The 258,871-nt window shown below is 44.4% G+C and overlaps 1 protein-coding gene across 1 annotated transcript; it reads right to left on the bottom strand.

Annotated features, from left to right (window-relative positions):
• Nucleotides 1-31,130: 31,130 nt before the first annotated feature.
• TSPOAP1 (TSPO associated protein 1) lies at nt 31,131-227,391 on the bottom strand. Its single transcript, XM_044285794.1, is given in 37 exon segments — nt 31,131-32,214; nt 33,531-33,585; nt 33,895-34,008; nt 44,135-44,206; nt 46,877-46,980; nt 53,393-53,431; nt 70,721-70,889; nt 71,027-71,220; nt 71,316-71,424; nt 74,648-75,688; nt 76,460-76,642; nt 77,536-77,802; nt 78,412-78,975; nt 86,808-86,959; nt 88,427-89,230; nt 89,935-90,044; nt 90,136-90,245; nt 90,426-90,640; nt 93,619-93,705; nt 95,327-95,522; nt 96,342-96,362; nt 97,237-97,287; nt 105,348-105,452; nt 107,615-107,737; nt 107,815-107,904; nt 127,400-127,483; nt 143,056-143,295; nt 147,997-148,173; nt 148,298-148,426; nt 159,262-159,333; nt 165,127-165,215; nt 168,925-169,663; nt 169,722-171,300; nt 172,016-172,148; nt 213,589-213,829; nt 222,352-223,560; nt 227,340-227,391. Coding segments are annotated over 35 exon segments (9,573 nt in total). The 5' UTR covers nt 223,498-223,560; nt 227,340-227,391; the 3' UTR covers nt 31,131-32,214; nt 33,531-33,561.
• Nucleotides 227,392-258,871: the final 31,480 nt, after the last annotated feature.

Genomic DNA, 258,871 nt, shown 5'->3' with positions numbered 1-258,871 from the left:
AATTGGTGTTCGCTGTGCTGGAGTAGGGATGCGCCTAATTCATTAAGAGGCAGATGGTCACACAAATCAGAGGATAAGTCATCAGTTACAAAGAGTCAGATAACCCTTTTAAGACCAGCGATTTTCATTTTTTTCATTTTCATTTTTTACTCCCAGTCTTCCCAAAGTCATAAATTTTTTATGTTCCATTCACATGGCCATATAAGGCCCCTTTCACACGGGCGTTGCAGGGAAAATGTGTGGGTGCGTTGCGGAAACAGCCGCGATTTTTCCGCGCGAGTGCAAAACATTGTAATGCGTTTGCACTCGCGTGAGAAAAATTGTGCGTGTTTGGTACCCAGGATCGATGTTCTGTAGATTGTATTATTTTCCCTTATAACATGGTTATAAGGGAAAATAATAGCATTCTGAATACAGAATGCATAGTATAATAGTGCTGGAAGGGTTTAAAAAAATAATAAAAAAATGTTTAACTCACCTTAGTCCACTTAGTCCAGGCATCTCCTTCTGTCTTGATCTTAGCTTTTTGTAGCAACAAGGACCTTTGGTGACGTTCACCATGGTCACCATGGTAAAAGATCATGTGATGGATCATGTGATGACCGGAGTGACATCATCACAGGTCCTGTTCATGTAATTAATGCTCACCCCAGGTCCTGTTCAGCAAAGGAGACAGAAGGAGATGCCGGGCTACGCGAACAAGTGGACTAAGGTGAGTTAAATAATTTATTTTATTTTTGTTAACCCCTCCAGCGCTATTTTACTATGCATTCTGTATTCAGAATGCTATTATTTTCCCTTATAACCATGTTATAAGGGAAAATAATAATGATCGGGTCTCCATCCCGATCGTCTCCTAGCAACCGTGCGTGAAAATCGCACCACATCCGCACTTGCTTGCGGATGCTTGCGATTTTCACGCAACCCTATTCACTTCTATGGGGCCTGCGTTGCGTGGATTATCGCACCGCAACGCACAAAGAGGAGCATGCTGCTATTTTCACGCAACGCATAAGTGATGTGTGAAAATCACCGCTCATGTGAACAGCCCCATAGAAATGAATGGGTCGGTATTTAGTGCGGGTGCAATGCGTTCAACTCACGCATCGCATCCGCGCGGAATACTCGCCTGTGTGAAAGGGGCCTAAGGGTTTGTTTTTTTGCGGGACAAGTTGTACACGGTTGCATACCATGTAGTGGGAAGCAGGATTTTTTTTAAAATGGAGTAGAATTATAAAAATAAAAAAAAAACATTATTCCAACACAGTTTTACGGTTTTTTTTCAGTGTTTCCTATACGGTAAAACTGACCTGTTATTTCCATTCTCCGGGTCAGTATGATTACGATACCACATATGTGTAGTTTTCCTTGCGTTTTAATACTGAAAAAAAATAAAAACTTTGGAAAAAGCAATTTTTTTTCTTTGTATCGACATATTCTGACTCCCATAGCTTTTTTTTATTTTTATGTGCATGGAGCTGTGTGGGGGCAAATTTTTTGCACGGCATCTTGTATTCAGAATGCTATTATTTTCTCCTTATAACCATGTTATAAGGAAAAATAATACAGTAAATTGACTTTAATGCATCTGCACATTCTTGCGATTTTCACGCATTCCCATTCATTTCTATGGGGCCTGCGTTGTGTGAAAAATGCAGAATATAGAACCTGCTGCGATTTACACGCAACGCACAAGTGATGCGTGAAAATCAACGCTCATCTGAACAGCCCCATTGAAGTGAATGGGTCCGGATTCAGTGCGGGTGCAATGCGTTCCCCTCGAGAGGTAAACGGGCTACACATGTGTTCACCAGTACTGAGTACAAAAGGCAGGCACACTGATGAGTGAGGAAATTCAAACCACAGGGGATTCTATGACAACAGAGTAATAAGTATATGGAGATTTGACCTTAAATGGGCATTGTTTCATGGAATTTAACCCCTTTGTTGCTGGAACAGTTTTCACAGGAATTATAAAATTATCCCCATGCTCAGGCTCGGACTGGCACACAGGAGAACAGATGAATCCCCCAGTGGGCCTCTGAGAAAGGTGGGCCCTTAGCCCCCAAACCCTGCATAAGGTGCACATGGCACAGACTGACTGCACTTCATGCAGACAGGCAACATACAGAATCTTAACTAGCTTAATAGTCGCATAAAAACAGCGTAGATTATTTAACAAACTACCCAGTTCATTATTATAGACACCCTGGGTGACTGAGGGGACTTATAGGTAACAGTAGACAGGATCCCCTTTCCCTGAAAGAACCCCCATAATAATCAATCGTCTTGTGGCCTATTTCTGCTGCTGTCACTGTGTGAGCAGATAATATTTGCTTGTAGCTTTACAGTGGGCCCCCAGAATATATTATTTTACTGGTGGCCCTAATCACCCCAGTCTGACACTGCCCATGCCCATATATTTCCTAGAAGTAGACACCTGGCACAATGTGAAAATGCCACCCAGCTAAAAATGTGACCCAAGCTGAGCCTGAGACACACAACTTGTAAGAACTTGTTTAGAGATATCTGATGGCAGCACTTGTCTCAGTCTGTGGATAATGCCTAGGTGCTGAGTTATGATTCAGGTCCTTACTGTCAAGGGACCCGCTAATATGCCTTCACTATCTGATTGGTGGGGATTCAACTGCTTGTACCCCCGCCAATGTTCTACAGTAGTGTCTGTGCTAGAACTTCACAGCTTTGTCCACGATGGACAGACCTGTGTCATTTCAGTGCTGACGCTACTGCAGAACAGATAAACAGTGGGGGCACTGTCGGACTGGGGTACCTAGGGCCCACCAGTAAAATTTATTTTGGGGGCCACCATAAGATACATTTAAATATAATAAATAATCTAACAAGTTTTGTATATTGAACATCGGCTGACTGAGGTCCTGTACATTGAATCTAGGTATGTAGTGCAGTAAATCTACTGTGTTATGTGCCACTTGTGCAGGGGGTGGGAGACTAGGGACCCACCTTGCTCAGGGGCCCACCGGGGGATTGCCCTGTACCCCTGTGGGCCAGTCCCAGCCTGAGCCTGGGTGCAGGGTGTCGGATTCCCACCATCATTGAAGAGGATGGAAACTGAGCTCTGGTAATGCAGCATGGCCACTACGCTTTGAATGGAGCTGTGCTTCCTGTTCCATTCAAAGTGTGAGTTTCAGCACCAGAGGATGTAGGGAACAGCGGATCAGTGGGGGTGCAGGGTGTTGGAATCTCACTGATCAGATATTAATGACCTATTCTGAGGGTTCGGTTCACTGTGACAGTGCTGGCTGTGTAGGCTGGCTGCATGCCCTCTCACGTACTGGCGGCAGGCTGACACCTGTGTATGCTGGTTGCTTGGGGCTATGTGCTGGCTGGGGTGTGTGAACTGTGGCCTGTGTTTGTGACTTCTATGTCTGCATCTGTGGTTCCGGTCACCGATGCCGTGCAGGCTGGCTGCGGCCTTGTGTGTGAACTGTGGCTGTATCATTTGTTCTATGGTTCTGGTTATCCTGGTTCTGATGGGGTTAACATTCCCTGTTCTGTTCCTGGGTGTGGCTTATCAGGTGCCCTTTAGGCAGCTATATCTATACCTTGTTTGTGGTGTCGCCTGGTAATGCATTGTTGTTGCTTTGTCTGTTCTTTTGTACCTGTCCTGTGATGATGTTGGTGTTGTTATCCTTGTCTGATCTTCTGTACCTGTTCTGTGCCTTGATCTACTCTGTCCATGTTTAGGCTAGCAGTGCTCTAACTGCATCTGATAGCCTGGCAGTGATAAACTGCTTTCGATCCTGCCTATTCCATGTCTAGCCTGGCAGTGCCTACTGCTTCTGATCTAGTCTGTTCCTTTTCTGTCCTGCAGTGCCTTACTGCTTCTGTTCCTGTGCTTGTCCTGCCTTCATGAGAGGGCTCCTGGGTTTCCCAGAGGGAGGATCTCTAGTCTAAGTGTAGCTCTGCCTGAGACCGCCATGCTTTCATTCCGCTTAGGGTCCAGGCACCTGCTTCTGTGCTGGTTCCCGTTTGTCTTGTTGTCTGATCCATGTCCTGAGTTTGTTTGGGTTCCAGTTGTGTTGTCTGTTTCCGCTGGTGGTTTCACCAGCGTAGTTCTCTGCAGGTAGGGGCCAAGTGTAACGGGACCTTCCTGGAGGTGCGACCAGTGAGCCCTCAGCCCAGTTGATCCCCAACACCAGGGGCTCTGTGAAGAACGTGGCTCACTGACTCTCCGCCCTCTGGGTTTTGCCTCTGCTCTGCCGATGCACTCGGTTCTTTGGTAGTGCTACCACTATTGCCTAACCGGCATGTCTCTACTGTCATGTTCATTTATTAGATTGTAATAAATTACTCTATTGGTCCCTGGTTTGTTTCTGCCTGTGTCCTGTTTGCAAGACGTCCCGGAGGTCTGCCTTTGGGCCTCTGGTACGTGACAGAAATAAACATACTCACCTGCTCCCTGATCCTCTGCTCCAGCTCCCTGCAATCTCCTGGTGCCCTCCTAGTGGGATAGGGTCAAGTGCGACACTGCAGCCAGAGGATGTAGGGAACAGCGGATCAGTGGGGGTGCAGGGTGTTGGAATCTCGCTGATCAGATATTAATGACCTATTCTGAGGGTTCGGTTCACTGTGACAGTGCTGGCTGTGTAGGCTGGCTGCATGCCCTCTCACGTACTGGCGGCAGGCTGACACCTGTGTATGCTGGTTGCTTGGGGCTATGTGCTGGCTGGGGTGTGTGAACTGTGGCCTGTGTTTGTGACTTCTATGTCTGCATCTGTGGTTCCGGTCACCGATGCCGTGCAGGCTGGCTGCGGCCTTGTGTGTGAACTGTGGCTGTATCATTTGTTCTATGGTTCTGGTTATCCTGGTTCTGATGGGGTTAACATTCCCTGTTCTGTTCCTGGGTGTGGCTTATCAGGTGCCCTTTAGGCAGCTATATCTATACCTTGTTTGTGGTGTCGCCTGGTAATGCATTGTTGTTGCTTTGTCTGTTCTTTTGTACCTGTCCTGTGATGATGTTGGTGTTGTTATCCTTGTCTGATCTTCTGTACCTGTTCTGTGCCTTGATCTACTCTGTCCATATTTAGGCTAGCAGTGCTCTAACTGCATCTGATAGCCTGGCAGTGATAAACTGCTTTCGATCCTGCCTATTCCATGTCTAGCCTGGCAGTGCCTACTGCTTCTGATCTAGTCTGTTCCTTTTCTGTCCTGCAGTGCCTTACTGCTTCTGTTCCTGTGCTTGTCCTGCCTTCATGAGAGGGCTCCTGGGTTTCCCAGAGGGAGGATCTCTAGTCTAAGTGTAGCTCTGCCTGAGACCGCCATGCTTTCATTCCGCTTAGGGTCCAGGCACCTGCTTCTGTGCTGGTTCCCGTTTGTCTTGTTGTCTGATCCATGTCCTGAGTTTGTTTGGGTTCCAGTTGTGTTGTCTGTTTCCGCTGGTGGTTTCACCAGCGTAGTTCTCTGCAGGTAGGGGCCAAGTGTAACGGGACCTTCCTGGAGGTGCGACCAGTGAGCCCTCAGCCCAGTTGATCCCCAACACCAGGGGCTCTGTGAAGAACGTGGCTCACTGACTCTCCGCCCTCTGGGTTTTGCCTCTGCTCTGCCGATGCACTCGGTTCTTTGGTAGTGCTACCACTATTGCCTAACCGGCATGTCTCTACTGTCATGTTCATTTATTAGATTGTAATAAATTACTCTATTGGTCCCTGGTTTGTTTCTGCCTGTGTCCTGTTTGCAAGATGTCCCGGAGGTCTGCCTTTGGGCCTCTGGTACGTGACAGAAATAAACATACTCACCTGCTCCCTGATCCTCTGCTCCAGCTCCCTGCAATCTCCTGGTGCCCTCCTAGTGGGATAGGGTCAAGTGCGACACTGCAGCCAATGGCACTGGCCAATCCGCAAGTGGCACGTCACTGATGGATCACATACCACTTGGAAACACCTGTGATGCCAGTTATCTGGAAGTTTACAGGACACTGACTAGAATACCACAGAACAGAGCCAGGGACCCAGGGAGTGGGAATGGCATGGAGAAGATGACTATGTTTTTTCTTTTCAACAGGTACCACTGACTGGGCTTCATTTTTTGCTGGAAAATGCCTTTAAGGACATTTTACACAGTACAAACATTTAGTCCTCATCATCAGCCCATGTAAAATATCATAATACTTCTAACATCCAGATCTTCTCATTTTGTCAGGATGACACTAGTGAGCTCATCTCTGCTAGGTACTCATGTGTCTCTGCTCAAAAATAACTGTTTTGAAGACCTTGCATTATCCTGAAGTAAAAAAATCTACAGTATTTACCTGTTATTGTATTGCTGCCTAGCACTGTCTCCAGTGATAATATTTGTTACCAAACATCTAGACTGTAGAATAGAGGAACTGGCATGATAAGGGTTGACCAATTCCAAAGCAGTTCCTAAAACTAGATATTCTTATCTCTTTTTAAAGAAGCAGTGTAGTAAAAAGGAAATAAATAAAAAAAAAACTCAAGTTAATATGTAATACACCCAAAATGGTTGTGTAAGTTTGAGAGATGTTGTTACAGTTGAACAAATTTTGCATAACATTTTACATACCCACCCCTTTAGATTTTATTTTATGACTTTCATGTTACAATAATGGTGAAGGCAGTCAGATTATTTTTCGGAGACCCTTAGTGCTCCTCAAATACCTTTGCTAGGTTAAGTTTGTCCCTTATTTACAAAGACATCGGTTTTATAAAACCTGAAGATATTTTTCAATAAAAGAGAACAAGAGAAAAACTAACTTACAGTGACAAATATAGTCAGCAGTGACTAGCAGAAGATATCACCAGTTCATCATCAATACTGAAGTACTGATATGATATTATAGACCTAGAGTTGTCATTAGAAAAATCTGATTACTAACATACAGACATGTGTTGAACTGAGGCATTTAGGGTCCACCAGAATAACTTATTTTAGGGGCCCGCCTTCCATCTGTACAATAACTGCTTGCTCAGTACTAGTTTTGAAATGTCATTAAAATAACTTGAGCGGTTCTTTATGCACCTGTAGAGCCGCATGCCTTCTACATTGCTCAGATATTTACAAACCGGATTCCCAAAAAGTTGGGACACTAAACAAATTGTGAATAAAAACTGAATGCAATGATGTGGAGATGGCAAATGTCAATATTTTATTTGTAATAGAACGTAGATGACAGATCAAACGTTCAATCCGAGTAAATGTATCATTTTAAAGGAAAAATACGTTGATTCAAATTTTCACAGTGTCAACAAATCCCCAAAAAGTTGGGACAAGTAGCAATAAGAGGCTGGAAAAAGTAAATTTGAGCATAATGAAGAGCTGGAAGACCAATTAACACTAATTAGGTCAATTGGCAACATGATTGGGTATAAAAAGAGCTTCTCAGAGTGGCAGTGTCTCAGAAGCCAAGATGGGTAGAGGATCACCAATTCCCACAATGTTGCGCAGAAAGATAGTGGAGCAATATCAGAAAGGTGTTACCCAGCGAAAAATTGCAAAGACTTTGCATCTATCATCATCAACTGTGCATAAAATCATCCGAAGATTCAGAGAATCTGGAACAATCTCTGTGCGTAAGGGTCAAGGCCGTAAAACCATACTGGATGCCCGTGATCTCCGGGCCCTTAAACGACACTGCACCACAAACAGGAATGCTACTGTAAAGGAAATCACAGAATGGGCTCAGGAATACTTCCAGAAACCATTGTCAGTGAACACAATCCGCCATTGCCAGCTGAAACTCTACAGTGCAAAAAAGAAGCCATTTCTAAGCAAGATCCACAAGCTCAGGCGTTTTCACTGGGCCAGGGATCATTTTAAATGGAGTGTGGCAAAATGGAAGACTGTTCTGTGGTCAGACGAGTCATGATTCGAAGTTCTTTTTGGAAATCTGGGAAGCCATGTCATCCGGACCAAAGAGGACAAGGACAACCCAAGTTGTTATCAATGCTCAGTTCTGAAGCCTGCATCTCTGATGGTATGGGGTTGCATGAGTGCGTGTGGCATGGGCAGCTTGCATGTCTGGAAAGGCACCATCAATGCAGAAAAATATATTCAGGTTCTAGAACAACATATGCTCCCATCCAGACGTCATCTCTTTCAGGGAAGACCCTTTTTTCAACAAGATAATGCCAGACCACATTCTGCATCAATCACAACATCATGGCTGCGTAGGAGAAGGATCCGGGTACTGAAATGGCCAGTCTGCAGTCCAAATCTTTCACCTATAGAGAACATTTGGCGCATCATAAAGAGGAAGGTGCAACAGAGAAGGCCCAAGATGATTGATTGAACAGTTAGAGGCCTGTATTAGACAAGAATGGGAGAGCATTCCTATTTCTAAACTTGAGAAACTGGTCTCCTCAGTCCCCAGATGTCTGTTGAGTGTTGTAAGAAGAAGGGGAGATGCCACACAGTGGTGAAAATGGCCTTATACCAACTTTTTGGGGATTTGTTGACACCATGAAATTCTGATTCAACATATTTTTCCATTAAAATGGTACATTTTCTTAGTTTTAACTTTTGTTCCGTGATTTATGTTCTATTCTGAATAAAATATTAGAAGTTGGCACCTCCACATCATTGCATTCAGTTTTTATTCACGATTTGTATAGTGTCCCAACTTTTTTGGAATCCGGTTTGTATGATCAAATAAAGATTTTATTCAAATGAACAAAAAAAAGGAGCAGTCATCAGTTTTACAAAAATTTGCAAAGTGTAGATTGAAGATAAGAACCTACTAAAGGTTACTTCACATGGCTCGATGGAGCAGACGATTGTCGAAGGAAGTGCTCCTCTCCGACAACCGCTTGCTCGACCTCTGTATTTGCATGCAGCGATGTCCTCCACAGTATCGGGAGAGGTGATCACTAATGCCATCGCTTGTCCCAAGATTCATTGTTTGTGGGCAGCTGAGGCTGTTTAGATGGCACAATCTGCTGCTGGCAAACAATGATTTAGGTGTCCGCACCAACAATCCCATTACCCAATGAACGAACATTTTGCTACATCTTTACACCGGCAGATTATCGCTAATGTACAAACACTAGTTTGCAATAATCTGCCCGAACTTTGGAAGTGTAAAGGAGCCTTTACACACTATGGGGCAAATGTATTAATGTCCACTTAGACCATGTCATAAAATAAACCAGAATTTAGCAGATTTCTGGTGAATAATGTCACATCAAGTTTTAGATCTAAAAACCAATTCATTGCATCTAGCTTGCCTGTTTGGGCTTTTTTTCCCCTACAAATGGGCATGGCTTGGTATAAAAAAAAGCCATATCTTAGGATGGAACATGTCGTAAACCGGAACCAAAATTATGGCGCAAAGTAAGTCAACCAACGGTTTGTGTAAAGTTAGACAAAAGTGTCTGCACAACAGATATCATTAGTGTTGAGCAAGCATGCTCGGCTGAACACCTGTTCGGCTCGAGCATTGCTATCCTTGGCACATGGCGATACTCGGCCAAGTCTCTTCTCCGCACGCTTTGCGGCTGCTAAGCAGCCAATAAACATGCAGGTAAGTACTGCCATCACTATAATGCCAGTAGCCAAGTTGGCTACTGGCATTACAGTGATTGGCTGGCCGGAACGCGTCATCGGGTGCTATATAGCACCAGATGACGTGCGTTCCGCTCATTGTGAGTCAGGGAGAGCTGCGCTTAGGAAGAGACAGATAGTGTAGGGAGTGTGAATGCAATATATTCAATAGAAAAAACGTTTCAAAGACCCAAAAGTCCTTTTAAGGACTATTGTGTGTGGTGGCAGGCTGGCAGCAATAAAATTTAGCCAGCAAATTTTTTCTCCGATACTTTACAATACTTTTTCAATAGACGGTGTCTGCAGTGACTTCTGACATCTGTGCTGCAATACCTTCTGTGTGTCAGGGATATTGGGAAAAATATTACTGACAACAAATATATATATATACACTGCGTGCAGAATTATTAGGCAAATGAGTATTTTGACCACATCATCCTCTTTATGCATGTTGTCTTACTCCAAGCTGTATAGGCTCGAAAGCCTACTACCAATTAAGCATATTAGGTGATGTGCATCTCTGTAATGAGAAGGGGTGTGGTCTAATGACATCAACACCCTATATCAGGTGTGCATAATTATTAGGCAACTTCCTTTCCTTTGGCAAAATGGGTCAAAAGAAGGACTTGACAGGCTCAGAAAATTTAAAAATAGTGAGATATCTTGCAGAGGGATGCAGCACTCTTAAAATTGCAAAGCTTCTGAAGCGTGATTATCGAACAATCAAGCGTTTCATTCAAAATAGTCAACAGGGTCGCAAGAAGCGTGTGGAAAAACCAAGGCGCAAAATAACTGCCCATGAACTGAGAAAAGTCAAGCGTGCAGCTGCCAAGATGCCACTTGCCACCAGTTTGGCCATATTTCAGAGCTGCAACATCACTGGAGTGCCCAAAAGCACAAGGTGTGCAATACTCAGAGACATGGCCAAGGTAAGAAAGGCTGAAAGACGACCACCACTGAACAAGACACACAAGCTGAAACGTCAAGACTGGGCCAAGAAATATCTCAAGACTGATTTTTTTAAGGTTTTATGGACTGATGAAATGAGAGTGAGTCTTGATGGGCCAGGTGGCTGGATTGGTAAAGGGCAGAGAGCTCCAGTCCGACTCAGACGCCAGCAAGGTGGAGGTGGAGTACTGGTTTGGGCTGGTATTATCAAAGATGAGCTTGTGGGGCCTTTTCGGGTTGAGGATGGAGTCAAGCTCAACTCCCAGTCCTACTGCCAGTTTCTGGAAGACACCTTCTTCAAGCAGTGGTACAGGAAGAAGTCTGCATCCTTCAAGAAAAACATGATTTTCATGCAGGACAATGCTCCATCACACGCGTCCAAGTACTCCACAGCGTGGCTGGCAAGAAAGGGTATAAAAGAAAAAAATCTAATGACATGGCCTCCTTGTTCACCTGATCTGAACCCCATTGAGAACCTGTGGTCCATCATCAAATGTGAGATTTACAAGGAGGGAAAACAGTACACCTCTCTGAACAGTGTCTGGGAGGCTGTGGTTGCTGCTGCATGCAATGTTGATGGTGAACAGATCAAAACACTGACAGAATCCATGGATGGCAGGCTTTTGAGTGTCCTTGCAAAGAAAGGTGGCTATATTGGTCACTGATTTGTTTTTGTTTTGTTTTTGAATGTCAGAAATGTATATTTGTGAATGTTGAGATGTTATATTGGTTTCACTGGTAAAAATAAATAATTGAAATGGGTATATATTTGTTTTTTGTTAAGTTGCCTAATAATTATGCACAGTAATAGTCACCTGCACACACAGATATCCCCCTAAAATAGCTAAAACTAAAAACAAACTAAAAACTACTTCCAAAAATATTCAGCTTTGATATTAATGAGTTTTTTGGGTTCATTGAGAACATGGTTGTTGTTCAATAATAAAATTAATCCTCAAAAATACAACTTGCCTAATAATTCTGCACTCCCTGTATTATTTTCCATAATTTATTCACACTTTGCCTATAAACAGTGTCTGCAGTGAATTGTCACATATGCTCTGCAATAGCGTGTGTCAGGGCCAGATATTGGGAAAAATATTAGCGAAAACAATTATATTTTTTCCATAATTTATCCACACTTTGCCTCTAAACGGTGTCTGCAGTGAATTGTCACATCTGCACTGCAATAGTGTGTGACAGGGTCAGATATTGGGAAAAATATTAGCGAAAACAATTATATTTTTTCTATAATTTATCCACACTTTGCCTATAAACGGTGTCTGCAGTGAATTGTCACATCTGCGCTGCAATAGCGTGTGTCAGGGCCAGATATTGGGAAAAATATTACTGACAATAATTATATTTTTTCCATAATTTATCCACACTTTGCCTATAAACAGTGTCTGAAGTGAATTGTCACATCTGCGCTGCAATAGCGTGTGTCAGGGCCAGATATTGGGAAAAATATTAGCGAAAATAATTATATTTTTTCCATAATTTATCCACACTTTGCCTATAAACGGTGTTTGCAGTGAATTGTCACATCTACATTGCAATAGCGTGTGACAGGGCCAGATATTGGGAAAAATATTACTGACAACAATTATATTTTTTCTATAATTTATCCACACTTTGCCTATAAACGGTGTCTGCAGCCAATTGTCACATCTGCACTGCAATAGCGTGAGTGTGTGTCAGGGCCAGATATTGGTAAAAAATATTAGCGAAAACAATTATATTTTTTCCATTATTTATCCACACTTTGCCTATAAACGGTTCCTTATAACATATAACATTTAATATGAAGAAGGCGAGCATTAAGGGAGAGGGAAGTGGCCGTGATGCTGATGGTGCACGCAGAGGCTGTGGCCCTGGGCCCGGTGAAACTGTGTCTGCTGCCAGAGGACAAGAAAAACAATCATCCAAGATACTTAGCTTCATGTCCCAGTTTGCAGGGCGGTGCAGGACACCACTCTTGAAGTCAGCCCAGTGCAAGCAGGTGGTCGGTTGGATTGCAGCAGATAGTGCTTCCAGTCGGTTAAGCACCACCCTGTCTTCCACCAAGTCCAGTCTTAGTAGCCAGGAGTCTGGTCTACACAGTCCTTACCCTGATCCTCTTTTCTCCCAACATTTACAGTCTGGCCAAACAAGTGATCCCACACTCGGATATTCCGAGGACCTCTTTGCATCACCATGAATTGAATTGGCCCTCTCGCCAAGCACGCTTGAAGAGGGACCTGAGATGTTGTGCTCCGGTTCCCAACCTCTTGAGCATCCAGATTCACAAGAACATGACACTGTGGAACGGCAATTAGTGTTTAATGAGGTGGATGATGATGAGACACAGTTGCCAATAACTCAACCGCAATAACTGTCTCAAGAGGTTGAGGAAGAGGGTGACACACAGTTGTCAATCACTGAGTGTGACGGAATGAACCATCACTGGGGCTGCTGGAGAAGGGCTAGCCTCCTTCCTACAGACTATGGACCCAGAACTATGGAGACCCCCTCAGACCTTTTGGGGTTACAAGGAACTATGAACCCTAATTTATGTGTGGAATTTATATGCCACATATTTCCTATTGCCCATTAAAAAGGCATGGTGTGGATTCAGCAACACAAAAAGGGTTAACTCTGCACTTAGACTCCCACTGATTGTGTTAGTGATGGGATTAAGATAGCTGACTATAAGAGCAGCCGACTCCTAGATGAGTAGATCCCCCTATGATACACTCAGGAGATAATCCCATCACATGTGTCTCCTCTCTCCCTATTCATTCATTAGGGAGGGGGTGAAGATGTCTGTTTGCATGTTGTTCATGGTTGATTGCGTTATGTTGTTAGACTTCTTGAACTGTATATATACTGAGTTAATCTTCAATAAAGAGAGTTCCTGTTTTACCCTTCATCACGTTGAGGCACTGGGGATTGCTATACACTGAAGATTTGCTATACTCCCCTGGCTATAGTTACTAGCTCTTGTAAGAGCTGTTCCTGTTCCTGGTTCCTGTGGTGGTTACGGTGTTGAGTGGAGTGCTTGGAGTCCTCGGGAAGCACTAAGAGCATCCATCAACGGAGATACCCGGTCGGGGTGCCAGGAGATCCATTACACTGAGGTTGTGGTTAGGTCAACAAATCAGGAGGATGATCAAAGTGAGAAAGTGCAAGAGGTGCTGGACGACTAGGTCACTGACCCAACCTAGGAAGGTGGCAACAAGCCGAGTGAGGAGAGAGGGGGAGGGATCTGCAACACTGCAACAGGCTGGAAGAGGCAGTGGGGTGGCAAAAGTTAGAAGGTGGGCACCACCAAACAGGCCTGCCACTGTTCCACGGAGCACCCCCTTGCGTAAATCTCCCTTGCCAAGGGGTAGGTGTTCGGCAGTATGGTGCTTTTTTGAGGAAAGTGCAGCCGACAAAAGAATAGTAGTTTGCATCCTGTGCCACACCAAAATGACCCGGGGCGTGAACACTAGGAACCTCACCACCACCAGCATGATCCGCCACATGTCATCAAAGCACCCTAATTGGTGGGCCGAACGCCTGGGTCCACAATCTGTGTCTGCGGGTCACATCACTGCCCCCTCTTCCCCTGTGTTACATGCTGGCCAATCCCCTGTCCAAGACGCAGGCCCGGATGCCTCCCGTCCTGCACCTGGACCTTTGCATGCACAATCAGCGACCACATCCACTTCCATGTCCCAATGCAGCCTCCAAATGTCATTACCCCAGGCATTTGAACGCAAGCACAAATACCCAGCCACCCACCCACAGGCCATAACACTAAATGCACAGCTTTCCAAATTACTAGCCCTGGAAATGTTGCCATTTAGGCTTGCGGACACTGAGGCCTTCCGCAGCCTGATGTCGGTGGCCATCCCTTGTTATGCAGTCACCAGCCACCACTATTTTTCAAGGTGTGCCATGCCAGCCTTACACCAACATGTGTCCCTAAACATCACACATGCCCTGACCAATGCAGTTACTGGGAAGGTCCACTTAATCACGGACACATGGACAAGTGTTTTCGGCCAGGGACACTACATTTCGCTGAAGGCACACTGGGTGAATGCTGTGGAGGCCGGGAGTGACTCGTACCCTGGGAAGACACAGGTGCTACCGACGCCAAGGATTGCGGGCCCCAATTCCATCAGGGTTTCCACCACCAGCTACGTTAGTGGCTCCAACCCCCACTTCTCCTCCTCTGCCACTTCCACCTCCGAAGTATCCATGTGCAGCTCCAATCAGTCATCAGTCGGTAGCTGGAAGCAGTGTAGCACAGCAGTGGGGAAGCAGCAACAGGCCGTGCTGAAACTGATCTGCCTAGGTGACAAACAGCACACGGCTGCAGAGCTGTGGCAGGAGATAAGAGACCAGACTGAGCTGTGACTCTCGCCACTCAACCTAAAACCAGGCATGGTTGTGTCTGCTAATGGCCGTAACTTGGTAGCGGCTTTGGAGCTGGGCAACCTTAGACGCGTCCCATGCCCTGCCCACATATTCAACCTTGTGGTTCAGCACTTTCTAAAAATAAACCCCAATTTGCCTGAGCTACTGGTGAGGGAGGGGGACGCGTGTTTGCACATTTCCACAAGTTACCGACAACTTCAGTCAGTCTGTCTACGCTGCAGCAGCGCTTGAAATTACCAGCTCACCGGCTGTTGTGCGACGTGAACACACGCTGGTTCCACATGTTGGCCAGGCTTTGTGAGCAGCAGAGGGCAGTTGTGGAATACCAGCTGCAACATGGTCGTCGCCTTTCCAGTCAGCTTCCGCTATTCACAAGCGAGGAGTAGGCATGGATGTCTGACCACTGTGAGGTTATAGGCAACTTTGAGGAATCAACACAGATGGTGAGCGGCGATAACGCTTCTGTGTCTTCTCAAACGCTCACTGCTCACAATTAAGGACGATGCTATCCATGTGGAAGAGGTGGAAATGGGGGAAGACATTACACAGGTTCATGATAGCCAGACCATCCTCACTTCATCTTCTCACCGCAAATTGAAGGCTGAAGAGGAGGAGGAGCAGGAGAATGTTGCCTTAGCTACAGAGGGTAGTACCCATGGAAATGTAATTCCATCTGTTCTGCGTGGGTGGGCAGAAGAGGAGGTAGATGATGAGGAGATTGGGAGTGATCCTCCTGATGACGACAGCGAAGTCTCGCCTGTTGGTGCTATGGCACACATGGCTGACTTTATTTTAGGATGCCTTTCCAGCCACCCGCGCATTATGCATATTTTAAACAACATGGATTACTGGTTGTTCACCCTTCTCGACCCCCGCTACAAAGAGAACTTCTCATCTCTTATTCCTCTGGTGGAGAGGACGAGCAAAATAGTGCAATACCAGAGGATCCTTGTTGGAAAATTGCTCCAAAATTTTCCATCTGACAACGCTGGCGGCAGAGTCCGTACTTCCTTGGCCAACCGAGGAGGGGAGACAAGGGGAACACACAGCAGTTCCAACAGAGGCAGGGCAACACTCTACAAAGACTGGGACAGTTTCATGACACCCCGCCAGCACCCTCACCCTGATGTGCGGCCTACTGCCACAAGAAGAGAAACATTTTGGAAGATGGTGAAGGAGTACATAGCAGACCATCCTCAATGATCCCTCAGTGCCTTACAACTACTGGGTGTCCAAGCTGGACAAGTGGCACAAACTTGCGCTCTATGCCAGCATTTGTCTGAGCGTGTATTTAGTGCAGCTGGTGGCATTATAACAGATATGTGTATCCGCCTGTCAACTGAAAATGCTGAACAAGGCCTGCATTGACCATGACTTCTCGATTCGACCAGAGGAATGCTGATGAACATAAAGGCACTTTACATGTGTTGTTTTTAATGTAGTTAATAGACTGTATTCCCATACACCCCTTCCACGACAAACAAGGGTATATGGTTGAATCTTCCTTTTCTCATCCTCCTCCTTCTCTTCCGTCATATCAACATGCATTGCTTATTCTTCACATATGATGCCCTCGCATAGATGTCCTTTGAATAGAATTTTTTAGGGGGTCTGCTCACCAGCATGCCCTCACATATAATTTTTTAGAGGGTCCGCTCACCAGCAGGCCCTCACGTATAATTTTTTACAGGGTCCGCTCACAAGCACATATTATTTTTTTAGAGGGTCCGCTCACCAGCAGGCCCTCACATATCATTTTTTTAGATCAGTGGTTCTCAACCTTAATAAAGCCGTGACCCCTTAATACAGTTCCTCATGTTGTGGTGACCCCCAACCATTACATTTTGTTCCTTGCTACGTCATAAATAATTTTGCTACTGTTATGAATTGTAATGTAAATATCTGATATGCAGGATGTATGCCAGTCTATTACAAGGTGTTAGGTAGTTCTGTAATTGGCGCTGTGTTGTGGGTGATCTGTGGAGGGCGCTATGTTGTGGGTGATCTGTGGAGGGCGCTGTGTTGTGGGGGATCTGTGGAGGACGCTGTTATATGGGGGATCTGTGGAGGACGCTGTTATGGGGGATCCGTGGAGGACACTGTTATGGGGGATCTGTGGAGGACGCTGTTATGGGGGATCTGTGGAGGACGCTGTTATGGGGGATCTGTGGAGGACGCTGTTATGGGGGATCTGTGGAGGACGCTGTTATGGGGGATCTGTGGAGGACACTTATGGGGGACCTGTGGATGGCACTGTTATGGGGTGGATCTGTGGAGTATGCTGTTATAGGGGATGTGTGCTATGACACATAGGGCCATGAGGGGGGCCAGCATAAGACATATAGCATCTTATGCTGGTTCCCCTCATGGCCCTATGTGTCCCCTCATGTGTCCTAAACTGCGCACATATCTGTCTTTGCGTGTAAAGTATGTTACTCCGGTGTGAAACAATCTCTCTCCTATTTGTAGCGTTATACTACCCTACCTCGTGAGATTTCCCTACCTCCTGACTTCCTGTCGCACTGCTAATGACTTGAGGAGGCGTTCCTGAGTTTTGATGATCTGCGCATGCGCAAACCGTCAGTTTATGGAAAATCTCAGCGGAGTTCAGCTTTAAACCGGGACACTGCGCATGCGCAGGAGAGAGCGCGGCTAACTCCGGCCGGCGCATGCGCAGTGTTCCGGTGTAAAGCTGAACTCCGCTGAGATTTTCCATAAACTGTCGGTTTGCGCATGCGCAGATCGTCAAAACTTAGGAACGCCTCCTCACGTTATTAGCAGTGCAACGGGAAGTCAGGAGGTAGGGAAATCTCACGAAGTAGGGTAATGTAACGCTACAATCGTGCAGCCCTAATAGGAAGCCTCAGGCGACCCCCCGGAAAGGGCCGATCGACCCCCAGGTTGAGAACCGTTGTTTTAGAGGGTCCGCTCACCAGCAGACCCTCACATCAAATTTTTTACAGGGTCCGCTCACCAGCACATATCATTTTTTACAGGGTCCGCTCATCAGCAGGCCCTCAAATCAAATTTTTTACAGGGTCCCCTCACCAGCAGGCCCTTACATATTTTTTACAGGGTCTGCTCACCTTCAGGCCTGCAACTTAAATCTTTTATTTTTTTTAAAGGCTTTATTTTTCCATTTTCACAGAAAAGTAAACCCCCTCAACACAATGTAACCTCAAACATCACATTCAATTGACAGGCAAAATTATAGGATTACATATAGATGATGCATCTTCATGTATAAAGGACGTTAACACAATTCACATCCATCATAAAACAGAGTTGTTGTCATAGAGCAGAGTTATTTAATTAGAACCTGTCCCCATTCAAACACACATTCATAACGGCAGTGAGCTAGACCTCTCTTAACTCCTCCAGCCCAATTACACTGTAACAGAGTTTGCACTCAACCAAATATCCCAGATCTTCTCAAATTTTTCCGGTACACCCCTAGCCTCATAAGTTAGCTTATATACTGAAAGCGTAGCGTTAATAAGCTGAATCCAATGAGACAGTGTTGGTTTTTTAGGGGGCTTCCAATTCAGCAGAATTGACTTCCTCGCATAAAACATTAGTAACCTATAAAGGATTTTAGCATGCTTAGATGGAACAATATCGTTGACAAGACCCAACAGGCTAACCTCAGGTGCCACAACTGCTGGGAGCCCCAGACGAGCATTAATATACCCATGCACCTCCACCCAGAATTCAGCAATGACAGGGCACTCCCGTACCATGTGCAAAAAAGTTCCCTTGTCATTATTACATCTTGTACATATATCTGAAGTAAGTTTATGCATGCGTACCAATCTCACTGGGGTATAGTAGACTCTGTGTAAACATTTAGTCTGAATCAGCTGATCCCGTGCACAAATCACCGTTCCCTTCCAGGAGGCTGACAGCTCTTTCTCATGATAATCTTCCAATGCAGGAATATCAGCCTTCCACTTAAGAAAAGCCCTTGCCATCAGTGGGGGTCAGGAGGATAGAAGGAAACCGTAGAAAGATGACACCATTTTGGTATGGACTGCCCGTCTGGCAATTTTCTCTACTGCACTGTATTCTAGCCTCAAAGGACCTGACCCAAACTGGAATTCGCAAGCATGTCTCAGTTGAAAAAATCTAAAGAGAGACGCTTGTGTTAAGTTGTATTCCGCCTGTAGGGCTGAGAACGTTTTAACCCCCCCCCCCCCTCAAAGACCTGAGTGAGATACTTAATGCCTCTTCGCGGCCAGAACTCAAAGTCAGGCAGAGAATTTAGTTCCGCCAGTTTGGAATTACCCCACAAAGGGATCACTGGGGATAATATATTGCTTTCCCCTCCATCCTCCTTCACCACCACAAAGGCATTCCATGCATTGATCACCCCCGCCATTAGTGTAGTGAGATGCTTCACCGGGTATTTCCCTGCTCTATACACTGAGTTTGTCATAGCCTCATAAGAGCCCATGAGGGCCGCCTCCAATACCACCGCCGGGTTATAAGGGTCTGCCTTAATCCACCAGGCCGCATAGCTTAGTTGTGTCGCTACGTAATATAAATACATATCCGGAGGTGCCAGGCCCCCTCTCTCATTAGTAGCTTTCAAAGTATCCCTAGCTATGCGGGGAATGGACTTATGCCATAAAAAGGGCGTTAGTAAGCGATCTAGGGTTTGAAAATTAGATTTCAGCATAGTCAAGGGGGCCGCCCTATATATGTATAGTAACTTAGGAAGAAGGCTGATTTTAAATATATTGATGCGTCCTATGAGAGATAGCGGTAATGCCTCCCAAGCTTTCAGTTTTTGCGAGATGTATTTAACTACCGGATCTATATTCAGAGCAACAAATTTAGTGACATCTTTATGTATAACTATCCCCAGGTATGTGAAGTTATGCACCACCTGAAGTGATGACCTGGATAAAACGCTCTGAGGGGGAAACTCATCAACTAAATATAGTACCAACTCAAATCTTTTACGGGGTCAGTTCATCTGCAGGCCCAAACCTAAAATCTTTTACAGAGTCAGCTCACCCCGAGGACTGCAACTCAAATCTTTTACTGGGGTCAGCTCACCTGCAGGCCCGTAAATCAAATCTTTTACAGGGTCAACTCACCTGCAGGCCTGCAACTCAATGTAAATGAGGCCCTCCTTTATATGATAAACAGGTTGTATCGGAGTGCCTCTTCCTTGTAATTTTTGGCAGCACTTGCACTTCATATATAAGTAAATATACAGGAAAGAATGTTTTCAATTTTTCCTATAAAATCGATTCTTTTTACTTTGGTTTTGTGCATAAAACCTTAATTAGATTGTGGGCCTAGGGGGGCGGAGCCTGACCTCGCTTCATGGCGGTTGCTTCTGAATAGAGCTCCCGTCACCAAGCTCTCCATAAGCCTGTCTATAGCACGTTTTGCCTAACATGGTGAAGATCCAACCTAAGGATTTTGCGGAGAAGATGTCCAGCGTGAGTAAAGTCGCCAAGCAGGACAAATCTATGGAGAAATACCTGAGCAAACCGAGACTTCGCTCAGACACCGTGCAGCCCAAGATGGCGCAGGCGGGCGCGAAGCGGAGAGACGGTGGGGCCGGTGGCCTGTTTGATAGCTCGGACGCAGATGAGGATTATATCTCGCCCTCTTCAGGAGCAGTGGCCGATCCTCCGCTGACTGCTGCTTATCTGGACTTAGCCTTGAGCAAGGCATTAGCCCCGTTAGCTGAAGACCTCTCCCTCATTAAAGCTGACATCCGCCATATTGGGGACAGGGTTGAAACCCTGGAGCAGCAGAGCGAGGACCAGCAAGTTCTTAACACTGCGGTCAGACAATCATTATCATTATGTCAAACGGCTCTTAATGACTCTATTGCGATGATAGAAGATCAAGAAAATAGGAGCCGGAGAAAGAACTTACGGATAAGAGGCTTTCTGGAAGCATCCGATAAGGAAAATCTGTTCAGCATTATGAGGGAACTATTCTCCTTCTTGGTAGGCGCTGACCGGGCCACATCCATAACGGTGGAACGTGTGCATCGCTCCCTCCGACCCAAGCCCCTACCCTCGGAGAACCCGAGGGATATCATTTGTGGGCTGCTCAGCTTTAGGGACACGGAGGCTTTGCTGAAGAAAGCGCGAGACCTTCCTGATGTTTTTATAGGCAGCACAGAAGTCCAAGTGTTTCAGGATATCTCGCCCACCACGCTGCAGAAGAGAAGGGTGCTGAAACCCCTAACAGTGGCATTGAGGGAAGCTGGGATCAACTACCGCTGGTTATTCCCTTTCGGGCTCCTGGTCTCTGCTAGGAACAAGAGATTCACCATACGCACCCCGAGCGATCTGGAGCAGATTTGGGAACCCTTAGGGATCGTCCCGATTAAACTTCCGTCATGGCTTCCTGTATCCATACTACCCGAATCACCTGCTGTCAAGGTTCCATCTGGCTGGTCCACCGTCAGGAGACCAAAGATCCATAAGCAGCAACGATCTCTTCAGCCTGACTCTAACGGCTGAAAGGGACTTGGAACCGTCCTTCGGATACCTTCCCACCAGTTCCAGAAGTTCCTGTGGACTTCTTTATCTCGCCTGGTTAGACTCACCTTCCTTTGCGTTTATGTTTTGACCACTATTGGCCTCGGTGACTCTTCCTGCTTTGTGGGTCTCTTCTTATATGGAGGTATTTGTCATCGTGCCTCCCTGCAGCAACTGGCTGTGTGGCTATAATCTTGACCCGCAATGTTAGCATTCAAGTTAGATATGCCTGTATTTCGCAGTATTACCCATGGAGTTATTTGGCCATTACTGTTCTTTATTTGGTTGATCTGTGCTAATACCTTTGATGTTTCTATATGCGCCATAGAGGCGAACTCTCCTTAAGCCTTGTGTGGAGAGTTTGGGCGGATCAGGCTTCATTGTACCTCTATACTGAATTTCTGCCCCTGCTCCTATTCCATTGGAGCCATGTATTCATACTATTTGTTCATTTTATTGTTCTTTATGTTCATCATTATGTTGTCACAAGTCTGGATCACTTTTGGGGTGAGTGGGTGGCTGTTAAGCGGTCTTCCTCCTGATCGATTGTTATGGCCCCATTGTGCTTAACTATAACCTCCCTGAATGTAAAGGGTTGTAATCATCCTGTTAAAAGGAGCCGTATTATGCAGTTGCTCAGGAGGGAGTCAGCGGACATCCTGCTATTGCAGGAGACCCACTTTAAGAAAGGGCGCATCCCTAACATGAATAAGTCAGGTTATTCCACATGGCATCACGCCTGTTTTGATAAAGCTTCCAGAGGGGTCAGTATAGGCATACACAAAAACCTTCCATTTGTGATGACCTCCATATTATTGGATCCCGAAGGGAGGTATATCCTTCTGAGAGGTAGGCTGGGCTCAAAAGAGATTACGGTTTGCAATCTTTACGCACCTAACTCGGGCACGGCTAGGTGGTTGTGTAAAATGCTCACCACTATCTCACAGTTTACTTCCGGCCTTTTACTAATAGGAGGGGACTTCAACCTCACCTTGAACCCTGCACTCGACTCCTCGACGGGTAGATCAGTGGTTCCAGCCTCACTACTGAGGAAGTTGAACAAGCAATTGCTTGATATGGGCGTATGTGATGTGTGGAGGTCCTCACATGGTGACACTAAAAATTACACTTTTTATTCTGTCCCACATAAGTCCGATCATAGATTGGACTATATTTTTATTCCTGATAGGTCGCTTATTAATGTTCGTAGGTCTGACATACTGGGGATTACGGTCTCTGACCACGCTCCTGTAGTGTGTGAGGTTACCCTTCCGGATTTGGAGGGGTTTGAATGGACTTGGCGGATGAATCCCACTATTTTGGAGACTGCCACGCAGTTTACAACCTTAAACGACAAATTGTCTGACTATTTTAGGTTTAATGATACCCCCGAGGTCTCTCCCACTTCGGTATGGGAGGCTCATAAGTCAGTCATTAGGGGGGAAATGATTTCTCTTAGCTCACATTTTAAAAAGAAGAGGCAGGAGCAGGTCACCTCACTGCTTGCCAAAATAGCGGAATTAGAAGCCACTCACAAAAAGACATTGACCCCTGATACTCTTAATACCTTGTCTGCTTTGAGAAATGAACTACAATCAGTCCTGAACATTAAGGCTGCTCAAGCTTACCTGAGACTTAGGCACAGACAATACGCCCACGGCGACAAAGGCAATAAACTCATGTCTATCCTAGTGAAAAAACAGATTCAACGCTCCTATATTTGTCAAATGGTTGATGGGGACGGCAATAAGCATACCACCTCCTCAGACATAGCGGGAATCTTTGCCAGATTCTACCATTCTCTTTATAACATTAGGTCAGAGGAACTGGGGGTTGAGTCTGCCCATAGATCCCAAAAAATTAAAACCTTTCTAGACGCCTTCGAGCTACCAATTATCCCTGAAGAAGCCAGATCCTCTCTTGTGGCTCCTGTCACTCTGGAGGAGGTGAGCAAAATACTATCCTCTGTTCCCAAGGGCAAAAGCCCAGGCCCTAATGGGTTGCCTATTAATTATTACAAGAAATTTTTTCCCACCATTGGTCCCTATCTAGTTAAGCACTTTAACTCTTTGCTCTCTGGAGCTTTACCAGCTAAACAAAACTTGGAAGCTTTTATAGTGGTCATACCGAAGCCTGATAAGAACCCTGAGTCCCCTGCAAGCTATAGACCAATTTCCCTGCTGAATGCAGATTTGAAGCTATGGGCAAAGTTATTGGCTCACAGAGTGGCTCCGCTACTGCCTGGATTGGTGTCTCCTGAGCAGACAGGCTTTGTGGGGGGTAGAGAGTGCAGAGACAGTACATTTAGAGTCCTACAGGCCATTGATTATGCTAGGAAGCACGGGTCCCCTCTTGCTTTGCTCAGTACGGATGCTGAGAAAGCATTTGACAGAGTGGATTGGGGCTTTATGCAAGCTACCCTTGCAAGGTTTGGCTTTCCCCAGATCTTCATTTCTGCCGTGCTCTCTCTGTACTCCTCCCCCCATGCCAGAGTACGTGTCAACGGGATACTTTCCCCCTCATTCCCAATAACAAATGGGACGCGGCAAGGCTGCCCGCTATCCCCCTCCCTTTTCATCCTATGTCTGGAGACACTGATCCAGGCAATACGTCAGGAGGAGGCAGTTGAGGGGCTGCGGGTAGGCCAGGTGACACATAAAGTGGCAGCATTTGCGGACGACATGCTCCTCCTGTTGTCCAAGCCTGCGGCAGCTTTCCCTGCGTTACTTAATTTACTGGAGACTTATGGGGCCATATCCAATTTTAAAATAAATCTTGCCAAATGTAACGCTCTCTCCATTAATCTCCCTCACAAAACTGTCTCAAACCTAGCCGCTAATTTCCCCTTCGTGTGGGCTCCCTTACATATTAATTATTTGGGGATTAAGATCTCCTCTAAGCCTTCGCTGCTATGTGACCTTAATTATAATCCGATACTGATAGAGGTTAAAAAACAATTGGATGACCTGCGTATCCCATTCATGTCCTGGTTAGGAAGGGTACACATGATAAAGACCTATGTGCTTCCTAAAATTCTCTATACTATACAGACACTCCCGGTTTATGTCCCCGAACATTTTTTCTCATCTCTGCGTAAAATTCTTTCCACCTTCGTCTGGAAGCAAACTAAACCTCGTTTAGCGCATGATACGTTGATACGCCAGAAACATAAAGGTGGAATAGGATTGCCAGACTTTAGATATTATTATTTATCCTCCTTTCTTCGGTTACATTCAGAAATATTAAATCCTAATAATCACAAGTTAGGCTGTCAAATTGCGAGACTAGTCCTTACTGCTTCGGAAATTGCTAGGCTTTGGAAGGTCAAGAAGGCTACTAGTTCACCCACACTACGACACCGCTGGGTCCTGGCTAATTCCTCACACTTCTACCAAGGTGTCTTATCAGCATGGCAGAAGATGTCACTTCTTTTAGGTCTCCAGACTCGCCCTTCGCCCTACATGCCGATTAAACTTCTCCCATATTTCCTGCTTAACGGATACTCTGACACATTCGGCATGTGGTCAAGGATGGAGAATCACACTGTTGGGGATGTACTGACTAACAACTGTGTACCATGTGAAAAAGATCTCCTGGAGTCTCTCAGGTTGGTTGGTTGGTCCACACTACACTATACGCCCACTTCAGCTTTTTCTGTAGGCAATTTCTGAGCATGACCCACGCAGCATATATCCCCTCCTGGTATGATGTGCTTCTGACAGCAAAAGTGCCATTGAAGAAAGTTCTTTCACTAATATATAACAAAGCTCTGGAGGCCAGCTCCGAATTCACCCCCTCGTTTATCACTCAATGGGAAAAAGATTTGGGCGATCCTCTTGAAGATGAGGACAGAGGGGTCATTCTTAGCCATTCCCATGGCTTCTCTAGGAGCGTCCGCTTCCAAGAGAACTCTTATAAACTTGTAGCCCACTGGTATCGTACTCCTGCTATTTTGCATAAAATGGACCCCACATATTCCCCATATTGCTGCAGATGCAGTGGGGATCTAGGTACGGCTTACCACTTGTGGTGGACATGCCCGGAGATTGCAGCGTTTTGGGAAATAGTGTTGAAGGACATCCAGGATGTTTGCTCCATAGGTACTCCTTTAACTCCCAGGATTGTACTACTGAATCTGCCAACTAAAGACTACCCTCTTTCCAAAATTTCATTAGTCTCTCACCTAATAGCCGCAGCCAAGATCCTTGTTCCACGACATTGGCTATCGACGGTCCCTCCGTCTAGAGGGGAGTGGATAGATGAAGTAAGAGAGGTATGTAGATTTGAATAGTTAACCAGTTGGGAAACCTTTACCCACGATAAATACCTTAAAATATGGGCTCCTTGGTTTGACTGGTGTAGCTCCAGTGGGTGAGATAACTTGCTTGATATCCCTCCACGCATGGTAAAGCCCTCTCCGATTGCCACGACCCCCAGACCAGCTCCATTTATTTAGCTCCTTAACATAATAATCTCATTTTATGGTAACCCAACTGCATGTTTTAGGGAACTCGCTCATCTGCATCCAACTCGCCAAACCAGTTGCAGCGATTCTGTCTTGCCCTTCATATGTGTTCCACGACTTGTACCTAGTTTACTGTTTATTTTTACTTTATTGGTTTATGTTTAAATGGTGCGCTTATAGCCTGCACGATGGAATCAGGCTTTTGTCAAACAGGGATGTAATTCTGCTTATAAGATCTTCTATTACTGTGCTGTGTATGTACAATCTGAATGCATACCCTGTACTTCTGCTATGCATCAATAAACAAAGATTTGAAAGAAAGAAAGATTGTGGGCCTAGTGATCACTTTAAGGCCTTTTAAGCAGCATCAGCAGCACCATAGTGATAAAAATGAGTGGCAAGGTGACATGGTATGGAGATGGCAGCATGAGGAGGCCACATAGTGGCACAATAATTGAGTCTGAATAAAAGACTAAGGCCACAGATTGCTTAGAAAGATGCAGATGAAAGAATCTGTGGAGCTGTATCACGGTCACCTGCAGATTAATGCAGACCAGGGGCGTAGCTATAGGGGAAGCAGGGGAAGATGCAGCTTTGGGGCCCATCCAGGAGGAGGAGAGACTAAAGGATTTGGTCAGGGCCCTCTCAACAGTATTCCACAATGAAATTATATACAGTGACAGCATAGACAGTGTATAAAACGGATGGAACAGCTGCCCTGGTCTGAGAGAGCGATCTTTACTAGCCACAGGAATGGGGGCGGCATGAAAGGAAGGGGGTCGATAAAAAATTACTGGGGGATGGAGCCCCATTCAAAAATTTGCTGTGGGGCCCCAAGTCATTTCTAGCTACGCCACTAATACAGTTGGGTTTATCGATTCCAAAACCTTAATTAAATTGTGGGCCTGGTGATTACTTTAAGGCCTTTTAAAGGGGTTGTCCGAGCTTAGAGCTGAACCCGGACATACCCTTATTTTCACCCAGGCAGCCCCCGAGGCTAGCATCAGAGCATCTCATGCTCCGATGCAATCCCTTGCCCTGCGCTAAATCGCGCAGGGCAAGGTCTCTTTTGTATTCAATAACACACTGCTGGGCGGAAACTTCCCCTGGCAGTGTGTTCGGTGACGTCACCGGCTCTGATGGGTGGGCTTTAGCTCTGCCCAAGCCGTTTTGCTGGCTAGGGCAGCGGTAAATCCCGCCCATCAGTGCCGGTGATGTCACCGGGCTTCCTGCCAGCCCCATGGAGAGCCCGGTACGTCCCTGGATCTCTGAAAAATGCCTTTGCCCTGCGCGATTTAGCGCAGGGCAAAGGAGAGCATCAGAGCATGAACTGCTCCGATGCTCATGTCAGGGGGGCTGCCGGGGTGAAAATAGTGGGATGTCCGGGTTCAGCTCTGAACCAAGACAACCCCTTTAAGCAGCATCAGCATGGTGATAAAAATGAGTGGCAAGGTGACATGGTGTGGAGATGGCAGCATGAGGAGGCCACATAGTGGCACAATGACTGAGTCTGGATAAAAGACTAAGGCCACAGATTGTTGAGAAATATGGAGATGGAAAGAATCTGTGGAGCTGTATCACGGTCACCTATAGATTAATGCAGTCATCAAAATCAAGTTAGGTTTGTCGGTCCCACCTCAGCTCACCAGCAGGCCCGCACCTAAAATCTTTTACAGGGTCAGCTCACCTGCAGGCCCGCAACTCATGCTGCCTTGCTTTGAAGTAGTAGCCGTTTATCAGGCGCCCTCTCCGAAATCGAAAAAAATTAGTCCCCGTTACTGGTGGTCACCATGTTAGGCGCATAAAAGAACATCGAAAGTTGATAGGGAAGATATCCAAATGGATTGTGGACGTGACTGGGACGTGCGCTCAGGCAGAATTATCTAGAGTCAACAAAGCGGCAGCAGTTCCTCTCCTGTATAACGTTTCCTCATTAGTGTTGAGGGAGCATGCTCGGTCGAATACCTGTTCGGCTCGAGCATCGCTATGCTCGGCACACTAAAATACTGCAGCGACATTCCCTGTAATTTTTTTTTTACTCATTCCAATAACAGGGCATCTTAAGAGTCCTGTATTGTTATTTATAGTCACAACACCCTACAATAGTGAGGGGACACGACCACCGGCTCCCTACACTAGACACTGAGGGAGTCAGGGTCACCTGGGATCCAGCAAACAGAAAATCACAAATAAATGTATAGCACTTAACTTGTAGCAGGCTGGAAGATAGGATCAGCATGCACACACACTCCAGGAAGTTGTATAAGCCGCACACTAATGCATTATGGGGAGGAATTTAAAAGGATGCAATCAGTCCAACTACATGACAGCTGAGAGAGGCTAACGAGATTAGGAACTGAAATTCAAAACAAAGAAAACTCAAGGAGGAGGTTCTGAAAGGCTTCTGTCAGAGCTTCTCAGCTGTATGGTTGTGACAGTATGATGCCCTCCTTTATGTGTATGGGAGTGCCTCTTCCTTTGGCAGCACTTGCACTTTATATACAAGTAAATATTCAGAAAATAATGTTTTCTATCAATTTTTTCTCTAAAAATAGATTTTTTTCCCCCTTGGTCTTGTGCATATTATTGTCATTATGTAAAATCGGCGTACTATTCGGACAACATAGTTCCCAGCGGCAACACGCGAGTCCAAGATGCATCCATACATCCTCCACATGCTGTTACAGAACCATTTCGGTGTTACCAACAATTTCTGCCATTTTCCTATGAATCAGGCACCCTCCCCTCTTCAGTGCAGGGGGTACCTGGTTTAATGCTTGGGTTCTCCCATTTAATTCCATTATACCTGGGTGCTCGGTCGAGCACCCGAGCATCCCGATGTGTTCGGCCTGAGCACTACGGTGCTCAATCAACACTAGTTATCATATTACTGGAGACACTGTGATAAAGTTGGTGCATCTTTAGACTTCGGTCTACATTTTAAACAGGATTAATACATTTTTCAAAGCTGTGATAAAGGAGAACTGGCTTAGTTGCCCATAGCAGCCAATCATAGACTTTACAATTTTAAGAGCTCCTATAGAAAATGAAAGGTGGAATCTGATTAGTTGCTATAGGTACTAAGCCAGTTCTACTTTGTACCAGTTTTAATAAATCTCCCTCATAGTTTGTTGTAGGACCAAAAGGGATCCAAGGCTTGAACTTAGTCTTGGGGATGATTTGATTCCAAGATACTATCTGCACTGACCAGGGGTCAGTACAGAGATCTCTCCCATCATCTATTTATCCCCAGGACTATGACTCTGATGAGGGGACATCCTCTGCGTCTGCAGGAAAGAAGGTTTGTTAACAAACATAGATGATTCTTTTTACAGTATGAGCAGTGAGATTATGGAACTCTCTGCCTGAGGAGATGGTGATGGTGAGTTGACTAAAAAAAGAGTTCAAAAAGGGGCCTGGATGTATTTCTGGAGTGTAATATTACAGGTATCCATCAAGAAAATTCCCTGTAGGGCCTATGGCAGGTCCGCCCCTGAAAGGGACAATAATATGTATGGTATGTATTATATAATGAATAACTAACTGCACAATTAGAAGGTGCGGATCTGATTAAGATCTATCAAGGCCGGCCTGTGCCCTTAGTTTCCAGGATGAAGCAGCTGTACTTCTGCGTGCAAGAAGTGCCACTGACACATCCAGTGCGCTGACATCAGTCATTTGACACAGGACATGTTCACATGACCAGGAAGGACGGACTATTTAAACAGGCGACCTGCTGGCCACAGGTTGCCTGCGAGTGGTGTCTTCTTGGATTCATCACTAGCATTTTCTCCTCTTATCCTGATTTTCGGACCCTGCTTGGACCTTGACCTTTGATTCTTGGCTGGCGATTTGGCAGTTCTCCTGGTTCTGGCTTGGTATTGCTTATGATTTGCTCTTCTGGTTTTGACCCTTTCACACAAGCGAGTTTTCAACCTATCAGTTCCTCGTTGCGTGAAAAACGCAACGTTCTATATTCAGCATTATTCACGCAGCCCTGGCCCCATAGAAGTGAATGAGGCTTTAGTGAAAAACGCATTGCATCCGGAAGCAAGTGCAGATACAATGTGTTTTTCACTAATGGTTGCTAGGAGATGTATGCAAACCTTCAGTTTTTTATCACGCGCGTGAAAAACACATCAAAACGCATTGTACCTGCGTGGAAAAAACGGAACAATTGAACGCAATCACAGAAAAAAACTGACTGAACTTGCAGTATGAGATTTCCCTGAACGCATCCGGCCCTAATCTGTCACGCTCGTGTGAAAGAGGCCTTACTGGTTCTGATATGTTTTTTTATTGGTCTCTCTTGGTTTGACCCAACTAGCTGGTTCCACTGTGGCTGTTGATCTGTCACTAGGTTCTTTCTTCCTTATAGGCCCCACACTTATCTAAGAAGGGACTGTCGATCAGTTGTAGGCTGCTGCCTAGGGTAGATTGTGCAAGGTTATAGGTTCACTGCTCCCTACCGTGACAGTCACAGAAGGGAAAATGTTCATAACTACTTAATAACTGATCGCATGACCAAAGGGGCGTCACAGACAATGGGACACTTTATTGTACATGTAATGAAATTTCTCTGTCAGTTGACCTACATTTATTTCAGTTGTCATAAAGCACATACACCTTGCTGAAATGTCTATATGTCTTCATATCTTCTATATGACATTGCCCAAAAAGGCACTCCCTTTAAGGGAACATTGTCACCATGAAAATGCAGTGTAATCTACCAGCAGCATGGTATAAAGCAGGAGGAACCAAGCAGAATGATATATAGTTTTGTTGGATTCAGTATAACTTGTATTTTATTGATGTAGATTCCTTCTTATTTTGGGCTCTGAAGTGAGGCAGACCTAACCGTCATTGACATCTTACTCTGTATGAACAGTCATAGAGGGAAGCCTGTCAATCACTGATAGGACCACCTCCTTGACTTCAAAGCCCAGAAGCAGGAATTTGAATGCTATATACTGTATATAAACAAGTTATACTGAATCTTTTCCCATAAAACTATATATCAATCTTCTCAGCTCCTCCTGCTCTATAACATGCTGCCTGCAGCTCAGACACCATCTTCAATGTGACAGGTTCCCTTTAAATATGTGTTTGAATATAAGGAAACCATTATGAATAATAGAAGAGACTGGCATAGTGAAAATAAACTTTATTATATTAAAATGTATTTGCGTTTGTAAACAATGAACTCGTAGCAACACCGATCGAGGGGTGTCAAGTAAAGTCTCAGAACAATTCATGGGAGTTATTATCCCAAACATTTAAACAATTTTACTTCTTTTCTGCTTCAAACATGCAAAATAAATAACTTTAACACAGAAAGCATCAAAATGCTGGTCACGAGTACACCAAGATGGCTCCGATAACAGGAGAGGAGCATAACGACAAGATGGAATAAGATGCTCTCCGAGTGGCTATGTATACAAACTTCTGCCTTCAAACCAACACCGTCATTCTCTGCTCAGAGCAGATAGGATTTTTTTTGTAAACAAGTTAAAAAAACAAACAAAAAATATATATTAAAATAAGGCAAAGGAACATTCTGTTTCCAACATGCACACAACATAACATAACATAAGCTATTTTCCTTGAAAATGGATAAGCGCTATCAAGTCTCTCTGAGGTCTCTAGTTTGGCGTTTGTTCTTTCCTGTATGGGGATGAGCAGTTATAGCAGAAATAATACTTTCTGCACAAATTTTCCAAGACGTAGCATAAAAGTTAAGGAGAAAACGCAGTGCAAACATTCCTTGCTGTCCTAAGACATGGTCGCTTATCAAGTGCACAAGTGATGAGCCCAGGGAACCAGTTACGTATGGTACATAGCACAGGAAAGCTTGCAAAATCCAGGCTTTTGGTTCCCCTTTGTAGTTCTTAGTGTTATCAGTAACAGTCTGTTTCCTGTTCTTACAATGAATTTAGACACTATCCATGTACATTCATAGTGATCTCTTGCTGTCACAGACACCAAGAAACTTCTCACAAGCAGTTTAACGATAAATACTATTTACGAGTGGCAATGCTGACCAATACCAGACAGGGCCAGCAGATGGGACACTGACCGATAAAAGCATCCACATCATGAAGTAGTATTATTGCTGTATGACAGCTTGGACAGACCAGGCCAAATTTACAAGTTCTTTCCAGAAGACCCCAGCTTTTTAAACAATTTTCTCCCTTTTGAGAAGAAGCTTTTTTTTTTCTTAGTGGAGGCGATCCCTTGATGCAAATCTACTTGTTCTGAATTCTCCTTGAGTTCGACTGGTTGCTCATGGAGTTCGTTGGGAATTAAGCTTGGCTGGTCAATGGCCGAATTAAGACTAAACTACAAAAAAATAAAAAATAAAAAGCAAAAACATAATTAATATATAGAAAATTGTGCAGAGGTAGTAAATAACCAATGCGGTTACTACATGTATCTACAGAAAGTTACTTGAGCTAGCTTCATACTAGCGCTAAAATGATCCTGCAGGATATTCTAGCAGAGGAACAGCTTGCCGAGTTCATTGCATCTGGTATTGCCGAAAGGGGCCGGAGCACCACCAGTCCCTGTTAACTATAATGGGACCCGGCGGGGATCAGGCCCGTTTCTGAGTGGCGAGATTCGGCCGGACCACTGCAAGCTGATTTTTTGTCCAGCTAAATCGCAGGCACTGATGCCGGAAACAGGCCTGATCTCTGCTGGGTACCATTATAATCAATGGTCTCTGGCAGGGAAAGGCAGTATCTGGCTATGCCAAATACTATGAACTCCAGCAGGATGTCTACCTTTATCATTTCAGCGCTGGTGTGAAACTTACCTTATGCATACTTTTATTGAATGCACTAGTTCTAGGTTAAATTAATTACTGAAAATAATAGAATAGACTGGAAACTATTTTTTGTTGCTTTTCTAAAATAAATGTATAGAAAAAAAAAATTATATATATATAAGACTTGCCAACTTGAATTAGTTTGAATTTTCTTCTATACATGACACAAGGCAAAACACAAAAAAAATACAAGGTCACACAGGGACCATTCTTCTATCAGTTAGAAATGGGGAAAAAACTTTTTTTTACTCTACCATTTAGTAGGCCATTACTGGGGGTTGTCTCACAATGGACATGTTTGTGGATAGGTTCTAAATGTCTGATTGCTGGGGCCCCACAATCACTAAAACAGGTCCTGAGTCACCTGTTCCTCCTACACAATCACAGTGAGAAGTCTGAATGAAGCAGTGGTCGAGTATCTGTGGTGCTGTTCCATAAGAAGTCTATGGGACTGACAAACAGCAGAGTACAACCCATGGCCGTTTCCAACAACCCCATAGACTATGATGATCATCCCATTCCACCTCATCACTGCGGTTGTGCAGTGAGGAGGCATAGGGGGTTTTGGAACCCTACTCTAGCTTTCTGTGCGAGTCCCAGCAGAGGGGCCCCAGTGATCGCACATTTAAAACCCATCCTTGTGGACAGATGATTAATGTCCATTGTGGGACAACCCATTTAAGTACATTTTTTGAAAGCACTGTGTTACAGTAGTCATTTGGACACTTACAGGAAAACATAGGTGTGACTACGTTATCTACAGAAGAGATGGGAAAGGAGTGCATAATAGGTTTACTCTACTGGTGCTGGGAAAGGCGTTCTCACTTACATGTGTGTCTGTCCCTTTCTGTCTAAATCTATCACTTGGTTCTTCTTCTCAACCTCTGTTGATCCCAAGAATGACATATACAGGCACAGACAAAAAGATAACATCAATTATACTGAAAGCAGCACCATTACACCAAAGGACAAATGCTGCAGACTTGTGCTTAAAATACCATCATCATAACTAATAGTTTATAAAATAGGTAACTTCTACTATTAACAGAAAGGTACACTGTGACTACTTCACATCTCCAAGCTGTCCACTTCTTGGCCGACCAGTATTTTGCTGCATCACATAATCTATCTGATACAAACTGCATTAATCAGAAATAAGTTATTCAGACAGTTACACCTGACAAAATTCTCACCTCTTTTTCACCTTTTTTATGGACTATTCCTGGACATTTTGATTCGGGAGCCTGAGTCGGTGAGACTTCCAAGTAATTGGATGGTACAAATCCCCTTTTACCATTTAATTCCCCCTGTTCAGTATAAATGGAGAAGTAACAATTATTAACATTCACGTAAGATTCTCCAAAACTAATGCTCTGAATCATGTTCAGCGGCTGAAAAAGGCATGCTGACTTTTTTTTGAAGGCCACATGGCTGACCAGTAGTGTGTATGTGTTCTTAACCTTAAGGGCCAGGTCCAATTTAGTTATTTTTACTACTTACATTTCAATAGTCATAGCTTTTTAATCTCCCGTTCATACAGCCATACGAGCTCGTATTTCTGCGGGATTTTTTATTTATATATATTTTTTTGGATGGCACAATTTGATGTACCATGTCTTGTATTAGAAAATCAGGGAAAAGTTCTGTGTGTATTAAAAAACAAACAAAAAACCCCCACCTCCAACAAGGTTTTTAAGGGTTTTGATATTACGGCTTTCACTGTGCGATAAAAATGACATGACGTCCTTATTCTGCGGGTCAATACGATTACAGCAATGCTAAGTTTATACAGGTTTTATTTTGTTTTAGTACTTAAAAAAAAAAAAAATGCCTTTTTGATCACTTTAGATTAAATTTTTTTTTAGAGGGACAAGGTGAACAAAAAAATGGCTTTTATTTTTTCGCCATTACACTGCACAGAAAAAATATTTAAATATTTTAATAGTTCAGGCAATTTCAGACTTTGCAATACCCATTTTTATTTTATTTTTTTATCATAAATCACATTTAGCCCCTTAGAGGGCTGGAACCTGCAATCTTCCGATCACTTGTTCTCTAGACAATAATGGAAAACTATTATGGTCAATGGCAGTGGTTAACAACCTTCAGCATTCTAGCTGCTGTGAAACTACAACTTCCAGCATGCACACTTGCTCAGCATTTTTGGGGAAATGATGCATTCTGGGAAATGAAGTTTCAGAACAGTTAGTGTGCGGAAGGTCGTTGCTCTCTGGTCTTTAGAGTTCTGACACTCTGCCTGTTGAGCCATGCCTCATGCATGATTTAACAGGCAGGTAGCCATGACAGCCCTGAGAACCTTCAGCAAGCCCCAGACTGTCATGGTAACCGACCAGAGCCCCGCAATTTCACTGTGATGGCTCAAATTGCAAGGGAGTCCCTTCCTCTGCATAACCCCACAAATGTTGCAATACCTATTGACAGTGTGATTTGAGGGGTTAAATGACCAGGTTCAGCGCCATCACGATCTTTGTCTTTGCGGTCGGGTGCTCAGAGCAGTAGCCTGCTCCATGCATTTACTCAGCCACAATGACATACAGGTATGGTCATTGTGGCTGAAGGGGTTAAGCGGTAGTGGGGAGTAAGCTGCACAGCTCTCAGGACAACTCACACACATTACATGGTCGTTCGGTCTGGAATATGCCATGTTTATTGCTGCCGAGAACAGCACATAAAAGGCAGAGAGTCGCTGTTATTATACCATTGGAGCGGATATCCAATGGTTTAATATGCTTAACTCTTGCTTATGAGCATTGGTTCCTACCTCCAGCCTGGCTTTGCAGTCCCAAAATGGGTATGAGGCTACAAGGTTTGCACACCTGGATTTGGAGATTTTCTGTCATTCTTCTCTGCAGATCCTCTCAAGCTCCGTCAGGTTGCATGGGGACCATTGAATGACTGCTAGTTTCAGGTATCTTCAGAGATGCTTAGTTGGGTTCAAGTCAGGGCTCTGGCTGGGCCACTCAAGGACATTCACAGAGTTGTCTTTAAGCCATTCTTGTGTTGTCTTAGATGTTTAGGGTAATTGCCTTGTTGAAAGGTGAACCTTGGACCCAGTCTGAGATACAGAGCACTGTGGATCAGGTTTTCATTAATAATATATCTGTACTTTGCTCCATTCCGCTTTTCCTCAATTCGGACAATTCTCCCAGTCTAAACTAATGAAAAACACCCCCAACAGCATGATGCTGCTAATATCATGCTTCACTGTAGGGATGGAATTGGCCAGGTGATGAGCAGTGCCTGGTTTGCTTCAGACATAACATTTAGAAATGAGGCCACAAAGGTCAATCTTTGTTTCATCAGACCAGAGAATCTTGTTCCTTACAGTCAGAGTCCTTTAAGAGCTTTTTGCAAACTCCAGTGTCTTTTACTGAGGAGAGGCTTCTTTCTGGCCAATCTGACAAAGCTCAGTTTGGTGGAGTCCTGCAGTGATAGTTGATCTTCTGGAAGTTGATCTTCTGCAGAATCTTTTGAGCTCAGCCAAAGTAACCAATGGGTTCTTGGTCACCTCTCTGACCAAGGCCATTCTCCCCAATAACTTAGTTTGGTGGGGTGGTCAATTATAGGAAGAGTCCTGGTTGTTCCAAATGTCTTCCATTTAAGATGATAGAGATTACTGTGCTTTTGGGAACTTTCCGTGCAGCAGAACTGTTTTTGTACCCTACTCCAGATCTGTGCTCTACAGGCAGTACTTTCCTCCTCATGGCTTGGTTTTTGCTCTGATCTGCATTGTCACCTGTGAGACCTTATACAGATAGAGGGATGTCTTTCCAAATCATGTCCAATCAAGTAAATTAACCACAAATGGACAATCAAGGTGTAGAAACATCTTAAAGATGATCAAGAGATATGGGAGGTCCCCAAAACAAAATTTGGAGTGTCAAATTAAAGGGTGTGAATACTTATGTCTATGAAAAATGTAAAAAGATTTCAATTACTTACCGGTAATTGGCTTTTCCTCTAGCCCCCACAGCGGCACGACAGGAGGATACCACGCCTCCCCAGGGACAGGAAACAACGTGGAGATCTTTAAATACTCCCCTCCCCTTACCTGCTCCAGTAAATAACCGAGAAACTCTGGAATGGATGCAACAAAATTAATCTTTATGTGTTATTGAAATTAGACAAGGATACTCTCCAAGAAAAAACCCAAAAACTTTTTTCCTCTTTTTTTTTTCAAATAAAAGTTAGAATAATTACTGGGAGGGAAATTCCCCGTGCCGCTGTGGGGGCTAGAGGAAAAACCAATTATCGGTATGTAATTGAAATCTTTCCAAACGCCCCCCCCCAGTGGCACGACAGGAGGAATAACAGAGGAATCCCATATCAGGGGGGGACAAACGCAGATAATACTCTGCGAGCAAATGATAACTCCCTGTTCTTCAACAAGTCTAACTGACAATGTCAAAAGAAAGTAGAAGGTGACGACCAGGTGGCTGCCTGGCAAATTTGTTCTAACGGAACCTCCGCTGATTCAGCCCAAGAGGCTGCTACAGATCGGGTTGAATGGGCCTTCAAGCCCGCCGGAGGAGGAACTTCCCTTAAGTCATAACAAGTCAAGATTGCTGATCTGATCCATCGACTAACAGATGTTTTGATTGCTGCGTTTCCCTTATTTGGACCTGAAAATTGAATAAACAGTCTGTCCGTTTTCCTGAGATCTTCCGTAGACTTTAGGTAGGCAAGTACTGCTGCTCTTATATCCAGGTTATGGAACCGTCTTTGCTCCTGACTGCCTGATGGGGATCCAAAGGAAGGGAGGGACACCTCCTGTAGACAGTGGAAGTTAGAAACCACCTTAGGCAAAAAAGAGGGAGAATGTCTCAGTACTATCCCACCATCCTTGATGGACAGGTACGGGGGCCTGCATGAGAAGGCCTGGATTTTCCCCACCCTCCTAGCCGTGGTGATAGCTACTAAGAAAACTGTTTTAAAAGTAAGTATTTTTAGAGATATTTCAGATAAGGGTTCAAAAGGACTGCCTGATAAGGCAGCCAAGACTAAATTCAAGTCCCAAGGGGGGACAGTGGACCTCACTATTGGTTGTTTTCTCTGAGTTCCTCTCACAAATCTCTTAACAAGGTCTACCTCTGCTAATTTTATATCAAGTAAGGCACTCAAAGCTGATCTGTGGACCTTTATAGTGCTGACCCTTAGCCCCTTCTGTAGACCTGACTGGAGGAACTCTAGGACCTTAGTGATTACAAGGGGACCTCTGGTATCACCCCCTGTAAATTTTCTGAAAGACTGCCAGATTCTGTCATAAATCTTAGATGTCACTTTCTTGCGACTATAAAGAATTGTGGAAATTACCGCGTCCGAGAGGCGCTTTCCTTTTAATATCTCCCGCTCAGTCTCCATGCTGCTAACTGAAGTTGTATTGTCCTGGGATGCCATACTGGGCCTTGATGAAGGAGATCCGGGATGTTTGGTAGTAGCCACACGTCTCCTGCTGACATCTTCACTAGGAGAGGGAACCACAATCTCTTGGGCCAGTAAGGTGCAATCAGGATCAGCCTGTGGTTCTCCTGTAGTACCTTTTGCAGCACTTTGGGGATTAATGCAAAGGGAGGGAAGGCATACAAGTTTACTTTTGGCCACGGGTGGGAGAGAGAGTCCACTACGAGTGGGTGATCTGTATAAGCTAGAGAGCCGAACTTCTCTATTTGTCTGTTTTGACGCATGGCGAACAGATCTATTTCTGGAAGGAACCATCTTTGCGCTATCTGATAGAATATTCTTGGGTTTAAGGACCATTCCCCTTCCTTTAAGACATCTCTGCTGAGAAAATCCGCGACTGTGTTGTCTTCTCCCCTTATGTGAACTGCCCCGATATTGACAGTATGCTCCTTTCTGCCCACTGGAAAATTTCTCTTGTGACCCTCGCTAAGGATGGGCTTCTTGTGCCTCCCTGCCTGTTTAGATAGGCCACAGCTGTAGTGTTGTCTGAGAGTATTCTCACTTCTTTCCCACAGATTTCTGAATGAAGGGCCTTCAAGGCTTCCCAAACTGCACTTAACTCCTTCAGGTTGTAAGAGGCTAGGTTTAGATGTCCTTGCCAGCCACCCTGTACTACGGACCTGTCTGTAAAGGCTCCCCAGCCGTTCTTGCTGGCATCTGTGGTAATAGTGACTACATTTGTTTGTTGCCACAGGACGCCTGCGTTTAGATTCTGGCTGATCAACCACCAATTTAAGGAATCTCTTACATATTGAGGGACTTTTACCCTCAGCTCTAGTGAAGCTATGCTCTTGTTCCACTTTCTGAGCATGAAAGACTGAAGGGTTCGTGAGTGAGCCTGAGCCCACTTTACTGCTGGGATAGTTGAGGACATCAGACCCAAGACCTTCAGTATTGACCTGATTGTCACTCTTGATTTGCTGCGGAATAGAGTAAATTCCTGCTTGATAGTCAGAATTTTCTCCTGTGGGAGGAAGGTCCTCCTGAGACCCGAGTCCAGCAGCATTCCTAAAAAGATCTTTCTTTTTTTGGGCCGGAGGTCTGACTTTTCTATATTTATTAGCCACCCCAGATTTGTTAGGCTTTGCTTCACTAATTCTATTTGTTCTAATAGAAGACTCTCTGATGCTGCAGCTATTAGGAAGTCGTCTAAGTAAGCACCACTAATATGCCTTTTAGATGAAGGTCTGCTATCACCTCTGCCATCACTTTGGAGAAGACTCTTGGCGCTGACGCAATGCCGAAAAGAAGGGACTTGGAATTGATAATGGTGTACCACCGAATTTTGTTGTACTGCAAACCTGAGGAATTTCTGATGTTCTCTGCAGATTGGAATATGGTAGTACGCGTCGGTGAGGTCTAGGGTTGCCATAAAGATGTTTTTTTGTAATAGACTTATAGTGGATTTTATGCTCTCCATCTTGAATCGTTTGTAAAGTAGATGTCGGTTCAGTCCTTTTAAGTTTATAATGGCTCTGTATGAGCCGTTTGGTTTTTTGACTAGAAATATAGGAGAATAATAACCTGTTCCCTGTTCCGCTGGGGGAACTGACACTATAGCTTCCTTTTGTAAAAGGATCTTTATCTGATCTAGAATTAATGCTTGAACTGGATAGTTTTTTTTGGTGATGTGGAACACCTCCTGGGGAAGAGAGGAAAATTCCAACTTTAGGCCTGATGAGACTACATCCAACACCCAAGGGGAGTTGGAAATATTCTCCCAGGCTGGGAGGAAGTATTTTAGCCTTCCTCCTACCCTGCATCTGGCGTCATTGTTTTGATGACTTTTGGGAGGAGTCTGAGGGGTTGAATAAAAAACCTCGACCAGGACCTAAGCCACACCGCCCTTCTGGTGTAGTCTGAGAGGGCCGCTGATCTGGCTGCTAGTTTTAGAGAGTCGAGCGAAGCGTCGGCCAAAAATTTTGCCGCCTGTTTAAGAACTGGCAGAGATGCTAAAATATCCTCTCTAGGGGTTCCTGTTACTAGGTGTTCCTCTAGTTGGTTTAACCAGATAGACATGGACCTGGCTGTATAGGTTGAGGCTACGCTAGGTCTAAGGATGGACATGGAAGCCTCCCATGACTTTTTTAGTAGGGCCTCGCTTCTCTTATCCATCGGGTCCTTTAGGAGACCCAAATCCTCAAATGGTAAAACCGATTTTTTTTTTTGCTATGGGGGCATCCACTCTAGGACATTTGTCCCAAAATGGACGCATCTTCCTCTGAAAAGGGATATTTTCTTTTTAGGACCCTAGACAGGCCAAACTGGATGGACAAATGTCTTTTTTCGGCCTTATGTACTAGGTTACTATGTTAGATACGCTCTGTCTCTTTTCCAGATCGGTTCATTCCTTATTAATAATTTTATAATATTAGAGTGGAGGGGAAACACCCTCTTCCTCTTTTCTCCTAAGCCCTTAAACATTAAATCCTGTATAGTTTTGGATTGTTTAGACTCCTCTAAGTTTAGGGTTGCTCTAATGGTCTTCAATAATGCTTCGGTGTCCTCTATGGAACAGAGAGGCTTCCCGGATTAGTCTTCAGAGGAAAGAGGCTCAGACTCCGAGGGGAGCTCCCCTTCATCAAAATCCTCTTCCTGATATTCTGACTCTAAAGTAGCAGACATCTCGGTCATGGAAGTAGAAGGCTTCTGGGACGTGGCAGCTAGTCTTTGATCCACAGCGCTGCTTACTTCCTCTTTAATAAGATTTCTAATATTGTCCAATAAGGAGGGGGACTCTTCCGAGACAATTTTTTCCAAACATTTTGAACAAAGGGGTTTCTTATAACCTGACAGTAAGGCTTTTTTTACAAATGGAACATTTTTTGACTCGCTGAGATTCTGTGGACTTCTGAGCTTCCCTGACCTATAGATATAAGTCAGAAAACTTGTTTAAATAAAAGGGGGCTGTCTAGTCTGTTAAAAAAAAAAGGGAGAGGTACAGTCCCTTATCCAGTGTAAAAAAGGTAAGAATTTTAACCCCTCAGTGATGACAGGCTACCATAGGCATTTTTCATTTCCTCCCAGAGGAGGGTAGCTTACCGGGCTGCCGGTCTTGGATGGATCCGATTGGTCTGCGCATTGCGTCCTCTCCTGATGCCGACATGTTGCAGGCTGAATCTCAGGACTCTGCCGATTCCCGCCGCTTTTTTTAAATTCCTAGCGGAAATGTAGTTTCTTTTCAGCGCCTGTGAGCCTGCGTTCACGTGACATGCGATCCCGCGCCTTCCTCTCGCGATACTGCCTCCACCGAAGGACTTGTGCCTGGGAGACAGGGAGAACCGCACCGCAGTCCCGCGATCCTGCTCCCCCTATTCGACCTGCCGGCGATCTTTCTGAAAGGGATAGAACGAACTCCCACCAGTGAACTCCACATTAGCTCCCATTTTCTCATTATGGGGTATTGAGAGCAGAATGATAGGGCAAACTTGATTTTTTTTGCACAAGGCCATAATATAACAAAATATGAAAAAAGTGATATAGTCTGAAGACTTTCCAAATGCATTGTACATGTTTGCAGACTGGTAATGTAAATAAGTGTTTTCATTCATTGAAAGTAAACAGAAACACATAGGGGGAGATTCATCACAACTGGTGTAAAGGACAACTGCCTTAGTTTCCCATAGCAAGCAATCCGATTCCACCTTTCATTTTCCAAAGAACTCTGAAAAATGAAAGATAGAATCTCATTGGTTTCTAGGGGCAACTAAGCCAGTTCTCCTTTACATCAGTTTTGATAAATCTCCCCCAAAGTGTATTAGAAAGTTGTAGAACTTTTCATTTATATGACTATTAAAATTTATTTACATAAAACTAGAAAACCTCCTAAATGGCATCTGCCCTTCTAAATTAAAGGTTCCCTATACACATTAGATGAAAGATGGACGAACCTGACGATTTCAGCGGGTCCAGCTCACCATCAAATTCATATCGAAGTTTTCTGACTCTCCCATAGTGGCAAATGTAAGGGTATAGAAGGATCAGGTATGAGATGCTGCTCTCACAGGACATAAGCTGCCATCACAGGTGTCTGGCAGTGGCCTAATCCCTTCTCCCAATTGGAAACACTCACCTGTGCATGTGTATGATTTGGGAAGGGGGAGTGGATGGAGGAAAAGCTGTCTGTTGGTTAAGCTTTCTTCCAACAGATATTTAAATAAATGATCACCTTTAGGGATGAGCGAATTTCCTATTTTGAAATTCGTTTTTGCTAAGTTTTGTGGTATTTACTGAATTGCGTTGTGGATTCCGTTACCACGGACCATAACTCAATTCTACGACGGAATGCCTTTCGAGGCATTCTGTCATAATAGAAGTCTATGGCCTGCATAACGGATCCGTCCGGTTTATGTTATGCAGGAGAGAACTCCAGCATATTGGAAAAGGGACGGATCAGTTATGCAGCACATAGACTTCTGTTATGGGGAATAGGAATATCCACGGCACTCCAATTTGAGTAGATGCAATTATTTTTAATAATCAAGTAGGTTCACATCACTTAGTTTTCCATACAATATTGTTTTACATCCAGGAATAGAACAAACATATTAGCCACATTGTTTCCCGGACATTTCGGTCTATCATTAGACCTTTTTTAACGGGGTCTGTAATTAACATATTGCATTTTTAGGTATAAACTGGTATACAACATAGGAAATAGTATTCTTCTCTCACGAGCACCTGGACTACAATAAAGGAGTGCAGATCACATACTTCTACAAATCATAGACTTCTATTATGACGGAGTGCATAAAGGAATGCCTCTAAAGGTATTCTGTTATACATTTAGTCATGGAACTGCGTTATGTTCAATCGATAATGCAATTCAGTAAATACCACAACATGAACCCACACACAAACTTCAAAATATGAAATTCGCTCATCGCTAATCACCTTAACCAGTTGCAGACCACCCATGGACTATATACTGTACATTCTTTGTAAGGACTTTCCCGAGGCTGAGATTGGGCAGCTGCAGGAGTGGGGAGCGGTCATGCCAGTGACAGCTGGGCTCGGCACGGAGAAGGTATAGATGTTTTTTCACCCTCACTTTCTATAACGGTCAAGTATATATACGAGCAGTGTTTTTTTTTAATATTGATTTTGCAGTTAGTGTTTAGAGAGCGCTGTTCCTGTGTAAAGGGGCCTTTTGTTCTTTAATGGGGTTGTCTCACTTCAACAAATAGTATTTCTCATGTACAGAAAGTTAATGCAAGGTAATTACTAATATATTGTGATTGTCCATATTGCTTCCTTTGCTGGCTAAATAAATTTTTTCCATCATAATATAAACTACTCGTTTCCATGGTTATGACCACATTGCGATCCAGCAGTGGTGGTCGTGCTTGCACACTATAGGAAAAAGCTCCGTCCTCACTGGTGGCTGGTAGGGACGATCGAATCGATTTTGGATGAAACATCCAAGGTCGATTCGCATAATACTTCGTTCGAATACTGTATGGAGCAAGCGCTCCATACAGTATTAGAATGTATAGGTTCCGATGAGCCGAAGTTATTACTTTGCGAAGTCTATTCGCTCATCCCTAGTGGCTGGGACTGCGGGAGTGTGCATAGTCCAGCACTTTTTTCTATAGTGTGAAAGCACGACCACTGCTGCTGGATTGCAGGGTGGTCGTAATCATGGGAACAAGCAGTTTATAATATGATTGAAAAATGAACCCAGCCAGCAAAGGAGGCAATATGGACAATCACAATACAATTAATAATTACCTTGTATTAACTTTCGCTACATTATAAATGCCATTTTCCAAGGTGAGACAACCCCTTTAAGTATAAGTATCTCTTTTCTGTTACAATCATCTAAACATACATGTCGTCTGTGTGTTTTTTTAGGTTCTAAAATGATGCTTACAACACACATTTTAGCAACACAAATTACAACAGACACTTTCCAAGTGTTGTATAAGTTGTAATATAGAGAATATAGCTCACATAATAAAATCCATCTTCATCCATTGGTCCATATACTGTGATGACATCTCCCGCAATAAAGCTTAGCTCTGCCTGATAGAAAGTGAAACATAAGAAAACATGAAACTATTCATACAATTTTCTAGATTTTATATTTCAAAAGTATCTGATCCACATATGGAATAAACCACTGTGAATCTCTAGGCCTAATGTAGTACTTTTCCACAACAAATTGAAATAGCCTTTCAACATTAACCACTTTCAGACCATCTACCCCCCTTAACCTCCCCTTCGGAACAAGCCTGATTTTGCTAATTTGTGTCACTTTATGTGGAAATAACCTTGGAATGCTTTTACTTATCCAAGCTTGTTTTCTCGTGACACATTGTACTTCATGTTAGTGGCAAATTTGAGCCAATATATTTAACCTTTATTTATTTAAACAATCCCAAATTCATGAAAAATATTTAAAAAATAGCAATAAATTTATTTTTAATTTCTCAACTTTTTAAGACAGATAGTGACACAAAATAGTTAGTCATTAACATTCCCCACATGTCTACTTATTGTCGGGATAATTCTGTAAATGTCATATTCAATTTTTTAGGACGTTAGAAGGCTTAGAAGTTTATAAACAATTTGTCAATTTAAAAATAAATAAATTCTGAAACAGACAGTTTTAGGGGTTATCCTTTAATTAATATTGATACCCTTTCCTCTTTATAGGTAATCAATATCAGATTGGCGAGGGGCCGACACCTGGGTCCCCCCAGGTCAACTGTTAGAAGGGGCCAGGCACTCTGTAAGCACCATGGCCTGTTCCCAGGCCATGTGGCAACACCATATATATTGGTCAAATGGCCTAGTTGCAGTTCCTTGAATGGGGCAGAGCTGCAATACCAAGCATGGCTGCTATTTGATGTATGGCGCTTACTTGGTAAGTGCCCAGGAGGCTGCCACAGCTTCTAAAAACAGCTGATTAGTGGGGTGCTGGGATTCAGACCTCTGACAATGCGATAACTGATTACCTATCTTCTGGATAGGTTATCAATATTATTTCCCAGATAACCCCTTTAAGAACGAATTCAGTTCTGAAGTTACTTTGAGGAGCTTATATAATAGAAACCACCCATAAATGACTATTTTAGAAACTATACCCTCAAATTATTCAAAGCTGATTTTAAAAACTTTGTTAACCATTTAGGAATTAAAGCCAAGTTTTGTTTGTGCAGAGTTTCCATTTTAATCCCTTTTTCCTGTAACAGAGCAAGGGTTAACAAAATAAACCCTAATATTAATTACCCTAAACCTGCAGTTTACAGAAACACCCCATATGTGGTTGTAAACTGATGTATAGGCATATGGCAGGGCTCAAAAGGGAAGAGTACCATATGGTTTTTGGAGGGCAGATTTTGGTAAAATGGTTTCCAGGTGTCATGCTGTATTTGAAGAGACCCAGAGATACCCCTCAAGTAAAAAAAAACAAAAAAAAAACAACTTTGTAAAATACAACCCTCAAAGAATTCATCGAGGGGCATAGTGAGTGCTTTGACCCCACCAGCCTTTCATAGAATAAAAAAAAAAAAACTTGGCTGTGAAAACGAAAAATAACTTTTCACAAGGGGTAACAGGAGAAAATGCACCCCACATTTGTTACCCATCCCCCCCCCCCCCTGAATCTGGCAACACTCCATGTGTGCTTGTAAACTGCTGTTTGAAAACACAGCAGGGCTCAGAAGGGAAGGAGCGGCTTCTCCATTTTCTAAAATGGAATTTTGCAGAAATGGTTTTTAAGAGCTTTTAAGAGCTGTGCGAGAGCTCTTTTTGCAGGACAAGCTATGGTTTTAATTTCGCTTTTTCATCGCTTTTCATAAAAAAAAAATTGTGATGTGGCCAAAAATTGCAATTCTAGTTCTAGGAGTGGGTTTTTTTTTGGGGGGGGGGGGGGATTTATACAATTATTAAGATAACAATGTATATTGTTTTTTTTTTTCATATTTTAGTATTTTCACATTATGAAATCACTTTTTATTAACTTTGTATTACCACATACTAACATCCATAACATTTTTATTTTTCTGCCAATGTAGGTGAAGAAAAACTGAAGGATAACAATCTACATCTCGTAGCAACCAATCAGTGAAAAATGCATTGCATCTGGATGTACCGTATTCTGTTTTTCACACAAGCCCCATTCACTTCTATGGAGCCAGAGCTGCGTGAAAAACACACATTATAGATCATGCTGCAATTTTTCCTGAACACAAAATGATGCGTGAAAAACTGGAAGAAAATTAGTCCTTAAGGGTGATCTAGTGCCTTTGCTATACAAAATCAGATTCTGCCATTCCACAAGATAAATGTCTAATTTGGCCAAATATTGTCCATAAAGCTCTGTTAAGCAGAGTATCTTTCACTTGAGAACTTTTACAGTATATGTGTTAAACATTATTCTTCAGCCCTCATTATCTAAGTTTTCTCTTTTGAACCTTCCTTATCAGTTTCATTTAACCTGGCTACAGATGATCTTTAACAGTTCTAACTTTGATGTTCATTATTATATTTTGATTCAAACCTCCCTATTTACCTCACAAATGCCCATTTCTGGAGCCACAGTATGTGAGCAGGTGTCCCATTGCCATATCCCATGCAGACATGTTGGCACATCATTGTACTATCCGTATGCAGGCATCGATGTGCAGGCACAGAATGTAACCCTAGGTGATCTGCTTGATTAATTGCACCACCACAAACACAACGTACCTCAACATCAAGGTTGGGAGAACTTTCTTTTGGATTATAATCAAATATAGCCACCATTGATATGGAGTTGCTTAGATCCGATCTACTGGTCTTTAGCCGTATCCCTAATAGTAACAGACAAATTCATCAATTAATATTTGGCAAAGAAAAAAAAAAAAAAAAAAAGAGAAAAAATAACACACCCAAAATATGTATATTGCAAATGATTCATTTAGGAACCTAATTTCACCTGCACTAAATGTTCTTAGATTATGTAAATGTAATGCAAAGGTGCACGATTTATTGGTTTCTGTGCTCCCTGGTCCCTAGTATTTCTGCACACAAAGTTACAATACATCCCTCATTGGATAAAGTAATCGGTCCTTATACAGAATACTATAGCAGCATGTAGAATTCTTCAGAGGATGTCTATCCTATAGGGTCTTGAAGCCCCTCCCATTGCAGGATCATCTAGAATTCACACAGGAACGCACTAATACATTGTGTGGGGTATCGCTATGGTTAAACACCTCCTACACGATTCCGAGCCGAGGTGGCTTTCTAGAAAAGCCTTGATCGCTAAATATTCTTTAAAGGGGTTACCCAATACTATAGAAATGTCCCCCATATGCCGGGCCCTCATAGTAAATATACTTACCCTGCTCCGCTCCTGGTCCACGCAACGTGGCTGCTGCTACTCCCCGTGCGTGGATAAAAAAATATCTGGTGTCAGGGGCGAGCAGCCAATGGCAGGAGGTGACGGGGACGAGCCTCCCTAGCGTTACCCTGCTGTCTTTATGTCAGGTGTACAAGAGGTGGACAGGGAGTTGTTTCTGAATACTTTGGATAAAATATTGGAACTGGGATTTTGTTAATATAATTAGAAAATCAATAAACTTTTAAAAAAAAAAAAGCATGATTTATTGCAGAACACCTTACATTTACTCAGAAATTGTTTCGTTTAGCACAACCATGGTCAAAGTCTCTGTTGCAACCTGCTGATGACAATCTAAGCTCCGCGGCCACTTCTGTCTGAGAATATCCTGCTTGAAGCCTTGCAATAGTGAGGTACTGTTGACCAATTGTTAGGTGTTGTCATGGTCTCATATCAAACTGTGAACACCATGATGAGGAGGACTGTTTAAATACCAATTCTAATTAAACCAGGACATTTATTGGGCAATTATGGATGAAACACCTATTGTGAATTTTGCCGTTAAGCTCCTTGTTACAGAACTTGCTGTTGTGCAAAAAGTACTAAAACATTGAACAGTTGGACATGTGCATTAAAAAGTTTAGAGAAGGTCACATTAAGTTAATCTGTAAAGGTTAGAGTGCATTTTAGGTTCATTCTGAAATTTCACCCACAAGCCAAATATCCCTAATTTTTTGTGAGTATTGTAGAATAAGGTTAAGAGATTAGGTGATAAATGAGCAATCTTAGCAAAAGATAGTAGGAGTAAAGGTCCCTTTACACAGGACAATATTACAGCAGATAGATGGGCAGGAAGCGTTCAGTAGCGGAGGAGACTGCTGCATTTACATCCACCGATCTCCTCCAGAGTGTGGGGAGGGGCGATCACTAATGGCATCACTCTTCCCCATACTGACTTGTTGTTTGCCGGCAGGAGATAGTGTTTACACAGCGCGATCTGCTGCCGGTAAACTATCATCTTTGTGTGCGCACAATGAACGCTCGATAGCGATATCTGTACAATTCTCAGTCTGTGTAAAGGGCCCTTAACCACTTCAAGCCCCGCTAGCTGAAACCCCCTTAATGACCAGAGCACTTTTTTACACTTCTGCACTACACTACTTTCACCGTTTATTGCTCGGTCATGCAACTTACCACCCAAATGAATTTTACCTCCTTTTCTTCTCACTAATAGAGCTTTCATTTGGTGGTATTTCATTGCTGCTTGACATTTTTAATTTTTTTGTTATTAATCGAAATTTAAGGTGTTTTTTTTTGCAAAAAAATGACATTTTTCACTTTCAGCTGTAAAATTTTGCAAAAAAAAGCGACATCCATATATAAATTTTTCGCTAAATTTATTGTTCTACAGGTCTTTGATAAAAAAAAAAAATGTTTGGGCAAAAAAAACAAAAAAAAGGTTTGGGTAAAAGTTATAGCGTTTACAAACAATGGTACAAAAATGTGAATTTCCGCTTTTTGAAGCAGCTCTGACTTTCTGAGCACCTGTCATGTTTCCTGAGGTTCTACAATGCCCAAACAGTACAAACACCCCACAAATGACCCCATTTCGGAAAGTAGACACCCTAAGGTATTCGCTGATGGGCATAGTGAGTTCATAGAACTTTTTATTTTTTGTCACAAGTTAGCGGAAAATGCTTTTTTTTTTTTTTTCTTACAAAGTCTCATATTCCACTAACTTGCGACAAAAAAATAAAAGTTCTAGGAACTCGCCATGCCCCTCATGGAATACCTTGGGGTGTCTTCTTTCCAAAATGGAGTCACTTGTGGCGTAGTTATACTGCCCTGGCAATTTAGGGGCCCATATGTGTGAGAAGTACTTTGCACTCAAAATGTGTAAAAAATGACCGGCGAAATCCGAAAGGTGCACTTTAGAATATGTGCCCCTTTGCCCACCTAGGCTGCAATAAAGTGTCACACATCTGGTATCGCCGTACTCAGGAGAAGTTGGGGAATGTGTTTTGGGGTGTCATTTTACATATACCCATGCTGGGTGAGAGAAATATCTTGGCAAAAGACAACTTTTCCAATTTTTTTATACAAAGTTGGCATTTGACCAAGATATTTCTCTCACCCAGCATGGGTATATGTAAAATGACACCCCAAAACACATTCCCCAACTTCTCCTGAGTACGGCGATACCAGATGTGTCACACTTTTTGCAGCCAAGGTGGGCAAAGGGGCACATATTCCAAAGTGCACCTTTCAGATTTCGCAGGCCATTTTTTACACATTTTGATTGCAAAGTACTGCTCACACATTTGGGCCCCTACATTGCCAGGGCAGTATAACTATGCCGCAACTGACCCCATTTTGGAAAGAAGACACCCCAAGGTATTCCGTGAGGGGCATGGCGAGTTCCTAGAATTTTTATTTTTTTGGCACAAGTTAGCGGAAATAGATTTTTTTTTTGTATTTTCTCACAAAGTCTCCCTTTCCGCTAACTTGGGACAAAAATTTCAATCTTTCATGGACTCAATATGCCCCTCACGGAATACCTTGGGGTGTCTTCTTTCCGAAATGGGGTCACATGTGGGGTATTTATACTGCCCTGGCATTTTAGGGGCCCTAAAGCGTGAGAAGAAGTCTGGAATATAAAGGTCTAAAAAATTTTACGCATTTGGATTCCGTGAGGGGTATGGTGAGTTCATGCGAGATTTTATTTTTTGAAACAAGTTAGTGGAATATGAGACTTTGTAAGAAAAACCAAAATCAAAAACAAACAAAAAATTTCCGCTAAGGCTACTTTCACACTAGCGTTCGTCGGTCCGCTCGTGAGCTCCGTTTGAAGGGGCTCACGTGCGGACCCGAACGCAGCCGTCCAGCCCTGATGCAGTCTGAATGGAGCGGATCCGCTCAGACTGCATCAGTCTGGCGGCGTTCAGCCTCCGCTCCGCTCGGACAGGCGGACAGCTGAACGCTGCTTGCAGCGTTCGGGTGTCCGCCTGGCCGTGCGGAGGCGTGCGGATCCATCCAGACTTACAATGTAAGTCAATGGGGACGGATCCGTTTGAAGATGCCACAATATGGCTCAATCTTCAGGCGGATCCGTCCCCCATTGACTTTACATTGAAAGTCTGGACGGATGCGTACGAGGCTATTTTCACACTTAGCTGTTATATGCTAAAAATAATGCAGACGGATCCGTTCTGAACGGAGCCTCCGTCTGCATTATTATGATCGGATCCGTTCAGAACGGATCCGATTGAACGCTAGTGTGAAAGTAGCCTAACTTGTGCCCCAAAAAATGTCTGAATGGAGCCTTACAGGGGGTGATCAATGACAGAGGGGTGATCACCCATATAGACTCCCTGATCACCTCCGTCATTGATCACCCCCCTGTAAGGCTCCATTCAGACGTCCGTATGATTTTTTTACGGATCCACGGATACATGGATCGGATCCGCAAAACACATGCGGACGTCTGAATGGAGCCTTACGGGGGGGTGATCAATGACAGAGGGGTGATCACCCATATAGACTCCCTGATCACCCCCCTGTAAGACTCCATTCAGACGTCCGTATGATTTTTTACGGATCCACGGATACATGGATCGGATCCGCAAAACACATGCGGACGTCTGAATGGAGCTTTACAGGGGGGTGATCAATGACAGGGGGGTGATCAGGGAGTCTATATGGGTGATCACCCCCCTGTCATTGATCACCCCCCTGTAAGGCTCCATTCAGAGGTCCGCATGTGTTTTGCGGATCCGATCCATGTATCAGTGGATCCGTAAAAATCATACGGACGTCTGAATGGAGCCTTACAGGGGGGGTGATCAATGACGGAGGTGATCAGGGAGTCTATATGGGTGATCACCCCCCTGTCATTGATCACCCCCCTGTAAGGCTCCATTCAGAGGTCCGCATGTGTTTTGCGGATCCGATCCATGTATCAGTGGATCCGTAAAAATCATACGGACGTTTGAATGGAGCCTGACAGGGGGGTGATCAATGACAGGGAAGTGATCAGGAAGACTATATGCGTGATCACCCCCTTGTCATTGATCACCCCCCTGTAAGGCTCCATTCAGACGTCCGTATGCGTTTTGCGGATCCGATCCATGTATCCGTGGATCCGTAAAAATCATACGGACCTCTGAATGGAGCCTTACAGGGGGGTGATCAATGACAGGGGGGTGATCAATGACAGGGGGGTGATTAGGGAGTCTATATGGGGTGATCAGTGGTTCATAAAGGGTTAATAAGTGACAGGGGGGGGGGGTGTAGTGTGGTGTAGTGTGGTGTGGTGTGGTGTTTGGTGCTACTTTACACAGCTACCTGTGTCCTCTGGTGGTCGATCCTAACCAAAGGGACCACCAGAGGACCAGGTAGCAGGTATATTAGACACTTATCAAAAAAGCGTCTAATATACCTGTTAGGGGTTAAAAAAATCACATCTCCAGCCTGCCAGCGAACGATCGCCGCTGGCAGGCTGGAGATCCACTCGCTTACCTTCCGTTCCTGTGTGTGCGCGTTCACAGGAAATCTCGCGTCTCGCGAGATGACGCGTATATGCGTGACTGTGCGCAGCGCTGCCACCTCCGGACCGCACATCTGCGTTAGGCGGTCTGGAGGTGGTAAAAGGGGTTGTCTAACTTCAGCAAATAGCACTTATTATGTAAAGAAAGTTAACACAAGTCACTTACTAATGTATTGTGATTGTGCATATTGCTTCCTTTGCTGGCTGGATCCATGGAAAAGATCAGTGTATAATGTGATGGGAAAATGAATCTAGCCAGCAAAGGAAGCAATATGGATTGCAGCTCCCTGTCATAAAGGTTGGGTGCCAGCTATGTGATTCTCCAGCCACCACCCGTCTCCTGTATTAATGGTTTAGTTATCTTCACTGTGCCCCCCGCCGCGTAATAAAAACCATTGGTGGTGCAGTGCGCCCCCCAGTATTAAATTAGTGGTAGTGGCCACAGTGTCCCCTCTCCCCCTCTTCATTGGTGGTGCAGTGGCAGTTCTGATCGGAGCCCCAGCAGTGTAATCCTGGGGCTCCAATCTGTTACCATGGCAGCCAGGACGCTACTGAAGCCCTAAATATGGAGATTGATCCAGATCCCGCGCGGCGTGCAAACAAGCGAGTGCTGACCAGCTACTTCCGCTACTGAAGCCCTGGCTGCCATGGTAAGCTCCTTGCTGCTGTGTGCACAAAGCACAGGGCAGCAGGGAGAGTGTAAGATTTCACCCTAATAGAGCTCTATTAGGGAGATCAGGACAAGGGATCAAAACATCCCAGGTTCTAGCCCCTAAGGGGGGAAATAGTTAAAAAAAAAATATATAAAAAAAGTAAAAATAAATAAAATATTAAGCATAAATTACCCCCTTTCCCAATTTTACATATAAAATATAGAAACAATAAATAAACATAATCGCCATGTCCGAAAAGTGCAAACTATTAAAATTAATATATATATATATATATATATATATATATATATATATATATATATATCTATCTATCTATCTATCTCTCTCTCTATCTTATCTGCAGGATTCGCCATTTTTTAGTTACCCTTTTCCCCTAAAAAATAGAATAGGACTGTTCGATTATGGGCCAAACGCTCCATAAAATGCGGAATGCACGCTGCTTTTTTGGTGTTTTATTTCTTTTGTGTGGTATCAAAATCGAATAAAAAGTTTTGGTATTGTGACAACCCTACTTCTAACTAGTCATTATGATGATGATGCTATAGGTTCTATGGCCACGTGGCACTCAGCCACAAGGTGGCTGCATCCCAGCCACAGCACAGCCGCTTTGTATGGGTGCACTATAAAGCTTCTAGGTATTTTATAGTTTGACTGCTATTTACCTGCAGCATTATTCTCTTCCGGAGCAGAGGAACGTTGCACTGAGAAAATAAAAGAGAAAAAAAAGGCAGTGAACTTATTGTTAGGTGAAATATGATGAATAAAAGAGAAAGTGTCGCTATATCAGGTCTTCTTGAATTTAGAGCATGCTCTAGTATTCTGTAGTAGAGCTATGTGGGATATATCCACTTATCATGAACAGGTTCTCTGTCACAAATAGCCATTCCATTACATCTGATGCTTACTATTAAGTTCATTTATACAGCTATATATTTTTTGGGTCTATTAGTTTCTGTAAAAGAAAAAAAAGGCTAGGTGCCTGAGCTCTAAAGCAAGAATCATATTTCTGTTAGCTAACGTGCTGTTAAAGATGCCCACACATATTAGATGGGCATAGAGAGTAGAACCGCTGACCACCTAATATACACTCACCTAAAGAATTATTAGGAACACCATACTAATAAGGTGTTGGACCCCCTTTTGCCTTCAGAACTGCCTTAATTCTACGTGGCATTGATTCAACAAGGTGCTGATAGCATTCTTTAGAAATGTTGGCCCATATTGATAGGATAGCATCTTGCAGTTGATGGAGATTTGAGGGATGCACATCCAGGGCACGAAGCTCCCGTTCCACCACATCCCAAAGATGCTCTATTGGGTTGAGATCCGGTGACTGTGGGGCCATTTTAGTACAGTGAACTCATTGTCATGTTCAAGAAACCAATTTGAAATGATTCGAGCTTTGTGACATGGTGCATTATCCTGCTGGAAGTAGCCATCAGAGGATGGGTACATGGTGGTCATGAAGGGATGGACATGGTCAGAAACAATGCTCAGGTAGCCCGTGGCATTTAAACGATGGCCAATTGGCACTAAGGGGCCTAAAGTGTGCCCAGAAAACATCCCCCACACCATTACACCACCACCACCAGCCTGCACAGTGGTAACAAGGCATGATGGATACATGTTCTCATTCTGTTTACGCCAAATTCGGACTCTACCATTTGAATGTCTCAACAGAAATCGAGACTCCTCAGACCAGGCAACATTTTTCCAGTCTTCAACAGTCCAATTTTGGTGAGCTTGTGCAAATTGTAGCCTCTTTTTCCTATTTTGTAGTGGAGATGAGTGGTACCCGGTGGGGTCTTCTGCTGTTGTAGCCCACCTTTCTTTCCCATTCTGACATTCAGTTTGGAGTTCAGGAGATTGTCTTGACCAGTACCACAACCCTACATGCATTGAAGCAACTGCCATGTGATTGGTTGACTAGATAATCGCATCAATGAGAAATAGAACAGGTGTTCCTAATAATTCTTTAGGTGAGTGTATATGGGTGTATCCCACTCTCCCTGGATGGCCGAATTTGGGGAAAAGAAGGGTAAGACATGTTGGATTTGAATATGTCACATCCATCTGTACTCAAGGTAGATAAGCTGGCATCAGAGGTGCCTGCCAGCGACTTATCCCCCGCTCAGAACACATGCATGCTTAGCTAAGCAGCTATTTAAGGTAAATGGCCACCTAGATATAACCCAAAACCAATGGGGTCATTTATCAAACTGGTGTAAAGTAGAACTGGCTTAGTTGCCCATAGCAACTAGTCAGATTCCACCTTTCATTTTTGACCGTTCCTTTGGGAGATTAAAGGTGGAATCTGATTGGTTGCTATGGGCAACTAATCCAGTTCTACTTTACAGCGGTTTGATAAATGACCCCACAAGTCTCCACAAAGTTTTATTTTGTCAGACACATACTCTGCAAAAATCAGCTCCACAATTATTCTGCTCCATAGCCAAGAAGTGGAGACTGCGCATCACTAGAGGCAAGACTGAACATGCACAGCACAAGGAAGCACAGACCTTTTTTGGAGCGCCGGGGTTTTGGAGGAGGAGTAGCGAAACGGCTTGAAGGAGCTAGAGGAAGAGGAGGAGGAGGGGGAGGAGAAGGAGGAGGAACAGAGAAAGCTCCGATTTCTTTAAGACAAAAAAAAAAGAAGCAGCACAAACAGAAGCAGTAGAGAGTAAGCAGAAATCCTCCAGAAAAAGCAGCATACAGGCAGCAAACAAGCACAGCTTAGAAAGCACTTGGCAATAAAAATGTCACAACAGAATTAAACATACATTTTATTGTTTTAATAATAAGTTTTTACCTTCCTGACCAGGCCTAAACCTGACATGGGTGACTTTAAATCAGATCATTTTTATTGGTATTTATATTTTTAAAAAAAACACACACACACTTTCCAATAAAGGTACATTAGTAAGATTACAACACTTAAACATCATGCTTATACACCATACACAGTTGATATAATGTTGACCTTAGACTTAAATTCCTCCACTGTCGAGGGAGCTGTCTGGATCCAGTGCAAAGCTATCAGTTTCCTGGCTACATATAGCCACCCACCTATGGCCACCTGGGCCATTGTCCCAACGTCTGTCACATAGCCCAAAATGCACACCTTGGGATCTCGAAGGATCTGAATTGAGAAGGCTTTCTGTATTATATACAATGTCTCCCTCCAGAATGAGTCCAGCACCGTACAGCACCATAGCATAAGCAGTAAGTCTGTGGGTTCCACCAGACATCTAGGACATTTTGCATCATGTCTAAGAACTATCCAGATTAAGAATACAGGAGTTTTGTACACTCTATGAACATTAAACCCTACTACTCCTGCAAAATATCTCCCAGGTCCTGTTCCCATTTGCTAGTGAGACTCCAGAAACTTATTCAGCAGCATTTGATATACCATAGAGATCATTCCCCTTCTCTCTTCCCCAGAGACTATTAAATGCAAAGTATTGTACGCATATCTTATTTGCAAATATTGATAGAAACTTTGGAGAGGAATATGATAGGTCTCTTGAAAGCTAGTAAAGGATCACAAAAATCCTGTATCAAGAAGATGTCCTATCCTTGTCACTCCCCCTTTCCTTCTAGTCCCTAAACCCAGTCAGAGAGACAAACTCCGTTATAGAGGGGTTAGTCCATATTGCAGCATACTACGTAATCCCTGTGACATCTTTCAATAGTTTGACATTCTTCCAAACCAAATGCATCATCCGCAGTAAGGGATCCCCAGTACCATCCCCAACCCATCCACCTCCAGAATTGTCACTAGATCCTGACTGCTCTTATGATATCTAAGCACCTGACTAGTCATATCATTAATCTCCAGATCTACCATCCCTTAACATGTTGACTCTGAGCCTCCAGGTAATACAATCAGAGATTGGGTAGCGCAAGTCCTCCAGCTTTATTCTAGGCTGTCCTTTACGGCTCATCAAGTCCCAGAACATTCAGTTGATTTTGTGAAACCTGTCCTAGGGCAACCAGACCGCGGCGTTATGGAGAATATATAGAAGCTGGGGCATCATTACCATCTTAAGAAGGTTCGGTCTACCCACTACAGATAGAAACAGTTTGCACCAAGCCTTGACATTAGTGCGAAACCTGGCCAGCAACTGATTAAGATTCAAGTCTTTTAAGTCTGAAAACCTAGGCAATATATTAATTCCCAGGTTTTTAAAACTTTCTACACAGTGATATTTTTGTCCAGTATAACATGCTATTTAGGGTGGCCATCCATAAGCATCAAAGTGGATTTGTGCCAATTAAGTCAGCCCATAAACTTGTTAACACTTTAGGTGTTCTACCGGAATTAAAGCAAAATGGAGCTGAAATTTAAAAATGTACATTTTTTCAGATTTTCCATTTTAATCAATTTTTCCACAGCAAGGGTTAACAGCAAAGCATACCTCAATATTTACTACCCTGATTCTGCAGTTTACAAAAATACCCCATATGTGGTCATATACTGCTGTATGCATATAAAGCAGGGCTCAGAAGGGAAGAAGTGCCATATGGTTGTTGGAGGGCAGATTCTGCTGGAATGGTTTTTGGGCACTATGTCACATCTTATCACAGAAGTGCAGATAAAACATCTCAAAATAGATACTACTCACTACATGTAGAGTTGCTAAAAATAATAATAACACATTTCTAATGATAAAGACTAGTTAAGAATGAAGAAACACCCTTGACAGGCAACTTTTTCTGATACTCCTCAAATAATGGTGTGCTTGTCACCCACAATAGTAAGTGTGTTGGACCAAGCTCCAGAGAGAAGATTAAAATAGAAGAATCGGCTAAATATAGGATATTGTTAAAGGGGTTACCCAAAACTATAAACTGGCCCCCATATGCCGGGCCCCTCACAGGGAATATACTTAAAGGGGTTGTCCAGGTTCAGAGCTGAACCCGGACATACCCTTCTTTTCATCCAGGCAGCCCCCAGATGTTGGAATCAGAGTATCTCATGCTCCGATGCGCTTTGAATTGGGATGCAGGATTGGGCCTTGATACAATAGATCCTCCCAGGAAGGTAGAATCCATGGGGGGGCTATCGCTAGGTCTAGGAGGAAGGAGTACCAAGCTCCTATGTTCTCCTTCCCCTTTATGTAGACTGCCGACAGGGATAGAGGTTTCTGTTCTGCTAGCTTAAAAATCTGGTGACAGAGTATTGCCAGAGAAGGTACCCTTGTTCCACCTTGATGGTTGATGTATGCAACTGTTGTCAAGTTGTCAGAGTATAGAATTATCTTCTTGTGGGATACGTCCGGAACTATCGCTTTTAACGCCATCTCTACTGCCTTTAGTTCTTTTAAGTTTGAGGTGGCTTTCCTGGTATTCAAATCCCACCTCCCTTGCCAACCTTTGTTCTCCAAGTGAGCCCCCCATCCCCATGGGCTGGCATCCGTCATTATTATCGGATGCTGAAAAGACCAGGGTACCCCTGCTGAAAGATTCTCTGCCACTGTCCACCAAAGAAGAGACATTCTTGCTTCCGCGGATAAATGGAAGGACCGGTCTAAAGACTGATTGCAGCCGTCCCATTGGTGCAGGATGCATGACTGTAGCTTCCTTGTATGGGCCTGTGCATATAGGACCGCCGGAATTGTTGCTGTCAGGTGGCCCAGTACTGCCATTGCCCTTCTGAACCAGCAGAGGTAGGACCTGAAAAGATCCCAAACATGCTCCCTGATGGAGATTATCTTGGTGGACGGGAGGAAGGTTTTCTCTACTCGGGAGTCTAATAGGATGCCTAAAAAAAACACAAGTCTGAGATGGTGACAGGCTTATCCTTAGGTTTTGGGTCTTGGGGCTTAAAAAGGAAACCGCCTGACTTTTTAGGAAATTTATCCTTTTCCCTTCTATCATACTGTCTACCCCTTTGTTTTTTGTTCTGGTATCTACGAAAAAAGGGGGGACGCTGGGGAACCGGAAAGCCCTTTTTTTAAATCGGAGGCTTTTTCAAGTATGTCGACAAGGGACGACCCAAAAAGCCTGTCACCCTCACAGGGGATGGAGTACAATCTAGCCTATGAGCCCTGATCCGCTTTCCAGGATTTCAGCCAGATAGCTCTCCTAGCCGCATTGGACATGGCGGATGATCTGGCTGAAAACCTAATCATTTCCGTGGAGGCATCTGCTAAAAAGTCGGCAGCCTTAAAAAGGGTAGGAAGGGAGGCCAAAACTTCTTCTCTTGGCTTTTTCTCACTGAGACGCTGTTCTAACTGTTCCAGCCAGATATGTAGTGATCTAGAAACCCATGATGCCGCAACAGCAGGTCTCAAGCAGGTAGAGGACGATTCCCACGCCTTCTTTAAATAAAAATCCGCTTTCTTGTCAAGAGGGTCAGACAGGCTACCCAAGTCATCAAACGGTAGAGCAGACTTCTTGGCGATCTTTGCAACCGGAGCGTCTACCGTAGGGGCCTTGTCCCAACTAGCTGCTACTTTCTCGTCAAAGGGATACTTCCTTTTAACTGAGTTTGCGATAAAAAACTTCCTATCAGGATTTTTCCATTCCTTCTTAATTAACATTCTTGTGAATGGTGAAAACACTCTGCTTCCTGGGGCCTAACCCCTGAAAAGCTATATCTGCTGTAGACTTAGCCTGTTTCACATCTTCTAGTTGCATGGTTGCTCTGACAGCTTTAAGAAGGTTTTGGGTGTCCTCAGGCGAAAAATAGGAACCCCCCGCTTCCTCTTCCGCTGACGATGTAGCATCGTTAGAGAGTAACTGGCCTGCTTCTCTTTCCTCCACGTCTGAGTGGTCCATATCCGAATCCCTAACGTCCAGGGACTTTTCCGGAGACCTAGGGCGGCTTTTACTTAAAGATTTTAAAGAGGCCTTGACCTCAGATCTTATTAGGGACCTCATATTTTTGGAGAGGCTTTGGGATTCCTCCGCCACCAACTTATCAATACACGGGGTGCATAACTGTTTAGAATAGGAGGATGCCAGGGCGACTTTACATCCCGCACACTCCTTATGTTTCGTTTTCGAAGTCTATTTTTGGGGGGTCTTTGCCACCTAAACAAACCAAGCAAACAACACCCCATTAATAAAGAAAAAGATCCATCTCACCACTGATCTTTGTCCCCACTCCTCAAGACTGGTACCGGACTAGCGGGCCTTGAGGGTTCCAGGGGTTCGGCGCGTCCATCTACCGGCTCCGACATTTTGCAGGAGAATGAACCACTTCAGCACAACACTGTGTGCTACATCAGCTGGCTGGATTCCCCCCACCACCACATTTATATTTTAAAAGACGCGCCTAGGCCACTCCGGCGCTGCTTCCTACTTCTGGGTCCAAGCCCCGGCCCCCCTGCGTCGGAGGCGCGCGCATGTGCAGACGCCCCCAGGAAGCCGGGCAACTTAGATGCCGAAGCAAGAGGGAAGCCGCCTGAACACGGCCATAGCGGCTCCCTCAGAGCAGCGCCGGAATGCGGGGGAGAAAACAGACTGGAGGTAGCAGCCTCGGAGAGCCTTCAACCACCTGGGGGAGGCCACCTACCGGATTAGAACCTGGGCTTCCCCCTAGCTGCCGGTGAGAACCATCTTAAGAGCTTCCCAGGGACTTCCTATCCGGAGGACAGGAAACCTGAACTTGTGCTAGGTGGGGGTGTGAACCTTTTATCTTCTCAGGTTTCCTGTCCCGGATGGGAGGTCCCTGGTCGCATGGGGTGCTGTCATGGGTGAGGGGAAAAGGAGAGCATGAACTGCTCCGATGCTCCTGTCAGGGGGGCTGCCGGGGTGAAAATGGAGGGATGTCCGGGTTCAGCTCTGAACCTGGACAACCCCTTTAACCCGCTCCCTGCCCCGCTCCTGGTCCCCGCACCGCCGCTGCTGCTTCACCTGCAATGCTAGGAAGGCTCGTCCCTGTCCCTTCCTGCCATTGGCTGCTCCCCCCCCCCCCCAACACCAGATGCTTCCATTTTTGCACGGGGAGAAGAGGCAGGGACCAGGAGCGACACAGGGAGCGGGGAGCCAGGTAAGTATAATCCCTGTGAGGGGCCTGGCCCTATGGGGGAGCAGTTTATAGTATTGGATAACCCCTAGTAATGTGCATGCCCAAAAATATAGGATATTGTTAAGAGCTAGTAGAGAATGCGCATGCCTCATATACTGGGCTTTGGAAGCAGTGGCAAAAAGGAGGCTGATGTGTGCGTCCTACCTTTCTGCTCACTACTTACTCTAAGAGACCTGATGCAATCACCAAAAACAGTCTACCATTGTAGACCTATCCTATATGCCAGATAATGCATATTAATAATGCACAATGCAGCTAGCTGCTACTAATTATATACACTCAACGGGTTTCAACAAACATTGCATCATCAGGAGCGTCTAGGAAGTAGTGGTACTGAGATATACACGTGGAGTGGCGCATTTTTATTATATATTATATCAGGGTGCATAGATTTTTCAGTCTCAGCCATAGTCAAAAATACGCACGCACTTCCAGAAGGTAAAGGAACAGAGTGTTAATAAGGAGGCGGAGTCAGTATCAGCCACCTGTTTATTAACGAACAGTCGGTAAGTACAGAGGAGGCAGTACTTAATATGTTTAAGTTGTAGGCGGAGATTAGATGGAATAGTTGTCGGCTGCTTGATTGTCTGGCCAACAGCTAACTAAGAAGATGTAAGGCCATCTTACATGGGTATTCTCATCTTAAACTTTTAGGGCATATCCACAATTGCTTTACTGTTTTTGGAACTCCCATAGATGTGAATGGAAAGAGATGTACATATATTGGCTTTCACAGTGACTATGGCACCAAGCAGGACAGGGTGTGTGTGTGTGTGTGGGGGGGGGGGGGGGGGGGGGGGGTCAGAGGACCCCTGTTTTGGAGACAGGGGCGCAGCCCAGAGGAAGGAAGTTGCATCTATCAGACATTTATGGCATATCCTGTGGTATTTCAGTTTTTATTTTTAACATATTCATTTACAGTATATCATAGGAAATCATACCATTTTCTAATTGACATGTACTTAAAATTCTGCCTACATACTTTTCTTATATCAGGCAGTTGACCCCTATAAGCAGTAGAATGTTGTAGAGGGAAGTGCCAGGTAGGCAGGCATGCATGCATATCTATATCTCTCTCTCTCTCTCTCAAAAAAATAAAAATAAAAATAAAAATAAAATAATATATATATATATATATATATATATATATATATATATATATATATATATATATATATATACACACACACACACACACACACACACACACACACACACACACACACACACAGGTATATGCAGAGGGAAGTGTATTAAATATTCCCTATCAACTCTTATACAGGCCCACGTTTAGCCTGTAGGCCATGGCTTGCATTGTTAGGTTTAGAACAGCTGTTACAAGGCCAGCAGCCATGTTGGGGGTAATTGATTTAAGGCTGCATAGAGAGTCTGCCTAGTACCTGGGAAACAGCCAAACTGCTTCCCTGCAGGTAGTTAGCACAGAGATGCTAACAAGGATGGGCCCGTTTGCATGTCACCTCTACATTCATCAGCCCTTTTACCCCTGCCACAGCCCCAGTATTCCTGCTGCTGAACCCCTGTAGCCCCAGCCTTAACCACTGCATAACCATTACCCCGACACTGCATTGCCCTGATCACCCCCTTAAGTCACTAACCCTTCCTGTATTCAGTGCCATATTGTATTTAACCCTTTATACCCTGTAGGGACAGCGTGTAGATAGGTTGGGTTGGGTGCTGTTATTTACGTGTGTGTATGCAAGTGTGCTATTTAGGTAGATTTGGGGAGGAATTGTGTAAGATATTGTATTTTGTAGTGTTGTTGATATATATGTTACTGTGTGCGACTATAAGTATATAGGTTTATATGTCCATTGATATAAATATGTATACTTATAGCAATAATTTTAGACATAGACTGTAGACGTGTAATTGTTTTAATAAATTCCTTTTATTATTCAAGCCGTGATAGTAGTAATATGGCGCATGCAGTTCAGGGAATTAGGTAATGCAACAGAGTTATTTAGTATTTATAGTATAAATAGGCAGAGTCATCAATAGACTACTCGCCTATTTATAATTATTAATGATTGATATTAACACAAAATATGAATTAATATTTCCTTTAACAAACGTATTTATTTAGATCATAGGAAATCATACAATTTTCTAATTGACATGTACTTAAAATTCTGCCTACATACTTTTCTTATATCAGGCAGTTGACCCCTATAAACAGTAGAATGGTATAGCCCATGTATGTGTAATGGCCTAACTGAAACATGGCATCATTCATGTGACACTCTTCTCATCATATAATCCCTGAGGTTCAGTAACATTGATACATGACATACATGTTCTGATTCAGCACTCAGAAATGTGTATATGTGTACATAAACATGTATATAAATGTAAATGTACAGTACAGACCAAAAGTTTGGACACACCTCATTCAAAGAGTTTTCTTTATTTTCATGACTATGAAAATTGTAGATTCACACTGAAGGCATCAAAACTATGAATTAACACATGTGGAATTATATAAATAACAGAAAAGTGTGAAACAACTGAAAATATGTCATATTCTAGGTTCTTCAAAGTAGCCACCTTTTGCTTTGATTACCGCTTTGCATTCTCTTGATGAGATTCAAGAGGTAGTCACCTGAAATGGTCTTCCAACAGTCTTGAAGGAGTTCCCAGAGATGCTTAGCACTTGTTGGCCCTTTTGCCTTCGCTCTGCGGTCCAGCTCACCCCAAACCATCTCGATTGGGTTCAGGTCCGGTGACTGTGAAGGCCAGGTCATCTGGCGCAGCACCCCATCACTCTCCTTCATGGTCAAATAGCCCTTACACAGCCTGGAGGTGTGTTTGGGGTCATTGTCCTGTTGAAAAATAAATGATGGTCCAACTAAACGCAAACCGGATGGAATAGCATGCTGCTGCAAGATGCTGTGGTAGCCATGCTGGTTTGGTATGCCTTCAATTTTGAATAAATCCCCAACAGTGTCACCAGCAAAGCACCCCCACACCATCACACCTCCTCCTCCATGCTTTACGGTGGGAACCAGGCATGTAGAGTCCATCCGTTCACCTTTTCTGCGTCGCACAAAGACACGGTGGTTGGAACCAAAGATCTCAAATTTGGACTCATCAGACCAAAGCACAGATTTCCACTGGTCTAATGTCCATTCCTTGTGTTTTTTTTTAGCCCAAACAAGTCTCTTCTGCTTGTTGCCTGTCCTTAGCAGTGGTTTCCTAGCAGATATTCTGTTGACCTGGTCTCTAATCTGAGCTGCTGTTAACCTGCGATTTCTGAGGCTGGTGATGAACTTATCCTCCGCAGCAGTGGTGACTCTTGGTCTTCCTTTCCTGGGGCGGTCCGCATGTGAGCCAGTTTCTTTGTAGCGCTTGATGGTTTTTGTGACTGCACTTGGGGACACTTTCAAAGTTTTCCCAATTTTTCGGACCGACTGACCTTCATTTCTTAAAGTAATGATGGCCACTCGTTTTTCTTTACTTAGCTGCTTTTTTCTTGCCATAATACAAATTCTAACAGTCTATTCAGTAGGACTATCAGCTGTGTATCCACATGACTTCTCCACAACCCAACTGATGGTCCCAACCCCATTTATAAGGCAAGAAATCCCACTTATTAAACCTGACAGGGCACACCTGTCAAGTGAAAACCATTTCAGGTGACTACCTCTTGAAGCTCATCAAGAGAATGCCAAGAGTGTGCAAAGCAGTAATCAAAGCAAAAGGTGGCTACTTTGAAGAACCTAGAATATGACATATTTTCCGTTGTTTCACACTTTTTGTTATGTATATAATTCCACATGTGAATTCATAGTTTTGATGCCTTCAGTGTGAATCTACAATTTTCATAGTCCTGAAAATAAAGAAAACTCTTTGAATGAGAAGGTGTGTCCAAAACTTTTGGTCTGTACTGTATATAAATTATACCGACTACAATCCGTAAGCCTTTTTTTTTTATTGTCGTAGGAAAAAATATTTGAAGGACTCTCAAGGGACTATATACAGGAGTATGTGACTAAATAATATCATAGTTTACCAAGGACAGAAGTTGTCAGACTATCCTGATTTTTTTTATGAGGAGCTGAGTAGACGTTTGCAGAGGGGTGGCTGTGGATTTAATGTTCTTTGATTTTGCAAAGGCATTTGATACTGTTTGATACGGTTAATGGGTAAAATAAGGTCAATAGGCTTAGAAAGTACAAATATAGGGGGTCATTTGCTATCAGATATATGCCAGTTTTCAGTCGTATATCTGTTGCAGATTGTGGAGCAAAGGCAATCAGCGACTCTTCCCTGCTCACGCCAGGTCTAAATAAAGGGGCCTTGCATGGGTGGGGAAAGGCCAGTAGGCCCGTTTCATCTATCATTTCGTATAAAGTGGATAAATGTAAAGTTAAATGTAAAGTTATGCATCTGGGTAGTAATAATCTACGTGCATCATATGTCCTAGGGTAACACTGGGAGAGTAATTTGAAAGAAGAATTTGGGTGCCCTTGTAGATCATAGATTAAATTATAGAATGCAACATCAATCAGCTGCTTCTAAGGCTAGCAGGATATTGTCATGTATTAAACGAGGCATGGATGTAATATTACCACTTTACAAACCTTAGGTGCCTCCTCATCTGGAATATGCAGTTCAGTTCTGGGCACCAGTCCATAGATAGGATGCTCTGGAGCTGGAAATAGTACAGAGGAGAGCGACTAAACTGATAAGGGGCAGGGAGGGTCGTAGTTAATAGGAATGTTAAAATAATTAAATTTATTTAGTCTTGAGAAGAGACGTCTAAGGGGAGACATAATTAACTTATACAAATATATAAATGGGCTGTACAAAAAGTATGGTGAAAAGTTGTTTCTTGTAAAATCACCTCCATCTGGAGAAGAAAAGTTAATTTTCCAGAGACATCAAGTTTTCATTACTGTGAGAACTGTGAATCTGTGGAAAAGTCTACCTCAGGACGTGGTCACAACAGGCAGTCTTAAAAAGGGCTTGGATGAATTCTTAAAATTAGATAACATTAATGCTTATGAAAATGTGTAGGGGGTCTAACTCATAGCTACCTGTCTGTAGGTGATGATGTAAAATGGCCTTGGCTGCCTGTTTCTAGGTGATGTTGTCATATCGTTAGTAAAAGTTTAGTGTTAAAAACAAACACAAACACGGATCTGTTTCTACACAGACACTGAGACATAATGTGATGCTGCAGGTAGTAGTAGTGTATATACTGTACATGTTTTGCTCCCCAGCACACTACTATTCATCTGTTAGATACCTGGGCAATTAACTGAAAGCCGGGTCACATTACGGCTCACATAACGGATGCCATGTTTAGTCCTATCCAGCTTTCTCAAGTATGCCATTTACAGGACTACAATGGGCCTTACCATTTCTTTTTCTTCAGGGAAAGACTACTGTATGGATATAATAAAGGTCTGCAAGCAAAATTTTTATGTATATTAGAAAATTGTTCAACATCCTTTTCTCTATATAAATACATGTAATAAGGAAAGAAAAAAAAAAAAAAGCTTAGCAGCAAGATGTTATAGTTATGCATTCACAATGCTGTATAGATTTTTTTTTTGTAAATGGTCACTTTTAAGGGGATCTCTTTCATTTCCACTGAAGGGAAATGTATTACATAAAAGTATTATGACATATGTTTGGTAGGGCAATTTACTACTAATGTGTATTCGTCCTTACTTGTTCTGAAACAATCTCTTTGCCGAAAACTCTGCAAACTCAATTTATAAGATCTAGCCTGTTGTTAGCAACAAGCATTAGGTCATTCATTTACTGACCAAATCTGACAGCATATCTGATAAGGACTCAAATAATTTTGACTGGGTTACCAGTGGACATGGAGGTAATGTAGGACGCACATTTAGCAGGTTCAAACCAGTACGGCCAGCAAAAGAAATTAGGCTGGGTTCACACCTGAGCGTTTTACAGCGCGTTCCTACGCGCTGTAAAACGCTCAACAAGGAGAAACCAATGATTCCCTATGGGAATGGTTCACACTTGGGCGTTTTACAGCGCGTACGATCGCGCTGTAAAACGCCCGACGCTCCAAAAAGTACATGAGCGACTTTTGGGGCGTTTGTGGCCATAGGACACTGTAGTGAATCACACAAACGCGCGTCAAACGCGCGTTTACTATTACAAAAACGCGCATAAAAATGCGCGTCAAAAACGCGCGTAAAACGCGCGTTTGCGCAACGCTCAAGTGTGAACCCAGCCTTAGTGATAGAGTGACCACAAATGAGGAGTGATCAAGAATTTCAGGGAGGAAATTCTTTGTTAGTCAAATGTAACCACATTTTCTAAAGTATACCACAGTACTATGTAACAATGTTTTAAAATACTTTTCTTCCTTTTTTGTTACAATTTCCTCAATTCTATATGTTTTACTGCAGAATTATATATCAGCCAAAAATGTTCGGCTACATAGCATGTCAATTGTGCACACCAAAAACATCATCTTCCGTGGCAGTAAGAGACATTTACATTACATTAAAGGCTACGAACACCTTTTTTTATGAACGTGACAACACTGGCCTAGAAAGAGGCCGCAGCACTAACAGCAGCGCCAAGGCCTCTTCAAACCACTGATTGGCGGGGTGCTGGAGTCATGGCCAACTGATTAGATACTGAGGATATACTGAGCCTATCCTGAGGATAGAACAGCAATAGACCCAGAAAGAACAGTAATTATCCTGAAGTTTTGGACCATTAAATATGTTCTCTCTATAAGGGCTCAGGCACATGAATGTGTGCCGACCGTTCGTGCACTGGGGACCTGCAATTTGCGCCCACGGGCACCATCCGCGCAGTTGCCGCAGATGGATCCAGACACATTTAACATGAATGGGTCTGTGATCTGTCTGCACTGCTAAAAAATATAACATGTTCTATTTTTTTGCGGTGCAGTGGCACGGAGAGAAACCCCATGGAAGCACATAAGAGAATGGGTTTGCATTTGTGATACGGCGTGCACACGGCCGGAGCCTGTATATTGCAGACCCGCTGTTTGCCCTAAATGGAAGAGACCTGTAGAAATGTTCTGTAAACAGGTAAGTGAGCCAGTGTGTTGTGTTAGTTTCTGAAGGATTATGAAGAATTGCATGATGTAAATGCACAGCATGTCAATTGTGCACACCAAAAAAAACATCATCTGTGGCAGTAAGAGATATTTACATTACATTAAAGGCTATGGACACCATTGGGGCTTTTTTTTTATTATTGCATTTTCTTATTTTGGGCTACAACAGTTTTTGTTGTACAGCCCTTACTTTCAGTGTATCTGCAGACTATTGCTTTCTCCTTTACAGTGATTCCGTCAGTGAGTTGCTCTGACGGCTAGATGTGTAGCCTGATTTCTGAACTTCTGGCATTTCATAAACACTCATTTAGAGGGTTATTCCGAGTCTTCTATATTGATGACCTATCCTCAGGATAGGTCTTTAATATGTGATCGGTGAGGGCCCGACAACCAGCTATTTGAAGAGGCCATGCCACTCCCGTGAGCGCTGCTGGTCTCCTTGTAGTATACCAAGCAGATCACCGCCTATTGTACAGATGCTGTGCTTGATACTGTAGATCAGGCCCATTCAGCTGAACAGGATGAACTTCAACTAAACCATGTGATCAATGAATGTGACACTCACTGGCCTAGGAAGAGGCCGCAGAACTTACAGGAGCACCGTGGCCTCTTCAAACAGCTGATTGGCGTGGTGCCGGAGTCATGGCCAAATGATTAGATACTGACGACCTATCCTGGGGGATAGAACATCAATAGACCCCCCCAAAAAACTTAAAGCCATATTCTTATCAGTTTGATAAAGAGTTTAGCTACATGAAGTGTTCATCAGCTCCCAGGTGTTCAAACAGCTACATATGGAGCTGTCAGAGCAGCTCCATGGCAGTCTAAAACAAGAAGGAAATAGCTTGCAGATGCACTGAAATTAAAGAGGACCTTTCATCGGTCCAAATATTGTGAACTAAGTATCATGACATATACAGCGGCTCCCAGGGATCTCACTGCACTTACTATTATCCCTGGGCGCTGCTCCGTTCTCCCGTTATGTCCTCCGGTATGTTCGGGGACTTGGTTATAGTAGGCGGAGACTTAGGGGACTTGGTTATAGAAGGAGGAGACTGCCCTTGTTCTGCTGGGCATCTCCTTCTCCTAGGCTGTAGCGCTGGCCAATCGCAGCGCAGAGCTCACAGCCTGGGAGTTTTTTCCTCCCAGGCTGTGAGCTCTGCGATGGGATTGGCCAGCGCTACAGCCTAGGAGGAGGAGATGCCCAGCAGAACAAGGGCAGACTCCTCCTACTATAACCAAGTCCCCGAACATACCGGAGGATATAACGGGAGAACGGAGCGGCGCCCAGGGATAATAGTAAGTGCAGTGAGATCCCTGGGCGCCGCTGTATATGTCATGATACTTAGTTCACAATGTTTGGACCGATGAAAGGTCCTCTTTAAGGCTGTAGGACAAAAGCTATTGAAAACTGAAAACAGTGTAGTGAATAACTTAATACAGTATAAATATTAAGATGTATCATCCTGGAAATGAGCATGCAAGTACAGATTTCACTGTGATGTGATGTGATGAAAATGTATGCTTTTCCGCAATAGATATGGCGCGCTGTCGCCGCTGTGAATCTGAAAATCTGCTGCTCAAAACAGCGAGTCTTTTAAAACAGAATGTACTGTATTTTTTGCTTTATAAGACGCACTTGATGATAAGATGCACCCCAGGTTTTAGAGCAGGAAAATAAAAAAAAAATATTTTTCATTAGACCTCAGATCAGACCTCAATATCAGATCCTCAGATCAGACCCCCCGTATCAGAGCCTCACATCAGACTCCCATATAAGGACCTCACATCAGACCCTCATATCAGATCCTCACACCATACCCCATATCAGATCAGACCTCCAGATCAGATCCCCATATCAGACCTCCATTTCAGACACCCGTATCAGACCCCCCTCTCAGGACGCCCCCATCAGACTATGCCAGACTCCTGTATTAGACCTTAAAATAAATACATTCACCTACCTCTCCTGCTCAGCCTCTACTCTCCAGGTACGGCGGTCTCCCCTGCATTCTTCACTGCCTGATCTTCTCTGGGCCTGCGCTGCACTGTCACCTGACTGAGTGCAGCATTAGGTCATAGTGCTCACGCTAAGTCCTGATGCTGTACGCAGTCAGAAAAGTGCAGCTCGGCCCCACGAAGGAACACCAGGGAGGGTGAGCTCTGGCAGCACTCGCAGTGCTTCACTCCCAGCTCCCCACACCTACTGCATACTAGTGAGCACTTCCATAATAGAATCGCTCACTAGTATTCGCTTTATAAGATGCACTGACATTTTTCCCAAGTTTGGGGGGAAAAAGTGCAGAAATTTAAGCAAAAATGTTTTTTTTTTAAAATTGTGACAAACCTGCAGCAGAATCCGCATGCATGTGGATCTGATGCAGATTTTCTGCAGATTTCAACAAATGCATTACAAAGGTTGAAATATACAATGAAGAGTCATAACAATTGACATAAATTGACATGCTGCAGATTTAAAAACTGCACCTCAGCTCTATTTCCACATGTATTTTGTTTTACTTCAGTGTGTGGTAAAAATTTGGTAAAAACTTTGCTGCTACCATAAAACAATAAATAAATTAAAAGTATGGAAACTCTGCTGTGTGTCCATGCCTTATGACCATACCACTACAGTCAGATAGAGAAATATAGTGGGGATGGTAGATTTCAGCAGTGGCAATTAAAAGCAACTTATAACTACGCCAAAAAACCTTCAAATATTTCCCTCTTTTATGTCATAACTAAACAGGCATGGTAACGGGATTGATGAATGAAATTACACTATGCATTATGGACAAATTGCTTAATATGGTTTCTGTTTGGCAGACATAAGAGCTCAACGAGAGCACTTACCCAAGTCACTTAGTAGAGAAGTTGGTGTTAGGTGACCCCGTCTCAAAAGCTGCATTCTGACTTCTTCACTCTCGATACGTAATTCAGAGACCATGTTGCAAGGGATGTACCCAGTTCTTTCTGCACATTTGCCATGGTAAAAGCCATCAGCATCTTTATCGCCAAACACCTGAAAAAATATATTTTTTTTTATATAACGGAGGCAGGGTTTATTTATATAGGTTTGCAGGGATGTCATGTTCTGCTCCTAACATGAGTCTGGGAGACTGTAAAATGTATGCTTGATGAAATTAAAATGTTACATACCTGTAAAATCTGTCCCTCTTTAAAGGGAAGTTCTTCCATATATGCCTCTGGATTAGGTGACATCGTCTCTGGATCGTAATCAAAAAGGGCTACAAAAAGCCTAACAGAATTTGCTTCCTGTTCTTTTGAGGGGCAAAGTTTATCTTCTAATAGTCTTTCTTGACAACACTCTGGCTGTGTGGAATGTGCAGCATCTGAAAGAGGGAAATAATCATTGATAACCCCCCAAAATAACCCCACAATACCAATAATTACTACAGTTTATAAAGAAGAACATTGAAAAATGTACCCGACTCAGAGTCTGAAGTCAGACGACTTGTGCCCGTCTTCCTGTCTGATGTTAGGTATCCAGTAGGACTGAGCTGTGAGCAGATCTTTGGATCTTCAGTTAAATCCTCCTATAGACAAAGCAACAGTATAAATAATTAACAAATCATATCAAGGCCAAGCTGCGACGAGGCTGCACGCACGACCAGAATGCTTCAAGGAACTGGGATCGCATACAATACTCCTCTCTATAATTTACATCGATCTTGGATTATTACTGTATGAAATATATGCATTAGATCATAATGTGTTCTCGAAAGAACACAAACTGAATGCAAATTATTAATTTGTTTTGTCTTGCTTTTATCCATATAAACATAGATATAGTAAAATATAGATGGCAATTGGGATCTTAACAGCATCTATCTGTAACCAGTAGAGGGAGACTGCACAGTGTTCTCACAGGTTTAACTTACTACACCGAGATCAAACAATTCACAGAGAATCCTCAGACCCCTCCTGCCCAATTGCAATGAACACAAGTTATATTTACAGGGGGTACTAAAGCAATGTACTGCACGTTTCATACTGGCAATTCTGTGGATTAATGTACTTAATGAGGTTGTCCTACGAAAAATATTGTGTACAGCTAAGGGTCTATTCACACGTCCGTAAATATTTTGCGGATCCACAGATCCGCAAAACACGGACACCGGCAATGTGCATTCAGCATTTTGCGGACCGCACATCGCCGGCACTATAATAGAAAATGCCTAATCTTGTCCACAATTATGGACAAGAATAGGACATGTTCTATTTTTTGGGGGGGAACGGAATTGCGGACCTGAAAGTGCGGGTCCGCGATTCCGGATCCGGGCAGCACATAGTGCGGCCCCATAGAAATGAATGGGTCCGCAATTCCGTTCTGCAAAATGCGGAACAGAATTGCGGACATGTGAATGGAGCCAGCATCAAGGATATATTTTTAGATTTTTTATATTTGCATTTAAAAAAGCCTTTATCCTGAAACGCAATGATGGCCTCCCGGCCCCTTCGCCATCGTGCCACATCTACTTTTTTAGACCTGGCGTGAGCGGGGAAGAGTCACAGATTGCGGTGCAAATAACTTTTGCGCCACAATCTGCACCAGAAATATGCCTAATAAAAGGCGTATTTGTCGATAGTAAAAGACCTCCTATATCGCTTCATCTGTGTGACACTGGTGCATTCACTGACTATTGTCTACTTCAGGTTCTTTGCACCGTTGTCTATGTACAATGTATGGGCACCTCTGTTTTTTTGCGATTGCTTTGTTCTGTTGAATTTCTGCCTAAACTTATAAATATAATTTATTAAAACCTATTGTGAATGTGAATAAATTAGTGTTTCTAATATACTTTATTAATTTTTTTACTTTTCCTAGAGAAATAGGTTGCTTAAGTTCAGGTGTCTATTGCGCTTTAGAATCCGTACTCTTGTACACTGCTGTTTATGGGAGTATGGATTCCACTGGTGCAGGATATTAGCAAAGCATAGCAGGAACAAGTGCAGGCAGGAGCTCACATAGCACATTGCTTCTTCTGCCTGTGCCCACTGTGCTAAAGCCTGACATGGCACATCTATGCGAGGCTTTAGCAGCGCTGTGCTCCTGCCTGAATAGTGCGGCCTCACTGAGTCAGTGCATTTATACACAGCTGTGTACGAGAGTACAGATTCTAAAGCGCAATAGGCACCTGAACTTCAGCAACCTATTTCCCAAGGAAAAGTAAAAAAAAAAAAAAAGTAAGCATATTAGAAAAATGTATTTAATCACATTTACTATATGATGTAATAAATTTTATTTATAAGTTTATGTACACTTTAGGTGCAAAAAAAGAAAAAAATATATTAGTACAGCGCCATCTGCTGTTTCTATTGAACAGCCGTTTTGTGTACACCTATGGAAGGGCCAGTTCACACAGAGTTTTTCGGTGCTAATGTTGGCGCATTTCCAACTCAAAATCAGCTCCAAAAAACACCTGGAAAACGCCTCCAATTAATTTCAATGGGAAGCCACATTTGCTTTTTTTTCCCCGCGTGGAAAAAACAAGCGTGTCCTATTTTGGGGTGGAATACTCACTGAATTTCCCAATTAAATTAATGGGAACAGTAAAAAAAAAAAAAAAAATGCATGAAAAATGTGCAGATTCTGCACTGAATTTTGTAGGCGGATTTTCTAAATCCATTGTGTGAACATACCCTAAAAGTTCTAGGGTGAACACACATGCTTAATCTTGTTTCTGTCTCTGCTCTTTCGAGTATGTGAAGGGATCCTTGGCGAAGTAAGCCATGCATCTGAACTGCTTATCAAGGAGATAATGAGCAAGTGCAATTACAGTAACTCTGTCTCACTCTCTTATCACTTGCTCATTATCTCCTCTGACATGCAGAAAAGACGCTGCAGCTTCAGAAGAAACCTGATCACCCCTCCCAGAAATCCCTACACATTTCCGAAGGAGCAGAGAGGGAAGCAGGACTGAGCATGTTTGTCCCCCTTGGCTCACTTACTGAGGTGGACACAGAAAGACAATTAAAAACAGCAGGGGGCTGCATTTTGATGGAAATGACAATGTACTTGAAGAAAATGCTTAATATTTATGAGCAATAAAAAATGATTTGATAAAAAAAAAAAAAACAGCAGGTGGCAGTAAACCATCATCAATCCAAGAATATTTTTAGAATTATCATTTTTTTTTCTAATTACGATCTGGATTTAACTATAAACAACATTTTTCATGGACAACCCCTTTAAAGTGGATCAGTCATCTCCCCTGAACGTGTATGCCCAGTGAAAAATAATTCTGCAACATCTTTTCTGGCATCCTGTTATTCAGTTAGGGATGTGTTCCTGCATTGTCTTCAGACTGTCCCATCAGTGCCGAGCAGGCAGGGACACGCTTCTTTGGCAAGTAGAATGGTTTACTCGTTTGTCAATTTATTAATAAATATCCAGGAGAAATGAGAAAAGACGCTCCAGAATTGATATTTCATGGGGAATAGGAATACTTACCAAAGCAGACATGTCAGGAGAGGCGACAGGTTTTACAACTGATAAATGCTAATTATGTAAATTTTTCAATGAGGAATATTGTATGCTTAATGGTTTTGGATACATCAATCTACAAAGCACATAACGCAAAGCCATGAGTGACAGCAGAAGCTCCGAAACATCTCATTTTCTCAGCTGGCTGATGTTTCAGTGCATATAAAAAGCAGACAAGGAAGAGAGGGTAGTGCTAAAGCTACAGCCACTACATAAGGCATCTAGAAACCAGCTGAGCACATCACTGTAAGCATTAGGGGTTCAAGCATCACCTTTCCATCACATTCCCACTGAACTGATCGCATACTTCTACTACTTGCTGCTCTGTGAACCGAACCATCTTTTTTGCAGCTCAGGGGAAGGGATTGGGTTCCCTTAAGATATTCTCCTGTGCCATGTTCTTTATTTTGTCTCTTCACGTCATTTTTCTTTCTTGTATACTGGATCGGCTCAGAGTAACCAGAGCTTTCACTCAAACCTTCCCGGTCAGTCTGAGAACCATCTTCCCAAAGATCAACTTTAGCCCGGCTGGTGTTATGGGCTGGGAAAGACGGCTCTTCCTCATCTTCTGTGTCATATTCTACATCAATTTCTAAATGGCTACTGCTAAAAGACCCAGGAGCTTTAGGTTTGAAATTAGAGGAGCCAAGCAGGCGACGCCTTTGAGTATTTCGAGACGGTTTATTCCTTAGGCTTTTGTGGTTTGTTTGGGAGGTGTCTCGAGCTGTACCACAAGATAATGGCTCTTTCGGTTTGTTTGATCGAGGGGTGTAAAAGCCACCTTGATTAGAATTTGTGGACATTCGGCTGCAGTGCTCCCGACTATCACTCTGCTTCTTTCGATTAGGCTCTATGAAACAGCAAGCTCTGTCATTATCATAGCTGATCCTTTTTGCTTTCCACATCTGGTTTTCAGAGACTGGAGGCCTTATGTCCGATGGAGACTGATAAACACAACTCTTTGATTTAGGACAAAAGTCCTCATCAAGAAAGACACAGTCTTCCCCACATTCCACTTTCTTGTGGTTCATCACGCTCACTTTGATGGGTGTCTCCGTGGGTAGGTTTAATGAACTTGTAGATCCGTTTTTTGTGGAGAAGGCTTTGTGGGGATTTCCATACTTGTACTTCTGTGGCTCCATACTACACTGTGGATTCTTAGAAACAATGTGAGGAGAGAGATCTTCATCTTCATCCTCTTCTTCAGTCACCTCTGGGATGCTAAATAACTTCTTACTGCAATGTTTCTGTAAAGGTAGATCCAAAATCCTTTCAAGAATTTCCTCATCGCTGTCTGTCTCACAACAGTCCAACTACATGCATTTTTAAAGGGAATCAAAAAGCACAATCATGTAATATACACTAGTGAATACAATAGAAAATTACTAAGTCATCATAAAAGATGCAATGAATGAAAAGCAGGTGAATTCTCATTAATCATTTGACTGCTGGACAGGTTTACACTAGTAATGATGGCTTATCTCTCAGGAGAATAAAAGGATCAGGCGAAAATATTCATTTGCCTGATCCTAGTCTCCTCGAACATTCACGGCCATGCGCAAACCACAGATTTGCAAAATACAGATCCCGGCCGTCTGCATCCTGCATATTTGTGGGCCCGCCAATATCAAAATGCCTATTCTTGTGCGTTTTGCGTATAGGACATGTTCTATAATTTCATGACTTACATGTGCTGTCCAATTTTTTTTGTGGGACCATAGAAATGAAGGGGCCAGCGTGCAATCCGCAAAAAATGTGGCTCGGAGGCAGACCAAAAATACAGTTGTGGGAATGAGGCTAATGTGTATGGCCAGCTTTAGTGTAAGCCCCCTACTTTATCAACAGTAGATAACAATTGTATTTTAATACACTCACTCGTGTTGCTTTTGTCTGTCACAAGGGCTCCGGTCCTGACATGGGAACATTATGAGCAATGGAAAATTTACATCTACAGTATTAAATAATGTAGTCACAGGGTATTTACATGTCCTATCTGTCTTGCTTCTCTAGATGTTACTTTATTCTTTAAAGTTGCCTAAGTATAATTTCAAGATGGCTTTACCTAGAAGGCTTGTATAACATACCTTCCCAGAACTGTCTCCACCTGTACTTGTTGACGACTGTCCCCATTTTTTGGCACTGGGAACAACATTGCAATCATCTTCTTCCACATCCTCCTCTTCCTCCAGGATATCAGAGAGATTAGAACTACGGCTGTGATCAAGATGTACACTGGAATGTGTGTCCAATTGCAATTTCACCACATCCTGATTGCAGAAGGGTAAAAAAATAACTAGGTGATCCATATTTATCTTTAAATGGTATGGCAGCAATTACTGTAGGCACAGCATGGAAACAAATCATAAGTTCTAAACTGTGGAATAATCACAATAATGTCTATTTACCACAATATTTTTTACATTAAAGTGGAATTTTATGCGTTTGTTCTACTTCATATAGTTGAGGACACCACCATTGGAGCCAGTCGTGGCTGCAGAGGCACATGTAACGCAGTCCATGCGGGGTCGGAAGAGCACTCAGGACAACTGTGGACCCGCACACACGAAACAGAGCATGGGAAGCAGTTAAGTATGGTTTCCTCGACAGGCAATGACCGCCATTTAAAAAAATTACATGAGGGTGGACAACCCTTTTAAAGAGGTATTCTAGTAACAGTAAGTTCTCCCTTCCACGGAATAGGAGATAACTATAACATCAGTGGTATTCCAGTAGCAAGAAGTTATTCCCTATCCACTGGTTATATATAGATTTGTGAGGGTCTGACCGCTGGAACCCCTTCTCCACGTATTAATAAAGCGAAACATAGCTGCTCCATTCAAGTCCATGGGACTGCAAAATATAGAGCACAGAGCAGTGGATGCTCAACCATTGCTCTATTCAAACAGGGAGCCCAGCACCCCACAAATCTAGATGTTATCCTCTAACCATTGGACAGGGTATAACTTCTTGTTCCTGGAATACTCACTTAGGTGATGCTGCACTGATATATCAGCCAACTCCACCTCAAATGAGAGCAGTTCTGATAACGCTATATTAAGGAATGCCATCTATGTGCCTTATATGCTGCTGTAGCATCAGGATTTTTCCAAATTTCATCTACATTTCTGAAAGCTGTCCTATACTTTCCTTGGATACAAACCTCGGTTTCAGCACTGGCTTTATTCACACTTGACTCCTTTATCTTATTACTGTCCACTTCAAGAAAGTCTTCAATGGAACCTCCCCGGCAGCTTAGGTTGGTTGGCTCCGCTTCCTCTGACATCCCAGCCTCTGGGCTCGAACACTCCTCTTTGGCAGTTGTGCTTAATTCCAAACTGTTCTCCTTGCACCAAGTTATACCCATTGGCAGGCGGCTGGTGTTTACTCTGCCATTTATTTCAGGTTCTTTGGTGTTTGGAAGCATTTTCTAGAAAGGATTACATAGACCATTTAAAGGGGTTATCAGGTGAATTATATTGACCTATCCTCTGAATAGGTCATCAATATCAGATAGGCAGGGTCAGACACCTGGCACCACTGCCGATCAGTTGTTAGAAGAGGCCAGCTCTCCAGGAGTGCAGTGGCCTCTTCCTAGGCCATGTGACATCACCGTACATCAGTCGCATGGCCTAGGCGCAGCTAAGCCTGATTTATAGGTCATCATTATAAACATAAAATTAGCACTTACCTCTTAGAATAAAAATACAGAATTAAAAACTTGCCTTGGGAGTCTAGAAAATGGCAAAATGTACCTGTCAGACTATACTAGCTTTGGATGCCACCAGAAACCACTGAACTGCAGACAGGGAGATAACAAAAGACGTGGATTGCCTGTACACGAGTACCTAATGGACTTATAAGGGGTAAAAAGGTAATGGATGTTGTCTGTATTTTAGTATTCCCAAAAGTTCAGAAAAAAATTTTAGATCTAAAATGACATGGTGATTAAAGCTGGACATCCATTTTGACTGATTATTATACATGCACAATATAAACGTTCAATTTTAAGAAATCTCACAAATTACCAAAAACTTACTTGACGGTGTTCTTGTAGTGCTGTTGCTCCAGGCTGCAATCTGTGTTCAGGTCGGATAGCTTCAGGAACAGTGGATGGGACACTGTCCTGTGTACCTTGGCATGATGCTTGTACCTCAGCAGGCTCTGAACTGGAAGATCCTTGGCAGTAACCCGAGGAAGCACTGAGTGACGAGGCCTGAACTGGCAGACAGTCCATGGAGTCACCCCTAATACAGTTTGTATAGACGGAGATATTGGCTTGGGGAACGGAGGCTGGCGGATTACGCAGTGAACAGGGTGATGATGAAGTAAGAGGCATAGAAGGGAACTTCTCAGAAGGAGAAGACAGGTTGTGCCCTGATGCTTGCTGACATGTAAGGCTAGTGTCAGAAAAGGTATGTGACAAAGAAGGACTGTCAGGGACTTTCACAAAGGCAGCAGGTATGTGAGCTGGCACTGAGTCCATGGATTCTCCACTGGGGGACATTGTCCTAATAGATATTTCCCGAGATGCCTGCAGGAGTGCTACGTGAGATGTACCCACTAATACGCTCCCAGCTGTTGGAGATGTGACCTCAAGTACCTAAAACACAAACGAGACTAGTAAAGCACAAATTAACAACTGTGAATGCAAAAGACAGCCAAATGTACACACATACTGTATAGACAATTAAAAGACTCCTACGACTAACATTTTACCGCTTGTATCTTTTCTGCTCTCAGATACAGTGCTTAATGAGCACTAGGGATGGACGAGTGGCAGATCTGCTGGTTATGTGATGGCCAGGAGGCCAGTAGAAGGCGGCTGCTGCTTCTGTCTATACACATTACACAGGTGTCGACTGACAACCACCTCTCTCAGCTCCCCATACAAACACATGCTGGAATAAGCCAGTGCCAGACACCTCTGACGACTGCTTATCCCTTATCCCCCTGAACAAAAGGATCAGGTATCTCGAGATCCAACAGCCTGATCCTTCTCTCCTCTGTAGTTGGGGAACATTTGGTAGGCTCCCATACACATTGGATGGTTGCCCAGTTCTGCCAAAATAGTCAGGATCAGTCAACATAAGTCTAGTGCGTATGCCTGCACAACCCTACAAGAGTTCATCTCCCCCATAACTGGGGCTGCTGAACAACTTCATCTAATTACAAAAAGATCCACAAGAGGAATGTGTGTACCCCCCTCCCCAGCCTCTCGCATGCTCAGAACTGCTGACAGACTCCCTTTACATACACTTTGTTTGTATCCACTATGTGTGTGCGGCCTCTTGAACACAAAAAGTTTACTTTAGCCCCTTCCTCACATGGTGATTTTTTCCATTCACATAGCCGTATGAGGGCTCATGTTTTACTTTCGAATGCAGACATCCTCAAACTCCGGCTCTCCAGCTGTTGTAAAACTACAACTCCCACAATGCCCTGCTGTAGGCAGATACCTGTAGACTGTTCGGGCATGCTGGGAGTTGTAGTTTTGCAACAGCTGGAGGGCCGCAGTTTGAGGATGCCTGTTCTAATGGTACTGTTTAATATTGCATATGATGTAATGGGAAGCTCCAAATTCAATTCCGCCACAGTTTGGGTTTTGTTTTTAAGGCATTCACTATGCGATAAAACTGACATGTTCCCTTCATTCTGGACCAGTAAGATTACTCCGATGCAATATATGTATAGTTTTTCTTGTGTTTTAACCACTAAATACCAGGCCTATTTTGTCTTGCATTTTATGTTTTTTCCACCCCACATTCCAATAGCCATAATTTATTTTTATTTTTCCATTCACATATGAGGGCTTGTTTCTGTGGGATAAGATGCATTTTTCTTTAATGGCACCATTTAATTTAACGTGCCTGTTATTGGAAAATGGTAAAAAAAAAAAAAAATCTTTGTGGCGTTAAATTGGGGTTTTGACACTGACACTGTGCGCTAAAACAATTTTGCGGCTTAATATTACGTAGTCCTTCAACTACAGCAGACAGGGTCTAATTCTAAATCATATATACTGTTTTACTTTGACAACGCAGTCCAGTGCACATCTTGCATGATGTTATGCAGTCCTGGAACAGGAGTTCAAGGGTGCATATCTTTGTTCAAGATATGAGCAAATTACCCGTTTGGAATCGCAAATCGAGTCTCTAAACGGGCAAGTTGCAACACTGAGAAGCATTGACAATTTGCAAAAGAGTTTGCTTCTCACCGAGCAAGCACTCTTTGGGGTAGATGAGGGGGAGGGTGACAGAGAGGAGGCTGAGGAAAGTGAGGTAGCTAGCTGGGTAACAGTTAGAAAGCGGGGTAGAGGGAAGGGTGCCAGGGAGGCTAGCCCTGATCTGACACACCCCAACAAGTTTGCACGTTTGGCAGATGAGGGGGATGTCAGTCCAGGGACGGCACTGCCGCAGCCAGACACTTCCTCTGCCAGTCAAGGGAATGTCAGCTCCAGTAAGCAGGGAACCAGAAGAGCAGGGCAGGCCAGACAGGTGCTGGTAGTGGGAGACTCAATTATTAGGGAAACAGATAGGGAAATCTGTCACAAAGACCGTGCTCGCCGAACAGTGTGCTGTCTTCCTGGCGCTAGAGTTCGACACATCGCGGATCGGGTTGACAGATTACTGGGAGGGGCTGGAGACGATCCAGTGGTCATGGTCCATATCGGAACAAATGACAAAGTTAGAGGTAGGTGGAGAGTCCTTAAAAATGATTTCAGGGATTTAGGTCAAAAGCTGAGGGCAAGGACCTCTAAGGTAGTATTTTCCGAAATACTGCCTGTACCACGAGCCACACAAGAAAGGCAACAGGAGATTAGGGAGATTAACAAGTGGCTCAAGAACTGGTGTAGGAAGGAGGGGTTTGGGTTCCTGGAGAACTGGGCCGATTTTTCTATCGGCTACAGGCTCTATCGTAGGGACGGGCTGCACCTCAATGGGGAAGGGGCAGCTGTGCTGGGAAGAAAGATGGCTAGAAGGTCGGAGGAGTGTTTAAACTGGGGACTGGGGGGGAGGAAAATTACATTATAGGAGGGGAAGATAGTGCAGATAGAGACCGGGGGCAAGGTAGTGGGACTGAGGGAGGAATGGAAGGAGGGACTAGAACAGTTCAGAAGGAAAGGTGTAGGGTAAAAAATATACATAAACCTCTCAAATGTATGTATACTAATGCCAGAAGCCTGACTAATAAAACTGGGGAACTGGAATTACTGATGTGTGAGGAGAACTATGACATAGTGGGAATAACTGAGACATGGCTGGATGATAGCTATGACTGGGCAGTTAATGTACAAGTTTACAGTCTGTTTAGAAAGGATCGTCAAAACCGGAGATGGGGAGGGGTCTGCCTTTATGCAAAGTCCTGTCTAAAGCCCACACTCCGTGAAGATATAAGTGAGGGACATGAACATGTGGAGTCACTGTGGGTAGAGATACATGGAGCTACAAACAACAATAAATTACTAATAGGAGTTTATTATAAACCACCTAATATACCAGAGTCCACAGAAAATCTACTACTAAACGAGATAGACGAGGCGGCAAATCATAATGAGGTGGTTATTATGGGGGACTTCAACTACCCAGATATAGACTGGGAAACTGAAACTTGTATAGCTCATAAGGGAAATAGCTTCTTGGCAATAACCAAAGACAATTACCTCTCCCAACTGGTTCAGGACCCGACTAGAGGGACGGCCATACTGGACCAATAGGCCTGACAGAACAACAGATGTGCAGGTTGGGGGACACCTGGGAAATAGTGATCATAAAGTAATAACCTTCCAATTATCATTCAAAGGAGCGTTTCTACAGGGAGGAACAAAAATACCAAACTTCAAAAAAGTTAAATTTAGCCAACTAAGAGAGGCCATAGGCCGAACTAACTGGGACAAAGGCCTCAAAAATAAAAATACAGCCACAAAATGGGATATCTTTAAAAACATCCTAAAATCTCATTGTGAGAGGTGCATACCGTATGGGAATAAAAGGTTAAGGAACAAAAAGAAACCAATATGGATAAATAGAACTGTAAAGAAAGCAATAAATGACAAAAAGAAAGCATATAATTCACTGAAACAGGAGGGTAGCGAGGAAGCACTGAAAAACTATAAGGAAAAAAATAGAACATGTAAAAAACAAATAAAAGCGGCCAAACTAGAGACCGAGAGATTAATTGCCAAAGAGAGTAAAACTAACCCTAAAATGTTCTTCAATTATATAAATGTTAAAAAGTATAAATCTGAAGGTGTCGGCCCTTTAAAGAGTAATGAGGGGGAAGTTGCAGAGAGCGATGAGGAGAAAGCAAAGCTGTTAAATATTTTTTTCTCAAATATATTCACTGAGGAAAATAAACTGTCAGATGACATGCAGAATGTAAAAATAAATTCCCCATTAAAAGTGTCCTGTCTGACCCAGGAAGAAGTACATCAGCGACCTAAAAAGATTAAAATAGACAAATCGCCAGGACCGGATGGCATACACCCCCGTATCCTAAGGGAATTAAGTAATGTCATAGCCAGACCCTTATTTCTGATATTTGCAGACTCTATACTGACAGGGAATGTCCCACAGGATTGGCGCATGGCAAATGTGGTGCCAATATTCAAAAAGGGTCCAAAACAGTGCCTGGAAACTATAGGCCGGTAAGTTTAACATCTGTTGTGGGTAAACTGTTTGAAGGTTTTCTGAGAGATGCTATATTAAAGCATCTCAACGGAAATAAGCAAATAACGCCATATCAGCATGGCTTCGTGAGGGATCGATCATGTCAAACTAATTTAATCAGTTTCTATGAGGAGGTAAGTTCTAGACTTGACAGCGGCGAATCAATGGATGTCGTATATCTGGACTTCTCCAAAGCATTTGACACTGTACCACATAAAAGGTTAGTATATAAAATGAGAATGCTTGGACTGGGAGAAAATGTCTGTATGTGGGTAAGTAACTGGATAAGTAATAGAAAACAGAGGGTGGTTATTAATGGTACACACTCAGATTGGGTCACTGTCACTAGTGGGGTACCTCAGGGGTCAGTATTGGGCCCTATTCTCTTCAATATATTTATTAATGATCTTGTAGAAGGCTTGCATAGTAAAGTATCAATTTTCGCAAAAGTAATTTAAACTGATGATGACAGTATACTACTACAGAGGGATCTGGATAGATTGGAGGCTTGGGCAGATGAGGTTTAACACTGATAAATGTAAAGTTATGCACATGGGAAGGAAAAATGCAAGTCACCCATACATACTAAATGGTAAAACACTCGGTAACACTGACATGGAAAAGGATCTAGGAATTTTAATAAACAGCAAACTAAGCTGCAAAAACCAGTGTCAGGCAGCTGCTGCCAAGGCCAATAAGATAATGGGTTGCATCAGAAGGGGCATAGATTCCCGTGATAAGAACATAGTCCTACCACTTTACAAATCGCTAGTCAGACCACACATGGAGTACTGTGTACAGTTCTGGGCTCCTGTAAACAAGGCAGACATAGCAGAGCTGGAGAAGGTCCAGAGGAGGGCATCTAAAGTAATAACTGGAATGGGGCAACTACAGTACCCTGAAAGATTATTAAAATTAGGGCTATTCACTGAGACGACTGAGGGGAGATCTAATTAATATGTATAAATATATATTTTTTGCCTTCCTCTGGATCAACTTGCAGGATAACAGGCCGAACTGGATGGACTAATGTCTTTTTTCGGCCTTATGTACTATGTTACTATGTAATACGAATTGAATCCAGTGATACCAAACTTGTACAGATTTTTTTTTACTACTTAAAAAAAATAAAAACCTTTGAAAAAATAATCAAACTTCTCTTTGCATTGCCATTTTCTAACAGCCGTAACTTATTAAAATTTCCATCTACAGAGTTGTATGAGGGCTTGTTTTTTTGCAGGACGAGCTGCAGTCTCTATTGGTACCATTTTTGTGGTATGTTTGGCTTTTTATCACAGTGAATAAAAAAAATAAAAAAAATTGGGGGGGGTCGGGGAGTGACAAAAAAATAATAAGACCTTGGAAAAAAAATTTTTTTTCTTTTCATTACTATATCCTGCGCCCCATAACTTTTTTATAGTTATGTTTATGGAGCTGTTTGAGGGCTCATTTTTTGCAGAGGAATCTGTAGTTTTTATTGATACCATTTTGGAGTGTGCATGACTTTTTAATTACCTTCTATCCAATTTTTGGTGAGAGGTGAAGTGATGAAAAAAAATCAGAAATTAAGCCATATTGTTTTTTATTTTTCCGCTACACCTTTCACCGTATTTTTTAAAAATATTTTAATAGTACAGCCGTTTTTGGACACGATGATGCCTATGCGGTTTTTGGATTATTTTTATTTTAATATTGGGGAAAGGAGCGTGATTTAAATTTTGATATTTTCAAAAACCTTTTTGGTTTTTTTAAACTTTTGCTTACGGTAAGTCCCCAACATGCTATTATTAGATTGCAATTTGTATAAAGTAAAGGAACTTTATCCATTTCAACATACAAAGATTAGTATATTCCAACACAGTGCTGCCACCTGCAGGCCTGAATTGGAATATACCAGTACGTGCCCGCATTGCTGAGATAAATTATGTTTCAATATATACAAAAGAGCCTCTAGGAGCAACAGGGACATTGTTGTTACATCTAGAGGCTCTGCTCTCTCTGCAACTACCTCTCCCTCTCCACTTTAGGTGAAGTAGGGCCAGGCATGATGAGGTTTACACTGCCTGGTCCTGTCACAGTAGAGAGGGTGCAGCAGTTACAGAGAGAGCAAAGTGTCTAGGAGTAACAGCAACAAAGCCATTACTCCTAGAGGCTCACGTGTGTATATTAAAACTTCCAGTTTTCTCAGCAGTGCAGGGCGGCACATATGAAGATTGGACCAACACAGATGCCTTCAGCTGCCAAGCGCACATGCAACTGTTCAGCCAAATTAGTTGATAGATGCCCTTTAATACAAGGCATTTACTAATGTATTGCAATTGTCCATATTGCCTCCTTTGCTGGCTTGATTTGATTTTTCCATCGCATTATACACTGCTTGTTTCCAGGGGTTGTGGCCAGCGCTATAATATGATATGAGGTGGCTGAGATGGGAACTGCTGTGCATGTGTGCATCTGTGGTCCTGGCCACAAGAGAGGCCGGCGCCTTTTTTCTATTGTGTGCAAGCACAGCCACCACTGATGGATTGGGGGGGTCATAACCCCTGGATATGAGCAGTGTATAATGTGATGGAAAAATGAATCCAGCCAGCAATAAGGTAATATGGACAATCACAATACATTATTAAGTGCCTTGTATTAATGTGGTTTGCTGAAATGAGACAACCCCTTTAACAATATGAAAATTATTTATATAAAATAAAAGAAACCTGTACTGGTCACAAAAAAATTCTGCAAAAAGCACATCAATAGCTCGAGAAATGAAAAAGTTATAGTGGTTAAAGGGATTCTGTCACCTCCCCTAAGGCAAAAAACGATTTAAAACCAGCCATGCAGCACAGCTTACCTGGATTAGGCTGTGCTGTTTAATCTTGAAATCCGTCCAGCAGTTAGTTCAAAAAACGAGTTTGATCAATGAGGAAATGCGTCCTGAAGGTGCCCAGAGGGGCGTTTTTTTCTTCTGAGAGAGCCCAGTCCCGCCCCTTTTTCAGTGCCCAGCCCGCCTTCCTTTTACTTCCTAACCGCCGCCCCCAGCCTGCCACAGCCTCTCCTGCCTCTCCTCCCCCTCCCTCTTGCCGAACGAAGTCTCGCACAGGCGCAGTACCCACTGAGGGCTGCGCCTGTGCGATCATCAGGAGACTGAGGGCGGCAGCTTCATCTTCGTCACTGGGCATGCGCCGAGCCCAGTGACGTCCGATGCTCGCTCTTCCCTCAGTCAGCAGGGAAGAGCGAGCATCGGACGTCACTGGGCTCGGCGCATGCCCAGTGACGAAGATGAAGCTGCCGCCCTCAGTCTCCTGATGATCGCACAGGCGCAGCCCTCAGTGGGTACTGCGCCTGTGCGAGACTTCGTTCGGCAAGAGGGAGGGGGAGGAGAGGCAGGAGAGGCTGTGGCAGGCTGGGGGCGGCGGTTAGGAAGTAAAAGGAAGGCGGGCTGGGCACTGAAAAAGGGGCGGGACTGGGCTCTCTCAGAAGAAAAAAACGCCCCTCTGGGCACCTTCAGGACGCATTTCCTCATTGATCAAACTCGTTTTTTGAACTAACTGCTGGACGGATTTCAAGATTAAACAGCACAGCCTAATCCAGGTAAGCTGTGCTGCATGGCTGGTTTTAAATCGTTTTTTGCCTTAGGGGAGGTGACAGAATCCCTTTAATCTAACACCTACTAAAAACAGCTAAACTGCGTCTAGTCCTTAAGGATCAAAATACCCTGGACCTGAAACAGTAAACACTTGCAGGTTCCAAACTATTCCAAAGAAGAGTTTACCTTTTGGCTATCAGCATACACTGCATAGCCCGTCACTCTGACTCCATTAGAAGTCCCTGCTGCATCTATTGTCACTGGTAGCCATGTGATGAGCAGGACACCGGGTTTTGGACCTAGTTCCACCTGAACATCAAGTGGGGCATCTGGAGGACCTGTAAAAAAAAAAATTGGCAACCTGATCACATATTGGGACACCAATACAGCAAGAACACTTAACAATAACCTGACATTCAATAACATTACAAAGAATGATGAAAAACATAAAACTAAAGCTTGTATGCTTTACTTAAAATATATTTCATGACAAGTGGTACAGGAGAGGTGGGCAATCAGCGCTCACCATTGACAGTCAGTATAGGAGACACAAAGGAGCAGTTCTACAGTGTATGGGGACAGTTATATATATTGTATGCATATAAACTGCCCCTATATACTGTAAAACTGCTTATCCCTGTCTTCTATACTGACTGTCAATGGTGAGGGCTGACTGCCCGACTCTCCTATATCTCTCCACCGGCATGCCGGGGATATAGAGCACAGATGAGTTGTCAGCGCTCAGCACTGACCATATATAAAATCAGGGAGAATATAAAGACAGTTACATAGATGTTTGTATGAGGGAGACAGGCTGGCTCCACATCTTTAGGGTCCATTCACACGTCCGTAGTGCATTGTTGATCCGCAATACACTCGGCCGGCACCCCCATAGAAATGCCTGTTCTTGTCCGCAATTGCGGACAAGAATAGGGCATGTTCTATTTTCTTCGGGAGCCGCGGACCAGAAGATCAGGGGCGCGCTCCGGAAATGCTGATGCGGAGAGCACATAGTGTGCTCTCCGCATCCATTCCGTCCCCATAGAGAATGAATGGGTCCGCACCCGTTCCGCAATTTGTGGAACGGATGCAGACCCATTATTACGGACGTGTGAATGGAGCCTAACAGTGAGCCGGGAGCGTCTTTAGTGTTTAGTACTGTACTAAACATTGCAGACCAGTTTCCTTAGCAAAGCTCATTTAGAGAACATTGCTAAAGGGACAAATTCCGACAAAATCACCTAATAAAATATATTACAAAAATACTCTTAATTACTTCCTCTACACCAGGGATGTCAAACTCGTGGCCCTCCAGCTGTTGCTAAACTACAACTCCCATCATGCCTGGGCATACTGCAGCTATCAGGGAATGCTGGGAGTTGTAGTTTTGCAACATCTGGAGGGCCATGAATTTGACATCCATGCGTCTACACATTAAAGGGCATCTATCAGGTGATTTGTACCTATCAAAATGGCTGATCTGTTGCATGTGCACTTGACAGCTGAAGTCATCTGTGTTAGACCAGTGTTCATATGTGCCAGTACAGAAGAGAACTGCCGGCGAGCCTCTTTGCCTCATGCAACAGTTCAGCCAGTAGGTACAAGTCTGCCGACAAATGACCTTAAAAAAATGACGTATTAGTTTCAAAGATCTATAGTGCTCTATCAAGTATGATAGTGCACATAGGAAGGATTAACAAAGAAAAAAGTTAAAATTAAGTATAATGATGGGTCTGTGGTTTCTAATACCCAGATGAAAAATTCTTAATAGTAGATGGAGGAAAATATTGCAGTGAGTCTGCTACCTGCAGCAGGAGTCGTTAGTTGCATAACTGTGGTCTTTGGCTCTCGTCTCTCCAGAGGTAACTCCAATGGAATTCTCTGGGGTCGGGCTTCCACTTTAACATTATACATGGTGTTAGGCCTCAAGCTGCTAAATGTGTACCAATAAGTTCCTGCTTTGGCCAAGCTACAGCTTTCCTCATTGAGATACAAGGCATGTGAATAGTTGCTGTTACATGGCTGCCACGTAATTTCGGCAGATGTTGCGGAAAGGCTGCGAACGCGTAGTTGTGTTGGAGCAAGTGAGTAACCATGGCCAACCAACAAAGTGCAACGCATCCGATCTGAGCAGCCGCTGTCTGTCATGCTCTGTACAGAAATGCGATAAGTACGAGTTTTCAACTCAAGTTTTTCGATCAAGGCTTTAGTTTGTCCACCACAGCGAACATTTTGTCGAAGTTCATTGTCTACATAAATATTATAACTTAGGATATTTCCACTGCCGGCTGCTACAAGAGGAGGTTCCCATCCAACCACTATACTACGAGCAAGCTGCTTAATGAGGGCCAGCTTTCGAGGGTAAGGCACAGCTGAGACATCTCTAGCTCCCTCACTATTTCCTTGCATTGGCAATGGACTGAGGCTGCTTCCATCATCGTCTTCTTCACTTCTCTCCATACTGCTTCCACTCAAAAAGCTAATGTCTTGTCCAGAGCTCTGTGACAGCTCATTGGTTTCAGCTGGGTGAAAGGCGATCAAGTCGTCATCAGAGACACGTTCCACAAAGTTTGAAGGAACAAGTCCACGCCTTCCATCCATTAATTCCCCTGTTAAGACAAGTTAAAAATAGGACTGAATATTTCACATTAAATCTACAGGCCATATAAGTTTCACCTAAATTGGAGCAAAATATTAGGGCACCTGCACACATTGCAGAATACGTGAGGTTTTTTTGTGTGGAAAAACTGCAGCGTAGTACAGTACCAGCAAAGTGTATGTGATTACAGAAATCTCATGTATACTGTACTTCTGCGTGGAAATTGCCCTGCCGCCCGGATTACCAAATCCATAGCATGTTAATTACATTTGCGGTTTTAGCTGTGGATTTACCCTTTTTCTAATGAAGGGTGAGATCCGCACCAAAAACCACAGTTAGAATTGCAGATTTTGGTGCGTATATGGTGCAGAAATTGACATAAATCTGCACAGAAATTCATGCAGATCCCATGTTGTATGAAGGCAGCCTTACATTCTATGGAGGCTTTTTCTGCTGCTACGTGTGATAGTAGTCTAAATGAGTGAGAAATCAGATCTGCTTATTTCTTACATGGTGCTGTGAATGATGGCTACTCGGAGAGGAAGTTACCAACTAGAGAACTCTTTATTAGCTCAATATGCCCTATGAATGGACATACAGAAGGGGATGGAGAAGTACTTACTACTTACAGCATATCAGAGTATTTATACTACAAGTACATCACAGAACAACCAAGTTCATTTTCAGCTTGCAGTTTAATTTTAGATGACCTACCTTCATAAAATCCATCATCATCCATGTCCCCGTAGATGTAAATATATTCCCCTGCTGTGAGAGGGAGTTCTGCTTCAGGATTTTCATTGGGACCATCAAAGGGATTGTAGCTGTATGTAAATGTGAAACATCATGATTTCTTACAAAAAATACAAATCACATGTATGAGATTAACAATTCTTGAATGCAAGATAATATTACCTGTATCGTGCAAGGAAAACTTGCAATTTAGCACTGCATCGGGTTTCCGGTTCAGGAATTAATGAAACACTGTCTGCTTCCAGGTCTTCCATTTCACTGGCAGTGTCAACCTATGAAATATGGAGAACAGCGTGAAGGTTGACGAATGTAGATAATACAAAGCCTCTTACAAATACATGTGAATTATAAAGAGATTTTTATGAATATAACTTAATGACAGATATACAAGGCAGTAATAACACCAAGCATTGTGTTAGTAACATGAGAGATGTGACCAACTCCTGCCTTACTTCTGGGGTGGGACAAGACTTGGAACTATCATGTGTGGATTCTGATTTCGATGGGGTGCGCGGAGCTTCAAGCTTTCGTTTTCCTTTGGCAACCGCTTGATTCGGGGCCTCAGCATTGCTGACATCGTGGCTTGGTTCTGGTCCTTCAGGCAGTTCTTTCTCTTTATCATCCTTAATCTTTTCATCCACTGTCGAGAGAACAGGGTGGTTTAAATCTGTAACCAATAATGAAATGATTAAAGCCTCATGCACACGATCGGATGTTCGGTCCGCCTCTGATACGCATTTTTGGGGGATCGGATGCAGACCCATTCATTTTAATGGGGCTGCAAAAGATGCAGACAGCACACAGTGTCTTTTCCACAGCCCCGCAAAAGAGGCAAAACATTTCCTATTATTGTCCATTTTGTGGACAAGGATAGGGCATGCACTTGGCCGGTATGCGTGTTTTGTGTGGCAGCACCCTTCCCTGAGGACTAATAGTTTAGAAAATGACTGTATACCTACACTTCTCTGCTATCCTCTAAAATTATAATCAAGTTGATTAAACCCCAGTTTTCCTAGAGACATCAAGGAAGAATTTATTTAAAGTGCAATAAACAAGTACCACATTTCTTGTATTTTTATTTGCCACATTTAATGGTTTCAGATTATCAAGCAAGATTTAAAAAGTAAAAAACAACCTTAACAACCACAAAATCCAGTTTTTTTAAATGATAGAGAAAAAAAAACCCTGAAAAAACAAGCAAACCTGCAAACACATCCCCCCCCCGCCCCCCCAAAGTAAATATGGGCATCATTTATCAAAACTGCTCAAAACAACTAATCAGAGCACGTTAGGAAGTGAAAGGTGAGCCCTGATTGGTTATTGGCATATGTATGAAACCATCCTCAGAGTGCCTTTACAGCAAGAAAGCTTTTTTTTTTTTTGCCTGTGTGGCTTGTACTGGTAAAATATGATGAAACCACAAGTTTCACCAGTTCAAGCTGCATGGCCGCAAATTACGGGGAAAAACAACAAATCTTTGATGTGGCAAACTACTGCTAGTGGGTACCCTTAGTTACTCTGTCAACCAATTAACCTAGTTTGAAGGAGTTGTCCGACCGAATAGTCCCAGTTAAAAAAAACTAAAAAAAAACAAAACAAAAAAAACACCCACCTGCAGTAAAGTGACGTTCTAGCACATATGACCACTGAGGCCTGTGGCTGGGAACATGCAGTGGTCAGATTCCAATTCAGACAACTGCTTTAATTGATAACTGGGTCCAATTAGTCTCACATTTGCTAATAATACCTTGATAAACCCAAGCCTTTTTTCCAGTTCAGTGGAAGTCAATACTCTCGGTGGTAGTGTGGCGGTGCTTTGCTACTTCAGGTAGCTCCAGCAAATTCTAGCGATATCCAAAGTGGAGTAGTTACCATTTCTGTCAGTATTTTTCATGCTCTGCACCACTTCTGGTACATGTGAAAGTACTTTTACAAACACTCTGGCCCACATTTACCATTATGCCTTAATTTTGGCAAAACCAGACTAAACTTCCACACATTTATGATGCATCTCATGTTCATGAAGTAAGCAAGCCACAAAGAAAGCATTATCCACTGCATCCCACCTGCTGACGAGGCTTCGTGGGAAATGGGTGCGGTTTAAGATACACTACTTCACACTAAAATGTTGGCACAAATTCTGACGCAAAGTGTGCCAACCAATGTGTCTAGCCTTGCACCAAACTTATCATCCAGCCGAAGGCCCTGTGATAAATTTTCAGAAATTGGCAGACCTTTAGACTTATAGAAAAAGACGTCCATTTTTCCAGCACTTCAATAAAACACCTCATGTACAGTGGCATCGTGTTTCGGACAGAACTTATGTCCAGTCCTTAGTCATGACACATGCCACAACTAAGGACTAGACATATCTTCTGTCCGAAAAACGTTGGAAACTGATTTTACAAGAGGTTTTGAATTAATCTTCAATAACAGGGATTTTTTCTCAAAGTACTGGAGAAATGGATATCTTTTTTACGTGTTTATTTGAAGCCTGCATTTGATCCAGATTTTCATCCAAGCACTTAAGCTTCAGGTAGAGAAGAAAGAAACAAGGGGTAGCTAAAGACCCTGATTGTTTGCAGGTCTAAGTTTACACTGTCAACATTTTAGATAGGATGAGTAAATCTCCCCCTCTGATTATCAAATCTAAAATATTCAGCAACGCTCATACTACCATTAGCTGTTACATCATGCCTGGCCATTTTATTTTGACTGTACATAGTTGTGAGCATGTTCATACAATCTCACATATTTTAATCAATATGTTAATCAAAAGACCCCCCCCCCCCCCCCCGCATTTACCTACAGCTACGTAGTATGAAGACAAGCAACAGCTGCTGCGATCACTTGTCCCCATACAACTGCATTGTTTCTGGGCGGCAGATCACTGTTTACACTGTACAATCGGCTGCCCAGAAATTATAATTTACTGGCCTTTAAGAACTACTGTTTCCCCCGATGAACACGCTTTTCTGGTGACCGACTGCACCGTTAGACGGGCAGATTAAAGGGAATGTTCTTCCCTAATGATCTGCCCGACAAACAGGCGGTGTAAACCCGCCTTTCCTTGGATTTGGATATATTATGTTTTAATATATTATGTAATGTTTTAAATGTGAGAAAATGCGGTCTGTGTGATGGCTGCATCCCCCAGACCAACCGCGGCTTGGCTGACAAAATGATAGTGATTTATGATGCTGTGAGCCGAGCCTGACCATGGATCTACTGTCCCATACTTGGACAGACTGTATTACCTGGACCAAACACTTTCATGTGGAAGTGGCCTAAGTGTTCCATGACAGACAGCAAATACATAGGGAAAAGGCTTCAATCATAGCTCCATGCAATAACACCAGTATGTGCAGAAGACAATTATTTTCCAGATTTCACATGATAGACATAAATCATTGAATAAAGTGACTTATTATTCATTCTTTCCATTTATTCCCTCAAATGTGCAGTATTCATGCATAACATTATTCACATTGGTGATGCATGCTATACTGCGTGAAAATTATCACTTGGTGCACTTTTTGTGTACAAAAGACAAAAATAAATAAATTTGCCTTATACCCAAAACCAATTATAAACCCACACCAACACCAAGTGGTATTTACAGAAACATGTTCTGGGTTTCAGTACCCTCCACTGAGAGATAAATAATGCTTGCACTGCTGCCTTCCAGGCTAATGTCTACCCAACTGATCACATCCCAGGAGGAGAACTCATCTAGAAGAAAGGATAGGGCATTAGCAGCTAGGATAACTTCTCAAACCAATAATAACTACACAAATCACACATTTTTCGGTAAAGTTGGGATTTGTCTGTTAGGTCACAAGTTAGTCACAACCAAAACGCCAGACTTGTCTTTCTGGTGACAGTTGTGTTGGATGCCATAACATGACTTCTCAGATAATCATTAGATGGAGTATTGCTACCCAACATTGTAATCTTCATGCTGCATTACCAAAGTCATTGTGAATATAGTCCAATTAAAAGGATCCAATTAAAAATGTAGTCTTTAATATCCAAGGGTAAAAACTCCAGTTTGAGTCACAATATAATCTTAAAAGGGTTTCTGAGATTTAAATACTGATGTCCTATCCTCTAGATAGGATCATTAGTATCTGATCGGTGGGGGTCTAACACCCGGGAACCCTGACGATCAGCTGTTTGAGAAGGCACTGGCACTCCTATGAGCAACGTGGCCTTCTCCGTGCCTTACATTGTATAGCGGCCGTGCTTGGCATTGCAGTTTAGCCCCATTCACTTCAATGGGGCTGAGCTGCGCCTAGGCCACGTGACCTAGGAAAGCTGAGAGCGGCACTGCCTTCTCAAACAGCTGATCGGCACAGGTCCCAGGTGTTGGACCCCCACCGATCAGATACTGATGACCTATCATGAGGATAAGTCATCAGTATTTAGGTCTTGGAAAACCTTTTTAACAGTTTACATGTTTCAGATTAAAACAATCTTTAAATCACAGCTACTTCATACTACTTTGTGACCAAAGTCTCCATGTAGCTGTGGCCTAAGGACTCTGTTCACATTAGGCTACTTTCATGCTCGCGTTTTGTGCGGATCCGTCATGGACGGATCCATTCACATAATACAACCGTCTGCATCTGTTCAAAATAGATCCGTTTGTATTACGTTGAAAGTCAATGGAGGACAGATCCGTTTTCTATTGTGCCAGATTGTGTCATAGAAAACGGATCCGTCCCCGTTGACTTACATTGTGTGCCAGGACGGATCCTCTGCAAGCAGCGTTTTGGTGTCCGTCTCCAAAGTGGAATGGAGACTGAACTGATGCGTTCTGAGCGGATCCTTTTCCATTCAGAATGCATTAGAATGCAAACTGATCCGTTTTGGACCGCTTGTGAGAGCCCTGAACGGATCTTACAAAACAGAAAGCCAAAACGCAAGTGTGAAAGTAGACTTACTACCATGACAGGTATGAAAGATATCTTAAAATCCTGATTGATGCCATTCACTTGTAATGAGTTCAGTCAGGTTTCTGTCAGGGTTCTGGTGTTTTAGACACCATAAACCTCAATACAGACTATGCTATTCTTGCCATAAAAGCACCAGAAATATCACATGGTCAATCTGAAAAGAAATTAACGATCCTTAAATAAAGAGCCCAATGATCAAACACCTAACTTTAATATACCCACCTAGCAATATATACATTACTGCAAATTATGATTTTTCTTCCTATCAGATGAATCATTAAATACAGGAGTCGCACTTGAATGTCAGGAGGTGTAGATACCCAGTGTAAGAAACAACAGAGTAGCCGAGTGTACTATATGTGTAACACATGAATGCAGACAAGTTAGTCAATCACCTTCTGTTTCTTGCTGAGCCGGAGTAAAGCCTGGCGTAGAGCAAGACTGTGGTGGAGGCAGCTCAGAAGTCACCAAGGTAGAGGTTAAAAGATCAATGTTCCCAGTTTGTAGGCGAAATCTCTCCAGCTCTTGAGATAGGAGGCTGAACTGCTCTGTCTGACTACGACATTTCTCTTCTAAAAGCTTCACATTAGACTGGAAAAAAAGATAAAACGACAATGAAAGGTGATGTCCAGATATACACTCCTAACCTGTCATCGGGAGTCAAAGATGCAGCTGTATGCTGGTTTTACAGCTGCCGAGGCAACCATTTAATGCCAGGTGGGTATCGAATCTCTGGTCCTATCCTTATAAATGAGGCCTGGGCACGGTACTCACTGGGCACTGGATAGCTGGCACCTGTACCATCCAGCATTGCAGTTCAGGTGAGAGAATATGCCTGGGTTTAAAAATAGGTTTAAGTACTCTTTGTAAAGTAGGGCTGTTTAAGGGTTGGTTCACATTGAGTTTTTTAGGTAGATTTTCTAGCAGGTTTTTCAACCAAAGCCAGAAGTGGATTCAAAAGTAATCGGAAACATAAAGGACTTGTACTTCTCCTTCCTTCCTGGATCCACTTCTGGCTTTGGCTAGAAAACCTGCAGAAAATCTACCTCAAAACCCTCTCCAAAAAAACTCCATGTGAACCTAATTGCACATGCAGTTTTTGGAGCCAAATCCAGATGGCATTGAGATATCAAGTATAAAGGAAATACTTCTATATCTTCTCTCTTCAAATTGGCATAAAATCTGCATTAAAAACTGAGACTGTGATTTAAACATAACCAACCGTTTATTTGAGCCAAAGGCAAAAGTGGATCGGGAGGGAAGGACTTTTAGTTCTCAAATCCGCCTGATCCACTTCTGGCGTTGGCTCAAAACTCCATAAAAAGCTGTGAGACACAATGTTTTGAGGGTGGAGGGACTTTAATGAACATGAGCTGTACACTGATAGATGTACACCTTATTTCACCATACCTGTAAAGTATCCAAAGTGTTCTATGCATGGAAATCAGAAGAAAACGTGTTAAGTATCCTGATAATAGTAAAATCTTCGGAATAATTTTATTACACATACCCAGATAGCAGAAACATGTTCTAGAGAATTTCTAGTTTATTACATATCATAAAAGAAAATTCTGCTAATTAAAGGGGGATGACAGGAGTTTAATACTCATGGCTAGTCTCAGAATAAGGCCTCATTCACAAATACGTGGATTTTCACGGACCACAGTCTGTGAAAACCCGTCCTGCTGGGTGTACGAAGTCATTGGTTGTTATGACGCCGTGCGCTTCGTGCCGCCACCTTACAGTAATACACTCATATGATCTGCACGAGTGCATCACCGTACAGCGGCGGCAGCACGAAGCGCAAGGCGTCATAGCAACCAATGCCGCCGTGCACTCAGCAGGACAGCAGGCTGGGAAAATCGACATATGTGTAAATGAGGCCTTAGTCATTAATATTTGATCGGTGGGAGACTGACAACCGACACCCCTGTCAATCAGAAGTTGCAGTCTCTGGTGCCTGCTGCAGCCTCCTCTCAGCATACCAAGCACAGCGCTGTACATACAAGGTATAGTAGCTATGCTTAGCATTGCAGCCCAGGCGCATTAATTTTAATGGGGCTCAGCTGCACATATGCCATGTGACCATTGAACTTTTACGTCACTGGGCTAGAAAAAGGGCCGCAGAGCTCACCGAAGCACCACAGCCTCTTCAAACAGCTGATCGTCGAGGGTGCTGGGAGTTGGAACCCCACTGATCAGATATTAATGACCTATCTTGAGGATCGGTCATCAATATCATAATGTCAGAAACCCCTTTAATATATATTTGATTTTTTTTTTTTTAACACAAGAGAGACACTACCTCCAGAAGCTGAACTGCTCCTTCATGTTCTTTTTTAGCTTCAACCTGGGCCTGGAGTAAGAAAATAAACCATATTATTTGAGTTACATGGCCTTAAATACATGTGCCACATATGCATAGAAAGCATCTCTCCTCTGCCAGTCACTCTCTGCGGCTTTGCAAGAATGCTGCGTTATAAAAAAAACAGAGACCCAAAAATGGCACCTGCTTCACAAAAACCGCTAGTAGCAAAAAAGCACTTGTGCTCAGCATTTAGTTTTTCCAATAGACTGGCTATTGCAATCTCTCGTCTCCGTGCAGATTCATGGTTTCTGAGCAGCAGATCGCTGTTTAGAGCACACGAACAAGCGTTTTTCTTGTTGATTGGGTGATTGGCGGCACATTTACATTGGTAGACTGTCAGGCCGATTATTGGCTCGTGTAAATGCACCTTTAAAAAATTATATTTTAGTCGAATCCGTTGACTGTTTAGAATGGATATAAAGTATATAAAGTATATATATATATATATATATATATACACACATATACATACACACATACACACACACATACACACACACATATATATACACATACAGGTCCTTCTAAAAAAATTAGCATATTGTGATAAAGTTCATTATTTTCTGTAATGTACTGATAAACATTAGACTTTCATATATTGTAGATTCATTACACACAACTGAAGTAGTTCAAGCCTTTTATTGTTTTAATATTGATGATTTTGGCATACAGCTCATGAAAACCCAAAATTCCTATCTAAAAAAATTAGAATATCATGAAAAGGTTCTCTAAGCGAGCTATTAACCTAATCATCTGAATCAACTAATTAACTCTAAACACCTGCAAAAGATTCCTGAGGCTTTTAAAAACTCCCAGCCTGGTTCATTACTCAAAACCGCAATCATGGGTAAGACTGCCGACCTGACTGCTGTCTAGAAGGCCATAATTGACACCCTCAAGAAAGAGGGTAAGACACAAAGAAATTTCTGAACGAATAGGCTGTTCCCAGAGTGCTGTATCAAGGCACCTCAGTGGGAAGGAAAAAGTGTGGCAGAAAACGCTGCACAACGAGAAGAGGTGACCGGACCCTGAGGAAGATTGTGGAGAAGGACCGATTCCAGACCTTGGGGGACCTGCGGAAGCAGTGGACTGAGTCTGGAGTAGAAACATCCAGAGCCACCGTGTACAGGCGTGTGCAGGAAATGGGCTACAGGTGCCGCATTCCCCAGAAACAGCGCCTGACCTGGGCTACAGAGAAGCAGCACTGGCCTGTTGCTCAGTGGTTCAAAGTATTTTTTTCGGATGAAAACGAGATTTTTGTGAACTCACCTTGTAAAATCTCTTTCTCGCTTTATTCATTGGGGGACACAGGACCATGGGTATAGCTTGCTGCTGCCACTAGGAGGCGACACTAGGCTGAAAGCTGTTTGCTCCTCCCCTGCAGGCTATACCCCCTCCAGCCTGGAGAGAGCATATCAGTTTGTGCTTCAGCAGTAGGAGAAAACATACCGAAACAAAACAAAACAGGAAGACCACAGTCCAACAAAACAACCGAACCTGACCTCAGTCCCAACCGGCAACTTGGACCACTGGTCTCAGTAGAAACCAACAATGGGCGGGTGCTGTGTCCCCCAATGAATAAAGCGAGAAAGATTTTACAAGGTGAGTTCACAAAAATCTCGTTTTCTCGCTCATATCATTGGGGGACACAGGACCATGGGACGTCCTAAAGCAGTGGGAAAACCGCTGACTCCACCTCCACAGTCGAGCCACTACACTGCGGCCTGTAAGATCCTACGGCCAAGAGCAGCATCCGCCGATGCGAACGAATGCACTTTGTAAAACTTGGTGAAGGTGTGCAACGAAGACCAGGTCGCTGCCTTACACAGTTGAGACGCCGAAGCGCGGTGAAAGTGTGCCCAAGAAGCCCCGACCGCCCTGGTAGAGTGAGCCGTGATACCAGGCGGAGGAACCCTGCCTTTGGAGTGGTAGGCCTCGTGAATGGCCAATCTAATCCACCGAGCAATCGCCACCTTGGATGCCTCCAAACCCTTCCGAGGACCCTCCGGAACTAGGAACAGAGAGTCCGCTCGCCTAAAGGAGGCTACCGCGGCCAGGTAGATCCGTAAGGCCCGCACCACATCCAGACGATGAAGCGCCACTTCCCTAGGATGGGAAGGTTTAGGGCAAAGCGAAGGGAGGACAATGTCCTCATTGACATGGAACGCCGACACCACCTTCGGCAGAAACGACGGCACCATCCGGAGCACCACCTTATCCTGATGGAACACCAAGAAGGGCTCCTTGCACGACAGTGCCGCCAGTTCCGACACCCGACGTATGGACGTAATGGCAACTAGGAATGCGACCTTCCATGACAACATGCGGAGGGAGACTTCTCGCAGGGGTTCAAACGGCTCGGACTGAAGTGCCACCAGCACCAAATTCAGGTCCCAGGAATGCAACGGTGGCCGATATGGAACCGCGGTGTGCGCAACACCCTGCATGAAGGTCTTGACGGGCCCCAGCACCGCCAGTGTACGCTGGAAAAATATGGAAAGGGCCGAAACCTGCCCTTTCAACGAACTTAGGGCCAGACCCAGCTCCAAACCCGCCTGAAGAAAGGCCAACACCGTAGGGAGGGAAAACCTCCTAGAGGGGAGGTCCCTGTCCTCACAGAATTTCAAGAACGACTTCCATGTAGGATAGTAGATCCTCGCGGAGGAGGGCTTCCGAGCCCTAATCATCGTGCGAACGACCGCATCCGAGAAACCCCTTTTCTTCAGCAGGAAGGTTTCAATAGCCACGCCGTCAAACGCAGCGTATGTAAACCCTGGTGGAAGACTGGGCCCTGTGAGAGTAGGTCGGGCCTGAGTGGAAGAGGCCACGGCGCGTCCCCCAGGAGCAGAACGAGCTCCGAGTACCAAGCTCGGCGCGGCCAGTCTGGGGCAATCAGGAGCGTTTGAACACCCTCCATCCTGATTCTGCGAAGAATCCGCGGTAGGAGCGGCAGCGGCGGGAATACGTACAGAAAACTGAAGTCGTCCCACGGTGCCACGAGTGCGTCTACGTCGTAGGCCATCGGATCCCTTGCGCGAGACAGGAAGCACGGGAGTTTGTGGTTCAACCGAGATGCCATTAGGTCCACTTCCGGGCGACCCCACCGGAGACAAAGGTCCTCGAACACCTCCGGGTGGAGAGCCCACTCCCCCGAGTCCACCGTCGTTCGGCTGAGGAAATCCGCCATCCAATTGTCCACGCCCGGGATGAAGATCGCCGAGACCACCGGGACATGGGCTTCCGCCCACTGCAGAATCCTCGCGGCCTCATCCATCACCGGTCCGCTGCGCGTCCCCCCCTGGTGATTGACTGTAGGCAACCGCTGTGGCGTTGTCCGACTGTATCCTGACCGGACGGCCCTGCAAATCGGTGGTCCAATGGCAAAGGGAGAGGTAGATGGCCCGGAGCTCCAGGATATTGATAGGGTAGCTTTGGACTCCGACAGAGACCAGACACCTTGGGCTTGTCCGAGTACCGAAGACCCCTCCCCAACCGCGGAGGCTGGCGTCGGTCGTAATCACCGTCCATGACACCGGCAGGAACGACTTCCCTGACGACAGGTGGTCCGGAACCATCCACCAGGCGAGAGCCTCGCGAACGGGCTGAGACAGCGAGATCCTGAGGTCCAGTGAATCCCGGGACTTGTCCCAGGATGACAGGATGAGCCGCTGAAACTCCCTGGTGTGGAACTGGGCGAACGGTACCGCCTCGAATGAGGCCACCATCAGCCCCAGAACTCGCATGCAGTTGCGAATCGATACCTCGCGACGCCGGGTGAGCAGAACCACTGCATTCTGAATGCCTGATCTCTTGTCCAGAGGGAGACGCACCACGGCAGCCTCGGAATCCAAGGTCATACCCAGGAACCTGATCCGAGTGGTCGGAGACAGGCATGACTTCCTGCGGTTGAGAATCCAACCGAAGCGAGTGAGCGTGCTCATCGTAATCCGAAGGCTGTCTGCGCACTGCGACGCTGACGGGGCTTTGACTAAGATATCGTCCAGGTATGGGAGAAGGGTAATGCCTCTGGACCGCAGAATCCCCAGGAGGGGTGCCAGAACCTTCGTGAACACCCGCGGGCCGTCGCCAGACCGAATGGCAGAGCGACGAACTGGAAGTGATCCGACTGGATGGCAAATCGGAGGAAACGTTGGTGCGTGGTAGCGATAGGTATGTGGAGATACGCATCTTGCTCGTCCAAAGACGCCATGTGCTCCCCCTGCACCAATGAGGCCACAACGGAGCGAAGAGATTCCATTCTGAACTTCTGAACCCGTAGATAGCGGTTCAGGAGTTTGAGGTCCAGCACCGGTCTCACATCGCCCTCCTTCTTGGGGACCACAAACAGGTTGGAATAAAAACCTGTGAAACGCTCTTCTGGAGGTACCGGAGAAATCACCCCCCGCAGAAGTAAGGACTGGACGGCGTTCAAGAAAGCCGCGGCCCGGACGGGATCCCTGGGAGGCTGGGAAAGGAAGAAACGGTTGGGGGGGAAGGGACCTGAATTCTATTTTGTAGCCCGAAGAAACCACCTCGAGCGTCCATGCGTCCGGAATGTGGGCGTGCCAAATGTCCTGGAACAGGAGAAGAGTGGGGACAAACCTTCATGCGGAAGGCTGCTTACTTGGCGCAGTGCGAGGTTGCTGGGCACGCGGACGCCAAGCCTGCTGGGGCTTAAAGGACGGGCCCTTCCGCCGATCCTGGTTGGGTGGTCCCGCCGCGGAGGTGGGAACTGAACGGGTGCCCGAGAAACGGCGAAAGGACTGGAAGCGTGAAGACGCAGATCTGGACTGAAAAGGCCGCTTCGCTTTGGGTTGGGGCAGATGGGTGCTTTTGCCACCCGTAGCTTCTGAGATTATGACATCCAGTTTCGGCCCAAAAAGCCGAGCCCCAGAAAACGGAAGCTTTAAGAGAGAGCGTTTAGAGGAAGAATCAGCCTTCCAGGCCTTGAGCCATAACTCCCTGCGGACAGAAGTGGTGAGAGCTGAGGCACGGGCAACCATCGACCCAGCATCCAGTGCCGCTTCACAGATATATTTCCCCGCATGGGAAATTTGGAGCGCAGACAACTCGAGCTCAGCAGGCGGGAGGTTGGACAAAATGTCCTGGCTTAACCGGAGGGACCACTCCGAAACCGCCTTGGCTACCCAGGCGGATGCGAAAATCGGACGCAGTGCCGAACCGCTCGCCGTAAAGATTGACTTGGAGAGCGACTCTACGCGACGGTCCACTGGATCCTGGAGTGAAGAACCATCCGCTACCGAAATGGTCGTAGATTTCGCCAGGCGAGCCACCGGCGGATCCACCTTCGGCGGGGAGGACCATAGTTCCACGGTCTCGCGTGGAAAGGGGTAGAGAAGGTCCATACGTTTTGGGATAACAAAACGCAAACCCGGCTGGTCCCAAGCCTTGTTAACCACAATAGAAAAATCTTCGTGCAACGGGAACGCCTTGGGGGTCTGTTTCGCACGCAGAAACGACACCCCTTGTTGGCTAGTGGAGGGAAGATCCTCCTGAACCCGGAAGGTGTCCCTTATCGCCGAAATCAGGCTATCCACCATGGAAGCAATCTGAGAAGAGTGCTCCAGATCCATATCCGCATCCGAATCCTCAAGCTCACCCTCTGACAGTGCGTCGCCTAACAGGGAGGATGCCTGTGACTGGGATCCAGGAGCAGGGGGGGGATGCTGAGGCGTCAGAGGAGGAACGGTTGCCTGCTCTGGGGGCGCTTACCAGGAGGTCTGCCTTTGGTTTGCGTGCAATGCGGTTGCGCGGATTGCACCGGTGGCGATTTCTCCACTAAACGACCCAACAGTGAAAGGGTGGAATGGGAGATCTCAGAGAGGTCCTCCACTGCCCGTGACAGAGACCTTGCCCAGTCTGGTTCCCCCTGAACAGGGCGATCTAAGGCTTCTGCGGGCTGCAGTGTTCTAGGGGGATTGCTCTGCGCAGGCTTCTGACAAGCCGAGCACAGTGATAGTGACTGGCCCCGAGGGAATTTAGCTGAACACACGGAACAGGCATAGTAAGTGGTCCTACAGGTAGTCTGAGGTGGGTCAGTGGCCGGGTCAGACATGGTCAGAACTTTCCTGCTGGATGGGGTATCTATCGCCTACCAGAAAAACTGAGAGGGATCCCAGGTCCTGTGTCCTACCCACGCTGCGCTGGAAGGAACAGGAAGATGTAGCAGGGCGGGAGAATAAAACACGCCCCCTCAAGCCCGGGAACGGCAGTCTGAATGAAGAGGGAAAACCGCGGCCCGCCCCCCTCCGTGCACGTGACCGCAGCTGCGGCCAGTGCGCCTAATGCTCCTCCCCAAAATGTCCGATCGTGGAGGCCCCCTTCCTGATCATCGCGTATGATGTGCCTGAATGCCAACTGCAACCGCACCGAAAAATGTGCGCGGCACAGCGGCGAGGTAAGCGGCGGAATTGGGAGCGGACGGCAGGAGGCGCTGGACCGCCCGATGTGGCAGAGGCCGACAAGCCTAAGTTGCGCAAATAAAGCCGCGCGGTGGAGGGGACGGAGTTGGGAGGTCGCCCTGGGAGGCTGGTCGGCTTACTGCAAAAGTCCGTTGTAAGCACTCCTCCCGTGAACGATGAGAGGGGGGGGGGGACTGGATAGAGGGGAGCGCTGAGGGCGAAGATCCACTCACCTGTCTTCATCTGTGATCTTCACCCTCAGTTTAATCGCCAGCAGGGTCACCCTTAAACCGCTGGCACCAGGCGACAGGGATCCGGGCAGAGGAGGGCTGAAGGGAGGATGACCCTGTAGCTGGGGGGGAAGCAGGGGAGCGAGGCTGCCCTGGTCCACATTACCTTCTTGGGGGGGGGGCAAGGCGGTGAACGAGGTACACCGGCCAGCCTCCCGGGGATGCAGGGACGCAAGCGACCCTGGACCCCCATCCGGAATCTGAAAAAATAAAAATAAAAAAATAAAAAATTGCAATGCCACCCTGCACAGCAGGGAGGTCTGCCTCCGACGACACTAAGCTAAAAACTGATATGCTCTCTCCAGGTTGGAGGGGGTATAGCCTGCAGGGGAGGAGCAAACAGCTTTCAGCCTAGTGTCGCCTCCTAGTGGCAGCAGCAAGCTATACCCATGGTCCTGTGTCCCCCAATGATATGAGCGAGAAAGCAAATTTTGCATGTCATTCGGAAATCAAGGTGCCAGAGTCTGGAGGAAGACTGGGGAGAGGGAAATGCCAAAATGCCTGAAGTCCAGTGTCAAGTCTCCACAGTCAGTGATGGTCTGTGGTGCCATGTCAGCTGCTGGTGTTGGTCCACTGTGTTTTATCAAGGGCAGGGTCAATGCAGCTAGCTATCAGAAGATTTTGGAGCACTTCATGCTTCCATCTGCTAAAAAGCTTTATGGAGATGAAGATTTCATTTTTCAGCACGACCTGGCACCCGCTCACAGTGCCAAAACCACTGGTAAATGGTTTACTGACCATGGTATTACTGTGCTCAATTGGCATGCCAACTCTCCTGACCTGAACCCCATAGAGAATCTGTGGGATATTGGGAAGAGAAAGTTGAGAGACGCAAGACCCAACACTCTGGATGAGCTTAAGGCCGCTATCGAAGCATCCTGGGCCTCCATAACACCTCAGCAGTGCCACAGGCTGATTGCCTCCATGCCACGCCGCATTGAAGCAGTCATTTCTGCAAAAGGATTCCCGACCAAGTATTGAGTGCATAACTGAACATAATTATTTGAAGGTTGACTTTTTTGGTATTAAAAACACTTTTCTTTTATTGGTCGGATGAAATATGCTAATTTTTCGAGATAGGAATTTTGGGTTTTCATGAGCTGTATGTCAAAATCATCAATATTAAAACAATAAAAGGCTTGAACTACTTCAGTTGGTGTGTAATGAATCTAAAATATATGAAAGTCTAATGTTTATCAGTACATTACAGAAAATAATGAACTTTATCACAATATGCTAAGGACCTGTATATTGAAATTGCATAGAATGATGCAAGTGAACTTATGGTATACAATTTCACACTTTTGAAGAGTTAATAAAAATGAAAGTAACCCACCTGCTGAAGACGCTTTACTTCCTCCTGCCTTTTCTGCAGAGCTAGTAATGCATCTTCATGATCTTTCTCCAGCTGTTGCCTTCTCTCCACCACATCTCGCATGTGCTAGAAGAACAAGCAAAGCTAACAAATCAGTGACCCCCCTGCAGTGAACACATGACGAGATTCCCCATTGATCAAAGTCTTCCCAATCACCCCAGTCTCCCCATGACAACTACTTAATGTGTATGGTCGGCATACTCTGTTTTTAGGGTCCATTCACACGTCCGTGGTGTACTGCGGTTCCGCAATACACCTGGCCGGCACCCCCCATAGAACTGCGGACAACAATAGGACATGCTCTATTTTTTTGCGGAGCTGTGGCCCAGAAGTTCGGGGCTGAGCTCCAGAAATGCGGACGCGCAGAGCACATAGTGTGCTCTCCGCATCTCTTCTGTCCCCATAGAGAATAAATGGGTCCGCACCCGTTCCAGATATTGTGGAACGGATGCAGACCCAATTGCGGACGTGTGAATTCCTCTTTTTCCCCCCTCAGTATATATAGTTCAATCATCGTGATGATGTTCTACTATCCATTCTATATGCAGTATTCGATCCTCATATTTCTTCTTTTATCGTACATCCCCTTTCCAAATCATTACTATAAATGATGGCGTATTAATATATTATAAATTAGTTTTGGGAACTTGAATGCCTTGCATTAATCTTGACATTGATTATAAAGTAGATTGGATGCAATATATGATTGATAACGTACGCCATCTTCATCTAAATCATTATCCAACATCTGGACCAAAAATACCTGAATATTTGTGTATGAGAAATTATAGTAAAAGATCATGCTTGAAATAGAGATAAATAGGACAGGCCTGGATATATGTCAGGAGCCAAGTAGAGAATGTTTCTAGTCCAACTTGGTGATAGTCATGCAAATGAAAGACTCCTTTAAAAGATGCAACAGATGCCAAAGATGGACACCTTTATCATATATCTGGCTCCATAACCTCAAGAGATAAATTAAAGGGTTTATGTTATGACTGATGTAAAAAATAAAAATAAGACATCATATAGTACATCTCTTTCTAACAAAGCTAGAACCATCACTATGCCTCCCATGGATCCAGAGACCTCCTCATTCATTGATAAAATTGCTCTGCTAGATCAATTTGAGGTTGCCAGAGCTCAGGGAGTGTGTCCTCTCTGGGGACATGTTCTTTCTGCTGCAGCTCTCTCCCTGTAACTGCCACAACTTCTAACTGAAGATCTGGCTGGTAAGTGCTGAAACTTAGCGTGTGACACCGCCTCAGTGAGGTGGACAAGAAATAAGGAAAAGAAACAGCGGGTGGCGCTATACAAATACATTTTGTTGAATCGTTCAGTGGCTATCCAAAATTTTAAATATATGCAATTACAAAAGTATTTTGATTCAGATTCTGGTTTGAAAAAAGAAGAATACTTTTTGTGGTGCAACCTCTTTAAGTTGCTCTCCAGTAATTACTCTTATACTGTGGTAGATTTTATATGGTTATTGTAATTACTCATTGGAAATAGGGTTGTCAGTCACAATACCAACATTTTGATACTATAAAAAAAGTATTGCGATACTCGATACTATTTGATACCACGCGAAAAAAAAAAATGCCCAAAAAGCTACGTGCATTCCGCATTTTATGGAACATCCGGACCATAATCAAACAGTCCGATCCTATTTTTGGGGGGGACAAGACGACTAAAAAGTGCCAAATCACACAGTTTTTTAAATTTATTTTTCTGTTACGGAGTTCACCGCCTAGGGAGCTTGGACTTTTCGGATGTGCCGATGTGAAATATGTTTGTTTATTTATTATTTATATTTTTTATATGTAAAATTGGGAAATGGGGTGATTTATACTTAATATTTTTTTTTTTTTTTACTTTAACCTGAGGGATTAACTGCCGCTGATCCCAGCTCCCTGTCATAGAGGCAGAGTGCCGGCTATGTTATTTTGCCTTCGGCACCCGCCACCTTTATCTGTTTTAATGGGCGAGTTATCTGCATTGGTGGCGCAGTGGCCACAGCCCTCCTCCCCTCTCTCCTGTTATTAGTGGCAGTGGCGCGGAAGTGACTGCTTCCTTCTCCCCTGTGCTGCTAAGGGAACATGGAGCACGCTCAGAGCAGTGCGTGCCATATTCTGCGATACTAGGATCGGTAAAAGGCAAAAAGTATCGATAATTCAATACCCAGTGCAACCCTAACTGGAAATATTAACTGCAATGTCAATACAAACCTTCAGCACTTGCTCTAAGTTCTCCAGCTTGCTTTGCAATCTATGAATCTCCTCAAGAGCAGAATCCCGTTGCTCAGTCACCTCAACTAGATGTCTTTTCAAGTCAGCATTTTCAGACTCAACCTACGGAAGACAACTAACGTTCAAACATCCAGTAACAAAGAGATCATCTGCATAACTTTTCAAGAAATTGTGCTGACCTTGGCCGCCCTCTTTACTCTGATGCAGAGCCTCGAGTTTTCTTCCACAAGACATGCATTCTCTGTTTGCACCTCCTGAAGCTTGACTTCCTGTTTCCAAATAAGAAAAAACAAAAATAGATTAAATTAGGCAACGTGGAGGACTAATGGCAAAATTTCTTATTGTAGCTTGCTGTGTGTTCATTCGGAGTTTAGAAGTTCAGTCCTAAAGGCGCATTTAGATGCTGCGAGGATCGGCCGATTGCCAAGAAGGAAGTGTTCCTTCACGACAATCAGCTGCTTGTTAGTGGGGGTGAAGAGCGGCATTTACATGCAGATTGAGGATGAGCTACGGCAGACCATTGTTCCTGGGCAGCAGAATGCTGTGTAGACACCACGATCTGCTGCCCAGGAATGATGATGGAGGTGTCCACACCTCAGATCATTTCACTCAATGAACAAATGTTTTGCTTGTTGATTGGGTGATCTGCAGCACCTTTAGACAGGCAGATTATCAGGAACGAGTGTTTGTAGAAGCATTCCTACCCAAACATTGGGCCATGTAAATCCAGCTTAACAGTTGTCTCTCAATGCCCACTACTATAGGGAGGGCTGTCAATCAATGAATAGAACGGCCCTCTGGACTCCTGAGTTCCAGAACAAGTGGAGGTTTAAAAGAATACAATACAAGTTTTACTGAATCTTGTCCCATAAAACTATACATATATCCGGCTACTCAGCTCCTCCTGCTCTACACCAAGATGTCTGAGGATTGCACTGAATTGCATGGTGACAGTTTCCTTTAATGTTATCACTGGTTTAGTCAATATACAGTTTCAAATAATGTAGGACATTGGGATAACATCACAATCTTTATCAGACCGTCTCTACCTGTTCTGGTAATAAAACCGCTCCGCAGACACACCTTACTGTAATTAAATATTTACTTTCATGTCTAGATTTATTACTAGGTTGACAGCGGTGAATTACATACATCTGAGAAAAAGGAATAAAAATCTGGCTGCTGCACAACGGAAAAGGAGAAAATCTGTCACGCTCATAAGAACATCAGCCATATATTAAAGTGTTTATCTGTAAAATAGAAGAAGACTGAGTATATATTTCAAATAATTAAGAAAAAAAAAAGATCAAAGTCATGGACTCGTTCACTACTTTTAGTATCATTTGGGAGAAGTACATCTGTTAGGATTAAAGTGTAATGAGCATATATCGCCATTTCCTGAGTTACAATGCTTTTAAAAAAAATATATATCCTTATTAAGAAATCAGCTAAATGAGATTTAAAGGGGTTATCCAGAAATTTTATATTAATGGCCTATCCTCAGGTCATCAATATCTGATCAGTGGGGGTCTGACTGCGGGGATCCCCACCAATCAGTTGTTTGAAGAGTCTACTGCACTCAAGGAAGCTTCGGTGAGTGCTGCAGTCTCTTCACTCGACTGCACTTTGTATTGCAGTTCAGCCCCATTCACTTGAATGGGACTTCGCCACGTGGCTGATGCAAGGTGACGTCACTGGCCTAGGAAGAGGCCTAAACATTCACTGTGTGATTGGCGGGGTCGGACACCTGCCGATCTGATATTGATTACCTATTCCGAGGATAGGTCATCAATATTACATTTCTTAGGCCCAAGTAATACAATAAAGTAATTTCTTGCATGTTATGAATCAATTATCATAAAATCAGTGACAAGAAATATATAAGAGGAGCAGCACAATGGTCCAGTTTGCCTCTTTTTTTCCAAAATATGAGACGAACAAGGACAGTTTGACATTTATTCTGCCACTATCATGTCTTCCTGACCTTAAGGCCTAGTTCACACGAACGTATGGCTTTTATTGTTTATTTGCGGTCCGTTTTTCACGGATCCGTTGTTCAGTTTATTAGTTCCGTTGCGTTTCCGTTTCCTTTCCGTTTTTCTGTTCCGTTTTTCCGTATGCCATGTACAGTATACAGTAATTACATAGAAAAATTGGGCTGGGCATAACATTTTCAATAGATGGTTCAGAAAAAAAAGGAACAGAAAACATACAGATGCATTTCCGTATGTGTTCGTTTTTTTTTTGCGGACCCATTGACTTGCGGGCAATAATAGGACATGTTCTATCTTTCAAAGGAACGGAAAAACGGAAATACGGAAACGGAATGCATACGGAGTACATTCCGTTTTTTTTGCGGAACCATTGAAATGAATGGTTCCGTATACGGAACACAAAAAGCGGCCCGTACACTCGCAAAAAAAACGTTTGTGTGAACTAGGCCTAAGACTGTTCCTAAGCATAGGCCATCAGTTTTAAAGTCCTGGATAAACCCTTTAATTCCTCTGCCAATGAACCATTAGGGGTGGGGGGAAAAAAATCATCAGAATATAACATGCATAGGAACATAGTTTGTGACATCTGTCCATCCAGTTCGGCCTGTTATCCTGCAAGTTGATCCAGAGGAAGGCAAAAAAACTCCATGAAGTAGAAGCCAATTTTCCTCATTTTAGGGGATGAAAATTATTTCCCAACTCCAAATCAGGAAATCAGAATACCTCCCTGGATCAACGACCCCTCTCCAGCAATCTAGTAACCATAACCATTACTCAGTAGGAATTCTCTCCCCCTCTTGGTCCTCTTCAACTACAGTCCTCTCCTCCCAAAAATGCCCAATATAAATTGTGGACCTCAGCACATCTAAAGAACTCTCCATTCCTGGATTCTGTACCTAATCCAACCCAAATAGTACCTTACAAAGATGGACTGTCCAGGTAACCCAACATAAAGGGGTTCAATCCGAATTTGGCCTCATGCACACAGCCATTGTTTGGGTCGCCATTTTTGCGGCTCGGATGCGGACCCATTCACTTCAATAGGGCCGCAAAAGATGTGGACAGCACTATAGAACATGTCCTATTCTTGTCCGTTTTGCGGACAAGAATAGGCATTTCTACAATGGGCCGCCCGTTCCGTTAAGTGCAGAATGTACATGGGCGGCTTCCGTTTTTTGCGGATCTGCAGTTTGCGGACCGCAAAAAATGGAACGGTCGTGTGCATGAGGCCTTAAGAAAATGAAAACACCCAAATACTAACCATATTGTGCATTTGGGAGCTTAAGAGGCAAGGAGGAAAAGGAGAAGGAAGGTTCTCAGGCTTTCAACTAAGATCATGGGCGTAAATAGGGATTCATAAATAATCTCCAGATATACGATGCGGGATGGTGGTATCTCAAAAGATTTCCCAAAAAGCAAGAGCTCGCACACACACCAAGGCAACATGCATGAAGCCAGACAGTTCATCAATTGCTGCCGTGCAGGCCTCGTGATACATTAGACCAGGGATCAGCAATCACTGGCAATCCAGCTGTTCAGAAGCTCCCAGAATGCTCCATTCACTTCCATAGGCGTTAGAACAGTCAAGCATGTTTTCATGCTGGGAGTTGTAGTTTCACAGCAGCTGGAGTGCCGAAGGCTACTGATCCCTGCATTAGACGCATCCACCGGCAGGCTGTGCGCCAGAAAACAGGCACAAATTAATAAATGTATCCGGCCTTATGGTCCTGCCAAGGGGCGTTTACAAAGTCGTTTTTTTTTTTTGTTTTTTTTAACGCCATGAAAGAGGCACAGGGAGCTAATAAATCCCCCCAATCACAACACAGCTTTCATTTCTTATACTGCTCTTGAAAAATGAAAGCTGAATTGTGGTTGGCTGCTACAAGCAACAACAAACACTGTGTATTATGCATCATATAATGTATGTATTCTAATAGAGCCTGTTTAGTACATTTCTATACAGTCTCTTACTTCATCCTAAAGAGGCATTTAATGAAATACAATTTCATATACTCATGTGTGCTGAATGCCTGGAACAGGATCTGAAGCAATGTCTGCAGAGTTGCTTATATGATCTATCCCGCTCTATATCACTTTCTAAAAAAGCTCAGTGACAACTAATATGGCCGCAGGATTGTCACCTTGCCTTTTCACGATCAATACATTCCCCGTTTGTGTCTTTATGAAGAAACATGAAATACTACAGTCTTCGCACAGTCCACTGAGCCTCATAACAGGCTGACATTTTCTTTTTTGCAAAGATTATTTCTCAACAGTCATCTCATCATCACAGGTAGGATTACAATACCATGCAACACCCACATACAGATAACACAGGATCCACTATTCACAATACCTAATGGACAATGGTCTCCTTCTCCCCCTCCCTGCACAATGACCTCTGCACAGGTACGAGTATATGGTCTTAGTATCAGGGTGATGGGAGGTATTTGAAAGGGGTTGTCTCTGATGAGACATCCCTTTGAGGTGGAAATGCTTTCTAATCATTAGGAGAGGGAGCATTTGTTTCTGCATATGACTGATTATTATAACCAAACTCCGGTAGCTGCTGATGGTGATCCTCATTTCAGGAGAAGCTTACTTCTCAACTGAATATTTTTTGTTGCTGACCCTGTATTCAATTCAAAAGTTATTCACATGGCAGAAAAGTAATCCTACATCTTAGGGCGGTTTCACATCAGCATTACGTATTCAGTTATTGTTTTCAGTTTTAACGGAAAATAATTTGTAAGACGGAATTCAAAACGGAAACCTTTAGAGGCATTACGTTTTGCTCCGTCATAATAGAGGTCTACGGGCAAGCAGAAGGGATCTGTCTGGTTTCCGTTATTCAGGACTGAAAGGAAAATCCTATCGGCAGGACTTTGTTTTCTGTCCTGTACTTATAGGCCATCTGCACGTGGGTCTGCAAGTGTTTATGGATGTGTAGATATATACGGTATGCTAATTATGAATCATATGTACATGTACTAATAATCAGGTGCTGGATGTGAGTTAGTCCAGTGGATGGAATATTGTTGGGACCTCGATATATATATATATATATATATATATATATATATGCATGCCCTATAACAGTGAACTCTACAGCCTCTCGCCCCTTTAACTGTGACTTCCACAGTACCCTGCTCCCTTAACAGTGACCTCCACAGTACATTGCCCCCTTAACAATGACCTCCACAGAGCCCGTCCCTTTAACAGTGATCTACACAGCGGCCGCCCCTTTATTTGTGACCTCCACAGTACCCCGTCTCGTTAATAGTGTTTTCCAAAATAACCTGTTCCTTAACAGTGACCTCCACAGAGCTCCGTTCCCTTAAAGTGTGTCCTTCACAACACCCTGCCCCCTTAACGGAGACCTCCACAGTTCCATGCCCTCTTAACAGAGACCTCCCCAGCACCTGTCTTTTTAAGAGTGACTGCCACAGTACCCTGCTCCCTTAACAGCAACCTCTATAGTACCCCGCTGTCTTAAAAGTTACCCCAACAGCGGCTGCCCCTTTAATAGTGACCTCCACAGTACCCTGGCCCCTTAATAGTAACCACCACAGTGACCTCCACAGCAGCCACACCTTTATTAGCAACCTCCACAGTACCTCATCTCCTTAACAGTGATTTCCACAATAACCCGCCTCCTTAACAGTGACCTCTATAGCACTCTTCCCCTTACCACTGACCTCCTTAGCGGACCGTCCCCTTACTGTGACCTCCACAGCAGCCTGCCCCCTTAACTGACCTCCACAGCACTCCACTCCCTTAAAGAGGACCTTTCACCTGGAAAAACATTATGAACTAAGTATACCGACATATACAGCGGGGCCCAGGGATCTCACTGCACTTACTATTATCCCTGGGCGCCGCTCCGTTCTCCCATTGTGCCCTATGGTATGTTCGGGGATTTGGTTATAGTAGGAGGAGTCTGCCCTTGTTCTACTGGGCGTCTCCTCCTCCTAGGCTGTAGCGCTGGCCAATCACAGCGCAGAGCTCACAGCCTGGGAGAAAAAAAACTCTCAGGCTGTGAGCTCTCATTCGTTTGGTCGCCTAAACTCATTTTTATATACAGGTCCTTCTAAAAAAATTAGCATATTGTGATAAAGTTCATTATTTTCTGTAATGTACTGATAAACATTAGACTTTCATATATGTTAGATTCATTACACACAACTGAAGTAGTTCAAGCCTTTTATTGTATTAATATTGATGATTTTGGCATACAGCTCATGAAAACCCCAAATTCCTATCTAAAAAAATTAGCATATCATGAAAAGGTTCTCTAAACGAGCTATTAACCTAATCATCTGAATCAACTAATTAACTCTAAACACCTGCAAAAGATTCCTGAGGCTTTTAAAAACTCCCAGCCTGGTTCATTACTCAAAACCGCAATCATGGGTAAGACTGCCGACCTGACTGCTGTCCAGAAGGCCATCATTGACACCCTCAAGCAAGAGGGTAAGACACAAAGAAATTTCTGAACGAATAGGCTGTTCCCAGAGTGCTGTATCAAGGCACCTCAGTGGGAAGGAAAAAGTGTGGCAGAAAACGCTGCACAACGAGAAGAGGTGACCGGACCCTGAGGAAGATTGTGGAGAAGGACCGATTCCAGACCTTGGGGGACCTGCGGAAGCAGTGGACTGAGTCTGCAGTAGAAACATCCAGAGCCACCGTGTACAGGCGTGTGCAGGAAATGGGCTACAGGTGCCGCATTCCCCAGGTCAAGCCACTTTTGAACCAGAAACAGCGGCAGAAGCGCCTGACCTGGGCTACAGCAGCACTGGACTGTTGCATGTCATTCGGAAATCAAGGTGCCAGAGTCTGGAGGAAGACTGGGGAGAGGGAAATGCCAAAATGCCTGAAGTCCAGTGTCAAGTACCCACAGTCAGTGATGGTCTGGGGTGCCATGTCAGCTGCTGGTGTTGGTCCACTGTGTTTTATCAAGGGTAGGGTCAATGCAGCTAGCTATCAGGAGATTTTGGAGCACTTCATGCTTCCATCTGCTGAAAAGCTTTATGGAGATGAAGATTTCATTTTTCAGCACGACCTGGCACCCGCTCACAGTGCCAAAACCACTGGTAACTGGTTTACTGACCATGGTATTACTGTGCTCAATTGGCCTGCCAACTCTCCTGACCTGAACCCCATAGAGAATCTGTGGGATATTGGGAAGAGAAAGTTGAGACGCAAGACCCAACACTCTGGATGAGCTTAAGAGCTTAAGGCCGCTATCGAAGCATCCTGGGCCTCCATAACACCTCAGCAGTGCCACAGGCTGATTGCCTCCATGCCACGCCGCATTGAAGCAGTCATTTCTGCAAAAGGATTCCCGACCAAGTATTGAGTGCATAACTGAACATAATTATTTGAAGGTTGACTTTTTTTTGTATTAAAAACACTTTTCTTTTATTGGTCGGATGAAATATGCAAATTTTTTTAGATAGGAAATTTGGGTTTTCATGAGCTGTATGCCAAAATCATCAATATTAAAACAATAAAAGGCTTGAACTACTTCAGTTGGTGTGTAATGAATCTAAAATATATGAAAGTCTAATGTTTATCAGTACATTACAGAAAATAATGAACTTTATCACAATATGCAAATTTTTTTAGAAGGACCTGTCTACATAAGAGACTAGCAGAAGGACCCGGCTTCCCACTGGTATATTTAATCTATTTCATTTAATGTTTGTGTGTGTCGTTAAAAGTTATCGACAGTATGCACTATAACAGTGACATCTATAGCACTCCTCCCCTTAACACTGACCCCCCCCCCCACCTTAAAATGGGACCTCCACAACAGCCCATCCCCTTAACTTTGACGTTCACAGCAGCCCGCGCCCTTAACACTGTGTTTCACAGCACCCCACTTCCTTGACAGTGACCTCCTCAGGGGCCCGCCCCCTTAACACGGACCTCCAAGTTTTAAAAAAATTGATTTCGGATCCGAAGCTCGATTCGCTAAACACTAATCGTCGCTATCAGATTGGTGGAGGTGTGACTCAGCACCCCACTGGTCAGCATTTTGGGGGGGGGGGGGGGTGTCTGCGGTCATACAAGCTCTGTGTTCACTTTAATGTTTACATGAATGATATCCACTTGTAGTGGAAGTGCAGTGTTTCACTTGAATGGGAGAAAGACCTGAAATTACACTGCACTGCCACTACAGCATTTCCGGAGCGCGGCCCCGATCTTCCAGTCCGCGGCTCCCGAAAAAAATAGAACATGTTCTACTCTTGTCTGCAATTGCGGACAAGAATAGGCAGTTCTATGGGGGTGCCAGTCGGGTGTATTGCGGCAACAGTCTAGGCACATAAGAAAAGAGACGGAATATGGAGATAGGTATAAATCTCAAGTTTCCAAAAGGCAAAAATTCCCTTTATCAGTGCGCATATATAAATTAAAAAAACAAAAAACTTCTTTCTGCTACATACATGCACAGCGCAATAATGGCGCATGCTCATGAGCCTGTACTATCAGCTGCTGCTGCTTTAACATACAACTGACACACACTGCTGGAGCGAGATCCAGTTCTGTCATAAGTTCTGATTAGGAGGGTAATGTAAAAATTGTACTCAAGTTTTGCTATGTGTAGAACCCCCCAAAAATAAATAAATATATAAATTAGGTTGGGTAAATGCATATATAAACACACAAGAAACTATATCCACATCCATTTCTCTCTCCATTGACATAGAAGAAATGCAGGCATCGTTAGGTGACAAATCTTAAAAGAATGGACTGGAAAAATGAAACAGAATTGTACACTGAAGAGGGTATGATATCAAAAATTGCATACATTTCTATTAGGCCTTGTTTACACCATGCAGACTTGGAGCGGCTTTTGCATGCGAGTTGATAAACTGAATTTAAAAAAAAAGTATGTATAGGCCATTCCTCCGTAATCAGTGGCGTAACTAGAAATTACTGGGCCCCACAGCATATTGTAGATTATAAATATATATATTTATATTAGATTGTTTTTTCACCCTAACCAAAAAGCTGCATTTCTGTCCTAAAAGTGACAGTCACGCTATTCCCCATGGGAATAGAGTGAGAGCTTTTCAGGGATACGGTCACTGAAGGACAGGTTCCAGACAAGGTCACCCCTATCGGAGCAGGTGCTCTGTGTTTGCGACGCAAGATTTGCAGGATAATTACTACCCCTTTAGACTTGGAAAGAAAGAATCAGCAACACACGCCCAGAGGTGGCAAGAATATTTTTTTTCCTTATCACCAATTTATGGTTAATCGTTTGAGCCTCATTTATTTTATTTTTGGAACTAGTAAAAGTTATGTTTTAAATTACTCCATATCCTCAATGGTTCGGTATGTTGTATGGTTTTGAGGAGATTTTGCTGTTGTAATACTTACCAGCTTGTGTGATAACATGAAGACTAAGGAGCAGCATAACGCTGGCAGTGGCGGATTTGCATTAAAAAAAAATATATATCAACTCTGGCACAAAAAAAACAAACACCAACACTTGTCCCCCTCCCCCAAGATATAGTGTAAAAATAAATGCCTACAACCTCAATCTCTGGCTTTATGTTAGGAGCAATTTGGATAGGAGAGCGTCAGGGGTGGATTGACCATAGACCTTACACAGAAATTTCCTGGTGGACCGATGCCCAGAGGGCCAGCCAGTGAAAGTGTTTGGGGATGCATTTTGTGCTTCTGGCAGTATTTTGTGATGGACTGTGGTATTTGGCTCTGTTGGGTGGTATAATGTGCCACAATATAGTATTGCTGGTCCTGCCTTCCATCAATTTGGACCCATTTACAAAACGGGGACACTTTTCTTATTTTTTCCAGGGCCACTTTAAGTTCCCAGTCTGCCTCTGGAGAGCGGAGATGAGACAGGTAACAATTTCACCCCCAGTGCCATCTGCAAAACCCAGATACCTTCATGGTGCCTTCATTTACTAAATGGAAGAGGCAGAGGGGCAGATAATGGCAGCAGGGTTGGTCACCTAGTGATATGGTAGTGTGTGATGTGTCATTGTATAACTAAGAGATTCTGCCATTTATAAAGTATATAATACTGAGGACCAATCAGATTCAAGCATATGTGATGACATCACAGAAGCTAGTGACATCACCAAGTTCTGAGCCTAGGAAAACCACTGGCTGACTTTACCTTGGCCAAATTAACTGTGAATACACAGAGAGACAGATTGGCTTTTGCTGAGCAAATCTTTTCTTTGCATCATGGAGATCCAGGGTTTGGCATTCTTGCCCATCTTCTTGTCCATATGGATGCTATTAGGTCTCTGTTCCACGACCACCATTACTGTCATCTTAGGCCATTCAAAATATCCATACATCAGGTAAGAGGGGACGGGGGCCAGATTCCTGACTGTGTAGTATAATTATTAGCATTACTGCGGTATCATTCCTGGGAGGGTATTATTACATTAGAATTACTATTAGTGGATTATTAATAAGATCCATCTTATTGTTCATGTGGGAAATATCGCAATGACTATAAGTCTATAGAACATCAATGTGTCCACTATAAATGTCATAATAATAATAATGGTGGTGATGATAGTAATAATTATTCATTTCTTAACGAGTTTTACCCAGTTCCTCTGCTTCTCTGCAGGGACCATATCACTGGGTGTACTGGGGAAGTAATAGATATATGGCAGGGCAGGTAAAAGTGCATAAATTCTCCTCTGCTCTTGATGAGACATTTCCGACTCATGTCCTAGTAACTTCCAATATTTTGCTTTATTTCACAGTAACACGGGAGAAGAGTTCCCCGAATCGGTGGTCTTCACAGTCGTCTTCATGGTTATATCCATTGTAGGTAAGTGGATGCAGCTTCCTATAGGGAGACTACATGATTAAGATCTATGATCACTATCCAGCACTGAGCGGTGGCCATCACTAGAGACTGTAATCATCATCGACTCCTGAAGGTTATTGCAAGTGTTTATAGAAATGACCTATGGAAATCTCTGACTGATAACATGTATTGTCTATTTCAGGAGCTGGCATCGCTTCCGTCAAATACAGGTTCATGATCATTCATTCTGAGCCATCAGAGAAGCGACATATCATCGGCCAGAGAATCCTCTATGCCATGGGATGGCTGGCATGTATTGGGACAGCCTTGACCGGCGCATTTTCGGTTAGTCAGATTTTATATAAAGTACACAGAGGAATCAGAACAATTACATGTAGAGGGGTCAATGCTTGGGTCCGGTGTTATACTGGGTTGGGGCCCCATTTAGTGTTTGTTCCATAGAAAACATAGGGGCGGAAATTCTATTTGAAAATGTGCATTTTGCACGAAAAAACTGGTGTCCATGTGTAGCATCACATTTGCCAAGTGTTTTACATACTTTGCTAAGCTTTTTATGCCTTGTCCGATAAGGAGGCGTGTCGCCAAAAGGAAAGGGGTGTGGCCTAAATGCATCTTCATGTGCAAAACACACCAAAATCTTGACAATTTTTTTAAGCAAAACTATAAAGTATAAGACACATTTCTGTCCTGAATCTGGGTCCATACACCAGAATAGTAAATTTGTCTAATAACAAGACTGTAATAAGTATTCTTAGTGTAAATTGTGACACTATTAGTAAATCTCCCCCACAGTGTCTGATGCTCAGTGGCATAGTGCCAAATGAAGCATACATTACCATGATACCCCCTGGTAACTATCCTTAGCTATTACTGCCCCTGTGTGATTGCACTCCACCTGCGGAATCTGCTCTTCTGCATTCTAAGATCTCCATAACGAGCTCATTGTGACAGTTATATCTCTCTCTACATTCTAGCTGAAGACCAATCCCCTCGTCCACAGGATCAGCGCAGGAGTGGCATTTTTCAGTTTTGCCATATACAACCTGTGTCAATCTATATGCCTGTACAAGAGATCCCTCAGCAGTCGTTGCATGTGCCACATTAGACTGGCATCAACCTTGGTGACCATTGTGGCACTGCTAATCTGTATCCTTTTATAGCCGACTGGTACAATTATTTGTGTAGATATATTTGCATTTTAAGTTATTAAGAAATACAAGTAACATTTTAATAACATTTTGGTTGGTCCTAAGCGGGATTTTTTTTGTGTTTTGGCCTTAGTATATCTATATTGATTTCCCTAAGACCTTCCAAGTGGATAACAATATACGTCTTAATGTTGTGTGCTGGATACACTGGTGATTATCTGCTTCCAGTGACTTCATTACAGCATAGATGAGACATGACAGTATAAAAAACACAATATTAATAGACTTCTGTTACTTCTCCTTAACATCTCCTTCCAGTTGCTGTAGGTTTGGGCAGCTTCTTCCTTCTATGTACCACTGATAACTGTAAAGAGGTGAGTTTATGTCTCTATTTGCCATCTTAAGTAACCACATGGGTCCTATGTAATAGTGATATAGAAACTCTTGGTGGATATGTGATCCTCCCACCCAACTCCATACCAGAACCACTGGTGAGTACTGATGGGCACTAATATCTTCTATTCCATCCCTCTCCCTTCTGCAGATCTTCTCTCTAACAGGCCTGGTGGGTGAGTGGACGGGTTTCTTCGGCTTGACAGTTTACCCTGTCATGAATTATACAGATTTCCAGGTGAGTAGATTATACATGAAGGTCTCATGCACCCAGTAAGCTGTTTAATGATAATATATTGAAGAAAGCCATTTCATGATAAATTTCCCTTTTCTTTTATTCTCAGTGTTTGTCATTAGAGTTGTCCCGAGAAGGCATCTCCATCGTTCTGAGGAAAAAGACCCAGGACCCTGAAAACCCCCAATAAAATCTAAGGTTAAGAACCAGGGGCGGAGTGCCAGGAAGACAACTAAAACCATCTGGACATTGCTGGATTTAATACCGAACATGGCATTTACCGGACTTTCCGCAGTTAGATATATATTTTATCTGCTGCATCAAGAGACAGATTCCAGGCTTGGTCTCTGTTCTCACCACTGGACATGGCATTTACCGGACTTTCCGCAGTTAGATATATATTATATCTGCTGCATCAAGAGTCAGATTCCAGGCTTGGTCTCTGTTCTCGCTACTGGATATGACACTTACCGGACTTTCCGCAGTCAGATGTATATTTAATCTGCTGCATCAAGAGACAGATTCCGGGCTCTGTCTCTGTTCTCAATTCTGGACATGGCATTTACCTGATTGTCCAGAGCTACTTCACATAAAATGTTGACTTTTTACCCCTTTGCCCAGGGGAGGGGCAGTCCTTCAGCCATGGCTCCCTAGAGGTTTCCTCCACTGGGGGTTTTTCCTCTCCTGAGTGTTGAAGGACGACTCTTTGTGAGTTAGGGGTTTTCCATCAACAGGGCTATTTCAAAATGTCTGCCCTTTTAATAAATAAAAGTCACCAGATGAGGTAGCAAACAATGTGTCCGTGTCTCTTTATCATTCATTGTAGGCAACTTATTATAACTAATATTAGATAATAGTGGATGGGAAATTTCTTGGTGGTGACCAGACTATCTCTGGAAGTGACATGAAGAGCGTGGTAATGGCAAGGATAGATTTTTCTATATAAGTAAACAGCGTGTAAGCAGTGGTTGTCATTTTATAGGCATTATAAATGACATCTTTTTGGAAAAATTATAAAGAGATATCAAAAATACCCAGATTTTACACTTCTGATCTGTCAGAAGAACTGAAAAATTAAAAACACAACAGATTCTGTCTTTGGAGCATCCATAAGGCCTCTATCACACGGTCAGTATTTTGCATCAGGATTTGCTCATGATTTGGAAGCTAAAAGCAGGAGTGGGTACAAAACACAGAAGACATGACTTGTGATTGGAATATTTGCATCTCTGTTTTGGACCCACTCCAGTTTTCTTTTGGCCTTAGCAATACTGATCAATTACTGACCAAATGCTGGAAAAATAAAACAGTGACGTCAACACAAACTTACTGCTGACACCCTCTCCACTCTGTCATGGGGGCCATATTTGTATCAGCGTATAACAGGACTGGTTCTCTAGCAATCTATATGGAATCAGCAGACGGTGTAAAAAGATAGGGCTCTTTCACCCTATAGTAGAATCTTGGGCCACTGTAGGTTAAGTCCTTGACATGTAAGGCTGATTCTACGTGTGAACTGATTCTAAGAGTGATGCCTGTCAACTGCCTGTCATACGAATGCACAATAATTGTTTCACTACCACAGCGGACTAGCTATGAATGTTTCTGCAATGCACAGTGATGTACACCCATACACACGCACCCTGCAGCCGGCAAATAGCTGCAAATAGCGCTTAATCACTAATTAATTTAAATTGAATTTGTTGGAAAAATTGGGCGAAGCGTCAGAATCAAACTTTTGAAAACTTCACTCATCTCTAGTAAAAACATATACATGGATAATTTAATATGACCTATTCTAAGGGAGCATTCACACGACCGTATCCATTTTGCAGACCTCAAATTGTAGATCCACAAAACATGAATACCAGCCTTGTGCATTCCGCATTTGTGGATCAGCACGTCTTGCCCTTTGTTAGAAATGCTTATTCCTGATTGCTAAACGGATAAGAATAGGACATGCTCTATTTTTATTTTATTTTCTTGCAGTGCCTACTGTAATGAATGGGTCCCCATCTGATCCGCAAAAAATGCTGATCCGACGTGGACTGAAAATACGGTCGTGTGAATGCTCTTTCAGTGTTTCAATGGAGCCTCATGGTTACTTTGGCTGTTTGCAATATCTCTTTTGTTAAGCTTTACTTTTGGCATAGTTTTGCTCTGTGACAGCATATGTGCTTTATTCTTGCACATATACTTTGTGCCGCATTTTTTGTATTGGCACACATAAGAGGATATTTTTGTACTGTAATGGGATTGTGCTACAAAAAGGCCATGTGACCAATGGATATGATATCAAAAGATGAGGACCAGGCTGAGATTCTGGAAGCAAGACTGCTGCAGATCACATATTGATGACTTTAAAGATATTCATTTTGGTGCTGTATTTCTGTAGTGAGCTTGGTTCTGGCACTGTTTTTGACTCATAGGCTTAATTCTGGTGCTGCATTTATGTAGTGAACTTGGTTATGGTGTAGTATTTGTGTTATGAGCTTTGTTCTAGTGCTGTATCTACATTCTGTGCTTAGTTTCAGCGTTGTAATTATGTAGTTCTAGCACTGCATTTGTGTGCTAAATATGCATCTGATGCTATACTTTGATCTGATACTATCTATCCACATCACATTGTCGGGTCCTCTGTCACAGATTCTGTCAAAAAGACCAGACTAAAAAGTCCTGCATGCTGGATTTTTTTTGTGTCTGGTAAAGAAGCAGCATCCTGAGCAGAACCTGTTATAGTTAATGGCGCCTGCTTTTGCTTTAATATTTGTGCTCAATTTAGCACTTCCGATATATTTGTCCTTCTGCTCCAGTGAAAGCAGAAGACCAGAGTGTGATAACGCTCTTGTGAACCCAACCTAACAGCAATAGTGCTGTGCCCTCTGTATATCTTTTACCCTTCTCTCAGTGCTTAGTTAACGCCCGACCGTAATAGTCTTCGATTTACAATGGTTTTGCCTTAAAACAGCACATACAAATAGAACTACATCAAAACTGCACCATGTAAACAAAATCCTAATCTGACATCCAATGGTCCAAAATTCTGAGGGTACGAACACACAGTGTGGTCACTTTGCGGTTGGGACGTGCTGCCTTCTAGTACCATGCAGCCGTATGAGCCACAGAGGGCTCTAATTAAACTAATCAGGACTGCACTGTTTAGTCAGTCTGCACTGTTAATGGCTGCACGGCACCCACAATACCGCACATCCATTAACAATGCAGATTGACTAAACAGTGCGGTCCTATTTAGCTTAGTTAAAGTCCGCTGCAGCTCGTACAGGTGTTCCGTACTTGACTGCATTGTGACTGTGTCATAACAACAACACAACCGCACCGTGAGGTTATACCATTAAATTCTTCAATGTTGAAAAGTTTTTCCGACATTTTAATACTGATGACCTATTATCCAGATAGGTCATCAGTATCTGATCGGTGGGGGTCTGACACCAGGGACCCCCGCCGGTCAGCTGTTTGAGAAGGCACAGGTGCTCCTGTGAGAGCCGCGGCCGTGCTTGGTATTGTGCTCAGCCCCATTCACTTGAATGGGAGCTCAGCTGAGGCCATACAACTAATGAACGTATCATCACTGGCCTAGGAAAAGCAGAGAGAAGGCTGCAGCGCTCCCAGGAGCACCGAAGCCTTCTGAAACAACTTATCGGCGGAGGTCCCCGATGTTGGACACCCACCAACCAGACATCAGCATTAAAATCTTGGAAAACCCCTTTAATTCTCAACCCTAAATTCTGGGAACTGTCATAATCTGGTATCTTTCAAGTTCGGTTACTTGCGGATAAAATATTTTACAGTCTTTGAATTAGTACTGAATTTGGGAATTGCAAGTTCAGAAAGTTTAGAAGAAGCAATAGAAAGTGACCGTAATGTAAATTGTCAAATACATTAAATACAAGACATTATTATAGAACACATAGGAACGTCTGCCACCGATTACTGCAAGAGATGCACTTACAAAATTATATATTTTAGTCAAACCAGCTTATAAAATTAACATAAAATGTTTTAGGGATCAATGTCCCTCATTCGGTTAATCCCTATAGTGCGAAATGACTGCTGCTTTTTGCACACTAACCACGTGTATATTTAAAGTATACTTGCTCATAAGTAAGAAACAGCCTTAAAATAAAATAGAGGAGCTCTCTTACAAGAAAATGACTCTTTATAACTAAAAGGAAAACTAAAACAATGGCTTTAAAAGAATTAAACAGATTTTACAAGGTTAGGAAAACCATGGCTGCTTCTTCCTGAAGCACCACGTTTGCCTACTGGTTGTATCTGATACTGCAGCTCATTGAGGTAAATTGGGCCAAATTCAATTCAATACCACACACAACCTTGTAGACAGCTGTTGTGCTGTTTCTGGAGGAAAGCAGCCATGTTTTTGCCAATTCTGGACAACCCCCTACAACAATGCTTACATTTTAGTGCATTCCTGGACTGATTTTTGATACAAGAGCATACCATGTCAGACGTGGTTATCCATAGACATGCATACACTGGAGTATACTCACTGCCACATTTCTTCTGGTCCTTTAAAAACTAGAAGAGTAGACTGTGCACAGGTCGAAGCCCAGCCCAGCCACACCACCAAGGTGATCAATAGGCTCCACTGACCTACAAGTGCTCTCACAGGTCTGTATAACGGCTATTGTTTGCGACGGCAGATGCACAATTATTAGAATGCATGATCAGAAATTGTCCTGTTGTTTAAATCACCTTTTTATGTTAAATATTTCTTTTAATTTTTGTTTCTATTTTCCATGTCACCAAAAATATATAAAAAATAATACACAAAATCCTGCAGTTTTCTCATTGACCACTAGGCCTAATAATATGTCTAGAATTTCTGTTCTGTACAGGATACCTTTCAGTAGCCATTGCATTATCATCACAGGCAGAATTACAATCGCAGATATCCCCTTTGAATAGATAACACAAGGTGATATCTCAGCTTATCTACTCCCTCCTGTCCTCAGCACAGGTCACAGAGCATGCCATAGAACTCACTAGAGTCTCCTCCAGTCCATTGTGTCTATGGCCCATGTCCCTGCTCTCAAGGAACAGACAGTCTCGACATATATTTAGACCTAGTGACTAATGTGAAAACTTATTTTTTATCTATAGATAGGGGCATGGAAAATAAGGCTACTTACACATTTGCGGATCCGCTCATATAATGCGGTCGGTGGATCCGTTCAGAATGGATCCGTCTGCATTATATTGTAAAAAAAAATTCTAAGTGTGAAAGTAGCCGGAGACGGATCCGTCCAGAATTTACATTGAAAGGCAATGGGGGATGGATCAGTTTGAAAATTGAGCCATATAGTGTCAAATTCAAACGGATCCGTCCCCATTGACTTGCATTGTAAGTCTGGATGGATCCGTTTGTGTCCGCACGGCCAGGCGGACACCCGACTGCTGCAAGCAGCGTTCAGGTGTCCGTCTGCTGAGCGGAGCGGTGCCCGAACGCTGCCAGACTGATGCATTCTGAGCAGATCCGCATCCACTCAGAATGCATTAGGGCTGGACGGATGCGTTCGGGGCCGCTTGTGAGAGCCTTTAAACGGAACTCACAAGCGGAGCCCCGAACGCAAATGTGAAAGTAGCCTAAAATAAATAAGTAAATAAATCACTGGAAAAAAATTCTAAAAAATATATATTTAACATAATTTTTTTAAATGTAAACAGGTCACTTTCTTATAACACATTCCTAGTAATGGCGTCCCCAGCTTACAGAAAGCAACAAATGTGACTGACAGTCTGAATGGTACATCAAAGTGACAAAACCTCTATATGTAGTACAACAGTATTTGAGTTAAATACCATGACAGACCATCTCTAAGGCGTGAAGAATAACGTCAAATTTCAAACTAAATCATGTGTTTTATAAATGTAATCTTAGAAAAAGTGGTTGGTTCATAACTGTATCAGCCGACAACGGGTATAACTCACAGGGTAGCAGCCGCTATGGGGGCCAACACCTAAAGGGGCCATTTCTACTCAGGCATAGGGTGCAGGTAGTAATAACTATGTAAGGTTACCTGTAAAACTGAACCAAAGCCATATGCATTATCCCATTCTGCTGCAGTACTTGTTGCATTACTCCTGTACTATAACATGTGTACATTATACCATGTGATATAACTGTAGGGTTTTTTTTCCTTGCCTTTATCTCTGTTCTATATCATGTTGTGCATTACTGTATTCTTGTATGTTTGTATAATTCTTGTGCAGCAACATCATTGTGCACATTACCTCACTGTGGTGACATCACTGCGTGCATCATCCCTGTAGTGTGACATGACTGTGAACATTATTCCAGTACTGTGACATGACTGAACATTATTCCAGTACTGTGATATTAATGTGGTTATTATGCTTTTACTGTGGCATCACTGAGATTTACCCCCTTACTGTGACATCACTGTGTGCATTATATCTGTGCATTAGGCAGACACCAAAACAATCATGAAACTTTCCATATTCTTAACTTGCTGCCAAAGGTGATCATGGTGGAGTGGGGTCCCATTTGAAAGTCTGCTATGGGGCCTCATAGTTGCTTGTCACACCCCTGGTTAACAGGAGAGGAAATGGTAGCTATATTATAGAATATATTTGGCTCCTGACACATGTACAGGTTATAGTTAGGCTACTTTCCCACTTGCGGCAGAGTGATCCGGCAAGCAGGTCCGTCGCCGGAACTGCCTGCCGGATCAGGCAATCTGCATGCAAACGGACTCACAAATGCAATGCAAGAACGGATCCATCTCTCAGTTTGTCATACGGACAAACGGATCCATTTCTATTTTTTTTTTTCACATTTTTACCGGTCTCCAGAAGGACGGCTCCAGCATTGCAGTGTTTTGCGGATCCGGCACTAATACATTTCAATGTAAATTAATGCCAGATCCGGCATCTGATCCTGAATTTTGGACGAGATAATACCACAGCATGCTGCAGTATTTCCTCCGTCCAAAACAACATTCAGTGACAGAACTGAAGATATCCTGAACAGATTTCTCTCCATTCAGAGTGCATGGGGATGAAACTGATCAGTTATTTTCCGGTATAGAGCCCCTGTGACGGAACTCAGTGTCGGAAAATAAAAATGCTAGTGTGAATAATCAAGCATGCTCATTTCCTTACCAATTCTTCACATCTCTTCTGCTTCTTTGTTACCTCTTGCTCTAAAACTTCACATTCTTTCCGTTTCCTACTTAATTCAATCTCCTTAAAAAAGAGCAGAAGAAAGACATAAGACATATACATGTATATGTATTGTTTCAATAAACTGCATTTTGTATATTGATGTTTAGAACTGAAATAAAAAAATGTTTGTATATAAAAATAAAAAATAAAGTGCAAAAATAGGATCTTTATGGTTTCATTAAGTATGTACTTATGGCTGATGCTAACAATCACGTAAATAATTGCCCCATAAATAATAATATTTTTGTTTCTGTTAACTAACCTCTATGCTGATTTACAGGCCCAAAACCTGAAGCTGCACAAGCACCAGTCCCTGATGTTCCTGGGAATAAATTGATAAAATGTTCAATCACTGGGAGATCTGATCAATGGGATTGGGATTCCAAGCACTCACAAAAACTGGGGTCCACAAATGCCCTGTGTGAATAGAGCACAAGTGCACATGGGTGACCCCCACTCCATCTACTTCAGTGGGAGAGCGGCCTCCTTCAATATAACCGAAGTGTACAGAGAGGTAGTTGTGCAAGTGTTCTCCCAGTTGTCAGACCCCCAGCCATCATACATTTATTAACTATGTCGAGTTATTTTCTTTCGTGTATTTTTTTTATTTTTTTTGCTTTTTAACTTTAATTTTGTATATTTACTCTCAAAAGGTCAGAAAAGACCACTATATGTTTCCACTGTAACTAGGGCTTTAGTACTGGAGCCAATAAAGATGGTGTGTGTGAAAATAACACACACATGAGAGAAGCAGTGACAAACTATGGCAAGGGCTTTTGGGGAAGAAAAAGGTCTAAATGTAAGACTGCTCGGAAGCGGTCTTACATTTATAACTGGCAATGGATGCGCCAAAGTTATGAAGAGGCCGGCGTCTCTTCATAACTTCGGTGGATCCACTGCCAGTTTAGGGCTTTATGAAGACTGGCGTCTAAAACGCCAGTCTTAATAAATGTGCCCCCCAAAGTGCTGGAAAGTAGACTGACCAATGATCTTTACTGCCATTGATGAAGTGCTGGCACAAGAGAAACTCTAGGGTAGATTTATCAAAACTGGTGTAAAAATAGGTGTCAAACTGTTTCCAAAGCAGCTCTGAACATTAAAAGGAGGCATCTGATTGGTTGCCATGGCCAACTAAGCCAGTTTTCCATTACACCAGGCTTGATAAATCTCCCCCACTGGTTTACCAACTATCCGGAGGCGTACTGGAGGGGGATAACTGGCAGAGAAACATTGGGGGAGAGTTACCAAAACTGGCTAAGTTGCTCATGGCAACTAATCAGATCCCACCTTTAATTTTTCCACAGGAGCTCTGAAAAGTCAAAGGTGGGATCTGGTTGCTATGGCCAACTAAGCCAGTTTTCTTTTGCACCAGTTTGGATAAGTTTTCCCCATTGTGTGTATGCAGGGATGATGTGGAAGACGACCTGTCACCATAAAATTTATTGCAATCTGAAAGCAGCATGTTATAGAGCAGGAGGAGCTGAGTAGGTTGATGTATCGTTTTGTGGGAAAAGATTTAGAACAATTTGTAATTTATTTATTTATAACTTGTATTTATACTTTTATATATCTTTGCTATTGGTGGAGGAGGAGTTATCAGTGACTGACAGCTATCTCTGTATACACACTTATACGCACGATGCTATCAATCTCTGATAACTCCTCCTCCTGTACCAACAGTTCTTCACAGGAGGTGGAAAAGGCAAAGATATAAATGTATAAATTACAGGTTTTAATGAATCTTATCACATAAAACTATATATCAATCTGATCAGCTTCTCCTGCTCTACAACATGGTATTGTCAGATTGCATTGCATTTTGTGGTGACAGGTCCTCTTGAAGCCCGAGATATGCCATACTTTCAGAGGTCCATTGGAAGGGAAGGTGGAGAGATGGAAATGCTTAAAGGGGTTGTCTCATCATAGACAATGGGGACATATCGCTAGGATATGCTGCCATTGTATAATTGGTGTGGGTCCCACCACTCGGCTATTTTCGCCGGCCCCATAGAAAATGAATGCAGGGAGGCTGCACATGTGCAGTGCGCCCTACTTCACTTTCGGGGCACCGTTCTCGATATAGGTGAGGGTCCCAGAGGTGGGACCCACACCTATAAGACAATGGGGGCATATCCTAGTGATATGCCCCCATTGTCTGTCATGAGACAACCCCTTTAAGGCCATGAATTTGTCATTATTTTATCCTACATCTGAAATGTTATGAAGATTTTACAGTGGCAATGTATTCCGCGTTTGTGAAACCATGAACAAGACGTTCTCTCTAAACAGTTATCATTTTTGGCAGAAATGTGCCATATCAACTCCTTTTAGGTATGTGGTATCTCTAATATTGGCAGCCAGGCTAAGTGGCAATGGGCATTCCTGGAGTTTACCCCGCTACCAGAGAGAACTACTACACTACAGTGCTGCTGGCACACACTGCATATTGTTGGAAGGAGTAGAGGAGAATCAAACAGAGATTGGGTCGGAATCCACATTTTGGATAGTACAGTTCATCAATAAGGTCCATTGTCTCCATCCTGCAGGTTTTTTCAAAGTTTTCTTCTTGAGATACTTTACTTCAACATTAGGAGGCACCAAAACAAAATGCTGTTATCACTTAAATTGGTTGTCTAAGAGACCAGCCTTTTAAAGATGTGATCCCCAGGGCGACTAGCTGCCCATCCCAGGTCCATCTCCCATTACCAGGAATCAATGTTGCTGCAGCCACTCACACATTGACTCTCCATTCTTGCCAAACGGGCGAATACCCCCCTCCCATGACCAGCACAGGGTATTTAAACAAGGTTTGTTTTTCATAGATAACTCCTTCAAAATGCACCCCCTACCCACGATGACCATATGCCCTGATGCAGGCGTATGGACACAGTTCTTCTTCATGAGAGAACCCCTTTAGATCCTGATGCTGCACATCACCAGAACATTCTAGAAATGGTCCATAACTGCTTTAAATAGGCAAGCTGTTCACACCTTTACAGTAACTATCCAACATAAATTACTTTGCTCTGTAATTGGGTTCTTTACAGTGACGACATAACCAGGCAGAATGGGGCATAAACCACTATGAAAAAGAGTTAATGACTTCTACACGAGAGGCTTGTAAAGACAGAACAGGACTAGGCCTGTATTTGTCTTCACATCCTCTGACCCAAAGGTCCAACAGCGAGAGCGAATTTTTAATAATAATTTTAATTATATTGAAAAACCGGCATTAAATCACCATCTGCTTATCGCTTTCTAACATTTCAGCAGCACTGCCATCCGTCATTGTACAGTAAAGGCTGCTCCCCCGCAGGTGGCAGAAAACACTATTGTGCCCTCATCTCTTATGGGTCAACTACATTTGCATTTATTTGCAATCTTAATCATTATTGCCTTCGGAAGTGTAAAATTAAAAAAATAAATAAAAGCGTTACCGCTGTCTGAATCTGAAGGTTTCTAATTCTAGTATAAAGAGGGTGAGGGTAAAACTGCAGAGCTGCTTAGGCTTAATGTAATGTCACAACTTTCCTCCAAACCTCTGCTCTGCTACAATAAACTGAAACGTTCCTACCTGAAAGTCTGGTACGTCGTGTTTGATGCCGGCAATCCAGCAAGAAGCAGAGCTATGTCCTACCTACTACAGCAGCCCAATCCGCACTGCTACCACAGCAACCAAAGGGATTAGGAGGATCAGACCATGTCCAGGCAGGGGAGAAGGGCGCACGGGAGGCGAGGGTCAGGTATACAGAGATGGCCCTAAATGCAACAGGAGCTAGACTTCTGCACTAGCACACGTCCAAGCCTCTTACGTCAGCCTGGCATCCATAGCTTCTCTTCTTTATTTGCTGACAGCATCTGCTCGGCTTTCATATATAGTGGAACAAGCTTAAATCCCTAAAGGCTGTCCTTAGCAGGTGTCATGACTGACAGCACGCAAAATCCTCTTCTACACAGCAAGACCGGCTTCCTTAAGGCAAGGCATTTTTGAGTCACTGGCCTTACTTATCTATTGTAAGCATGAAGTCAGATGCATCAACTAGCTCCATTTAAAGCACATATGCCAGCAATGAAAGGGTGCAGAAAATAGCAGGAAGAGCAGGGATTTGTTCACTAGGGAGTTTCCTTTTTTCTGCTCCACTGACACCTCTGCCTGGAAGACGGGGCGGTTTTCAGACGGATTTATGAATCTTGAGCTCCAGAAGGAGTATTATTAAGAGGCCAGATTTACATTACTAAGCGTATGGTGCAGTACAACGCAGGAACCCCCAAGCTACATACAGTCCAGGACCAGCTCCTTCCAGAAAACGGCTGCTGTTGAGCGGGCGACGTGGCTTTCAGACCACACTCCAGGGAGCCATGTACTGTTCAGAAGCCAAGTGATAACAGGACGGCACCACTGTCTAAATATGCACCAAAAATTACTGTATATATTGGACCTATGGTAATATTACCATCTTCAGCTTTAACACAGCACAGAACACATTTTAGTGAAGGCTCCATACTTCACTTTCTAAGGTCCATAAACCATGCAGCAATCATACCACCCCCTAAGGGTTCATTCACACATCCGCAAAATGGGCCCGCATCCGTTCCGCAATTTTGCAGAACAGGTGCGGACACATTAATTTTCGATGGAGCCGGAATGTGCTGTCCGTATCTGTGGATCCGCACTTCCGTTCTGCCATTTCGGACAAGAAAATACATTTTCTATGAGTGCGCCGGCGATGCGGGGTCCACAAAATGCGGAACGCACATTGCCGGTGTCCGTGTTTTACAGACCCGCAAAACACATACAGACGTGTGAATGGACCCCAAGAGCGACAACAGTGTCTCCAGACGGTACAATGCCCTGATTACAGAGGAACTGGTTCGAAAGTAATGTACAGATTCTGATAAGAAGAACTCTGCATTCCAGTGGGTAATGCTTATTAAAGGGGTATTCCCATCTCAGACAATGGGGGCATATTACTAGGTGGCACCCACACCTATCTACTAAACGCAGCCGAAAACCAAGCAGTCAAAGTGGTGGCCGGCAGTGTCGGGTCTGGCCAGCACCAGGCGTTCCTATAGTCCTGCCAAAAATAGCGAGCAGCGTTCTCTGCCATTTTCGGAATACCCATAGAAATGAATGGGAGTGCAAATCGCTTCCATTCACTTCTATGGCGCCAGCATTCAGCTATCTTCAGAGGCTCCATAGAAATGAATGGAGGGTGGGCGCGCAATCGCTGTGTGCTCCCATTAATTTCTACGGGGATTCCAAAAATAGCAGAGAGCGATGCTCGCTATTTTCGTCAGGCCAACAGGAACGCCTGGTGGTGGCCAGCTGCGTTTATGACATAGGTGCAGGTCCCAGAGGAGCAACCCGCACCTATAAGACAATGGGGGCATATCCTAGCGATATGCCCCTATTGTCTAAGATGGGAAAACCCCTTTAAGGGTTTTTATTAGAAGGCAAACTACTCAGATATGACTGCTGCACCTGATGGCTGGCACTAATAGGGGAACTGTTCCTGGCACTAATCAAGGCATTAAAAGGATTGTTCAGGGTTTTACTATTGATGCTCTATCCTCAAGATAAGCCATCAATATCTGGTTGGTGGGTGTCTGATCGGCTATTCCGCAGTAGGTCAGGTGACAGAATCACAAAGCACCCTCCATTGGTAGTGGACAGAGTAGGTAACTGCAGGTAACTAGTACGGATCTATTGTAGTTTAACTCAAAGGTGTTGGATTGGGTTGAGGTCAGGGCTCTGTGTGGCCAGTCATGTTCTTTCACACCAAACCATACCTTTATGGGCACAGTCATGCTGGAACAGATAAGGGTCTTCCCCAAAATGTTCCCACACAGTTGGAAGCATACAATTGTCCAAAATGTCTTGGTATGCTAAAGCACCAAATGGGTTGTATTAAAGGGAGTCTGTCACCTAAAATCACCATTATAGAACACTAACATCAGTATCTCCATTACATTCCCCATATGCTACCTTACATATTGCTGTCAATCGCTGATTTTCTCAGAAAAACACTTTTATTCAATATGTTAATTAGCTTCTGAAGGTGCCCAGGTGCGGCCATACGGAACCCCTCCCCTTTCACCCCTCTGGCCCACTCTAAGTTCTTCTGATTACGTCCTCCTCTTAGTGAGAAATCCAGCGGCAGCGCCGTTCAACAGATTCGCCGCGCCTGCGCACTTTATTCCCCATTATGGGCAGAGGCACAAGGACGGCTAGATCGGGATGTACAGGCTGGCACAAGTGCATTAAATGCTAAGCAATATGGAAGGTAGCATTCTATAATATGGGGAATGTAATGGCGATCCTGATGTTAGTGTTCGATAATGGTGATTGTAGGTGCAAGACTCTGTTTAAGTATAAAAGTAATCCCATATTCACAGGATAGGGCATAACTAACTGATCTGTGGGAGTCCAACAGATGCGACCCCCCCAATTTCGGGAATTCAGATCCAATATTGCTGTCCTGACAGAGCAGCAGACCGAGCATGCACCCTGTCGCTCAATTCATTCCCCATGGGACTGCCGGAAATAGGCAAATGGAGCAGCAGGGAGCAGAATTGGTGGAGTCTAAGCACTGTGGATAGGAGATGGATAGGCTCAGGCCAGCCACTTAAAAAAAAAACAAAAAAAAAAACAAAAAAAAAAACATGGCATTATCTATTCTTCTACCAAATTTTCCAGTTTTTTTTATTTAGGAAAAAAAACTAAACAAATAAAACTAAAACAAACAAAAAACCCCAGAGAGCCTATTTATTCCCCAGCGTGCAGATTGCTGTTACAGTCAGATAAAATACACAGAAGCCTCCAGAGAGCACACAGTGCATTAACCAAGCATTGAGAATTCATTAAAATCCATTATTGCTCTCACTTGTAAAGACTAAAACAGATCATATCTCAATGGATTCGACTAGTACCTCCTGTTTTTCTCAGAAATTGAGGAGTTAATCCTTCCAAAGTGTCCCCAGAGATATGCAGAATACACTCCTTCAGTTCTGTGTTCCTATTTATCAGGCCTAAAGTAACCATTTGTAAACCTTTGGTGATTAGATTTCTGGGACTGATAATCAGATAGGCCGGGTCCACACAAGCGCATTACTGTATTATACTGGATGAGTGCTCCAGCACATCCACAAGTTTACAGACCTGAACTCACAGCATTATAGGGATCTAGGTCCAGTTCAAACATCAGTCTGGGAAATATGGCAGTCACATGGACCTTACTGTCCGGACTGCATACAATCGTGTAAACTGTCCGTCTTCAAAATGGACGGATCCGTCTTCAAAATGCTTTCAGTGTTACTATGGCAGCCAGGACGCTATTAAAGTCCTAGTTGCCATAGTAGTAGTGGGGAGCGGTATACTTACAGTCCGTGCGGCTCCCGGGGTGCTACAGAATGACGTCAGAGCGCCCCATGTGCATGGATGACGTGCCATGCAATCACGTGATCCATGCGATTGGGGCTCCCTGACGTCACTCTGGAGCGCCCCGGGAGCCGCACGGACAGTAAGTATGCTGCTCCCCCGCTCCCCACTACACTTTACCATGGCTGCCAGGACTTTAGCATCCCGGCAGCCATGGTAACCATTCAGAAAAAGCTAAACGTTGGATCCGGCAATGCACCGAAACGACGTTTAGCTTAAGGCCGGATCCGGATCAATGCCTTTCAATGGGCATTAATTCCGGATCCGGCCTTGCGGAAAGTCTTCAGGATTTTTGGCCGGAGCAAAAAGCGCAGCATGCTGCGGTATTTTCTCCGGCCAAGAAACACGTTCCGGTCCGGAAGACATCCTGATGCATCTTGAACGGATTTCTCTCCATTCAGAATGCATTAGGATAAAACTGATCAGGATTCTTCCGGCATAGAGCACCGACGACGGAACTCTATGCCAGAAGAAAAGAACGCAGATGTGAAAGAGCCCTAAAGAGGACCTTTCATCGGTCCAAACATTGTAGGATAATTATCAGGCTACATAAAGTGGCGCCCAGGGATCTCACTGCACTTACTATTATCCCTGAGCGCCGCTCCATTCGCCCGCTGTGTCCTCCGGTATCTTCACTGAATTGGTTCTACCAGGCGGAGTCTGCCCCGTTTCACCCTGGGTGTCTCCTTCTCCCAGGCTGTAGCGCTGTCCAATTGCAGCGCAGATGACACAGCCTGGGGGGGGACACCTCCCAGGCTGTAGGGATCATAGTAAGCAGGGCTGGCCTTTGGGGTGTGCGAGCTGTGCGGCCGCACAGGGCATCTTGGCAACAGAGGCGCCCGACACAGCTCGCAGCCGGTCTCTTACAGCAGCCCGAGATTGTGTGGAGGAGGAGCTTAAGGGGCGCAGGCGCAGCATCCAAGTGCTGCGCCTTCACAGAGAGCCATGGAAGGATCCGCTCAATGTGTGAGGGCGGCGGCCGATGCTCTGCAGACAGGGAGGGAGCAGAAGACTTCAAATAGTGAGTATCTGTCCTTTATTTTTTTTTTTACTAAATATTTTCATTAAATGGGGGCGGGGGACTGGATAAGGGTGACAGACACTGGGTATGATTAAGGGGGGCAGGGGACTGGCTATGGGTGACACTGGGTATGATTAAGGGGGGCAGGGTCTAATTGAGGAGGCAGGGGACTGGGTAAGGGTGACACTGGGTATGATTAAGAAGGGCAGGGGACTGGGTCCAGGTAACAGGGTATGATTAAGGGGGGCAGGGTCTAATTGAGGGGGCAGGGGACTGGGTTACCAGTCAAACCAGTTATTTATTATTGTACTTGTTTGCACTTGCACTTAAATTATCTGTAATAAAAAAAAGGAGATTTTTGTGAAACTCACCTGTAAAATCTTTTTCTCGTCTTTTCCATTGGGGGACACAGACCATGGGTATAGCTTAGAGGTATTACTAGGAGGGACACTATGCAAAAACGAAGCTCCTCCTCCTCGGGCTATACCCCCAGACACCTCCAGGAGGACTTCAGTCGTTGCAAAAGCAGTAGGAGAAGGAGAACTGAAAAAACCACAATGGAAACCACCACACCAACTAAAAAAAAGCGGGCAGGAGCTGTGTCCCCCAATGGAAAAGACGAGAAAAAGATTTTACAGGTGAGTTTCACAAAAATCTCCTTTTCTCGTACATTCCATTGGGGGACACAGACCATGGGACGTCCAAAAGCAGTCCATGGGGTGGGAAAAATCCAACACCGCCAGGAAAAGAAACGTCCAGCCGTCAATCGGGCACCACGGCCTGCAACACCCTGCGTCCGAGGACAGCATCAGCCGAGGCCAGCGAGTGCAACTGATAAAACTTTGTGAACGCATGCAAAGATGACCAAGTGGCCGCCTTACACAACTGGGAGGCGGAGGCGCGATTGCGTCTGGCCCAGGAAGCTCCCACTGCCCTTGTGGAGTGAGCTGTAATCCGCGACGGGGGAACCTGACCACGAGCGCGATAGGCCGCAGCAATAGCGGAACGGATCCACCGCGCCACAGTAACCTTGGAAGCCGCCAGACCCTTACGAGACCCCTCGGGAATCACAAAGAACGACGAAAGGAGGCGGTGGCCCCCAGATACACCATCAGGGCCCTGACGACGTCCTGGGAGTGGAGAGCACGTTCCTTGGGGTTCGCCGGAGAAGGACAAAAAGAGGGCAGGACAAGATCCTCGTTAAAGGGCTTCTGTCACCCCACTAAAGTGATTTTGGGCTAGTGAAATTAGGGCGCAGGCGCTCTGAGATGAGGAGGCTCGTCTCCTCAGAACTCCCTCAGTGCGCCTGCGCCGATGACATCACCGAAATAGAAGACGTCATCGGCGCAGGCGCACTGAGGGAGTGCTGAGGAGACGAGCCTCCTCATCTCAGAGCGCCTGCGCCGAATCAACACAGGCGCGCGATTTTTGAAATGCCGACAGGGCTGGCCGGAGGAGGAGATCCCGGCTGGCCCTGTCAATCAACACGACGAGGGGGCGGATTTCTGCAGCAGCTACCAGCAAGTAGCCGCCCTACTTGCTGGTAGAGACCGAATTTACATATTATAAAACTTCGTTTTTTGCAGAAACTGCTGGATCAAAGTAAGTAACACAATTATATTGTCATATATCGCAATATAACTAATTTCACTAGCCCAAAAAAAAAATATCACTTTAGTGGGGTGACAGAAGCCCTTTAAGGTGGAACGGAGAAACCACCTTGGGCAAAAAAGAAGGAACCGGCCGTAGCACCACCTTATCCTGGTGGAAGACCAGAAAAAGGCTCCTGACAGGAAAGCGTGGCCAGCTCCGAAACCCTCCTGATGGAGGTAATGGCCACCAGAAAAACCACCTTCCAGGTGAGGAAGACTAGGGAGACCTCCCTCAGAGGCTCAAAGGGCGCCTCCTGAAGGGCGCGCAGGACCAAGTTAAGATCCCCGGGGGGTAAGGGAGGAACATAAGGAGGAACCGAATGCGCCACCCCCTGCAGGAAGGTTCTCACAGGCCCTAAAAAGGCAATAGACCTTTGAAAAAAGACCGCCAAGGCCGAAACCTGACCCTTCAAAGAACTGAGCGACAGCCCCACCTCAAGGCCGGACTGTAGAAAGGCCAGCACCACAGGAACAGAGAAATGAAGTGGCGGAAAACCTGACTTCTCACAAAAGGCTAGCTAGGCCCTCCAGGTGCGATAATAGATCCGCGAAGAAGCCGGCTTTCGAGCTCTGATCATGGTTCTCACCACTGCATCAGAGAAGCCTCTCTTCTTCAGGATTTAGGTCTCAATAGCCACGCCGTTAAACGCAACTGACGTGAATTCTGGTGGAAGAGCGGTCCCTGAGATAGAAGATCCCCTCTGTCGGGAAGAGGCCACGGAACGTCCGCTAGCATTCGGACGACGTTGGAGTACCAGGCACGGCGAGGCCATTCCGGCCAATCCGGAGCGATAAGAATGGCCAGTATCCCCTCCGCCTCGATCTTGCGCAGCACCTTTGGCAACAGAGGAAGTGGAGGGAAGACATAGAGGAGGCCGAATCGCTGCCAAGGAGACACCAGAGACATTAGAGACATTTGGAGAATAAATTCCAAAGTGTCTGCAGGGGCGCCCTGTCAGATCCTGGTGGTGGCGCCGCAACCACGCCGTAAGGGCTCTGGCAACCCAAGCTGACGCAAAAGCTGGTCGCAGGGAAGCGCTTTTTTTTTCACTTGGAAAGTGAATCCAGGCGTCTGTCCACCGCATCCTGCAGAGAGGAACCGTCTAGGACAGGAAGGGCCGTGTTCTTGGCCAACCTGGCCACCGGAGGATCTACCTTAGGGGAAGAAGTCCACTTTTCCACCGAGTCAGAGGGGAAAGGGTAAAGCGTATCCATGCGCTTGGTGGCCGAAAATTTCTGATTGGGTCGATCCCAAGCCTTTGATATGACCGCTGTGAATTCCTCATGAATGGGAAACACCGCGGATTCGGGCCTTTTGGGCGGAAAGAGGGAGAACTCCCGACTAGTGGAGGGAGTGGAATCTCCTTGGATATTAAAAGTGTTACGGACAGCCTCCACCAATTCGGATACCATGGTGGAAAGCTTAGGCAGGGGTTCCCGATCCGTGGCCTCGTCCGATCCGGACAATTCCCCTTCGGATTTGCGCTCCCCACGAGAAGGAGAGTCAACCGGGCATGCCTCAAGGCGTGGGGGAGAAGCGGAGTCATCCGACGAGGAATGCTGCCGCTCACGCTGCCTCTTAGACGTCAGACGCCCCCTGTGAGAATCACTGAGAGGAGATGGAGCGGTGGATGCTACTGGAGTAGTAGCTGCCATACGCTCCATGAAGGACATGGCTGCCTTGGCAACCAGGGCCAGATCCGCTGCCGCACTAGACATGGCGGAAGCCCAGGCGGGTACCGCCGGTTCCGCAGGGGCAGAGGGACGACTGGGCTGAGCAAGAGAAGGAGGCTGATCCTGTCCAGGAGCAGGGCACGAGTCACAGGTGCCAGAGGCAGAAAAAGGCAAAAGGCACACCTTGCATGACCCCAAAAGAGCCTGAGAGGAGGCCTTGGCAGATTTAAGTGCCCCAGGCTTTGGCATGATGGAACCCCACAGTAAAAGATCTCCTACCAGTTGCTGCAAAGATCAGGAGCAGAGCAAGCTGTTCTCCTACCACCCAGGCAACGCTAGCAGAAGTCTCCGGTGTAGAGAGATGAGGAGCTGCACGGCCGTGAGCAAACAGAGTCTCCGGTGTAAGTAGAGTCAAAGCGGCATGCCGAGGCTCCCCCCCTGAACGCGTCATCATGGCGCGAAAAAAGCGCGCGCGCGATTTGAACAAACACCCCGACTCCCCTCACGCGGCGCAGCAGGGGTTAACGAGGCCATGGAGGAGCGGCCTGCCGGCGGGCGCTGTGAGCGCAGCAGCCAAGGCCCGACGAGAGAAGCGCTGAAGCCCACAGTTTAAGGGGGAAGAGATGCCAGTATTCCAGTGCCAAAATGAAGAAAGTGCCCCATCAGGATCCTTCTTCAAGCTCACCCAGGTAGCCACAGACAAACAGACACAGAGAGAGGGGGAGGGACTGGGCAATACTTATCTGCTCAGCATGCTCCCTCGATGTCCAGACCAGCAGGGATGCACCTCTTCAGACTTCTGACTCCAATCCAGGAGAACAGTGCTCTGGAGGAGGGTAGGCAGCAGGCGTCCCAGCAGCTGGTGGGATGCCAGAGCTGACATGTTGAGCCTGGATCCACTTTTCTTCTGTGGGGGGGATGGGAGGTAGCCAGGACACGTCGAAATACTGTGGCAGACACTCCACGGGGGCCAGGAAAGCGCAATGCTGACCTGCGTCCCCATCTGAAAACAGAAAAAAATAACAAACAGGAGAAGAATAAGCGTCACCTCCTTGGACAGACACTAAGCAAAGACTGAAGTCCTCCTGGAGGTGTCTGGGGGTATAGCCCGAGGAGGAGGAGCTTCGTTTTTGCATAGTGTCACTCCTAGTAATACCTCTAACCTATACCCATGGTCTGTGTCCCCCAATGGAATGTACGAGAAAAACTGTTACAAAGATTGTTTTCCTCTTTGTGTGTGTTTAGGTGAATCGGGGGTGGGGGGTGGGTTTGGGCGCCACAACATTAGCTTGCACAGGGCGCCTGAACACCTAAGGTCAGCCCTGATAGTAAGTGCAGTGAGATCCCTGGGCGCCGCTCTATGTGGCCTGATAATTATCCTACACTGTTTGGACCGATGAAAGGTCCTCTTTAAATTGTATAGTGCATGACAATGTCTTTCTATCAAAGCTAGAACCGTCCCTGTACCTCACATGGATCCAGAGATATCACCATTCATTGCTCTACTACGTTTATATCAAGCTGGCAGCTCAAGGGGAGTGTCTATTCTGCTGCAGCTCAGGGGGCGTGTCCATGCTCTCCCTATCACAGCTCAGGAGGCAGTTGAAGGATGAAACTGAGCATGTGCGGCCTTCTCAGTGAGTCGGACAAAGAAAAAACAAATAGCGGGTGGTGCTAAACAAAGATTTCAGTGAATAACTCACTGGTTATACTACATTTTTAATTCCATGCAATTACAAAAGTATTCAGATCCAGGTGCTGATTTGAAAATTGTAGAATATTTTTCGTGGGACAACCCCTTTAATAATTAGACAGGCTGATTACACATAAAATTTCATTCTGCCACAGATCTCTCACCGCAAAACATATGTGTTAACACAGATTTTGCCACAGGTTGTGCTATGAATTCCACGTTAACTAAACCCGCGGTGGAAATCTGTAACATTAGATTTGATGGCTTTGTGTTGCTTTTCAAAAAGTGCATATGTTTTTTACCACAATTTTTTTAAAGGTGAAACATGTTAAATTAATGTACCGATTGCCTATGCAGTTTTTACAACAATTGATTTAACATTTTTCACCTATAAAAAGGTGTTTTTGTAAAAACACATTTTTTAAACGTGGTTTTTAAAAAGCACCCTGTAAACCCCGCCTCATTGTTAGATCCACAGCATGCTTGTTTTTCTGATTATTTTTTTCACTACACGTGGATGAGAGTTTCAAAACCCCATTCGCATGTAGGACAGATCTATTTTGCAAGAGAGTCAAATGGATGAATGTGACTTCGATCATGAAGTTCCCGCTTTTCAAGTATATGAAGAATAGGTGAGTGGACTGTGCGATCTTGACAGTCACAGTGATTAAAATCTGATGAAATGGAACCGAATCCCCTGTTGGTGGCAATTTAACAAGCCTACATTCAACCAAGTTTCAGTTTTAAATGATAACAGATGCATAAGGTCTCATGCACACGACCGTGCCGTTTTTTGCGGTCCACAAACCACAGATCCGCCCGCGTGCCTTACACAATTTGCGGAACGGAACGGACGGCCCATTATAGAAATGCCTATTTAAGACATGCTATATTTTTTTTGCAGGGCCACGGAACGGAGCAATCGATGCGGACAGCTCACGGAGTGAATGGGTCCGCACCCGAGCCGTGGACCACAACGGTCGTGTGCATGAGGCCTTAGAATGAGTTTTAACACTGGAATACTAACCTATTTGCAAGCAAGAAGGTGTAGAGACTTAGGTGGGTTTCCAACTTTTTTTATACTGAGATGACTGCTCCTCTGGATAGGTCATCAGTATCTAATCGGTGGGGGTTTGACACCCAGACCCCCACCAATCAGTGGTCTTCTCACAGCTTACCCTAGGTCACATCACAGTGATTGGTCACGTGACCTAGGTGCAGCTCAGTCCCTTTTAAGTAAAGGGACTGAGCTGCGATACCAAGCACGGCCGCTATACAATGCGCCGCAGTCTCCACCGGGTGTCAGACTCCTGCCGATCAGACACTGACGACCTATCCAGAGGACAGGTCATTAGTATTAAAAAAAAAAATAAAAAAATAAAAAAGACCCTTTTAATGAAGTTCTCAAAGCACAAGGAAGGGGCCATGACAAACACAAGTCCCTTTCACTGTGTTAATCGCCTGGGCCCTATTCATTCAGAAACAGGATATTGAAATGGGGTTTTAAAACCAGACAATCCCTTTTAGACTACTTTCACACTAGTGTTTTTTGCGGATCAGTCATGGATCTGCACAAACGCTTCCGTTACAATAATACAACCGCATGCATCTGTCATGAACGGGTCCGGTTGCATTAGGTCTTCTATAGCCATGACGGATCTGTAATAAACACACTTGAAAGTCAATGGAGGATGGATCCGTTTTCTATTGTGCCAGATTGTGTCAGAGAAAACATATCCATCCCCCATTGACTTACATTGTGTGCCAGGACGGATCAATTTGGCTCCGCTTCGTCAGGTGGACAGCAAAACGCTGCAGGCAGCGTTTTGGTGTCCGCCTCCAGAATGGTGACTGAACGGAGGCAAACTGATGCATTCTGAGCGGTGAGCGGATCCTTTTCCATTCAGAATGCATTAGGGCAAAACTGATCCGTTTTGGACTGCTTAAGAGAGCCCTGAACGGATCTCACAAACGGAAAGCCAAAACGCTAGTGTGAAAGTAGCCTTAGTAAGGAAAACAGTAATTTAGCGCCATAGGTACTAAAGCCATTATAACAGCGTGTGCTCTGTAAATACTACTGAACATAATTGTCTTTGACAGCACCACTTTTCTCACCTTAACAGGGTCCACAGATGTTGCCATTATGCAATTGTCTGGATCCCTTGTAGGTTGCTCTGAAGGAACCAGTCTTGCACACATAGCTTCCACAGGCGAACTATGAGCCTCAGATCTCGACAAATTAAGGGATTCTTTCAAGCATTTCATAGCAATTTGCCTCTGTAACCGTAGAACTTCCTTCTGAGACTCATGTAACAAACGGTTAAAGTCACTCAGCTTCAAGTAACTTGGAAAATCCTGCATAACATACAATAAATATTAATAGTAAGTGCAACTATGTGAATAGGGACATCATTTATACCTAATATTTTAGGTATCCGCTGTAAATTTCTAGGCACATTGGCTACTTGACACTAGCGATAGTTCCAAGTCTGCAAGAATTCAGTATGGTAATAGCTTAAAAGGGTTCTGCAGTTTGTTTAAACTGATGATTTATCCTCTGGATAGATCATCAGCATGTGACCGACGGGGGTCCGACACCCGGGACTCCCGCCGGTCAGCTGTTTTAGAAGGCAGCGGCGCTCCAGCAGCACCGCGGCCTTCTCACCGTTTAGCACTGGCAGTGACGTCATGACTAATATCAATGGCCTGGGCGTGGCTAAGCTCCGTTCACTTGAATGGAGCTTAGCCCCACGCAGACCAGTTGATACAAGTCGTGACGTCATTGGGCCAGCGGTAAACAGTGAGAAGGCCGCGGCGCTGCTAGAGCGCCGCTGCCTTCTATAACAGCTTACCGGTGGGGGTCCCGGGTGTCGGACCCCAGCCGATCAGATGCCGATAACCTATCCAGAGAATAACTCATCAGTTTAAACAAATTGCAGAACCCCTTTAAAAGATGGGAAGGTTTCAAAGAGGACCGGTCACCTCTCCTCACACGTCTGGTTTAGTAACTACTTGCATCTCCCTTGTAACAACAATTCTGGATCATTTATTCTCATTATTCCTATTGGAAGTCATGAATGAATTACTAACACTTTGAAATTAAGGTCCATATGGGTGTTGACACTGTCAGTACTGATTGGATAGTGTCAGACTCTGCAGGGACACTCCCCCAACTGGTAACACCCATCTGTACATTCACTGCAGACTGCTAGCTATTCATTCATAACTTCTAGCAGGAGTAATAAAGGAATGGCACAACATAGAACCATAAGAATAGATGCTCCAGAATTGTTATTACATGGTGGATGCAAGATGTTACTAAAACAGACATGTGAGGAGAGGTGACGGGCCCTCTTTGGTAATGTTGAATTAAAGCAGAGAGAAAAGTAAAATAAACAAAAAATTATCATCAGAACTGACCAATATTCAACATTAAAGCAAGTTTCTGTTTACAATGATCAGCTGAAAAAAAAAGCAGAGACCCTGCAATTGTCAAAAATTATTTTAGAACCCCTTCTATTTGGGGAAAAAATATTTTACAGGTGTCTATGTTTATAATTAGAGATGAGCGAATTTCAGGATATGAACTTCGTTTACTGGTAAAAGGTGAATTGCGTTATGGATTTTGTTACCACGGACTGTAGCGCAATTCTTTGACTGAATTCTATGTCCGTCATAATAGAAGTTTATGGGCTGCAAAACGGATCCGTTCCGTTATGCAGGGCAGACTTCTATTATGACAGGATGAATAACTAATGCCTCTAAAGGCATTACATTATGCATTCCGTCATAGAATTGCGCTATGGTCCGTGGTAACAAAATCCATAACACAATTCACCTTTTACCAGTGAACGAATTTAAAAATATTAAATTCGCTCATCTCTATTCATAATGACTGTTTAATTGTATTAACTGTAGCCAATTATGGTGATTTTATCTAATATATAAAGCTGAGTGTGTGTATATATATATGTCCGCTAAAGGAATCTGCGCCGTTGCAATTACAATCATGAAATTTGGCACACAGGTACATCAGGTGTCCGGGAAGGTTTTAGATCTCAGCTCTTTAGCACGTACCGTTCCTGAGATATTCCCAAAAAATGCATTAGGCACTAGAAGCCTGGTCACAAGACCTTTATCAGCCAATAGAAGCTTGCAGAGCCCTTAGTCTTCACATACACACAGATTTACTCCAGGTTTCCATAACAACCAAGCCACTGCTGTAGGTCAGCTTTAATGGGGCAGAGTGCTGTGGATGTCACAGTTCAGGGGGTAGGTAGGGTGGCTATTCAGGCCACCCTCAAAAGACGGACTTAAAAACCCTGAATCCGGTCCCGCTAGGCCCCCCCTCCCACTCCACAGCCAACGGGGATTGAAAAATTGAAGGTAAAAATCAACTTCTGTCAGCTGCAGGGGTGGGAGGGACGGTGACTTTCTCCCTGCAGCTCACGCTCAGACAGCACAGTACTGCTGTCTGAGAGTAAGCTGTTCAAAAGGACATCCCTGCGCCAGACAGAGGACAGGGAGTCTGAAAGCCAGACTGTCTGCCCTAAAACCAGACCTCTGGCCACCCTAGGGGCAGGCTGCTCTGAAGGTCATAGTTAAGTGGACGGTCCGCTATGGAGGCCACTGTTAATGGGCAGATTGCTGTAGAGGCCATTGCTAATGGGGAGGGGTGTTGTGGAAATCACTGTTAAGGAGAAGGGGTACTGTGGAGGTCACTAATAAAGGGGCGGCTGCAGTGGAGGACACTGTTAAGGTGGCATGGAACGGTGGAGGTCACAGTTAAGGGGGATAGGCCGCTATGGAGGTCAGTGTTAAGGGGCGGGGTGCTGTAGAGGTCACTGTTAAGGGGGCAGGGTGTTGTGGAGGTCACATTTTAAGGGAACGGAGCTCCGTGGAGGTCACTGTCAAGGGGGCAGGATATTGTGGAAATCACTGTTAAGGAGACGGGGTACTGTGGAGGTCACTAATAAAGGGGCGGGCACTGTGGAGGTCACTGTTAAGGGAGGAGGGGACTGTGAAGGGCACTATTAAATGGGCAGCGGGCCTCTGTAAAGGTCAAAGTTAGGTGGGTGGGCTGCTGTAGAGGTCCCAATTTAAGGAGACGGGGCACTGTGGGCGGGGTCAGTGTTAAGGGGAGGGGGGCTGTGGAGGTCACTTTTAAGGGGGCTGGGTAATGTAGATGTCACTGTTATAGCGGATACTGTCGATAACTTTTAACGACACACAAACATTAAATGAAATAGATGAAATATACCTGTGCGAAGCCGGGTCCTTCTGCTAGTTGAATATAAAATGCATAGGTTGAAATTTTCTTTTTAGGCTGAATGCATTACTGTAGTCCAGCGGCAGCATGAAGCGCACGGCGTCATAGCAACCAATGACGCCGTGCGCTCCTGCTCTCAACAGGATCCCAGGCCGTGTTACTACGGACCGCTCTCGGCCACGGAACACGGCCGTGTGCATTTGGCCTTAAAGTTTCTGATCCTCGAGTTTTAAATGACACAGTATGGCACATGATAAGGAGAATCTGTTAGCAGCTTGACAATACTGGTTGGGTCTGGGGAGTGCAAGACAAATATACCTTTCGTGGAGTTATTATCAGAAGTGGTGAGAATATGAGCTTTTATTCTTCCAGGTTCAGTTTTTGGAAGTGCCCTTGACGCGGAGCTTCACTGTGAAGTGCTTTCTGCACTGAGCTGTGTCACAGCCCCTCCCCTCTGGTCTAAGTGACAGCTGTAGCGGTCTCCTGCTTGGATGTTACAGCTGTCACTCAGAGCAGAGGGGAGGGGCTGTGAAGCAACTCAATGCAGAGAGCACTTCACTATAAAGGTCTTCCTCCAAGGTAATTGTCATAATAAAGAGAATAAAATCTCATTCACACTACTCCTGATAATAAAAGCTCTACAAATGGTATGTATGCACTACTCTCCCTGACCCATACCTAGCACTGTCAGCAGTTTTGCATGGTCAAAACTGCTGGCAGATTACATTTATTATGTGTCCACACCTGTATAACCCTTAGTAATCATTAGGAAATGTTTTCCGAGTTGTTATCAGCCCGTAGCAATCCTTGGCTAATACTGATGCTTTCATCTCTACTGTCACATCAGCAGCTGAGGTTAGAAACAAAACCAGAGCATCATGTGAAAATCACATTCCCTGCTGCGCTTAGACAGAAATGCTAAGCAACTGGCATCCCTAATTAGATGAAAAAACACAGTTTAAGTACAGAAAATGATCCCTCTATAAACACAGCTAATGAATGCTTTGGTATTCCTCAGTCATCTTGATAAAAGGCTTACGTAAAGATTACACAAGATGAAGACTGCATGAGAGGCAAACGGACACCGATAGATCTGGAGCTTTCTCTTTAAAATATATAATGCACTTTATGAACTAAAAAAATAAATAAAAATAGTGAGCAGCCCAATTGAAAACATGGTCTAATCTTTATATTAAGATTTTAATCTGCAGCATTGTCTGTGACAGCTGATGGTGGCACTGCCCTGTTCATAAGTGAGCAGCATGGTCCAGAAACTACCAGGTTTAGCACCCGCTATCCTGCGTGCTGCTGGCACTACACTATTCAGAAGCATTTAGCTCAGTAAGGCTACTTTCACACTTGCGGTAGCAGGGTCCGGCATGCTTTCCATGCTAATGCTAGCCCACTGTGCTGCTCGAAGTCCGCTCTGGCTAATTCACTATAATGGGGGCAGCCGGAGGTCCGGCTGCAGCACGGCAAACATGCCAAGAGGCGACTGGACAAAACTACAGCACAATGCGTTTTTTGTCCGGCCTCCTCTCGGCTTGTTTGCTGTGCTGTGGCCGGACCTCCGTCCCGCCCCATTATAGTGAATGGGGCTAGAGCAGACGTCCGTTGGCACAGTGGGCAAGCATTAGCACGGATCCAGAAGGCTGTTCCCCTGCCGGACCCTGCTACTGCAAGTGTGAAAGTAGCCTAATTCACATTTTGAGTTCCTCTGCCGGATCTCAAAAGCTGAATTGAAAATGCAGATGTGAAAGTAACCAAAAGGTTTTCATTACACTTACCTTTCCAGCCGACAGTTTAGCTTGCAGCTCTTGGCACTCTTGCTTTAACGTTTCGATCTGTTTGTCTTTTGCCAGTAAAGCACTAGCCTGTTCACTCATATCCTTGGCTCGCTGGAGTGCAAATGCCTTCTTACACATTTCCAGACTGGTCCCCCTTAGGTGTATTGGGGTATTCACCTAAGAGAAGGTAATAAAAGCTGTGGTTAGGAAACCTTTGGATTATTCATCTATTGCTGCAGAAAAGCTGATATAAGAAGAAGCACTGCCTGGTGCAGGTATAAATACAGGAGAGAATACGCACCATTTTCAGGTTGGCTTCTTGTAGCTTTTGCGCTCTTTCTTCCAGACGTTTGGCTATAACTGCAAGTTCTGCGTTTTTCCTCTTTAGTCTTTTCACCTTCTCCTCAGTCTCTGGAATGCAGCTTTTTCTCTGAAGAAGTTAAATTGAATATGTCAGTGCTACAACATTTTTTTGAGATTTACCTCTTTCACATTTAAAGTGTAGCTGGCTTTTCAGCATAAGCTGCCGTGTATTCATTATGAATTACTCTATATTTAGCCATTATGGGACTTGCATTTCTTTCACTAGTTACCCCTCTGCAGACCAGCTTCAATTCTCAGTTTTCCTCAAGTAAGCACTTTTTGGTCTAAGGCTACTTTCACACTGCCGTTTCTGGGTCCGCCTGTGAGATCCGTTTCAAGGCTCCCACAAGCGGCTCTAAACGGATCAGCTTAGCCCCAATGCATTCTGAATGGATAAGGATCCATTCAGAATGCATCAGTTTGGCTCCGTTCCGCCTCCATTCCGCTCTGGAGGAGGACACCAAAATGCTGCTTGCAGCGTTTTGGTGTCCACCTGGCGATGCGGAGCCAAACGGATCCGTCCTGACTTACAATGTAAGTCAATGGGGACGGATCCGTTTACATTGACACAATTATGGTGCAATTGTAAACGGATCTGTCCCCCATTGACTTTCAATGTAAGTCAGGACGAATCCGTTTTAATTACACTTAGATTTTTTGGGGACAGAATAATGCAGACTGATCCGTTCTATATGGATACCAGCGTTTGCATTTATAGGTGCGGATCTGTCTGTGCAGATACCAGACGGATCCGCACCTAACGCAGGTGTGAAAGTAGCCTTAGCTGGACACGCAGAAAATGGCAGATTTGCTCAGCCGATCACCAGCTGAAGCGGTGACCTTACTGCAGCCAGTGATTGGCTGAATGGTACTAGCCCACCAATTTCTGTCCGTCAAGCATGGACCAAAAATCAGAGATCAGTGGAGACCCGGTAAACACCAGAATAGCAGCAGCAGGGAATCAGTGAGTAACGTATCTTTTAATTTTTTTTTAACTCCTTATCTAAAACTTTTTATCCAGCTGCAGAATCCCTTGAAGGCACAACAGAAGTAAAGTGGCAGACAGCTATGACTAGAAGAATACTAAATTAAGCTCTACCTGGCAGCCATCCTAAAGGAAGTGTGTCATCAGAAAATGAACTATTGTTTAAACCACGTTTTTATGTTTAACATAATTCTAAAGAATTTGTGGTGACGTTATTTTAATTTCAATGTTACCATCTATATTTAAACAAAAACATAAAATCCTGCACTGACCACTTAGGCTACTTTCACACTAGCGTTCGATCGGATCCGTTCTGAACGGATCCGATCATATTAATGCAGACGGAGGCTCCGTTCAGTACGGATCCGTCTGCATTAATAACTTAGAAAAAATTCTAAGTGTGAAAGTAGCCTGAGCGGATCCGTTCAGACTTTCAATGTAAAGTCAATGGGGGACGGATCCGCTTGAAGATTGAGCCATATGGTGACATCTTCAAGCGGATCCGTTCCCATTGACTTACATTGTAAGTCTGAACGGATCCGCTCGCCTCCGCACGGCCAGGCGGACAGCTGAACGCTGCAAGCAGCGTTCAGCTGTCCGCCTGGCCGTGCGGAGGCGAGCGGAGCGGAGGCTGAACGCCGCCAGACTGATGCAGTCTGAGCGGATCCGCTCCATTCAGACTGCATCAGGGCTGGACGGAGGCGTTCGGGTCCGCTCGTGAGCTCCTTCAAACGGAGCTCACGAGCGGACCGACGAACGCTAGTGTGAAAGTAGCCTAAGCAGTTACCCGCTTATCTGCCATTCTAGACCTGCCTGTAATGATAGCACCTCTGCATACAGATGAGATATGTGTTACTTTCCACTTTTAACTAGCAGAAAAACATTTGGTGAGACATTTCATTTAAAGCAGAAACCACTTCACTAACCTAACCTATTAAATACAGTAGAACAACATGCATGTTGCCAATTAATCCTTCACTAGCCCAGACCAAACAGGATATTGTCAGTCAGAATAAAGTGTATTAACCACAAACCCACCGTAGACCACCAAGGATTCAGTGCTGAACCTGGACATACCCATAATTTCCCCCAGGCAGCCCCCTGATATTAGCATCGGAGCATTTCATGCTCCGATGCTCTCCTTTGCCCTGTGCTGGATCGCGCAGGGCAAGGGCTCTTATTTACAATAACACACTGCCGGCGGAAGCTAAATCGTGCAGGGCAAAGGCATTTTCTGGAGTTCCAGTGACATATCAGGCTCTCCATAGGGCTGCCAGGCGGAGGCCTCCGCCCAGCAGTGTGTTCGGTGACGTCACTGCTTTGATGGGAGGGCTTTAGCGCTACCCGAGCCGTTTTACAGGTTAGGGCAGCGCTAAAGCCCACCCATCAGTGCCGGTGATGTCATCAGGCTCACTGCTGGGCGGAAGCCTCCGCCTGGCAGCCCTATGGAGAGCCTGATACGTCACCAGAACTCCAGAAAATGCCTTTGCCCTGAGCAATTTAGCGCAGGGCGAAGGAGAGCGGCGGAGCATGAACTGTTCCGATGCTCAAGTCAGGGGGGCTGCAGGGGTGAAAATTGAGGGATGTGCGGGTTCAGCTCTGATTAACACACAAGGCATCTGATACCACAAGCAAAACTCAGTATTAACACTTAAGTCAACCCTAGCTGCCAAGAAACTGTGGAAAATTATCAGAAAGGGACTTTTCCAAATCAATTTTTCTCAAGTGTAAATTGCTGTAATTTGTGCCAAATTTATCAAATGTTGCACATTGTTTGATAAATCTGGCACATCTGTAACATAACACTTTTGCCTAAAGCGGTTAATCCAGCTGTCATACGCTACTAAAGTAAGATACCAAGATTTTAAAAAGTCGCAGTTGATGAATGTGGCATACACCTAAATAAATCAGGAATCTGAAGTCTGCTTCAGTACCAGCTGGTACCTTAGTACCAAAGCAGATTTCGGATGGAAGTTTTAAACTGGTTTTCAAGTTAAACATCAAAGACTAAAATTATTCACCAAAGTCTCGCGGGACTTAACGAATTTCCGTTACCGGAACCCATACATTTCAACTCAAACGAAGTTTTGAACAAATTGACTTCGGATCCAAAGCTCGATTCCCTAAACACTAATCGTCGCTATCAGATAGGTGGAGGTGCGACTCTCAGCACCCCACTGATCAGCAGTTTGGGGAGGGGGGGGGGGCTGCGGTCCTCATACAAGCTCAAGTTGACTTTAATGTTTACATGAATGCTATCCACTTGTAGTGGAAGTGCAGTGTAATTACAGCCGTTTGTCCCATTCACTTTAATGGGAGAAAGACCTGAAATTATACTGCACTGCCACTACAACGTAGACAGCATTCATGTTGGGACGCCATGGCCCCTTGAAACTGCTGACCAGTGGGGTACCAAGAGTTGCACCTCCACCGATCTGATATTAATGACCTATCCAGAGGATAGGTTATCAGCATCATGATACCAGACAACCACTTTAACATATGCTTTCTCTTCCACCCATTATAGCGCCAAGAGCAGCTTAAAAATCACAAAAAGGCACACATCTTATTGCACAAATGTGCCAAAAAAGCTACTTTTTACTACTAGAAATTTGGTGCAAATGAAAGATAAATTCCCACTGGAGGGACATTTTACTCCACTATTGTGGCATTAAAAAGTAGCAGATTATGGCGCACGCCATGTGTTCACCACAATTTCTGACTTTTTGAGCTTCTCAGAACTTTTCTGAAGTTCCGAGGGAGGGGGCGTGGCTTAGCGTGAGGGGCTAGAACTTTACTACAGAAAGTGGAGAAAGTTATAGCTGAAGTCTTCACTAGCCTGTAGCCGGTGTAGTCTTCACTTTCTGGCGCACGGCATGGCAGCGATGCTTCTGCCTCTTAACAAATCAGACGCATCTCACCCCAGCACAGTAAGATCAGGACTGGTAGATTGATCTCCCCCAGTATGTATTAACCTATAATCTCAGTTCTACAGATTGTGGTAAAAATATTCAGACTACATAGCAATGATTTAAGAAAAAAAAAAAAAAAAGTACTGTGGCATTAGGGGGGGGGGGGGGGAACTGGCCATAGATCCAGGGGCGGGCTGGGCCGGAGGGCAGGGAGGCAATTGCCCTCCAGGCCACCCTAAAAAAAAACTCCCACTGGGCTGTGTTTAACAAAATGATTATTATTATTATTTTTTATTCCTCAGAGCCGCACCGCCAATCACCACAGGCGGCGCGGCCCTGGATGTAATTGCAGCGGGCAGTAGGAGATGAGCGCTTCCATTGTGGAAGCGCTCATCTCCATATTAATCTGTATCGCCGTCCTCAGGACAGCGATACAGATGGCTGTGCTGTGGGGCAGGGGAGGGAGAAGCGTGTCCCTCTCCTGTTCTTCTGATAGGCCGCAGGCACTAATGCCTGCGGCCTATCAAAGGCCGGCTCAGGCAGCGCGATGACGTCATTATCATCGTGCCGCCTGAGGCGGGCAGCACACAGCAGGGACACAGGCTGGAAGAGGCCTGCATCGCTGCTGACGGAGGTAAGTATTTGTGTTTTGTTTTTTCTTTGCGGGGGGAGCTGTCACTATGGCTATGGGGGAGCTGTCACTATGGGGGGCTTGCACTATAGGGGGAGCTGGCACTATAAGGGGGCACATTATGGGGGGATCTGGGGGGCTCTAAAGGGGCTTTGTTCTAATTATTGGCACATTATGGGGGGCACTATAGGGGAGAGCGGAACTATGGGGCATCTGGTGTTACTATAGGGGCATTATTTGGGGGCACTATGGGGAAGTGGGGGCTCTAAAGGGGCCTTTTGTATTGGCACATTATGGTGGCACTATGGCATTTGGTGGCACTAAGGGGGCATTTTTTACTGGCACATTATGGGAGGCACTATAGGGGAGAGCGGCACTATGGGGCATTATTTGGGGGCACTATGGGGGAGTGGAGCACTATTGGGGAATATGGTGGCACTAAGGAGGGGCATTTTTTTACTGGCACATTGTGGGGGAGAGGAGCACTATAGGGGCATCTTCTGGGGGGCACTAAGAAGGGGCATTTTTTTACTGGCATATTATGGGGAACACTATGGGGAAGGGGGCATTTACTGGGCCACTATATAGGGGTATTTAATACTGGCATACATTATGGGGACATTAGCTCAACTGCGGGCACTAAGCGGGCGTATTTCATGTACTGTCATATTATAGGGAGAATTAGTACTACTAGGGGGTATTATGGGGAGCTTTACTACTACTGGGGGGCTATGAGGAACATGATTACTAGGGCACTATAGGGGCATTATTACTACTAAGTGTGCTCTGGCAGAGAATTATTTCTATTGGTGGGATTTTGGGGAGCACTGTTAATTTGGGGGCACCCTGGCATAGTATCAGCTTAGCACAATTATTTTTGGGGGACATTATCTTTATAGTATTAGTGTCTGGGCGCAATTATTTTTTTTAGAGCACTGTGTGCCAATAATTTTTTAAGGGGGCACTATCTGTGTGGTAGTAGTATTTCCAGGGGGACTGTTTCTGCAGTATAGTATTGGGGGCATAGCAGGCACAGTATTGGGGGCACTATCTGTGTGGTAGCAGTATTTCCAGGGGGACTGTTTCTGCAGTATAGTATTGGGGGCACAGCGGGCACAGTATTGGGGGCACTATCTGTGTGGTAGTAGTATTTCCAGGGGGACTGTTTCTGCAGTATAGTATTAGGGGTGGCAGGAAAGGCTGTTCAGAAGATGTGAAGATGATGGAAATGTGGGAAACTAATTTCTGTTTCTCAATCTCTGCAGAGACGGGAGATGGCAGAAAAATCATCATGGCGGTCTGGTCTGAATGGAGAAGATAAAGAAAGAGAACGTCTACAACAAAGGTGACATCACTGGATGTAAGAGGTATGTGGCGCTATGTAGGAGAAGAGATGCTCCGGCTCCTCCCCCTGCCATTTGTAGAAGGAGGATTCAGAGCTGGGTGAGGACGGCGAAAGGGGCAGCAGGCCACAGCCGGGTGGCAGATGGTGGGGGGAACCACAGGCCTCGAGCAGGATCTGAGGAGGGAGGAGCTTCCTGGCTGTAGCCTGCTGTTTATTGTATAATGTAAAGCAGGCAGTGCAGCCAGGACAGGTCTCCCCTGTCCATATGATGTGTAGAGACAGGCCTCAACAATAGAATTTCAGCTGTACAGTGTTTGTTGGGAGTGGCCTATTATATGTAGGAGGGGCTTTTAATAATGGGCGGGGCAAAAATGTGCCACTTGACTGGATTTGCCCCCCCAGGACTAAGGCTGCCAGCCCTCCCCTGCATAGATCATACAGGGAATATTCCCAGTGGCCAATGGCCAGGGGGCCGCGCCAACCCATTACCATGGCCACCGGCCAGGTACATAATGATCTAATGCTCTCAGCATTAATTAATTCTAGAAGCATCAGATACTAATGCACTTGGCCAGCGGCCACTCTCCTGAATTCAACAGTATCACTGTCCTTAGGACGGTAATACAGTTGAATACTGTGGCAAAGGTGGTAGTATTCTGTGCTGCAGTGTGGTATTTGGTTCTGCTGGGGCAGTATTCTGTGCTGCAGTGTGGTATTTGGTTCTGCTGGGGCAGTATTCTGTGCTGCAGTGTGGTATTTGGTTCTGCTGGGGCAGTATTCTGTGCTGCAGTGTGGTATTTGGTTCTGCTGGGGCAGTATTCTGTGCTGCAGTGTGGTATTTGGTTCTGCTGGGGCAGTATTCTGTGCTGCAGTGTGGTATTTGGTTCTGCTGGGGCAGTATTCTGTGCTGCAGTGTGGTATTTGGTTCTGCTGGGGCAGTATTCTGTGCTGCACTGTGGTATTTGGTTCTGCTGGGGCAGTATTCTGGGCTGCACTGTGGTATTTGGTTCTGCTGGGGCAGTGTGATATTTGGTTCTGCTGGGGCAGTATTCTGTGCTGCACTGTGGTATTTGGTTCTGATGGGGCAGTATTCTGTGATGCACTGTGGTACATGGTTCTGCTAGGGCAGTACATTGTGCTGCTCTACGGTACTGTGGCCTTGCCTACTTGTGTTGCCCAGACTTCTGATCATTTGGACCTGCCTACAACATGGGGCCACTTGAATGCTGCAGAAAGGTACGGGAGCCGATGTCTCCCTGCCACACACCACTCCCCTCATAGGCCACAGGCACTAGGAATGCACAAGGACATCCTAATGACCACCTGAGCTGAAGCTCAAGTAACCCAGGATGTAGACCAGAAGAGGCCTATGTTCTGCACCACAGGTCAGACAATGGCATGGAGGTTAATATTTTTATTTGGTACCTTGGAGCAGCTTGTTATTGGGCCACTATAGTGGGGGTCATTCTTATAAACTTGGTTGGCACTATGAGCACATTAGTACTACAGGTGGCACTATAAGAGGACTTTTTTTTCTACTGAGACATATTATGGGAGTTTTACTACTGATGGCACTATAAGTGGGCACTTTTGTTTTTTGTACTGAAGCACATCATGGGGGTTTTATTACTACTGGGAGCACTAAAGGCATGTATTATTTCTTCTGGGGCATACTATGTGGGCTTTATGACTACTGGGGGCACTATGGTGGGCATCACTACTACTGGAGGACATTAATACTACTGGGGGACTATAGGCTGGCATTATTACTACTGGGGTCATTATGGTGGACTTTATTACTATTATTATAGGGAACATGATTACTACTATGGGCACTGTTGGACCCTATTACTTTTAGGGCACAATGGGGAAAATTACTACTATTCGGGGCACTATTACTACTAAGGGTAATCTGGGAGAAAATTACTACTACTGGTGGGACTTTTGCAAACGCTATTACTGTGGGGTCACCTTGGCACAGTATCAGCCTAGCACAATTGTTTTTGGGTGACAATACATTTACAGCACTTACTTTCAGAGGCATTGTTTGCTGGGCACAATGTTTTGAGAGTACTGTGTGTTATTATTGAAGAGGGCACTATCTGTGTGGTACTAGTATTTTCATGTGGACTATCAGTTTCTGCATAATAGTATTGGGGATTAAGGAAAAGTAGGACCTAAGTTACCTGTGTGAGAAACTCTGCAGAGATGAAACAAGACTAAAAGAAGTCATCATGGCAGTCTGGTCCAAATGGAGAAGATTAGGAAAGAGAACATGTACTGTATATCAAAGGAGGCATCAATGGATGTAAGAGGGGTGTAGGGCTGTATTCTCCTGTATGTTTGATAGCATGGAATGTCATTTAAACGTTCACATCTGCGTTTTCCCTTTCCACTATTAAGATCAGTCATAGGATCTCAATAGCGGGAGGAAAACGGTTTTGTCCCCATTCATTGTCAATGGGGATAAAACTGAACTAAATGAAACGGAGTGAACCAGAATGCATTCTGTTCCGTTTGGTTGAGTCCCCATCACGGACAGAATAATGCTTTTAGAGACGGATCTGTCTTGGCTATTTTAGAGATAATACAACCGGATCCGTTCAGAACGGATGCAGACGGTTGTATTATTATGATGAAAGCGTTTCTGCTGATCCATGATGGATCCAGCGAAAATGCTGGTGTGAAAGTAGACTAAATAGTAATAGTCATCCATCATGGATCATAATGTGGTGTCATTTTGACAGGAAGATTAGTGCTGCATGCCAAGCTATTTTTTCTGTCAGATCTGAAGGAAGTGTTGACATAGGTTTAAAAGGGGTTCTGCACTTTATTTAAACTTCTGGATAGATCATCAGCATCTGATCAGTGGGGGTCAGACACCCGGGACCCCCGCAGATCAGCTGTTTGAGAAGGCAGCGGAGCTCTAGCAGCGCCGCGGCCTTCTTACTGTTTACCGCTGGCCGAGTGACGTCACGACCTGTATCAACTGGCTTGGCGGGGCTAAGCTCCATTCAAGGGAACGGAGCTTAGTCCCGCCCAGGCCAGTGATACAAGTCGTGACGTCACTTGGCCAGCGGTAAACAGTGAGAAGGCCGCGGCGCTGCTGCAGCTCTGCTGCCTTCTCAAACAGCTGATCGGCGGTGGTCCCGGGTGTCGGACCCCCACTGATCAGATGCTGACGATCTATCCAGAGGATAGATCATCATTATAAACAAAGTGCAGAACCCCTTTAAGGTGGATTTAGACAAGCAGATAATTGTTACGGTTCAAACGCAAGCGATGGAAGATGGTCGAGAATTGTGGAATGTAAATGCTTCTAACGATTGAGCGATCTGACTAAAAACGCTTGTTCAACGTCTGTGAAATCGTTGATGCGAACAAGTACAATCGATGTTTGTCGTTAATGAACTGCATTATGTAAATGTGCATCGAGTATAGTCCTGTGTAGGCAAGCGTATGAACGATATTACGATTGGGGGAAAAAATTCAATTAATTAAAATGCTAGTTGTCTGCTAGAATGTTCCGTCGGTAGTCGCTCGTGTCGGCGATCGCTTAAACGATTATCTGCTCTTCTATATCCACCTTTAGAACACAGCCTATGAAAGCAGTGTGAGAATATCCTTGTTAACATTTATCACAGATTGCTTCCTGTTTGATCCTCTTATCACTAGGGGGTACTTGGCGTCAAAAGGCTGAGAACCACTGGTCTAAGGAGATCAAAACTGACCCGTCTACAAAATATGTTGCCATGTATGTCATAATTCTCAGGCCATTCACCTCCTCTAAAACATAGTGCTGGTAGCAAACAGGGCAATCCTGAAGGAAAAACTGCTGCAGGGCTCCAGAGAAGTGTGATAAAAGGTTTTAAGAGATTATTCCCCAAAATAAAACTATAACTACACAGGAATGGCCTAAAAGCAACAATGAACACTGTACATAAGGTGAAGTCTGAATCTTGGCTAAACATTTTGTGGTTGGACACTTCCTGACTTAAAGGAGACGCCTCTCCTTATTTTCAAATCTTATTTTATTTTCTGATTGTAGATTTTTTTTGTTTTTCTGTTTCCTGAACATGATTATGGGGGTGGCCATCTTGCCTGAGCTGTTTTAACAACTTTTACACAACAATAAAAAATTGCTTTACGGCAGCCCCATGGTCCATAGACACAATGGTCAGGAGGAGAGTCTTCTAGGCATGTTCTGTGACCTGTGCAGAGGTCATTGTACAAGGAAAGAATAGATAAGCTTGCCAATCACCTGTTGTGAATGGAGGATCCTGTCTTATCTATACACAGAGGTGGTATCTCCTTATTACAGGCAGGTTTAGAATGGTATATAACTGCAGTAAAGTGATCTGTACAGACCAAGAAGTGATGCCTATTAGGCTTAGAGGCCAGTGCGAAAACTGCAGGAATTTATGTTTTTTGTTTAAATATAGATCGGGACATGGAAAATTAAAAATGACATCATAAAAACATGACTGAAACAATAGTCCATTTTCTGATGACACATCCCCTTTGAAGTCTACAGGCTACTAAGAAGTGTGGAGGACAATTTCAGTGCTGATAGGTAACAAAGCAGTAGAGGGCATGCAGACCGTCTTAAGGCTGTACCTATTATTTGGTGTAATAATACTGTATACTATAAATGAGGTACTTCTAGGATTCACACATACCATCTGTCTACACATCTTCAGTATAACGAAAAGACACTTGACATCACTACATATGAGATGCACATGTAGTCTAGACAGCAAGTCTGGAAAATCCAAATTCACACAAACATATTTCGTTTCAGTGTCCGTTCTGGTTTTTGGGGTCTAGAAAAAATTCGGACAGCAGACAATGTGCTATCCGCATCCATATGTCTGTTCCGTAGCCCCGCAAAAAAAAATGTTTTTTTAAATAGAACATCTCTTATTCTTGTCCGTTTCCGGACAGGGATAGGCATCACAATTTGCGGACCGCAAAACACATACGGTTATGTGAATGTAGCCTTACAGATATTAGAAAAATAAATTCTTACCAATATGATATTTTCTTCTTTCAAATCTTTACAGCGCTGCTCCAATTCTCGTAGCGCACTCAGCAAGTCCGGAGCTTGTGCTGAAGGAGAACTGTCACTGATATTCTGCATAACATATTAGAACATTAATATTGCATTATAGTTACATTTTAGTTTCCCCACACTACGATGCAAACAGCAGTGAGGAAAAAACAGGACTTTGTTTGCACTTTACATCACAGCGTGATCATGCTGCACTTCGTCACAGTTCTCACACTTTAGCCATGGTTTAACTAAAGGCAGCTTTCTGCTGCGATATCAGTGCTGCATGTGACACCGTTCATGTGTGATTGAGGACAACCGGTTATCACAAATCACCACAGATCTCCCCACACTCTGTAAAGGGGATTCATTGTAAAGATAGGAAAGAAAACCTGAAATGAAGAAAAAAAGAAATGCCATAGGAAATCATAAAAGCTGATCTGTATGTAAAGAGTAAAATACTATTACTATATATATATATATACAGACGTGGACAAAATTGTTGGTACCCTTTGGTCAATGAAAGAAAAAGTCACAATGGTCACAGAAATAACTTTAATCTGACAAAAGTAATAATAAATTAAAATTCTATAAATGTTAACCAATGAAAGTCAGACATTGTTTTTCAACCATGCTTCAACAGAATTATGTAAAAAAATAAACTCATGAAACAGGCATGGACAAAAATGATGGTACCCCTAGAAAACACAGAACATAATGTGACCAAAGGGACATGTTAATTCAAGGTGTGTCCACTAATTAGCATCACAGGTGTCTACAACCTTGTAATCAGCCATTGGGCCTATATATATGGCTCCAGGTAATCACTGTGTTGTTTGGTGATATGGTGTGTACCACACTCGACATGGACCAGAGGAAGCAAAGGAAAGAGCTGTCTCAAGAGATCAGAAAGAAAATTATAGACAAGCATGTTAAAGGTAAAGGCTATAAGACCATCTCCAAGCAACTAGATGTTCCTGTGAGTACAGTTGCACATATTATTCATAAGTTTAAGATCCATGGGACTGTAGCCAACCTCCCTGGACGTGGCCGCAGGAGGAAAATTGATGACAAATCTAAGAGACGGATAATCCGAATGGTAACAAAAGAGCCTAGAAAGACTTCTAAAGAGATTCAAGGTGAACTTCATGCTCAAGGAACATCAGTGTCAGATCGCACCATCCGTCGTTGTTTGAGCCAAAGTGGACTACATGGGAGACGACCAAGGAGGACACCATTGTTGAAAACGAATCATAAAAAAGCAAGACTGGAATATGCCAAACTACATGTTGACAAGCCACAAAGCTTCTGGGAGAATGTCCTGTGGACAGATGAGACAAAAATCGAAGTTTTTGCCAAGGCACATCAGCTGTATGTTCACAGACGAAAAAATGAAGCATATCAAGAAAAGAACACTGTCCCTACTGTGAAACATGGAGGAGGCTCTGTTATGTTCTGGGGCTGCTTTGCTGCGTCTGGCACAGGGTGTCTTGAATCTGTGCAGGGTACAATGAAATCTCAAGACTATCAAGGAATTCTAGAGAGAAATGTACTAGCCAGTGTCAGAAAGCTTGGTCTCAGTCGCAGGTCATGGGTCTTGCAACAGGACAATGACCCAAAACACACCGCTAAAAACACCCAAGAATGGCTAAGAGGAAAAAATTGGACTATTCTAAAGTGGCCTTCTATGAGCCCTGACCTCAATCCTATTGAGCATCTTTGGAAGGAGCTGAAACATGCAGTCTGGAAAAGGCACCCTTCAAACCGGACACAACTGGAGCAGTTTGCTCATGAGGAGTGGGCCAAAATACCTGCTGAGAGGTGCAGATGTCTCATTGACAGTTACAGGAAGCGTTTGATTGCAGTGATTGCCTCAAAAGGTTGCGCAACAAAATATTAAGTTAGGGGTACCATCATTTTTGTCCATGCCTGTTTCATGAGTTTATTTTTTTACATAATTCTGTTGAAGCATGGTTGAAAAACAATGTCTGACTTTCATTGGTTAACATTTATAGAATTTTAATTTATTATTACTTTTGTCAGATTAAAGTTATTTCTGTGACCATTGTGACTTTTTCTTTCATTGACCAAAGGGTACCAACAATTTTGTCCACGTCTGTATATATATATATATATATTTATATATGTGATCCTCCATTAGCACTCTTGAAGTATTGTTCTAGGAAAGAAAATTTCTATCACTCAGCTTTAGGCCTCATGCATATGACCGTTGTGGTGTTCCGTGTCCGTTGTTCCGTTTTCCGTGATTTTCTGTCCGTTGAAAACTCGGATAATGCACAGTTTGTCATCCGCGTCTGTGATCCATGTTTCCAGTCCGTCAAAAAAAAAATAACCTGTCCTATTTTTTTCACGGACAACGGTTCGAGGACCCATTCAAGTCAATGGGTCCGTGAAAAAACACGGAGGCACACAAGATTGTCATCCGCGTCCGCATCCGTTTTTTTCCTATCATTTGCAAGGCAAACTTGACTTAGATTTTTTTTTCACTTTCCTTCATGTCTGGTGATCCTCCAAAAAATCAAGGAAGACACACGGAAACAAAAACAGAAACGGATCACGGAACAACGGAACCCCGTTTTGCGGACCGTAAAAAAATACTGTTGTGTGCATGAGGCCTTAGTGCGCTACAGAAGTATTAAAAGTTTTTTTTTTGGGGAGATTTTAATACTAATGACCTATCCTCTAGTTAGGTCATCAGTATCTGATCGGTGGGGGTCCAAAACCTGGGACCCCTGACGATCAGCTGTTTGAGAAGACACCGGTGTGCCTGTGAGTGCCATGGCCTTCTCTGTGTTCACCAAGCACAGCGTCATACATTGTATAACGGTTGTGCTTGGTATCCCACCCAGCCCTTTCACTTGAATGAGGCTGATCTGCTCCTAGGCCACATGACCGATGAATGTGTCGTCACTCCGCCTGGCGAGAAGGCCACAGAGTTACTGCAATTGCCGCTGCCTTCTCAAACAGCTGACCTGGGACCCCCACAGATCAGATACTGATGACCTATAGTGAGGAGAAGTCACGAGTATTAAAATTTCTGATAACACGGATAACACCTCTCCATTTACATCTATCAGTGACTGCCAGCTATCTCTGTATACACACTTATACAGAGAATGCCATCAATCACTGATAACACCTCCCCCGTGTACTGCTATAAGTGACTGCCAGCTATCTCTGTATACATACTTACACAGAGAATGCAATCACTGATAACACCTCCCCCGTGTACAGTCGTGGCCAAGTTTTGAGAATTGCATAAATATTAGAAATTGGAAAAGTTGCTGCTTAAGTTTTTATAATAGCAATTTGCATATACTCCAGAATGTTCTGAAGAGTGATCAGATGAATTGCATAGTCCTTCTTTGCCATGAAAATTAACTTAATCCCCAAAAAACCTTTCCACTGCATTTCATTGCTGTCATTAACCACCTCAGCTCTCCTAGCTTAAACCCCCTTAATGACCAGACCACTTTTTACAATTCTGCACTACACTTTCACGGTTTATTGCTCGGTCATACAACTTACCACCCAAATTAATTTTACCTCCTTTTCTTCTCACTAATAGAGCTTTCATTTGGTGGTATTTCATTGCTGCTGACATTTTTAGTATTTTCGATTAATCGAAAGTTACAGAAATCTTTGCAAAAATTTCACTTTCGGTTGTAAAATTTTTCAAATAAAACTACATTTCTATATACATTTTTCTCTAAATTTATTGTTCTACGTGTCTTTGATAAAAAAAAATGCAATAAGTGTATATTTATTGGTTTGGGTAAAAGTTATGGCGTTTACAAACTATGGTACAAAAATGTGAATTTTGAAGCAGCTCTGACTTTCTGAGCACCTGTCATGTTTCCTGAGGTTCTACAATGCCCAGACAGTAGAAACACCCACAAATGACCCCATTTCGGAAAGTAGACACCCTAAGGTATTCGCTGATGAGCATAGTGAGTTCATGGAAGTTTTTATTTTTTGTCACAAGTTAGCGGAAAATGATTTATTTATTTATTTTTTCTTACAAAGTCTCATATTCCACTAACTTGTGACAAAAAATAAAATTTTACATGAACTAACCATACCCCTCACGGAATACCTTGGGGTGTCTTCTTTCCAAAATGGGGTCACTTGTGGGGTAGTTATACTGCCCTGGCATTTTAGGGGACCTAAAGCGTGAGAAGTAGTTTGGAATCCAAATGCGTAAAAAATGCCCTGTGAAATCGTAAAGATACTCTTTAGAATTTGGGCCCCTTTGTGCACCTAGGCTGCAAAAAAGTGTCACACATGTGGTATCGCCGTACTCAGAAGAAGTAGGGCAATGTGTTTTGGGGTGTATTTTTACATATACCCATGCTGGGTGAGAGAAATATCTCTGTCAAATGACAACTTTGTATAAAAAAAAAAAAAAAAAAAGGGAAAAGTTGTCTTTTACAGAGATATTTCTCTCATCCAGCATGGGTATATGTAAAAAGACACCCCAAAACACATTGCCCTATGTCTCCCGAGTACGGCGATACCACATAACACTTTTTTGCAGCCTCGGTGCGCAAAGGGGCCCAAATTCCAATGAGTACCTTTTAGGAGGGCATTTTTAGGCATTTGGATTCCAGACTTCTTCTCACGCTTTAGGGCCCCTAAAATGCCAGGGCAGTATAAATACCCCACATGTGATCCCATTTTGGAAAGAAGACACCCCAAGGTATTCCGTGAGGGGCATGGCGAGTTCCTAGAATATTTTTTATTTTTTTGGCACAAGTTAGCGGAAAATGATTTTGTAAGAGAAAAAAGAAAAACATTTTTCGTTAACTTGTGCCAAAAAATTAAAAGGAATATCGCCATGCCCCTCACAGAATACCTTGGAGTGTCTACTTTCCAAAATGGGGTCACTTGTGGGGTATTTATACTGCCCTGGCATTTTAGGGGCCCTAAAGCGTGAGAAGAAGTCTGGAATATAAATGTCAAAAAAAATTACGCATTTGGATTCCGTGAGGGGTATGGTGAGCTCATGTGAGATTTTATTTTTTGTCACAAGTTAGTGGAATATGAGACTTTGTAAGAAGAAGAAAAAAAAATAAAAAAAAATTATAATTATATATATATATATATATATATATATATATATATATATATATATATATATATATATATATATATATATTTCCGCTAACTTGTGCCCAATTCTTCTATGAACTCGCCATGCCCCTCAAAAGTGATCTTTTTAAAGCCGCAGCGATTTTACGGTGTTTTTGCAGTGATCAGAAAAAAATTAATTTCTGTCACTGCGGTAGGGCGGACTGCACGCAAGTGTGTGCACAAGATCAGGCCTGATCGGGTGAACACTGCGTTTTTTGTAGAGCCTATAGAACATGTCCTATTCTTGTTCTGAAAGGCATTTTCTATATAGTTCTGGCAATGTGCGGATCCGCAAAATGTGGAAAGCACATTGCCGATGTCCGTGTTTTGCGGATCCGCAGTGTCAGTGTTCCACGATGTGAAAACTCAGCTCAGAAAAAGCTGTATGCAGACGGATCTACGGATCCGTCTGTGCTAAAGTAGCCTACGGACACGGATCACAGACGCGAATGGCAATCTTGTGTGCCTCCGTGTTTTTTCACTGACCCATTGACGTGAACAGTTGTCCGTCAAAAAAATAGGACAGGTCATATTTTTTTGACGGACAGGAAACACTGATCACGGACACAGATGATAAACGGTGCATTTTCCGAGTTTTCAATGGGTCCGCAGAAAATCACGGAAAACAGAACAACGGACACGGATGCACACAACGGTCGTGTGCATGAGGCCTAAGTCCGATCTTTAGATTCTTTTAACCTGTGACTCATTCGATTCTTAGACTCCCTCCTGTACAGTGTGTGACTCAGAGGTTGCAGGCCGGGGAGGGGAGGGGCTGGCTTCCACTCTAGGATCAGATTATACTCCTCCCTGCTGCCGGCGTCTCTCTGCTCTGCTATCTGACTGAGCGGCTTCACACGGATCAGCTCAGTCAGAGGAATGGACTCCTCCGGTTCAGTGAACTGAATCGATTCAAAAGAACGATTCGTTCATGAACCGGACATCCCTGCGGCGCTGCCCGTGCCGTTCACATCGCTCACTGCACTGATGAATGGCAGGGAAAAGTCTAAGGCGTATTGGTACGCCTTAGACTTTTTCCAGGGAGTAAAATGGCCTGAACAGGCGTCTATGACGCTTGTACAGGCGTTATTGCGACCTCTGCTGCTGAGGACTGGGGCAAAGTCATATTCTCCGATGAAGCCTCTTTCCGATTTTTTGGGGCATCAGGAAAAAGGCTTGTCCGGAGAAGAAAAGGTGAGCGCTACTATCAGTCCTGTGTCATGCCAACAGTAAAGCATCCTGTGACCATTCATGTGTGGGGTTGCTTCTCATCCAAGGGAGTGGGCTTACTCACAATTTTGCCCAAAAACACAAGGAATAAAGAATGGTACCAAAATACCCTCCAGCAACTTTTTCCAACAATCCAACAGTTTGGTGAAGAACAATGCATTTTCCAGCACGATGGAGCACCGTGCCATAAGGCAAAAGTCATAACTAAGTGGCTCGGGGACCAAAACGTTGACATTTTGGGTCCGTGGCCTGGAAACTCCCCAGATCTCAATCCCAAGAGGCTGGTGGACAAACAAAAACCCACTAATTCTGACAAACTCCAAGAAGTGATTATGAAAGAATGGGTTGCTATCAGTCAGGAATTGGCCCAGAAGTTGATTAAGAGCATGCCCAGTCGAATTGCAGAGGTCCTGAAAAAGAAGGGCCAACACTGCAAATACTGACTCTTTGCATAAATGTCATGTAATTGTCGATAAAAGCCTTTGAAACGTATGAAGTGCGTGTAATTATATTTCACTACATCACAGAAACAAAGATCTAAAAGCAGTTTAGCAGCAAACTTTGTGAAAACTAATTTGTGTCATTCTTAAAACTTTTGTCCACGACTGTACATCTATCAGTGACTGCCAGCTATCTCTGTATACACACTTACACAGGAAATGCCATCAATCACTGATAACACCTCCCCGTATACAAATAAAGTCAGAAAGTTTTAAATGTAATCCATTTTGTGGTGACAGGGCCTTTTAAAATAGATAGGATAACACCAGTGTCTACTTGGCTTTACTTCAGCTTTTTTTTATTTATTTTTTCTGTAAGAGTCTTGTTTGAACAGAACACAGACTGACACAATATACAGCTAAACATACAGAACAAAGGATTTTATAATAAAAGATAGGAACTACTAAAGACCCTGCCAACTATAGAGACAGTTCCAGGATAAGCAGATCCTTCTTGGCATCAGCCTGCTAGTTCATTAATAAAGCATGTAATGTAATACACAGGCAAATCTACTGAGGCTGAAATTGCAACCACAATTTGCTTTGCTGAGTAGTGCAATTCAATAAAGAAAACACAAGTAAAACTCAACTGATTAAACTACAGCAAGGAAAGGAACAGATGAACCACAAACTGCTCTCTAGGCATTACGGTGAGATACGAGATATTCAAACACACACTATATATATATATATATTAAATGCTCAAGCAATAAAATCATATAAAATGGTATTATTTTAAAATATACTATTAGAGAAGTTTTACTACAAATCTATCCAAATGCTACATTTTACAAAACACATATACACTACTCACAAAAAGTTGGGAATATGTGGCTTTCAGGTGAAATTTATGGAACAAATATAAAGTTCACGCTACAGTGATATTATATCATGAACGGTGCTGGTGGATATGACTTAAACGGGTTCTGCAGTGGGGGCGTGGCTAGCGGCGCATGGAGACAGACGGCTGGCTCCTGAGCTCCTGAGCCATCGGCACCAAAATCCGCAAAAAACAGCCCTGCAAGTCCCTGCATCTCCCTGCTGTGAGCACCGGAGGAATGCATAAGCACCCTGCTACAAGCGGCACCAATATCAGCCATGCCGAGGGGTAAGAGGCGCCGCAGTCCGGCAAAACTCACCAGCTTCTTCCCTGCTGTGAGCGCGTTCCAAGATGGCGACTCTCGCGCCCCAGCTGCAGTCAAAGCGGCATCATCTCCGTCCTCAGCGCAGCCCGTGTCTCCTCAGGCCTCAGGAAGTTCCCCAGTCTCCTCTTCTGCATCGCTATCCCCTGCACAGGTCACATATTCTCCTCAGCATGACCTTTCTGTGCAGCAGGACCCTCCATCACACCGGGCACACAGTGCCTCAGCTGCCTTGCTGGAGATGGCAGGAGGGGAATCAAATTCTGCTCCAATCACTGATGCAGTGTTAAAGGGGATGAAAGTTCTCATGGCAGATTTACAAAAGTCATTAAAACAGGACCTCAGGGACGCCATTACCCAAATTCAACATGATATCTCAGCTTTGGGGTCTAGAACCGCGCATGTGGAATCTAAAATGGCTCATAACGGATAATGGACACTGCTAATTCCCATAAAGAAGAAATAGCAGCGTTGAAACTCAAAATCGCAGACATGGAGGACCGTTCACGCAGGAACAATCTGAGTTTCCGCGGAATTCTGGAGACTGAAATGCATGCTACCTCAGGCTCCAATCGCAGATTTGCTCATAGATAGAGCACATAGGCTACCTAAGCCCAAATCTCTGCCTACCTCTGTACCGCGTGACACTATTGCGCGCATCCATTTTTTACATGCTAAAGAACAGATCCTGAAAGCAGCAAGAAACTCCCCTGTTCTACCGGAGCGGTTTCAGGACATCTCCATTTTCGCCGACTTATCAGCGGCTACCTTGGCAAGGCGCCGGAAATTCACTTCCAGCACTGCTTTACTGCGTAAGCATGGGATCCCTTACAGATGGGGGTTCCCCGTTAAGTAGCTTATTACTTACAGCGGCACACTGCAAGTGGCCTCCTCTCCCGCATCTGCGCTGAAACTTTGTCGAGAATGGGGCCTATCAGATCCTGAATCTCATGGCGACAGTCATCAGCATTCGCCGATCCCGCGCGTTGAAGAGGAATGGTTCACCGTGCAACATCGCAAGCGAAAAACCGCAATTAGACTTACCGGTAATTCCGTTTCCTTGAATCCACCATGACGGCCCACATTGAGATTGACCCTTGACCTCTGTAGGGGCAGGAACACATAGAGAGTTTAAGAACCCCCCACCCCTCCACCTCCTCAGTGCTTTACAATTACCCGAAAAGGTGGAACGAAAGTAAAAGGATATTGATCCATACCCTTAAACTCCTGCATGTATATGCAACATAAATCAAAAAATTCTTATATAAAATTTTTTTTATTTTTTTTAATTTTTTTGGGAAGGGGAATAGTATGGGCCGTCATGGTGGATTCAAGGAAACAGAATTACCGGTAAGTCTAATTGCGGTTTTTCCATTTCATCCACCATGACGGCCCACATTGAGACATATCAGATAACTAAATGGGTGGGGATATCGCCTGTAGAACCTTCCGGCCGAAAAGAGCTTCATTTGCGTCCGGAAGATTAAGGCGATAGTGTTTTACAAAAGTATTAGTGCTAGACCAGGTTGCGGCTTTACAGATCTGGTCCAGCGAGACCCCTCCTTTCTCAGCCCAAGAAGAGGCCGTAGCCCTAGTAGAATGGGCTTTAACATTACCAGGACTGGTTTTGTTCTGGATCTTGTAGCAGCATTCAATAGTGGATTTGATCCATCTAGCTATGGAAGACCTGGCTAACTTCTTTCCTTTATTCTTCCCTGAAAACTGAATAAGGAGATTGTCATCCACCCTAAAATCTCTGGTAGAATCCAGGTAACGGATAACTATGTCCCTAACATCCAGGAGATGTAACCTATCACTAGACCCTGCATGTTCGGACCTAGGGATAGAGGGTAGGAAGATCTCCTGCTCTAGATGGAAAGGAGAGACTACTTTAGGGAGAAAGCCTGGGTCGAGAGTTAGACGGATGTGATCCTTGTTAATTTGGAGGTAGGGCTCTCTACACGATAAAGCCTGGATCTCCCCAATGCGTCTGGCTGAGGTGATAGCGATCAGAAAGGCAGTCTTGAGGGAAAGGTGTTTTAAAGAGATCTCCGACGAAGGTACAAATGGAGGTTTTGTTAAGCCCTCTAGTACGGTATTAAGATCCCAGGTCGGAGTTCTGGATCTCAGGGAGGCTCTCAACCTTGCAACCGCTCTAAAGAACCTCCTGATCCATCTGTGGTTGGCCAGGCTGCAGTCATAGAAGGAGCTGAGGGCAGAAATTTGGACCTTCAAAGTACTAGGTCTAAGGCCTAACTCGAGGCCGCACTGTAGAAAGTCCAAAATTCTGTTGATAGGAGGAGAGGTGGTGTCTGGGCGCTCAACTCCTAACCAGGAACAGTATTTCTTCCAGATCTTAAAGGTAGATGGAGGAGGTCACCTTTTTTCTACTTGCCCTCAGAGTACTTATCACCTTTTCCGAAAGTCCTCTGCTTCTTAGTGTCTCGCTCTCAGGATCCAGGCTGACAGTCTGAATATGCCTGGGTCTGGATGAAGAAGAGGGCCCTGGACTAGAATGTCCCTCTGGAAGGGAATCTCCCACGGATCTTCCAGTGATAGCTGTCTTAGAGTGGAGAACCAACTTCTCTTTGGCCAAAGAGGGGCTATCAGGATGAGAGTAGTCGGTTCCTCCAGGAGCTTCTGGACGACCCGAGGTAGTAGTGGTATTGGGGGAAAGGCGTAGGCTAGTCTCCAATTCCACTGTATTGATAGAGCATCGATTGCCCACGGATTGTCTCCTGGGTTTAGGGAGCAAAAACAGTCTACCTGCGCGTTTTTTCTGGAGGCGAATAAGTCTACCTCTGGACAGCACCATCTTTCCGAGATCTTTTGGAAGACATTCCTGTTCAGAGACCATTCTCCTGGGTCTACTATCTCTCTGCTCAGAAAGTCTGCTACTGTGTTTTCGCAGCCCCTTAGGTGGATGGCGGACAGAGATAAAGTGTTTACTTCTGCCCAGGAGAAAATTCTTTTTGCTATCTCGCCAAGAGGCCGTGATCTTGTTCCCCCCTGGTGACGCAGATAAGCCACCGTTGTGGTATTGTCTGACATTACCCTTAGATGTCGCCCTTTTAGAAGGCACTCTCCTTTTAATAATGCTTCCAGGACTGCGTAAAGCTCTCGGTAGTTGGAGGATCTGTCTCTTATCTCGGCGGGCCAGGTACCTTGTAGAAGATGATCTCCTATCTTCGCTCCCCAGCCTCCGAGGCTTGCGTCCGTGATTACTTGAACGACTGGATGGTTCCGCCACTGAAGGCCTCCTAGAAGTCTTCTTTTTTACTTTCCACCAATCCAAGTCTGTTTTTACGGACTGAGGGATCCGAAAGACCCTGTCTAGACTTAACTGTCTCCCGTCCCAGATAGATAGGATCCAACTTTGGATTATTCTTGTGTGGCTTTGGCACCATGCCACCGAGGGAATGCAGGCGGTTAGGCTTCCTAGGAGACTCATGGCCTTTCTGATGGAGCAGTTGCGAGCCCTCTGGAATGATCTGACTTTCTCTGTCAGTGCAGAAGCTTTGTCCTGAGGGAGGAAGGTCATCAGCTGGGCCGAATCTAATTCCACACCCAGGAATTTTATTCTCATGGACGGGGTTAGGGTGGATTTTTTTATATTTATAATCCATCCGAGGTTCTTTAAGAGTTCCGAGAATCTTCGGGTCGCCAGAAGGTTCTCGGATTCTGTCTTGCCCAGAATTAAAAAGTCGTCGAGATAAGGAATAATTGTAATTCCTTCCTGACTAAGGCAGGCCACCATCTCTACTACGATCTTTGTGAAGACCCTGGGGGCCGAGGAGATACCGAAAGGGAGGGCGACATATTGGAAATGATGTATAGACCTGTCTGGTCCTCTTAGAGCAAATCTTAGATACTTTTGGGAAAGATGATGGATGGGGACGTGGTAGTAAGCGTCCTTCAGATCGATTGACGACATGAATGCCCCTTTTGGAATCAGAGGGATTGTGGATGGGATGGTCTCCATCCTGAACCTCCTGTATAAGATAGACCTGTTTAGGGGTTTTAAGTTTATTATCGTGCGAAAGGATTGGTCTGTTTTTTTTTCTAAAAAAAGACTGGAATAGAATCCTCTCCTTTCCTCTGGGATAGGAACCTTTCGAATTACCCCTAGCTCTAAGAGGTCTTGGACGCCCTGCCAGATTTTCGGGAGATCTGATCTGCTCTGAGGTGTAATGCAGTATCTTCTTGGGGGGACTGATGTGAACTTTATCCTGTAACCCTGGGAGATTATATTTAGCACCCAGGGATTTGAAGTTACCTGACTCCAGGAGGATAGAAAACCCATCAGTCGCCCCCCTACCCTGGCGTCATTGCTGCTTAGGTTGCCTATTCTGGGGATTGAGGATAAAGCCTCTTCCTCTCCCCCCTTTTGGATAACTCCATCGGCCAGACTTCCCTTTCCCCCTGTAGGATCTCTGCTGGGGTTGGTACTGCCGAAAGGGCTTCTTTTTTGGTTCTTTGTCCTCTGGAAAACCCTTCTTCCTAATATCATTTCCTTTATATTTTCATTGATGGGGAAAACAATAGGAGACCTAGCTCTAAGGCCCCCAAACATTTCATCCTGAACCGTACGGGGTTTAGGAATATCTTCAATGCCCATAGTGGACCTGACTGCTCGGAGCAGCTCTCCCATTTCATTAGCGGAAAAAAAAGTATCTTTTATCCTCCTCCAGAATCTCTCCGTCCGACAAGGGTTCCTCATTAGGAAATTGTCTGGACGAGGCAGAGGCCACTTCAACCTCTTCACCCTCAGAAGAAGAAATAACGGATATTTTGCGCTTCTTAGAAGGGATGGGGTTGCTGGAAGGGGTAGATAAGGAGGCTAAAGAGGACAATCTCATCAGAAATAAAAGACTTCATCTCCGAGAGTATATCTGGTTGCTCCTCTTTCCAAATCTCCGAAGTGCAAGGTTTGCATAGTCTCTTTTATAATTTTCGGGGAGACGCCTGGAACAAGCACAGCATTTTAAGGGTTTTGTTTTGGATTTTAACTCCTTGCTGCCCTGCAGAAGGAAGCAACCAGATAACCCAGCATTAGTAATTCAGGCTTACAAAAACTGAAATATACACCCCCCAGAAGGGGACTCACGGTGCTGGATGCAGAAGGATCAGGACCTTCCTGGCGGGGAGCAGGTGTCTCAGACATCGCGGTGTAACAGGTGAGGTGCCGAAAGGAACCGCGGTCTTTTTTTTTAAATTCCCGGCGTCTGACGTCATCTAGCTGCGCCCTGCATGACGGCGTAGGCCTGCGCCGCACTAGCCTACTAAGAGAGGCGTGCGTCGCCCGGCCCGCCCATAGAGACGCTCCATGCGTCGCACCTGCTCCCCCTGCCGGACGCTAGAGCTCGGTCCTCCAGAAGGAAAGGACGCCGAGCGCCGCGCGCCGAGAAGCCGCACCTTCAACTGCTTCCACAAGGAGGGAAGGAAGTCCGAAGGTATGGGGAGGACCACAGGCCTCGGCATAAGCCAAGACGAGGGTCCTCGATGCTCCTAGCTGGCCAGCCTTGGCCCCTGCCGCGGGAGGCCAGCTGGAGAACCTGTAAGAAAGATAAGGCTATTTCATCCTCCATGAAGGAGGAACTCTCCACGTGTTGGCCCCTGTAGGGGCAGGAAAGCACTGAGGAGGTGGAGGGGTGGGGGGTTCTTAAACTCTCTATGTGTTCCTGCCCCTACAGAGGTCAAGGGTCAATCTCAATGTGGGCCGTCATGGTGGATGAAATGGAAAAAACTGTATGATTATTGGATGGGTGAGAAATCTCGCTCAGCCTTGCCATTCAATTAGTGCCTGTTTTTTTTTTACCTCCCCTTATATCCTACTAATTTTCCTTGCAGGGCGCTACTTTGGCTGATTCAGGCCGATCCTAGCTCGTGAATATGACCAGTATTTTTGTATACTGCCCCTATGTTGCAATTACCCTTAGTGAAGTTTTGTATATTATTCCTGCTTCTCTGTACTCGAGCGGTTACCACCGTCATCTGTTCTCTTAGTTATGTTATTGTCTTGATTCATTTCTCTGTTCACAGCACCACATTTTCCTCTTCTCAGGTGTATTCTGCATCTCCTATGATTGATCCTGTACCTCTACGACGTGGGGTCTTCTCATATGAGATACTGCGGCTAAACGCTCCCTCGATCAGTTTTCACTATGGTATTTAAGATTGTTTCACTTAATGCTAAAGGGCTGAACTCGCCCTTTAAACGGTCTTTACTATGGAAAGAAACTAAGCACCTTCAAGCCGACATACTCTGCGTACAAGAAACACACTTATTGTCCGTCGATGTACCTAGATTAAAGCACAAAAATTTCCCTCATATATTCTCAGCACCCGCAGTTGGGAGGAAAAAAAGGGGGGGGGTATCCATTGCATTTAAAGATTCTATTGCATTTCAAATGGAGAAGGTTGAGGTGGATAGCGGTGGGAGATTTGTCATTGTGATGGGCCTTATTAACAATGTCCAATACACAATTGTCTCTTTATATGCACCTAATCGGCGCCCCTCTGCTTTCTGTAATTCTCTTTTGCGCAAAGTGTCTAAAGTTCAGAGAGGACATCTCATTGTGTTGGGAGACTAACACGGTGATGTGGCCTTCCATGGACTCTACCTCGTTAACTGATGCTAGGGAACCCTCGGCGATTGCTAAGCTTGCTCAATCGCATGATCTATATGACACCTGGCGGATCCAGCACCCCACTGAGCGTGATTTCACCTTTTTTTCTGCTGCCCATAGGGTGTATACTAGGATTGATTACTTTTTGGTCAGAAGGCATTTACTGCCCTGCGTGGCCTCCTCAAATATCTATACTATTACTTGGTCTGACCATGCGCCCATTGCAATTGAAATAACAGAACAATATGCTACTGCACATCACTCCATATGGAGGCTTAATAACTTTATACTGCAGAGTCCGCGTTACTCACCTCAAACCATCGAGTGTTTGCACAATTATTTTAAGGAGAAGGACACTGGTGACATCTGATGGTATTTTGTGGTGTGCAATGAAAGCGACTCTCAGGGGTCATTTTATTAAACAATCTTCCTATGATAAAAAATGCAGAACTCTGTTACTCCAGTTGCAATCTAGGCTAGCTGATCTGCATCGCTTAAATAAATCTTCCTACTTGCCCCATAGGGCAGCAGAAATAACGTTAATTAAATCTCGCTTGCATGAACTTTATGTGATTATCACACACTGCACTACATACATTACACACATGTATACATCACATACTGCGCTGTCACCTTCTTCTGCAGGTCTACCTTGATGTTTGGTCTTTAGGCTTCAGTCAGATCCTCCACCGCCATGTTTGCGCGACACCACCAGGAGCTGGCCCCTCCTCCTTTCATCTCCCGCCGGCTTCTCCTACAGCAGGGCGCTCTATCGCTCCAGTGCCCGCCCAATCTTGACAATCAGGGGCGTAGCTAGACACCCCCCCCCCCTTCAGTGCCGTCCACAGAAATCCCCCCCCCTTCAGTGCCGTCCACAAATATCCCCCCCCTTCAGTGCCGTCCACAGATATCCCCCCCCCCCTTCAGTGCCGTCCACAGATATCCCCCCCCCCTTCAGTGCCGTCCACAGATATCCCCCCCCCTTCAGTGCCGTCCACAGATATCCCCCCCCCTTCAGTGCCGTCCACAGATATCCCCCCCCCTTCAGTGCCGTCCACAGATATCCCCCCCCCTTCAGTGCCGTCCACAGATATCCCCCCCTTCAGTGCCGTCCACAGATATCCCCCCCCCCCCTTCAGTGCCGTCCACAGATATCCCCCCCCCCTTCAGTGCCGTCCACAGATATTCCCCCCCTTCAGTGTCCTCCACAGATATTCCCCCCCCTTCAGTGTCCTCCACAGATATTCCCCCCCCCCTTCAGTGTCCTCCACAGATATTCCCCCCCCCCCTTCAGTGTCCTCCACAGATATTCCCCCCCCCCCTTCAGTGTCCTCCACAGATATTCCCCCCCCCCTTCAGTGTCCTCCACAGATATTCCCCCCCCCTTCAGTGTCCTCCACAGATATTCCCCCCCCCCTTCAGTGTCCTCCACAGATATTCCCCCCCCCCCTTCAGTGTCCTCCACAGATATTCCCCCCCCCCTTCAGTGTCCTCCACAGATATTCCCCCCCCCTTCAGTGTCCTCCACAGATATTCCCCCCCCCTTCAGTGTCCTCCACAGATATTCCCCCCCCCCTTCAGTGTCCTCCACAGATATTCCCCCCCCCCCTTCAGTGTCCTCCACAGATATTCCCCCCCCCTTCAGTGTCCTCCACAGATATTCCCCCCCCCCCTACCCAGAGCCCCTTCCTAGCTAATTTATTCACTGCACTTGCCTCTGAAATTGAAGAGAAGCGCCGCCGTAATCTCGCACAGGCGCACTGGCAGAGGCCAGGAAGACTGTGCATGCGCACTACGATGCCTCTGCCAGTGCACCTGTGCGAGATTACGGCGGCGCTTCTCTTCAATTTCAGAGGCAAGTGCAGTGAATAAATTAGCTAGGAGGCGGGGCTGGGCGGAGAGATTGCAGGCGCAGGCAGCATCGCTTTGCTGCCTGTGCCGTTCGCAGCGCGGGCCGCATGACATGGCTTCGCGGGCCGCATTTGGCCCGCGGGCCGTAGGTTGGGCATCACTGGTCTAGGGTGTTTGATCCGCAAGGCATTGCTGATGAGTTTGCTAAATACTATGCCTCACTATACAACCTTTCAGATGACGCATCCACACCTCAACCTTCTTTACCCTCTATACAAGCGTTTTTAAGCCATCTCAATTTGCCCTCATTGACAGATAGAAACTAGACGCATCCTCTGTTTTCTCTCCAGAGCAAATTTCTGCAGCAATCAAAACCCTAAAAGTTGGCAAATCTCCCGGCCCGGACGGTTTCACCAATGAATTTTACAAAGCCCATAAAGACCTTCTAGTTCCTTACTTAACTAGGCTATTTAATGATGCTGCGTCCTCAGGTTCATTACCTGAAGAAATGCTAAGTGCATTGATAGTCACTCTGCCAAAACCTGGGAAATCCCCAGATGTTCCCTCAAATTTTAGGCCAATATCTCTCCTTAACGTGGACCTAAAAATCTACGCTAAGGTGATTGCGACCCGCTTGACAAATGTTCTCCCAACGTTAATTGACACTGATCAAATTGGATTTGTCAAGGACCGGCAGACGGTAGATGGTACACGCAGATTCTTGAATATTATGTCAGTGGTGGCTGAAGGTCGAGCGCCTTCTCTGCTCCTATCATTGGACGCTGAGAAGGCGTTCGACCGGATCCACTGGGGCTATCTTGAGGCAGTGTTGGGCAAATTTGGTTTCCCCCCCCCAAGGCTTCTGTCTTCCATTTTAGCGTTATACTCTAAACCCTCGGCCAGAGTATATTCCTCAGGAGCCCTCTCCACACCTTTTATGATTACTAATGGCACTAGGCAGGGGTGTCCCCTTACTCCCCTCCTATTTGCTCTGTTGATGGAACCTCTAGCTCATCGAATCAGGTTGTCCCCAAATATTAAGGGTATCACTATTGGTGAAACAGAGAATAAAATAGGTCTTTTTGCGGACGACGTCATTATTTCAGTTATAGACCCCTTATCCTCCTTAATAGCGGTTTCAAACATCATCGATCAATTTAGTCGGGTGAGCTACTATAAAATTAACTCTCACAAATCGCTTATGCTAGGAATGTGGCTCTTGTCAGACACTAAAGGTACCATCTCAGCTGAGTTCCCTTTCAAATGGGCCGAAGGTAGTATTCCTTACTTAGGTATCACCCTCACGTTCCCCCTTAGTAATCTCCAGTCAGTTAACTATAATGCTATCATCACTCAAATAAAAATGACATTCTGGCTTACTCGCAATACCCTCTCTCTTGGGTGGGCCGAATTGCAGCGACCAAAATGTTCCTTTTGCCTAAGATTCTGTACTTATTTAGGAATCTGCCTGTCATTGTGCCACGCCGATATATTGCCTTGCTTCAACCCCTTATATTGCAATTTATATGGAAAAAACAGAGGGCGAGAGTGGCGGCAGATATCCTATACAGGCCTGTTAAGTTGGGGGGGCTGGGATGTCCGTGCCATTTTACCTATTACCAAGCTACGGTGCTCGACCAACTCAAAAGCTGGTGGATTAATGACACAGCGAAAAAATGGGTACATATGGAATCTAGCTTAACTTGTGCACCCTCATTGCAGCATTTACTTTGGCAAGAATACTCTCCAAAACGCCTCCTCAATCTCCATCTGTCACTGTTCAGGCTGGAATGTCCTTGTGGACCAAATGTCCCCTTACACCGAAAATTCTTCCATTCAGGATTATAGATGCTCCGTTGTCAGCTTTCAGTGCCTGCTTGCTGGATACTGACTTCTCACAATGGGAATCTAATGGGATCCTTTCAGTGTCTCGAATTTTATCTAATGGAGCCCTGATTTCATTCACAGAGTTAAGGGAGCGGTATCAAATCCAGTGGTCTGATTTTTATAAATATCTTCAATTACGTCACCTTCTAGCATCTAAGAACATTACTCATCCCTCTAAACTCTCTGCGTTTGCTGTATCTTTCCAGAACCCACTGATACGGAAAGGAGGTATTTCTGAAGCTTATAGGGGGTTACAGATCTCGGTTACTATATCAAAATTCCCGTTCAAGATCAAATGGGAGAAAGACCTAAATAAAATTTTCCAGCACAATGGGCCTTCGTATTCTCCCTCAGTTCTAGAACCTCTAAATGTGTCAACCACCTAGAGGCCTCAAGAAAACTCCTTTATAGGTGGTATTACACCCCTTATCGTCTATCAATGATATACCCAACTACCTTGAATGTTTGTTGGTGGTGCCTGTCAGCCACTGGTGGACCTGTCCCACTGTTCACCAGATGTGCAGTAAATATTGTCACTTGTGGATGCTGTAATTGAGGTGGCACTCCCATTCTCCCCGGAAATAGCTTTGCTCTCCTTGGGGCTGGAATGTTTACCTATAGCAGACCTAACTATTGCTTTTCATATACTAACGGTAACGAGAGTTGCAATAGCTAAGAGGTGGAAGAGCAGGGAACTTCCAGCTATACCAGAAATCATTGCTAAAGTCCACTATAATTATGGCATGGAACTACTGATTGCGAAAAAGCTATGCCGATTGTCTTGTGTCAGCGTCAGATGGCAAAAATGAGCATCTTACATATCCAGTAACTATCCTTCTTTGCGGGATCTGCAATTGTAGGAGATAGATATTTCATTTCTACTAATTAATTTTAAATGTGGCGCAGTTTTAATTACTGTTTGTTGCCCATCTCTTCACGGCCTTGTTTCTTCTTATATGAATGTAAACTTCTCATCCAATGTCTTCTATTTTAGGAGTCTGTACTGTGATGCGCAAATTATATTATATTTCATTGTACTGCGACACTATGGAAGATGTTGTATGCTCTGACTTTCTAATAAAAAATTTGTGAGTAAAGGGGTTCTGCAGTTTGTTTTAACTGATGATCAATCCTCTGGATAGATCATCAGCATCTGACCGGCAGGGGTCCAACACCCGGGACCCCCACCGATCAGATGTTTGAGAAGGCACTCCAGCAGCGCCACGGACTCTCACTGTTTACTGTTCACCTGAATGGAGTTTAGCCACGCCCAGGCCAGTTGATACTAGTCATGACGTCACTGAGCCAGCTGTAGACAGTGAGAAGGACGCGGCGCTGCTGGAGCGCTGCTGCCTTCTCAAACAGCTGATCGGCAGGGTTCCTGGGTGTCGGACCCAAGCCGGTTAGATGCTGATGATCTATCGAGAGGATAGATCATCAGTTAAAACAAACTGTAGAACCCCTTTAAGGACCAGCCCTGTACATGTACAGCAGGCTGATCAGGCGGTCACTGACAGCCGGCCCTGCTGCATATGCCAGCATCGGTCAAAACACCAATGCCGGCGTGTTAACCCCCTGTATGCCGCTGTCAAAGCTGACCACGGCATGCAGAGGGTTCGGAGGGTATTGGTGCCCTCCACTTCCTCATCGGGTCCCACGCTGCAGTGGCGTGGACCCGATGCCTTCTATAGGCATCGGAGCTTGCCTTATACGGAAGCCTGTGAGATCCAGACCTTAGGCTGGGTCTCACAGGTAGGCTGTCAGCATAGAAGCTGACAGCCAATGCATTACAATACAGGTTGTATTGTAATGCATTTCAGAGGGAATCAGACCCCAGAAGTTGAAGTCCCAGAGTGGGACAAAAGTAAAAATAAAAAATAAAGTAAAAAAAAAATAAAAAAGTTTTTCATTAAAAAAAAAAAAATTACGTCTCAAGTAAAAATAAAATAAAAAATACCCAAAATAAAACACATAAAATTGTAAAAAGAAAAAAAAAGAAAACCAAAACATATTGGGTATTGCTGTGTCCGTAACGACCAGCTCTACAAAAATATCACATGATCCACCCCCTCACGTGAACGCCGTAGAAAAAATTTAATAAAAACTGTGCTAAAACAATTTGTTCTTTGTCACCTTACATCACAAAAAGTGCAACACCAAGCAATCAAAAAGGCGTATGCCCCCCAAAATCATACCAATCAAACTGTCATCTTATCCTGCAAAAAAATGAGACCCAACCTAAGACAATCTCCCAAAAAGTAAAAAAAAAGAAATGTCTCTCAGAATATGTAGACACTGAAACACCTTCCTTTTTTTTGCGGATCCATTGAAATCAATGGTTCCGTATACGGTCCATATATGGAACACAAAAAAAAGGAACGTAAACGGAAAAAAAATTAAAACAATAATGATGATGGGGCAGCTGTTTCTCTTGTAAACCAAATCTTGGAGTTGCTGTGAGTAGAAACTTGGGGCTGCCCCAAAAATAATGTAAAGAAAAAAAATAAGTATTGTTCAGTATATATTTTAAATACACTGTAAGGCTTCATTCACACGTCCATGGAATGGGTCCGCATCCGTTACGCAATATCCGGAACGGGTGCGGACCCAATAATTCTCAATGGGGCAGGAATGGAAGCGGAGGGCATACTATGTGCTCTCCGCATCCGCATTTACGAAGCACGCCCCCGAATTTCCGGTCTGCGGCTTCGGAAAAAAATAGAACATGTCATATTTTGGGCAGTTCTATGGGGGTGCGGGCCGGGTGTATTACGGATCCACAATGCACTACGGATGCGTGAATGGACCCCTAGGCGCCTTCACACATGCCAGATTTTGTGGCAGAAAGTTCCGCAACTGAAAATCATTTCCATTCATCTTAATGGAGCTTAGGCTACTTTCACACTTACACTTTCCCTTTTCGCTATTGAGATCCGTCATAGGATCTCAATAGCAGGGGGAAACGCTTCAGCTTTGTCCCCATTCGTTGTCAATGGGGACAAAACTGAACTAAACGGAATGCACCCGAATGCATTCTGTTCCGTTTGGTTGAGTCCCCATCGCAGACAAGCAGCATTTTTCTGTCTGGATGTGGTGTGGAGCAAGACAGATCCGTCCTGACACACAATGTGAGTCAATGGGGACAGTTAAATTTTCTCTGACAATAGAAAACGGATCCGTCCCCCATTTACTTTCAATGGAGTTCATGACTGATCCGTCTTGGCAATGTTACAGATAATACAACTGGATCCGTTCATAACGGATGCAGATGGTTGAATTATCAGTAACGGAAGCGTTTTTGCTGATCCATGACCGATCCAGCAAAAACGCTGTTGTGAAAGTAGCCTAACAGAAATCCATGTACTTGCTGCCCCGTTCAAATGAATGGAACTGATTTTCAGTAACCGAATTTGAAGGCGCCATTATAATCAAAGCATTAATACATTCTCTTTTTGAAAACACAGATTTGGAGAAATTTTTTACGATACCTTTAAGCCAAAGCAATAATTGAACACAAGGGCATCTTTACAAATAATACTTCCTTCTAGAGAGGTTACTCCCTATTGCGGCGACAACGCACCTTTCTGCGCAACTTTTTAAAAAGTCACAGTTCATAAATCTAGCATATACCTAAATAACATAGGTATCCACGGCCACGTAAACTTTTTCACCCACTTAAAATGCAAGCAAGTAAAACCACTTCTGGGCGGATTCATCCTACAATCTAGTCGAACGACGGGTGGCGCAGTGACGTCTTTGGTGTCGCTGTAGAGAAGAGCAGTGAGCAGCTCTACACCCGGGGATCAAGAACGCTCCCATCCCTGCTGTTAAGCCTCTGAGCGCCTTGGTCTATAAAAGCAGAATAATCAAAGGGCACTCCCCTTTTTTGATCTGGCCTCGGGGTATCCTTGGTGACCCAATCAAACACTGAGGACCCCCCATGCAGTCAGTCCTGTGGACCCCAGATCTGTCCGTTTGGTAATCCTGCTGTTAAGGCTCACTAGTGTTGCCCGAACAGGAGCCTGTATCTGCGTGTCACATGGCATAGTGTAATGGCATACAGCAGTATGCTAATACATTATAAGTGTAAAGTTATTAAATAGTCATCTCTTAATTGAATTAAAAAAAAAATGTATAAAAAATGTAAATATCAAAATATATAAAAATTCTATTAACAGAGGAATGAACAGAACACTTACGTGGCATCGTCCTACTCCTCTTTTTTAGCTGCAGCTGCCTTTGGTCCTACACCATTTATACTGCTGTCTGTAAGGCTTTATGCATGGGGCCCTGTATTCATCTGTGGATGCTTGTCGAGGGGGGGAAAACAGCAGTAGAGCAACAGTCTCTCCATGTATCGAACAGTTCTGAGAGTAACAACATGTTGGTAACTCTATAGACTGACCGTTACTCATGTGTTACAAAACTATTGAGTACTACAAAAAATCCTTTATTCGCTATTGCTTAGGGTACTTTCACACTTGCAGCAGAGGATTCCGGCAAAACGCATGCAAACTGAGGGCATTTGTCAAACGGATCAGAATCCTGATCCGTCTGACAAATGCATTGAAATGCCGGATCTGTCTCTCCGGTGTCATCCGAAAAAACGGATCCGGCATTTTTTTTTTTTCAAGTTTTCAAGACCGCAATGCCGGATCAGTTTTGCCAGAACACTCGGGGCCGGATTCGGCATTAATGCATTTCAATAGGAAAAAATGCCAGATCCAGCATTCAGGCAAGTGTTCCGGATTTTGGACGGAGATAAAACCGTAACATGCTGCGGTATTATCTCCGTCCTGAAAAGTCTAAAAGACTGAACTGAAGACATCCTGATGCATCCTGAACGGATTGCTCTACATTCAGAATGCATGGGGATAAAACTGATCAGTTATTTTCCTGTATAGAGCCCCTAGGAGGGAACTCTATGCCGGAAAAGAATAACGCTAGTGTGAAAGTACCCTAATATTGCGGCAATATTGAGTCTCCTCAGCTGTGGCTTTAAAATATTTAGGTTACAACATTACTATAAAAATGTGCAAACTTAGTGTAAAGCAACCTATAATAACCCCTCAAAAGACACACATGAAATATGTGATACCTCCAAGCGGACAGAGTATACATAAGCCAGTAAATGTAAAGTGAGCACATATAGAGAGAGCCTGCGAGTGTCCATATACTAAGCAATTATAAAGTGCCAAGTGCAACATGTATACAGCCTACAAAAGCAGGAACCGATCAAAGGTTTATGATAGCGCCCACATTAGGTAAAGTATATGCATATGGTGTAACTACAGCTTACCCATAATGTTGCTGTCACCACAAAGAGGACCACACTCCCTGATGCGCGTTTCAGCGGAAACACCTTCTTCTGGGGGAATCCTCTGCCGCAAGTGTGAAAGTACTCTTGTTGCACTTGGCACTTTATAACTGCTTAGTATATAGAGACTCGCAGGCTCTCTCTATATGTGCTCACTTTACATTTACTGGCTTATGTATACTGTGTCCGCTTGGAGGTATCACATATTTTGTGTGTGTCTTGTGATCTCCATGTTTTTATTTTTATTTTTGCATATATTGCCGTTTGAGGACTCCTTTGTTTCGCTCAGCTGTGGCTTTGTAGTGCTGCATATTCACTGATGCACTTGTTTTTTTACCATTCTTTGGGGAGGATTCACTGTATATTGCTATTTTAACCAATTGGTTATTAAGCCATGTTATAATAGTGAGGCCTTCTTTCTGTCTACAATGATCATTTTTCACCCTCCACAACTGGATTTCAGATACTGTGAGCTGGTCTTACATTCACATCAATGAAAAAAAAAAAAGTCAGGTCCTCTTTAGGCCAGACACACACGAGTGAGTTCAGTGCCAGAAACCCGTAGCGTGCGTCAGTGAGAGGTCCGCTCCTTTGACTGATTTGGGGCTCATGCACACGAACGTATTTTTATTGCGTGTCCACTCCAGTATTTTTTGCAGCCCATATGCGGAAGCATTCATTTCCATGGGTCCAAAAAACAAAAACGCAAATGACTCCATGTACATTTCGTGTTTCTAGGTCCTCATTTCCACAAAAAAAATAATAATAATAGAACATGTCCTATTATTGTCCGCATTGCGGTTCTATTAGGGGATCGGCTGTTCCGTAAACTGTGGAATGCACACAGCCAGTATCCGTGTTTTGCGGAACCACAAAACATCGGACATGTGCATGAGCCCTTATAATGCTGTGTAAATCTACTAAATTAGGGCTCATGCACTTGGCTGTTTTTGTCCGCAGCTGATGCACATTTTTTGGGGGTCGGATGTGGGCCCATCCACTTCAATGAGCTGCAAAAGATATCCGTTCCGCGGCCCAGCAAAAAAATGCAACATGTCCTATTCTTGTCCTAATACGGACAAAGGTAGGACAGTTCTATAGAGGGCTGGACGAGCCGCTCTGCAAAAATGTCTACGGCCATGAGCTTGAGCATTTACAGTGACATAATGCTGTCCGTATAACACAATAGATTTCAGGACTCTAAGGGTTGCACAGCACTATAAATCAGTAAAAGGGCTCATGCAACATGACCGCAGCCTGTTTTGCGGATCCGCAAAACATAAATACCAGCTATGTGCATTCCACATTTTGCGGAACTAAACTTTCTGCACTATATAGTGTGAGGACATGCAGACTGAGGCTACCTCAGAGGGTTAAGTTGATGTGGCTGAAGAGTGTGGGGGACTTTGATCAATAATGGTGTAATTTGTGCCACAAATCAAAAGTGGTGATTTGTTTCACCTTATATATTAAAAGGCGCACACCACTTTCAAAATATATGACTTTCAAATATTTTTGCGGGTGCCACTAAATGGACATACAGATGCAGATAGCACACGGAGTGCCCACTGAGATGAAAGGGTTCGCATCCGACCTGCAAAAAATATGGATTGGATGCAGAAAAAAATATATATACGGCTGTGTGCATGAGCCCTTACGCTGTGAGAGTCACGTACTGACCCTAATACGGAGAGACCTGGTCATGAATGGAGTTAAACCCTCCATTTCCAGAGTACAGTTTAAAAGGGATATTGGGTTTTTAGATTTCTCTGTAGGAACCATTGCCTGGCCCTGTCAATCAAAGCAGTGAGGGAGGGGCTGGCCCCGGAAAGGAGTGGAGCTTGGCTGCAACCAGAGGAATTGTGACGCCCTCATTGCACCAAAGTCCTAATTTGCATAAAATAATCAAAACGGTTCTGTTTGATTTAATCAGGATGCATCCGTTCTGTTAGGGTGCGGTTGTGTTAAACTGAAAGGGAACAAACCGGATCAGTCACTAAAAACATTGAAAGTCAATGGGTGACGTGTGTTTTTTTTCATGGATCCACCATTGACTAAGGCCTCATGCACACGACCGTTGTGTGCATCCGTGTCCGTTCCGTCATTTTTCACAGTTTAGCGGGGGTCCCATTCATTTCTATGGAGCTGTGAAAAAAAAACTGATAGTCCTCTGTTTTTTCTCCGCGTCCGTGAGCCGTGATTACAGTCCATCAAAAAAATATAACCTGTCCTATTCTTGTCAGTAGAAAACGGAGGACGGACCCATTCAAGTCAATGGGTCCGTCAAAAAAAACAGATGCATCTGTATGTCATCTGTCCGCGTCAGTGTCAGTTTTTTTTCTACAAGACCTTGGTGCAATAAAATTACACTTTTCAAGGAAACACAACAAGCAAAATCGGACACGGACCACTGAAGCCAAATCACTGACAGTGAAAAAACACTGTTGTGTGCATGAGGCCTTACACCGTCAATGTAGTACCGTTTAGATGACCAGACATAGTACCACAGCTTGCAGCAGTTTTGTGTCCGGTCACAAAACAGAAAGCTACCGGAACAGAATGCATCCTCAATGGAGCATACCCCATTCTCAACACATTGGCCCAAAACTGAACCGTTTTGGCCCAGATTTTGGGATTCTCTGCCGGACCTCAAAACTGGAATGGAAAATCCCTGATGTGAAAGTAGCCTTAGGGCTCATGGACACGGCCGTTGCCCCACCGTAGCAGTATTGCGGCCCGAATACGGCGGGTCTGCAATACACAGGACACCGGCCGTGTGCACCCCGCATCACGGATGCGGACCCATTCACTTGAATGGGTCTGCAAAACCAGAGAGATGGAGCAGAAGCACGGATCGGAACCCCACGTAAGCACTACGGTGTGCTTCCATGGGGTTTCTGGCCGTGCCTCTGCACCGCAAAAAAAGTAGTGGATGCGCTAATTTTTTGCGGTGGGTCCGCAATCTGCATGTGGCTGCCCCACAGTCGGTGCCCATGCATTGCGGATCGCAATTTGCAGTCCGCAGCACAGGCACGGAGCCCTTACGTTCGTGGGCATGAGCCCTTAGGCTTAGTTCACATCAGCGTTCAGTCTTTCCATTCTCCTGCTCCGTTATAGGACTAGGAGAATGGAAAGGACGGATTCGGCACATAACTGAGCCGAACGGAACCCTAAGGCCCCTTTCACACGGGCGACTTTTCCGTGCGGGTGCGATCCGTGCGGCGAACGTATGGCACCCGCACTGAATCCTGACCCATTCATTTCTATGGGGCTGTGCACATGAGCGTTGTTTTTAACGCATCACTTGTACGTTCAGTGCAAATCGCAGCATGCTCTATAATGTCCGATTTTGACGTGACGCAGGCCCCATAGAAGTGAATGTGGTGTGTGAAAATCGGATGGCATCCGCAAGCAAGTACGGATGCCATGCGATTTGCACGCATGGTTGCTAGGAGACCATCGGGATGGAGACCCGATCATTATTATTTTCCCTTATAACATGGTTATAAGGGAAAATAATAGCATTCTGAATACAGAATGCATAGTAAACCAGCGCTAGAGGGGTTAAAATAAAATAAAAAATAATTTAACTCACCTTAGTCCACTTGTTCGCGAAGCCGGCATCTCCTTGTGTCTCCGCTGCTGATGAACAGGACCTGGGATGAGCTGCTCCATTAAATAGAGCTTAAGGACCTTCGATGACGTCACTCCGGTCATCACATGATCTTTTACCATGGTGAATCACCATGGTAAAAGATCATGTGACGTACCATGTGATGACCGGAGTGACGTCATCGAAGGTCCTTAACCGGTATTTAATGGAGCAGCTCATCCCAGGTCCTGTTCATCAGCAGCGGAGACACAAGGAGATGCCGGCTTCGCGAACAAGTGGACTAAGGTGAGTTAAATTATTTTTTATTTTATTTTAACCCCTCTAGCGCTGGTTTACTATGCATTCTGTATTCAGAATGCTATTATTTTCCCTTATAACCATGTTATAAGGGAAAATAATACAATCTTCAGAACATCAATCCCAAGCCCGAACTTCTATGAAGAAGTTCGGGTTTGGGTACCAAACATGCGCGATTTTTCTCACGCGAGTGCAACGCATGACAATGTTTTGCACTTGCGCAGAAAAAATCGCGCATTTTCCCGCAACGCACCCGGCTCTTAGCCGGGCCAAAAAAATGACGCCCGTGTGAAAGAGGCCTAAGGACTCGATAGACTATAATGGGGTCCATTAGGTTTCTGCTCAGAGGAAGATTTATGAAGCTGAGACAAAAGTCCTGCATGCACTACTTTTGTCTCCACTCCAAAATCTTCTTCTAAACGGAAACCTAACGGACCCCATTACAGTCTATGGGATCCATAGGCTCTGTTAGGCTCAATTATGTGCCAAATCCGTCCTTTCCATTCTCCTTCTCCTTTCAGGAGAACTGAAAGGCTGAACGCTGATGTGAACGCAGCCTTAGGCCTCATGACCGTTGTTGTGTTCCGTTCTGCAAAAAGGGGTTCTGTTATCCGTTTCTGTGGGTCTTCCTTTATTTTTGGAGGACCACCAGACATAATGAAAAGTAAAAAAAAGTCTAAGATAGGTTTGCCATGCAAATGATAGGAAAAAAAAAAAACTGACGCGGACGACAATCTTGTGTGCCTCCGCGTTTTTTAGCGGTCCCATGTACTTGAATGGGTCCGCAAACCGTTTTCCGTGAAAATAATGGGACAGGTTATATTTTTTTGACGGACTGGAACCACGGATCACGGGCGCGGATGGCAAACTGTGCATTAGCCGAGTTTTCAACAGACCCATTGAAAGTCAATGGGTCCGCAGAAAATCACGAAAAAAAAGCACAACGGACACGGAATAAAACAACGGTCGAGTGCATGAGGCCTTATAGTGATACAGTATTGGCTTTAAAATGTCGCAAATAAAGAGAAATGGGCGAATAATCAAGTTTATATTTTAAAAAGTCCCATTTTAACCACCTCAGCTCCCCTAGCTTAAACACCCTTAAAGGGGTTGTCCGGGTTCAGAGCTGAACCCGGACATACCCTTATTTTCACCCCGGCAGCCCTCCTGAGCCTGGCATTGGAGCATCTCATGCTCCGATGCGCTCCAGTGCCCTGCGCTAGATCGCGCAGGGCACAGGCTCTTGTGTTTTCAATAACACACTGCCGGGCGGTAACTTCCGCCCAGCAATGTGTTCGGTGACGTCACCGGCTCTGAGGGGCGGGCTTTAGCTCTGCCCTAGCCGTTTTACTGGCTAGGGCAGCGCTAAATCCCGCCCGTCAGTGCCGGTGACGTCACCGGGCTGCCTGTCAGCCCCATAGAGAGCCCGGTATGTCACCGGAACTCAGAAAAATGCCTTTGCCCTGCGCGATTTAGCGCAGGGCAAAGGAGAGCATCGGAGCATGAACTGCTCCGATGCTCATGTCAGGGGGGCTGCCGGGGTGAAAATGGAGGGATGTCCAGGTTCAGCTCTGAACCTGGACAACCCCTTTAATGACCAGACCACTTTTTACAATTCTGCACTATACTACTTTCACGGTTTATTGCTCGGTCATACAACTTACCACCCAAATAAATTTTACCTCCTTTTCTACTCACTAATAGAGCTTTCATTTAGTGGTATTTCATTGCTGCTGACATTTTAACCAAATTTTTGGCCAAAAAAAATGACATTTTTCACTTTCTGTTACAGAATTTTTCAAATAAAACTAAATTTCTATATACATTTTTCTCTAAATGTATTGTTCTAAGTGTGGCAATGTGTTTTGGGGTGTATTTTTACATATACCCATGCTGGGTGAGATAAATATCTCTGTAATAGACAACTTTTCACATTTTTTTATACAAAGTTGTCATTTTACAGAGCTATTTCTCTCACCCAGCATGGGTATATGTAAAAATACACCCCAAAACACATTGCCCTACTTCTCCCGAGTACGGCGATGCCACATGTGTGACACTTTTTTGTAGCCTAGGTGCACAAAAGGGGCCCAAATTCCAATGAGTATCTTTAGGATTTCACAGGGCATTTGTTATGCATTTAAATTACAAACTACTTCTCACGCTTTAGGGCCCCTAAAATGCCAGGGCAGTATAAATACCCCACAAGTGACCCCATTTTGGAAAGAAGACACCCCAAGGTAATCTGTGAGGGGCATGGCGAGTTCATAGAAGTTTTTTTTTTTGTTTTGTTTTTTTGGCACAAGTTAGCGGAAAAATATTTTTTTATTTTATACAAAGTCTCATATTCCACTAACTTGTGACAAAAAATAAAATTTTACATGAACTCGCCATGCCCCTCACGGAATACCTTGGGGTGTCTTCTTTCCAAAACGGGGTCACAATGTGGGGTATTTATACTGCCCTGGCATTTTAGAGGCCCTAAAGCGTGAGAAGTCTGGAATCCAAATGTCTAAAAATGCCCTCCTAAAAGGTACTAATTGGAATTTGGGCCCCTTTGCGCTCCTAGGCTGCAAAAGAAAAAGTGTCACACATGTGGTATCACCGTATTCAGGAGAAGTAGGGCAATGTGGTTTGGTGTGCATTTTTACATATACCCATAATGTGTGTGAGAAATATCTCTGTAAATTGACAACTTTGTATAAAAAAAAAAAAAATGTAAAAAGTTGTCATTTACAGAGATATTTCTCACACACAGTATGGGTATATGTAAAAATACACCCTAAAACACATTGCCCTACTTCTTCGGAATACGGCGATACCACATGTGTGACACTTTTTTGCAGCCTAGGTGCGCAAAGGGGCCCAAATTCCAATGAGTTCCTTTAGGATTACACAGGCATTTTTACGCATTCTGATTCCGTGAGGGGTATGGTGAGTTCATGCAAGATTTTATTTTTTGTCACAAGTTAGTGGAATGTGAGACTTTAAAAAATCAATTGGACTGAACATAAGTGTGCGCACAAGATAAGGCCTGATCGGGCGAACACTGCATTTTTTGTGGAGCCTATAGAACATGTCCTATTCTTGTCCGCAATTGCGGACAAGAAAAGGCATTTTCTATATAGTTCTGGCAATGTGCAGATCCGCAAAATGCGGAAAGCACATTGCCGGTGTCAGTGTTTTGCGGATCCGCAAAACACATACGGACGTCTGAATGGAGCCTTACAGGGAGGTGATCAATGACAGGGGGGTGATCAGAAGTCTATATGGGGTGATCACGGGTTAATAAGTGACGGGGGTGGGGTGTAGTGTAGTGTGGCGATTGGTGCTACTTACAGAGCTGCCTGTGTCCTCTGGTGGTCGATCCAAGCAAAAGGGACCACCAGAGGACCAGGTAGCAGGTATATTAGACGCTGTTAACAAAACAGCGTCTAATATACCTTTTTGGGGTTAAAAAAAAAAAAAAAAGCATCTACAGCCTGCCAGCGAATTATCACTACTGGCTGGCTGTAGGTCAACTTCTCAACTGCGTGTCGCTCTCGCGAGATGACGCGTAGATGCGTCCAGGAGGAATAACCCGGCCGCCCGCAGGACGCATCCCTGCGTTAGGCGGTCAGGAGGTGGTTAAATGTGGCGTGCACCTTTTTATACAGTATATGAGATTAAACAAATCACTACTTTTGATTTGTAATATTATTGATAAATGTCCCCCACAGCCACATCACCTTATCCCTCTGAGGTAGCCTCAGTCTGCATGTATGCATAGGACAGGTCATATTTTTTTTGACGGACAGGATACACAGATCACGGAGGCGGATGAACAACGGTGCATTTTCCGATTTTTCCACGGACATTGAAAGTAAATGGGTCCGCGAAAAAAAAACGGAAAACGGCACAACGGCCACAGATGCACACAATGGTCGTCTGCATGAGGCCTAATAGAACTGCCTATTCTTGCCAGCAAAATGGAAAAGAATAGGACATATTCTATAATTAATGGCAGCACGGATTTGGACAACACATGAATGAAATCTATGTTCTGTCTTCATTATTTGTGCCCCTGTAGATATGTATGGGTCCACGTGTGATCTACAAAAAAATGAGGATTGGATGCCTCATGCATACAACCGTATTTTGGGCCCGCATCGGATTCGCATTTTTGGCGGATCCATTTATGGAACCGTGAAACGTGTACTGTACATGCATGTCATCCATGTTATGTCCGCATCCATGCAGCTGTTCCACAAATTATAGAACATGTCCTATTCTGGTCTGGATTCTTCATACAGAGGAGTAGAACGCCGGCTGATATCAGGTGAAATTGCTCAATACAACAATTATAGGCATATTGGGGTAATTTATCAAACTGTTGTAAAGTAGAACTGGCTTAGTTGCTTATAGCAACCAATCAGATTCCACCTTTCATTTTCAGAGCTCCTTTGGAAAATTAAAGGTGGAATCTGATTGGTTACTATGGGCAACAAAGCCAGTTCTACTTTACACCAGTTTGATAAATAGCCCCCATTGTCTTACAAGCCTCACTCTTCAGCCAAGGTATTGGAGACAGAACATGTAAAGTGCTATCCCTCACATTATGTCCCTGCGGGAGCCAGCAGCCATGAGCTGTCAACTTGTACCACATTTCATTCAAAAAGAGAACACCAGAAACGCAGGGCCCAAAAGATGAACATGCATTTCAAAAAGTTTATCATTTTGTAATTTTGTTAGAAAATTTATTATTTTAATATGTATTTGAACGCAAATTTCTCAGCACTAAGAACCCTTACCCTTTAGATGTTCTAGGTTAATAATACCTAATTAAGAAAAATCCAGTGAAACAAATATTACCAAGCCCAATGCTCTGCTCTCATCTGCATGGAGCACTACTTCCCCAGTCAAGACAATGGACACCATTATAAGTCAATGGGGTCCCTCAGGTGCCCTCAACATCCATGGTACGATTTATCTCGCCGAAAACAAGTGTGAACATAGCCGAAGACACAGAGGGGCAGATTCACTAATAGTGGTGCACTTTACACTGTCTAATACTAGTCACAGTTTTAGGCCGAATGCACACGGCCGTGAACGGTCCGTGGAACCACGGCCTGGATTCCTCCTGAGAGCAGGAGCGTACGGCGTCATTGGTTGCCATGACCCGCGCGCAGCAGGGAGCGCACGGCGTCATAGCAACCAATGACGCCGTGCGCTCCTGCTCTCAGGAGGAATCCAGGCCGCGGTCCCACGGACCGCTCACGGCCGTGAACAACGGCCGCGTGCATTCGGCCTTAATATTAGACAAAACTCACTATTCTGACACATGGACCTTTGTGAATTTGAATATAATGCTGTCCATGTGCCAAAAATTTGTCCATGCGCTCCCCCAAAAAAATTATAGTCTGATTGTTATCTATTTTTTTTGGCGCATTTGGGTCACACCCCTTCCCAAACCAGCCACGCCCCTCGTCGTACAAAGTTTAAAAAGCTTAGAAAAGTGTGTAAAACAGTTGGTAAATGTGATTGCAAAAAATTGACTATTTTCAACAGTAAACAATTCTGGTAAAGTTATTAATTATTGTAAGGGTACTTTCACACTAGCGTTTTTCTTTTCCGGCACCAAGTTCCGTCAAAAGGGCTCAATGCCAGAAAAGAACTGATCGGTTATATCCCCATTCAGGATGCATCAGGATGTCTTCAGTTCAGTCTTTTTGACTGATCAGGCAAAAGAAAACCGCAGCATGCGCAGACCGAATAAAAGGTTAAAAAATAAATAAAAAATGCCGGATCCATTTTGCCGGATGACACCGGAAAGACTGATCCAGCATTTCAATGCATTTTTCTGTTGGCATACGTTTTGCTGGATCCGGCAGGCAGTTACAGCGAAGTGTGAAAGTAGCCCAAGGCTACTTTCACACTAGCGTTGTTTGAATCCGGCGTTTAATTCAGCCACCGGAACTGCCCGCTGGATCCAGAAAAACGTGTGAAAACGGATTCCTGATCAGGATTTTGATCACAATTGGAAAAAACGTATCCACCATTTATGGACTTTAACTTTTTTTTCACATTTTTTGGGTTTAACATGCAAAAGCCGGATCCGGTTTGACGGAGAATACGGCGCCGGATCCGGCGTTAATGCAAGTCAATTGGAAAAAGGACGGATCCGGCGTTCAGTCAAAGTGTTCCGTATTTTTGGTTGGAGGTAAAAATACAACATGCTACGGTTTTCTGAAAAGCCTGATCAGTCAAAAAGACTGAACTGAAGACATCCTGATGGATCCTGAACGGATTAATCTCCATTCAGAATGCATGGGGATAAAACTGATCAGCTCTTTTACGGATTTGAGCCCCTAGGACGGAACTCAGCGCTGGAAAAGAAAAACGCTAGTGTCAAAGTACCCTAAGTCACAATTTTTCCCCCCGAAACTTTACTTGTAAAGGTTGAGAAAGACTGGAATGCTGACACAATCCGTTTCTTCATTGAGGGAATCCATACACGCTGCCATTTTGTATCCCTAGTTGTATGAAGAATGCAGTATAGGGCTGCAGTAAACGATTATTTTAGTAATCGAGTATTCTATTGATTATTTTTTACGATTAATCGAGCAAATCTTAAGAAAAAATGAATTAATAGACTGTTTTCCTTTATAAACACTTATGACCCCCTGCCACTGGTCCCCAACATCCTTCGTTCCCTCCAGTGCCATCAGCTCTCCCCCACCCCAGTGCCATCAGCTCTCCCCCACCCCAGTGCCATCAGCTCTCCCCCACCCCAGTGCCATCAGCTCTCCCCCACCCCAGTGCCTTTTTTTTTTTTATCAAATCTTTTTATTTGAAGACAAAAAATCTCCATGTTTTTATGTTTTACAACACCAACATCACAGAAAACCCCATCCCAAACCCCCCCACCCCCCACCACCCCCTCCCCGAAGTCCAGGTGCAGGTCATCTTGGAATCATCTTGCAGCGAAGTTCAGTATACGATCCAACCCGCGCTCACAATATATGCCATCCTGCTCATACACTCTCCATTCATGTACCCAACTAGATCCAAATTATGTGTTACCTAACACATTCTCCTCTCACTCTACCATCACACTTCACCCCTAAATAACCAAATGGAAATGATACCCCAGTGCCTTTAGCTGGCCTTAGTTGCGCCCCCCACCCCCTCGGTTTCACCAACTTATCTTTCCAGCGGGGGCACCGCCGACACTCCATCGTTCTGCGCTGCTCTGCGCCTGACGTCACACAGCGTGTCAGGTCACGGCGTGCGTACATCAGGAGGTAAGTGCAGCGCGGGACCATGGACGTGCTGTGGAGTGTCCGGAGGCCCCCTGCTGGAAAGGTGAGTGTTCCAAGTGCAGCGGGAGACGCCGGAGCGGAAGTAATAACAAGCGCTTCCCTCTCGCTCCGTGGTCACATGACACAAACGAATCTTCGATGCAAAAAATTTGCATCAAGGACTTTTTTGGTGTCTAATTACTCGATTTAATCGAGTAATCGTTTCAGCCCTAATGCAGAACTTCTGGAGAAACAATTGCAGTTTTAGAGGAATTTTTACCGAATTTCCTGTAAACTTGTTAAAGAATGCAAGCAGAACTGCCCGTAAAATCAGTGTGCCCTATTCCTGGCATTCTGCAGCAGATGGTACACATTTCACCAGCTCCGAGTGTAGCTGTTGCCGGGCAGTATCTGGAGCCCACAATCACTCTACAGCCGACGCTTTCAGAACAAGCCACGTTGTAATACTTCTTTCTACATCTGTGCGATAACCGCTCACCTAATGTCAGGCTGCGGCTGTGAGACATGAAGAGTAAGTGGTTCATTTGTATTCAGTGCAGCATACACAGCTTATTACAGATTCCCCGCAAGTACAGTGCAGACATGCAGGAATGATGGCTAATGGCTAGAAAGCACACAGGAAATAAAGAGAAAAAATAGATTAATAAAATAAAAAATTCAAGCATTTCAAGAACAGGCTAGCGGTCCTAACACGACTCATACTGACTAATTTCATTGCCGTTACTGAATTGACCAGCTCCGTTCCCACACACATACAGGATAATTCAATGGCCACCATAAATTCTATCACACGAGCCCGTCCATTGCGGGAATCACGCTCCGTGTGTGAGTGTGATCCTCCGTTCTGGACTTCAGGAGCGCACGGTATTATCATGATGTGTAATGCTCTGTGCCTATACTTTACCTTATTTCTACAGACTCATATTGACAGCTTTATGACACTATGATCCTGTATCAGTAAGGTCATGCAAAGGCACAGAGCATTATACATCATGATAATGCCGTGATCTCCTGCAAGTCCAGAACGGAGGATCACATGCTCACATTCATGCCTGAATCGCGCAATGGACTTGCTAGTGTGAAACAGCCCTTAAAGTGTAACTGTCAGTTTACTAGAGCTAGGCATGTATACCTGAGTTAGTCTGTCAATGATTGCTAAAAGATCTGCAATGACCTTATAATAACAGCTTTTATCAATGCCCCCTGTCCAATGGTTGTTTAACCCCTTAGTGGCCAATGACGTACTGCTGTATGTCATGAAGTGGTGTTAGTTACCGCATCATGAAGTGCACAGTACATGATGAGCTCAAAGTGTGACACAACTAAACGGGTGCTATGGACAGCTGAGCTGTCCGGGCACCCGGCAGGGAACCAATCAGCGCGGTCCCTGCCTATGGATCGCTGTGATTGGTCAGTCTGATTGGTTAGTCAGATTTGACTGACCAATCGCAGCATTCAGCAGCGCAGCTCCGATCTCCTCAGTAAGTGTTGAGGAGATCGGGGCTGCACTGCTGTGTCTATTGTGCGCCAATCTCCCCCCAGATACAGGATGGCCGAGCGGGACCAGGTAATAATGAGGAGGCCAACCCCCCAACCCTCCCTGCCCCCACAATCATTCAGGATGGCCGAGCTTAGTACATTGTCAGCTGACAATCTACTGCAACTGCCGACATCAGTGCTGGCACTAATGTCGCCCATTTAACCCCTTCCATGCCGCGGTCCATAGGGCAGCGCCCCGATGGTTTGATCATAAAAGGAGGGAGGGAGCTCCCTCCTTCCCCCTCCCATCGGGCCACTGCTCTGCTGTAGCAGTGTCCTAATCGTTACCATGGCAACTGGACGCCTTACACAGGCATCCAGGCTTGCCATGGTATGTAAGCCTGACAGGGTCATGCTAGAGGCAGGAGCCTGATCAGGCTTAGGCTGCATTCACACGTCCGTGGAGTGTTGCGGACCCACAAATTGCGGATCCGCAACACACCAGCCCGTCACCCCCATAGAATGCCTATTCTTGTCCGCAAGCTGCGGACAAGAATAGGACATGCTCTATCTTTTTGCGGAGTTGCGGACCTAAAAGATCGGGGGCGCGCACCACAAATGCGGACAGCACACTGTGTGCTGTCCTGCATCCATTCCGTCCCCATAGAGAATAATGGGTCCGCACCCGTTCCTGCAAAATTGCGGAATAGATGCGGACACATTCCGCGGATGTGTGAATGGAGCCTTACTGTGAATGAAAATACACTGCAGTACACTATACAGTATATTGTAGAGCCACCAGACCCACTGATGCTAAAAAAATAAAAAAAAAAATAAAATCTAACATTTTCCCATATACGCACAATTATAATAGCATAAAAATGAAGAAAATGAAATTCCCTAAACATGTTAGGTATCGCCGCATCCATAACAACTAGCTCTATGAAAAATATCATATGACCTAACCCCTCAGATGAACACCATAAAATTAAATAAATAAAAACTGTCAAAACAACCAATTTTTTGGTCACCTTGCCCCATAACGTGTAATAATGAATGATCAAAAAATCATATGTACCCAAAAATGGTACCAATTAAAATGTCAACTCTTCCTGCAAAAAAACGAGCCCATGCACAAGACTATCGGCAGAAAAATAAATAAAAAATACGTTCAGAAAATGGAGACAAAACATTTTTTTTTTCAAAAATGCTTTATTATGTAAAACTGAAACAAAGAAAGTAGACATATTTGATATCATTGCATCCTTAACAACCTGCTCTATAAAAATAGCACATGATCTACCCTGTCAGATGAACATTGCAAAAAACGAAAAATGAAGACTGTCAAAACAGCCATTCTTGGTTACCTTGCCTCACAAAAAACATTTTAGAGCAATAAAAAAAAAATCATATGTATCCCAGAATAGTACCAAAAAACTGCCACCTTATCACGTAGTTTCCAAAATGGGGTCACTTTTTGATTGTTTCTACTGTAGGGGTGCATCTGGGGGCTTTAAATGGGACATGGTGTCTAAAAACCAGTCTAGCAAAATCTGCCTTCCAAAAACCATATGGCGCCTCTTTCTTCTGCGCCCTGCCGTGTGCCCTTGCATCAGTTTACGACAACATATGGGGTGTTTTTGTAAACCGCAGAATCAGGGTAATAAATTATTGAGTTTTGTTTGGCTGTTAACCCTCGATGTGTTAAAGAAAAAAAAATGGATTAAAATGGAAAATCTGCCAAGAAAAAGTAAAATTTAATCTCCATTTTCCTTTAATTCGTATTGAATACCTAAAGGGTTAACCCTAAGTTCACACCCGAGCGTTTTACAGCGCGTTCTAACGCGCTGTAAAACGCTCAACACGTGAAAACCAATTCTTCCCTATGGCCCTGGTTCACACTTAAGCGTTTTACAGCGCGTTTGAACGCGCTGTAAAACGCCCGACGCATAAACAAGTTCTTGAGCTTTTTTGGGGGCGTTTGTCACGCGTTTTGGCCATAGACTCATTGAACAACACTGCAGTCAATCACACAAACGCGTGTTTACTATTGCAAAAAAAGCACATAAAAACGCGCGACAAATACGCGCGTCTCAGAAACGCTCAGGTGTGAACCCAGGGTTACAGTTTGTAAAATCAGTTTTGAGTAACTTGAGGGGTGTAGTTTCTACAATGGGGTTATTTATGGGGGGTTTCTACTATGTAAGCAACACAAAGTGACTTCAGACCTTAATTGGTCCTTATAAAATGTTTTTTAGAAATTCTTAAAAAGGTTTCTGAGGCCTCTTTCACACGGGCATAACGGATTTGGGCCAGATAGGATGTGGGTGCGTCGCGGAAAAAGTTCGGGTTTGGTGTTGTGTAGATTTTATTATTTTCCCTTAAACATGGTTATAAGGGCAAATAACAGCATTCTTAATACAGAATGCTTAGTAAAATAGTGATGGAGGGGTTAAACTAGGATAGATCATCAGTTAAATGAAAGTGCAGAACCCCTTTAAGATATATATTTTTATTTATTTTTTACTTAATAACCATTTCCCCCATAGGGGCTAGAACCTGAGATATTTTCATCCCTTGTCCTATTCACGCTAGGGCCCCTTTCACACGGGCGAGAATTTCGCGCGGGTGCAATGCGTTAGGTGAACGCATTGCACCTGCACTGAATCTGGACCCATTCACTTCAATGGGGCTGGGCAGATGATCAGTGATTTTCACGCATCACTTGTGCATTGCGTTAAAATCGCAGCATGCTCTATATTGTGCGTTTTTCATGCAACGCAGGCCCCATAGAAGTGAATGGGGCTGCGTGAAAATCGCAAGCAAACTCAACCAAGTGCGGATGCGGTGCAATTTTCACGCATGGTTGCTAGGTGACAATCGGGATGGGGACCAGATCTTTATTATTTTCGCTTATAAAAACACTGAGTAACACTGACATGGAAAAGAATCTAGGAATTTTAATAAACAGCAAACTAAGCTGCAAAAACCAGTGTCAGGCAGCTGCTGCCAAGGCCAATAAGATAATGGCTTGCATCAAAGGGGGCATAGATGCCCGTGATGAGAACATAGTCCTACCACTTTACAAATGATTAGTCAGACCACACATTGAGTACTGTGTACAGTTCTGGGCTCCTGTGAACAAGGCAGACATAGCAGAGCTGGAGAGGGTTCAGAGGAGGGCAACTAAAGTAATAACTGGAATCGGGCAACTACAATACTCTGAAAGATTATCAAAATTAGGGTTATCCACTTTAGAAAAAAGATGACTGAGGGGAGATCTAATTACTATATATAAATATATCAGGGGTCAGTACAGAGATCTATCCCATCATCTATTTATACCCAGGACTGTGACGAGGGGACATCCTCTGCGTCTAGAGGAAAGAAGGTCTGTACACAAACATAGAAAAGGATTCTTTACGGTCGTTGATCCAGGGAGTTATGCTGATTGCCTGATTGGAGTCTGGAAGGAATTTTTTATTCCCCAAAAGTGGGGAAAATTGGCTTCTACCTCAGTTTTTTTTTTTTTTTGCCTTCCTCTGCATCAACTTACAGAATGACAGGCCGAACTGGATGGACAAATGTCTTTTTTCGGCCTTTTGTACTATGTTATGTAATATATTACTAACATGGTTATAAGGGAAAATAGCATTCGTAATACAGAATGCTACCGTAAGTAAGCGCAGTGATGTCATCAAAGGTCCTTTTCCTCCCAGGTCCTCAAAGAAGAAGAAAGAAGATGATCCTGGCTGCGCAAACAAGTGGATGAGGTGAGTTAAATTTTTATTTTATTTTTTAACCCCTCCATCCCTAATTTACTTAGCATTCTGTATTAAGAATGCTATCCTTTTCCCTCATAACCATGTCATAAGGGAAAATAGCATTCTTAATACAGAATGCTAAGTAAGCGCAGTGATGTCAAAGGTCCTTTTCCTCCCAGGTCAGATGATCCTGGCTGCGCAAACAAGTGGATGAGGAGAGTTAAATTTTTATTTTATTTTTTAACCCCTGCATCCCTAATTTACTTAGCATTCTATATTAAGAATGCTATTATTTTCCCTTATAACCAGGTTATAAGGGAAAATAATAAAATCTACACAACACCAATCCCAAAACTGAACTTCTGTGAAGAAGTCCGGGTTCGGGTCTGGGTACCAAACATGTAGATTTTTCTCAAGCACATGCAAAACGCATTAAAACGCTTTGCACTCGAGCTAAAAAAAATCCTGCATTTTCCCACAACACACCCGCATCTTTTCCCGCAACACCCGTGTGAACCTAGCTCTATTAGGCCTCTTTCAAACTTGCGTTGTTAGGACCCGGCGTGCACTTCCGTTGCCAGCATTTGAAGACTGATCAGTCTTAAAAATGTGTTCAATGTTACTATGGCAGCCAGGACGCTATTAAAGTCCTGGTTGCCATAGTAGTAGTGGGGAGCAGTATACTTACCGCCCGTGCGGCTCCCGGGGCGCTCTAGAATTACGTCAGAGCGCCCCATGCGCATGGATGATGTGATCCGTGCGATCACGTCATCCATGCGCGTGGGGCGCCCTGACGGACGGTAAGTATACTGCTCCCCACTACACTTTACCATGGCAAACAGGACTTTAGCGTCCTGGCAGCCATGGTAACCATTCAGAAAAAGCTAAACGTCGGATCCGGTAATGCGCCGAAACTACGTTTAGCTTAAGGCCGGATCCGGATTAATGCCTTTCAATGGGCATTAATTCCGGATCCGGCCTTGCGGCAAGTGTTCAGGATTTTTGGCCGCATGCTGCGGTATTTTCTCTGGCCAAAAAACATTCCGGTCCTGAACGGATTTCTCTCCATTCAGAATGCATTGGGATAATCCTGATCAGGATTTTTCCGGCATAGAGCCCCGACGACGGAACTCTATGCCGGAAAAGAAATACGCAAGTGTGAAAGAGCCCTTAGGGTGAATAGGACTTCAAACTCTCCCTGCTGCCCTGTGCATAGTACACACAGCAGCAGGAAGCTGACTATGGCAGCCAGGGCTTCAATAGCATCCTGGCTGCCATTGTAACCAATCAAAGCCCCAGGATTACACTGCTGGGGCTCCAATCAGAAGCTGCCACTGCCACCAATGAGAAGGGGAGGGGACCCTGTGGCCACTGCCGCCAATGATTTTAATACTAGGGGGGTTGATAGGGTGGGCGCACTGCGCCACCAACGATGGAGATTATACCTGAGGCCTGTGTATTCACATGTCCCAGTAATGGTACAGCAACGGCATATTACCTTTATCACACTCCCACAATTTTTTTCAATCTCTGACCTGTTAGAAATGCATATGATATAAAATGTAGTGAACGTGATCTTCTTACAGACTATATTGGATGCATTTATTCTGAGCACATATCCCTATTCAACTTGGGGGGTTTTAAAGGGGTTGTTCCACAAAAAAATATTCTACATTTTTCAAATCAGTACCAGGATCTGAATAGTTTTCTGACTGCATGTAATTAAAACTTTTGTATGGCCACTAAGTTACTGGCTGAAATCTGTCTGTATAGCGCCACCCGCTGTTTTTCTAATTTTTCTGTGTCCAGCTCACTGAGATGGTAGCACACGCTCAGTTTCATCCTTCAACTGCCACCAGCTGCAGCAGAAAGGACATGCCTCCTTAGAAAGTACACACACCCTAAACTGCCGGCTTGAAACAAATCTAGCAGAGCAATTAATGGGGAGATCTCTGGTCCATAGGGCCGGACTTGCATTGTTAGAAAGAGACTGTCATGTACTGTACGATACTGGATTTAACTTTTATTTTTTTTTACATCAATCATAGGATAGCCCCTTTAAGGTCTCTTTAGATGTGGGCAACAATCAGGGCAATGATTGAGAAGGAGCGTTGCTAGGACTGCTAGTTCCCAGTAATTGTCCCTTGTAAAGGTGCTGCCGACCACCTGACGATTGAACAAACACTCGTTCATCAGTGATCTGCTGCCCAGAAACAATGATTCACTATGGGTATGAGTGACCATTCTAGCGGAGGTGATTGCTGCATGTAAATGAAGCTCTTACCTCCTCTGACAAGCAGGCAACTATCAGGAATGAGTGCTTTGTTTCTGATAATTGCCCGCTGTTTCAGCCTGTGTAAAGGGGCCTTTAGTCACACAGGTAGGGTATGGACGTGTTTCTTATGAGTGCTGATAAAGTACTTATGACTAATAGAGGTAATTAATAAACTTATTTTGTAAGAACTGTGTGTGCCAATTGTCAGTTCACAGAACACTATTTATTATAATATACGGAAAATGAAAGAAGTAGAAAGATTATTGTAAAGAGAACACGTAGCTTTGAGAACCGACAGAGTGAGAAGTCTGTGAATGGGAGGCCTAATGTTCATAATGGCTCTTTCATATCTGCGTTTAGCTCTCCATTTATCTGATCAGCGTACATTGTCTTTTGGTCCTGCCAATTCTTGGCATATTTGCCAGGTAGATGCCGGATCTCCACTAGACCCTACAATACGGCGGGCATTCTTTGTACCGTTTAGCAATGCCAGATCCAGAGAGCTCTGGCAGGATGTTCTTACCACATATGTGAGACTAGCCTTAGGCCTCTTTCACACCTAAGGCTGGGTCTTGCAGCCGCCAGGTGAAGCAGACAATGCCAGGAATAGGCCGGACAAATACAGCTGCATGCAGCGTTTTTGGTCCGGCCGATTCTCAGCAGATTTGCCGGATAGCAGCCAGACCCCATTATAGTCAATGGGGTCTGGTGGGAAGGCTGTAGTATTCAGCAGTGCTGGATCCGGAGAACTCCAGCAGGCTGTTCTGTACCAGATTTCCCTGCCGCAAGTGTGAAACTAGCCTTATAAGAATTGCAGATAAGTACAAATGGTCATTTATAAATATGGGAAGATTGGATAATTTTCATCAGTAAAATACATAAAAGTAAAAACAAGGAAATAATGTATGTTATCTCCTGCACTGCTTGAAGGTGTAGGACTGTCCCAAGATTTCTGATGCTTCACTGAAATATGGTTTCCGCCTATGGTGTGATGCAGGAGAAAAGGCTCCTCTAAACTTGGGCTGATATAGGACTGTACAGGGCAGTCAAATATTTGGAGGTTTGTAATCTTCTTCCACTGTAAACATTTAGTTTTTTATTCAGCCCTTTTTTTTTTTTTTTTTTACTTTAAAAGTAGTAGTTGAACCTAGAGGATGGAGAAGTTATTCCCGGCCATTGTCTTGTTATTTGGACAAATGCCTATGTCGTTTGATGCTAGGACTCCTTGTTAGGAGGCCACCCTTTTAGAAGTCAAATGAAGGAGTCCTCAAGCACAGTAAGTAAGAGATGTGTGATGTGTACCTTTTACCATCACACATTGGGCTTCAGAAGAAATTACATCCAAAACCAAAGACACGGCAGATAGAAACTGAGCAATCCTTGCATTGAACAAGCACATTTGGACAATATTATGTGGAGCAGAGCAGCAAATTATCACAATGAAGTGCGTTACTCTCCCAGAAGAGGTCCAAATATAGAACGTTCTCCATCAGGAGAGACAGAGATCATATCTGTCATGTGGAAATTAGGTCATGTTAGATGAAAATAGTCCAGAATATCAGAACTAAATTAATCCTGATCACTTGTTCCCATCGTTCATGTCACGCTACGCTCAGTCAATACTTTTTCTGGGGAAAATTGCTTCCTTTAAAAAGACAAAAAAATAGTTCTACTTTCTCATTTGGTTTTAATAAGGGTTTTATACTGTAGTTATTAAGCAGCATTCACAGACAGGAGGTTGGTCCCCACCAGGCCGCATGCCCTGCCGCGTTCCCCCACCAGGCCGCATGCTGGATGAACTGCAAGCTATCATTTGAAGGTACATAAAGTCATCACTGCTGTCGCTGAGGACCACTATTGCATCGACACTGAAGTGGAGGAAAATTTAACTGTTGATTATTGTTTTCTTTATCACGTCACTATTTTTTTAATCTCCTGGAAAACCCTTTCAAACACCTTTGTGTTCAAAGGGGTTTCCCAGATACAGACATACAAGATCCGCATAGGAGCTGTACACACAAAAAGGCAATACAGTCCATATCAAAAGAATGCCTATTTCCCAAATATCACTTCTGCATATTACAGAATAAAAAGGTTAATCAGATGATTGCTTATTTACATAAATATACACAATTAGAGTTTTCACTCAAAATGTAAACTGTATCAATTGCTAGTAAATCATAAATTATGGTTTTGCTTTAGCAGCCATTTTGACCAAAGTAACAGGAGGTGCAGCCATATTGGTTGTCATTGTTATATTCTAGGGGTTTTCCCATCTCGGACACAAGATCCGGCCTCTCGGACCCTCACCTACAGACTGAATAGGCAGTTGGCATAGCAGGAATACAGTGTTCTCATTCACATCTATAGAAGTTACGTCTAATGCACACAACTGTGTCTGTATTCTGGACCACAATCAACGAATCCACAAAATACAGACACCTTCTCTGTGCATTTTGTGTTTTTCCACACTCCTATCAATAGAAAGGGACATTAGTGTGCAAAATGTTTTACAAAAATAGGACATTCTATAATTTGTGGAATGGAAAAACGGATCCTCAACACTGCAGTGTGCATGATCCCACGAAAATTAATGGGTCAGTAAATGCGTTCGGTGGGGTGCATGATGCCTTACAAAAAGGGAATAAGGACAATAACAAATAACCTCAGCTCTTCTCTATACTAAGTTTCTGAGGAGCTAATTTCTAAATTACTGATTTACTAACATGTTGTGTGGTTACATAAAACTTTTCTTCAGGATTCTTAGAATGAGACTGGCAGCGTACCATCTCTGAAGGACTGTATGACCCAGCAGGTCTGGATGGCGCCCACAAATGTCTAGGGAATATGCATAAGAATGCACGGGCCCTGGGGTGTAAGAAAAGGAAAGAAAGCCATCAATCTGCAACTTCATCAGTATCAGAAATATATTTTCATTTGTACAAAAAGTATAATTTCTGTACAAACGTGTATACATTTATTTGCAATAAAACATTGATAACTTTCCCTTCTTCTTTTGCATACACTAAACAGCCGGCATTTGTAAGCAGAGAATCAGCCATAGCAGTGAGTGACGGCAAAGAGCCAACCCCAATAGATATTCTATTACTGAGATTCCTCACTTTTCCTTCCAGCCTTTATGGCTTTCCAAAAGATCAAAACATTTACCCTGGTTACATGGAATATGACAACTTTACATGGCCAACAGTAGCACAGAAGGCTGCAAGTGCACCCAAACAGGTGCATCTACATGGCGACATGTTGGAAGGTGTCAAGGCTTTTATGCATCTATCTGCAATAAAAAAAACAGTGCAGCAGGAGCGCCGGATTTATGAAGCCGCCCGACCATTAATAATGATTTATAGGGAATATTTGTAGTTTAGAGCCGCGCTTCCCGTGCTTCATTACAACCAGACCAACATGTTCTGTATGGGTCCAACTAAATCCGTTTAGGAAAGACAGAAAGAAGAAACACTGGCTATAATCCCCAATACCTGCGTAAATGTCTAAAAAGATTTCTTAATGTTTTTGGATGCTGTTAAAAAAGGGTATTCCCATCCAAGACACATATGGAATATTGCTAGGATATGGCTCCCAAACCGAACAGAGAACACACCACGCATTTGGAAAACGCCAGCACTCTGGAGTAGTGAATGCAGTCCTGTTCTGAAGAAAGGACCCCTTCTGTCATATCCTAGCAATATGCCATACGAGTCCCAGCTGGGAATATCCCGGCAGAAAATGGCTCAACACTTTAAAACAAGTGGGCAGATTAATGAAATTGCCTAAAAGAAAAACAAACTGTCCCCTGGACACATCCATCCGGCGCAGTCTTTCTCGGGCCACATTCACACGGGCAGCATTTTGTAGGACAAAACCGGTAATGGAACCTACAGAGAACAAGTATAATGGAAAGTTTTCCTCTTCGGTGTTTTGGACCCAGTCCTGATGTTGGCTAACAAATACTGATTAAAAATACTGACCAAACACTGACTGTATGAAATCCTCTACCCAACTGCTGCAGATGATGCCTGGAAGGCGTTGGATGTTCTCTAGATCAATTATATTAACATCCATTGTTTGATTAAATCTAATGTACTCCCTCCATGGTCCGATTACTCAAATTCCTGAAAGAAATCTTCCATTCCCATATACTATCAGCACAACATATCCTTTACAAATTGTAAGCTAGCCTACTGAATCCCTCCAATGACCGCTCTTGCTTCTCCCACCAGAACTGCAAGTTTGGGTTTCTTTAAAGTGTCATATAAAAAGGAACTCCGTGGTGTCCACTCAAATAAAGGGCAGGGACAGTAGGAAGTTCCATGTTGCCCCTTTCCATCCAAACCCAAGTATGCTTTTATACACCTCTACATTAACACTATGTGTACCAAGAAACATATCGGAGTACTCACTGCGAACCTCGCTGCAGTACAGGCACAGAGCGAATATCTCCCCAGAGCGGCTGCAGCAGTGATTCAGTGCGTGGCTGCTGTTACTAAGCTGCCGCTGCCTTTGAACATGGATTTGCTGTTCCTCCCCTCAGAAAGTGGACTGTATTATAAAAAGGTATTACTTTTTAATAGGGATAACTTTAAAGCAGTCACTGTTGTCAGGAAATTGCAGGCAGGTACGGCTCCGAAGGCTTATATCACTTGTCTAATCCTCTGAAATCTCAAGGAAGAGTTTCCCAGTGTCAGCTTAGAGCTTACATTCTGCCATGTGACGGTTTAGATAAACTGGCCCATCAAACGCGCGTAGGAAGTTGGCTAAATTAACAATACTTTCTAAATAAAATTTTACGTGACCTCCACAACCTGAAAATCAGCTAGGCATCTACAGAAGAGCCATGTACTAAGGCTTGGAGCAAGTCAGAAATAGCAGTGTTCATGGGATTTCCATATATTCAGCAAATAGCATTTATGTAGAGAAACTAAATACAAGGCACTTACTAATGTATTGTGACTGTCCATATTGCCTCATTTGATGGCTGGATTCATTTTTCCATCACATTATACACTGCTCGTATCCAGGGGTTAGGACCACCCTACAATCTACAGTATCTCACAAAAGGGAGTACAATCCTCACATTTTTTTAAATATTATATCTTTTCATGGGACAACACTGAAGATCTGACGCTTTGATACCACGTACAGTAGTCAGTGCACAGCTTGTATAACAGTGTAGATTTGGTGTAGCCTCAAAATAACTCACACAGCCATTAATGTCTAAACCGCTGGCAACCCCTAAGTGAAAATGTCCAAATTGTGTGTAATTAGCCATTTTCCCATTGCAGTATTATGTGACTCGTTAGTGTTACAAGGTATCAGGTGTGAATGGGGAGCAGGTGTGTTACATTTGGTGTTATCCCTCTCACATTCTCTCATACTGGTCACTGGAAGTTCAACATGGCACCTCATGGCCAAGAACTCTAAAAGAATTGTTGCTCCACATAAAGATGGCTTAGACCTGTGATGGATAACCTCCGAGACTCCAGTTGTGATAAAACCACGACTCCCAAGATGTACACTTGCTTGGCTGTTCTCAGAACTCCATACAAATTGATGCTGGGAGTCGTAGTTTCACCACAGCTGTAGTACTGGAGGTTAGCCATCACTGGCCTAGGGCTAGGCTATAAGAAGATTGCCAACACCCTGAAACACAGCTGCAGCGCGGCGGTCAAGACCATACAGCGGTTTAACAAGACAGGTTCCACTCAGAGCAGGCCTCGCCATGGTCAACCAAAGAAGTCGAGTGCACGTGCTTACCGTCTTAACCAGAGGTTGTCTTTTCAAAATAGATGCAGAGGTTACAGGGGTGGGGGTCAGTCTGTCAGTGCTCAGACCATACGCCGCACACTGCAGCAAATTGGTCTGCATGGCTGTCGTCCCAGAAGGAAGCCTCTTCTAAAGATGATGCCCAAGAAAGCCTGCAAACAGTTTGCTGAAGACAAGCAGACTAAGGACATGGATTACTGGAGCCATGTTCTGTGATCTGATGAGACCAAGATAAACCTATTTGGCTTAGGGTACTTTCACACTAGCGTTTTTCTTTTCCGGCATAGAGTTCCGTCCTGGGGGCTCTATACCGGAAAAGAACTGATCAGGCATATTCCCATGCATTCTGAATGGAGAGTAATCCGTTCAGTTTGCATCAGGATGTCTTCAGTTCAGTCGTTTTGACTGATCAGGCAAAAGAGAAAACCGTAGCATGCTACGGTTTTTTCTCCGGCGAAAAAAACTGAAGACATGCCTGAACGCCGGATCCGGCATTTTTTCCCATAGGAATGTATTAGTGCCGGATCCGGCATTCAGAATACCGGAATGCCGGATCCGTCGTTCCGGCATGCGCATGCGCATGCGCAGATCGGTAAAAATGCGAAAAATGTACAAGACGGATCCGTCGGTCCGCATGACAAGCGGAGAGACGGATCCGTCCTTGCAATGCATTTGTGAGACGGATCCGCATCCGGATCCGTCTCACAAATGCTTTCAGGCAGCAGCAGATCGGCGGATCCGGCGGCCAGTTCCGACGACGGAACTGCCCGCCGGATCACACTGCCGCAAGTGTGAAAGTAGCCTTAGATGGTGTCAAGTGTTTGTGGCGGCAACCAGGTGAAGAGTACAAAGACAAGTGTGTCTGGCCTACAGTCAAGCATTGCGGTGGGAGTGTCATGGTTAGGGCTGCATGAGTGCTGCCGGCTGTGGGGAGCTACAGTTCATTGAGGGAACCAGGGCTGTGGAGTCTGAGGCAATTTTGGGTACCTAGAGTCGGAGTTGGCAAAAATAAACCGACTCCTACTAAATTTAAATTGGAATAATTTTTTTTTTTTTTTAAAAGCAAGTTTTAATGTCCCAATTCACAAGAAGTTATAATTAATTACTTCTCTACTGTAAGAATAAAGGCCAATGCATGCAGTGACGTTACCGCAAAACGAACACGTTAAGTGACCGTGAAGAAGCATGCTTTTCATATGCTTCACTATATGGCACGCAACGCACAGTTAAGGAGCGGGAATACTTATACTTTCCATTGTGTTGTGCCCATGGTTAACCTAGCCTCTCACTGATAACTGATTAAGTAAATATGTTTTTTTCAGGACTAGAGAAACTTGTATAAGTGAAGGGAATGGATTGTCAATAGTTCAAGACTGAAGCTGTAAACCATTTGAAAAACTGCTGTCATCAGTGATGGCCAGTTCAGTGTTCGCCAATGAACACATGTGGGCTGCCATCTTAAAGGCAACCTCTCACCGGGATTTTGTGTATAAAGCTGAGGACACGGGTTGCTAGATGGCCGCTAGCACCTCCGCAATACCCAGTCCCCATAGCTCTGTGTGCTTTTATTGTGTAAAAAAAAAAAAAACGATTTGATACATATGCAAATTAACCTGAGATGAGTCTTGTACGTGAGATGAGTCACGGACAGGACTCATCTCAGGGTAGTTTGCATATGTATCAAAACTGGGTTTTTACATAATAAAAGCACACAGAGCTATGGTGACTGGATACTGCGGATGTGCTAGCAGAGATCTAGCAACCCATGTCCTCAGATCTATACACAAAATCCCGGTGACAGGTTCCCTTTAAATCACAAGTCCGGCGATGCAAAGTCCTTACCTGTGCCTGCGCCGCGAGCCGGTCTGAAATGAAATGCGGTCACCGGGAGCAGGCAGTTCCGAGAACAGCCCGATGAGGCCCCCAGCGGCTGTTCTCAGAACTGCCTGCTCCCGGTGACCGCATTTATTTCAGACCGGCTCGCGGCACAGGTAAGGGCTTACCTGTGCCTCGCTGGACTTGTGAGTTAAGATGGCAGCCCGCATGTGTTCGTGGGCAAACACTGCGAACTGGCCATCACTGGCTGTCATTCAGCTAAGGCCTCATGCACACGGCCGTTGTTTGGGTCTGCATCCAAGCCGCTGTTTTGCTGCTCGGATGTGGACCCATTCACTTCAATGGGGCTGCAAAAGATGCTGACAGCACTCCGTGTGCTGTCCGCAACCATTGCTCCATTCGGTGGCCCCGCTAAAAAAAATTAACATCTCCTATTCTTGTCCGCACTTTGCGGACAAGAATAGGCATTTTATTGAAGGCTGTCTGTGCCATTCCGCAAATTACAGAACGCGCACTGGCGCCATCCATGTTTTGCGGATTCGCGATTTGCGGACCGCAAAACACACCACGGTCGTATGCATGCGGCCTTAGGCTATAAAAACTTGTAAACTCAGATTGTTAGCTTAACCTTTAAACATGATTATGGGATTCTACTAGGGAAATAATGTTTTAAAATAAATGCCCCTTCCTGGATCCTCCCACTGCCCGATCTTCAGAAGATCAGCACACAATGGAGAAGGCAGCAGCATCTCCCCAACTACCTCTCTCCTATAAGAGCTTAGAAGAACTTGGTGGAACAGCAGTATGTTGCCTTTCTTTCCTTCAAAGAATGTATAAAATACATTTGCATATTAAATACAGAGGAGTAGGAGTCAGAAGTACCAAAAACTGAGGAGTCTGAGTCGAAGCATTTATCTACCGACTCCACAGCCCTAGAGGGAACCATGAATGCCAACATGTACTGTGACATACTGAAGCAGAGCATCCCCTCCCTTCAGAAACTGGGCCACAGGGCAGTATTCCAACATGACGACGACCCCAAACACACCTCCAAGACGATCACTGCCTTGCTAAAGAAGCTGAGGGTAAAGGTGCTGGACTGGCCAAGACTGTCTCCAGACCTAAACCCTATTGTCCTATACAATGTCCTAGATGGCTCAGCTGCTCAGTTATTTTATTGCCTTCCGGTGATGGAGTTAAAAAGCTGGAGTATTTCCTATGCTGACTCGGACTAATATATTCCATAGACAACTCCAAAAAATTGCAATTTAGGAAACCAAAATACAGGGCTCCAGACTAAAAAAATATATCAAGGAGCCATTGGCTCCTAACCTGAAAAATGTAAAAAGCCAAATTAAAATTTTTAGTCGCCAAATTTAAAATACATATAATTACGGTATAGTTAAAAAAAAAAAAAAAAAAAAAAAAACACCACAGTCGCCATCTAGAGCCCTGCAATATGCACTATGCATGGAAGTGCAGTCTTCCCTTTTTCACTTTAGCTTCTCAAACCTCTGAAGAATAATTTCCCTTAAATTACATCACATAGTCACCTATAAGGTCGGGGCTACCCAATATTCAGGCTAAAGAAAGGAACAGAAGTCAATATAGCTGCAACCTGAGCTTCCATCACATATACCAAGTATAAACCCAACAGAGGACAGAAAAGTGCCCTTTTGGCTTTCATTGGGCCATATGTGCTGACATGCCTTTTTTATTACATTGTGGCCAATGAACAATGTAAACCACCGTAAAGCTATACAATGGCATGCATTGGCGTCTTCCTTTGGAAGTATATGTCTAATACTACATTGTATAGATCTGATGCAAGTCATTTAAAAGACTCTTCCAGCATGTTTCTGCTCTCTATTTGGTATGTATGTTGGAAAAGGCCCTGATCAGTGGCTTAGCTAGAAATGACTGGGCCCCACAGCAAATTTTTTAATGGGGCTCCCCTCCCCCAGTAATATTTTCGCAACCCCTTCCTTTCATGCCGCCCCCATTCCTGTGGCTAGTAAAGATCGCTCTCTCAGACCAGGGCCGGCAGCTGTTCCATCTGTTTCCTACACTATCTATACTGCCACTGTATATCATTTCATTGTGTAATACTGTTGAGGGGGCCCTGACAAAATCTTTTAGTCCTCTTCCTGGATGGGCGCCTTCTGGGTCAGGACCCCAAAGCAGCCGCTTCCCCTATAGCTACGCCCCTGGCCCTGATGTACATGCTAAATGTGTCCACAGTTCAGAATCCTGTTACAATATAAAAAAACAAAGATGCCATGATAGTCTATGGGTGTCTGACACCATCTGTCAATGGTCTCCAATTAAACTGATACTTTTGAGGAGCTCTAATGAGGTCACTGCCCATGTACAGACCGTTACCAATGGAGCACCCTCCAGTGACAGACAGCAGAGGGAAAGGTCTTCTATAAAAAAGCTGCCTGCTTGTGTGCTTCCCTCAGCCCCAAAGTCTCTTCTCCCGCTGGGCTTTGTGCCCGCACCCCAACAGCACCACCAACATCACCGCTGAATCTTTGGATTCCCAAAGCAATCACCCCGTCCCCCCAGGCTGTGACATCAGCAAGCACAGGGGGCAGAGGAAGAAAGTTGGGTTGCGACACGTGTGGGCACTGGGATGGGGGTCGGGGTTTCATTCTGAGGTGAGGCAAGGTTCTGTGCAGCACAGTCATGGGGAGAGAGGAGACAGGGGTAGGGACTGTAGGTCTATAAAGTGGAATACGTTGCAGACTTCGGTCAGAGGTACATGTCCGCAGTCCCAAACTATACCCCTGGTGGATGACGTAAAACATCAGGTGAACAGAGCCAAGCACAGACTACGGGGTGTAAAGGGCAATAAAACATATATGTTTCAGGAGGAATCTTGCATATGTCTCCGACAAGCCTCGCCTCTGATGTCACCAGATGTAGGCAGCTATCCTATGAGTTAAGGCTCGAACCCTTCAAATAGGTTTTGAGACATGACTCCGATATCAAATAAGCCATACATCTGCAGACAGCTCATCAGTGCAGAACAGAGAGTACTGGTTCAACTGGGATGAGAGGCCCAAGTCAAGATTCGGGGGGTACTATCTCTTCTTGGGGAGAGAGCACCTTAGTTGGCCTGAGGACACTTATAGGCCATACCTGACTAAGGAGCTTTCTCCCCAAGGAGAGATAGTACCCCCCAAATCCTGACTTAGGCCTCTCATCCCAGTTGAACCAGTACTCTCTGTTCTGCACTGATGAGGGGCAATCACCCCAAAACAGCTGTCTGCAGATTAGGTGCTGGCTTATTTAATATCCAAGTCATGTCTCAAGGACTATTTAAAGGGTTGAACGTTGACTTATAGGATAGGTGCCTTACATCTGGTGACATTATTGGCAGAGCTTGTTAAGAGCTCATTTGCATCCTTTCCTTCCCAGAATTCCAGAGAAGCATGTACGGCCTATAAGTCTCCTCATGCCGGCACTGTCTCCCTAAGGAGAGATAGTAAACCTCAAATGCATATGTCTTAGCCATCACATGGGCAAGAGTTGTCATGTAGTCAGGGTCTAAACCCAAGCAGGTTACAGCTTACTATATACCTCTACCTAAATATAATATCAAGCTTATGAAAGTGCACATAAAATAACATAAAAAAATCTGAAACCAAGTAAAATCTCTGAAGCCATGGAGATAATGTAAAAACTGCTACAAAAAAACTCCTAAACCCACACCATAGGAAAGAGCATGATAAAAATAATCAAGACCAAAAACACTCAAAACAGTTGAAGCAAAGAAAAAGAAGAGTCACTGAACTATTGCAGCTACAGAACGTCTTATCAGACAACACATAAACCATAGGTGCATTCATTAAAACATGCAATGAACACTCACACAGACACCAGGGAAGCCAGAGACATCTCAGAAGTGTCCTTCATGGAATGAGGACACTACAACGTCTGCACTTAAAATAAGCCCAGAACGTCGTCCAGCAATGAACTCTGAGCTGTCCATGGTCCTGGCATAAGATTAGCAGCACAGACCTCGTGTCGGAGAGAAATGACATACGGACAGCATTCAGTGCACCACGTCTCACAAAATGATAACGTCTGGCCTCTTACCGTGCAAAGACTGGTGGGTTTTTCCTCATTCCCACTCACAGTGTTTACTGCATGTATCGGAGAATCAGTGCTACTAGGCCTAATCCCATTTTCCAGGGGGCAGACTGGCATTTGCTGCGTATCGGTTGGCACGGAAACACATTTAATACCCTGAAGCTTAGTCCTAGACAGTATGGTGACTGAGACGTCCAAGCTCGTGGAATCAGCAGAAACCTTTTCTATCGGCTCGTTAACCAATCTGATACAGTTCTGGATCTCCGGGGCGACCGTCCGCTCCACTGCCGAGTCTTCAGGGGGAAGCATCACTGCTTTCAGGTCCACATCCATCGGCTCCATTGGGGGAGCCCCGTTCTGCACCTGTACCTCGAGATGCTCACTGCCCGATGGCACCTCACAAGAGGAGAACATTAACAGGGGAACCACGCGGTTAGTCAATTCCTTGGCAGCAGTGGCGTCACCCTCCTGACTTTGGACAGCACCAGCCAATAACGGACCATGCATGAAACTGCACCTTGCCACAGCTTCTAAAACCCATGCCTCTTCTGAGCCCTCGCTGGTTCTCTGCATGATGCTGTGCCCGTCAGTACTCATGCAGAGCATCATGCAGATGGAATTTCATCTACAAATAATCATAAAGGAAAAGAGAGAAAAAGGCAGATTAAAACAGAAATCATTAGGTAAAAAGGTCTCGAATGAGCAGAGTCCAGATTTTTGTGTGGCAGGTAAGAGTTGCATATTCATGAGCTAGACGATGGCTTGCGTGTCACAGACAGCCGCGCAGAAAAATGTTTAAAAAAACGCAAGGCTCCTCCGCAGGACATATTTCAGTCACAGGCAGTCCTCGAGCTGAATATCCAGCAGCAGAACATACAGATCAGGATCCCATCTCTGTGGCGCTGCGCTGCCTTTTGATTAGCTGGTATCCGGGCCTAGTGATTGTCACGAATGATCCGTGCTGCTGAAAGTTAACTGCATTCTACCTCTGCTAGCTTTTGAAACCATCAATATTAATAGAGGAGTTAAACCTACCAGATTGGTATAGCAAGCACTGGGCGACCAATGAAGAGGGAGGCAGCTGGTTGCCATGGAAACTGAGGGGAATGGAGTGCGTGCTGCCTAATGATGAGAGGTGAGGGTGCTGCTACACAGACGGGTCTTAAATGAACCCGAACAAGCTTTGTCCCCATACAAGAACCACAGTAAACAATGTCTTCAGGAAGAGATCTTCTCAATAAAAGCAGCACGGCCAAACAAAGGAGCCGACACAGCATGTAGCCTCCATGTATTCAGCAGGCGCTGTCACTGCGTAATACAGCCAAGGTAAAACAAGGGAGCCGGCGCTCCAGAGGAAATCATAGCCATGTATTCACACCTGTGACACACGCATCCAGCAATCATCCACAGGCTGCACTGGATTACTGCAGGCAGACATATATAAGGTGGACGAGCCCAAATCTTTTCGAGATGACATATTAGGGCAGGTTGCACTGACAGACAGGCGTATTAGGGCAGGTTGCACTGACAGACAGGCGTATTAGGGCAGGTTGCACTGACAGACAGGCGTATTAGGGCAGGTTGCACTGACAGACAGGCGTATTAGGGCAGGTTGCACTGACAGACAGGCGTATTAGGGCAGGTTGCACTGACAGACAAGAGTATTAGGGCAGGTTGCACTGACAGACAAGAGTATTAGGGCAGGTTGCACTGACAGACAGAGTATTAGGGCAGGTTGCACTGACAGACAAGAGTATTAGGGCAGGTTGCACTGACCGACAGAGTATTAGGGCAGGTTGCACTGACAGACAGGCGTATTAGGGCAGGTTGCACTGACAGACAGGCGTATTAGGGCAGGTTGCACTGACAGACAGGCGTATTAGGGCAGGTTGCACTGACAGACAAGAGTATTAGGGCAGGTTGCACAGACAGACAAGAGTATTAGGGCAGGTTGCACTGACAGACAAGAGTATTAGGGCAGGTTGCACTGACAGACAAGAGTATTAGGGCAGGTTGCACTGACAGACAAGAGTATTAGGGCAGGTTGCACTGACCGACAAGAGTATTAGGGCAGGTTGCACTGACAGACAAGAGTATTAGGCAAAGGAAAGTCACCAATGCTGAGAATCCACTGCACAATCCTGTCAGACAGGCTGATTGGAAGGGGGGGGGGGGGGGGGCCACACTGCCAGGAGCTCCGTAATATGAAGGCACTTTTTTGGCAGCAAATGCTGCATGACAGGACACCCTTGTTATTAAAGGGAGAGTCAGCAGATTCATGCCACCATAGTCACTGGCAACATGAAATGCCAACAGGCTCTCAAATCAAAGAATTATGGATCAGATTTATATCCTAAAGAGGACGTGAGGTTAGCCAGGCAGTCTAGCCCTGCACCAGATTCATCATTCCAGGGGCTCAGGCTGGATAATGAATCTGAAGAAGGGACAGTCACTTTTCTCGGACTCTATACCAACTACTGGTTGGCTCACTGAGATTTGCGCATAAATTCTGGCACTAAATGGCACATCTGAGGCCCTGCTCCCTTTCCTGTCAAGGGAGAAGTGCCCGCAAGGTGCAGAGCTCACCTCCAGCTTCTCCTCCCCAAATCAGACTGATTGACAGCTTTCTCCATATTTGCATATAAGGAGAAACCTGTCAATGAAGCCGGGAGGTGAGAAGCCAGCGTTTAGCCGTCCTGCGGAAACTCCGCGCTCTGCCCAGCTCCTTTTAAAACTATAGAAGCTTTTGTTTCCCACAGCAGCCAATCACAGAGCATATTTCATTTTCAAGAGCAGAATACCAAATGAAAGCTGCATTGTGATTGGTTAATCTCTGCAACAGTTTATCTTTTAGACAGTTTTAGGAATGTGTCCCTATGTTTTCTCCGACACTGCTCTCCATGGGAGAACACAATGAGTGGTGTGGCCCGACTCCCTTTCAGGGTTGTGGGATATTCCAGGCAGGATTGAGAAGGATGTCCCATACGTAGAGGTTAGTCATAGCAGACTATGCCTGTAATTACCAGATGCATACCAGTGTATGTTCTTTACTGTATAGCGTTGTATGGAATACACTACTCCCCCCTTTGGGTAAACAGAGTCCTATGGATCCCCCGTAGACGTCGGGCATAGGCTCATAACCTGCTATGTGTTCACATGAAGCCATACATTACACAGTTCTATTCGACAGCATCTTGTAATAAATGATCCTGTTATCCTGCAGGGGGCGCTCTATGTACACAGCAAAATCATATCTGGAATAATCAGGAGGTCATCTAAATGTACGGACATGGAGACTAAGAAATTGATCATTTCTAGATAATGTGGACATCTCCAGGCACTACACCTGCAGAAACCAGATCAAAGTGAACGGAGATGATGGGTTTTTAGCAGCTGGAGAATTTTAATATCGCATTCGCTTACGTTTTACTTACAGCATTGATATATTACTACATCAGCAAGGTCACTGCTATCATTATAAGGCCTCATGCACACGAACGTATTTTCTTTCAGTGTTCAGGGTTTGTTTTTGTGGACCGTATTTTGAGCCATTCATTTCAATGGGTTTGCAACAAAAAACGGAAGTTACTCCGTGTGCATTGCGTTTCCGTATTTCCATTACGCAAAAGAATAGAACATGTCCCATCATTGTCCGCATTACGGACAAGGATAGTACTGTTCTATTAGGGGCCAGCTGTTGGGTGCACATGGGAGTCAACCATATTTTTTGCGGATCCGTTTTTTGGGGACTGCAAAATACATACGGTCCTGTGCATGAGGCCTAAAAGTGTATACCGCACTATCCTGACATACCAGCTCCTGTGAAATGTGTCATTACTTGAGGCCTACAGAACTTGGGGTTGTCACTGGTACACACAGGACAGCTTCCCTCCTGTGGTCATCTCACTAAAGCTAGCCAGATAATGGTCCACCAAAACCAGTGTTCCTGACTGTATTGTCTTTTAAGGCCTCATGCACACGACCGTATGTATTTTGCGGTCCGCCAAAAATACAGATGACGTTCGTGTGCATTCCATATTTTGCAGAACGGAATAGCTGGCCCCTAATAGAACAGTACTATCCTTGTCCATAATGCGGACAATAATAGGACATGTTCTATTTTTTGGCGAAACGGAAATACAGACATACGGAATACACACGGAGCAACTTCCGTTTTTTGCGGACCCATTGACATAAATGGTTCTGTATCCAATTTCCTTGGAATCTAGGAGCCAGCTAAAAAAGTTAGGAGCCGTTTTTTTTTCGTTTTTTTTACCTTATAAAGCCTTATTTTCAGCGACAAAAAGAACACCTCTTAAATGAACATATAAAGAAGTCTAGAACCAAACAACATGAGGATTAACAACATATACAGTCGCAGTGTACAAAACCACACACACACATATACAGCCACAGTGTACAGAACCGCGCACACATATACAGCGGCAGGGTACAGAACCGCACACACATATACAGCGGCAGGGTACAGAACCGCACACACATATACAGCGGCAGGGTACAGAACCGCACACACATATACAGCGGCAGGGTACAGAACCGCACACACATATACAGCGGCAGGGTACAGAACCGCACACACATATACAGCGGCAGGGTACAGAACCGCACACACATATACAGCGGCAGGGTACAGAACCGCACACACATATACAGCGGCAGGGTACAGAACCGCACACACATATACAGCGGCAGGGTACAGAACCGCACACACATATACAGCGGCAGGGTACAGAACCGCACACACATATACAGCGGCAGGGTACAGAACCGCACACACATATACAGCGGCAGGGTACAGAACCGCACACACATATACAGCGGCAGGGTACAGAACCGCACACACATATACAGCGGCAGGGTACAGAACCGCACACACATATACAGCGGCAGGGTACAGAACCGCACACACATATACAGCGGCAGGGTAAAGAACCGCACACACATATACAGCGGCAGGGTAAAGAACCGCACACACATATACAGTGGCAGTGTACAGAACCGCACACACATATACAGTGGCAGGGTACAGAACCGCACACACATATACAGTGGCAGGGTACAGAACCGAGTCTACCTGTGTGGAGACTAAACCACCAACATATCCTTGTGCAGGTCAGGCCTCATGCACACGACCGTTGTGTGCATCCGTGGCCGTTGTGCCGTTTTCCGTTTTTTTTCACGGACCCATTGACTTTCAATGGGTCCGTGGAAAAATCGGAAAATGCACCGTTTGGCAGCCGCATCCGTGAGCCGTGTTTCCTGGCCGTGAAAAAAATATGACCTGTCCTATTTTTTTCACGGCCAACGGTTCACGGGCCCATTCAAGTCAATGGGTCCGTGAAAGAACACGGATGCACACAAGATTGGCATCCGTGTCCGTGATCCGTGGCCGTAGGTTTTAGTTTCATACAGACGGATCCGAAGATCCGTCTGCATAAAAGCTTTTTCTGATCTAAGTTTTCACTTCGTGAAAACTCATTTCCGACAGTATATTCTAACACAGAAGCGTTCCCATGGTGATGGGGACGCTTCTAGTTAGAATACACTGCAAACTTTGTACAAGACTGCCCCCTGCTGCCTGGCAGCACCCGATCTCTTACAGGGGGATATGATAGTACAATTAACCCCATCATATCCCCCTGTAAGAGATCAGGGCTGCCAGGCAGCAGGGGGCAGACCCCCCCCCCCCCCCTCCCCAGTTTGAATATCATTGTGCGGCCCCCCCCCTCCCCTGTTGTTAACTCGTTGGTGGCCAGTGTGCGCACCCCCCTCCCTCCCTCCCTCTATTGTTTTAATACATTGGGGCCAGTGTGCGCGCCCCCCCCCCAACCCCCCCTCCCTCCCTCTATTGTTTTAATACATTGGGGCCAGTGTGCGCGCGCCCCCCCAACCCCCCCTCCCTCCCTCTATTGTTTTAATACATTGGGGCCAGTGTGCGCACCCCCCCAACCCCCAACCCCCCCTCCCTCCCTCTATTGTAATCATCATCGGTGGCAGCGGAGTAGAAGATTTTCATACTTACCTGCTTCTTGCTGCTGCGATGTCTGCGTCCGGCCGGGAGCTCCTCCTACTGGTAAGTGACAGGTCTGTGCGGCGCATTGCTGTCACTTACCAGTAGGAGGAGCTCCCGGCCGGACGCAGACATCGCAGCAGCAAGAAGCAGGTAAGTATGAAAATCTTCTACTCCGCTGCCACCGATGATGATTACAATAGAGGGAGGGAGGGAGGGGGGGGGGGGGGTTGGGGGGGTGCGCACACTGGCCCCAATGTATTAAAACAATAGAGAGAGGGAGGGAGGGGGGGTTGGGGGGGCGCGCGCACACTGGCCCCAATGTATTAAAACAATAGAGGGAGGGAGGGGGGGGGGGTTGTGGGGGCGCGCGCACACTGGCCCCAATGTATTAAAATAATAGAGGGGGGGTTGGGGGGCGCGCGCACACTGGCCCCAATGTATTAAAACAATAGAGGGAGGGAGGGGGGTGCGCACACTGGCCACCAACGAGTTAACAACAGGGGAGGGGGGGCCCACTGGCCACCAATGAGTTAAAAACAGGGGGGGGGGTCTGCCCCCTGCTGCCTGGCAGCACCTGCCAGGCAGCAGGGGGCAGTCATGTACACAGTTTTTTTGTATATTCTAACCTGAAGCGTCTCCATCACCATGGGAACGCCTCTGTGTTAGAATATACTGTCGGAAATGAGTTTCACGATGTAGCTCATATCCGACAGTATATTCTAACATAGAGGCGTTCCCATGGTGATGGGGACGCTACAAGTTAAAATATACCATCGGATTGGAGAAAACTCCAATCCGATGGTATAACAGAACTCCAGACTTTACATTGAAAGTCAATGGGGACGGATCCGTTTGAAATGGCACCATATTGTGTCAACATCAAACGGATCCGTCCCCTATTGACTTGCATTGTAATTCAGGACGGATCCGTTTGGCTCCGCACGGCCAGGCGGACACCAAAATGACTTTTTTTTCATGTCCGTGGATCCTCCAAAAATCAAGGAAGACCCACGGACGAAAAAACGGTCACGGATCACGGACCCACGGACCCAGTTTTTGCGGGCCGTGAAAAAAAACTGTCGTGTGCATGAGGCCTAAGTTGTATCAGTCCAAAGAAGCACCCGTCAAAGCCAACCATCCATTTTAGCATTATGTCATTTATGCAGCATGCTGAATCTCCTAAAGAGACCAGTCCGGTGTGGAGACTTACGGGAAGCACTTCGCGGTGTGGAGACTTACGGGAAGCACTTCGCGGTGTGGAGACTTACGGGAAGCACTTCGCGGTGTGGAGACTTACGGGAAGCACTTCGCGGTGTGGAGACTTACGGGAAGCACTTCGCGGTGTGGAGACTTACGGGAAGCACTTCGCGGTGTGGAGACTTACGGGAAGCACTTCGCGGTGTGGAGACTTACGGGAAGCACTTCGCGGTGTGGAGACTTACGGGAAGCACTTCGCGGTGTGGAGACTTACGGGAAGCACTTCGCGGTGTGGAGACTTACGGGAAGCACTTCGCGGTGTGGAGACTTACGGGAAGCACTTCGCGGTGTGGAGACTTACGGGAAGCACTTCGCGGTGTGGAGACTTACGGGAAGCACTTCGCGGTGTGGAGACTTACTGGCGATGCTCCATGGGAAACAAATATGCAAAGAGATATCTCCCAAGAAAGAGAACCATCTCGCCAGCGTCACCTATTGGAAGGGGCTCCCGATGAGTCAAGATCTGACTTTCCAACAAGCCTTGGCAATTGACAAGGGAATATAGCCAAGCCAGATATCCATCCATAGACAGCTGTTTCAGGGTGCTTGCCCCTCGTCAGTACAGAGTTTCTCAGTGCGATGCCATGAAAGCGACTTAGGCAGGGTGCTGGCTCCCCTTATAGAGACCAGTCCTATGTAGAGACATACTGGAATTACTCCAGGGTATGGACACTTGATGGCAATTCTCCATTTAAAAAGGAATATGCAAAGAGGCATCTCCCAAGAAAGACAACCATCCCACCAGCACCACATTTCTGGCTTGGCTTTATTCTCTTGTCAAATCCCAAGGCTTGTTGGAAAGTCAGATCTGGACTCAATAAGGGGCCACTACTACTAGGCGCTGGCGAAATGGATCTCTTTCTCGGGAGGAATCCACTTTATATGGAACAGGAGACCTTCTATATAATTTGTTACACTGTTCACACACTGCAGCTGCTTTAAAAAATAAATAAAGTTGCAAACACATCATAAAAGCAGCAATAGAACAGCTACATGTAAACACAACCTTACGTTCATCAGTCTAGACGTTTGCTGTGGATTTGCAGCATTACATGCTCCAGATACGCACACAGAGAATGACAGGGATCCTGACGAACCCTGTCAATTAACCTCTCAGGTGCCGCACCCCCCCCCCCCCCCATCTCTGTATTATATTAATTCGTGGCCAGCGGCACTTTCACAGTCCCCCTCCACTTATTCTTGTCATCGATGGCAGTGGTGACCACGTCACAGTGGGGGGCTGCCTCCTTCTCCACTGTGCTGCTGATGAGGACACGGTGCACACCAAGGGAGGCGCGAGCCATGTTCTCTAAAAGATACTACGCTGCGCAGCCTAGTATCAGAAAACAGAAAATCCTGGTATCGGATCGATCCAGGTGCAAAGTTCGATACCCAGTGCAACCATAATCCTGAGGATGGGTCATCAGCATTAAACTCTCAGAAAACACCTTTAAGCCTCATATTAAATGGGGCTAATCCTAGCATGGAAACTGCAAAGACTATGGCGTATGTACTATGACGTGGATTCCCACTGACAACAGTGAGCTGGATTTTGGGCGTACCTCACATGGATATCGGCCCTTAGTACGCAATCATTTCCACGACTATCAAGTAAAAACAATCTTACCAGTGAAAGCTGCAAACTATCTACATTCTGTGCACCACGGCTTTTGGTGGCATCAAGTGCTTCTATCGAGTTTGTACAGTTAGTTCCACCGGTCATCAGAGAAATATCCTGACAAGTGGTCTCAGATAACGGCTGCACTTCGTTCTCGAAGGACTGCCATGCAAAAAAGTCATTTTTCGCTTCCAAACAGTTGACAATATCTGACATGCAATGCTCATGGCAATCTATAAGACCGTATAGTTTGACTCTTTCCTCTGGACTTAATTCCCATAACTTTTCATTGAAGGCAAGTACGGACTCGTGTGCCGGGGACGTGCACTCAAGAGACCTTGCCCTTGACAGTGCACTCTCATGAGATTGTGGCCTAGGTCTAACACTGTCTAGGCGCTGTGGTCCTGGCGATACTTCTTCCAGTGACCATGGCCTGGTGGTACGGCTACCAAGAGAATAGCGTCCAAATTTTATTTCCCCACAATCCAAAGGCTTTGATTTTCCCTTAAAAATAGCCAATAAACTACTGTTATTGCTGTCCAGAATGTATTTAATAAAGAGGTGTCTGGCCAAGTTCAATTCCACTTTTAGGTGCCGAATGCGTGCGGCCTGTTCGCTGTCATATTCCCAACGAATCTTGGACAGAACATCCTGAAGTTTGCACTGGCATTCCCTGGCAGATGAGAAGTCAGGCTCGGATATTCTAGTATTGCTAGACTTTGCTGTGTAACCCTTATTCAACAACTCATCGATCAGTTGCTTCTGTAGCTCCCTGGCCTGTCGGACGGCTGCATCCCTCTCCTTCTGCAGTAATGTCTGAAGCTCTCTTAGTTCCTCATCTTTCCACCTCATCAGCTGCTTTATTTCTAACCCTCTTTCCCGTAGTGCCGAGTCTTCTAGCTGCTGCAGCTCACGCGTTTTCTGCTGCTCCAATCTAGATTTCAAATCATCCACCAGCTTCCTTTTTTCGCTTTCAAATGTCTCTTTACACCGTTTCAACTCAGACGTGCACTTTTTCCTGGCTTCTTGCGTCCTTAACTTTTCACTTTCTAATTCTTTCTTCAACAGTTCAAGTTCTCGCCTATATTCCTCAATCAGGGCGTTTTCGGACTTTTTAGGGGAGAAGCGGACGTTATTATTGCTTTCCCTTAGCATGGCTCATCGGCACGGATGAAAGAACGTACAGCATGAAAACGGATAAATTCTCAGCAGCACATACTGGTTGGAACAGAGAAGAAAATGAATGTTATTAACATAGTTGAAGCGATAAAATCATTTAAATGCCACAGTTGTGCCATATTTAAAGGGGTTGTCCGGGTTCAGAGCTGAACCCGGACATACCCGTATTTTCACCCAGGCAGCCCCCCCTGAGGCTAGCATCGGAGCATCTCCTGCTCAGATGCGATCCCTTGCCCTGCGCTAGATCGTGCAGGGCACGGGCTCTTTTGTTTACAATAACACACTGCCGGGCGGAAGCTTCCGCCCGGCAGTGTTCGGTGACGTCACCGGCTCTGATGGGCAGGCTTTAGCGCTGCCCTAGCCGTTTTACTGGCTAGGGCAGCGCTAAATCTCGCCCATCAGTGCCGGTGACATCACCAGGCTACCTGGCAGCCCCATGGAGAGCCCGGTACGTCACTGGATCTCCAATAAATGCCTTTGCCGTGCGCGATTTAGCGCAGGGCAAAGGAGAGCATCGGAGCATGAACTGCTCCGATGCTCAAGTCAGGGGGCGCTGCCGGGGTGAAAATGGATGTATGTCCGGGTTCAGCTGGAACAATACCAGCTATCTGTGATTAGTTATTACTGTTGCAATGCATGGGTACCAGCAAAGAACTTCCAATACTTTTTATGACGTTATAGGGCTAAAAACGAAAATAGTGTGGGAAGTAACTTTTTATAACTGTTGTAAACCATTAGAGGCCCCACAGGAGCCACACGAGCATGAAATCGCTCCTAAGGCGTTCCTTATCAGTGGTCTACAGATTTAATCACCGCAGATTAAGGCTTCATTCACACGTCCGTATAATGGGTCCGCATCTGTTCCGCAAATTGCAGAACGGGTGCAGACCCATTCATTCTCTATGGGGACGGAATGGATGCGGAGAGCACAATGTGTGCTATCCGCATTTCCAGAGCGCGGCCTTCGAGCTTCTGGTTCGCGGCTCCAGAAAAGAAATATACAACATGTCCTATTCTTGTCCGCAATTGCAGACAGGTATAGGCAGTTCTATGGGGTGCCGGCCGGGTTTATTGCGGACCCTAAGTTGTCCCTATTCAGATCCAAACATAGGGGGTCATTTATTAATACCAGCATTTTAGACGCCTCTCCTAATAACCCCTATAGCTGGCGGTGGACACACTGGAGTTATGAAGAGGCGCCGGCCTGTACATAACTTCGGTAGATCCACCACCACTTCTTAATGTAAGCTGTAGTACATTTAGACCACTTTCTACACCATGCCCACTTTTTTAGACCTGGCATGAGCGGGTAAAAGTCGCCGATTTTGGCACAAAGGACCTTTGCGCTGCAATCTGCACCAAAAATACTCCAATTATAGAGCGTATTTCTGGCCAGTAAATGACCCCCAGAATGCATATTTATAACCATAACTGCCCTGTGTAAATTAAAGAGGTTGTCAGAGATAATTGAAAATGTCAGGTAAGCCCTCCAATAGCCTAAAATAAAATCATGTTGGGGCTCTTTCAAACGAGCGGTGTGTTGAGTGTGATTCACCGTTATGGACACTGCTCGTCTCTGAGCAGCGCACAGCTTTATAATTCTTTGTGTCTCTGTGATCCACAGAACTGACAAGGTCACGTGACCGGGGCCTTAGCCAACCAGTAGTTGGTATAGAGTCAGAGAAAAGTGTCTATCCCTGCTCCGGATTCATCATCCAGCCTGGCTAACGCTAGTTTCAGACTAGCGCCCACGATCACGCAGGCTGTACTGGCAGGGAAAAGACTGACAGATCTCTCTGCATCCCGGCCGTGCCTGAACGTCTCCATCCAGCCCCAATAAGTATAATCGGAACTGGTGAAGATCCGACCGCAATCTGGCAAATATGCTGAGAATTGGCCGGAAGAAAACCGCTAAAACTAGTCCGACATTACACCATCTTTCGGATTAGTAAACCTGGGCCGGATTTTTTCTATATGTAAATTAGGGCTTCAATGCACAGAGGGCGGGCGCTATGCCCTAGGTGAATCTCCGCTCCTCCCTACACACCCACCTAAGGGCTCATTCACACGACCGTTGCCTGTTCTAAGGTCCGCAAACTGCAGATCCACAAGACACGGACATCGGCCGTGTGCATTCCGTGGAACGGATCGTCAGGTGCCTAATAGCACAGTCCTATCCTTGTTCATAACAATAGAGAATAATATGACGTGTTCTATTTTATTGTGGAACAGCCATACGAAAACGGAATGCACACAGTAAATTCCGTTTTTTATGCGGACCCATTGAAGTGAACGAATCCATATACGAGCTGTAAAAAATAAAAATTAAATAAATAAAGCACTGAAACGGAACAAAAAATACATTTGTGTGCATGAGCCAAAAGGGGGAGGTTTGGTGTAAAGGAAAACTGGCTTAGGTTCCCCTGGCAACCAATCAGATTGATCCTTTTGCTTTTCCAAAGGCGCTCTGAAAAATAAAAGGTGGAATCTGATAGGTTGCTATAGGCAACTACAGGGGTTGTCTCACTTCAGCAAATGGCAAATACAATACGTCTGCATCTGTTCAGAACGGATCCGTTTGTATTATCTTTACCATAGCCAAGACGGATCGGTCATGAACACCACTGAAAGTCAACGGAGAACGGATTCGTTTTCTTTGTGCCAGATTGTGTCAGTGAAAACAGATCCGTCCCCGTTGACTTACATTGTGTGCCAGGATGGAGCCGTTTGGCTCAGTTTCATCAGGCGCAAGCAGCGTTTTTTGGTGTCCGCCTCCAGAACCGAATGGAGACCAAACGGAGGCAAACTGATGCATTCCGAGCGGATCCTTATCCATTCAGAATGCATTAGGGCAAAACTGATCCGTTTTGGACCGCTTGCGAGAGCCCTGAACGGATCTCACAAACGGAAAGCCAAAACGCCAGTGTGAAAGTAGCCCTATACACTGCTCGTTTCCACGGTTACGACCACCCTGCAACCCATCAGTCGTGGCCGTGCTTGCAAACTATACAAAAAAGTTTTGGCCTCTCTGGTGGCCGGGACCATAGGAGCACATATAGGCCTGCACGTTTTCCTATACTGTGCAAGCACGGCCACGTCTGATGGATTGCAGGGTGGTCGTAACCATGGAAACGAGCAGTGTATAAAATAATGTGACGAAAAAATGAATCCTTGCATTAACTTTCTCTTTAAGGTTTCCTTTGCGCCAGTTTTTGATAAATCTCCCCCAATCGGTTCAGCTAATTTCCGTATAGAAAAGAATCTCATTTAGTGTTGAGCGAACTTGTGTTTTAAGTTCTGCGTCCAAAGTTTGGGTTCGGGTTATCGAAGAATCATGGATTCCGCTACTACGGACCATAACGGAATTTAGAATCCATAACGCGATTCGATAACCCGAACTTTAAACGCCGAACTTATAACACAAGACCGCTCAACACTAATCTCATCCACACGCCACAGAGAGCGTCATTGCCAACAAGATCCGCAGATCACCTGCCGCACAGGTCTCAAAAATGTCTGCAGCGAGTGAATACGTCCCAACAGAATGGCCAAAGTGGGTTATAACGGACAGCGCGCAGACTGCCAGAAAACAGCGCCCAGGCTGCTTATAGAAAATGCCAGAAGTCCCAAAAATGACAGGGAGAACTTCCAGGACTAGGAGTTATCTGTCCCTCTATAATACACCACACAGAACCCATGTGGAGGCAATGAGTGTGAGGTAAAAGCATTCATTTACTGGCTCAGTGGACAGACATGACAGCACTAGACGGGGCGATAACTACACCCGCCATTACTGCTGCTCATGTCCCGTCACTCACCTAGCCCTCCCCAAACGAGCGCCCCACCGGCTTCGGAAACCACCTATCCTGAGTGGCCGCTTTACATATCTGCGCGCTCCCGCCAACCCCACTCGTGAGCGCGCCTCCTCCATGTGCTGGGGCCGCAGTGCGCGCCTGTTTGTGGCGTTGTAATAATCTGAGGAGAACATACGTGTGTTACTAATTGGCAGTGAGTGGACGTAGTTGGTTTTCCTTTTGAATAACATATGTTTTCCCATAGAAAATTCTAGAGTTCCTGCTGTTTCGGCTCAGAGGGGGAGATTTATCAAAACTGTTTAGTTGCCCATAGCAACCAATCAGATTCTGCCTTTCATTTTTCACAGCTCCTTTGGAAAATGAAAGGTGGAATCTGATTGGTTGCTATGGGCAACTAGACGAGTGGTTTATTATTATTTTATTTATTTACGCTACTTTTACACTTGCGTTGTTTTCCGTTATTGAGAAACGGCAGAGGATCTCAATACCCGAAAAAAAACGTTTCCAGTTAGTCCTCAAGCATTCTGAATGGAAAAAGATCCGTTCTGGATGCATCATGGATGTCTTCCGCTCCGGCAGCATTCCGTTTGTGTCCGGTCATAAAAACGGATCTGACACTGAAAACAGTGTCGATGGTGACGTATACATTTTATGAGGAGCCTTAAAAAATGGATCCTTCACCCATTGACTTTCAATGTATTTAGTGACAGATCCGTTTTTTTTCTGTTTTGATTTCACACAATCGCATCTTAATGGAACGGATGCATCCTGATGTGCAAAATATAACCGGATCTGTTTAATTCCGGTATTGAGATCCTCTGCCTGGAATTAACAACGCAAGTGTGAAAGTAGCCTACGGGTACTTTTACACTAGCGTTTTTGCTGGATCCGGCAGGGTTCAGCAAAAACGCCTCCGTTACAGATAATACAACCGCCTGCATCCGTTTGAACGGATCCGGTTGTATTATCTTTAACATTGCCAAAACGGATCAGTTTTGAACTTTATTGAAAGTCGATGGAGGACAGATCCGTTTTCTATTGTGCCAGAGAAAACTGATCTGTCCCCATTGACTTGCATTGGGGGTCATGACGGATCCGTTTTGCTCCACATCTGAGGACGGGAAGAAAACCGCAGCATGCCGTTCAGTTCAGTTTTGTCCCCATTGACAATGAATGGGGACAAAACTGAAGTGTTTTTTTCCGGTATTGAGCCCCTATGACGGATCTCAATACCAGAAAGCGCTAACACTAGTGTGAAACTAGCTTTAGTTCCAGCGCTGCAGCTCCAGTCCTCGCTGTGTCTGGTCCCAGACGGACTGGAAGAGATGAAGTTCCTTATGGACTCATGTAACTGCTGCAGACAGTCATAGGCCTCAGTAGTGACTCCCTGTCACATGAAGAGATACGGAAAGTCAATGTCACACAGCCCCCTCAATAATGACTAGTGGGGTTCTCCAGATTGGTTTAGCAGGATACAAGGGGCTGTGTAAGAAGAACTTACCTTTTTAATGTTCCCGTCTGTAGTCCTGTGCTACCGCCTCAGTGCCTGTAGTGATGATGTCCCATTCGTCATTCACGTGACCACTGCAGCCAATCACTCACCTCAGCAGTTATGTGCCTGAACAGCATGTCACCAGTGATTGGCTGCATCCAGGGGCGGATTGGCCATAGACCTTACAGGGAAATTTCCCAGGGGACCACCTAAGCCCTCCTCACGGTCGGCTAGTGAGGAAGTCAGAGGTTTTTGGGGATGTAGTTTGTAATGGACTGTGGTATTTGGCTCTGTTGGGGTGGTATAATGTGCCACAATATGGTATTGCTGGCCCTGCCTCCCATCAACTTGGACCCAACTACAAACCGGGGGCCACTTTTAGTTCCCAGTCCGCCTGCATCAGTGATAGGAAAGATAAATGGCGCATGAACACTGCAGGCCCAGCAGGGAGTGGCGCTAAGGTTTTCTTTTATTATTTTTCACAGCTTGGAGAACCACTTTAAAATATTAAACACCTAAGGCTACTTTCATACTTGCAGCAGAATGATCCTGCAAGCAGTTCCGTCGCCGGAACTTCGGCAAAACTGATGGCATTTGTACTACTGCAAGCAGCGTTTTGGTGTCCGCCTCTAGAGCGGAATGGAGGCGGAACGGAGCCAAACTGATGCTTTCTGAACAGATCCTTATCCATTCACAATGCATTGGGGCTAAACTGATCCGTTTAGGCTGAGTTCACACGGGAGTGATTTCCGCGCGGGTGCTAACGCATTGCACCCGCACTAAATCCTGACCCATTCATTTCAATGGGGCTGTGCAAATGAGCGTTTTTTTTCACGCATCACTTCTGCAATGCTTGAAAATCGCAGCATGTTCTATATTCTGCGTTTTTTACGCAGCCCTGGCCCCATAGAAGTGAATGGGGCTGCGTGAATAACGTATTGCATCCGCAAGCAAGTGCTGGTGCGATGCGTTTTTCACTGATGGTTGCTAAGAGATGTTTGTAAACTTTCAGTTTTTTATCACGCGCATGAAAAATGCATCAAAACGCACTGCACCTGTGCGGAAAAAACTGAACAACTAAACGCAATCGCAGACAAAACTGACTGAACTTGCTTGCAAAATAGTGCGAGTTTCACTGAATGCACCCTGAATGCATCCGGACCTAATCCGTCACGCCCGTGTGAACCCAGCCTTAGGCCTCGTTCACACTTCAGTGTTTGGTCAGTGATTTCCATCAGTGATTTGTGAGCCAAAACCAGAAGTGGAGCCTCCACAGACATGAGGTAGAAGGGAAAGATCTGCTCCTGTTCTGTGTTTAGAGTTGCACCTGGTTTTGGCTCACAAATCACTGATGGAAATCACTGACTAAACACTGAAGTGTGAACGAGGCCTTAGAGCCGCTTGTGAGAGCCTTGAAACGGATCTCACAGGCGGACCCAGAAACGGCAGTGTGAAAGTAGACTAAGGTCACTTTTACACGAGCGTGATTTCCGCGCGGGTGCCATGCGTGACATGAACGCATAGCACCCGCACTGATTCCTGACCCATTCATTTCAATGGGTCTGTGTACATGAGCGTTGTTTTTCACGCATCACTTCTGCGTTGCGTGAAAATCGCAGCATGTTCTATATTCTACGTTTTTCCTGCAGCCCTGGCCCCATAGAAGTGAATGGGGCTGCGTGAAAAACGCATTGCATCCACAAGCAAGTGCGGGTGCGATGCGTTTTTCACTGATGGTTGCTAAGAGATGTTGTTTGTAAACCTTCAGTTTTTTATCACACTCGTGAAAAACGCATCCAAACGCATTGCACCCGCGCGGAAAAAACTGAACAACTAAACGCAATCGCAGACAAAACTGACTGAACTTGCTTGCAAAATAGTGCGCACCCTGAACGCATCCGGCCCCAATCTGCAACGCCCGTGTGAAACCAGCCTAAGTGGTTTTTTTTTTAAACTTCTTAACCCCTTAAGGACTCAGCCCTATTTCACCTTAAGGAGTTGGCCATTTTTTGCAAATCTGACGTGTCCCTTTAAGTGCTGATAACTTTAAAACACTTTGACTTATCCAGGCCATTCTGAGATTGTTTTTTCGTCACATATTGTACTTCATGACACTGGTAAAATGAAGTAAAAAAAATAGTTTTTTGCATAAAAAAATACCTAATTTATCAAAAAGTTTCAGTTTCTCTACTTCTGTAATACATAGTAATACCCCCAAAAATTGTGATGACTTTACATTCCCCATATGTCTACTTTATGTTTGAATTATTTTGGGAATGATATTTTATTTTTTGGGGATGTAACAAGGCTTAGAAGTTTAGAAGCAAATCTTGAAATTTTTCTGAAATTTACAAAAACCAAATTTTTAGGGACCACTACAGCTCTGAAGTCACTTTGCGAGGCTTACATGATAGAAACTGCCCAAAAATGACCCCATTCTATAAACTACACCCCTCAAGGTATTCAAAACTGATTTTACAAACTTCGTTAACCCTTTAGGTGTTGCACAAGAGTTATTGGCAATTGGGGATGAAATTTGAGAAATAATTTTTTTTGCCTAATTTGACATTTTAACCCATTTTTTCCACTAGCAAAGCAAGGGTTAACAGCCAAACAAGACTGTATCATTATTACCCTGACTCTGCCGTTTACAGAAACAGGGCTGTGGAGTCGGTAGATAAATGCTCCGACTCCGACTCCTCAGTTTTTTGTACTTCCGACTCCGACTCCGACTCCCCGACTCCGACTCCTCTGTATTTAATATGTGAATGTATTTTATACATTCCTTGAAGGAAAGAAAGAAGTTCTTCTAAGCTCTTCTAGCACAGAGAGGTAGTTGGGCAGAAGCTGCTGCCTTCTCCTTTGTGTGCTGATCTTCTGCTGAAGATAGGGCAGTGGGGGGATTCAGGAAGGGACATTTATTTTAAAACATGATTTCCCTAGAAGAATCCCATAGTCATGTTTAAAGTTTAAGATAACATTCTGAGTTCACACGTTTTATAGCCTTAGGCTACTTTCACACTAGCGTTCGGAGCGGGTCCGTCTGATGTTTCATCAGACGGATCCGCTCCTATAATGCAGACGTTTGCATCCGTTCAGAACGGATCCGACTGCATTATAACTTAGAAAAATGTTTAAGTGTGAAAGTAGCCTAAGCGGATCCGTTCAGACTTTACATTGAAAGTCAATGGGGGACGGATCCGCTTGAAGATTGAGCCATATGGTGTCATCTTCAAGCGGATCCGTCCCCATTGACTTCCATTATAAGTCTGGACGGATCCGCTCGCCTCCACACGGCCAGGCGGACACCCGAACGCTGCAAGCAGCGTTCAGGTGTCCGCTCACTGAGCGGAGCGGAGGCTGAGCGCTGGCAGACGGATGCATTCTCAGTGGATCCGCCTCCACTGAGAATGCATTAGGGCCAGACGGCTGCGTTCAGGGCCGCTCGTGAGCCCCTTCAAACGGAGCTCACGAGCGGACACCTGAACGCAGGTGTGAAAGTAGCCTTAGCTGAATGACAGCAGTTTTTCCAATGGTTTACAGCTTCAGTCTTGAACTATTGACCCTCCATTCCCTTCACTTATACAAGTGTCTCTAGTCCTGCAAAACACATATTTACTTAATCCCTTATCAGTGAGAGGCGAGGCTAACCATGGGCATTGTGTTCCCTGTAACATCAGAACACAACACAATGGAAAGTATATGTATTGCCGCTCCTAATTGTGCATTGCGTGCCATATAGTGAAGCATGCTTCTTCACATCACTGAACGTGTTCGTTTTGCGGTTACGTGAGGCGCTGCATGCATTGGCCTTTATTCTTACAGTAGAGAAGTCATTAATTATAACTGTTTATGAATTCGGACATTTAAACTTGCTTTTTTTTTTTTTTTATTCCAATTTAAATTTAGTAGGAGTCGGAGTCGGTTCATTTTTTGCCGACTCCGACTCCAGGTACCCAAAATTGACTCCGACTCCGACTCCTCGACTCCGACTCCGACTCCACAGCCCTGTACAGAAACACCCCATATGTGGCCGTAAACTACTGTACGGGCACACAGTAGGGCGTAGAGGGAAAGGTGCACCGTATGGTTTTTGGAAGCCAGATTTTGCTGGACTGGTTTTTTGACACCATGTCCCATTTGAAGCCCCCCTGATGCACCCCTAGAGTAGAAACTCCATAAAAGTGACCCCATCTAAGAAACTACACCCCTCAAGGTATTCAAAACTGATTTTACAAACTTTGTTAACGCTTTAGGTGTTGCACAAGATTTAATGGAAAATAGAGATACAATTTCAAAATTTCACTTTTTGGGCAGATTTTCCATTTTAATATTTTTTTTCCAGTTACAAAACAAGGGTTAACAGCCAAACAAAACTCATTATTTATGGGCCTGATTCTGTAGTTTACAGAAACACCCCATATGTGGTCGTAAACTGCTGTACGGGCACATGGCAGGGCGCAGAAGGAAAGGACGGTTTTTGGAAGGCAGATTTTGCTGGACAGTTTTTTTGACACCATGTCCCATTTGAAGCCCCCCTGATGCACCTCTAGAGTAGAAACTCCAACAAAGTGACCCCATTTTAGAAACCATGGGATAGGGTATATATGATTTTTGGTTGCTCTATATTACACTTTTTGTGCGGCAAGGTAACAAGAAATAGCTTTTTTGGCACGTTTTTTTTTTGTTATTTACAACATTCATCTGACAGGTTAGATCATGTGGTAATTTTATAGAGCAGGTTGTCACAGACGCGGCGATACCTAATATGTATACATTTTTTTTTATTTATGTAAGTTTTACACAATGATTTCATTTTTAAAACAAAAAAATATTTTAGTGTCTCCATAGTCTAAGAGCCATTGTTTTTTCAGTTTTTGGGCGATTATTTTAAGTAGGGTCTCATTTTTTGCGGGATGAGATGACTGTTTGATTGGCACTATTTTGGGGTGCATATGACTTTTTGATCGCTTGCTATTACACTTTTTGTGACGTAAGATGACAAAAAATGGCTTTTTTTACACCGTTTTTATTTTTTTACGGTGGTCACCTGAGGGGTTAGGTAATGTGATATTTTTATAGAGCCGGTCGATACGGACGCACCGATACCTAATATGTATACTTTTTATTTAAGTTTTACACAATGATTTCATTTTTGAAACAAAAAAAAATCATGTTTTAGTGTTTCCATAGTCTAAGAGCCATAGTTTTTTTTTCAGTTTTTGGGCGGTTATCTTGGGTAGGGTATGATTTTTGCGGGATGAGATGACGGTTTGATTGGTACTATTTTGGCGTACATGCAACTTTTTTGATCACTTTTATTACCTTTTTTGGCAAGTAAGGTGGGCAAAATTTCAATTTTCTCATAGTTTTTATTTTTTTTATTTTTATGGCGTTCACCGTGCGGGGAAAGTAACATGACCATTTTATAGATCAGGTCGTTACGGATGCGGCGATACCTACTATGTGTAGTGTATTTTTATTTTTTTATTCAGTGATAAATGTGTTTTTTTTATCTTAACTTTTTTCACTTTTTATTTTTTTTTGGACCCAGACCCACTTGGTTCTTGAAGATCGATGGGAGAGGGAGGGAGCTCCCTGAGCTGTTAACCTTTTCCATACAGCGGTCCGTACGGACCGCGGTATGGAAAGGGTTAAACGGCTGACATCGCATCACCGATGTCAGCCGTTTATACCAGGGTGTCAGCAATGTACTGACACCCTGGTATAACCACTGTCCACCAACGATTATTCAAGGGGAGGCGGGCGGGGGATCGCGATCCCGTCTGCCGCACCGCCTGCAACACCCCCCCTGCCCCACCCGCCAACATAAATCATTCAGGGGTGCAGGGGGGGTTAATAAAACTTTATTTGGGGCATTTTAAAGTTTGATCTGACCGCGGGGATCAGAATCGGCAGAAAGCACAGCAAACCGGAGGTCTGAATTGACCTGCGGTTTGCTGTGATCGCCGATACGGCGTTGTGACAGGATGGCGGCTGAATAATTTCAAATCAGGAATCACAGGCTCAAAATGCTCTGGGGTACACCAGACAAGTAGGTAGGGGGCTCCGGTGGACTTATCTGGTGGACCAGAAAACTAGTACGAGCCCCAGAGCTGCTCGTATTAGTGTGGGCCACAGGGTCCCTGGCATGGCGGTCCCCTTGCTCCGCCTGGCGGCGTCTCCGCTGCCTTGGTGGCTCATCATCATCGCTTGATGATGAGGAGGACGCGATGACAAGAGGAAAGTGGGGTCATCCTCGTCCTCACAGGGGCCCTCGGATTCGGAGGCAAGCAGGGCGTATGCCTCCTCGGTCGAGAACGTCGAGCGGGCCATAGGGGAATGTGTGTGTGTGTGCGTGGAAATCTTTATTCAGTGTGTGTGTGGGGGGGACGGGTGTTCACGTACTTACCCTAAACCTAACAGAAAAAAAAAAACAACAACAAAAAAAATCCAAAAAAGTATATAAAAAAAAAAATTATGATTCAAACGCGCTGATCAGCGGTACGAAGCTGATCAGCAGTGGGGTGGGCGATGCGCTAACAGTGGCCAAACGCTAAGAGTGCCGGCCACAGTCAGTGCATGCAAAAAAAAAAATCACTTGCGCCCCCAAAAAATGTGTGTGTGCGTGGGGGGGCAGCTGCAGCACCCCTGGGGGGGGTCTAGGGTCACACAGCTGAGTGCTGTGGACCCCCAACACCCGATCCGGGTGCTAGACTGCAATAAAAAACTGCTGCTCCGCCACCCCACCTGCCCGGCCGACCAATAAGAAGCGATCCTGAGAGGTGGGGTGACCGCCACCTCCCAGGATCGCAGGACAGTGATTGGTGGTGTATTATAACACCACCGATCACCATCCTATTCCTAGTTATCGGGGTCACAGGACCCCCCTGGGCAATGTACCAAGGTGCCTGCTCAATGATTTGAGCAGGCACCTTGTTCTGATCACCACCCGCTGGCGGTGATCGGAAATACACAGGGCGTACAGGTACACCCTGTGTCCTTAAGTACCAGGACATCAGGGCGTACCTGTACGCCCTGTGTCCTCAAGAGGTTAGAGGGGTTTCCCATTAACAACATTTGCAAATCCACAGGATAGTTGATAAATGTATGATCACTAAGGCCCCATAGCAAAATGTAGTATGGGACCCCCCAGTGACATTTCTGACAAATTTATTATAGTTTTTTCTAATTGCGGAGGAATCTTTTCATTTAAAAAACACCACTTTGTCCACTTTTCTGACTTTCTAATTTGAAAAAAGTGGAACATATTCCTCTGATTCTCTTCACATAACTATGATAAAACTGGCTGCCTGCAGCCACCACTAGGGGATGCTTAGTGCATGTAAATTTATACAGGTAAACACAAGCAATTATACAGATGTAAAAATCTCTTTGCACTGAGCTCCCCCTAGTGGTATCTTTAGAAAAATGCTAGCTTTTTATATCAGAATGCAGAAACATTACATTGGTGGACTCCCTTTCCATGTGCCTCCACAGAAGTGGCATGGTCTGCCTAGTATTAAGTGCACCAATGTGACGAGGGTCCAGCTGCTGGAAACCACACCAAAATGAAAATGGGGATTCCCAAGTTCAGTATATGAATGGAGCAGTAGTTTGTATGTTTTACCACTGCTCCTTTCACTTCAAGTAGGCCTCATGCACACGACAGGTTGTTTGGGTCCGCATCCGAGCTGCCGTTTTGGCGGCTCGGTTGCGGACCTATTCATTTCAATGGGGCCGCAAAAGTTGCAGACAGCACTCCGTGTGCTGCCCACATCCATGGCTCCGTTCCGCGGCCCCGGAAAAAAAAAATAACATGTCCTATTCTTGTCCGCACTTTGTGGATAAGAATAGGCATTTATATTGCCGGCGCCCCCTTCCGTTCCGCAAATTGCGGAAGGCAACACGCCTTCTGTTTTTTTGCGGATCCGCAAAAAACGTCACGGTTGTGTGCATGAGGCCTTAGTCTTACGGATATAGTTAAGCACTGTAATGGTCAGTCCCATAGAAGTGAATAGAAAGGTGGTAATGCGTATTCACTACATTCAGGGGACTCGGAGACCCCTATTCCTGTGATTGGTGGTTGTCCCAGAAGTTGGACCCTTGGCAATCATACATTTATCACCTGTGGATAGGTGACAGAAGTTGTTAATCGGACACCTCTTTAAGCTCCAATTTTATCCTTAAAGGGACTTTGTCTACAATTCTCGTCACTTGGCCAGAGTAGGAAACAGGTAAAAGGTGTATCTCTTCTGTACGAGTGCAATGCATGAAGCAAACACATAGCTTCAGGACTGAATCCTGATCCATTAATTTCAATGTACATGATCGTTGTTTTTCATGAATCATTTCTGCGTTCAGCAAAAACTTCAGCATGTTCTATATTCTGCGTTTTTCACGCAGCCCTGGCTCCATAGAAGTGAATGAGGCTTCAGTGAAAAACTGAAAGCATCCGGATGTAATACGTTTTTCACTAATGGTTGCTAGGAGATGTAGATTGTTATTCTTCATTTTTTTTTCACGCGGTTTCATGTGATTGCACCCACTTGGAAAAAACTGAAACACTGAACACAATCACAGACAAAACTAACTGAATTAGGCCTCATGCACACGACCGTTGTTTTAGTCCACATATGAGCCGCAGTATTTGCGGCTCGGATGCGGACCTATTCACTTGTGTGCTGTCCGCATCTGTTGCTCCGTTCCGTAGACTCGCAAAAAAAATATAACATGTCCTATTCTCCTCCGTTTTGCGGACAAGAATAGGCATTTCTACAATGGGCCGCCCGTTCCGGCACATGGGCGGCTTCCGTTATTGGGATCCGCGGTTTGCGGACCTCAAAAAAGCGGAACGGTTGTGTGCATGAGGCCTTTGTGTGGAAAACCGTCAGTTTTTTTCCGGAACAGACCCTGAGAGAATCCGTAACGCTCATGTGAAAGAGGCCTAACTCTGAAGGACCAGTCCTGTCCTGCATTAGGCCTCTTGCACACGGCCGTAGTGCTCCCGTGGCCGTATTGCGGGCCAAATACGGCGGTTCCGCAATACACAGGGTACCGGCCGTGTGCATTTCACTTGAATGGGTCCGCAAATCCAGAGATGCGTAATGGAAGCATAGAACGGAACCCTACTTGTTCTGTCTTTTTGCGTAACGGACGGATCACTGACCCATTCAAGTTGAATGGGTTTGGATCCGTCCTGGCCGCCGCACGGAACCAATACGTTCGTGTACAAGAGAACTTATACAAACAACCCATTGATTTGACTTCACACTGTGCAATTATTTATTTTCCCTGTGGTGGCACTGAAAGTAAACTTTCTTTTTTTTTTTTTAACCCCTTTAGTACCAAGCCACTTTTCACCTTACATCCCAGGCCGATTTTTGCTAATCAGACGTGTCACTTTATGTGGTAAAAACTCTGGAACGCTTTTACTTATCCAAGCCATTCTGAAATTGTTTTCGCATGACACATTGTACTTCATGTCAGTGGTAAATATTTCACCTTTATTTATAAAATAATCCAAAATTTACTAAAAGTTTGGAAAAATTCAAAATTTTCTAAATTAAAATTTTTCTACTTTTGAAACAAATAGTAATTCCTCATAAAATAGTTACCAATCAACATTCCCCATATGTATGCTTTATGCTGGCATCATATTGTAAATGTAATTTAAAAAATGTAGGACGTTAGAAGGCTTAGAAGTTTAGAAGTCATTTTTTTAATTTTCAACAAAATCTCCAAAACCATTTTTTTGAGCACCAATTCAGTTATAAAAGGGTTTTTGAGGGGCTTACGTAATGGAAACCACCCATAAATTACCCCATTTTAGAAACTACACCCCTCAAATTATTTAAAACTGATGTTACAAACTTTGTTAACCCTTGAGGTGTTCCACAAGAATTGAAGGAAAATGGAGGTGAAATTTAAAAATGTAACTTTTTTGGTAGATTTTTTTATGTTAATCATTTTTTTCTTGCAACACAGCAAGGGTCAACAGCAAACTAAACCTCAATATGCATTACTCTGATTCTGAAGTTTACAGAAATAACCCATGTGTGGTGGTAAACTGCTCTATGGGCAGGTGGTAGTGATCAGAAGGAAAGGAGCACAATATGGATTTTGAATACTTAATAACAGACTTTGTCGATTCCCGTCTTGTATGCTGTGCATAGGGTTCCCACCCCAATCACTAGTGGACATAAATCACAGCAGAATTTTTAGTTTCTTTGACCCCTTTCACACGGGCGAGTTTTCCGTGCGGGTGCAATGCGTAAGGTGAACGCATTGCACCCGCACTGAATCCAGACCCATTCATTTCTATGGGGCTGTGCACATGAGCAGTGATTTTCACGCATTACTTGTGCGTTGCGTGACAATCGCAGCATGCTCTATTTTTTGCGTTTTTCACGCAACGCAGGCCCTATAGAAGTGAATGGGGCTGCGTGAAAATCGCAAGCAAGTGCGGATTTTCACGCACTGTTGCTAGGAGACGATTGGGATGGAAACCTGATCATTATTATTTTCCCTTATAACATGGTTATAAGGGAAAATAATAGCATTCTTAATACAGAATGCATAGTACAATAGGGCTGGAGGGGTTAAAAAAAATTCTTTTTAACTCACCTTAATCCACTTGATCGCGCAGCTTCTCTTCTGTCTTCTTTCTTCAGGACCTGGGTAAAGGACCTGTGGTGACATCACTGCGCTCATCACATGGTCCGTCACATGATCCATCTCTATGATAAAAGATTATGTGATGAGCGCAGTGATGTCACCACAGGTCCTTTACCCAGGTCCTGAAGAAAGAAGACAGAAGAGAAGCCGGGCTGCGCGATCAAGTGGATTAAGGTGAGTTACATTTTTTTTTTTTTTTTTTTTTTTTTTTTTTTTAACCCCTCCAGCCCTATTGTATTATGCATTCTGTATTAAGAATGCTATTATTTTCTCTTATAGCCATGTTATAAGGGAAAATAATACAATCTACCCAGCACCTAACCCAAACCGGAACTTCTGTGAAGAAGTTCAAGTTTGGGTACCAAACATGGCGATTTTTCTGACGCGTGTGCAAAACGCATTACAATGTTTTGCACTCGCACGGAAAAATCGTGCATTTTCCCGCAACGCACCCGCATCTTATCCGGGCAAAATACATGACGCCCGTGTGAAAGAGGCCTTCGAGTTTGTCTTTAATTACTCAGTATGTTTATTGCTCAGTACATTCAATTAAATGGCAGTGTGTGAACGTTTTCGGCTCGCAGGCCCTCATCAGACACTGTGCCGCAGTTGGGATGAAAGAGTCGCAGTGTCCTAAATTTGGATGTAACACCTACAGTACAGACCAAAAGTTTGGACACACCTTCTCATTCAAAGAGTCTTCTTTATTTTCATGACTTTGAAAATTGTAGATTCACACTGAAGGCATCAAAACTATGATTTAACATATGTGGAATTATATACATAACAAAAAAGTGTTCTAGGTTCTAGGTTCTTCAATGTAGCCACCTTTTGCTTTGATTACTGCTTTGCACACTCTTGGCATTCTCTTGATGAGCTTCAAGAGGTAGTCACCTGAAATGGTCTTCCAACAGTCTTGAAGGAGTTCCCAGAGATGCTTAGCACTTGTTGGCCCTTTTGCCTTCACTCTGCGGTCCAGCTCACCCCAAACCATCTCAATTGGGTTCAGATCCGGTGACTGTGGGGGCCAGGTCATCTGGCGCAGCACCCCATCACTCTCCTTCATGGTCAAATAGCCCTTACACAGCCTGGAGGTGTGTTTGGGGTCATTGTCCTGTTGAAAAATAAATGATGGTCCAACTAAACGCAAACCGGATGGAATAGCATGCCGCTGCAAGATGCTGTGGTAGCCATGCTGGTTCAGTATGCCTTCAATTTTGAATAAATCCCCAACAGTGTCACCAGCAAAGCACCCCCACACCATCACACCTCCTCCTACATGCTTCACGGTGGGAACCAGGCATGTAGAGTGCATCTGTTCACCTTTTCTGCGTCGCACAAAGACACGGTGGTTGGAACCAAAAATCTCAAATTTGGACTCATCAGACCAAAGCACTGATTTCCAATGGTCTAATGTCCATTCCTTGTGTTCTTTAGCCCAAACAAGTCTCTTCTGCTTGTTGCCTGTCCTTAGCAGTGGTTTCCTAGCAGATATTCTACCATGAGGGCCTGATTCACACAGTCTCCTCTTAACAGTTGTTCTAGAGATGTGTCTGCTGCTAGAACTCTGTGTGGCATTGACCTGGTCTCTAATCTGAGCTGCTGTTAACCTGCGATTTCTGAGGCTGGTGACTCGGATGAACTTATCCTCCGCAGCAGAGGTGACTCTTGGTCTTCCTTTCTTGGGGCGGTCCGCATGTGAGACAGTTTCTTTGTAGCGCTTGATGGTTTTTGTGACTGCACTTGGGGACACTTTCAAAGTTTTCCCAATTTTTCGGACTGACTGACCTTCATTTCTTAAAGTAATGATGGCCACTCGTTTTTCTTTACTTAGCTGCTTTTTTCTTGCCATAATACAAATTCTAACAGTCTATTCAGTAGGACTATCAGCTGTGTATACACCTGACTTCTCCTCAACGCAACTGATGGTCCCAACCCCATTTATAAGGCAAGAAATCCCACTTATTAAACCTGACAGGGCACACCTGTGAAGTGAAAACCATTTCAGGTGACTACCTCTTGAAGCTCATCAAGAGAATGCCAAGAGTGTGCAAAGCAGTAATCAAAGCAAAAGGTGGCTACTTTGAAGAACCTAGAATATGACATATTTTCAGTTGTTTCACACTTTTTTGTTATGTATATAATTCCACATGTGTTAATTCATAGTTCTGATGCCTTCAGTGTGAATCTACAATTTTCATAGTCATGAAAATAAAGAAAACTCTTTAAATGAGAAGGTGTGTCCAAACTTTTGGTCTGTACTGTATGTGAAATGGCACGGATAGTGCCATTTCACATAGGTGTTACAGCCTAATTTAGGACACTGCGACTCTTTCATCCCATCTGCGGCACAGTGTCTGATGAGGGCCCGCAAGCCGAAAACGTTCACACACTGCTGTTTGATTGAATGTACCGAGCAATAAACATACTGAGTTATAAAAGACAAACAAAAAAATAAATAAAAATTCTGCTGTGAATTATGTCCACAATATGGGTTTTGGAGGCAGATTTTGCTAGAATGGTTTTTAGGCACCATTTTGTAATTGAAGAGACCCTGATGTACCCCTTCAGTGGAAACCCTCAAAAAGTGACCCCATTTTGGAAACTACACCCCTTAAAGAATATATTAAGGGGGGTACTAAGTACTTTGACCCCCTAAGCGTTTTACAGAATTTGGAAACACTTGGCTATGAAAATGAAAAGTTTCATTTCTTCCAAGAAAATGTTGCTTTAGCCCCAATTTTTTTATTTTCACAAGGGGTAACAGGAAAAAAAGCAACCGATAATTTGTTATCTATTTTCTCTTGAATACGGCAACACCCCATATGTGATGGTAAACTGCTGTGGGGGCTCATGGCAGGACTCAGAACGGAAGGAGCGCTATATGGCTTTTGCCTCGCAGATTTTGATGGATTGGTTTACGGGTGCCATTGGTTTTTATTTTTTAAGTAATGGTCTTATGTAGGGGCTAATTTTTTATGGGATGAGGTGATGTTTCCATTTCCATTGGTATCATTTTGTTGTTTTAAAATTGTTTTTATTGTTTTCCAACAAGAAATACATAACAAAGAGGTCAGCATGGTTACAACCTTTTGGAGGTATACATATAGCCTGCTCACACATTATAAACATATGATTGTAATTGCAAATGATTACCATATTCAGTCTCATCTAGATGATATTTTCAAATACAACTCATCTGCTTATCTCAATAAACAGACACATGAGTATCCATTAGAGATCTAATCGGATTACCTCTAAACACAACAATGTATAAAGGAACAAAGACGGGGGGGGGGAAGTAAAAACAAAAGGGGGAAAGAAGAGAAGTGGGGAGGTGCATTGCAAAACACAGAATTCCATCGAGGCAGGCGCAGAGTGTAATGTCTTGTACGGACTCCAACTAGGAGCAACTATAAAAGAGTGCTCACAACCAAAGAAAATCCATTCAAAGGGAGGCAACTCAAAGGCAGGGGTCTCACTTTCGCAGATAGCTCCACCTACTGTAAGGACTCATGTCCCGGAAAAATTTCTAAACTTTTTCCATGGATTCCAAACATGTTCGAACTGCATAGGGGTGCGAGCATCCCAATGTGCAATTTGTTCGAGGCGATAAAGTTGATTACATTTGAGGATCCAATTTTGAATAGTTGGCGGGTTTGGTTGTTTCCATGTTATTGCCAACATAAGTCTAGCTGCCGCTAGCAAAGTGTTACATAACGAACGTATATGTTTGGGGCAACTGAATTCCTCTAAGACTCCTAAAAGGCAAATCTTTGGGGAAATAGATCATTTCAAGTTACAAATGTCAGATATATGTTTACAAGTCTCATGCCAGTAATAAGTTATCTTGGTACATTTCCACCAGATATGTGTGTGCATACCTATTTCTAGGTTGCATCTCCAGCACATAGGGCTACACTCAGGAAACATGCGATGAAGTCTTTGAGGTGTATAATATCATCTTGTTAAAACTTTATAGCTGTTCTCTTGCAGTTTGACGCACCTGGACACCTTAAGAAACGCTCTGAGCGCATGTTTTACTTCTAAGGGGGATAATTGAATATTCAGTTCTGCCTCCCATTGCTGAATAAATATAGGAGTCTCTGAACCTTGGTTGGAGAGTAGGGTGTCATACAGTTGGGAAAGTTTACCTTTTGGTTCCTTCATTTGTAAAGCTAATTTTTCAAATGTGGTGTAGGCCATATCCCTCGGGAAGATTGTTAAGTGTTTTTTTATCTGTTGAAGTAAATAGGCCAAATGGAAAGTGGAAAGGTTAGACAACGCCGGATGAGAGCGCAAATCTTCATATGTAGGAATATTCATTGGTATCATTTTGGGGTACATAAGACTTTTTGATCGCTTGGTATTACAATTTTTGTGAGGCAAGGTGAAAAAAATGGCAGTTTTGGCATAGTTTTAATTTTTTTACAGCATTCATCTGAGGGGGAATATAATGTGATATTTTTATAGAGCAGGTTGTTACAGACGCGACGATACCCAATATGCCTATCATTTTTATTTTTGTTATGTTTTACACAGTGAAAGCCTTTTTGAACAGAATAAAATCTTGTTTTTGTGTTGCCATTTTCGGAGAGCCATCATTTTTTTTTTTTTTCTGGCCGATTGTCTTAGGTAGAGTCTCATTTTTGGCGGTATGAGATGACGGTTTGATTGGTACCATTTTGGGGTACATAAGACTTTTTGATCGCTTCGTATTACACTTTGGCCCCTTTCACACGGGAGAGTATTCCGCGCGGGTGCAATGCGTGAAGTGAACACATTGCACCCACACTGAATACTGACCCATTCACTTCCATGGGGCTGTGCAAATGAGCGGTGATTTTCATGCATCACTTGTGCGTTGCGTGAAAATCACAGCATGTTCTATATTCTGCGTTTTTCATGCAACGCAGGCCCTATAGAAATTAATGGGGCTGCGTAAAAATCGCATCCGCAAGCAAGTGCGGATGCGGTGCGATTTTCACGCATGGTTGCTAAGGAGACGAGGGATGCGTGACCCAGGACCCCATTTACTTTTTATTTTCCATTATAACATGGTTATAATGGAAATAATAGCATTCTTTAATACAGATTGCAAAGTCAAATGTCAATTGAGGGTTAAAAAATAATAAAAACATTACTCACCACATCCACTTGATCGCGCAGCCGGTATCCTCTTCTTTGTTTTTCTTGCAGGACCTGCAAAAGGACCTTTGATGACGTCATCGTGCTCACCATGTTGTGAGCGCGGTGTCGTCAGTGCAGGTCCTGCTAAACCGCCCTCACCACATAGATCCGGACCACAGATTTGGGCCGGATAAGATGCGGGTGTGTCGCAAAAAAAAATGCGTGATTTTTCCGCGCGAGTGCAAAACATTTTGATTTGCACGCGTGTGAGAAAAATCAGCATTTTTGGTACCCGAACTCGGACTTCTTTACAGAAGTTCGGATTTGGGTTAGGTGTTGTGAATAATTTATTATTTTCCCTTATAACATGGTTGCTTGTGATTTTCATGCAGCCCCATTCACTTCTATGGGGCCTGCGTTGTGTGAAAAACGCACAAAATAGAACATGCTGTGATTTTCACGCAAGCACAAGTGATGCGTGAAAATCACTGCTCATGTGCACAGCCCCATAGAAATGAATGGGTCCGGGATCAGTGCGGTTGCAATGCGTTCACCTCACGCATTGCACCCGTGCGGAAATCTCACCCGTGTGAAAGAGGCCTTAGGGAACAAAATAAATATACCCAGGGTATTTAAGCTGCAATTCTTATTTTGCTCAGCAGGTGGCAGGCCAACATAATAAATGAGCAATTCTGTACAAATAATGGGTCTAAAAGACCCTTGATTGTTCAAAATAAAAAAAAATTACTTTGTAGGCTCAAATACGAGCTTCAAAAAAGTAAAAAAAATGGTAAAAATATATAAAAAATGTAATATAAAAACTTTAAATCACCCCTTTCCGTAAAATACAAAATAAATACATAAATAACAAAAAATATGTACATCATGCGCATCACCGCATCCAAAAATCACTGTACTGTTAAAATATCAAAATATTTTTTCAATACGATGACTGGCGTAATGGAAAAAAGGGTCAAAATGGCCAATTTGCCATTTTTTTTTATCCCTTTTCTTCCCCCAAAAATGTAATAAAATGTGATCAAAAGGTCACACACACTCCAAAATGGTATCAGTAAAAACTACAGATTGTACAGCTACAGCTCAGTAAATATAATTATAAAAAAAGTTATGGAGTCAGAATATGGTGATGTAAAAAAAATAAAGTTGAATTTTATTTTTATACTATTGAGACATAAAAACCTATAATATGTGGTAGCGTTGTAATTGTACTGACCCAGAGAATGAACGGCACAGATCAGTTTTTTCACAAATGGAACGCCGTGGGAACAAAACCCGTAAAAAGGTGGAGGAATTGCATTTGGAAATTTGTTTACCACTTCCCACTACATTGTATGCCATATTAAATTGTGCCATTAGAAAGTACACCTTGTCCCACAAAAAATAAGCCCTCATACAGCTATGTGAACGGAAAAATAAAAAAGTTATGGCTCATGGAAAATAGGGAAGAAAAATGAAAACGAAAAAAACTCTGGTATCCTAAGGGTTAATATATGAGGGGAGAGGTTGTTACTCCTAGAGGCTCAGCTCTCTCTGCAACTGCACTTTGATTGACAAGGCCAGGCGGTATAATTGCGATCCCGTCTGCCTGGCCCTGTCAATCAAAGTGCAGAGGGCACAGCACTGGCAAAGAGAGCTAAACCTCTAGGATTAGGAGATCACCAAAGAAGGAGGCACAACTCAAGACCACCACACCTGATGACATTATTCCCTCCACCACTTTAGCCAATCAGCCTATTCTGAATTAGTCTAGTCCAGCAGTAAAGTCAACCCTTATGAAAAAATATATAATTACTTTTAATGAAAATCAAACACGTATGACATGACAAACTCCACTATACTGTTTAAAGGGTAGCACCTCCAATGGCTGGGTGAGCTGATAATGAGTGGGGGAATAGTATCCCTACGCTGATACCCTGAGCTACACCTCAGCCCAGGGACACCCCCTAGTGGTGGGGACTCCCTGTCCTCGAGCCTAGACTACCGCCTCCTGCCGTTCCCTCGAATTATGACAGGTGGTGGATGCTGGCTAAGTGGTAGGCTACCAAATAAACAGACAAGCAAATATATAGAAAAAGTGCCCTATGTATACAGCCCTGTTGATGTGGAACCACATCAAGAGGTACAAGGTGCACCGAGTAATCTAAAAACACCCAATAATATGATGGTTAGGATAGTCATCAGAGAAAACCCCGACGCGTTTCCCCCACAGAGTGGGATCATCAGGGGGTGATGAAGTTAGATATATGGATAATCAGAAAAACAGATAAATGGAGAGCAGGTAAATAAACAGAGCACCGTTGTTGGTGCCTCGGTGTCGTTACATGTTATATTAAACCCAGCGATAATATATAGAGGAGGACGAAGCACATCCGATCATGTGACCACTCATAGAGCGGATAAGGGTCTCGAAGCGGTCCTGGATAAAGGGAGGGCCTTGTGTCTATTGGGTGCCCTGTGTCCAATTCAGTGCAGCCTACTGGATAGATAATAGTACGGTAAAGTATAGCTGTGATGGTCACTTGGCATCCCTGTTTGTAACCGTGCGGGTCGAATTCCGGATCAGGTAGCGCAATTTAAGAGTTGTGGCTAGTTTACAGAAGGCTACCTTATGATCCACCCCTCAATGGAAGGATTCAGACAGATGTAGGGCAACTGATTACATTAAATCTCATCTGATATCGGCCGTGTCTGATCCTCCATAGAGAATCCTCCTCTGGGACATATTCTGAATTAGTATATCATTTTTATTTCATGCTGCCTGTTTTGTCCTATAGCTCAGCGTGTCTAATAGCCACCAGGGCTCCAAGAATCCATTTGGCTTTTCATAATTGGCCCGATGCCAGGATTTGTTGATGGATCAGAACCTAGAACTGCAGGCCTCATGCACATGACTGTATTTTGTATTTGTGCCTGATCTGCATTCATTTACATGGGTCCGCAAAAAAACTAAAACGGACAGCACACGGGTGGCATCTGTGTCTCCGTTACGTAAATTATAGAACATGTCCTATTCTTGTCTGTATTGGGGGCAAGAATAGTCATTTCTAGTGATGGGAGTGGAAAATGAGGATTACACACAGAAAGTGTCCATATTTTGCAGATCCATAAATTGCAGACCACAATACAGACATGGTCATGTGCATAAAACCTAAGGGTTTTTCCAGAAAACCTATGGCCTATCACCTAAAATAGTTGAAGTATCGATATGACCAACCTGACTAACCATTAAGGGGGCTGTCTGCTGATGTTCTTTTGATTTTTTTTCTCAGAATGTCCACCTGTTTTGAGGTCAGATGCTCAGTAGCTCCATCCTACTTCCCCCATCCTCTTGTGCACAGGTTTGAAGGCCAGACGTCACATTAGCAGCAGGTTCTTCTCTCCAGCACTGAGAACATTAGATAGACACCCTGAGAAAGGAATCAAAAGACCACCAGGGAGCGCTATAACAAGCTTGTAACAGCAATATCTAAACACGGAAGACATTTTCTAAATGCTTCAAGTTGAAAACTTGTAATGTGGAAGATTTAACAGGGAAACTGAATATTTAATTGTGGGACAGCCCCTTTAGTGATAAAATGGGGTTGAGCAAGCTGCAGTATGAGGCACAGCTTAATTTAGGTTGTGCAGCTGGATAAATGTTCTACTGATCACTGCTGTCCCACCCTTTGTTTAGTGAGTGCCCACCTTTTGACACCATGTCATTTTTATCTCCAGTATTCTCTTAATGTTATATTCTTTCCAGGTCCACAGTATAGGATAGACCATTGGTGGGGTCCGTCTCGCTGGATCCCCAACCATCAGCCATTTGAAGGGGCCACAGCACTCGGCAAAGTGCTGCGTCCACTTTAGGCTAGGTCTACACGACAACATTTTGTTGCACCAATGTTGAGCGACACTTTTTATAATGGCAGTTTATGGTGTCGCACTGCAACATGCTGCGACTGCGACATTTGAGATGGATTTTTCAGCGACTGTCGCGTCGCAGTCGCAGCATGTTGCAGTGCGACACCATAGACTGCCATTATAAAAAGTGTCGCGCAACATTGGTGCAACAAAATGTCGCACAACAAATGTTGCAGTATAGTTGTGCCCTATCTGTCGTGCGACAATACTAGTCTTATTGTGGAGGGCATTTTAAACGATGAGGACATATTTTTTAACACATTCCTACGGCCCACGGTGCAAAGAAAATTTGCTTAAAAATAAAAAGAGCACGCAGCCTGTATGAGGGGAGCGGGGACAGTGGTATCGGCAGAGCAAAGGATGGGGAACTATTACCTAAAATGTTAGAAGAAAGGGCCGTTTTTATAAAAACCCTGTTAATATACAGTATAAGCTGTATGCGATAAGATCCTAAGCTCCCTCTAGTGGTGAAAGCAGGCTGAGCAAATTTTATTTTTTTAGCTCTTTGTCTGTGTAAAGGATTTGGATCTTTTTAGAAGAGCCACAGAGCTCTGACTGCTATAAGAAATTATTCAGCACATCAGTTTGGACCTAGTTTTAAAAAATGCGTTCATCTAATTTACGTTCTTCTGCAATGTGAATATCATAGTTAAGAATTAAGAACATGTCTGTGTACAGGAAAGCCTGAGGGATTCAGGGCGTTTCCTTCCCTCCCATGGGGCTGAAAGTAACATAGACACTGGTACTTTTCAGATGAGAAAGTCACATCTCCTTTCAACATTTTTCAGCCTTGTGGTTTCCTGTCCTCTCACTGACTTAGACATATCTTTCACAATTTTTTTTTTTTTACATTATTAACTCTTTGTATCGTTAATTGTGAGCTCTGCAGTATTTTATAACAGTAAGGAGCATAAATAAAATGAAGTAAAAGTAAGATAAGTAAAATAACAACATAATGTAGAGATTTGTATTCCTATATATGTGAACTATACATCGTTTATTTATTTATTTTATGCACCTTTATAGCGCCACTATATTTCGTAGCGCTTTACAGACATTAGCATCCAACTGTCCCCAATGGGGCTCACAATCTAAGGTCTATATCAGTATGTCTTTGGAGTGTGGGAGGAAACCTGAGTACCCGCAGGAAACCCACGCAGACTCCATGCAGATGTTGTCCTTGGTCGGATTCGAACATAGGACCCCAGTGCTGTAAGGCACCAGTGCTAACCACTGAGCCACCGTGCATATAATATGTTATCCCACAGCTGGCCATACATATTGGACTTATACAAGCTGAACCTTCAGATTTCTGCAGGGTTGGCCGACAGTCCATTGTGCATACAGGTAGCCAGAGGCAGCAGCTTATCCCCTCTCTTAGATTGCATGTTTATTGGGGAGCTTCTCATGTGTATGGCCCAAGACAGGTATGCTATAGCTGAAAAAATTACATATACTGTAGAATGATTTTATGACCAGCATGACATATATTTCAACATTTATAGTTAAATGAGATGCATACCAACAATAAAAACTGACAAGGGTAAAGGGTTATCCGATATCTAAAATATCCCCCCCCCCCCAATGCCCCGACCCCTTGTATGGATTATACTTATCTGTTCCCCGGCACTCGGATCAAAACATCCAGCGATGGGGGGAGCAGCCAAAATCAGGCCGCGACAGGGACGAGCCCCCTTGAGGCTGGTCCCATCACGGCCTGCTATTGGCTGCACCCAATCCCGGATGTTTTGGGATCCGGAGCGACCGTGCAGGGATCTGGAGCGACGCGGGTGCTGGGGGCAGGTAAGTATAATCCATACAAGGGGCCCGGGCATCAGGGGGGATATTTTAGATATCGGATAACCCCTTTAATGAGCAAATCAACTTTTATACAGCTTTCCTTTAAACTGTTCTAAATAGCCCATAATGTTTTTTTGTAATATACTTTATTAATCAGAAATACAGTTTTCCTGCTCAAATAGGCACCCAAATTCCTGGGTGACTATCGCTTCCTAAAATCATTATTCTCATACAGCACTGACATGTCAGCTGTACTGGTTTACGGATTTTAAAGGGGGCACAGCGAACTGTTGGAGCGCACATCGCTGCTGTGATCCCTCAGGCTTGGCTACATTTTGACACAGCGTATCGGTACCCTGCGCCCTGTACAGATGTGCTATGCCAGGATTTAGCTGAGCGGACTCCTGCCTGAGCCAGCTCCGCTCAGTTCAAAGCTCTGTATAGCAGCAATGTATAGGGTGGGCCATTTATATGGATACACCTTAATAAAATGGGAATGGTTGGTGAGGGGGGAAACTTTTCAAGATGGGTGGTGACCATGACGGCCATTTTGAAGTCGGACATTTTGAATCCAACTTTTGTTTTTTCAATAGGAAGAGGGTCATGTGACACATCAAACTTATTGGGAATTTTACAAGAAAAACAATGATGTGCTTGGTTTTAACGTAACTTTATTCTTTCATGAGTTATTTACAGGTTTCTGACCACTTATACAATGTGTTCAATGTGCTGCCCATTGTGTTGGATTGTCAATGCAACCCTCTTCTCCCACTCTTCACACACTGATAGCAACACCGCAGGAGAAATGCTAGCACAGGCTTCCAGTATCCGTAGTTTCAGGTGCTGCACATCTCGTATCTTCACAGCATATGCTCCTGTGGTGTTGCTATCAGTGTGTGAAGAGTGGGAGAAGAGGGTTGCATTGACAATCCAACACAATGGGCAGCACATTGGACACATTTTATAAGTGGTCAGAAACTTGTAAATAACTCAACTAAGTATGAAAAGTTACAAAACAGTCAGTATTTGGTATCCCTGTAATCATAATAAGCTATACAACATAATGAACATATTATTTATGGTGACTGGCAAATGGCGCAATTTATTCCCCATTCGGTAATAATAATACTATTTATTTACTGCTGTGTCTGTGAAGAAAATAGATTTTTAAGCACAGAAAATGAAGTCCTTCCAACACTGTGGGTATGTAGAGTAATGGTAATATTTCTGCCTGCCATATTGAGTCTGTGGTTCAAATACTGATGAAGACCTGTTAAGGCTACTTTCACACTTGCGGCATGGCTGATCCAACAGGCTGGTCACCCTGTTGGATCCGTCCTGCCGCTATTTCGCCATGCCGCCGGACTGCCGCTCTGTCCCCGTTGGCTATAATGGGGATGGGGCGGAGCTCTGGCACAGCACGGCGGTGAGAGGCCGCCGGACTAAAAAGTCGGACATGCAGTACTTTTAGTCCGGCGGCCTCTCACCGTGCACTGCTGTGCTGCGCCGGAGCTATGCCCCCCCGTCCCCATTATAGTCAACGGGGACAGAGCGGCAGTCCGGCGGCACGGCAAAATAGCGGCAGGACAGATCCCACAGGGTGAACAGCCTGTCGGATCCGTCCTGCCGCTAGTGTGAAAGTAGCCTAAGTCATTTCGGTAGAAAGGGTATGGAGGTCATTTACTAACATTGCTACACTATTTTTTGTGTGCAAGAAAAAAAAGACGCAGTTTTGCAACTTGTTAGGCCCCTGTCACACAAGAGTTTTCCGCGTGGGTGCAATGCGTGACGTGAACGCATTGCACCCGCACTGAATCCTGACCCATTCATTTCAATGGGTCTGTGTACATGAGCGTTGTTTTTCACGCATTACTTGTGCTTCGTGTGAAAATCGCAGCATGTTCTATATTCAGCATTTTTTAACCCCATCGAAGAGAAAGGGGCTGCGATCTGCAAGCAAATGCGGATGTGATGTGTTTTTCACGGATGGTTGCTAAGTGATGTTGTTTGTAAACCTTCAGTTTTTTATCACGCGATTGAAAAACGCATCAAAACGCATTGCACCCATGTGATAAATACTAAACAACTGAACGCAATCGCAGGCAAAACTGATTGAACTTCCTTGCGAAATCACGCATTTTTAACTGAACGCATCCGGACCTAATCCGAATCGCTCGTCTGCAAGGGCCTTAAATGCCCATGCCCAAATTTACTAATATTTTCACCTGTAAACAGTGAAAACTACTGGCGTAGTCACTAAAATTAGTTCCATTTATTTGAATAGGGAAGCAAGCACATGGATTTCTGTAAGCCCCATTCAGGTGAATGGAACTGATTTTCAATCACAGAAATTTCTGCAACAAAAGCTGCAACGTGAAGAAACCCTAAGGCCTCATTTTGTCCCCCGTGGCCGTGCTGTGAACCGCAAATTGCGATCCGCAATGCACAGGCACCGACCGCTGGCCAGCCACATGCGGATCACAACCCCATTCCCTTAAATGGGTTCCACGATCCCTCTGTTCCACGCAACGGAAGCACGGAACAGAACCACACAGGTCAGGTTTTGTGATACAGTTTTTGAAGCCAAAACCAGGAGTGGATTGAAAAAAAGTTGTATTTCCCTTTAATACTTTCTCTCCTTTTATGATCCACACCTGATTTTGACTTCACAAACTGCCTTAAAAAGCCTGAACATGTAGCAGCAAGTCCGCCTACAGACAATTACGGGTGATCACACCTAAGATGCACCATATCCGCACCAAAATCTACAATTTCTAATAGCGTTTTTTGGTGCGGATTTCATGCAGTTTTGCCGCAGATCTCACCCTTCATTAGAAAAGATCAAACCGCAAACATCATTGACATGCTTCAGATTTGGAAATCCACACGTTAGGTCAACAATCTGCAAAGTATACATCAGATTTGTCTCATCTCATATACTTTGCTGGTGCTGTACTACGCTGCAGTTTTTCGGGTGCAGATCGCCTTAACACACTGCTGATTTTGTTGCAGAATTTTCTGAAACTGAAAATCCGTTCCATTAATCTGTATGGGCTGTTTTGGCGGTAAGCACATGGATTACTACAAGGTGAATGGAACGGATTTTCAGTCGCAGTAAGGCATAACATATCAACTTTTTATATTTTCATTTCTAAAAGAATCCTGTAAATCTGATATTTGGAAACCCTGCTAAATATGCCATGCCAGCATCTACAATATCTGCCCATTTTACAGCATGGTGTTTGTTCAAGTGGAAATGTTCAACATTCATTCAAAACACTTCTTATGAACACTTCTTTGAACATCAAAAAATGCTTTACTTTTATGGAACATATTTTGTGGGTATGCAAACACATTGACAGGTGCTAAATTCACATCCTCACATCTCTTTTTGTATAACGTTTTACTGGTAATGTGGACTGAGTGACTCATTCTAAGATCATGCACAAATCAATTGTACTCCTATTAATAAAACTGACAAGCACTACACTGTAAATGTAGAGCAGTTAGTTACATGGATATAGTGTGTGTGTATATATATATATATATATATATATATATACACACCATATTTTTGCTTTATAAGATGCACCCGATGATAAGACGCACCCCAGGTTTTAGAGGAAGAAAAATATATTTTTCTTCAGACCTGTGGAGTACTGTGTACAGTTCTGGGCTCCTGTGAACAAGGCAGACATAGCAGAGCTGGAGAGTATTCAGAGGAGGGCAACTAAGGTCATAACTAGAATGGGGGGACCCTGAAAGATTATCAAAATTAGGGTTATTCACTTTAGAAAAAAGAAGACTGAGGGGAGATCTAATTACTATGTATAAATATATCAGGGGTCAGTACAGAGATCTATCCCATCATCTGTTTTGGGATTCTTTACGGTAAGAGCAGTGAGACTATGGAACTCTCTGCCTGAGTAGGTGGTGATGGTGAGTACAATAAAGGAATTCAAGAGGGGCCTGGATGTATTTCTGGAGTGTAATAATATTACAGGCTATAGCTACTAGAGAGGGGTCATTGATCCAGGGAGTTATTCTGATTGGAGTCAGGAAGGAATTTTTTATTTCCCTAAAGTGGGGGAAATTAGCTTTTACCTCACAGAGTATTTTTTTGCCTTCCTCTGGATCAACTTGCAGGATGACAGGCGGAACTGGGTGGACAAATGTATTTTTTCGGCCTTATGTACTATGTTACCTTATATCAGGTCCTCAGATCAGACTCCCATAAATTTCAGGACATCGGATCAGACCGCCCCATATCAAGACATCACATCAGACCTTTCATGTCAGAACCCCATCAGCCCTCAATGTCAAACTAGACCTCAGATCATCCCTTTATTTCATACCCCCATCAGACCTTATATCAGCTCTTTATTTCAGACCCCCCATCAGACCTCAGATCAGCCCTCAATGTGAGACCCCCGTCAGACCTCTGATCAACCCTTAATGTGAGACCCCCATCAGACCTGAGATCAGCCCTCATTATCAGACCCCCCTGTCAGACCTCTGATCAACCCTTAATGTGAGACCCCCCATCAGACCTCAGATCAGCCCTCATTATCAGACCTAAGATCAGCCCTCATTGTCAGACCCCCCAGAGTTCCTTTTGCCATCAGATCTCAGATCAGAATAAAATAATAAAACTCCTCTTACCTCTCCTGCGCTGCGGCTCTTCTCCATCTCTGGCAGCGCTCCCATGTCTTCTCTGGCCTGCACTGCACTGTCAGCTGACTGTGTGCAGCACCAGGTCATAGTGCACGCACTACGTCCTAAATGCTGTACAGGGTCAGGACAGTGCAGCGTCGGCCCGAGGAAGGAAGACCAGCGCTTCACTCCCCACTCCCGTCACCTAATACATACTAGTGAGCACTTCCATAATGGAAGTGTTGATTAGTATTCGCTTTATAAAACGCACAGCCATTTTCTCCCCACTTTTTGTCTTATAAAGCTATATATAGCAGTGTGGCTCTGACAACCCCTTATTCTTTGCTCTCCAAATTGCATTTGGCTTATATAGGCATCTTAAACACCTTTGGCCACTAGGTAATATGACCTCAGGCCGACAGAACCCACAAGGGAGTCCTCCACAGATAAATACCCTTCCTTTTTGGGGTCTTTGTGGGCGGTCAAACGCTATATTGAGCCAGGAAGATCATGGATAAACCAGTCCAACACTATTTTTTCCACCAAATGGGTATGAGAGGAGAACTCATGGTAAGGCCAAACAGGATGGAACTAATGTGGCCACTGCTGTTTTCAAGTTGACCTTAATTGATGCTTCAGTTTGCAGCTAATTTGAAAGCCAGTGCAACCATGTGCCGCTGTGGTTTTCAGCTGCATCGTGGCTGTGTCAGTGCCGCCCCATTTGGCCTGAACCTTAGCTTGTAGCCATTTTTGAACAAGGTGGAAGACCTGAAAGGTTTGTCTTTGCTGTATATGGTATGCGCAGTGAGCTGTGCCAAAGGTTCAACCAGGCGAGCAAGACTTCTAGCTTTTAGCTTGCTGTAATTCACAGTTAAATAAGGAGCTAGAACTTCTGCCCACTGTTCTGGATGGCAGATTCTTTCTTTCTGCAACCTTTTCTAAAACAGAAAATCCTGAGAGGAGGCCGTGCATGTACAGTTCACTCTGTTCACGTCAATAGTACTTTGGAACAGAACTGAACGCTCAGACTCACCGATTTTAGAAAGTGCTATTGAAGTGAATGGCGAGAGCAGCACAAGTGCAGCCACCTCTCTGTTCCTGGCTGGGCGCAACAGGTCCCCGTTTTGGAGATTGTGCAAAACAATTTAAACAGAACATCTAGGCCATCTAGCCTCTATCTAAACATTATCAGACTCAGTTTCCATGTTCAGGTTTTCTGATGCAGTTTTTAAAGCAAAAGCCAAGAGTGGATTCAAAAGGTAGAGAAAACTCTGTCTTTTCTTTATATGTGTCCTCATTTATCATCTGATTCTGGCTTTGGCTTCAAAAACCCTGAAAGTAGAAACCCTCACTGTTAGGCCTAATACCCAGTACCTCAAAACAGTTTCCACATATGTCATTACAATCATCATGGCTGTCCCTCCCCAGGGTTTTGACATAGCATGTTTTTTAGGATCCAGACACAATGTGTACATGTGGCCTGATACATACAATATTTTTCTTTTGCACAGAGATATCAGTTGGAGTAGACAACTTCTAACCAACACAGGAAGTTACAGATGACGTCTGTTGTATTTGCATTATGTTGGTGGCTGTATGTTTTTTACTGAAAAAGGCTTGCCTGAAAAGTTTTACTTTACTAGTGTAATGTTGTATCTAAGAGCCCAGTTACATTGGCTGATATACAGGGCAATTTTTCGATTTTAACCGTTCACTCCCCATCATTGTCCACTCGCTTAAGCCACATTTAAACAAAGCAATCATCCTCTCTATATGGGGTGTGAGACAGTGACAGGGATCGCTATATTTCCCCAAGATTCCTCTCATATGTGTATACACTAGGAGGCATATATATATCTTCCAGGAAAAGCTGGATGTAATGCAATGAATCCAAGAAAAGCTGAGTATGCCTAACAAAGAGTAGCATGCTGTTGGTGGTGGGGCCTATCATTCTCTTCCTGGCCAGCACAGGTTTTCTTTGTAACACTTTCCAGCTTATTTCTAGGCAATCTGAGGAGACAGAACCTTTCTGGAGAAACTGTTAGGCCTTTTATTCACATGTCAGTGTTTGGTAAGTATAGGTATACAATTAGACAGCACTCCAAAATTGAAGGTGAAATAGTCAATGATTTTTATTCAGCCGGACATAATGGTATATAGTAAATTCAGGCAACGTTTCCGGCTATATGTAGCCCTTCATCAGGCCTTGTGTATAAGCACAATCATGTGTACGTACGCCGGCGCTGGGAGTGTTTGGTAAGTGATTTCCATCAGTGGTTGTAAGAGAAAACCAGAAGTGGAGACTTCACGATTATAAGTTGTAAGGAAAAGATCTGCACCTGTTCTCTGTTTACCGAACACTGACTGTGTGAATGAGGCATTACTGTAATTACTAGCCTCAAAGTGAACATTTACTCATGGTGTAAGGTCAAACACTTTAAAGGGGTTGTGCCAAGTTTGCAAGTTATCCCATATCCCCAGAATAGGAAATATCTAACTGATCTGCACTGTTCCCTCAATCTCATGGAGCGTTTGGTTGAGCATTCAGACTACCACTCCACTCATTCTCTATGAGACCGCCGGAAATAGCTAAGCGATGTACTCGGCTATCTTTGGCATTCCCATAGAGAATGAATGGAGCGTCAGGACACAAGCTTGCTCACTGTTCTCAGGAAGGGGGCTGTCCCAGAGGTCAGGCCCCCACAATCAGTTTGTTATACTCTATCTTGTGGATAGGGGGGACAATGTCAAAACTTGGCCCAATCCTTTAAACCCTTCTACCCCCGGCGATAGACAGAGCCATACCTTTTTTATTTTTTCATTCACATAGCCATATGACGGCTTATTTTTGCAGGACAAGTTGTACTTTCTAATGGCACCTCTTAATATTGCATACGATGTAGTGGGAAGCTGGAAAAATGCCAAATCGGGTAAAATTGGGAAAACAAAATCACAATTCCGCCACAGTTTTATGGGTTTTGTTTCTACACCGTGCGCTATACAGTAAAACTGACCTGTGACCTTCATTCTCCAGGTCAGTATGATTACAGAAATACCAGATTTATATAGTTTTTCTTGTGTTTTAACAGTGAAAGGGGTTATCCCATTATTATTGTAAAGTATGCAAATCAGACATAATTTAGTGCATGACAACCTCTTTCTAACACAACTAGAACCAGCCCTGTACCTCACATGGATCCAGAGATCTCCCCATACATTGCTCTGCTACATTTATATCAAGCTGGCAGCGCAAGGGGAGTGTCTTTTCTGCTGCTGCTAGGGAGAGCTGAGACACGCCCCCTTATCACAGCTCAGGAGGCAGTTGAAGGATGAAACAGAGCATGTGCGACCATCTCAGTCAGCAGGACAGAGAAATAAGAAAAAGAACAAACAGCAGGTGGCGCTATACCAATACATTTTATTGAATAACTCAGTGACTAAACAAGAACATAAGTACATCCAATTACAAAAGTTTTCAGATCCAGGTCCTGGTGTTAAAAAACTGTAGAATATTTTTCATGGGACAATCCCTTTTAAAAAAAAAAAAGACATTGGAAAAAATATTTATTTTCTTTTCATCGCCATATTTTGACCCCCATAACTTTTCTATAGTTATGTCTCTGTAGCTGTGTGGGAGTGCATGTTTTCCAGGATGATCTGCAGTTTTGAATTATGAGGTATGTCAGACTTTTTGGTCACTTTTTATTAAAAGAAAATTTATTTTAGTTGTTGAAATGAAAAAATGGCGTATCGGACATTTTAATGTTTTTTCCATTTCACTGTTCGCTGTATGGGATGAATATTTTTATACTTTACTACTACAGGTGTTTTCCCATGTGGCAATGACCATGATGTTTTT

This window comes from Bufo gargarizans, chromosome 3 (assembly GCF_014858855.1).
Source record: "Bufo gargarizans isolate SCDJY-AF-19 chromosome 3, ASM1485885v1, whole genome shotgun sequence".
In the NCBI taxonomy this organism is placed as follows: Eukaryota; Metazoa; Chordata; class Amphibia; order Anura; family Bufonidae; genus Bufo; species Bufo gargarizans.
This window is presented reverse-complemented; position numbering and strand designations above follow the sequence as displayed.